The sequence below is a fragment of the Aedes aegypti genome, chromosome 3, assembly GCF_002204515.2.
Source record: "Aedes aegypti strain LVP_AGWG chromosome 3, AaegL5.0 Primary Assembly, whole genome shotgun sequence".
In the NCBI taxonomy this organism is placed as follows: domain Eukaryota; kingdom Metazoa; phylum Arthropoda; class Insecta; order Diptera; family Culicidae; genus Aedes; species Aedes aegypti.
In genome coordinates this window covers 338,222,358-338,427,194 of record NC_035109.1, presented here as the reverse complement: position 1 = coordinate 338,427,194, position 204,837 = coordinate 338,222,358, and the positions used below count along the sequence as shown (strand labels likewise).

Below are 204,837 nucleotides of genomic sequence, written 5' to 3'. Positions count from 1 at the left end.
GAGTTGCCGTGAAATCCGTCATTTAGGAATATCAAAATGATATTATAATATCGAACCTAGATCAAGACCTAGATTCAGATTTAGAAAATTATTATCAAATACTGTTATCAATATGTCATCAAAAGCATTTTGTTTTTTTTTTCATTGACTCAGGAGCCATGTCTCCAGCATGAAAACTCTCACCTTCCATAATACACCGGGATATAGGAGTTTGGGAAGTAAACTACGCAACATCTTTGACCAGAAGGTTCTTTAAGGGTTGCTTCTACTCTAGACTTTCACTACACGTATGAATGATTGAGCAATCTGCCTTCGGGCTAGACGAAGAATGCAACGCGCACGCACAGAAGCACAAAGAGAGGAACGCGGTGCAGCATTCAGAGAGGTAAAGTTGGCTCTCAAAAAGGAAATCAAGAGTCGAAAACGAGCATGCTTTGAAAGTCTATGCGAGAGCGCCAATTCTAGTCCATGGGGTGACGCACAGTGCTTTGAACGTATGGCACTTGGGGACAAAAGTCAGAATTGGATGTTTAATGCAATTTTGCCATACGAAGTTGAGGAGGAACTCATTATACACAAAAAAAAACTCTTTGTTGGCATGAATGACACATATTATATCAATAATGGCATAAGTGGCTTTTACGTCACGTTTTACGTTTGACTCCATAGAACAGCCCAAGTAACAATTTCAGTGCTTTTTGATCTTAGATGTTATTTATAAAGGTTTTATTAGAGATGTATTCATTCCTAACAGATTTAATAAAGCATTGCAAAGTTCTAAACGTTCTGTTCAGTAAAACCCACTTTAAAATACTTTGTAGATTTCTATAAGAGCTCCCGTTAAAACTTGTTTGCTGGCCACATCTGTTGATAATTAATTGTATTTTGAAGGAGCTGCGTAGTGTATATTAAAACCTATACTTAAAACCCCATCTTGCTTGTCTTATAAAGGCATAGATAAAACTTCTAAGACTGCACTAAGTCATGTTAAAGCCTTCTTAAATCTCAACTATCTGATGCATGTTATTGGAATGCAGTCAGCGTGTGGTTATCAATATCATTATGATGATAATGATAATCATGTAGTGAATTATGAGTTAATCAGAACGCAAACATAGAAATGGCAATTATTCCTCTCGTAGAATTTTCTGACTACCGTATATAGCATATTTTCTCATGCTTGCCTTAACTTCCCGTTCCACTGGGACAACTATGCTGCACACAACAGCTGAGCTACACGAAAAAGCTTTCATTTTTAGGCACTTAATACTTACCGTTTTCTGCATAAGTACAACTGATCACCCATGACTAGCTTTATCATAACAATGCATTCCAATAAACACGTAGTTAGATACATAACGGCACGAATTTTGTAAATTGAATTGCATCACAAAATCGAATCTTCTGATTTGTTTACCTTTTTGACAGCACTAGCTTTCCTGAGTGCATTAGGTTCAAGCCAAGGCTCCCAAAAAACCTATTTGTCTTTGTGCAGAACAAATAGTATAATTTAAGAATATTTTAGCCAGTGAAGGTTTTTGCGCATGGATTCTTAAGATCAAAAGCGCTTATGAATGATTACATCGCTCAGAATAACCACCAATTGATCTTAATCCATCTCAGACAAGACCAGCAAGATTTAACTGTATGGGATCCATTTTTATTGTCGCTGTTTCGGGTTGATAATACAATATACAATTACAATATGCGGGAGAAATTCCGATATACGATTGAGATGAGCATGAAATCATTCTGAAAATGGAATGGAGTTAGCGAATTTTGATTTCGTAATTGTGGCGCGTTGCTGTAAATCGAAAAAAATTATGTCATTTCACCAGTAAATTTTTATTGGCAGGAATTTCACGCGATCGTAAGGAAGGTTTCTGCAATGCAAAAAAAGATTTTTTTAATTGATTAAAATGAGTCGGCAGACATCATGATGGTTTCAATATTAAATAAGGTTATGGTTTATAAACAACAACGTTTTGGTTGATGTTTGTTCAATCATAAGCTCTTAACATTGGTTTTATTTCGTGTATTAGGATATCGTAAAAGATTCAATACCGCTAGATGAGCTCAATAAGGCTATACAATAGCTCTTATGAATGTTTTAAAGTATACTACAAGGGTAGATGTATTCATACGATACAAAACTAAGAAGTTTTGAAACGGTTTTAAGGTATAGTCTTAACAACTTCCTGTAGTGTGGGCCTTTTCGGGCTTAACGAAGTTTTATCAGAGTTCTATTAAGGTTTTTAAGACGAATAAGTTTTAAAAAGAGTTTTAACGATTTGGTGGTAACAACAGCTTGTAGTAAATGAAAAAACTAAAAATGTTACTTGGGCAGTGCTCGCTTTTGAATAAATGTTTAAAATAAAAACGCATGAAAAAGTACTTGAGTTGTTTGCATAAACGATGTATGTAGTATGCGTAACCATAAAGTGTCTATGTAAACATTTTTTTTTATAAAATATTGAAGCACGGATTATTTCATCGAATAAAATGAAACCCAATGAAAAAGGTTATATAAAATTTATTTTTATTAGCAATACAATTCATTTACCAGCTATTATTCATCCAAAACAGATTAATCGAATCATTTTCTTCTTTTCTACAAAGAAAATTGAAATGTTGTGAGTTTCTGTTTGATGATCATTAGAAACAATTTGATACATAGGTTACGAACGCGAGCACTTCAAGTTCATTATTGTTGATAAGGTATATATAGGGTTTTCTTGAACATTCATTGAACGGTACGAGAGGCCTTCCCATGTCAACCTTTGCAGCCGAACTGGAAAACTCTGCATCGTCAAATTTCTGAATGCGAGAAAGCTAAACTGGCTTTGCTAATCAGTCAGAGTTTTGCTTCACAAAATATTGTACATTTAGCCCATTTTTGGTGTATTTTGCAAACAATAAAATTTGAAAATCGTCTTTAGCATGTTCTCAAATATCTCGGGGAAGGAATCAGTGACATAACAACTTTACATGAAATCCACAACATGATTTTTTTTTCGGATCGGCAGAATACTTGTATTGCTATATATATATATTGCTCGAAACAATCTTTATTGATTATTGTGGCAGCATAACCTAAACATCATAAAATGGCATACAATCGGCAAACATATGCAGCTGGAATCACTTTCAGAATTCAAAAAATATTTCAAATTTTATTTTAAAGTGGATTTCAGAAAGGTACTTTGAGGTACTTTTTTGTATGGGCTAGAAGAAGATAGGCGTTTTAATTTTCAACTGTATTAAAGAGCTTATTCTTCAGAAGCATCTTTTTCTACAATTTATCAAATATATCACAGAAAATTAGATGGAATGACTCCTACTTACTTGTTTCAACACGATCCATAACGATTTTCACTTTGAAAATACAATTAGAATAGGAATAAAGCGAATTGAAGAGGGATTGGATTGTCACAAAAACAATGAATAATATATAACGATGAAACTACTTGTCAAAACGTGATGTTTTGGTTTGTTTTGATAAGCGCACGAACTTTCCAGTATCTGTACTACACGCTCTAAACATATGTCAACATCATGGCCTACTTGATTCTGTCGAATATGAAAGTTAATTTTTTGACTTTTGTCCAAGGGACAAAGCACTGTGTGACGCCTACAGAGTGGTAATGGCTAAGACCAAAGGAGCCATAGCGACCCAAGAGAAATCGCCCGAGTTGCTGCGATCGATAATCGATGTACTCTTCCCGCACCATCCCATAAGCCCATGGCCCCCAGCGCCGTATGCGGCAGATGAAGGAGAAGAAGTGGCGAGAGTGACGAACGAAAAGCTGGCAGAAGTCGTGAAATCATTCGCGTCAAACAAGGCACCGGGACCCGATGGTATCCCGAATGTTGCCTTAAAAGCGGCAGTGAACACGGATCCGGACATGTTCAGAACCACGATGCAACGCTGCATTGATCAAGGAATCTTCCCGGATGTATGGAAGCGACAGAAATTGGTGCTACTACCAAAGGCGGGGAAACCACCAGGTGACCCGTCGGTGTATAGACCTATCTGTCTACTAGATACGACGGGCAAGTTATTGGAGAGGTTGATTCTCAACAGACTAGTACCGTATACGGAGAGTGCGGACGGCCTGTCCAACAACCAGTTTGGATTCAGAAAAGGTAAATCTACTCTGGACGCCATCCAGTCGGTCGTTCAAACAGCTGAGGTGGCAATCGAGCATAAAAGGAGCGGCATCCGTTACTGCGCGGTTGTCACTCTGGATGTGAAGAATGCGTTCAACAGCGCAAGCTGGGAAGCAATAGCACACGCGCTTCACCGCCTCAAGGTACCGGTGCAGTTGTGTAAGCTTCTAGAAAGCTATTTTGATGGTAGGATTCTACTGTATGACACAGAGGAGGGGCAGAAAAGCATTCGAATTACCGCGGGAGTACCTCAAGGTTCAATCCTGTGCCCGCTGTTATGGAATGCGATGTACGATGACGTACTGAGGCTGCCCCTTCCGACGGGTGTTAAGATTGTTGGCTTCGCCGACGATATCACCCTAGTGGTCTATGGTGAATCGATGGAGGAAGTAGAGTTGACAGCAGCGCACTCTATTTCCCTGGTTGAGGAATGGATGAAGTCTAGGAAACTAGGACTGGCCCGTCACAAGACTGAGGTGGTGGTGGTCAACAACCGCAGGTCCGAGCAACGGGCGCTTATCTCGGTAGGTGATTGCACCATAGAGTCCAAGCGATCCCTTAGGCATCTTGGGGTAATGATCGATGACAAGCTGAGCTTCGCTAGCCACGTTGAATATGCCTGTAAAAAAGCATCTAGGGGAACATGGTCCAAGACGCACTGATGGGGTAAAATGGCCCACGTCATTAAATCATTCCTAGATCGTTTCAATTTGTATTCTTTGCCAAACGAAGTTAAAATATGTTTAGCTAAGAGTTGCCGCCACACCCCTTGGACATAAACTTATAGATTTTTCATCAAATTTCCGGTGAAATTTAACATTTTTCCCTTTTTTGCCTAAACATTAAGGTTTTCCGATGATTTCATAAAGGAATAAGCGTTTCCATACCACAGAGCAAACACATGGAGAAACATGGTTGCTAACTAGTAGTTCTCCATACTAAATGGCATTCTACCCCATCCATTTGGTCATTTTGAACCACCCCCATTTTTCAACCAACTTTTCTACACGATTTAAACCCATTAAAAAACTCAAATTTGGGAAATGTTTTCATGATGGTAGCTAGCAAATATTGTAAAGTTACTGTTAGGACTTCGAATGGCGTTAAAATGTGGATCTCATTAGGAGAAAACGACACAAATCCTTAAAGTGGCATTTTGGACCATTTTGCCCTACGGCTATAGCGGCGCTTTCGAGGATGATGTCTAACAGCTCTGCTGTAATTGCCAGCAAACGCAAGCTGCTGGCAAGCGTGGCGCTATCCATACTAAGGTATGGAGGACCAATCTGGTCAAAAGCGCTTAGAACGAACAGAAACCTAAAGCGGTTGGAAAGCACGTACAGGATAATGTGCTTAAGAGTAGCAAGTGCATACCGGACGGTATCTAAAGAGGCCGTGTGCATCATAGCCGGGATGACGCCCATCGGGCTCATCATCAAGGAAGATGTTCAATGCTTCAACCAAAGGGGTACCAGAGGAGTCCGCGACACGTGTAAAGAGGAAACGCTCAGAAGCTGGCAGCAGGAATGGGATAACTCCACTAAGGGTAGATGGACCCATCGACTAATACCAAATGTGTCAGATTGGTATGGTAGAAGCCATGGGGAAGTGAACTTCCACCTGACGCAGTTTCTGTCAGGACATGGTTGCTATAGACAGTACCTGCATAGGTTCGGGCACTCAGAATCTCCTGCGTGCCCCAATTGTGCTGGTGTAGAGGAAACAGCGGAGCATGTCGTGTTCGATTGCCCCCGTTTCATTGTTGTGAGAGGTCGCATGCTCACTACATGCGGAGGGGACACGTCCCCCGACAATATTATAGAGAGAATGTGTGCGGATGCCGAGTGCTGGAATGCAGTAACTACGGCTGTCACTCACATTATGTTAGAATTGCAGCGTCTATGGCGCGCCGACCAAGAGTTGGCTGCAGAGGATTAGCCCTGCCGAGGCTGGTCCCTTGTAACATTGTTTAAGTCGGCTAGGAGAAGCAGTTTGCCTAGGCTACTTCTGCTACACGTGTTGTGCTATATGCACTGGTCCCTTCCCGAAGAAATACCGTAAGGTGGTTCCGGGGAGATGAGGGTCTGAGTCCAAGGGTCATGTCGATGCACTGTTCACCACTTGAGCAGTTCAAAATGAATTGCTCATGCACAGTGCATAGGCTGGTTTTAGCGGGTCGTCGTTGGTGCGTCATCCCCGCATTCCCTGAGTTATCTTCTCAGGGGATCTGTTTGCAGATTTCCCCCTTGTAAAAAACAAAAAAAAACACGTATGAATGATGCAAGGTCAATAGAACATGAATGCCGTGAATCGCTCAGTGCAGTCAGTCGCATCTGTAAGTAGGCATTGAGAAAATGGACTATAAAGTTTACCATGAAAATATTGAAACCAAATCCAAAAGATTTAAACATTTTGGACTTTTGATTATGCTTTCGCAAATTGCTTTTCAGTCTGATACCTTTCCGAAAGAAATATAAGGATGTCCAACATATGGTTAATTTTTGAGCTACATGGTGTGAAAATCTGTAGTGGGACTGATATGCAATTACTTTTCATTATGGGACATTGGTGTTTTTTCCTACTTTTACCGAACAAAATATGTTGTCTCGTTAGTGCAGCTGGAAGATCCAAAGAAATGTTGAAAGCTGATATCAACTCAATTCTGACGAAAACGCAGATGGGACTTGGCATTCTCGCTGAGACCAGCCCACTATTTACAGTTGGTCTTTCAAAATGTTTAAATTTATGCTCATTCGGAAACTCCTGTCGAGTTAGTAAAGAAACTGCATTCAGTTGTTCAAATTGATATTGGACCCCTCGGTAGTTTTAAGCAAAACAGTTTTTGAGGATGTTTGCCAATTCTTGCCTCACTCAAACTGCCCTCACTCGAAAATTTCTTCAACAACCCCTTCACAATAACATGGTTTTGGAAAGAAAAAACATAGTTGGTTGATTCAGAAAAATAAAAATATTTGGCGGCCATATTGAATTTGGCCACCATATTGGATTTTACCGGAAAAATTCAATTTACTCGGTGTCAGCAAAAAAAAAGTTTTTACAGCACTGGAAAGCTGAGCTACTTTTACACAAAATATGAAAAAAATCAGATGTGTATATTTTTTTTTATCAAAAGTTATGTGCCATTTGGTGGACCATTTCTTATCGCGCTGGTGTAATTTTCGGTCATATAACGGTGCGGTAGTGATTTACGCTTGATGTGATGTATTTGAAATGTTCCTGGACCAACCGGGAATCGAACCCAGATACCTTCAGCATCGCTTTGCTCTGTAGCCGCGGACTCTAACCATAATATTATCCATAGGAACACGAGTTATTCGTGCTGTTCGGAAAGAAATTTAATGTTTCAGAAATATCAGCTGATTTATGCCTATCAGTTGCATTTAAAGTCACTGTAAGCCTTAATTGCTCAGCATATAAGTTAAACGGTATTTGTACAGGATCTTCTACTGAAATGTTTCCAAGATTCGTCCAAATACTGTTCCATGAATTCCTTCATGTTGTCCGTACAGATTTTCTAGAAATTCAAAAATAAACCTTTCAAACATTTAAGGTGAAGATGAATCGAAGCCATACTTCAAATTTTCAAGAGCACAAATCTGGACAACCGAACTCCCGTTTGAGTTGAAAACTTAATCGATTGGTCACCACCAGCTAGTGGTGCGAAATCAGCCAAGCAAACGAAACAAACTGCTATGCATCTCCATCGTATTGCAGGGAATAACCACTTCTGCCATGTAGAGAAAAGTGGGGCAAAAGTTCGAGTGGGGTAAGAGTTTCTTTTTAATATTTCTAGCTCAATCCAAAACAAATCTTATAAATGTCATGGTGGTTCAAATGCTATTCAAGTAAGAGACTTTCAATCCAAATATCATAAAAATCGATTGAGATTTGGAAAAGTTATGGCTATTTGTTGTTTTCCGACGTGAATATTGTAATTTTTGGTCAAACTTTCGTTGCATCGAACCAATTGAAGATAAAATTTTTTTCAATATTTTATGTAAGGGTGTTTCTAGGCCTATCATAAGGTTGCTTTGAGGTGTATTAGTTTTTGCATAAATGCTTGAAAATAATTTTTGGCCCATAGTGGGGCAAAAGTTCGACCCATGTATAAAATCACGGAAAAATTTGCAAATTGCCTAAAACCCACATATTATCTTCAAATTTAGTTAAATTTGTCTGATCGTGTGAAATCTGCCACCAAAATTTTACATTTCCACTTAGTTTTGTGAAAAACTGATATTTTTGAGTATATTACAATTAATCCAGTTTTGGGCAATTTTTTGATGATATTTTTCGTCCAACTTAAATTTACACTAGACCACACTAGATTCGAACTCTTGCCCCACCGGTGGGGCAAAAGTTCGAATAAGACAATCAATTTTGAAACTGTTATAACTAAAAATGGGTAAATATTTTGACACAAGTTTGTTCATCAAAATTATAGCCGATATGTTGAAGGTTCATTGTATGGTATTTGTTTTGTTTTAACTGCTATTGTTTTCCTGGAAACTTTGATTATACCACTAAGGTCGAACTTTTGCCCCACCTTACTCTACTCTCTCTTGTGCACGAAAATAGCGTGTATGAACACAGCAGCAATATGCACTTGTACCTATTGGTATTTGTTGACCAATAGTGGCGTTTTATAGGTAAAATCTGGTGCACTCCACTTTATGCACCCGAGAGAGACAGAGATTGTCCATGGCGCGATTAGCGAGAATCGAGAGTGGCGTCACGACCAGTTAAATGCCAAGAATATCAGATGTCTTTGACTTTTGAATTTTGCTAATATGATCCTTCCCCGTGTAAAATGTCATCGAGAAATGTTTTTTTCCCTGTGACCATTTCCTAATTAGGGGAACATGGCCCAAGACGCACTGATGGGGTAAAATGGTTCACCTTATTAAATCATTCCTACAGCGTTTCCATTTGTATTATTTGCCAAACGATGTTAAAATATGTTTACCCAAGAGTTGCCGCTACAACCCTTGAACATAAACTCAAAGTTTTTTTTTTTAATTCTCGGTGAAATTCAACAATTTTCACTTTTTTGCCAAAAAATATAAGGTTTTACGATGATTTTATCAACGAATAAGCGTTTCCATACCACAGAGCAAACTCATGGAGTAACATGGTTGCTTACTCCTAGTGCTCCATACTAAATGGCATTCTACCCCACTCATTCGGTCGTTTTGAACCACCCCCATTTTTCAACCAACTTTTCTTCACGATTTAAGATCGTTAAAAATCTCAAATTTGGGAAATGTTTTCAATGTGGTAGCTTGCCAATATTGTAAAGTTACTGTTAGGACTAAGAATGGTGTTAAAATGTAGATCTCATTAAGAGAAAACGACACATATCCTTAAAGTGGCATTTTGGACCATTTTGCCCTACTATCGGTTCTTCATATTTCATATTAGTGGAACTGGGTGTAAAATGCACCGTAAAATGCGCCACCATAGTTTTGAACGAACGACGTGCTTTGGGACGCTGTTTTTCACCCGAGATAAGAGAATCTAGGTCATTTTTCAGGTCGATAAACAACATAACTTTTGAAACTATCACCGAGAATCGACTTGTGCACTCTCATAGTTTGTATTCCATTCGAAAAAAGTGTTGAATTTATCCTTAAAATGCGTATTGAAGGGCTTGTACTTTAATCAACTCGTGGGGCAAAACGGCCACCCCTATTTTATAGCACCAAAACAGCCGTTTGAATTTAAATTCCAACAAACGTAATGCCAAGCTGTAGTTATGTGCCAATTTGAACCTTGAAAATGCACATTTTTAGAATTAGCATGTATACTATAACTCAGGGTTTCTCAACCGGTGGTCCGCGGACCCCTAGGGGGCCGTGACGAGCTCTCAGGGGGTCCGTGAAGCCATTGAGAATTAGTGTTGTTTCTCTTGATATGAGGAATATGTTCCTAATATCCACAAAGTACGTAACTATTCAGGGGGAGTGGGGGAGTAGGCTAAAGCGTTATGGCTCATACAAAAAATTGAAATTTTTCACGTAAAAAGCTTTACGACGAGGGTCCTAAATTTCTAATTTTAGCTTTACGTAATAAATGGACGCTGTCCAGTTGCACATTTTACGTCTTTCAAATATTTTTAAGCCGTAACCTTTTTTGTTTTATTCAACTGTGATAATACTGGGAAATTACCTTCAATGTCATTCTGTCGGCTGGCATAGCAAGCCAGAAATGATTATTTTACGTGGATTCGTTTTAGTTTAATTCAGTGCGATTTTAAAAATAGATTAATTCTTGGCAGATTTTGCCAGCTTCCTGGAAAGAACCTTCAAAAATTTCTTAGATCTTTGTTAGCTATTGGAAGTAGTGAACAAAGCAAGATTTTTCACAGCTTCTTCAAAAACCATTCGTAGAAGTCTTGTGAATTTTTAATTAAGTTTTCGAGTAAAAATTTTTGATCGATATTTGTCGCAGTTAACTTCAGTTTACTTCTGCGAAGATTCCTTACGGATATCTGACAAAGCTTTCGAAGATTTCCTGGCGAGTCTTTTGACAAATTCTCCCCTCAGCAGAATATAGCAGAGCTTAGAAGCCCATTGGCAAGTTTCTTAAAATATCCAATGCAAAGCATCCAGACCTGACGATTTTTGATGAAATCTTTGATCGTGTCATAATTTTTTTGATAAAAGCTTATTTTTATTAAATAACACGGTAGGGCGTGTTCTTGTTACTAGCTTGGAAAATTTTCATGCGTAAATAACAGCTGTATCATATTTAAACTTTAATTTAAAAATGGGTTCAAATTTGAACCTTGACACTTTTGATCATGTTTGACGTTCACTTAGTTGACAAAAACGCCACATGGGCTCAACTTTTAACACTGGGGTTGTTCCTATCTGACATTTCAGAAGGGACAGGAAAAACAAAATAAAGTTGACTCTCTCTTACTCGATATTCCGTATCTCGATATCGAGTTAGAGAACCATAGTGAAAGTTGGTTTTCATGGCTAACTCGATGGTCCCTTGGTTCGCATTTGACTGTACACCCAAAATTTAAGCATAAATCGAGGGATGTGACAAAACCTCATAAATCAGGAAAAATGTGTTTTGACCGTAAACCAACGAAATGCATGTGAATATTGAGTAGGTAGAGTAAGGTGGGGCAAAAGTTCGACCTTAGTGGTATAATCAAAGTTTCCAGGAAAATAATAGCAGATGAAACAAAACAAATACCATACAGCGAACCTTCAACATATTGGCTATAACTTTGCTGAACAAATTTGTGTCAAAATATTTACCCATTTTTAGCTATAACAGTTTCAAAATTGATTGTCTTAAACGAACTTTTGCCCCACCGGTGGGGCAAAAGTTCGAATCTAGTGTGGGGCAAAAGTTCGTTGGCTAAAACACAAAATATCAATACTTTTATTGCAGGTATACTTTATACCAGCCGTAAACTTATGTTTGCCGAAAAATACACACAAAATTTTTATCAAAAAATGCCCAAACAGGGTTAATTGTAATACACCCAAAAAATAGCAGTTTTTCGCAAAACTAAGTGAAAATGTAAAATTTTTGTGACATTTTTCGCACGATCAGGCAAATTTCGCTAAATTTGAAGATAATATGTAGATTTCAGGAAATTTGAAAATTTTTCCGTGGGTTTATACATGGGTCGAACTTTTGCCCCGTAGATTCGAACTTTTGCCCCGCTATGGACCAAAAATTGATTCCAACTATTTATGTAAAAACTAATACACGTCAAAGCATTCTTATGATAGGCCTAGAAACGCCCTCACATAAAATATTTAAAAATATTTTATCTTCATTTGATTCCATGCATCGAAAGTTTGACCAAATATTACAATATTTACGTCGAAAAACGACAAATAGCCATAACTTTTCCAAATCTCAATCGATTTTTATGATATTTGGAGTGAAAGTCTCTTACTTGAATAGCATTCGAACCACCATGACATTTCTAAGTTTTGATTTGATTTGAGCTAGAAATCTTAAAAAGAAACTCTTGGCCCACTCGAACTTTTGCCCCACTTTACTCTATGTGTTTTTGGCCTATATTTAAGCGTTTGGTACTAAAATTGGGACAGGGGATTAGGACTCTATTGACTCCTGGGAATATTTTTGTTGAGAAGCTAGTGCGATTTAGAATATTGAAGAATGTATATTATTATTTGCACTTTTGTTTCACGTCGGCAGAATATTTTTTAAGCTACTGAGTTCATATTTTTGCTAAAAAACGTTGTTTTTAAGTAACATTTTAATTTCCAAGTTTCGGTCGAGAAAGTTCACCGTCTTAAAATGAATCTTTGTTGTCCCAAGTTTTTCGTTACTCTATTCTAAAACTGGACATAAATGCGGTTTACTGCAGAGTTTCAGACCTTCGGATGCAAACAATCCACAATGTTAAAGTGAAAGATGGAAGTGCCCAAGGGGTTTCTTCTACTTGCCCTGCATTTTTTTTTGTTGGATTTTGTCAATATTGTTTATGGTGGTATGGAGTATGACAAGGATACTTTTGAAAAAATGCTAGTAGCCAGAAATCTACATTCCTGGCTCAATTATGAGTAAACTCCTCCAAAGAATCATAGCAGGATTCTTGAATTTCAAGAATGATTTCAAGAATATTCACCTTTGAGGGTCCGTGAGTCGTTTGTAAAGCTTCAAAGGGGGTCGCATTACTGAAAAGGTTGAGAACCACTGCTATAACTGAACAATAACATCTGATCAAACGCCCCCATGTATGCGACGTATATAGCAAGCATGACTGTGCATGCGCACGCGCGTTCGGATAACGCCGAGCTCAGGTGGCGCGTTTTACCCCGAAAAAAATAAAAATGCAGATAAGCAAGCGTTTTATAAAACTTGATTTGAAAACTTCAGAAAAAAAATAAAATGGATGGCTGTTTTTACTATGTAATTGATAGAAAACATGTTTGTCTATGAGATAATGATTAAAAACGAGCTTATAATAATGTTCTTCATAGCTAAAAACGCTTCCTTCCTTAGAGGGCGCGTTTTACCCCCAGTTACCCTACTATATTATACATTGAAAAGTACTATTATCAATTCAATTGAACGACGTCTGCTGTTGGAAGAGAGAGCGACAACGCCTTACACGTGTTGTTGTGTATATATTGCATGGAGTTTTAAGGTGAAACATCTCAGAATCCATAGATGGCCGGCACAATGGCCGACTTGGGCCCCTACTCACGATTTCAAAGTCACAAAACTGGAGAAATAGTTGGCAAACGTTTCTGATCTTCTTATTTTAAGCTTTCTGCTAGTGCACAAAGCCAAAATAAAAAGTGCACGGTTGTTGGATGCTTTCTTTGTGAGATTTGTGCCTTTGAAGTTTTAGTGCAATCTTAGAAGTTGATTCAAAACTGTTTCACCTTAAGGTGTCGCGCGATATTAATTGGAACTAAAACTAACATACCTAGGGTGATGTGCTAGTATCCATCGTATTAAGCATTGATCAGTGAGAACTGCAATTTTCCCAGTATTGCAGTGAATAATGCTGATACAAACCGATGCCAAACAATTCTTTCTCAAAACGGCTTTAGCATTGTACAATAACATTTTGATAAATCTTGATCTCTTTTTGGAAACAATGCAAAGAAAATGCATCTTACCATATTCTCAGTCCGTCGTATCGTTTTCAACTCCGTCGCAATCAGTTTCCAGATTCGTCTCATAACTTACGGCTCACTGTGTGTATTGAATGGTTAAAACACAACATATCAACGCTATAATAAAATGTTTTACTAGAATATATAGATCCACGGGCATCTCCCTCCATTCCTTCAGCATGATGGAATATAGGGGTTCTTGGGGTAATATGCACCACTTAAGGAAAATGTGCCGAAATGAACACTAAACAACATGTATGTAGTGTTTTAATACACGAATCTAGTTGGTTTGGGTTCACCCTACATGGTGTTGAGAGAATTTTCATCATAATTACATTAGATTGTTGGAAAATTTAACTTTTTTCAAACACTACTTTTGCGTGAATATGGATTTATGCGGGGCACGATGCACCGCTTTTTGGGGCAGAACGCACCACAACATTGAGACAAGACGCACCTAAACAAAGGGGCATTATGCACCACAACAATGAGGCAATATGCACCATCGTGTTTCAAACGTAATTTTATTTATCGTAAAAACACTAGTTTTGGATGATTTTCGTTTACAAGATGATACAATTGTGCATAAATACGTTAGTTAAGACTACAAATGACCTAACTTTTATGATTGTAGTTTATTTTGGAATGGATCGTTCTGCCCCGGCCAATGGAGTGCATGTTGCCCCAACCGAGCGCCTCACAGAAAATGTTATGTAAAATAGAAATCGTTGTTTTATTTCGCCTAATCATGTCATCAACAACTTACGCAGTCTCGAATCATCTGTTTTATGGTGAAAGGTTATAAAATTCTCAATTCATCGCTTTCAGAACAACAAGAAAAATAATCGAGAAAGTTACATCAGAATCGTGCTTTTCGAATTTATTGTTCTAACTCCCTTATAAGTTTTTCAAAATGTATCAAATTCTCAGGGTGTCAACAATTAGCAACGTTTCATCAATCCGCATAGTGTTTTTCTCTCAAAACTCGTTTATTTCAGAGAAATTGACAAGGTGCGTTTTGCCCCGGCAGTGCATATTACCCCAGGAGCTCCTACTAATTTCCTTTAAAATTAATTGTTCGTCATCAAAATTCAGCCCAAACATATGAACACAATTCCTTTTGACCGTACAATTATGGCTTTTGCTCACAGTACAGCTAAAACAACACAATCAAAGGAACCGTATTTTTACGTCGAGCGTCACGCACACATTGATGCGCACAAGCTTTTTTTCTCAGTACGACGGATTGAACTTTGTTTACATTCTCAATTATACGCGGCGGTTGACGAAATTTCGTAAAATTTGGTGCTTTATTGAAGTTTTACGGCGTGTGATTGGAATGAAATCCTTCAGTGAAGAAGTATGAAGGTTTTCCACAGTGAAAATAAGTGCCCGGCAAAGTAAGTCACCCACGGGGGCGGGAAGAAACTTGTGTTGGAAAGTGGTGTGGCTCAGTCGATCGCTAAGCATTTCTCTCATTTAGGTGAAAAAGTGCAAAGTGGATAATTGAACTGCAGTTATTTACCGAAATACAGTAGTTTTATTGCATTTTTGGTGTACAAGTGTACAAACCATAACAGCTTTCAGAAAATTACACTTGGATAATGAATCTATGTTGCAGGTAAGTTTGAATATCCGCCGTAGTGGAACATTTAAAGTTTGATACGACGAATACTAGCGCTTACGACGAAGTAGAACAAAACCCTACCTACCTTGATGGCTACAGCGTAGCGTCACGCTATTGCCGGGCGTATTGTAGAGCTCCATCTTCGTCGGTCTTGGGCGAAACTTCTCCAGTTGCCCCGAACGTTTAGGGTCGCCAGGTCCTCTTCCACTGCGTACAGCCAGCGTATTCGTGGTCTTCGGAAACCGCCGACCTCTACCTGGTTCCCTGCTGAATATTATTTTCACAATTCTTTCTTCCGACATTCGCACTAAATGACCAGCCCACTGAAGTCTGCCGTATTTTACACGCATGATAACATTCGCATCTTTGTACACTTGATACAACTCGTGATTCATGCGTCTGCGCCATACACCATTTTCTAGTTTCTCACCGAGTATTATCCGCAGCACTTTACGCTCGAAAACACCGAGAGCTTTCCGGTCTGACTCTTTTAACGCCGACGCTTCGTGCCCGTAGAGAGCCACCGGAAGAATCAATGTTTTATACAGGGCGAATTTTGTTTCCGTTTGCAAGCTGCGGGAGCTAAATTTGGTTACGTAGTCCGTAAAAGGCCCTATTCGCAGCCACATCACCTCTTTTCACTTCGCGGGAAACGTCGTTGTCACATGTCTATCTTTACATGCAACCATCTTCTTTCTGGCGTTACGTCCCAGCTGGGACAAAGCCTGCTTCTCAGATTAGTGTTCTTATGAGCACTTCCACAGTTATTAACTGAGAGCTTTCTTTGCCAATTGACCATTTTCGCATGTATATATCGTGTGGCAGGTACGAAGATACTCTATGCCCTGGGAATCGAGAAAATTTCCATTACGAAAAGATCCTAGACCAGCGGGATTCGAACCCACGGCCCTCAGCATGGTCAGCTGAATAGCTGCGCGTTTACCGCTACGGCTATCTGGGCCCCATGCAACCATGTACTTCGTTTTGGTAGAATAAATGGTCAGGCCTATCTTCGCTGTCTCCGCCTTCAGAGGCACGAAGGCCTCTTACACTGACCTGCGATCGATTCCAATAAGGTCTATATCGTCCGCAAAGCCAAAGAGCATATGCGACCTTGTGATAATAGTGCCATTTCTCTGCACGCCAGATCTCCCAATAGCACCCTCGAGTGCAATGTTGAACAGTAAATTCGAAAGTGTGTCTCCTTGCTTCAACCCGTCTAACGTCACGAACGAGGTTAACACCTCGTCTGCGATCCGAACACTTGATTTCGAACCATCCAGCGTAGCACGTATCAGCCTAATTAGTTTCGCCGGAAAACTTGGGCTTCTATATTTTCGAACAAAAATTGCTGCTTACAATATTCGGTACGAACTTTCACTAGTTTTCATAGTTCAATGAGCAACTTTTGCAAATCGCTTTTGAAAAAATATGTTTCAATAAAATGTTAGGAGTTTTCACAACATACAATGCGATTAATAACTATCACTTCCGATTCCATTTTGAGAATCGTTCATTGTTAGCTTTATTCTTTATCTTATGTTTATAGTTATATTACTTTTAATGAATCACAATTAACGACCTTATCTCTGTAACTATTCTGCAGTAGTTCTTTTTCTCTGTGTTCTTCTGCCCGTTATAAACTTCAATATTAGATTCCACCATTATCGTCGGCAATCGGAAATAGATGTGTGACGTTTTTTCAGAGCGCGGGAACTCGCGTTGTGATTCCTATTGTTTTGCATTTTTTAGCTGAATGTTGAAGTTTCGTTTCGTTTTGTGGGACTTTGCACTTCAGCAGAGCGTTCGATTGTTTCTATTGTTCTATGAATTGAAATTTGATATCCCATTTGCTGCCGGCAATTGTCTGTTTGCTTGTATTCTTTACACACTTATTCACGGATTATTTCACACACATTTCTGGTTTTGCTTTTAACCGTCTTTTTTCTTTTTTGTTTTCTCGAATTTAAAGTTTCTTTATATTCTCTTTAACACTATGTATTGTCCTTTAGGATATTTTCAATTTATTTTTAATATTGTATAATTGCTACGTCCCTTTCTTTTTCGTTTAAATTGTGTTTCGACTGTTTGATTAGACTTCTTGGTTCATAAACTAATACCACAACAGACAAATGAAGGTTTCGATCAAATCAGAATAATTATTTTTAAAACTGTGGCGAATTTTTGGGGGACGAATAAATCTAAACCGCACTACAGTCATTTCCTATTTTTATGATTTCCTTCAGTGTATAACAACTACCATTTTGCAAAATACCATCCGCATTACCTTCCTTACTCAGTCCCTGTGTGTATGTGTGAGAGAGATGGCTGGCTGCTCTACTCTAGTTCTCAGTGTTTGTGCTCTACAACAACGATCTTGTGTGATATTGAGAGAAACAGTTTGGTTGCTCCCGGATAAAAATGTACGAATCATTGAATGGAATGAACCTTCATTGTACAATACAACATACGGTATACAAAAAAACATACTGTAGTAGAATGTTGTTGTCTGTAGGTAAACTTCAAAAACAATTATAATGTAACAAAACACTGAATTGTTTTTCCATGGTTTCAACAGTTGCAACGATAATTGCTTTTAGTGCGAAATAACTATTTATTTTTCCTATGTACCTTGACTGACAGAATCAAACAAAACAAGTTCAGATACAATCGACGAAGGCAACAATGTTAAAGATCTTTGCTTCGATTTAAGTTAAAACTCCTTTGCTACTGTCTATCAAAGAAAACCATTTTTGTATCATTTGACGTATGGTAAATGGAAAAGCCAATTAACATTCAAAACAATACATAGACTATTTGTTTTACCGTTGGAAAACAATTTGAATTGCTGTTTTCAGTGATCTGCTCAACTTTTTGATTCAATTAGTACTGTTACAATACGTTGTATTGTTTTTGTATAATGTTTCTATCCGGGTCGCCATACCGATTCACTACCAATGCCTACTGCGTGGTTATGCTATGTGCGCTCCTCTGCAACCTAAAGGACCGCTACAAATCATAGCTTGAGTTCAATAGGTGGGTTAAATGTAACTTAATGATTATTCAATATTAAAATAATCTTGATTTTTTGGGAATTCGTCAGATTAAGTCGCTCTCTCCCACGCACGCTTGCATCATAATGAATGTGGTAAAGTTGATCGGTAATAACTAACTGCAATCGATTCGTATTTTGTTTGCTTCTTCCAAATCTTTAGTCGATTTTCTATTTGGAAATCAGAAACGTGTGCTCATCTTTGGATTTGTTTGCTGTCTTAATCACTATTACGACTAATGTTATAGAGACTTCCCCGTATTTTTCAGTATATTTTCGCTTTTGTTCGTGTGTTTTCAATGTTTTCTCTCTGATGTGTCTGAAGATGATTACAGTTTAAATTTGACTTTTTTCACTTTTTGTTAGATTTGAAATTGATTTGAATACAACATCTATATAACTTTGTTTTGCTTAAGATTCGTCTTCTCGTGTCAAGGACTGCGTGTGTAAATGCGAGTGGACTTGTGACCGCATCCAAAACACAATCTTTAGCTGTATAAAGACAAAACCGCGCTGATGTTAACCTCTTTTCCACTTAATTGTGATAGAGAAATTTTGAAAAACCGTACGTTATTTGCAAGATAAAACGGATAGTGTTAGGCTTTTTGATCAAAGAGTTTAGAGTAACGGCTTCCGGACAGTAATGATGACGACAATCAGTATATTGGAAATAACAATTTGAGAAAGGGGCGTGTTTTGAGGAAAGCAGTTTCGATTGCATTGAGCTTGGTTTGGCTGGAGAAATCAACAACACTCAAACAGGACGAGTTTAGCTTGAAATACACTTAATACGACTTGATTTTTTTCTTTGTTTTTCACATTTTTTTATCTTGTTACAACTAGTAATATATAGAGTAAATATATAATATACGATGTGATCTCCGCTTGTATAGACTCTGATTTCGGTGTACTGTGATGAGTGCTTGAGAATTTGGGGATTTAACTTTGTCGTGAGAGTGTATATAGATGAAGTTCTGTTCGTTCGTTTACCTCGTTCAAAACACCTAATAACTATATAGTTTATTCATTCAATCTGTCTCACATATGTTCTCGTTAAAAGGCTTGTATTAATTCTCATCTGTTTTTTGGTTTTAGGAGAGGAATATAACATAACATTTTAAATATTCATTACTAGGGTAGGATGTTGCCTCTATTCATAGCATATCTCTTCGACGGTTAATTCTACCAAGCTGACACAGCGCTCAAAAAAAAGTTGATTCCGAACCGTTTGTGATGGATAAGACAGTTATATCAATAGTTTTAACTGTAAACTCGGTTTATCGAAGTAATAATGTCTAGTTGAATGCCGTGGATAGTATGCTCAAATATCTTCGATGTTTGATTTTCAATTTCTTGTAGGTGTTTGATGTAGACTTCACAGGCCCATTTTAGATGAACTCTGCTAGCTGCCATTAACTTCCCATAGAATTGAGGTTGAATTGACGTAGATTCTCCGCTTTTTGACCGTCACTGCTTATGCTTTCAGTGCCATTCAGATGTTCATTGAAGTGCTGCTTCCACCTTTTGATCATCACACGTTCTTCTAACGGGACATTTCCAACGTTTTCCCAGCACATCTCGTAGAACGAATCATTGGCAAAATGCGTTTCCGATCGAATTTGCATGTTACTTGAGATCGGCAAAGCTCCATCGTCCTAGAAGCGGCCATTTTTGTTCCAAAACACGCGGATGTGTCATTTCAATTTTCATCTCTGGTACACCTGGTAGTCTTGCTGCAACACAACTGTTTTCATCCACAACTTATCTACAGACCCATATCTTCGAAAAGCTTCAGAAATTGTTCCCTAAGGAAAAAAAAAGTCGCCGCCTAATGTGGAAGATTTGATTGTAGTTGTGAACTTTGAGATTTGCTAACAATAAATGTAATAAAGAGAGCTTGCATTTACTGATTGAATCCCTTGCAGGCACGTGCCGAAGAAAATTCACTATCAGGACTCAAGACCAAGTTACTATCTTTTTTTTTGATTTCCTTATTAGTATCAATCAAAAGAATGAGGTATCTAGTTATTCTCGACTATACACATGTTGCCAAGAATTCTCAGGACGGTAAAACTTATAAGAACCGCCAATCAAATATAGAAGGGTGCATATCAGATGACCAGTGTTCACCCCCCTGAAATGTATAAAGTTATGACAAATATGAGTGCCAAAAACTTTTCGGGGAAGTGGGCTATTCGGGGAAACGAAATATTCGGGGAACTGGCATTCGGGGAACTGGCGTTCGGGGAAAAGTAGCATAACCCTCTTTGAAATAGTCAAACCCTGCTCTACAGCACTGAGATCGATTCCAATAAAGTCGTCGTCTGCAAAATCAGGGTGTATATGCGACAAAACATAATGATGAACAGTGAACTCGGAAACTCCTCATCTCCTTTACATTCCATGTAATTTTACAAAAAACTAGGCACCACGTCTACAATTCTTACACCAGGTTGTATTTATCAGATTAAAACCGGTTATATAATCGAGTTTCGGTTAAAATTTCAAAAAAAAGTAAGAGGTTGTTTCCGAGATACGACCGCCAAAGTGACGTTGGATAACATTAGCATCTTCTATTTCCTGGCTTGAGACCGTCACGAACTTATGAAAGATTTCTGAGAGAACAGCACCAATTTTCGACCCAACACTAATTTTCGACCGATTTTCGATACGGTTTTGGCCTATTCTGTATGAAAATCCGAAAATGGGCACAGAATTCTTGTAGGTCGAAAATAAGTGCTCTTCTAATCAATTTTCACACTATTTGTTGCATGCCATTTTTGACCTTTATGGTTGCGTGCAAATGACTGAATCAATCACATCCAATCATCAGTAATGTCGCTCTTCACGGTGGAAAATTCTCACAACTCTTTTAAAATGAAATTGTCGTCCTGAAAAGGACGGTTGGTGGTAGTCACCGTCGATCAAACTGGGTTTTCATTCCATAGTTAGACAGAAACACACCAAAAGATCACCGAAGACGATTAAATTAAAATGCGGTCGGTTATTTTGTGCTTCCTTGTCCATCCTTGTATTCAATGGTTTGCTCACTCCTCCGATAAATTATCAAGGTTTCTGGACGCATTCTCCACGAATTCGATGGGCTAGCTGGATGCCAAGGGCCATGATGAGCGATTACACGGAACCCGCAGCATTTAGCTTGGGAATAAACAGAAGCAGCAGCGACGAACGTGTAAATTTTATTCCGATATGAGTCCTTCTCCGGTTGCTGGTCAACGATTGACTAATGCGCGCGTGAAGTCGAGTTTGGTTGGCTTGACTGAACACGAGATAATAAAGAGAAGTAAGAAGAAGACCGAAAGGGGCGTTTACCTTTGAATGACGAAAGTGGCTAAGATATCGCGCAATGATGTCTGTGTCAGGAATACACAAGAAAAATGTGCTTTTCTATGAAACATAAGACATGCTTCGATATTTCCCAATTTTTCAATAGTTTAGTCATGATAATCACTAGTTTTCATTGTTTGAGTAGATTCGTAGAAAGATTTCCAATCGATAGGTGCAAGAATCTTGAAAATGTATCCAGGCGTTAGTAAGTTATTAACAGTCAAAATCTAACCACTTTTCGTGACGCGAGCGATTTTTCGTTTTTCGAAATTGTACCCCAGTATGTTGCCGTAAGACGTTATCCAACGTCAAAAAATTGTGCACTTTTTATTGTTGCTCAGGGTTTCTTGGAGGCTGGTTGAACTAATTGCATTATTTTGTCTTTGTGCATCGTGTTTACTGCAGTATCAGGTGACGCCCATCTAATGCAGCCCACAGACGCTCAGACGGTTTGACCCAGAGGACTGACACGGCTGTCATCCTGTAGGAATTCCTCTAGCGAATCTTTAGGAATATCTAAACAGATTCTATAAGAATTCTTTTCCTGCGATTCCACCAGGAATTCCTCTAGAAGTTCTTGAAGAGATTGCTCAATGAATCCCTCCCAAGAAATCAATACAGGAATTCCACCAGAAATTGCCACTATCAGTGATTTCCCTAGGAATATCTCCAAAAAATCGTTTAGCGTTTAATCCAAACGTTCTTCTAGGGATTGCTTATGGGATTCCTACACAATTTTTGCAAGAAATTCATTCAAAAATTCCTACAGAAATACATGCAGAGATTTACTCCAGGAGCTCTTACCTTACAGTGATTCTACCCAGAATTTATCCAAGGATTCATCAAGGAATTCCTCCAGGGATTCCACCAGGAAGCTTTCGGAAACTCCACAAGATATACTGCAAAAGAATTAAAAAAAACTTCCTACACGGGATTCGACCAGGAATTCCTATAGAGATTCCGCTTGCATTTTTCTGAGAGATTACCCCAGGTTATTCACAGGGGATTCTTCTAGGGAATCTTCAATAAATTATTTTATGAATTCTTCCAGTGTTTCCTTTCAAGATGCTCCCTTGTATTCCTGAAGAGAACCTACAAGGCATTCGACCTGGAATTTTCGAAGGAATTACTCCAAGAATCTACCAGAAATTTCTCCTAGGATTCCTAAAGGAATTTTAACATCAACTCCTACCAGCATTGCTTGAAAGATTTTTTCCAAGGAATCCACCAGAGAATCCTGCTTTAAAAATCTTCCCATGATATATTAAGGAATTTCTCCAAGATATGTGTGGAAATTCCTCCAAGGATGTCACAATAAATTGTTCCATGAATTTTTCCAAAAAAAATCCTTCCAGGTATTCAACCTGAAGACTTTAAGAAAAATGCTTTGTTAAATCCTCTGAGTAAATATCAGTGGAATCCCTGAAGAAATAATCTTTTGAACTTTTGTAGATGCCTTCCTGATACCTATAGTAGAGAAACAAAAAATTTCTAGTTCAATCCTTCGTGGAAGTCCTGCTCGATTCTCTCACGGAAGTTTACGGTTTCCCAGAAAAAAATCTTTTTTACTTGTGGAATTTTTCGATTAATTTCCTGGAGGAATTTTTCATAACCCTGCAAAATTCTACGAAGAGAAATCCTAGTAAAACCATTGAAGTATTTTCTAACAAAACTTCTGGCGAAACTCTGGTACACTTGTCTGGTAGAATTGCTAGCGAAACTGTGGTGGTAATTCCAGTGTTAACCCTGAAAGATCTCCTGGTTAAATTCCTTAAAAAAATCCTCTCTAGAAAAATTACTGGTGATATTATCAGAGAAAATACTGGTGATGTTTCTGAAGGAATTACTGGAGGAATCTTGATAGGAAATTGTGGTTAAATCCCATAAGAAATTCGCTATGGGATCCTTGGAGATAATCTTAGCGGAACCCTTGGAGGATTTTTTCAGAATGTTTTGGAAGAACCTCTAGAGGATTTTTTGAATCCCCGGTAAAAGCACCGGAAAAATGTTGGTGGAGTTTCTGAAAGAATTTCTAGTGAAATGACAATTTTAGCTGAAATGGTGGAATCCTTAGAGGATCCCTGATTAGTTGGAATCCTTAAAGAATTTTAGATGAAATCATTCGAGGAAATCCTAACGGAATTTTCGAAACAATGGCTGTTGGAAGGAAAGCTGTGTTGAAGGAAATTTCAGAAGAATTCTTGATGGAATTATTTTTTTGAATACCAGGGGGAACTCCTCATAGATTCACAGGAGGATATACTGGTGGATTCTCAAATAACTTGAGAAATCCTCATAAGACAATTTCCAGGAGATATTCCCCGAGCAATTCCATGAGAAATTCCGTAAGGAATCTCTTGAGTAATTCTGGTAATATAATCCAAAAAAGAAATTTCTTGTAAAATCCCAGGAGGATAACCCTAGAGCATCCTTGGACATTTGAAATGCTTGAAAAATTTCGTGAGGCATCCCTTGAAATTTCTGAAGTAATGTTTAGAAGAATTCCTGATAGAATCCTTGACAGAACTACTGAAGGAATTCCAAAAGGTGTTCATGACAGAGTTCCCAGAGGTTTTTTTTAATGAAGTCTTAGAAGTATTTCAAAAGGAATCCATGGAAAAACTTCCTATGGAATCCCTACCGAAACTCCTAATAAAGTCTATCGAAGGAGTCCTGATGAAATCCTTAGAGAAACTTCTGATGGAATCCTTGGAAGAACAGCTGATGTAATCCCTGTTGGAATTTGTGATGGAATCCCTAGAAGTCTTGATAGAATTCCTGTAGGAATACCAGGTAGAATCTCTGAAGGAACTGCCTCAGGATTTCATACAGAAACTTTTGATATTCTTGGAGGTTCCTACCTGATGTAATCATTGGAAGAACTCCTTATAAAATCCCTAGAAGGACTCCCAATGGAACCCCTAGAGCCTAGAAGAACTCCTGCAGTAATCCCTAGATGAACTTCCCTGGAGGAATTTCTGATAATATACCTGGCGGAACTCCTTATAAAATCCCAAGTAGAAATCCTGATGGCATTCCTTGAGGAATTCCTGCTATAATATCTAAAGAAATTCCTGGTGAAATCTCCGAAGGAAGTCCTGATGAAATCCCTAGAGAAACTTTTGACAGAAACCCTGAAAGGAATTCTAGGTAGAATATCTGAAAGAACTTCTAATGTAATCCTCCTGAAGAAATCCCTAAAACAAACATTTTATGTAATCCCTAGAAGAACTCCTGATGTAATCCCTAGAGCTTGTGATGTAATCCTTGGGTATTTTCCAGGTGGAATATCTGAAGAAACTTCTGATGTAATCTCTAGAAGAACTCCAGAAGGAATTCATCTAGTAACTCCTTATAAAATCCCTTATAAAATTCCTGATGAAACTCCTGATAGAATCCCTAGAGAAATTCCTTACGATATCTCTAGAAGATGTATTGATGAAATTTCTCGAGGAACACCTGATATAATCTCTGAAGGAACTCCTGGTGAAATCTCTGGATGCAAGTCCAAGTGGAATCTCTGAAAGAACTTTTGATGAAATTCCTGGAAAAACTCCTGATATAATCTCTGGAAGAACTCCTGATATAATTTCTTAAGGAATTCCAGGTGAAATCTTAGAAAGAACTTTTGATGGAATCCCTAAAGGAACTCCTGATAGAATCCCTGGATGAATTACAGGTGGAATCTCTGAAGGAACTCCAGGTGGAATCTATGGAGACACTTCTCATAGAATTGCTAGAGGAACTCCTGATGAGATTCATAGAGGAATTTCACAAAGAATCCCTGAAAGAACTCCTTATGGAATCCCTAGAAGAACATCCGATAAAATCTCAGAAGTACTCATGATGGAATCCCTAGAAAAACTTCCAATGGAGTCCCTAGAGAAATTTCCAATGGAATACCTAGTGAAACTCCTAATGGAAACCTTGATGGAACTCCTGATTTAATCTTTTGTGGAACTCATGATTGAGTCTTTAGATATTTCCTGATATAATTCTCTTGCAAAAAATTTTGATGGATTTCCTGGTGGAATCTGTTATGGAATCCCTGAAAGGACTTTAAAAGGGAGTCCATTACTTGGATGGATACTTGGTGAAATTCCTGATGGATTCCTTGTAAGAATTCCTTTACAATCCCTGGAGGAATTCCGTATTGAACTATATTGATGGAGTCAGCGGTAGAACTGCCGGTGTATTTGCAAACAAAATAGATTATGGGAAAACGCCAGTGGAATATATAGAAACAACTCTTTTGACTTGCCACCCATCTACATCGGCAGTTCATGAGACGTCGAAGCTTCAATCTGGCATGCTGACGTAGATGTTCGCACAAGATTCCTACAAACGGTACGATCTGTTCGTCAAACATTTGGCTCCGCCCACCAATGGTTTGGGCAAAATCAAACTCGTTTGATCCAGGGTTATTCCAAGGATCCTCACACGATTGGTCTTCGGAACAGCGATCCGATCGATGGTAATTTCTCGTGCTGGCTCTCGGTGTGCATTTGGACTACGATAGAAACAATGTGCGACATCTTCGCAGATATGCTGAGTCCTACACTCCTCAGCAACTTGTCGACTGCTTTCACAGCAGCTTGTAGTTTACTATGTAACCCTTCGGTTTTTGATCGTCGTGCAACGGGAATATCGTCGGCATAGAGGAGGACGTCGACTCTGGCAGGCACAACATGGAAGATGGACTGCATCGCGTCGAGGAACAGTGTTATTAAGCTACAAATTTGAAGCTAATCTTAATTACAGACTCTATAGTCCACTTACAATTCAAACATTTATAAGAATTTCGTGGTTTTATTGTATTGCTAATGATATAGCTGACATATCCATCACAAATAAACCTTGGAAAATTAGAATGTATGCTGTAACAATTGATCACGAAACGTAATTTCAAATATCCTAACAAATTACAACTATCGCAAATTGACGGTTCAACATTTGTATAGCTAATCATCATTATTGACTAAAACAAAACGTGAAACCTGTAAGGAACATAGGATGCATATTATACTTAATTATAACATAACAAAAACAAATCCTACACCGCGGGAGACATTCATTACTTTCAAGTTCAATGGCTTTAAGTATCCTATCTAAAGTTTTCTCATCACGGACTCAGCATGTGTTAGTATTTCATGATACGTCTTCTTTTCAAATGTATTATTTGCTTTAAACTCGATGGCCTAATCTAAAAAATAAACAACAAAATGCGTAAGAACTAAGAGAACAAAGGATTTCTTTCCAAACAACTAAAACACAATGAAACCGATGAATAACGAACCGAAGATCAACTAACGTTCAGTCGCAGATCGGCGACTAGCATTTGAAAGAGTTTATTCAACGGAACCTATTAAAATTATATACACAGTTAATACTCGTTTAGATTATAGCTCCTTTCGAACAATATCTACTTAGCTTCTACCTCAATCTCGATTAATCATAGACTGAAACGACGGAATCGAGAAACTAAACATGACTGAGAACAAACAGGAACCGAAAAAAGAGTGCATTCAAAGGAAAACAAAACCGATTCCGATCCACACACACATCGTCAACAACAAATAACAGGACCATCGATAACATTTCTCTACGTGACAGCCGATTAAAAAGGGAACGATCAACGGACGAGATTGCCCGGTGGTGCGGTGTCTATACACAACATATATGTGGTCACGTTTTCAACTTACATGTCAAGTCTTTTCTGTTAAGTTCTCAGTTTTCTTCACGAATGGGAAATTCTCACGAAACCATCTCTTCTCTACTTACTAAGCCCGATACATATCCACGTAGTGGCACACTCTTCCGGTTACGACAATTTCGCACATGCACACGTTTGACTGAACTCAATCCCTGAAATCCCTAAAACAAACATTTTATGTAATCCCTAGAAGAACTCCTGATGTAATCCCTAGAGCTTGTGATGTAATCCTTGGGTATTTTCCAGGTGGAATATCTGAAGAAACTTCTGATGTAATCTCTAGAAGAACTCCAGAAGGAATTCATCTAGTAACTCCTTATAAAATCCCTTATAAAATTCCTGATGAAACTCCTGATAGAATCCCTAGAGAAATTCCTTACGATATCTCTAGAAGATGTATTGATGAAATTTCTCGAGGAACACCTGATATAATCTCTGAAGGAACTCCTGGTGAAATCTCTGGATGCAAGTCCAAGTGGAATCTCTGAAAGAACTTTTGATGAAATTCCTGGAAAAACTCCTGATATAATCTCTGGAAGAACTCCTGATATAATTTCTTAAGGAATTCCAGGTGAAATCTTAGAAAGAACTTTTGATGGAATCCCTAAAGGAACTCCTGATAGAATCCCTGGATGAATTACAGGTGGAATCTCTGAAGGAACTCCAGGTGGAATCTATGGAGACACTTCTCATAGAATTGCTAGAGGAACTCCTGATGAGATTCATAGAGGAATTTCACAAAGAATCCCTGAAAGAACTCCTTATGGAATCCCTAGAAGAACATCCGATAAAATCTCAGAAGTACTCATGATGGAATCCCTAGAAAAACTTCCAATGGAGTCCCTAGAGAAATTTCCAATGGAATACCTAGTGAAACTCCTAATGGAAACCTTGATGGAACTCCTGATTTAATCTTTTGTGGAACTCATGATTGAGTCTTTAGATATTTCCTGATATAATTCTCTTGCAAAAAATTTTGATGGATTTCCTGGTGGAATCTGTTATGGAATCCCTGAAAGGACTTTAAAAGGGAGTCCATTACTTGGATGGATACTTGGTGAAATTCCTGATGGATTCCTTGTAAGAATTCCTTTACAATCCCTGGAGGAATTCCGTATTGAACTATATTGATGGAGTCAGCGGTAGAACTGCCGGTGTATTTGCAAACAAAATAGATTATGGGAAAACGCCAGTGGAATATATAGAAACAACTCTTTTGACTTGCCACCCATCTACATCGGCAGTTCATGAGACGTCGAAGCTTCAATCTGGCATGCTGACGTAGATGTTCGCACAAGATCCCTACAAACGGTACGATCTGTTCGTCAAACATTTGGCTCCGCCCACCAATGGTTTGGGCAAAATCAAACTCGTTTGATCCAGGGTTATTCCAAGGATCCTCACACGATTGGTCTTCGGAACAGCGATCCGATCGATGGTAATTTCTCGTGCTGGCTCTCGGTGTGCATTTGGACTACGATAGAAACAATGTGCGACATCTTCGCAGATATGCTGAGTCCTACACTCCTCAGCAACTTGTCGACTGCTTTCACAGCAGCTTGTAGTTTACTATGTAACCCTTCGGTTTTTGATCGTCGTGCAACGGGAATATCGTCGGCATAGAGGAGGACGTCGACTCTGGCAGGCACAACATGGAAGATGGACTGCATCGCGTCGAGGAACAGTGTTATTAAGCTACAAATTTGAAGCTAATCTTAATTACAGACTCTATAGTCCACTTACAATTCAAACATTTATAAGAATTTCGTGGTTTTATTGTATTGCTAATGATATAGCTGACATATCCATCACAAATAAACCTTGGAAAATTAGAATGTATGCTGTAACAATTGATCACGAAACGTAATTTCAAATATCCTAACAAATTACAACTATCGCAAATTGACGGTTCAACATTTGTATAGCTAATCATCATTATTGACTAAAACAAAACGTGAAACCTGTAAGGAACATAGGATGCATATTATACTTAATTATAACATAACAAAAACAAATCCTACACCGCGGGAGACATTCATTACTTTCAAGTTCAATGGCTTTAAGTATCCTATCTAAAGTTTTCTCATCACGGACTCAGCATGTGTTAGTATTTCATGATACGTCTTCTTTTCAAATGTATTATTTGCTTTAAACTCGATGGCCTAATCTAAAAAATAAACAACAAAATGCGTAAGAACTAAGAGAACAAAGGATTTCTTTCCAAACAACTAAAACACAATGAAACCGATGAATAACGAACCGAAGATCAACTAACGTTCAGTCGCAGATCGGCGACTAGCATTTGAAAGAGTTTATTCAACGGAACCTATTAAAATTATATACACAGTTAATACTCGTTTAGATTATAGCTCCTTTCGAACAATATCTACTTAGCTTCTACCTCAATCTCGATTAATCATAGACTGAAACGACGGAATCGAGAAACTAAACATGACTGAGAACAAACAGGAACCGAAAAAAGAGTGCATTCAAAGGAAAACAAAACCGATTCCGATCCACACACACATCGTCAACAACAAATAACAGGACCATCGATAACATTTCTCTACGTGACAGCCGATTAAAAAGGGAACGATCAACGGACGAGATTGCCCGGTGGTGCGGTGTCTATACACAACATATATGTGGTCACGTTTTCAACTTACATGTCAAGTCTTTTCTGTTAAGTTCTCAGTTTTCTTCACGAATGGGAAATTCTCACGAAACCATCTCTTCTCTACTTACTAAGCCCGATACATATCCACGTAGTGGCACACTCTTCCGGTTACGACAATTTCGCACATGCACACGTTTGACTGAACTCAAATATAACACTCTGGCAAATAATCGCATCTGTTTTGACTAATATCGATGTTTTCCACACTAGTGTTCAAAATCTTCATCTTTTTTTCATTTAAACTAAGTTTCAGTTAAAACCTAACAACTGAAGACGAACTTTTGTGGCTGCTCAACAAGCGGCGGCTTAGGAGGTAAAGATTTTTCTCAATATGAATAAAATCTGTCTGTTAATGCTTAAAACTCAATAATGTCTCTAAAACTAAGAACTAGGAGGCGTTCGTCGTCACGACAAAATCATGGTTTGATGAAATTCAGCTATTTTCTTTGCCCTTGTTTCACGACAGCGTTGAAAGCAAGCGTCTGTATCTGCATAAGCAGGTTATCTATGAGGGTCTAACTGCTGAACTGAACAGTGTGCATGCGTGAGATGTAACTATAATATATCTATTATTCGTAATCGTGTAACATCTCGCGCCGCGGGACAAACTTAAAACTCAACAACCAATCTCACCGACGTGTTTCTTAACTATTATATGGTAGAAGTTTTCTGTCTCTCGTCTTCCTGGTATTCTTCCATATCTCGTTATGGATTGTATTTAACACATTACACGTATGGGTTCTTTTGGATTTCCGACTTGTTTTTCTCATTTTTTTTTTTGCGTCTTCAATTTATGCCCCCTCCTTCTTTCTCCGCAAAGTGTTCTACTGACGTTAAACAGAATAATTTAAACTTCGGCTGAATCGCAATAAATCTCTTGTAAATACTTCATAGTTTCAATATCTTGCTTCATCGTAATCTAGTAAAATCTGTTATTTCACATTCTCATGCAACTTCCGGTGACTGACTACAAACTGATGCTGCTGCCGCACTATACAGCCTACACCATTGTCCATGCGTTTGATTTTGACTTTCGAATTCCACCGGGAGCAGCAGTTCCGACCCTTGGCGTAAAGACCCTTCGGTTTGCAATCCTATTTTCTATCGTTAATTTATAGAGTCTGCTGGGGAAGTTTTTTTCTTCTTGTTGGGAGAGCGGAACGATTACAATTACGATTTCAAAATTTAAAAAATTAGAAATTCGAAAACCGATTAATGATAAAAACCTAGTTGACGAAAAACGCCCGTAACCTATCTGCACCTGCGGTTTGGCGGCTAGCAGCTTAGGGCAATGGAACGGTGACCTGCACGTACGACTGGGGGAAGTAGCCGGTCCGGCCGTTGACGCTGCCTTCGAACCAGTTCTCGTCCACGCGCTGGATGAGCGTGATGACGTCGTTTTCCTGAAAAGAATAAAATGCTTATTAACACATGGGAATAACTTGTTGCATGCATTGATTTCTTCGTCTTCTTCTTCTTCTTCTTCTTCTTCTTCTTCTTCTTCTTCTTCTTCTTCTTCTTCTTCTTCTTCTTCTTCTTCTTCTTCTTCTTCTTCTTCTTCTTCTTCTTCTTGGCATTACGTTCTCACTGGGACAGAGCCTTCTCAGCATAGGGCCCTATGAGCACTTCCACAGTTATTAGCTAAGAGCTTTCTTTGCCTTAGTTGCCATTTTCGCATACGCATGGCATGGCAGGTACGATGAATGATGATACGCTATGCCCAGGGAATTCAAGGAAATTTCCATTACGAAAAGATCCTGGAACGACCGGGAATCGAACCCAGACACCTTCAACACGGATTTGCTTTGTAGCCGCGGACTCTAACCACTAGGCTAAGGAAGGCCCCAATACACGTGTACTAACCTTGAAACCCAGCTCTCCCGGGTTTTCTGGTTCGAAATCATACAGCGCCGTACAGCAGGGTTGCGTTGGCTTGGCAGGCATCGGCGTCCTCGCTGGTGACCGCATTGGCGATGGCAATGGCGAAGCTAGACGAAACAAGAAACAGAGAATATTGTGTTAGATAATTCCAAGGACTATGTCAGGGATATTTCGCGTCAGGTCTCTACTGGCTAAATTTCTATCCGCTACATAGATTCATGTTAAAATTACTGCTGAAAACTTTGTCAATTCTAAATGCGAGTGGATTAAACTACTGAGAAATGAAGTTATAAGTTGATGTAACAAAAGTTTAGGACGACACATGAAAACAAAACAAACGTATAACCACTACACAATGGGACGAGTGCCATTGGAACACATCAAACTTGAACGGAAAATGTCGTCAACTTAAGCTTAAACAGTGGGGACATGCGAAAGGATGTTTTGATAAGTGGGCAGCAGTTCTGCAGATATTACTCTTGGTTGAATGCCTTCGATTTAGTGATGGCAGCTGGAACTATCAAGTAAGTGGGTTTGTCAAACGAATTGAAATGTGATAAACGTTTCTGTACAAAATTATCAATACTTTTGTTGTCTAATTAGGCATGCATCCAATTCATGAGAAAAAATCGGTGATTATTCAAATTGAAACCTAATTCAAATAAATGATAATCGATTTTTTTCAATCACACGAACCAAACGAAAAACTATCTGCGTATAATAATGTTTGGTGTTAGATAAATAGCAAAAAATTTGAATTCATGAAATAAAAACGAAACAGAGAAACTCAGCTTTAACAAGAACGACTAATGTGTCAAAATGAACATATTTTTTTTCTTTTAAATTTTGATTACCATTGGTGGAACGCGCCTGCGCTTGACCGTTACCCAAAAGTTCCAGATGAGTCGGTTTATTGACCGGCGAATTGAGACGCGATGATGAACCGCCTAGGTTGGGTCCAAAGTATTACACAGGAAGAGAGAGAGAATGAAAGAGAAAGAGAAAGATACAGAGATTGAAAGACGAGCAGATCTTGCAGATCAGTATACGATCAAAAAAGGGGGTTCAGAGGGAAAGTTTGATTTGATTGTGTTTTTTGTTTGAAGTCAGTGTTAGAAGTTACATTTTCAAGAATGAAACATATTTTGATGGTCAAAACGAATTGAAAACATTATAAGAACATTCTCATTCACATTGAAAAGTAGGTTATTTGAAAGACACGTAAATCTTAATGAAATCGAATTGGAAACAATTTTTTTAGACATTATTAAGTTGCTGAAAAGTCATCAAAGGACACTGACAACCGACATTTAGAAAGTGCTATTTTTGATTCGTCAAGGTACAAACTGGCAGATAGAACAGAACTTTTACGAATACCGAAATAAATGACATGGAACTCAGGTTTACTATGACTTGAACAACGGGAAAACCAAACAAATAACGACGCTATGAAAATGAGCTAAACGAAAATACGACTATCTTGAAATCTGTAACAAGGATTGTAGTGGGAATGGAAGAGATAAGTCAATGTAACGGTTCCGTATTCCCATCACCAAATGTATCAGCTACAGCACTACTGTATGTTGAATGGATTAGTTCAAGATGCACGCAATCTTCCGGAGTGCTGAAATAAAGTATAGGTTATTTAAGGCAGAATTACGTTGAACAATATTATTCCGTTCAATTTCTACGGGTCTGTTACTCCTCTAACTTTATTAGAATTCGTGTTAGTATTATTAATTTTTATTATATCCTTTATTTTTCACATAGCGATGTTGTTTGTCTTACATGTACTAGTAAATATGGTTTTGATTGCGATTTGTTTGTCTGTGCTCTAATTCTGCGCATTTAGAAAATTTCCAAGAAATCGAAAATCATTTTTGTTTTTGAATTTCTCACAATATGGAGCCGGATCCTATTCTTGACACTTTTGATTCACTTCGGCAGTGGGGATTTTTGAAAGCTTCTGAGCTCATGTTTGCGTCGTATTGAAGTGCTTCTTTTTGCAAAGTTTCAGAAAATTCGACCGAGACGCCAAAGCGAATCTTGGAAGTGCCCAAGTAGCTCTGCAACCTATGTCTTTAGTTTTCAGGCGATTTAAAATTTAAAAATGTTTGAAAATCCAATCTCCCATATGATTTTTTCTAGCCTTACCATAAAAATAGAGTTCTGTGAAATTTTCAGCTTTTCGGAGGTGATTAAAAGGTGGCCCAAATACAATGTAGGTTTATGTGGAAATTTCTATGGCGAAAGTTTGAGAAATGTTCAAACGAGCTAGTCTTGTAATGTACAAACTTATCATCTCATAGTGAAGACTCATTTTTCAAACCTTAATGAACAATGTTGCTGAAGAAACTAATCCCTTTTGAGCTAATTTTGTTTGAGATTTTGCAGAGCTGTAATCCCATGATAAGCCAAATAGCAATAAAACTCATGCTTAAACTTCTGATATTCATTGAATTGAATTTATCTCTTTAGCAAATTTCTTTATTGTGGCTAGAAGAATGAGTTTTTACTATGAGATGATTAGTTTGGACTTACATTTCAGTACTAACGTATTTGGCATTAGCGTAACTTGAAATCAAATCTAGAGGGGGCTTGAGGCATTCGATGAAAAAATCCCTTAAGCAAAGTGAAAACTTAACATCAGAGTTCATATTTTCTAGGGGGGGGGCTTGAACTTTTCTAGGGAGGGCTGAGACCCCCCTATGCCACCCCCACCCGTTTTTACGCCAATGTTATTTGGAAAATTTTTCAAAATTTATCCATAGTAATTTCCAAATAAACCTACATCGTATTTGGACCACCTTTAAATCACCACCAAGAAAGCTGAAAATTTCACAGAACACTATTTTCATGACAAGGACAATAAGAAAGATATGGGAGATTGAATCTTGAAACACTTTTAAATGTTGAACCGCCCTGGGTTTCAGCATGGATCAATGCACGAGTTCATTATTTGACGTTTGAGCGGTGCCGTGTTTTTTATGTGGCCATGGTAACGAATGAATATGGCACCGCTCAAACGTCAAATTAGTGAACTCATGCATTGGTCCATTGGTCCATGCACGAGTTCACTAATTTGACGTTTGAGCATGGCCGAATTCACTTGTTGCCATGGTCACGTAAATAACACGGCACAGCTCAAACATCAGATAGTGAACTCGTGCATCGGTTCATTATATTTTTAGGGTGCCCCAGAAAGTATGGGCAGAAATTTACCATAGTTTCATTTTCAGACTAGTGCAGATAAAAATATGATGATTTTCACAAATTTTATTCTTGCACTTATCAAGACCTGATTTTGAATTTTGAGCGATTTTTTCGCTATCTGTTTGTTGATGATGTTACATTACTAGAAGCAACTCTTATAAGTTTTGCACAAATAGTGTTATAACTAAGCGACAAGTTGTATGAAATTTGTGCTAAGTCATAAAGTACGTGGCTGCAAAACGGTGAGTCGACAACCAGGAAGGAGCGACCAACACAGCTCTGGTCCTCACAAGTTCCTACCTCACGCTTCCACGGAACAAATGATGACAAAGACTGCCAGCTAAGGGTTGCGTACTTAGCTGGCAGTGCAGCCTGGACACTGTTGTCTTTCTGACATCAGCTAGAGTGAGGAGGTACGTTCCGAGCGTCTGTACACCAGGAGGTGCGGCTAAAACAGCATCTGTTCTGGCATCCAGTGGCTGAGTATGAAATGCTGTATCCCGTCAGCTACACCTAAGATGGCAGCCCCATCAACGTGATTTAGGTAGCGCAACTCCGGAAAGGTAGCATACCGAATTCATTACCCACCACAAAAAATGGAGAAAGAAGAAGAAACAAACGTTATTTTTGGCAACCGACCTGGCAACGAAATAAGGACTCGGTACCTGAAACGTCAGGACCTTAAATGAGCCTGGACAAGTGAGCCTTTCGGCTCGAGAATTGCGAAAAAATGGCGTCTGCATGGCTCCTACGGAGCAATGCACGTGTTCACGAATTTGCCGTTTGAGTGGTGCCGAATTCACTCGTTTCCATGATCACGTAACTAACACGGCACCGCTCGAACGTCAACGAATGAACTCGTGCATAGGTTCATTCAGGAAGTGCGGTTGTTAAGATCTGAAGAATGTGAATCCAAAGCGGACCCTGTCACTAACACTGCATTCAAATATAACATCGATGTTAGAACTTTTAGGGGTCCTAATATCGACTCAGACCACTATCTCATTGTCAGCAAAATTCGAGCGCGGTTATCAACCGTTTTGAGTTCTGAAAATCGGCAATCGTTGCGTTTCAATATCCAACGCCTGTCAGCAGATGGTGTTACAACGGACAACCATCAAAAGCTCGACGAGCGGATTAGTGAAATCAACGAGAGCATCAACCATGGAGTCCATGGAGCGGTGAGCACAGTATCACGAGAAGTATCGTGTGAAGTGGTAGGTAGTGCTCAACGAAGACCAAGGAACGGTTGGTTCGACGAGGAGTGCCAGAGAATGACAGACGACAAGAACGTGGCTAGAAGCCGGATGCTGGTGTCTGGTACCCGTCAGAGCAGAGAGCGGTACAAGGAAGCAAGGGCAGCCGAAAAACGGATACATTACAGAAAGGAAAAAAGGAGCATGAAGAAGCAGTAATTACTCAGGAGCAAGAAGCTATGGAACAGAACGACATGCAATGGTTCTAAGAATCTGTCAATAATGTGCGGAGAAAAACAGCGCCGTCTCCCGCTATGTGCAACGATCGTAACGGAAACTTGCCGACGGATAAAACAATGGTGGCCGTCATGTGGAAAGAGTACTTCGAGTTATTGTTGAACAGGGATAATGGAAATGGATCTGGTAGCAGAATACAAATCGATGACAACGGACAGGCTGTGGAACCTGCAACGCTAGATGAGGTAATGAAAGCTATTGATGAACAGAAGAACAACAAGGCTGCTGGAAAAGACGAGCTCCAGGCCGAACTTCTCAAATACGGAAGTGAGCAGCTGCACGAACTCCTCAACCTTATCATTTGAAGGATATAGGAGGAAGAACGAATGCCTACCAGGCATTGCAGAATTCGCTCTCATTTGAGTATGAAGCACGATCAAAGCAAGCAAAGAAAAACATCCCATCTGTTGCGGTCCACGATCGTCATTGTATCGCAAGGTGTAACAAGTCTGATAAATGGAAGCAGCGAGCGAGAGCCCCAAAGAGAGAGCAATGAGAAAATCATTTTTTCTCGCCTGTTTACCGTTGGAGATAGCTGTTTTTCTTTACTGGCACGATAAACAATCCACGAACTTCCAATAGTAATAGTGTCCCGCAGGCTTGGAGCATGTTTAGAGGGGTTTTATCATGCACTACTATCCCCCAATCTGATCAAAGTTGTAGCAGTATACGATAAACTGTCTCTCATAATGTGCAGCATGTTATGATAGTTACAGAGAGCGATACGTGAGAGATTCTCTCAATTTACTCAGGATTCAATCCCTGATGCCTACTAATTGGTTGGGCGGTCTCTTTGCCCTTTGTACAATAAAGGGCATCGACTGGAGTGCACCAATTACCTGGGAATAACACTGCTTATTTCAGTGTATAAAATCATGTCTGGAAGTCTGTTCAACAGGTTAAGACTACATGAAGAGTCCTTTGTCGGTGAATACAAAGCTGGTTATCGAGAGGTGCGATTAAACGACGGATCAAATGTTTACCCTGGGTTGAATGCTAGATAAATTCCGATAGTACAACTTGCAGATTCATCATCTGTTTGTAGATTTCAAAGCAGCGTACGATTCAGTGAAGAGAAACGAGTTGTTGCAAATCATGTCCGAACATGGCTTTCCGGCGAAGACTGATTTATGCAATGCTTGATGCATCGAAATCATGTGTGCGGGTGGTGGACGAAACTTCGTCTTAGTTCGAAACCTTAGATGGTTTGAAACAGGGTGACGCTCTTTCTAACTTGCTGTTTACCATAGCGCTCGGAGGTGCAATCAGGAGAGCCGCTGTGCTGAGAAGCGGTACCATAATCACACGTTCTCATATTCTTCTTGAATTTGCGGACGATATCGACACCATCGGCATTGACCGTTTGTTCAGTGGAAGAGGTGTTTGTGCCTTTCAAAAAGGAGACAGCGAGGATCAGACTCACGATAAACACTGCAAAAACGAAGTACATGATAGCTGGTGGTTAATGTGGGTCCGGACGTGTTAGTGGTAGCAAAATGGTGCTAGGTGGTGAAAAGTTTGAAGTGATGGAAGAATTTGTGTATCTTGGAACACTTCACCCGCGAGGTGAAAAGACGTATTGCTGCTGCGAGTCGGGCTTTCTACGGGCTCCGTAACCAGCTGAAATCCCGTAGCCTGCAAACGAATACAAAACTCGCGTTATACAAGATACTGATCCTTCCGGTTGTCCTATATGGCCATGAATCATGGACATTGAAGGTATTCGACCAGAGAGCTTTCGGGGTGTTTGTACGTAAAGTGCTGCGAACAACACTCATCGGTAAATTACAAAACGGCATCTAAAGGCGTTGTGGTAATCACGAGTTGTACCAAGTGTATAAACAGGTGGATATAGTTAAGCGCATAAAACACGACCGGCCGGCTGCGTTGGGCTGTTCACGTTGCCCGTATGCCGGAAGGACGACAAGCAAAGATAATATTCAATAGGGAACCCGGACGAGGCCACCGACTTCGTGGTAGGCCGCGCACACGATGGTTTTTTGCAGTTGAGGAGGACTTAAGGGCACTTAACGTTCAGGGCGACTGGAAGCGATTGACCCAGGATCGAGCCAAGTGGAAGACTCATCCAATCGGCGCAGATTAATCGTAGCGAATTGTAGCCCATCAAGTATCAAGAAAGCACCTTCAGCATGGCTTTTCTAAACAATTATGAACGTTACCACAAGACTAAGAAAATCTTCCAGGTGATGCATTTGACTAAAACATTGCAGCAATGTAGAAGTGAAAATAAAATGTTTGGAAAAATGATTTGATTTGTCGTTAGCGTCGCCATTTAGGCGCATTGTGAGTAAGGGGTGGTCCATTAATTACGTAAGGGTTTATGGGGGGAGGGGGGGTTGGAGATTTCTTACGCGCCATACAAATTATTTTTAGTTTTCATACAAAAAATCTTACCATGGGGGGAGGGGGGGTTGAAAAACCGCTAAAATTGTCTTACGTAATTAATGGACAGCCCCTAAGTGATGATCAATCTGTGCTGTTTTTGGCTGAAGACTACGCAACCTATCTTTGAAAGAAAAATTGTCAATTCTGCAAGATTTTTCTTCGCGTAATTCTTCTGTAAATCGACTATGAGTGTGATGTTTTCGAAATATTGGTAACACCGTTAAAGTTTTTTTTTTGTCGTTACTATACCTTACGTTGTTTTGTAAGAATTGATATCAGCATGCTTACACGGAACTCAACCCACTGTCCCAGCAAGGGCTACGAATTGTTAAATCGAGTTTCTACGTGATTACTACATTACTATTACTCATTGAATTGCACTTTATATCGAATTCTCCACCACCACCATCACCACAAGTACACAAATACGATTAATTTATACAACCGAAAGAAATTAAATAATGTGAGTAAAAACGAAGATATAAATAAACAAAACAAAATGGTCGCTGCTTTGGACAGTTATCAAGAAAAATCGTAGTTAAACTCTTTTAAAACTAATTAACTAATTAAACGATATAACCACACGATAATTTATTTTATGTTTTGTGGAAATCAACAAAACGCAATTTAACAAAAGTTTCCCCAAGAAATTACTTGCATTATAATTTTTCATTTCTTCAACTGCATAGGTATCAAAAATATCGATGCGGCATTGCTTTTATTCGATAGATTTCAAGAGCTGTTTAGCTATAAAGCATTAACTATATCATACAAATGTTTCAATGAATCACTGCTGCACTAGACTGACCCAGCCCAGTATGGGATAAAAATAAAGTTGTACAATTCCACGAAGTACCCGGATTATTCATTAGGGTTTTAGAAAGAATTTCTTGAAATCTCAAATCATTTGGTCTTTCCATGAGGTCGCGCATGTGAATTGAAGTTAATATGGAATATCCAGCTAAAACTTTGTGGAAACAGCACCTCATCTACTGTTTGGTTCAGGAAAATGGTTGATCGCGTTTAATGACCCCACAGTTACAATGTCAAAAACACTAGTTGATACCATTACGAACAATATTGTAGAAGATTTTATCGAGAATAAAATTAATAAAGTTTGTATTTTAACTATTCAAAGTAGATTTGTTTAGCTCATGCAATACTGCTCTGCATTTCTTCACCATAGCTTTATGGTAGCCACTAAGCGCACCATAGTCAGTGGCCGCCTATGACGCTTAACGAGTTGCTGCACAAGGCGCATACATATATGTGATAGCCTAACTTTCAACATCTGAAGTATTAATGAAAATGAGATTAAATCCAGATACGGATATAGATCCGTCTGCAATTATGTTCAAAAGAACTAGTGTTTTCGTCATTTTGGGCTCAATTTAAAGCGATCAACTAGTATACGAAACTGAACAGTGACATAGGGCCATTTTTTTTTTAGAATATACCATAATGTTTGAAAGCTTTTGGGTTTGATTTGTAGGTTTTGTATTTCCCTTATGAGGTATTTGAAGTGCTCTGTTAAAAATACTAACTCGGGAATTCCGATCAAATTTAACATATTCTCTGAAAATTTGTAAACGTGGTGACCCAAATAATATAAAACGCTTGGTTTGAGAAACGAAATTTGACAGAAACATGTCCAAATACGACTTAAAATGTCATGAAAATGTGGCACAACTTACTTGAAGACTAAAAGAGGCAGTGATGACGGTAAAATATGTTTTGTGGATAAGCAAATGTAAATCGTATTGTTAGGAAGGAGCACACAATTTACAAGTCATGCTGACAAATCTACTTGCTTATAATTTGCGAGAAATACCAACCCTGAACCAGCCAAAATTATAAAATATTTTGTTAAAAAACACGTGATAAAATCTGTTACACTGAACTAAATCGGTTGCAATCCACTGATCCGGGTAGCTTTATACATATTTTCTCTATAAAATAAGCGTCGACTAGTGTATAATTCGGGGAAAGCAAAGAATTGAATATATCCCTTCATTATTATGTTGCCATTATATATTTTAATTTACGCGCTTTGTGGTGTTATTTATCGTTTTCGATCACGTCCAATGTCTGATAAACATATACCAGAGATTCTCCCACACAGACGGACAGCATTGACCCATTACCGATTCGTTAAGGACTCCGCAGCATCACAACTCTTTAATTAATTTAACAGGATCCATTACGTGATGCTGTGATGCCCCCATACTAACTAACAGAAAACTACAGCGAAACTATACAAGAACATAAAAATAAAAGAAAGTAAAACATAAGTCACCTGACCAGGGATCGTTAAAGTTGTTGTTGGTGGTGGTGTTAGCGAATTTTGACCCGAACTTGCTAGTGGAGAAAGTGGTAGTAGTGGTGGAGCTAGTATTATACACACTGTTGTTGTTCTGGTTGTTACTGCTGTTAAAGTTCGAAAATTTGCCCTGGTTATAGCCACGTGCGGCGGAACCGGCGGCGGTGGCAGCCGGGGGCACCGCACTAGACGGCTGATCCCACGCATTCAGCCAGCTGTCGACGGAAGCTCCGGACGAATTTTCCTGGGTAGAAAGTGACCCGTACGGGGGAGGTTTTACAAACGGATCGTTACGGTCACGAATTCCTCCGCCACCACCGCCGCCGCTGCCACCGGTACTACCGGCCCCGCCACTCCTTGTCGAAAGCGACGATAGGCTTTGCTGTGACCCGTATAGCTTGTTCCGATTAAAGTTACTATTATTGTTGTTGTTGTTGTTGTTGTTGTTGCTGCTGTAATAGTTGCTATTTCCGTGTTGGTGGGTGGATAAATTTTGCTGAGAACTGTACATGTGATGATGGGAATTGTTTACTCTATTGGGATTAAGGAAATGTGGCCCACCATTCATTCCGTCCTGGGAACCGAGCGTTTCGATGTTCAAATCCGCTAGTGTCTTGGGGACGAATTCCGACTTTGGACGGCTGGCGGCTTCCTCTCGTCTGAAAATGGATATTGGGAAAAATGAATTGGATTAAATGGACTCATCGAAATTTCATACTATAGCTCAGTGATCAAATAACTGTGGCTCGCGGCAACATTACATCGTTTTGTGCGGCCGTATTGCGGATTTGACCCTCTGTTTCCAGAGCTCCATTGATTATTGACGAACTTGAGACAAACCGAATCAATTAAATACTATCAAATAGTTGCTAGAATTTAATTCCATACTCATCATATCAATCCAACAAGTAGGGTAAACGCTTCCTTAGTGCAGATAGCTCCAAAAGTTGAAGTAGTGTGTTTTGATGTGTTTCGCACTAATAAATGACTATGTGATTTTTTTTGAGATGTGCAATGTGAAATGATGCAAGCAATCAAATAATATCATGAAATTTAATCATAAAGCAACTTCATAACATGGGTGGTAAATCACTGGACAATGCGTACCATTGGTACTTCAAGTACCTGCAGGTATAAAATAGACCCAATTTGTGGTCCTTAGCATCTTGTCCAGTAACTATTATCCTTACCACCCCGTGGTGCATCCTGGGGAACGAGTAAACGTAGGGAAGATCGGGTAACCAACCCTGGTGGGACCTTGGTCGTATGCTGACAGGGAAGGGGGGCCCCTCTCTTCTGAGGGTGTAGCTTATCAGAGCGTCTGTTCTCCATGTTAGGAGCGGCTGATCATCGTCCTAGTGCCAGCGTGGGACTCTAAACAGTGTTGTGCACGATGCTCCTCCGGCGAGACACGGGGTTGGTACAGGCCTTACAAGCCAGCCGTAAAAGTCATCAGTACAGGAGGCATACAATGTAAATTCGTACTGGAACAATCGGCATAGACCCAGGCATCGAAAACGGACTAACGATTGGTAACTCGGATCATGGAACTGTACGTCTCTCAATTTCTTGGGAAGTACCCGCATTCTTTCCGAATTATTGAGGGTCCGCAAGCTCGCCATCGTAGCGCTGCAGGAGGTTTGCTGGGAAGGGTCGACGGTGCACAATGCTGTGTGAAGATATCGGGTGCATTATCGGACTCGTTCGAAACACGCAATGGACTTCTACAAGGCGATGGTCTTTCCTGCCTCCTGTTCAATATTGCGCTAGAAAGTGTTATGAAACGGGCGGGCTTCAACATGCGGGGCACGATCTTCATTGTGGACGAATTTGTCTACCTCGGCGTATGGAGGAGAAGAATAAACCACGAGCTTGTGCAACTCAACGGTGAACCCAGTATCCAGAAAGGCGGGACATGTTGTGAGAATGCCGGACAACAATCCCACAAAAATGGTGTTCACCTCGAATCCGGCCGGTACAAGACAAAGAGGAGCACAACGAGCTAAGTGGTTTGACCAAGTGGAGCAGGATCTTGGAAGTGTGGGACGAGTTAGTTGGCGTAACATTGTGACGCAGGTCATGTCTTGTAGGACGTAGCGCCATCAAAAGTAAATTAAGTCACCATCACATAGGCCAGAATTTCTTCAGTTACCGTCGTTGGGGGAGAGATTGGGCCAAAAATGCGTAAGTCCGAATTCATTTTAAAACAACTTTCGCAATTCAATTTGAAATGTTCTGCTAAATATGACAATACGTTCATGGGTAATGTATTTGCAAACGCGGAACAAATAATTGAAATTCGTTAATTTTCCTTTGAAAATTGGCCCAATCTCTTGGGTGAATTTGAGTCAAATAAACTAGAATTGATACGCAATAAGAACAAATCTAAAAAATCGTCTTCGACTCAATTTTTCTGAAGCTTTCCAATAACAAATGCCCATCATCATAAATGTGGGATTTCAAAAAAGTATTCATCCACCTAAAAGTGAGATTTTCTATGAAATCTTACAAGTAACAATTTAAAGAGGCCTTATTTTCAAGCTTTTTCAAATAATTTATTCTAAATAAACTACTAGTTTCAGGAATCTAATATTACAAAAAAAAATAATCATGTTCTCAATACTTGCTGAGATATTTCACACTGAGAAAAATCTACACGCCAAGGTCGTGTGTTTTACTTATAGATTTGCGCAATGAAGAAAACCACATGACTTAAGTGTGGTAGCCATATGGATTTCGTCATTGACTTCACGGTATAAGAACATGTGTATCAACATTAGGTTGTCATGAGAAACAAACATGAATGTCTATATACTAAATTATGAAAACCAACTGATTTGCTTATTGAATTCGAAATGTAGTGGCTTTAGATAGTCATGTGTGATAGAACATGGATGTCATGAGACTGAAAGAAGAAATTTGATAGAAGAAATCTAGCTTCCCAAAAAATGGATTCGAGGCTTCTCTGCTTGTCGCAAGCTCACTTGAATGTTTTTTTTTTTTTTCAAACAAGTGAAACAGCAACAAGCGGGGCGCCGCAAATCCATAATTTGGGAAGCTCGGGATTAGCATATTTCATTTTATTCGAAGCTGAAAGCTAGGAAAACTGTTAGTGGAATCCGATTTTTCTCTAACACCATACATTATATCCAAAGCTGGAAGTAATGCATTTTATTTATAGAAAATTAGAATGAACTTCTCATATTCACTCGGACATCTTCACTAATAGAAATAAAAATGAATCCGCAAATTTTCCTCTAACACTTTCAGCTTCAGAATTTGCTTCTTATCTTTGGAACATGATGATGACTGTCGTTCGACACGAAGTCCATCCGCAATTTAGTTCGCTATGGGTTGATCACTAATAATTTAGAAATTTGGAACACAGAAATCGACAGCAAGCCCATCGATTTCAAATCGACCAACTCGAACATGATGATTATGACACAAGATAACCATAAGTTAAACACATTGAATTCGTGTTGGGTGTTGATCCATAGCACCCATAGGTTGACGCATACGAATTTGAAATGGAAAGCTTTAGGAACTTATGCGAAAAACTATGGAATTCATGTTGTCGGTTGATGAATCAGTCCATGAAGCAAAACTAAAGAATTGAATGTGTAATACACACGAAGTTTGTAAGAAAATCACAACAAATCGACATAGACGTTCATGAATCGATGCATAATTTTAAACACACGGATCAAGCGTGTGGATTTTTTTCAGTGCATATTATGCTTTGGCCTAATGTCACTCCTTACCACGGTACTTTCCTTTCATTCTTCAGTAATCTTCCTTTGGATTCTTCCTGAAATTTCTTCAGAAAACTTTTACGGAAAAAAAATCACGAATTTCACAAGGGTTAAACATTTTGCTCAAGTATTAGCATTGAACAGTTCCAACAAATTCATAGATAACTCAGGGTGGAAATGTTATAACTTCAGGGGTGGGAAAAGTTCTCGACTTCCATAATGTATCATTGTGTTTGCCAAGTTATATGTAAAGAAGTGTAATAGCTAAGTTGTAGTGGGAACGTAGAACCATTAGCATTGAAAAGCAAAAAAGGACAGTCCTAAACCATTAAAATACATTATGTTATATTACAAGAGATGCCTCCAACTCAAAGACATAGGTTTAATTACCATTGGAAACTAATCTCGAACTGACGCAGAGTGTGAAAAAGAATGACATACTACCTTGTATCTTTTGATTGCATTATTGGCATTACGTCAGTCTCCAACCTTAAAGCTCTACAAAGAATGGTTTACAAATAATCCGACAGAAACTCCAGCACTTCTATCATAATGTTTCTCAAAAATAATATGGTCGGAAGTTCCGCTGTGAATATTTCTAAAAATTTCAACCTGTATTTCTAAAAACTTTATATCAGGAAATCAAAGCATTTATTTTGCTACAAATTAGTTCCAAAATTCCTCAGCAACGTTTAACAAAAATCCTCAAATAAGTTTCTAAAATTATTACATGAAAATCAACTAAAAATTCCTGGTTTACAACAATTTTAGTTTTTTAGAATTTCGTCAGAAATTATCCAGCATTTTAGAATTCATCCCAAAGAAAACTATGATGAATTCTTTTGAAGATTCCTATGGATGTTCTTCCCGATATTCCTTCAAGAAATAATTCACCAAAACCCATTTGTGCAAAACTTTGAGGCTCTGGACATGACATATTGCACAGAAATATTCAATTATTTTGATCAAAACACCATAATGGATTTAGATATTATTGCTACACAAGGCATTCCCTCTGATTCAAGATAATTGAAACCAATACTTACTTCTCGTTCAATGTTTCGACGAGTACCCGCAGGATGTCGGCGCACTGTGAATGGAACTCCAACAATCCTTCTGCGAATGTGACTAGTTGTGAAACCTGCTCTACCTGCTCGGAGAAAAAAGAAAAAATAATGAAATATTTCCGACATCGCCCAGAGAAACCGCAAAAATTTCCATATCTCCTTCAACTTACATCATTCTCCAGTAGATTGTACATTCCAACCTGAGCCAACTGCAGTGACTCGGCGAATTTCTCCTCAGCGCTCCGGATTTCGTCATCTGTAATTTGAGATCCTATTGTTCAGTATATGTGACCGGGACATGTGTTTGATCCCAATGTGGAAAAATAATTCCCAGAAATAAAAACGGTAAAATCGAGCATCAACGTCAACGGCAAAATCAGGATTCAGCGGGCATACGGGATTCATAATGTGACAAACGATCACAACCAAAAACATGAAAATAAATAAAAATACGAAATCAAATTAAATGAAATGGTCAATTCTAATATGGGTCCTTAGAAAGTATAGTCATCTAATTAGTCAAATTAATAAGATTACATACGAAATCAGTTGGGTGAAGAAGTGGGAAGCAAAGGACACAGAGCGGGCGCAAAGTTATCATCTCCAGTTGTTTGGATTGCCACCGGGCAGAAAAGTGAGTCCCAGTGCCACGACCGCACCATTAGCGGATGATTAAACTCTCGACGGCTAATTAAATGAGCAGCAACATTTTACTAAGGACGTTATATCCTGTCCACTTGACAATTCGCGCCGCAGGGGTCAAACTCGACTTGGAAGAAGAATGGGAAATTTTGCACAAACAGTTCCAGACAGTCGCTGGGCGAAGAATGTCAAATGCACGTTGTGCGTTAACAGAGTGAGGAGCAGATTTACTTAATTTGTTCGCTTGATTGATTTGTTTTCTATTGGAAAAGGGAGGAAAATAAATGCAGTAGGGTAGAAGCACCGAGTTTGGCCAACCTAGGAGGATTATAAACCTTATTTTTGCATTGATCAATATAGGCCACTACATCCAGTTTCGACCCATTGTTAACTGTCTAAATTGATCAATCGCATTGATTTCTTATGAGCCAAATTAGGAAAACTCAGCTTAATTAGGTGTAAAGAATTTGAAAACATAATGAACATTATTATATTCTTTTATTTTTCAATCTACTTGGACGAATAAACAAATGTAGTCCTCTCATGTGAATGTGTTCTACTGAACACGAAAGGTTTCATGATAATTTTTTGTGTAAAACTATATATAATTCACTATGGCTACTGGCGTTATGACCAAAACCGGTGTGTCTACCCTAAACTCTTTTCCAACTCGTCTATAAAATTTTTCAATTGACCTTTACGAGAATGTCACGCCTAACTTGATAGCATCGTATCTCAGCAGGTATCAGGATCAACGAACGCTAAAACACATTGGGTGGTACAGGTCGGACTCGATTATCCGGAGACTCGATTATCCGGGGACTCGATTATCCGGGATTCGATTATCCGGAATTTTAGACTCGATTATCCGGAATTTGTTTTTTGATGTTCTTGTTTTCCAATTTTTATGCATACATCTGAGATAATTTGGTATTGCAATATACAATATGCATAGTTTTGTAGTTTAGAACATATTTAAGAGAAGGGGGGGTTGAAAAAGTGTTTGTTGTGTATGCTGGTCAAATTTTTATTTTTCTTGTAGAGACCCCTACTGTTCCTAGAAAAAAAATCTGGTTACGCCACTGCATCATATAAATAAAATAACGAAAAAAGATAATATTCAAGTTCTTTTATCAAAGATTTCAATTGTTTTCTTAGTGATTCGATTATCCGGAGGATTCGATTATCCGGAGTGAAAAAAAAATCGATACTCCGGATAATCGAGTCCGACCTGTATAAATAAAAAGCGTTTAATTTTACTATATGTAGCATCTACTCAGAAACAAAATCCACTAAGTTCACTACACTTTTGGTATGAATAAAAAACTTTTCGAACATCTAGTACGTACTACTGTTGAACATGAGCTTTTACTACATAAGCAACAAAGACAATGTGAACGGCAAAACGGCAAGCCCATCCTGTTCTACATTCTACTTGTCAAATCCATGTTGAATCTGATTGAGTCGACATTGATCAAAACATTGAAATGTCATTCAAGTCGGTGTTGCCGTTCTTTCCGTAATGCCGTTGCATTGTCTTTGACCCTATACGGGTAGCAGATAGCTGTCAACGGATACTGCACCTAAAGAAAAATCCATTCAGAGTACAGCGTAAAATCAATAAAATCATGCATATATAGAAGGGAATGCCAAATGTATCGCTTTTTTACACGACAAATCATATGAAAATATGAATATTGATACATTCCCGCTATATATCGTGCAATCGAATATGGGCACAAATTCATGTAGGTTATGTAAATTTATATAATTCGTGGTGTAAGTTTGCGATAAATCTGGAATTCCCTTTATGTGCATGTTAATTTTACAATGATTCGACATCAAAGAATTTTGGAATTCTAGCCACAAGTATGTATTCTATGAACAGATTACAGCAACATGATATTATAAAATTACTAGATTTTTTTAGGTTTCAGCACTGAGATAGACCATATTCTGGAGGATGGTCGTCATTTCTCAGATGTAATTAATGTTAGGAGTTTTAGGGGTCCTAACATTGACTCGGATCACTATCTCGTTATCAGTAAAATTCGAGTGCGACTATCAACTGTAGCAAATTCAAGACCACAGCGAACAACGAGATTCAATATCCAGTGCTTCTCAGGAGATGGTTTCTTCTTCTTCTTCTTATTATTATTATTGGCATTACGTCCTCACTGGGACAAAGCCTGCTTCTCAGATTAGTGTTCTTATGAGCACTTCCACAGTTATTAACTGAGAGCTTTCTTTGCCAAAGTTGCCATTTTCGCAATCGTATATCGTGTGGCAGGCAGTGTTGTGAAAAACTCAATTTCTCACAACTCACGCTTGAGACACAGACAAACAGACGTCACACTCTCATCATTGTCCATCGACCACCTTTATAACGGTCGAATCAAAAATATAGTAGGTGGCCAATCTACTACCCGCAGCGCTCGCATCGTTTTTGTTCGTGTTTGACGTTTACACACTACCGCCATCTGTTGGTCTGTCGGCCAAACACACTAATTTTAGCATTGGGCGTACATGTCCTCGTGACTATGATTTTGATCGAGATTTGTTCTAAGTGTTACATCTGTTTGTCTGTGCTTGAGATTTTTCATGCGTGAGTTGTCAATCATGCAACTCAGCAGTCAAAAAATCATGGATGAGTTGGATCACCTTTTTACCTCATTGTCTCGTATTTCCACAGTTTACTCAATTTTCTTGTTAGTTATGGTAAAATTAATAATTTAAAATAATTTCTTGTTAGTCTGGTAAAACTATGTTAATTCTTTCTAACGTAAACAACAACATTCGGGTTTCACGAGTTTTTGCCGGGTTTAGCGACTGAATCATTTTTTACGGTTTGAGTTGATTGAGTTGATTTTCCATCAAAATCTCAAGCGTGAGATCTGCGAAGCAGATCTCTAATGAGTTTGCTCTCACGGGAGAGAGTATTGATTGATATTTTGAGTGTGAGTCTATACACTGGTGGCAGGTACGATTATACTTTATGCTGAGGGAAGTCAAGGAAATTTCCATTACGAAAAGATCCTGGACCGATCGGGAATCTTACCCAGACACCTTCAGCATGGCTTTGCTTTGTAGCCGCGGACTCTAACCACACGGCTAAGGAAGCAGATGGTGTTGCAACTGAATATCACTAAAAGCAGGACGAGCGGATAAGTGAGATCAATGTGAGCGAAAACCTCAACAATCTATGGGATGCAATCCATGGAATGGTGAGTGAAACAGCGCGAGAAGTCATAGGCACTGGCTCGAAGACGCACTAGAAGTAGATGGTTCGACGAGGAGTGTCAGAGGGTGATGGATTGAAGAACGATGCCAGACGTCGGATGTTAATGTCTGGTACTAGGCTGAACAGAGAGCGGTACAAGGAAGCAATATCAGCCGAAAAGCGACAATATGGAACAGAACGATATGCGACGATTCTATTAAACTGTCCATGGCGTGCGGAGAAAGAGTATCCCGTCATGTACAACAACGTGAAGGTAACTTGCTTAAAGATAAAACGATGGTGGCTGCTAGGTGGAAAGAGCACTTCGAAACGTTACTGAATGGTGGGAACGAAAGAGCATCGGAGACCAGAATTAACATCGAAAACGATGGTCAAGCTGTGCAGCCTCCATCACAAGATGAGGTGAAGAAGGCGTTTAATGAGCTGAAGAACAACAAGGCTACTGGGAAGGATAAGTTCCCGCCCCAACTTTTCAAACACGGTAGTGGGCATGGAATTAGTCGCCACATACTGCTAAATATATGGGAGGAAGAAGAACTGTCTGCTAGCTGGATGGATGGTCTCATTTGCTCTCTCTTCAAAAAAGGGCATAGATTAGAGTGCGGCAATTATCGAGGAATAACGCTCCTCAATGCAGCGTATAAAATAATGTCACGTATTCTCTGGTCAACAGATTGAGACGCTTGAAGAAGACCGTATGCGGAAGGTGCGGACGGCCTGTCCAACAACCTGTTTGGTTTCAGGAAAGGTAAATCTACTCTGAACGCCATCCAGTCGGTCGTTCCGACAACTGAGGTGGCATAAAATGAGCGGCATCCGTTACTACGCGGTTGTCACTCTGGATGTGAAGAATGCGTTCAACAGCACAAGCTGGGAAGCGATAGCCGCCTCAAGGTACCTGTGCAGTTGTGTAAGCTTCTAAATAGAAAGCTGTTTTGATGGTAGGATTCTACCGTATGACACAGAGGAGGGGAAGAAAAGCGTTCAAATTACCGCGGGAGTACCTCAAAGTTCAATCCTGGGCCTGCTGTTATGGAATGCGATTGACGATGACGTACTGAGGCTGCCCCTTCCGACGGGTGTTAAGATTGTTGGCTTCGCCGACGATATCACCCTAGTGGTCTATGGTAAATCGATGGAGGAAATAGAGTTGACAGCAGTGCACTCTATTTCCATAGTTGAGGAATGGATGAAGTCTAGGAAACTAGGACTGGCCCATCACATGACTGAAGTGGTGATAATCACCAACCGCAAGTCAGGATAACGGGCGCTTATCTCGGTAGGTGATTGCATCATAGAGTCCAAGCGATCCCTTAGGCATCATGGGGTAATGATCGATGGCAAGCTCAGCTTCGGGAGCCGGCTCCTATTCTTGGCACTTTCGATTCGCTTCGTCAGGAAGGTTTTCAGAAAGCTACTGAGCTCATATTTGACCACGATCTTTATTAAAGTTCTTCGAATTACAAAATATCAGACGAAAAACTCTTATGCCAAAGTGAATTATGAAAGTTCCCAAATAGTTTTTTATTGTATTACTGAGAGGTTCTTTCAGGAAGCCATGTAAAAAATCTTCCAGAAATTTTTCAAGAAAGTCCTCAGTTCTCCTAAAGTTTATCCAGAATTTGGATTTTATTACAAAATTAATCCTGATGTAATCATTGATGAAATGTATACACCATTAAATCTTGCAGGATAACTCTTGCTAGGAACCCCATTTTTCTACTTTTCTTTGGGAAGATTCGAACGATTCTCCAGAAAAATAGAAAAAAAATACTCTAAAATAGTTTACTGAAAGAATGTATACACGAAACTCTGGATAGTATTCTGCAGAATTTTATGGAAGGATTCCTGCAAAACCTAGGACGGTAACCTTGGAAAAATTTTGTGTAGAAATTATCAGTGAAATTGTATGACTAATTGCTCTAGCATTTTCTGGAGTGCAAGCTTAAATGATCTCTTGAAGAATCTATGAAATATTTATTATTCAAGAAATCTTTGGGAGACAGTTCGAAATTCCTAGAGAAAATGTTGTATCGAATTCCTGAATAAATTGCATGCCTTGGAGAATTCCTGAAGAAACTTGGAGCCCTGGACGAATTTATTAAGGAACTCATGAATGAATTCCTAATAAATTTCGTGGAATTATCTCTGGAAAAAAACACCGTAGCAACTTCTTGAGAAATTCTTGTGGGCTTTCATGGAATAATTCTACGAACTTCTTCAAATCTAGAAAAAAAACAGTATGGATTTTCGAAGGAAGATTTCTGTAGAAATACTTGAAAAAATATAAGAAGTAACAGTTGAAGGAATATGTCGAAAATAACTGGAAAATCCTGAGCGAATCCCTGGGATAATTTTTGTAGTAATACATGTGGATATTACTGGAGATATCAGCATTGGACTGCTTTTCTAAAGCAATTTTTGGAGCGATGCACTTGAGCATTCTTCAAGAAATCACTAAAGCGATTGCAGATCGACTTCCTGGAGAATTTTTAGGAGAATTTCTCGAGAAATCCCTTGAAGAGTCTGTGTAGGAATTCATGAAGAAATGATGGAATAGTCTAGCGAGAATTTGAATCCCAATCCCCGAGTAACACACATGTCACTGAACATCGTGGAGTTTCCGGGAAGATTCCTTTAGGAATATTAAGGAGATTCAAAGTTACAGCTGGAGAAATCGGTATGAGAATAACTGAAAGAATCTCTGAAGGACATCCTGGGCGAATCTCTGGAAGAACTTTCGGAGTAATCCATGTTGGAATTACTGGAGGTATCAGCATTAGACTTCTTAAGACTTGCTGAAAGCAAATTCTGGAGGAATTCATCAGAAATCACTACAGCAAATGCAGTACGGATTCCTGAAGAATTTTTAGAGTAATTTTCTGAGAGATTCCTTGAAAAGTAAGTGAAGTTCTTGTAAAAATAATGGAATAATCTCTGTAGTTCTACGAGTGCTTGAGCATTATCTCAAGAAAAAATAGTGACTTCAAAAACCCTTTACATTCAACCATCCCTTACACAATATTCGGTATCTGATATCGAGGTTGAGAACCATATTAATAAACCTAGGAAATAGGATACCAATGTCAAGAATAGTGTTCCCTAGAAGCTAACAGGGCTGATAAGAATATCAATGTAATTGTGTTCCAACGCTTCAGTACAGTTGCAGAGATGTGCATAGATCTTCGACCAAATTATGAAAATGAAATGGAGACGCGTGGTAGCTGTCTGTTTTATTGTAGCTTGCGCTATGCAGAAGCTTTCTGTTCGCTGGCAGTGACTACATTTTTCGAGCCCAACGTGAAGGAAAAAAGTTAAAATTAAATAAATAAGGGGATAACTGGTAATACAATTTGAGCCATCCTCAAATCAATAGCTACAGTATCGGACAGAATAAAGTACGTATTGGCCGTTTTTCCATACAAAAAGATCAAGTTTGGAGTCTTATATCTCGGTTTCTAGTTGTCCGATTGACCTGAAATTTTCACCGCAGCTTGAAAGTAACCTCAAATATGCTAGGCTAGAAATTCATAGTTTTTCATTAACGAACTTTTAAGTTATCGCAAATCTCAAATTTCTAAAAATATGACAAAATTTTAAAGTAAAAATAATTTTTAAATGAAAATATTTAGAGCAATATGTCCTTCTGCAAAAATGTACAATTTGATAAGACACACAAGTTTGCAGAACATCATTTTTCGGTAAAACTGATTGTTTTCAAAATATTTTCAAAATTAAATTTTGCAATTTTTTGCAAATTCAGAGATTTTTAATAATTTAAAAGGTTGTGTATCAAATGCAGTGATATTTTAATTGAGTTAAATCTATGTTATATCTAGGCTGTTGTGAAAATTTCAGATCAATCGGACCACTAAAAGCTGAGATTCAGATCTCCAAACTTGACCATTTTGCATGGAAAAACGGCCAATGCGTACCCGCATCCGCCAATCAATACGAAAAAAACACTGTTATAAGGGCTGTTAAATGTCATGAATATCACGTGACTTTGATGATTGAATATTGCTAATATCGTCCTTCCTCGTGGAAAAGTCGTAGGGAAATGTGTTTCCCTGAGACCTTTTTTGAATCACTATCAGTTGGTGCTATAAACATTTTATTTTTCCAAAATGTTGATATTTAACCTTCTAATACCCATATTTTCATTTTCGATCTACATATCATTGTTAAAATTGTTCTAAAGACGCCAATGATTTATTTTTATTCGCAAATCTATGAATTTTAGTTTTTGATTTTTATAATTTTTATTTTTGAACATCCCAATCCTTTTTCATTTTTTCTTGAAGCCTCTTCTAGTTGATGATTTTTGGCAATAATAAAAATTCAAGTTTTTACGGTACTTTTCAAAATATCAAATTTTTAATATTTTTATTTTCCGTATAATTAACGGAAAAACAGGTTTGAAACTATTTTAATACCACCAAGCTCTTCCTCTGTGATAGGTTGATAGTAGAAAAATATAAAAGGTACGATGTTTTATATTACACGTTTCATAAACCCCAGGCATTTGTAGGTTATATAAGAATACAATTTTTTTAAAAACTTTCAAATATACAAAAAAGTTTCAAAAGTCATAAAAAAAACTTTTCTTATATGCGTGTTATGAGTCAAGGTTTAAGTCAAAAATAAAATCATATTGATTTCCGAGCTACGAAAAAATACACAAAATTCCAAAGAGCACCCCGTCTAAAGACGGGGTTGGGTATTAGAGGGTTAACAGCACTGGCTGTAAGTTTGTTTAATTTTTGATGGATAAACTTCGGTTTAGCTCAATTGGAATCGTGCGGCTGTCTTTTTTATTGCTTTTGGAAATTTTGGAAATGTCATTCGTCAGCTATAACTTTGCCAAAAGCCGTATTCAAATAGGTTATTTCAGTAATTAGCCATTAATTTTTGTATGAATTGAAAATCTTCGGCTATAATAATTGTGCTTATCAAGCACCTTTTGAATCAGCACAAAAAATATCTGCATTAAAATAATTGCACTTCCATTCCGAGCCTTCAAAATTGTCTTTCGCAAAACAGGAGAGAAAAATAACTTAAAATTCCGGTAATTAAGAAACATCTATCGGCCGGAATTTTGTGATCTTTTTCCGCCCCCACACCAAGCTCGGAAAACTTCACCAATATCGCCAACCTACTCACTTGCAAGCATTCAGGATTCTGACTGCTGAGAAACTCTAACGGTCGTTGAAGCTGCACACTGATTAAAGCGGATGGGAAATTTGGACAAAATTCAATTATAATTAATTTATCATTCCCGCATGCCCATACCTTATGTTACTTCAGATTGAGCATGATTTTGGGAACTGAAACTTTCTGCTTCTTCTTCTTTTCTGGCGTTACGTCCCCACTGGGACAGAGCCTGCTTCTCAGCTTAGTGTTCTTATGAGCACTTCCACAGTTATTAACTGAGAGCTTATTATGCCAATGACCATTTTTGCATGCGTATATCGTGTGGCAGGTACGAAGATACTCTATGCCCTGGGAAGTCGAGAAAATTACCAACCCGAAAAGATCCTCGATCGGTGGGATTCGAACCCACGAGCCTCAGCTTGGTCTTGCTGAATAGCTGCGCGTTTACCGCTACGGCTATGTGCTAATAAAGACGAAATTTCCGCAAAGTATACTAAATTCAGGAATGATCAACCATTTTCTGAAAGCCAGCATGTTATTTTCTAGTTTCTGGCATAACGATCCAACTGGGAAAAAGCCTACGTTTCAGATAAGTCTTGCTCATAACAAAACTTCCTCTGGTATCAACTATTGATAAGATGATTATTTGTATTTTTAAACCATTGCCCATTTTAGCCTGTGGTCCTGGAAGGTCGAGAAAAATACAAACTGGACCTCAGCAAGGACTTACTGAATAGCGACTTTCTTAAAAAGCTAATTTTTATTCTGATAAATTTACTCGGATAAAACTTTTAACACAGTCTGACAACTATTTAATGTGCACAATGTTATGTAATATGAAGCTTTTAATAACATACTACACAATTTTAAATTTAATTTTGAATAGTCGTGCTCTGGTTGGCAAGGTAGGATGTTATTTCTCAGATTTAACTCAACCTTATTTGGTTATCATTTCAATGAAATTCCACTCCACGAAGACGACGATAATCAACAGAACAAAACATTCCTGGAATGATGAATCGATCTATTCGTTATGGTTCCTTATTGTAAGCTGTGAAAACAAGAACTCTTTCCAACGGAAATGATAAACTTTTCGCTCTTAGGGAAAGTGGTAGGGAACATTAGGACTTGGATAAGAAGAGAGAAACCAATTGAAAATTCTAAGCATACTCAAACAGAAAATAAAACCACCTCTTACCTTTGGCTTGTCGTCGCTTTTTGCAGTCAAAATCAAGACGTCGTCCTTGCAGTTTTTTGCGATGATGCTATTTGCCGGGAGCACGATGAGCAGTTGTTGAAAGACGAGAAAGAAAAACGGAAACAATTAATTAACTCTCTGGCTGTTGTTATAGGTACTACTGTCTGCACGTAACAGACCGGGTAAGCGTGATGACATTTCAGTCCTATGAGGCCAATTTTCGTTGGCTGGGCATCATAACCATAAGGTTAACTTCCGTTTGGGATGAAGAGACTGGGCAAATTTGATTCGGTAACAACGGAAAAGGGATCTCTGTATTCTCTGAACCAGATTCCATTGCGAGGATATACAATGGAAGAGATAACAAACGGGATGAAAAGTGCAAGTACCACAATTTCACTCTTACGTCATAAAAAGGTTGATGGCAAAGGTTGTGACATTTGAGTGATATCACAAGGATGGAAGAAGTGTTTGCATTTTGAGCTTAAGATGCTCTCAAAACTTAGCAAACAACGACTGCCATTCACTGTTTGTAAATGAAGAACGTTGAATGCATTTCAGTTAGATAATGTTGAAACATTTGTTATATCTCATGTTTGATGTTAAATGGAGCAAAACCAGGGCAGTGTAAATGATTCATGAATTACTTTTGTGGTAGCTGAGATGCTTCAAATAGTCGTAATATTATTTAGTTTAAAATACAGAGGGGCCGTCCATAAACCATGTGGACATCTATGGGGGGATGATGGGTCTGAGCAATGACCACGGTCCATACAAATTTTAAAATTTTTGTGTGGACAAATGACCACGAGGGAGAGAGGGGGGTCTGAAAATTCAAAAAAAAAATAACCACGTGGTTAATGGAGAGCCCTTGACATGAAGATATATACTCCACTCCGGAGAGACTCCAATAAATTCGTTTTATGTTGTAACAAATTTTTGAAAAGAGGTTTTGTGCCTCTTTAAGAAAGATACCGAAAGGAAATCATTCAAATAGCGAAAAGCTAAACATTACATATAATTTGCAATTGGATTAGATGGACAAATTGATGTAAAGATTTGCGAAAAAGTTACACGTCTTCTCAGTGAGAATCGAACTCACGACTCCCCGATCTCTAGTTAGGGCGCGTTACCACTACGCCATGAGAGGACTCATGAACGCAGAAGTTAACCTGAATTCGATTTCAGCTCAATAATCACGTGGTCCTTTTTCGCAAAGTGCACCTCTTTCGGAAGAATTAGATGCCCATCCAAACACAACGCTTTCTATATATATCCAATGCCTAGCTTTTCGGTAGTTGTTACACTTCCACTCGGCTGGTTGGCCGTAAATCACGATTCATAATTAAAAACAAGTATTTATCGAGCAACGGATTCATATTCCGTAACCGGTCGTTTGAGAACGTCGCGACCCATTGGAAGCCCACACAATAGAAACCTCAGCCAGCGCAGCATAACTGTCCAAAATGGATTTTCAAATCATCACATTTTTTCATTGCAATATTCATTTTGTCGCAGAGACGAACCGGCCTTGGGCCGAAAGTCTCTTTAAAGACATAAAAAAAATCATTTTGTAATGTATACATTACCACGCATATAAAAATGTTTTAGTTTGCAAATTTCATAGAAAAAACATATGAGAAAAATAAATCTTGAAAAATAAAAGCATAACAGTATCTGCTTGATCTTTCAACGCCAAAGGAACTGCAAAACGTTCTAATGTTCAAATAACAGTTGATCAGAAGCTCGTCTCGTGATTTTTTTTATAAAACTTCCAGAAATTTCATCAAAAGCTCATTCAGAGATTTTTTCATCGACTCTCGAAAATTTTCCCGTGGTTTCTTCGCGAATATCTTCTAAAAATTTTAAAAATGCTTCTTGTTTAAATTACTTCCAAAGTTCTTTAATAATAATATCAATAATTATGAATTCCAAGAAGAAACATTTTTAGGGATAACAATTTCCTTCTCTGAATGGATGTTTCTATGTATCCTTAAAGCAAATCCTGGTTAAATAATGTATTCTTGGTCGGCTCCTGAAAAAAAAATATAACATGGTTTCCTAGGGAAATCGCCGAATGAAGTCTTGGAGATGTATCTTAATTAAGAGGGAAATAACCATCATCGTTTTAGAAATTTTCAAAACCATTTTTTGTTTTGCTCACTACTGAAGTAATGTTCATAAAAATCTATCAATTCATTGCACTTGCTATCTGTAGTGCAGTGAAAGATTTTCATGAGGATATCTTTAAATTTGAACGAAAAAACTGTTTTATTTTTATTTTTAATAATTGAAAGATGAATTCTCTAACCTTAAGTATTGTAAACATATTGATATAAATCCTTGAAGAAATCAAGTATTTCGTACTTGGAGGAATACCTGAATAGTAGTTTCTGAAATAATTAGTGAATTGTTTTCCGAAGGAAGTCTGAAAAAATCAACAAAATAAATTTCTGAATCCTTGTGAAAACACCCTAAGGAACTTCTCGCGGATGAAGTATGGTCGTCGGAAAAACCGGTGGTATGGAATCGCTGTATGAATTCATAGATGTAACTCCTAGAAAATCTAAAGAGTACAAATGGGAACATGTCCGATAGATGTCGTTAGAAATTCCCATCAACTTTCGGGAAAGAATACCAAAACGAATCTATGAAGAAAAATCTTGTGAACTTTCTGAACATTTTAAGGCAAATTTATGAAATAAGCCCTGTAGTACACGTTGAAGGGTTACTTCGAAAAAATAACAAACATTGATTGAAATGACTGCGTAAAAGATATCCAAGAGAATTTCAATCATATTTCCGCAATTTCCATAGGATTTGAAGTAAGGGTAGTATAGAAACTATACTGCGTATATAGCCCTACCCCGATAAAAAAAAAGTTTTGCTAAAAATTCTGATAAATTTGCTCAAAACGTGTTTTTTTTTTAATTTAAAAAGATTCTGAGATTTAAAAAAAAATCAGAGAAAAACAGAAGATGTTATGGGAGGACTCTTAGAGACAGTCTATAGAAAAGCTCTACAAAAATAACTGCGGACTTTCAGAAAAGAGTCGAAAGCTCCAGAAAAATGGAAATAATACCGGTATTCGTCATAGCACAAGTATTCGTCACCCCGGGTTCTATTTGTAAAATTTACCTTAAAATGGGGGTATCTATCACAGTTCATAGCATTTGCTAGAACCAGAGATGGACAAAACAACCATTTCCCTACGCTTCCATTCTTCCATCATTAAAGCACGCCATTTTTTACGCCCGATACATAGGCAGTAGTGTGGGACAACATTTAGATTCTCGCTCCAGTCCACTTTTTGGATTGCATTTACTGCCGTGAATCGCAAGTCAGTCCCATCTGCATTTTCGTCAAAATTGAGTTGAGCTCAGTTTTCAACATATCTTTCAATGCTCTTTCAGCTGCACTAATAAGATTATATTATTTGTTCGGAAAAAATAGGAAAAAACAGCAAGTCAATTTGTCCCATAATAAAAAGTAACCGCATGTCAGTCCCACTACAGATTTCCGCACCGTGTAACACAAAAATGAACCGTGTTTCGATCATCTTTATATTTTTCTCGGAAAGATATCGTAGTAAAAGGCAAGTTGTCAAAGTTTCATTAAGATTGGAACATGTTCCAATCCTCTGGAATTTTTTGAATATTCGTATGGAAAACGAGTTTCGAAACTTCACAGCCCATTTTCCCAATGCCTACTTTTTACAGATGGGACTGACTTGCGATTCACGGCAGTTTAGGTCCCATAACAACTGTGCAAAATTTCAGCTCGATCGGAGAAACTATATTTTAGCGCCAACTGCTCAAAGTTTGTATGGGATCTACTATGGGAAAACTTACTTTTACAAAGAAAAATCGCCAGAGGTCGCCAATGACTTCTATAAAAATTCTGAACACAGACCACGATAGGTATTCTTACGAAGAAGAATATTGCCGAAGTCCGCGAAACAATCCGACACTTGTGAACAAAGTTATTCAATGAAAACCTATTGGCAAGGCGACGTTGATTAACACGTAATGGAATAACAAGAATAACAAAATCGGGCAACATTTCCGAATAGTCTATAGCATAGCATAGCATAGCATAGACTGACTGTACATGTCAATGGTTGCAACTCCGTGATTGATCGGAACTGGTAAGAATTGCACTATGATCCAAATGAATGAGGGATGGGAGTTTCCGTTTACTCTCGAAGTGCAATTTTAGCAGATCTATTATTATTGATCAATAACGGCGCCGGCCAAGTCCTTACAGTCAGTTGGGATGGGGAAGGAATGTTAGGGTGTAATGATTGTTGCTTCTAGAGACCGAGAATACCTCTGCATCTCCACAATCACCACGGGAAGGGTGTTTATTAGTGAGGGAGGAAAAGATCTGGGAGTCACCTCTGGTCGGTGATGCGAACCATGGACAAGGGGGAAATATACGACTTATATTTAAAGCTAGTTTTGTATTTTTGTCTCGAGAAGTTTTTGGTAGAAGCTTTAAAAAATACGTCAACATCTATAATGTCGAACAATTCAAAAGACGTTTTTATTAATGACGAAAACTGAAAATTACATATATATATATATATATATATATATATATATATATATATATATATATATATATATATATATATATATATATTTTAAATTATATGAAACAGGAATAATGCCGACAATTCAAAAGATAATTTTTAATAATGTTAAAGAGAGAAAAAAAAAAAATATATATATATATATATATATATATATATATATATATATATATATATATATATATATATATATATACATATATTTTGATAAACTATAGCAAAGTTATTTATGGACCGATTTGAATGAAATTTTCACAGAATATCAGACATAGAATTTTATCATATATTTTTGAGTGATTTTTCTAATCACAAGTTCAAACGCAGTAACGGTTTGACTAAAGTGAGTTTTTTGAAGATTTTTTATAATTGAGATGACTAAACTTATTGAAGGAATAGCTTCATGGTATCTTCAGCAAAGTTGTAGATTTTGACAAGATGAACAAGTTTGCTGAAGGTAATTTTTGGTGTAGGACTGTCAGATTTTGAGTTAAATAGTTTTGAATTTTTTGTCGAAAATTTCACTTTAGTCAAACCGTTATTACTTATAAACTCGTGATTGGAAAAATTATTCAAAAATATATGTTAAAATTCAAGTTATATCTAATGTTCTCTGAAAGTTTCATTCGAATCGGTCCATACGCTTTCAAGAAAAAATGTGTTATCATAAGCATGAAACGAACTCACCAGTTGGTAATCCATTCTCGACTGAACACAAAACTGACACTGATAGCAAAACTTCTTGGCGTTCCGAAAACAAACCGTCTTGCTTGGGCCTTCCCAAATACCTACCCAGCAAAACGCTCCAAAACAGGGAAAAAAATTCTCCCGCGACGAAAACACGCGCGAAACCGTGAGCAATATCTATCGGACGACGCAAAACCGAACCGTCCTGCTTTTGGGCTTCACGAAGCACCCGGGAAAAATTTCCGAATAGTCTATGCTTAATAACTGTTTTCACAAGCATCGGATTGCTTTGCGGTCTTCAACAATGTTGTTCATCGTAAAAATATCTATCGAAGTCTGTATTCAGAATTTTTATAGAGGTCAATGGGCGACCTCTAGCGATTTTTCTTTGCAAAAGTATGTTTTCCCATAGTAAATCCCATACAAACTTTGAACGGCTGGCGTTTCTCCGATCAAGCAGAAATTTTGCACAGTTGTTATGGGACCTAAATGCAATCCAAAAAGTGGACTGTAGCGAGATTCGAAATGTTTCATATAACCGTATCCCAGGCTAATAGGCAGTCTTCTAACCAAACAGCAGGCCATTCTGCCATAAAATTACCAGCCCTACATCTTTCCACATGAACTAACGTTGATGCTGAGGCATATCCGGTCTACTGTGGGAGCCAGTTCTAAATGCATCATGACTTCCTCCCCCTTCCCCTCATTGGTCAGTATTCTCACGTGATAGGCGCCATTGTTGCCTAAAATAAAAGTTCACCATCACTTCACTGAGAATCGCTGTTGAATTTTACTACTTTCGACGTTTTAGGATTCGACGTTTTGGTATTCGACATTCTGTTTTTCGACGTTTTGTTTTTCGTCATTTTGTCCCTAATCCATTTACCGTATTGATATTATTCAAAACGAATTTGACTGGTTTATAAAAAAATAATTAGGTGGTAGAAAAGCACTAACTTTCGACTCACAAGAAATTTGTACGAATTTCTGAACTGCCTTACAAAGTAGGGTCATACAAGTAGATCGAAAACAAATGATGGGTCAACGAGGAGGAACTCATGGGAAAATCATAAGAAAATTATTAGATTCCGTTTCAAAACGTGTCTGACGTCAAATAAAAATAAAGCTTTAAATTACATTTCAAAATTAGGTTTCGCAGTCAAATTTACAGGGTCGGTCACAAAATGCTTCTTGTTTTTGGAACCACGGTTGAATTGAAAATAACCATAGCATCCCAGGGAAGTTTGCACGGTAAATGGCTGGGCATGGCGTACCATTGGTACCTCGCGTACCTACAGGAATAAAATAGACCCCATTGTGTGGTCCTTAGCCTCTTGCCCAGCAACTCCTATCCCTACCTCCTAGTGGTACTGGGCGGGGTACGAGTAACCTTGGGGAAGATCGGGTAACCAACCCCCGGTGGGAACTTTTGTCGTATGCTGACAGGGAAGGGGGGGGGGGTTTGCTTCTGCAAACCTTGAGCGTCTGTACTCCATGTTAGGAGCGGCTCACAACAGCGTCTGTTCCCCATGTCAGGGGCGGCTGATCATCGTCCGAGTGCCAGAGAAGGACTCTAAGCTAAACTGCGCACTATGGCCCTCCGAACATTTAGGAGGAATGGTCCTCCGGAAATCTAGGGGATTGGTGTCAGGCCCTGCAAGTCAGCCGTAAAAATACAAAATCACAGGAACGTCAACGAGAGAATACGGACCAGAACATTCGGCAAAGACCGCAGCGACGAAAATAGACTAGCGATTGGAAACTCGGTACATGGAACTGCAAATCTCTCAACTTCTTCGGAAGCACACGCATACTCTCCGATGTACTGAAGATCCGCGGTTTCGACATCGTAGCGCTGCAGGAGGTGTGCTGGACAGGTTCGATGGTGCGAACGTTTAGAGGTAATCATACCATCTACCAGTGCTGCGACAACACACGTGAGCTGGGAACAGCATCATCATAGGAGATTTGAACGCTCAGGTTGGGCAGGGGGAGGAGTTCAGACCGACGATTGGAAAGTTCAGCGCCCACCGGCTGACGAACGAAAACGGCCTACGACTGATAGATTATGCCACCTCCAAGAACATGGCCATTCGCAGCACCTACTTCCAGCACAGCCTCCCGTATCGATACACCTGGAGATCACCACTACAGACGGAATCAAAAATCGACCACGGTTTGATCGATGGACGGCACTTCTCCGATATTACCGACGTCAGAACCTATCGTGGCGCTAACATTGACTTTGATCACTATCTAGTGATGGTGAAACTGCGCCAAAAACTATCCGTTAGCAACAATGTACGACACCCGCCTTGATATAACCTAGCGCGACTGGCCCAACCGAACGACGCCGCCGCATACGCGTAGCATCTCGAAGTAGCGTTACCGGAAGAGGGCGAGCTTGACGAAGCCCCTCTTGAGGACTGCTGGAGCAACATAAAAGCAGCCATCAACAACGCAGCCGAAAGCATCGTCGGGTACGTGGAAAGGAAGACATGTAACGATTGGTTCGATGAAGAATGCAGGCAGGTTTTGGAGGAGAAGGATGCAGCGCGGGCTGCAATGCTGCAGCAAGGAACGCGGCAAAATGTGGAGCGATATAAAAAACGAAAGCAGCAAACCCGTCTATTCCGGGACAAAAAGCGCCATATGGAAGAAGCGGAATGTGAAGAAAAGGAACAGCTGCATCGTTCACAAGAAACGCGAAAGTTCTACGAGAAGCTTAACGCATCCCGGAAAGCCTTCATGCCGCGAGCCGAAATGTTTAGGGATAAGGACGGAAGCATCTTGACGGACGGAGTGGAAGCATGGGTTCATATGCCCCATCTACAAGAAGGGCGACAAACTGGAATGTGAAAACTATCGTGCGATCACTATCCTGAATGCCGCCTACAAAGTGCTATCCCAGATTATCTTCCGTCGTCCATCACCAATAATTATGAGTTTGTGGGAAGTTATCAAGCTGGTTTCATCAACGGCCGCTCGACAACGGACCAAATCTTCACTGTACGGAAAATCCTCCAGAAATGCCATGAACACCAAGTCCCAACGAATCACCTGTTCATCGATTTCAAAGCGGCCTATGATAGCATCGACCGCGAAGAGCTATGAAAAATCATGGACGAGTACAGCTTTCCCGGGAAGCTCACAAGACTAATAACAGCAACGATGGCCGAGCGCAGAAAGCGTGAAGATTTCGGGCGAACATTCCAGTTTGTTCGAATCCCGCCGGGGACTTGGACAGGGTGATGGACTTTCGTGCCTGCTGTTCAACATCGCGCTAGAAGGTGTCATGCGGAGAGCCGGGTTCAATAACCTAGGAACGATTTTCACAAGATCCAGCCAATTTGTTTGCTTCGCGGATGATATGTCGGCAGAACATTTGGAACGGTGGCAGATCTGTACACCCGCCTGAAACGTGAAGCGACAAAAGTCGGCCTGGTGGTGAATGTGTCAAAAACAAAGTACATGTGATAGGCGGAACCGAGCGCGACAGAGCCCGCCTAGGAAGCAGTGTTGCGATAGACGGGGATACTTTTGAGGTGGTTGATGAGTTCGTCTACCTCGGATCCTTGTTAACGGCTGATAACAACGTTAGTCGTGAAATACGGAGGCGCATCATCAGTGGAAGTCGGGCCTACTATGGCCTCCAGAAGAAGCTTCACTCCTGCACCAAATGAACCATGTATAAAACGCTCATTAGGCCGGTAGTCATCTATGGGCATGAAACGTGGACGATGCTCGAGGAGGACCTGCAAGCACTTGGAGTCTCCGAACGTCGTGTGCTTAGGACGATTTTTGGTGGTGTGCAGGAGAACGGTGTGTGGCGGCGAAGGATGAACCACGAGCTCGCCCAACTCTACGGCGAACCCAGTATCCAGAAGTTGGCCAAAGCTGGAAGGATACGATGGGCAGGGCATGTTGCAAGAATGCCGGACAGCAACCCTGCAAAGATGGTGTTCGCTTCGGATCCGGTTGGTACAAGAAGGCGTGGAGCGCAGCGAGCTAGGTGGGCGGATCAAGTGCGTATCGATTTGGCGAGCGTGGGGCAGAACCGAGGATGGAGAGATGCGGCCACGAACCGAGTATTGTGGTGTGAAATTGTTGATTCAGTGTTATCTGTTTAGATGTTAGCTAAATAAATAATAAAAAACTTTAAAGAAAAAGAGAATAACTGTCTATGATTATAAAAAAGCGAGACTAGTTTTAAAATAATCAAATATTTTGATGCCAATGGTTAGGGGAAGTGGTGGCAAAATGAACAGTGGTGGTTTTTGCATGATGTTTATATTACCACCGACCGCTGTAAATTTTATCCACATAGTGCAGGTAGCTAAAATGAACATTTGCATCGGTTTTTGCTAGCGATAAAAATATGTGAAAATTGATCTACTTCAGTCTGAATTCGCATCGCTGCTATATATAACATCCCTATTTATGATGCTGTGCAAAAGAACTATACAAATTCCTCGTTTTTCTATCAAAAACAAGATGATATCCTTAAGGCGAAGTAGGCCGTCATTGAAATTTGTACGTGTCGTTGATGATTGTTGCTAATTCTCACGAATAATCTCACGAGTTCGAATCAAAGAAAATCAGTTGGTTTTGCACTGAAACAGCTGAAAAAGTATGAGCATACTTTATGCAAGTTAGCGCGTACAGTGATACTTTTTCAAGTCAATATAAACTATCAAGACTGAGTTTTATCACTTCGAAATGTAAGCTGAAAATCATCATTGTTGCCAAAACGAATGAAGGGCTACTTAGCCTTAAGGTGTTCATTTTACCACCCCTTCAACTATTAGACCAGTAATATAAGTAAGAACAAGCTATGTTCCTATGGGATATTTATAAACAGTACACAGTATTTTGATCGATCTCGTATATTTTGAAAATGCGAAGTTTCCGGTAGCAACAAAGTTCTACAAAATTGTGTAAACAGTCAAAATGAATCATTCTCTAGAAGACACTAAGTTTCTGAAGATCAAGGAAAAGCAGTTATAATCATTTAAGTGCAAAAATCAGTCATTTTTGGGGTCAGTGTATTTATTCGGGTGGCAGATGAAACCTAGTAGGATTCATAAAACATCATTAGTAGTCGTAAATGTCGATAGTGTCATTATTATCCACGAGTATCCCTTTTATTTAGAGGAAGTTGCATCAATGACTCTTATTACCCTGTAGTACTTAGTTATATGATGGGTAGAGGGCTATGTGGCTCCATACTTCTTCTTTTTCTTCTTCTTGACACATTCTTCATAATTACGCACACTCCATAGGTTCCAATTACTTTTATGAAGAAAGTTCTCAACCTCGAGAAATGACTCTGACATACTCAGGTAAGTCAGATGTGAAAATATTGTATAATATTGGTCCCAAAATGCTGCCTTGGGGAACACCAGCTCTTACAGGAAGTATTTCAGATCTGGAGTTCTGATAATTAACCTGAAGTGTACGATTTGACAGATAACTTTGAATTATTCTAACAATGTTTGTTTGAAAATTAAAGTTTTTAATTTTACGACCAAGCCTTCATGTTAAGCACTGTCGAATGCTTTTTCTATGTCTAGAAGAGCAAGACCAGTAGAATAGCCCTCAGATTTGCTGGAACGGATCAAATTTGTTACACGTAAAAGTTGATGAGTGGTCGAATGTCCATGGCGGAATACGAACTGTTCATTGGTAAAAATTGAATTTTCGTTGATCTGGACCATCATTCTGTTCAAAATGACCTTTTCAAAAAGTTTACTGATGGAGGAAGTTTTGATTTCCTGATTACAAGAAATTTATACCGGTATGATTTAAAAAATCTATAAGGCGGCATCCACAAATTACGTAACGCTCTGGGGGGAGGGGGGGGTAGGCTGAAGCGTTACGGCTAATACAAAAATTTGAAATTTTTCATACAAAAAGCGTTACAGAGGGGGGGGGGGGAGGGGGTCAAAAATTTCCAATTTTAGCGTTACATAATAAATGGATGCTGCCTAATGCGTTTAAGGCAAACTTGTTCAGTACTTCAAGAACCATTCAAAGGACCTCAATTTGATAGGGGAGATCTACATATGTAAACTGTAAGGAAAATCTCCTAGTACTTATACTTGGATACCTACATGATTATGATGCAGAAATTGAAAACTGTAAAAGATACTTTTATAAATACTCACCATGACCTCCTTCAGATCCTTGGTCTGCAGCTGATGCAGTGGCTCGAGGAAGTTCTGCTTGATATTGTCATCGAGCGAGTACTTCACATCGGCCATCTGCTTGAGCGAATCGCCCATCTCAACGAGGGCACCGGCTACACGTTTTGGGGGCAGCAGTCGTCATCACACAGCAACAATTCGGATATGGTGGAAATCGAAGGGAAAGAAAACATTAGCATTAGTCGGGCATGGAGAACGTATTTGTGGGAGGAAAATTGTAGGCATGGTTAATACACGATAGGCAGTAACAAGAAAGAGGCACACGACATCAACCTAAACGCACAGTTTGTGGTGGAAGCATATGGTACAACAATAAGGAAGCTGCATAAACGGTAGGTAATTTGATTTTTTACGTTGACCTATACAGTAATGGAAAATAAATTTGCACTTTTCGACTTTGTCCATACAAAATGATTAAAACAAGATTTTGAAGTTTAGATCGAGCTATTTTTTTCGGACAAAAAGTTTGATTTCATCTCATAGTTTGAGTTTACTCGAATTACTTCATATCAATAAAATTATAGTTCTGGGAAAATTTTATTCAAAACTATCTGAAATCTAATCTGTCAAAATTTACCATATTGTAAAGCAAATCAAAATAATTGCAAATATATAGTCCAATATTGTAAGAAGTTTCCGATAGTTAACTGACTCTAAAAGGTAAGACCTGGACTACTTCAATATGTGTAGTTATAAATTAATAGGTGTAAGCCAATGGCTGTGAAGATGTAACTGTGTTGCTTAAAAACCAATCGTAACAAATTGGATGCGAGAGAAAACAAAATGAAAATCATAAAAATCCCTTCATTCAAGGAGATGACAAACAAGGACTGGATTCTACAAACAGATCGAATGCAACTGGTACAGATCAAAAAAGGGATCCCCATGAAATTCGCAACCGATTGCATATCAGCTGAAACCGAAAACAAACAGATAGCTAGGCAACAGAAGATGAGCTTCAAACGAACGCTAGGTCAGAGAATGGGAAAATGTAAGCGGATTAACGATGGATTTTCCCCGGTTTCCCTCTAGAGATTGTCAAGGAATAAAACTACCGAAAAAAAAATCGAACACACCATTATCTCAAGCGGAAGCAAGCAATCGTGTAAAAACGGAAAAAAATAAAGGTATGTTCATAAGGAAGGGCAACGAGTGTTGGGGCGAATGAACTCTCTCAAGTTCGAAAGTAGTTGTTGATTACAGTGAATCTAGGTGTGTAATAAATGGCAAAAATAGGATAGAAAATGATAAAAGTATACTTGTTCCCTGTTATACCCGATCAAACTGTCTTATTCTTCTTAGCTAATTGATGAAAAACTGGGTTAATATTGGACACATTTTCTGCGAGTTTTCTGATTAGGCTGAAAAGTTGGGATTTTATTCGATTTAAAGGCGTAAGGGAAGGCAGAAGGCAATGGTTTGAGTGGTGAGCAATATTTGAGTTTTGATTCAGTTATTAAAACTTAATATTTGAACAGATTGAGATAACAAACAATAAAGTGAATCATCAGAAATGAGGACCGATATTTAGATATCTTTATTTAAAAGATTTGCAGTCGGAGGCTGGCTCATCTCTGTAGAAAATAGACTAGAAATATTTTCTTTTCACAATTCGTCATCGCCATTCCAATCAAACGCATTGCCTTTTCCAAAGCACATTTGAAAGATATGCAGCGAATCATTCACACGTTCACGTCCTTTCTTCCTATGCATGTGAGTGCAGCAAAATCATATTTACATACATTCAAATACACACACATACGCACACCGATTGCCGCTGGTTAGGTTTGCCATATGTACAGAACAAAAAGGCACGCTGCTGTGTTCAGAAAAAATCAATAACCAAAAATTTTAATGTGATCACAAAAACGGAAACAAAACGAACCAAACAAACACACTGGAAAACAAGGACTTTTTGGATTAATTTTTCAGCATTTGGATTGAATGTGTATCATAAAAAAAAACGAAACATAAATGAAAAAATCGACAAAAGCTATCTCGTAAAGGAACCGAAAAAAGAAAAGCCAACCTTACATTTCTTAAAAGTAATTGTTATATGTGTAATATAGAGGGACGAAAAGCCAAGAGTGCGCATGAAGGCGAAGGCGCCCGTACTTACCGAAGATACTGTCTTCTCCGAGCTTTTTACCGTATGTCAGCATACAGTCGGCCAATATACCTTCTGGTTGTGGATAAGTATTACTTTTAGCTTGACCTGATAATTTAGAAATACCTTTGACCGCTGCCATCTTCGCTCTGGCCGTCGGATTCGGTTGCAAGTATTCTTTCGTTTTTGCTTGCAACTCTTCGACCAGTTCTACCGTGACGTCTGTTTTCTAGCGAAACGGAAAGGGGGAAATATGAGGATTTGTGGGGCTTGGAGTTGGCGAAATTGATTCAAAATTTGTCTTAGTCCGGCAAACGGGTTTCGGCAGAGGATGGCCGGTCGGGGTACAACTTACTCTTTCCATTTCCATGAAGTCCAGGTCCAGCTTGGTGCCTTCCGCACCGCCCATTTTTTCTGTGACATACTGAAAAAGAGGAGAAAAAGAGAACATATTAGAAACGTGACAGGTGTCGAAAAATTCAACAAGTGTTAAATGAACAGTTAATTCTGCAGAACATTTTATTTCTAATAACTTCCAGTACTAAACATGAGCCGTTGCAAAGTTAAGGTAAAGATGATTCGAAACCAAACTTTAAATGTTCAGAAGCACAACCACGACAACCAGACAACCACGCAAGTTGAAAACTTTATTGCTGGAGATGACTAATCGATCAAAAATGTTGAGCTGTTTAGTGGAATACCTATAAAAAATTAAAACTGATTTACTGATGACTAAACAATTTATTTCACTAGAGTTTGTATCCTTTGACAGATAATTTTCGACTTCAACTATTAAGCCGCTTTCAATGTCGTGTACTAGAGCGACACTGAAGACGGCCTTACAGTTGAAGCCGAAATACGCGTATCTTCCAAAGGATACAAACACTAGTGGAATTAAGTTGTGTTGTTTTTCATATATTCATTCAAACAAGTTTTCAGCGTGAACTGCTGTCTGGTTTTCTAGATTAGTTGTTTTGAAAATCTGAGTTTTGGCATTTTCACCTTAATAGTTTTTGCATGTCTAATTTGTGAATGCTACTTAACAGACTCTGAAGCTCATTCGAAAAACAAGCGATTTAGGGTATCAGATTCAATGGAATGTTATACTTAAATGAAGATGCAGCTTATGGTTACTGATATATTGATATTTAGGATCCATCCTGAAATCAATCACTTGATCAACCCCATCCTACCCCGACGAATATAAATTGCCGTCCAACTCTCTAATCCACCAGACAGTCAGTGAACTGTACACTTATCAAAATAAGCTTCGTATTACGTTTTTATTTATCTCCTGGGAGCGTTCAGCAGACCATTCAAAAGTGGGTGGTGGGTGCTTACCGACATCCTGGTTCGGGTGTGGAAAATGGCGAACCGTGAAATGTTAGATACGCAAGACGTGCTCCGAATGGTAGCGTGGCGACACGTGTGAGATTACAGTTTTTCGGTGTCGGAATTTTAACTGAGATGGCATCCGAGCTGTCTGTAATATATTAGCAAGTTTTCTTCAATTAAATGGACGACTGGGAGGTGAGTATCAATGGTGATAAAGCTTCCACTATGTATTAATAAGTCCCTCTAATTTTTCTTCTTACTGGAAATGTAATATGTAAATCATAACTGGACAGAATCTGTTTCTTGAGCTGGTGAATGGCATCTTTAGGGGTCATGCACACATTACGTCACGCTCCAAGGGGGGGAGGGGGTCGAGCCAAGCGTGACAAGCCTTACAAAATTTTCGGAGGACTCATACAAAAAGTGTGACAAAAGGGGGGGGGGGGGGGTCGAAAAAGTTGAAATTTAGCGTGACATAATTTGTGTACCATCCCTTAACCTCCCTCAAAGTGGGGGCTGGTTGGTTTCCATCGCCCGCAGTACTGACGAAGGTAGTTCCTCCGTTGTCTCGTCCTCTATTGCCTGTGCTCTCAGCGCCATTCAGATGTTCGTCGAAGTGCTGCTTCCACCTTTCGATCACCTCACGCTCGTCGTCTGTTCCATCTCCTCGCTTTCCGTCTCCTCCAGGCGGCGTTTTTTCTCCCGAAAGAGGCGGGTCTGCTGTTGTCGTTTCCGTCTATAACGTTCCACGTTCTGCCGGGACCCTTCCTGCATCATGACCGCCCGCGCTACATTCTTCTCCTCCAGAATCTGCCTACATTCCTCGTCGAACCGATCGTTCCGTCAACTCCGTCCCACGTACCCCTCATTGCTCTCAGCTGCATTGTTGATTGCTCCTTGTACTGTTCTCCAGCAGTCTTCAAGAGGGGTTTCATCCAGCTCACCCTCTTCCGGGAATGCAGCCTGGAGGTGCTGCGTGTACGCAGTTGCGACATCCGGTTGCTTAAGCCGCCCTAGGTCATACCGGGCGGCCATCGGTACCGTACGTTGTTAACGACGGAGAGTTTTTGGCGCAGTTTAACCATCACAGATATGAGTCGATGTTAGCGCCACGATAGATTCTGACGTCGGTTATATTGGAGAAGTGCCGTCCATCAATCAGAACGTGGTAGATTTTTGATTCTCTCTGCTGCGGTGATCTCCAGGTGTATCGGTATGGAAGGCTATGCTGGAAACAGGTGGCCGTATTCTTGGAAACGGCGAAATCAATTAGTCGTAAGCCGTTCTCGTTCGTCAGCCGGTGGGCGCTGAACTTTCCAATAGTCGGTATGAATTCCTCCTCCTGGCCAACCTGAGCGTTTAGATCTCCTATGATGAGTTTGACGTCGTGCCAGCTTTCTAATGATGCAACAACTTTTAAAACCGGTGGTATGGTGTTTGCAAATTCAGTTTTTACAATAAAATGCAATATGGCGACCAAATTCAATATGCCCGCCAAATAAGTTAATTTTTACTAAGGGATGGTACACAAATTATGTCACTTTGAATTTTAACTTTTTCGGGACTACCCCCCCCCCCCACCCCCTTTGTCACGTTTTTTGTATGAGTGTAAGGCTTGTCATGCTTGGTTTGACACCAGAGGAAAGATAGAGAGAAAAAGCGCCCACTTGAACGGCAAAGCACAATTGGGCGAGTATATCGTGAGTTTCTGGGGAAGAATGTACGAAAAATGAGAGAGCAAAAGAAACGACGTCACACTAGGGCGATTCAAATTTTAAAAATGTTTGAAAATCCAATATCCCATATGTTTCTTACCATCATTACTATGAAAATAGTGTTCTGTGAAATTTTCAGCTTTCTAGGTGGTGATTTAAAGGTGGCCCAAAGACAATGTAGGCTTATATAGAAATTACTTTGGAGAAATTTAGAGAAATGTAGTACTGTAATGTAAGTAGAATCTTATCATCCCATATTTAAAACTCATCTTTCAAACCTTAGCAAAATTTAACACCACGGTTTATGAATTATTTTATATTTATTCAGCATTCACATCTGCCTTAAAAACCGATAACCTTCTAATGTCAAATCACCTCGGCATAGCACATCAAGTCCTATTTTCTTGCCCCTTCACTTATTCCTGGAATGGAAAAACACCGGAATCGGAAATCACTGCCTTCGACGACACGACCAAAATCTCCCAAGTAAGGGTATGAATAGCAATGACAAGACATTTTCCGTGAATTTATAGCTCCGCATTTCATGTGAACACGACTTCGAAGTATTTCGGGCAGCCAAGCATGTTTCGATTACGGTTTCTACGCCTACGACGATACAATTCAACCCTATGATGATATTAACGATGTTTTGCATGCGTTGATCGTCTGATTAACACTACCGTTTTGATTCATATTACGGACAGCTTCAAATTCCGGACACTCTCGTTTGTATGGGAAACATTTCACACGAAATGTTTCAATTTTCGCCGTCCAAAAGTTCTCATTTTCGAGGCTCGTTTTATTAGGTTTTTTCCATAAATATCATTGCAAATTTTTAATGCCCAACTACCTTAGACGTCTCTTAAATGGTTGAACGATTTCAATTGATGATTTGACTGTTCCATTAATGATTATCATGAGCTGTCCGTAATTCGAATCAAAGCGTACGGAATATGAGGCAAAAGTGAGGGAGCGTCCGGAATAAGAACCATGAAAAGGTCACACGTTTTGATTTATTTAAAATTATTCAAGTTGCGGACGCGTATTCTTTACGCACCATCCGAAAGTTAAGGGCTTCCGACGCTCGATAACGCTAAAAAATCATACAGAATGATTTATTTTGTATAGTCCAAGCTGGGTTATACTATACTGAGGCCTTAAGTGTCCGTAATATGAATCAAAACGGTACCAACCAAACGAAATGGGCTGTTAATGTGAATCGATTATGCGGATTCAGCCATCGACACCCAAAACGATGCCGATAGCTGGTTTATTGGAAAGTTCAAGCAATGGAAGTCAAGAAATTCAACTGCAACGTTCACAAAAAGCCATGACGCACAAAACAAGGACTTCTAATAAGCAGGATAAGGAGAACATATTCGACAACGATTACTTTTGTTGTTAACTAATGTTAAGTGACAATTATTTACTTTGTTGGATTTGACTTTACCAACCGACTTATCCACCTTTATAGTAGGATTACGTAAGCACAACCTAGTTAATAGGGTTATATTCGGTCGAGCCCTGTGTTAAACATCGATAAGCGTGTGCAACAATCGACTGTTGGCTGTTGAACTGTCAAATGTTTAATGGGGAACCATGCGTCTCCGTTTTCAATCTAAAAGCATATTCAACCCACCGACGAACACAAGTTGGCGAACAACGATAGATCAAATCCCAAATTTAATTTTCCTCCATTCAACCCACGGATTCAATTCATAGAAAATAATCCTTTTTATGAGTAGTATAAAACTCCCATAACAGGGCCAGAAGTGTTCACAGCAGAAGTAATACCGTCTAATGCTTCTTCGTCCTCTATTTTGCATCACCCATTAGCAAGACCATAATGAGACAGAGCGACGGCTGTTCCTGGAAACAAAAGTGCGGACACGGACCACATGCAAGAATGGTAATTCAAGAGAAAAAAAAACTCAACCTTGAGCCAAACGCTTCATGATCACGTCCCAGGAATAAATTACGGGACTGAAAATTTAATACTTGCCACAGTCGTCCGAGTGCCAATGCAGCTCTTCGGGGTGAGTGAGGATGCGAACGCCAGAAATTCATTTTCTTATGCGGACTTCGAAAGAGCAAGACAAGCAACAACGAAACTCGTTATTATTAAAATGCTCCGGTTCCATGTCTGCTTCAACCAATTTTCACCCCACCGATTTTTTCGGAGGAAAGGGAAGTTTTAGCAAAACGACCCGAGCAAAATAACATGGCGAACGGATGCCATATCCAGAATTGAAATTTAATATCTGCAGTTTGCCATTAATAAGAAGCAAGATTCCCAAGCAAACCTTGTTATTGTGATGATATTTTATAAAAAAAAGTTTATAAATAGTTAATCATCTTATGATTGTTTAATAAGGTCTCCATCAGGTCTTCATACTGCTCTAAACAAATCAAAGATAACTCAATATACTGTAGCTCAGTTTAGTATGCGATTGTTATAAGCTTGTCATTTCGCTCTGATCGGGGAGCGAGATTGGGAGCAAATTCAGTTTATCGTCGAGAAAGCATAAGTCTGCTGGCGTGCACACCGTATCCAGAAAAGCCAACTCTGTGCTTGGTAAGCAATAGGCGACAAGATACACGGTCGATAGGTGTCGTTTTGTTCAGCAGCAAAAAATCATCGGGACAGAAAAGAAAACGATTATTGAATAATTAAACTTATGACCGGTGGAAAATAAGTGAACGTCGGACTTGGCAAGATTATTTTATGTTCGGATCCTTTGCTCTGAAAGACGCTAAGCTTATGTTCATATTAGTTTGATTAAAAAATATCCAATGAACTCGGATAGGTTCAATCAATACCAGAATTGCGTACACGAATTCCCTCTGCTCTTGGGAGTTTTTTAAAAACTACCTAAAGCAATAAAACAGTACTTTTCAGTGCTACAAAAACAGTACTTTCCAGTACTATTTTTTCTACTATTGATCCCTTTACGATCCTTGTTTGGACCCGTTCCTTCGAATTTTCGTTGGACCCGTTAGCGAAAGCTAGCGGTGGTAATCCTTTTGGACACCGTCTTGGGAAAAACCTTTTAGTAGGTTTTCTTCTTTCAATAATTCACTAAATATGGTTGCAACTACGAACAATAGGAAGGGTGAATCTCTGACTTCACAACTTCCTTCCAAAAAACCGGGATCTAAACTGTCGTTAAACATGGCAAAAAATGAATAAAGGACGTTTCTCCGGCATGCGCGCTCTCTTCCAAGACTGGAATAATTAATGCTGATAATTGCATAGAAATGATTGCTCATTGTTCGATTGTTCGATACTATAGACAAATTTTCCGAACACCAAATCGAAGCAGTCTCTAGACCATGCTCTTCAATTCATGTGAGGAAAAAAGTGCCGCCTATCGTTTCCAGTTGTTCCGAATTTGGGGGATTAAGGCAGGAGATCTTGATCTCCATTAAGGGAATCAAGGTCTCTTTCCAAATCACAAAGAAAGGAGACTGTCGCGTTTTGACGGAAACTCTTAAAGATCGAGAACTTCTTCTCAAACATCTTGAAGAGAAGAAGCACAATTTTTTTACTTATGACGACAAAACTGAACGTTTGTTCAAGGTCGTCTTGAAAGGTCTCTCAAGTGACCTGAAGAGATCAAAAATGGAATTAATGATTTACTTGGGTTTTCCCCAGTCCAATTAATCATTAAGAAAAAGAGAACCCAATCTGGCATTGTCCGAAAAGGGCTTTCTCAAGAATATTATTTAGTTCACTTTAACAAAAAAGATCTAAATAATAGTAAAGCTTTAGGTAGGTTATGGTACAAAAGATTGCCATGAATGCTAAATGCATGATTTGCGGAGGTTCTTCTCACGCTCAGAACGTCTGTCCAGTGAAGGAAGATATGTAGCCGTTGCTCCATGGTAAATTAATTCATTCAGTTAGACCTATAAATAGGTAAGGTTTAGGTACGCCACTGCTTGTTGTAAATATGAATTGCCTTTACGCCATAAGCTAGATAATCTGCCATAAAAAGCTCATAAGCTCTCAAACGGCCATGAAGGAGTTCTCCGAAGGTCAAGGAAATTTAGAATCCCCGGAGAAAGTAGGGGAAAGAATGAGTCGCGGCCGAAGCCGAACTTGAGCGAGCATTCAACATAAACCGTGGCACTCCCGAATTATTTCGAAGAAGTTCGTGGGAAATATCGAACTTCCGTTGAGTTCGGTCGATGGCACCTTCCCTAATCTGAGGATCTCGGTTTCATCTCACTTTCGTTCGATCCGCAGATTAGTGTAGAAGTGTCGTGGTTTATATGTTGAAGAAGTCGTTGAATGTGAGTTAAAGTAACGTGGTTATATTTCATATTTCTAAATTGTCCTTTGTTCCTTTGTTAGTGCGTAGTACAAAGTCCAAGCTAGGGAAGTGCTATATGGTTGTGTGTTACCCACAATAGGAAACCACCAGGTAATGTGCTCATTGTGTTCGTCTTAAGAAAATCCGTGCATGTGCTAATTATTGCGTGAACAGCTGCGGCTATCTTCTATCCTACCAGCGACGCTTCTCTGCCGTTCGAATCGGAAAGATCTGGCGATCCAAAACCCGCCAAAGGAAACGGTCCGTCACTACGCCGTTTCGAGCCACAACCGTGGTCGTCAATTGCCACTGGGTGGCCGCCATCCCAAAGGTCGACCGGGACACCTTGCCACGTGGACCCGCGATCACACGTGGGCAGACGCTTGATCTACTGCCTCCCATCGGCGCGACCAACTAGGAGCGCAGAATCACCAGCAAGCAACGCAATCCAGCAAGGAATCCCACCGCAGCCGTCCGTGGTAACTCGGTGAGTCGATTCCTTTTTGCATCGTTCTTTTTTGTGGAGTGGGGCGTCCGGTGAGGACGCCTCGGAGTCGTTTTTGCCGACCTAAGGTCGTGATATAAATTGGACGTCTGGCCAGTAAAGCGTCCGTAAAATGTTGAGGTTGGGTGGATTCTAAAGCCCCAAAACGTGCGCACGTTATTTATGACCGGCCCACCCAACCCTATTGTGTAAGCCACCCGGGTGCAACAAGCTTGCCGCATTCTGCTTGTCGCATCGTCGAGTGAAACCTTGAATGGAGACGAAACAACACTGATTGAGCACATGTATTGCACGGTAGAGAGAAGAGAGAGAGAAAATAGAGAGATAGACAAAACGCACGAAAGAGTAGGACTGTAGAAATAGGAAAGGAACACATGTAAATAAAATGAATCAATATATAAATTAGCATGCCATTAGAATAAAATGATTCATTCCCCTTATTCTCCCAATATATATTTGTTTGTTAATGAATTCTCTGTTAGTAGTTGTATATCCTTGAGAATGACCTTTTAGAGTATGGTAATATTGTCCCGTTACTTCGTGTGACTTTTAATGTTGTTTGCGTGGCGCAATTTGACTGCCGTCTTGCGCATACCCTTCTACACTGGTCGCGCCTCTTGCGGACAGTAGGGGAACCGCCAGTGATGAGACAGTAGTGTGAAACTGTACATGTTGCACTGTCTTAGGTATGGGTGTCGTCTTACTGCGTGCTTTGGAGGAATGATTTTGGAGTGCGACAGTATATGTTGTTGCGTAGGGTAGATACCCCAGTTCTTGCGTAGGTTGTAGGCACGCTGGCTCGATCTTCGACTTATTCGGGAATTCTAAATGGACTCGCCCTGACGAGTCTCAACCGGGCAAAATTAGACTTGTCGTGCGGTCTCCTCACGGAGTGGCGCAAAAGCCGCATGATTTATTCCAGATCGGCCAGTGTCGGCTACAGATACCACCAAGTTTATATGCTCGAATTGCGGGGGCAATCATAAGTCAAATTTTTGGGATTGCCCTTCGCGTAGGCGAGTCGTCGAGGCTCGTGCCAGGCAGATGAACAGTAATATCCGTTACGAATTCCCGTGGTAGAGTATCGAACAATGCTCATTTTTCAGTTAACGATCGCTTGATTAGGAATCATACCCATCAGGTAGATCATAATCATGCTCATTCACAAACTAATTTTAATCCGTCGGGTAGCCGTTCGAATCTTTTAATTTTGAATGTATCTACCCACGGAAAATCCTTTGCCGATATCGTAGAAGGTAATTTGAACTCCTCCCTTATTAGTACTATGAATACCCATTCTACTTGTTTCAAATCAAATGGAAAAAACCCTGCCGTCACAGGTAACATCTACTCCGCCTCTTCGTCGTGATATGACTGCCTCTGATTTTAATTTTCTAACTGAACAATTGAATCTAATGATCGATGCAATGTTTAAAGTCACCACTATGACTGAAGCAGTCCAAGTTGGTGTAAAATTTACTAATCAAATTGTTATTGGATTACGTTTTTCTAATGGATCCAATTAATAATAATTGAAATATTTTAAATTGGAATGCTCGTTCTTTGAATGGTAAAGAGGACGAGCTGTTTAATTTTCTTACAGCTAATAACGTGAATATTACTGGAACATATTTAAAACCTGGATCTGAACTCAAAAGAGATCCTAACTTTTTTGTTTATCGTAATGATCGACTTGATGGGGCATGTGGGGGAGTTGCAATCATCATTCATAGGAGTATAGAACATCAACTGTTTTCGTCATTTGAAACTAAAGTTTTTGAAACTTTAGGTGTTTCTGTTGAAACACAGTTTGGTAAATATACTTTCATAGCTGCCTATTTGCCTTTTCAATGCTCTGGACAGCAAGTTAATTTGCTCCAAATTGACTTGCAAATATTGACTCACAATAAGTCAAAAAAATTTGTCATTGGTGACATTAATGCCGAACATCGGTCATGGACAAATTCTCAAAGTAATTCCAACAGCAGAATTTTATTTGATGAGTACTCTTCAGGATATTTCTCAATTCAATACCCTGATAGCCCTACATGTTTTTCCTCTTCTAGAAATCCATCTACGATAGACTTGGTCTTAACCGACTCTAGTCATCTTTGTGGCCAATTAGTTACTCATGCTGATTTTGATTCTGACCATGTCCCTGTCATATTTCAAATATCCCATGAAGCGATTCTCAATCCTATCAGCTCCACTTTCAATTATTTTCGAGCCGACTGGAATATATACGAAAGTTTTATATTCTCTACTCTTGATGTTAACATTTCAATACAAACTAAACTTGATATTGACAATGCTCTTGAAACTTTAACAAATTCCATTGTTGAAGCCAGGAGCATTGCAATTCCAAAATGTGAAGTAAAATTTGAATCCATGATTATAGACGATGATCTTAAACTCTTGATCCGTCTTAAGAACGTGAGGAGAAGGAAATTTCAACGCACTCGCGATCCTGCTTTGAAAATTATATGGCAAGATTTGCAGAAAGAAATCAAAAAAACGTTTTTCACAATTAAGAAACATAAATTTTGAAAATAAGATTTCTCAATTGGACCCTAAGCCCTTTGGGAAATTATTCAAAATTTTGAAAAAACCTCTGAAGCCAATACCGGCATTGAAAGAGGAAAACAAATTATTACTAACTAATTGCGAAAAAGCTCAAAAACTTGCTATGCAGTTTGAAAGCGCGCACAATTTTAAATTAGAACTTACTAGTCCAATTGAAAATCAAGTTACCCAGGACTTTTAAAATATTCTCAATTAAGAGAACGTTTTCTAAAATTCCTTGGAGACTGATTTCAACAAAGAAGTGAGAACTATTATTGAAAAATTCAGAAACATGAAAGCTCCTGGCGATGATAGAATGTTTTACATCTTCATCAAGAAACTTCCAGAGAGTAGCTTATCATTCATGGTTGATATATTTAACAAATGTTTTCAGTTGGAAAATTTTCCTGACAAATGGAAAAATGTCAAAATTGTAACAATTTAAAACCGGACAGAAATCCTGCTGAAGCTTCCAACTATCGTCCAATCAGCATGCTTTCTTCCATCGGTAAACTTTTGAAAAGGTCATTTTGGAGTGAATGATGGTCCACATCAACGAAAATTCAATGTTTGCCAATGAACAGTTCAGATTCCGCCATGGACATTCGACCACTCATCCACTTTTACGTGTAAGAAATTTGATCCGTTCCAACGAATCTGAAGGCTATTCTTCTGGTCTTGTTCTACTAGACATAGAAAAAGCATTCGACAGTGTTTGGCATGAAGGCTTGATTGTACAATTAAAATACTTTAACATACATTGTTAGAATAATTCAAAGTTATCTGTCAAATCGTACACTTCAGGTTACTTATCAGAACTACAGGTCTGAAAGACTTCCTGTAAGAGCTAGTGTTCCTCAAAGCAGCATTTTGGGACCAATATTATGCAATATTTTCCCATCTGTTTTACCTGAGTTACCTCAGGGATGTCAAAAATCCTTGTTTGCGGATGATACAGGCCTCTCCGCCAAAGGACGAAGCCTGTCATCTGTAGTTGATCGAATAAAAAGTTTGGATATTTTTTCCTCATATTTGCAAAAATGGAAGATTTCTTCTAATGCTTTTAAAACTCAACGAATAATATTCCCACATAAACCAAAAGATCTTTATTTGAAACCTTCAAGTAGACATGTTGTCACGTTGAGAGGGGTTCCAATAAATTGGTCAGATGCAGTTAAGTATCTAGGGTTCATGCTAGATAAAAAATTAACTTTAAAAAAACACATTGAGGGCATTCAAGCCAAATGTAACAAATATGTAAAATGTCTTTATCCCCTTATTAATAGAAAATCAAATCTTTGTCTTAAGAACAAGCTTTTTTGATCTTCATACTAATTTTCAGACCAGCCATGTTATATGCTGTACCAATGTGGACTAGTTCACACTACGTCTAAACCAGCAAATTATAATAATCGAATATACCTCGGATTGTATTCCACTAGGGGATTATATTTTCATACACGTAAGGATTTAAAATATTCCATCGGTGAAATTTAGATTTTTTCCAATTTTTAGTTATTTTTTAAATACAGCCCATGAAAATCACGTTTTCCAACGCATTTCAGCCCATACAAAATGTGTGGAAAAAACTTCACCGATGGAATATTGTAAAACCTTCCGATGAATTCCGAAGAAATTATAGACCAAATACTGATCTCTAGTGGGGAAAAATCCGAGGTACATTCGATCTTTATAATCTGCTGGTTCAGACATACCGTGTAGTTGTTATAATACCGGGAAGAAAGCTCTGCAGAGGATTCAATATAAAATTTTGAAAATAATTCTGAAGCTCCCTCCCTGGTTTTAATAATGAGTTTCATAGAATAACCAAAAGTTGGAACAAATGTGAAGAAAGAATATCAATTTAAGAAAAAAGCCTTTTTTCAGCAATTTCCCATTAAGCATAAGCGTTGATAGTATTGATGACCGTAAAATTTGTAGTTACTACTCCGTGATTGACCAGAATAATCAAAATTGTACAGGGAATCAAGAGATGCAGCTTGGGAGTAGCGTACCATCTTCAATGTACAATTTTGAGAACTTCGAACATGGTAATGTCGATAGCAGAACCGGCCACGTCCTTACGGTCATTGGGGAAGGGATGGAATGTCAGCATGACGTCCATTGCTACTAGAAACAGAGATCACCTCTGCATCTCCATGGTTTTCACAGGAAAGAGTTGTTAGTGGGAGGGTTCAAAAGCTACATGATCTGAATTCACCGTGGTAAGTGATGTGATTCATTTGGCCTCAATTTAAAAAGTTATCTGTCTATGAGTCTACATTGTTAATGTCGAACTATTCAAAGGTTATTTTTAGTAATTGCGTTAAAATTGATACAAAAACAGGAGCGTGCATCTTATTTTGATTTATAAAACAGGAATAATGGCTAATGCCGACACTTATTGTGACGAACTATCCATAGTTTGATTAACGATTAAATTGTTCTGTTCTGTGAACATGAACTTTATTAAATATCTCTAGACGTTTCTTATTATAAGAAATAAATTAGCTTTTGGGATTTCTGTTAAGAACTGACTATTTGGTTTATTTTGGCTTCCTTTTTATACACATTGGTGTCACATACATTTACAGTACTGAACAGTTTGCTCGTGGTAGTTCAATCAGAATCCGTTGGGGTTTCTGCGGATTTACCGAACCGGGAATACTTAACAATCCTTCCCTCTTTGGAAAACAATTTATCATAATTTCATATTGACAAAATTCTACTTAATGCTAATAGTTCATTATTGTATTTCTATCTACTTATACTACATCTCACATGTTCGCGAGCGACTTCTTGTAATTATTGGACTTCTACTGCGCTTCAGCCTCTTAGGTTTGTTTGCTCCGCTTGATCTTTCTAGATTATCCATAAACATGCTGAATGATTGATCCTTAGGCTCTACTTCAAAGCCCATACAAACACTATTTTCGTCTGTCATTTCCCTACTACTGCGCTTCCGAGATTGTTTTGACGGGACTAGCAGTGCAGAACCTCTCGTAGACTTCAGCAACTTAAGTTGATTTCTGTGCGCCGATAAAACGTTCCTATGGAGAGATATTTGAAAAATATTTTTGGAAAGTTGTTTAATGAATTTAGCTTCAATCCAACGCTGCGGATCAGTTTTCCTAAAATTTTTATAGAATATCTTATCCCCCACTACCAGCTTACTAAACGGGTCTGGGTCTTGCTCTGCCGGGATGTAGGCATTGTCTATTGGTTTTGGGTTCTCTAAGTATTGCTTGTATTGTCTATTTGGATTAAGCAAATCCATCAAAATTTTGGGTTTATAACTAAACATTTTGCTGGAAGGTATAAACCCATCCGTTGTAGTGATTTGGTTCCTGTAGTTGAATAGGAAGTAATTCAATTGACTCACCATGTCTAACCTTCGTAACTCTGGATCTAAAAGATGTTTCTTCAAAGCATCCTTCACAACCCTAACAAGTCGTTCAGCCTGACCGTTGCTACTTGGGTTGTAAGGAGGGCTTTTCAAAGGTTTTATTCCATGATTCACAAGAAATGAAAAGAACTCCTTTGAATTAAATGGGGGGCCACCATCGGTAACCACAACGTCAGGAAGCCCAAATCTAGCAAAAACGGCCATGAATTTGTCAATTACTCGTTTTGCATCTGTACCGTTTTGCATTAATTCTACTTCCACCCATTTAGAGTGACTGTCCACTATTAATAGAAACATTTTCCTATCAAAATAGAAAAAGTCGGCATGAATTCGACTGAAAGGTCTAGTCGTAGGAATCCATTTATTCTCCGTAGGCTTAGAAGGCGCTGGAGATGATTTTATACAGATTTCACAACCATTGAGGAAATCTTCTATATCCATATTAATTCGAGGCCAAAATACTGTCTCTCGGGCCAATTGTTTCATCTTAACTATGCCTATGTGGTTAGCATGCAGCATTTTTAGTATTTTGGGCCTCAAATCCACAGGAATAATAACTCTTCCTTGATACATGACACAATTTTCTGTGACTTCTAGATCGGCTCGTAAAGAATACATAGATTTGTATCGTTCATTTATCGACACTGGCCAACCTTCTTTTACAAAACGCCGGATTTCTGCTAAATAAGGATCTGTTGTAGTTCCTTCTGCAATCTTTCGGTTATCTATTGGTAGGGAATGTGAAAAGTTCAAACTTTTAACATGCTCCGTGTCCAAACTTTTAGGAACCATTTGATCCAAAGGGAATCGCGAGCAAAAGTCTGCGTTTCCCATTAGTGATGAAGGTCTGTAAGCGATCTCAAAATCATAAATCGATAACTCCATAATGTATCTTTGAAGTCGTGTCACAAAAACTGAGTTAGCTCCGCTCTTGCCGAAAATTCCTAATAATGGCTTGTGGTCTGTGAAAACCTTAAATTTTTGCCCAAAGAGAAATTTATGGAACTTCTTGATGGTGCAAACTAACGCCAGAGCTTCAAGGTGTAGTATTGGATACTTTTTCTGGGCAGAGTTTAGAGAGAACGATGTAAAACATATCGGCTTTTCTTTTCCATTGATTTCATGCGCTAAAACTCCTCCTAAACCATACGAACTAGCATCCGATACAACAACAAGTGGTTTGTTCGGGTCATAATATTCCAAAATATCTGCCTTTAAAAGGGCAATCTTACTGTCTTTGAACGCATTATCACACATTTCAGTCCATTCAAAATGTTTGTCATTTTTCAACAGAGCATGCAAACTGCTCAGCTTAGTTGAAAGGTGCGGTACAAACCTGTGGTAATAATTAATCAGGCCAAGATAAGCCCTTAATTCACTAACATTTTTAGGAGGTTTAGCTTGTTCAATTGTTGATAACTTTTCTGGAGAAGGCATTAACCCTTTGTCTGTCACCACGTGACCTAAATATGGTAATTTGTTTACAAAAAATTTACATTTTGAAAAATTAACCTTTACATTAGCTTTACATAAACGTTCTAAAACTAATTCCAAATTTTTCAAACATTCAGCTAAATCTTTCCCTGCAATCAGGACGTCATCTAAATACACACTTATGTTTTTCAAACCCTGCAGAATTTGATCCATAATTTGTTGGAATATTGCTGCGCTACTAGAAGCACCCTGTGGGAGCCGATTATACGTGTACAAACCCTTGGATGTATTTATCACCATAAATTTTCTAGAACGCTCAGAGAGTTGCACTTGGGTATAAGCCCCCGCCAAATCCAAACAGCAAAAAACCGTACATCCAGCCAGAGAAGCAAATATAACCTGAGCTAATGGTAACGGATAAGTATTCGGTATAATAACTTGATTAATAGATACCTTGCAATCAATCACCATGCGGATGTCTTGATCTTTTTTAACAACTACGATAATCGGTGAAGCCCATTCGCTGGCCTTAATGGATGTTATTACATTTTGCTGCTCAAGCATATTAAGATGACGATCCAACTTGTCTTTGAGTTTGTAGGGCACAGTGTACGCTTTCTTAAAAATCGGTTGGTCATGTTTTAGTTGCAACTCTCCTTCATATCCCTCAATTGGTTCTGAAAAATCTTTATTGAAAATTTTTGAATATTTTTGCTTCAAACTTGCAACAATTTTATCTGTACCTTTGCTTTGAACCAAATTGTTAACCGAAGCTTTCTGCATAAAGCCTGATCTCCATTCAGGATAGTAGAAATCAAGCCAGGTACGACCGACAAGGGGCGTAAAATTCTTTTCACATTCTAAGATGATCAACTTTTGATAGCTCTTTCTTCCATTCAAGACAACCCTAACTTTGATCTCTCCCACAATATATAAACTATCACCGTTTACAACAGCTAATTGTCTATTACAGGCGTCAATAGGAACTGTCCCAAAGAACTCCAAGTAATCGATATCGCTTATTACAGATACTGCCGCTCCCGAATCGATTTCCATACGCATTTTGTTTCCTTCTACAACAACCTCAACCATGCAGGGCTCACTAATTTTGTTTACAGCGGTTATCAGCATGCATTCCATACCATCAGATTCAACTTCAGATGAGCTATTTTCTTTGTCGCGTTTGAAGCTATATGATGTTTCAGTTTTTGAACCTTGTCCAACAAACCTAACTGAATTTCTGTTACGATAAGAATAACATTGTCGTCTTAAGTGGCCCTTCTTTTTACAGTAGTTACAAACTGCATTTGCATATGGATTCACGTCCCTGTTATTTGAAGTAGACCTCTCACGAAAGCTCACATGTTTTCTCTCACCAGTGCTTCGGCTATGATCTCTAGGTTGCCTGTAAAACTCTCTGGATCTCCTCCCATAATCTCTGGGTTCTCGCTCGTATTCCCTGGGGTTTCCATCATACTCTTTTCTCCCTAACCGGTTCTTAATTGAGCTAATCTCAGATGATTCACGTCTCTCCGGCCCGAAAATAGAATTCGCTTGGTTTCCTGCTACTTCACTACTGACAATCTTCTTCTCGACCGCTGCTAAACTCAATTCCTCATCCATCAACAACTTTTTCTGTAATTCTTTGTCAAAAAGTCCCATAATAAGCCTATCTCGAATTGCGGTTTCTTTAAATTGCTTGAAATCACAATTTTCAGCTTGTAACTTAACAGCAAGAATGTAGCTCTCAGCTGTTTCATCAGGGCGTTGATATCGATTATAAAATCGATATCTTTGCATCATGTCTGGTTCGACTTTATCGAAACGTTCTTTCAACTTTTTAATCATGTCATCGTATTTCAACGTTTGAAGTTCGACGCCAGGAAACATTAACTTTAATTCATCGTATACAACCGAACCAGACAGAGCAATTAGAATACATTTCTTATTCTCTTCGTCCCATTTGTTAAACCGGCTAAGGCTCTCCAGTCTCTCAACGTAATTAGTGAAAGGAGTACCTGCCACATAGTGGTCCAGCGTTCCCATAGCAGACATTTTCTGAGAGAGCTTCGAGAAAGAGACAAAAATTAGATAAAATGCACTTACGGTTTTCTCTGGATATACCCACTCAATGATCTCGTCCTGGGTTACTGAGCTCTTATTCGTCCACTCACAGCAATTGAGTTATCAGCTTTTGCGCGCCTTTCACTGCTCACTGTTTTAATGATTCACTAAGTATTCCTCGCACACGGTCTTGTAAATTTGCTAATTTCACTTACCGCTTCGAATATGTTTTCTGTTAATTCGCACCGTAATTTACGAACCACTACGTTTCAGCATTCAATTGCCTACGCTAGGTCTGGCTTTTTCAAATCACAGCCGGCGCTGGAAACAAAAGTTTTCTGTTCCGCTGTAGCACTATAGTGTAGAACAAAGCAGCCGGTGGCTTGATCACTTATGATATATCCGATCACTAACACTGCACAAGGTTGTAATTAATTTTATCTCGTCGCCACTGTTCTGTTCTGTGAACATGAACTTTATTAAATATCTCTAGACGTTTCTTATTATAAGAAATAAATTAGCTTTTGGGATTTCTGTTAAATAACTGACTATTTGGTTTATTTTGGCTTCCTTTTTATACACATTGGTGTCACATACATTTACAGTACTGAACAGTTTGCTCGTGGTAGTTCAATCAGAATCCGTTGGGGTTTCTGCGGATTTACCGAACCGGGAATACTTAACATAAATAAATGTAAAATTGCCGCGATACACATTTGTGTTATTACAAGCATGAAACGAGCTCACCAATTGGTAATCCATTCCCGCCTGAAGTCACAATCTCGGCATCAATACGCAAAAGCCTCGATAGAGAATCAATCAGAACTATTTAGCTTGAGTCTTGGAAAGCACTGCCCAGCTAAATATGGAACCGAAAAAAAAAAACATTTTACTCCGACGGTGCGAAAAACAAACTGTTTGCTTAAGCTCTACGATGTATCGTAGAGCTTAAGCAAACAGTTTGTTTTTTGCACCGTCGGAGTAAAATGTTTTTTTTTTTCGGTTCCATACAGTGCTGTAAAACGGTGAACAGAGTCTGTTCATGCACACCAGAAAAATGCTACCGCATAGGTGGTTCATTCTGTGCGATTGCTTTCTTGCTTTCTTTGCTCACGATCGCCCGAACACATATACTGTAAAGGGCATCGCATCATTTCATTTTGACATGCAATCACGCGTCCGATTGTCTGTGATATTTCTACAATAACACCACATATCGGTCAATTTTCTCATTACTGTCTTACATTAGTTTGTAATCTATCTATTATAATCATAATCCATCCAATTATTCACATAAATAGCTAGGAACGGAAAAAAAGAACGGCTGTGAGCAGACTCTGCTCATCCAACAATCACGCTCTTTTTACATTTGTTTTGTTCTGGTTCTCCGATGCAAGAATCTGTGACCAAATCGGTCGCTGTTGGTTCGTGAGCGTGTGAGCGTGGATCTTGCTTAATATTGGTTCATTTTGCGTAAACGGCATGATTCTTTCCACCACTGGTTCCATATGCGTACTCTCCAACACAATTGATTTGTATTTTTAAATTTTCTGGTTTCATGTACAAGAGCTCAAAACACAACGTTTAATTCACTTCACTTATTAAAACATATTATAAAGAAAATGAGCTTCTCTCGTATCAGCCTTTTTAAATTTCACATTAGCCGATTTGAGTTTTCATCATCCGAATTGAAATCATTCGCAGAGACGAAAAAAGTGACAATAAATTTAAAACAACTGTTTACGCGCCGTTTTTTTAGCGGTTTCTCTTTTTTATAAAAAAAAAAACTGTAAGGGAACCATGAGGATCGTAGCAGGCCACGCGTGCGAGCTGACGTGTTTCGAATTTTCTGTCGCGTTTTGATCGCTCCGAGTAAACTTTCTAAACGGCTGATTCAAGTGTAGAGTTATATAAAATTTAGTTCTTTGTTTCAATTAGTGCGAGTTAATGATCCATCCATTTGAATTTTACAAAAAGTGCGGAGTGCATGTAGAAATGAAATTTGTATGTCGTAAGTTGTGTGTTAGTGCCGCGAGTTGGTCGGAAGTGCAATTGATCACATAGTTCAAAACCATCATGAGTTAACAGCTAGTGCGTGAAAATTAGGAGTTATAAAGCTGTATCTACAACTGACAATGACTGTTAATCTGGAAGTGATTAACCGGATTTTTCAAGTCGATTGGTCTCTCGAGGTCCTTGAGGTCCTGGTTGCTGAGTCGAATACAGCCATTTGACTATTTCTAATTTGGTGAGATCTTTCATATTTATATTCCTATTATTCAAAAGGTTTCATTGGTGTGGTTTGCACGTTGCAAATCTGACTATGTAAGCTTTTTCATATATTTGTTGGACTTTTTTGTAATTAAAATTTGATCCGTTCTGACTAAACATCGAGAAGTTGATGTTGTCACAATTAATAATGAGGTTGTACCAATCACCGTAATTTAATCTACGATTTGCGAATATTGTTATGGTTTGAAACGTTTATAAAGTTAATAAAGGGGGGGGGCTTAACCTGAATGTTTTCTTCTCGTTGCAGAGAGCGAGTAACGGCGCTTTAGCCTAGGCTTCCGAGCCAGGACATAAGGAAGAAATACCATCCCTGGAAAAAGAACACCAACAACAATGGAGCGTGCATTTAATTTCTTAGCAACGCCACTCCCAACGATTTAAACTTTCCCCCTGAAATGAGACGGTTGGTACGGTTGTCCCCGTTTCTTCCTTAATAAGATTCAAAATTCTACGTCTATCATATTATTCATAAGTGGATAATCTGATCGCCGTCGACTTTTAAGTTATCTTCCAAACCAAGTCTGCACAGTGGGCCTGGCCATTTTAGTATTTGTATCATATCACTGATATGCTGCAAATATTAATGCTGACAAGAAAATACTAGAAGAAATTCCAGTATTTCCAGGATGCTTTTCAATATTGGCTGTGCAAGCGCTTAGATTAGATTAGATTAGATTAGAAAAAAACTGTAAGGGAATCATAAACAAGCCAATCTTTTACGAATTATGTTTTCTGTTGGACGAAAAAATCACCTAATAATACCGTTAAAAATTTGGTACTAGTTTAAATTTTCAGTGTATTTAACTCAAAACAGTCAAAGATGTCACCTACCTACTCCTCTTTGCATTTGTGCCTCCCTCAATTGAAGTTTTTAATTGGTTAAAACAGTTTAACAGAATGATGGTTCACATCAACGAAAATTCAACTATTATCAATGAACAGTTCGGAATCCAACAGTCTTTGGACCATTCACCAACTTCAACGTATAACGAATCTGATTCGTTCCACCAAACTGAAGGTCAACTAGTCACACTCTGCTAGACATAGTAGTCGACAGTGTTTGGTATGAAAAAGAGACACGGACACCGTCTTCGGACATTACAGCTGCACAGACTATAACTAAATACTAGACATCGGACAAGCATGCTCTAATAGACTGGCCCAGCTCAGTATGGGAGAAAAATAAAGTTGTATGATTCCACGGGGCACCCCCCAGGATTATTTTTTGGGGTTAGAGGAAGCCTTTCTGAAAAATTCAGCTCATTTGATCGTTCCATGAGCTGGCGCATTTGAATCGAAGTTAATATGGGATTTTCAGCTCAAACATATGAGCAACAGCACATCATCTACTATTTGGTTCAGAAAAAATAATGATCGCGTTCAATTGTACCCAGAATGTCAAAAACACTACTTGATATAATAGCGAAGAATATTGTAGAAGATTGTACCATGATCAAAATTAATAAAGTTGTTGTTTTAACCATCTGAAGTATATCATGCAATACTGCGTGTATTTCTTCAACATAGCTTGGAGGTAGCCACTAAGCGCATCATAGCCACCTATGACGCTGAGCGAGCTGAGGCACATGTCGCATGCATATAAGTGACTGTACGGGAGTGCTGATCTAAGCCTAACTTTCAACAACTGAAAGAGTAATGAAAATGAGATTAAATCCAGATACAACCTTCTGCAATTATGTTCATTAGGGTATCAACTCGTGTATTTGTCATTCTGGGCTTATTTGGACGCGAACAATTAGTATCCTGAATGAAACAGTGACATGGGATCAATTTTCAATATATTTGAAACGAATATCCCATACAAACTTCAAATCGAATGCGCCAGCTGGTGGAGCAACCAATTGAGTTGAAATTTTGAGAGAGCGTTTTTCTTACCCTAAGGCTCATATCTAGGGGGTGCCCCGTTGAGTTTTACAACTTTTTTGTTTAAGGGCCAGTCTAATGCTCTAATGTCACAACCGAGAAACACTCCTGACGGGATGTTTCAATATCTAAAATGAGAATCAAACCCCCACCCCTTGGCACGCTGCACTAAAATTCCTAACAGCACTACTTGCACGGCCACGAATGTTACAAGGTTTGATTATTAAATTAAAAAACTTTTATTTTCCAACAGACATTGTTAGAATGATTCAAGGTTATCTGTTAAATCGTACACTACTGGTTAAGTATCAGAGCATCAAGGTTGATTCATTATTCATTCCTGTAAGAGCTGGTGTTCTTCAAGAAAGGCATTCTGGGATCAATATTGTAGAATATTGTAGAATAGAATGGAAGATTTCTCCTAATACTTCCAATACTGTACTTATAATATTCTCAATCCAAAGTTCTTTATTTGAATCCTTCAAATAGGAATGTTGGGATGATGAGACCAGTGCCATTAAATTGGTTTGATGAAGTTAAGTTTTCTGGAATCATGCAAGATAACAATTTAAATTACAAAAATATCATTGAAAAAAGTATGTATCCACTTATAAACAGAAAAATGAAACTTTGTCTAGAGAACAAGCTTTGGATCTCAAACATATTTTTTGGTGCGGTGTAGGTTATTTAACTGTCGTGAATATTATGTTTCTTCTTCTATTGCTCATCCTACTTATATTGCATACATTGAGAGTAAATAAGTATGCAAATTTATTCATGAACATCATTACGAATTCAATATCAATTATTGAAACTTAAAATAGCACCAATCAATTTGCGGCAACAAACATCATCACTTCGTAGAATCCCATTTTCGTTATGAAATTACGCATCTGACAAATAGGCACAACAATCGCATCCTCGTCAAACCGGAGTAGGTATGGTTCGATTTCCGTTCCGTCACACCGACGTACATACCGGAAAAAAGTGGCACCAAATATAATCAGCTCACATCAATCATCAATGGGCAAGCAACGCATCAGCCTCACACCGCCGCGCACGAGAAAACGACCGTGACCCATATCGACGGACCTGTAACAGGATCGAACCACTACGGGAAGTTGCATCACTTGGGCTACCATCAGCAGTCAATCTACCTGCTTCATCCAATCCTTCCCCCCGAACGAACACCTGTGTAGCCTCCCATCAACACGTGACCACAGCAGGGATAGAGTAAGGTGGGGTAATAGTACGAGTGGGACAAAAGATGATTGCGAATTTAAACATAGAATACCTAGTCCTCTACTAAAATTACATCAATGCCATGGCGGTTAAAATGCTATTCAAGAAAAACATTTTCACTCCAAATATTATAGAAATCGATTGAGATTTAGAACATCTATGGATGTTTGTTGGTTTTTGAAGTGCAAATTGTAATTTTTAGTTTTACGAAAACTCTGTTATAGTTTTTCTGAAAATATCGATTACTCCACTAAGGTCGCACTTTTGTCCCACCTTACCCTACACTCCCAGCACAGCATCGTATCCCGTCTCAACCAGCCTCCGATTTAGAAGGACAGGGTTAACAAACCTACACAGATTCACACACGCCACGCTGCTGCTGTAGGCTACTATTTGCTGGGGTTTCATCGTTGTCGTTGTCCCCGATCCTGTTGGTTGTGTGCAACAACCACATGAATAATGCGGAAAAATAGGTCACGAACATCGAAGAGTACCGTACACGAATGGAGGAAGGATGCGACCCACACTACTCGTGTAGCCCATTAAAGCAGCAGCAGGCAGAACAGAGCTTTTATCCCACCCACACACAAACTCCGCGGCGCTGGCTGCCTCTATCACTAGCAACCATCCGTCTCCATGTCAGTTAGGGGTAATGTGGTGCGGTGGCGATATGATGGAAGCACGGTACTCTCCCTACCGTTATTATCGAAAAAAAAAATCTTCATCAAATCTGTGCTCATCGGTCGATTTCTATATGCAAACTACATGTTTGGGCAAAATTAAAAACAAATCGTAAGACCCGTTTTGAAGTTACGCCCTTTTGGTGGCATAATTCTACAAATTCTAAGCAAAACAGTGAACATTGGTCCCAAAGCCATGTCTAGGAAGACAAAAATGATAGCGTTAGCGTAGTTACATGTCTAGGAAGACAAAAATGATTGCGCCTAAACCGTCAATTTTAGATATATGGTGTCTTTAGCAAAGTTTCTCCATACTTTTCAGACATTTTTTTGAGCAGTGAAATAAGTGTGGCCCGCATGGTTTACGAGTTCAGAATATGAACTTTTTTGCTGACGCATTTATGCCTATACAATGTTCTACAAAGTTTTAGAACAACCAATTTGGAGCAACTTTGCCTAAGAACCTAAATTTCTATCTCTTATGGTTCGCGAGTTATAATTTTTTTAACAAATAATTTAGGGTGGCACTGAAAAATCAGTTTTTTTCCTTGATAACTTTTTATACGATAAATTCTCGTAAAAACTTTGTTCTGAGGACTTTTAGAACTTATGATTACGCAATTTTTTGCCGAAGAAACTACTGTTCTGTCTCTCATGGTTACAGCGTAATCAGACTTTTTTTTCGAAAAAAAAATGGTTGTTTTCAAATGACAATATCTCTGAAAAGCAATCGAATTCTCAATCTTTTGTCACCATTAGAAAGTTTTTTCCCTGTTTATGGTGAACAAACTGTAAGGATGTTTTTTGTTTGAAGAGACAAACAAAATTTAATAATATGTGTTTAAACGAAAATCGTCTATAATTTGAAAAATAATCGAGATAGCCTTCAGCAAAAATATGCAAAATTGAATGTTCTGAAAGTGTTTCATACAAAGTATTTATTAAAAATCAACTCTTAAAGATATGTTCACCATAAACTGAAATTTATAGGGTAAAGAAAGCGAGAAAAGAGATAATTGCTAGAACAACCGAAATAATTGTATGTAAAGTCCTGTAAAATTGAATACACATGGTCTGGTTCGTTACCTTAGACAGACATTTGGGACTTATATCTGGCTCTTTTACAGGATTCATGCATTCTTTAACAGGCGAATGCTGCCCTGAATAATTCATTGTGGTAGATTCAATTCAGAATAATTGCAGATACTTCTATATTTCTACATTCACGGGAAGTAAGGTTTCGTTAATGTGAAGGAATTCATCGAACTATACGTTTGGTTATCGTTTAGGATTGATAATATAAGAGACAGAACCGGTTTTGTGCGTAAGACCTTTTAGTATCATTCCAAACATAACATTTATTTCTTATATCTAGGTGTTCTGTGTTATTGGACAACACTATCATCCTAATTGTCAAAACAAATTTAAGATTTTATTAACATTTTGTTAATGTATTACATTTCATTTGCCGTAGCAGTTCAGATTTTTCACAGTTGAGTTGATTTCACCTGCTTATAAGAGAAAAAAAAACGTTTTCAATTAACTTAACCTAACTTAACCTAAATATATACCGCATTGATCGTGGCAATAGGAGATTGTAACAATTTTTGCCATAAATTATTAATTATTTTATTTGACATTTGTTCCAAAGTATCAACATTGGAAATTCTATGTAACTCATTGGTACAATACCAGGAAGAAAGCTTCAGAATCATTTTCAAAATTTTATTTTTGAAAGTTAAATTCTTATCTAGCATGAGCCCTAGATAGTTAACTTCATCTGATCAATTTATTGGAACCCCTCTCATCGTGACAACATGTCTACTTGAAGGTTTCAAATAAAGAGCTTTTGGTTTATCTAGGAATATTATTAGTTGAGTTTTGGAAGCATTAGGAGAAATCTTCCATTTTTGCAAGTATGAAGAAAAAATATCCAAACGTTTTGCAATCGACTACAGATGACACGCAGGCTTCGTCTTTTGGCGGAGAGGTCTGTGTCATCCGCAAACAAGGATTTTTGACATCCCTTAGGTAACTCAGGTAAGTCAGATGTGAAAATATTGTATAATATTGGTCCCAAAATGCTGCCTTGGAGAACACCAGCTCTTACAGGAAGTCTTTCAGATCTGGAGTTCTGATAATTAACCTGAAGTGTACGATTTGACAGATAACTTTGAATTATTCTAACAATGTATGTTGGAAAATTGAAGTTTTTTTTATTTTACAATCAAGCCTTCATGCCAAACACTGTCGAATGCTTTTTCTATGTCTAGAAGAGCAAGACCAGTAGAATAGCCTTCAGATTTGTTGGAACGGATCAAATTTGTTACACGTAAAAGTTGATGAGTGGTCGAATGTCCATGGCGGAATCTGAACTGTTCATTGGCAAAAATTTAATTTTCATTGATGTGGGTCATCATTCTGTTCAAAATAACCTTTTCAAAAAGTTTACTGATGGAGGGAAGCAAACTGATTGGACGATAGCTAGAAGCTTCTGCAGGATTTTTGTCTGGTTTCAAAATTGGAACAACCTTAGCATTTTTCCATTTGTCAGGAAAATATGCTAATTGAAAACATTTGTTAAATATATCAACTAAAAATGATATGCTACTTTCTGGAAGTTTCTTGATGAGTATGGAGAAAATTCCATCATCGCCAGGAGCTTTCATATTTTTGAATTTTTTACTAATGATTCTCACTTCTTCCAAATCAGTCTCACAGGTATTTTCGAAAACGTTTTCTTGATTGAGAATATTTTCAAAGTCCTGAGTAACTTGATTTTCAATTGGACTAGTAAGTCCTAAATTAAAATTGTGCGCACTTTCAAACTACATAGCAAGTTTTTGAGCTTTTTTGCAATTAGTTAGTAACAATTTGTTTTCCTCTTTCAATGCCAGTATTGGCTTCTGAGGTTTTTTCAAGACTTAAGATAATTTCCAAAAGGGCTTAGAGCCAGGGTCCAATTGAGAAATCTTATTTTCAAAATTTATGTTTCTTAATTGTGCCAAACGTTTCTTGATTTCTTTCTGCAAATCCTGCCATATAATTTTCATAGCAGGATCGCGAGTGCGTTGAAATTGCCTTCTCCTCACGTTAGTGTAGAACTAGCCCTCGTGCGTTAAAATACACTCAAATAAAGTTTTAAAAAAAAAAAAATTCTCCTCACGTTTTTGGCGGATGAAGAGTTTAAGATCATCGTCTATAATCACGGATTCAAATTTTACTTCACATTTTGGAATTGCAATGCTCCTGGCTTCAACAATGGAATTTGTTAAAGTTTCAAGAGCATTGTCAATATCAAGTTTAGTTTGTAATGAAATGGGACATGATCAGAATCAAAATCAGCATGAGTAACTAATTGGCTACAAAGATGACTAGAGTCGGTTAAGACCAAGTCAATCGTAGATGGATTTCTAGAAAAGGAAAAACATGTAGGGCTATCAGGGTATTGAATTGAGAAATATCCTGAAGAGTACTCATCAAATAAAATTCTGCCGTTGGAATTACTTTGAGAATTATTCCATGACCGATGTTTGGCATTAAAGTCACCAATGACAAAATTTTTTGACTTATTGCGAGTCAATTTTCACAAGTCAGTTTGGAGCAAATTAACTTGCTGTCCAGAGCATTTAAAAGGCAAATAGGCAGCTATGAAAGTATATTTACCAAACTGTGATTCAACAGAAACACCTAAAGTTTCAAAAACTTTAGTTTCAAATGACGAAAACAGTTGATGTTCTATACTCCTATGAATGATGATTGCAACTCCCCTACATGCCCCATCAAGTCGATCATTAAGATAAACAAAAAAGTTAGGATCTCTTTTGAGTTTAGATCCAGGTTTCAAATACGTTTCAGTAATAACTGCTATATGCACGTTATTAGCTGTAAGAAAATTAAACAGCTCGTCCTTTTTACCATTCAGAGAACGAAATATTTATTTGGATCCATTAGAAAAACGTAATCCAATAACAATTTGTTTTGTAAATTTTACACCTACTTGGACTGCTTCAGTCATAGTGGTGGCTTTGAACATTGCATCAATCATTAGATTCAATTGTTCAGTTGGAAAATTAAAACCTTGCCGAAGACCGTATCCAAATCGAATGACTCATTAATTAGTTATTTATTACAGTAGAAGCTCGTTATAACGACAACTTAAATAAGGACTAAAGCCTTCTATAGCGACATTTTCCTGTCCCTTGAAAAACATGTTCGTGCAATAACTATTCCCTATAACGACTTTTCTTTGTTTCGACGGTCCTTTGCGATGTCGTTATAACAAGCTTTGACTGTATATCCAAATGGAAATTCTTCAACAGTGCTCATTTATCTTCTGAACAGGCAAACATGGAGGATGGAGGATTTTTTCTGATATTAACAGTCTGAGAAGCACCGCGAGGACCAAGTAATGGAACAGCCGGCTGTGCTGATAATGGCCTCTTTCTCTGCAACTTCCCAGTTAAGCGAACACCGGTGGTGGCTTTTGTGGGAAAGTATCACCAACCACTCTCGGCACTACTCTTCCGACTCCATCCTTTGACTACTTCCGAAACACTCACCGACAACCTTATGAACAATAATGGGAAACGATTTTTCATTTATTTCAATTACGGTAAACAGTTGCAGCACACCACCAGCCGCTCAGAAAGGCGCGGTTGCTTCTCGGGGCTGCTGTCGGATCTGATTTTGCTCTCGTTGCAGCACGAATTCAGGATTATCAATGCGGTTATGGTGTAGCAGACAGAGGCGCTCTCCTAGCAAAACTTGGGCCCAACAGCGAGCGTGGGCATGTGATTACGCTAAAAATATCCATTCCCATTTCCGGTGGTGTGGAATTGAAATGTTTCGACGAAGAGGAGGATGCACTCACAGAGAACGGATGTTTGTTTATGTAGGGACGAGCAGCAAATAATCGATTTTTTTTCATGACCTACGCCATGGTAATGATATTTTGGATGGAAGATTGGAGCATGTTCACTCGATTTTTTGTTATTACGAGGGTGATAAGTCTCTGTTTAAAATATAATAATAATAAGGGGCTCGATTAACCGTAGTAAATGCGCTGAATGCTGAGGTTCGTGGGTTCGAATCCCAACAACGGTCGAGGATTTTTTTGGGTTAGAAATTTACTTTTTTTCTACAACATAGAGTATCTTTCTGTCTATCACACGATATACACATGTAAAAAGCGTCAATTGGTAAAGGAAACTTTCAATTGATAACTAAGGAAGAACACTCCCACAATATATATAATATTTCTATAGTTTCAAGTGTTGTATGGTTTGGAAAAACTGTTTCTAGAGATGTTCAAATTTACTCTAGAGAAATTAAACCGATACATTTTTTTAGGTTACTAAAACTGCACAAGAATCATGTCATATTTTACCAAAAAAGTTATTTTAAGTTCGGATTTAACGGCTACGCATTCTTTTCGGGAATAAAACGAGGTTTATTACTAGCCCAACGTTACGGGGTTGGTGTCTTCTTCAGGGGGAACTGGAAGTGTGTAAATATGATACTAATAATTTTGTCCGTTAAATAGTCTCGTCAGTACAACGTACACTAATTCTGTCGTTTTTGGTTTTAAGTTTTGTCTAACGAAACGTTGAGCAAGTAATAACCCTCCTTTTTATTTATTTTTTTATTGAGATAATGTTACAGTCGAACCCCCACCAGTTTAAGTTTCTCAGATTCGAATAATCGCGAATAATAAGAAAAAATACACATGTACATCGAAAAAAAATATTTCAAGCATCACCAACGAGGCATATTTGGATAGCTCGCTTATTTGGACAGCTAAAACCAATACAGTAATACCTCGATATAACGTAACTCGATTTTTATTTTTATTGCGTTATATCGAGATTACGTTATATCGAAGCAAAATATGTTTTTTTTTAAATTTAGTTCAGCATGTATTGTTTGAGTAGAAAATGGGTCTTACATTGTCTATTATTGAACTAGCAGGCATTTTCAGTTTATCTTAAATATTTTTTTTTTTTTCAATATTTTGCCGTATTTTTTTTTTAATTTTATTTATTTCACCTTCTTATTGCAGTAATCCTTAATGAAATGTGTTCAGAAAAAATCTTTGGAGGAATCCTTGAACACTCGGAGTAACTATAAAAGAAATTCATAAATAAGATCTTTCTAATTACTTTAAAAATGTTAATTTTGAGGAGCCCATGAACATTTCTAGCAGGCAGTTATAGAACTTCAAGAATTTTGTTATGAGGAACTCGTTCTAAAACTCCTACAGCAAATCATTTTGTAATTTCTTGACAGAATTTTAGAATGAATGTCCCAAGAATTTCTTAGAATATTTTTTTTTTTCAGGATTCATTAAGAAATCGCTAGCAAACTCCATTGAAAACAAGAAAGAAATTTTCCATGCAAAAGTTTCTGAACAAATACGTGATCAGCAGTATTCTAGGAGAATTTTCTGGGGGATCTGAGGAACTTGCTCCCTGAATATATTTTTGTAACTTGAATCCCTGAATATATTTTTGTAATGAGAAAATATCCATTGTGGGGACGGACCTGGTGTAGTGGTTAGAACACACGCCTCTCACGCCGAGGACCTGGGATCGAATCCCATCCCCGAGATAGTCACTAAAAAAAATTCAGTGACGACTTCCTTCGGAAGGGAAGTAAAGCCGTTGGTCCCGAGATGAACTAGCCCAGGGCTAAAAATCTCGTTAATAAAGATAGAAAAAAAAATATCCATTGAAAAATTTCTAGACTTGTTGTTTTCAAGAATTACTTGAAGAACCCAATGAGAAAGAATTATTGAGAACTTTCTTACTAAATTCGTGATGGAATCAATGAAGGATTTCATTTTACATACAATCCTTGAAGAAACTTAAGCAGTACATAGAATATTTGTAGAAAGTTCTGCATAGAATCATAATAAAATTGCTGGAGAAATGCCAAGAAAATTGTGTTTCAGTTTTTTTTTGAACGAATACCTGTACGATTTTTTTAAAATAATTTGCAGAGCATTCCAAGAATTATAACTGGATTGTTCTCTAAAAGAGCCGCATGAGAATTACTGAAACAATTTATGAATCTCTAGATTCTAGAAAAATATAAGGTATCATATGCGGAATTGTTTGATGAATTCATAGTTGAATCCACTTTATATCCTGGAGAAATTACTTGTCGTTTTTTTTTTTTTTTTGTACAAATGCATAGTAGAATTCAAAGATATATTTAATTAAGAAAACTATGTTCAAAATAGTTAAATTCAAAATTCCTAGAATCCAGAATTTCTTTTAAACAATTCTTGGAGATATTCTGGAGAAATTCTTGAAGGAATATTTGAACAATTTTTTGTTTGAATTGAATGCGAACTTTCTGATGAAATTCCTCAAGGAATTCTTAAGACGGGAATCCGTTAAGTCGATCCGAAATGAGTCAGCCTCGGGCTGCAAATCTCGTTAATAAAGATAATAAAAATAATAATCCGTCGGGGATGAACCAGCCTCGGGCTGAATTTCCCCATAATAAAGAGCCAATTAATTAAATTAATAATCCGTTAAGTCATTATTATGAAATTTTCGTATAAACTCTTAGAGGAATCTCTGAAATTGTTAAACAAAAATCTAGTGGAATCCCAGGCATCATTTCAGAAGAAATCTTACAAGTTTTAAACATGAACATCAGGAGGGTTAACCTGTAGAATTTCTGGAATATTCCTGTCGGAATTATTTTAAGAATGTGTTTTAAGTTTTTACTTGAACACCAGATGAGTTTAAGATCAGTCCATGGAGAAATCTCTGGAGGCATCCTCAAAATGATTCTAGTTGAAATCCTGAAGAAATTTCGATATCGATTTATGACTGTATTCAGTGATAGCAAACGCATGCATTGCTTTGATTTAGTATTGGTTGGTTTTTGAATCTTGAAAAATGTTTATTGCAGTTCATAAACCATGTTTTTAATAAAAATGTGAAAAATAAATGGGAGCCAAAAAAAGTTACGTTATATCGAGGTAAAAATTACGTTATATCGAGTTACGTTATAAAGAGGTTACGTTATATCGAGATTACGTTATATCGAGGTATTACTGTAGTGCTTTGGATATGCATGCAAGAGGTTTGAGGTCTTCGACAAAGTATTTTGAAATAAGTTGCACTACACTTTCATAGCTTTGGGTTTGATCAAGGTAACTTGTAACTGATCAAGATAAGTTTTATTTCTTATTATGAACGTATTTTTATAAGTACTTATTTCTGCAATAGTCCTCAATGAGACATTTTTTACATTTTTTCAATATAAACTTTCCAGTCCAGTAAACATGTTTGAGCAGGAATATAAAATATTGAGTGTATTCTACAATTAGAAATTGATTTGAATGTTGATTTCAAAACAAATGAGTTCTACAATTAGGATTTCTCGTAATTTATTTAACAAAATAAAATTTAAGGGTATAATTAAAAAATCTATTCCTGCTTTAGCATGTTAAGCATGTTGTTAAATTACATGCCATAGCAATGAACTTTGACCGACAGGTTAAAAACGAGTTTAGTTTAAAAAGTTTAACAAATTTTGAGTTTTTTCAATAAATACTATTTCTACTCAAACATGTTGAATGGTTTTCTACAATAAAATTTATGTTTAAAATAACTATAAGTCGTCTTCCGTGATACACAGGAAAATAGTTGTAGAAAATAGGGCTGCGCTTAGTTTTTTCTGTAAAAGAAAATTTGAGTGTATTCTTTTTTTTTAATTTAACCCTTATTTTTCAACTAAGTTGCGTATTTGCAGTGTCTTTTGATTATTATTCATGGCAATCAAGTTCAGGCTATTTTTTTAAGTACATTATCCATTTTTTATCATTCTACTTTAACATACATGTTTCTGTAAAGTAAAATTTTATGTAGAGATTTAGTTTCTCTATCGCTTCTTTTATCGATTTGAACTAAATTAAAAAGTTTTTATAAAATAAGATATAATCAAATAAGTACCATCATTGGGGGTGAGAATGGGTCAAAAACGGATATGTACGATTTATATATTGAATAACTTTCATACTTTAACTCCAATGAAATTCAAATTTGGTGTGTATGCACTTTGATGGTAAGTGAATGAAAAATGACCCAATCTCACCCCATAGAGGGGGTGACATTGGGTCACTGTAATTGAAATAACTTGTTTTTAAGAATATGACTGCAAAACCATTCACAGCGGAAAAATATTGATGAAATACGATGCAAAAAAAAACGAAAAGACATCTAAGATGTTTCACAAGTATGAAAAACACACTTTTAAAAACGGTTACAGCAAAAAATTGAAAATCTATGAGTAAAAATATGTAAACCCAGCATTTATCGTCAAGTTTACACAAATTTTCTTGTTTTTCCCCTCAAATTGTCTTCAAAGTATTATTCCCATTGCCATAAAGCCTATTCAGTTTCCCCAAAAGTTTATAAAAACAGTGATTATTTTAAACCTTCACAAGCAGTTAAATTTCGGTGCGACATTCCACGATCAATACATTTTAGGTAGATGTTGACGTCATAATCCCGGTATTTCAGCGATCCAACTCATTTATACTTCCGTGAGTTGTTTCTGTAATATGGAAACACTAATAAATAATTAAATAAAAAAAAACCTTTGATAAAATATCAAGCACGAAAAACAGTTGCTGGTTTGAGAAGTTGTCATAATGCGTTGCATTGTTATTGAATGCACGGAATCCTCAACTAGACTTGTTTGATGTTCCAGCGATGCTGTATTTAGAAAGAATAAACACATCATAATAAAGAAAGAGTGGCACCGTAAAACGACAAAAAAGTAGACTTGTGATTTCATTCACCATCGTTCTTCCATGACCCCCCCCCCCCTTTAGAAATCCGAAAATTTTGAAGGGGAGAAAAAAAGATTCATCATTTTTTTGACAACAGATAGGTTTTTTCAATTTTTAAAGTAAAAACAGGTTACATAATGATACAGAGGTGGATTGAAAAAAGTTCAACAACTGTCTTTAAAAATAAAATTAAAAAAAAACCTTTTTTCATATTTTTTTTTTGTTCCTTATTTATTTTTATCCCCTCCTCGTACCTTCCAACTCGTCTCGGACATAAAAGAAAATTAATATTTGTATCAGCCTTACTGTCGAAAAAACCGCATATACGTGCTTTGAGTTTTATTTCAATGGCAAACAGTTTAGAAAAAATATATTTCTTTGTTTTTTCAGTAATTTTAATTTTGAGTGTAATCAAAATTTATATTCCTGGTCAACCATGTTCTCTGCAACAATTCTACAAGCAGATTTATGTCGAAATATGTTAAAAATGTTTCATTGAACAACATCACAGAAGGAAGTTTTTAATTTGAACGTTCCGATCAAAAGATAAAACTGATCTAGATCAGTTATGATTTATCTAGATCAATTCCAAAGAGATCAACATGTAGTGCAACTTATTCCAAAATACTTTGTCGAAGATTCCAAATCTCTAGCATGCATATTCAGAGCACTAAAATTTTGCCATGCAAAATCCACGATCTACTCAAATCTGCTTCGTTAGGGATGCTCAAAACATTTGTTAAAACAAACGTCATTCGGGTTTGAAAAACCTTAAATTATAACATTTGCGGTGAAATTTGTCACGATTCTCATGCCACTTCAGTGTGCAAAAAAATGGTGTTGGTTAAAGTGCTCTAGGGGAAATTTGGACACCCAAAGGAACAATTTTTACATACCGCATTAAACTATGGTATATGAACATAAGATACGTGAAAGAATTTCGACAATCGGTACGGTTCTACCTGCTGAAATATGGCTGATTGATATTGAAGGTACAACTTTGATCGTGGGACTCCTAGTATTAATAATTCATCCAAGAAATTTTTTCAGGGGCTCTTTCTCCAGAAATTTATTGAGGACTTTTACAAAAAAAAAAAACCGTAAAGGATTTCATTACAGATTATTGCGGTAACTCTTTTTGAAATTATTTATTCAGAATACCCTCAGCGATTTCCCCAAGTATTCCAATTCCTTAAATTCCTTTTAACCTAAGGCGTTATGAAAAGTTCAGAGATTCCTCCAGTAATACCTTCAAGGATTCCTCCATGAACTATTCTAGGGATTCTTGATTGAATTATTCCAGTAATTGTTTCAAGAATTTCTATGGGACTCTTCTAGGAAGAACATTCGAGCACACCCGTATCTTCTAGAGCGATTCCGATATAACTCCATTCCATTATTCCAGGAATTACTTTTGAGGCATCTCCAGAGATTCACTCAACGATTTCTCGTGGAAGTCTACCAGATCCTCTAAAAAATTTCTACAGGGCTTTTTCCGGAGATTTTTTTAGAATATTTCTCTAGAAAAGCAATTCTTCCAACTATTATTCCAGGGATTTTTCTAGGGATTCTTTCAGCACAATGTCTACAGTGATTCTGCCAGGGATTTCTCTTCAGGCAATCCTCCAAAGATACTTCCAAGGATTCCTTCAGCAATTTATCCAGCTAATCCTTGAGATATTCCCACAGATTTTTTTTCCATAGACTTTTTCAGGGATTCCTTTGAGAAAACCTTTACAAGGATTCCTCCTGAGATTAATCCAGAAATTACTTCGGGAATTCGTCCAGGGATTCCTCTAGAAAACTCTTCTCATCGATTATTCGAAAAATAATACAGTATTTTTTAGGAATTCCTCTAGAGAACGTGAATTCCAAGTGGGGAATCCCATCACACTTCATTGAAGTACATATACTACAGCGGCGGCAACAGGGTAGAATGTGGAGTTAAATTCATAGTGATTGGGAATCAGATGAAGCGAGTTATTCGGTGAAAACCGGTAAGCGATCGAATCTGTGAGTTGAGAATGAAGGGCAAGTTCTTCAACTACAGCCCGATCAGTATATATGCGCCAAAGAACAATAAGCCCGATGATATGAAGGATGAGTTCTATGAGAGCCTAGATAAGGCCTACGGAGAGTGCCCAAAACAAGATGTCAAGATTGTCATCGGCGACGCAAATGCGCAGATAGGGAAAGAAGATTTCTTCCGACCCGTCATTGGAACGGAAAGCCTCCATTCCGTTACCAATTGTTATGGCCTGCGGCTAGAAGGATCAATCAGCAGTACCTACTTCGCATGAAAGAGTAACCGCAAACATCAGTGAAAAAAGGAAATGTAGCGAGGAACATGATGAACATTGATGACGACGATCAAGCTGTGGACCCACCGACCATACAAGATGTTAAAAAGGCTATCAGCTTGCTGGGAAGGACAACGTCCCAGTCGAGCGTCTCAAATACGGAAGTGAGCAGCTTCACCAGTCGATCCACCGAGTACTTCTGAAGGTATGGGAGGACGAAGAAATGCCCATCTGCTGATTGGATGCCCTCATACGCCCAATCTACAAGAAAGAGCAAAGACTGGAGTATGCCAATTACAGAGAAATTACCCTGCTGAATGCGGCGTACAAAATTCTGTCGTATATCATGTTCAGACTAAGACCGCTCGAGGAGTCCTTTGTCGGCGAATATCAAGCTGGATTTCGTTCAAGCTCAACAAACGGACCAGATGTTTACCTTGCGAATGATCCTAGATTAATTCCAGGAGTATAACTTCCAGACTCACCATCTGTTTATTGATTTCAAGGCGGCGTACGACTCAGTAAAAATAAATGAGCTGTAGCAGATAATGTCTGAACATGATTTTCCGGCGAAACTAATTAATTCAATGTTCAACATTGCATTCAAGGGTGCTACTAAGAGATCTGGTGTGCAGAGAAACGGCACTATCATCACACAGTCGCACATGTTTCTTGGCTAAGGTCGCAATTATTGGAATCGATCGCAGGTCAGTGAAGGAGACAGCGAGCCCGAGCAAAGTTGAATAGCAAAATGATAACAAGTCTTGTTACTAGATTATCGTCATTTGATAACTGATGTTGTTATCACCTTGGCTGAATTCACAGCCAACATAACAAAAATGAGAACTCAAATTTGTTTGTCGAATAACAAAGTAATAGTAAATTATGTTATCACTGAGTTCAAGATGATAACTCAATTTGCATCATCATATATTTTGGAATTTTTTGGTCTGAAATTAAGGAAAAATTTTGAGAGATGAGTGTTTCGGATTAAACTTACGCTTCAAATAATTTTACAAAATTATGTATGAAGAAAAGTCAACTTTATTTAATAACACACGCTTTATAAAAATGTTATAGGAAATATGTTTGATAACTTATTTCGTTATCAACCTGTTATCGAAAATGTCTGTCGCGGATACAATGATAACAAATTTTGTTACCATTCGGTTATCACTGATAACATAATATCAAAATGATGGTTAAACCCCTAGTGCATTTTTCAATCGCCTGTATTTCTGATCGAAGATAGTTATCCGAATAGATCAGTGTGCTATTCATGATAACTATAGAAGTAGTACAACCTCCTGATGAAAAATTGTACAAAGTTTTTCACATTCAGGAGATTCAGAAAACACGTGCGCCCCGCGGGCCGCTCTTTGGCCATCACGATTCTAGTGGAATTCCATAAGAAATACCTGTATGGATCACTGTAGAGATTACCTTGGAGAAATACCTAATATTTTGTAAAAATCTTTGAAAAAAAACAGTGGAGAAATCCCTGGAAGAGACTCTAGAGAGATTCTTTTCCGAAACCAATGTTTAATCATGAACCTGACCAAGGCGAATGAATAATTTGGTTTTCTATACAACTGTCTATAGTTGCTATGCAACGCAAGATCGACGAACCAACATGTTTGAATGCACGAATATGTTTCTACAAAATGTTTGCTATTATTAAACAGTTCGCACAAATTACACAGTTTGCGCATACATTCGTGCAACTCACACAAATGTTCGTGCATTGCACACCTTGTGTAATCAAAGCTTAAGGTAGAGAATACTGTATCAATGTTAGTCAACTTGCATGTAAGTTTGACAGCTTGTATGCATATTTATATACTTAATTTACTACAAAAATCAGTTTTAAGGTCCTTATGAATACGTATCAACAAATTTTGTATTATTTTCGTGATTAAGAAGGAACTTTTTGATTATTTGGAAAAGTAATGTAATTGGCCATACAGAAGAAACGATTAATTTTGTGTGTAGGTTGCAAACTGTCCGATAATTCGATAAAAGATAAAGTCCTATTTTGCATGCTCGCTTGAATAACGAAAACGCATGATAAATCAATGAAACTAGTATTTTATACAACTTTGACGACCAGTAGCACAAAATTTTGATATGTTGGTTCGGATTCAGTATCCAAAATTTACTGAATACATATAATTTGACTTGATTAAACACGCTAAAAGGTTATTTTTTGTCACTGTGTTATTTGTTATTATACGCAGTTGAAAAAAGAACACATAAAAGAGATTGAGTTGATAAAGTTTGATGAGATTTCACCACCTACCTGATTCGCTTTGTTGATCTGCTTCTTCAGACCAGCGAAAGCCATGATGTTACTAATTTTGAGGCTGTTTTAAAGAACCGGGCACAGCGCGAAAAATTGACGTTCCCGCTCAAGCGATTGCGAGCGACTGATGCTGGATGTTTTCTCCTCCTGATTAGAACACCTACCTAATTAGCACCTCAGAGCCTTTGTTCTGCGCCGTGATTATGCGTCACTTGTTACTTACACGTTCGAACTTCTCAATTTTCCAACTAACAAACAAGTGACTCTTCGTTCTGTTATCACTTTCACCGCACACAAATCACCTTATGCAAACTTTTCTTCAATTTTCCTGCCTGCCAATTGCACGAAGAAACCGATCAATCAAACAAACCGATTCTGCTTTCTACACTGAGCGAGTATTACTTCTTTTTTTCACAATCAAACACTACTGATGTTGCGCTGCTATTTCCAATCAAAGACCGTAACATCCGAATGGACGAAGCAATCGACGAGCAATCATCATGGATATCGGTTCCAATCCGGAACGGTGTCAGCATCAGGATCGCATCACAGGCACGGTACATGGAAAGATAGAAGAAAAAGAAAGAACTATAACAACTTGAGATAAATGTAAATCTGAAGGACTTGAATTGGATGTACGAGTTATGTGGATGATTTTTTCGATGATGGCATTTTTATTCATGGGAAATCAAGGCAACTGGAAGTTTGATTGCAGACGAAAAGAAAATTTTGCAGTGATTTAATTTCAATATGATAATCTCGAAAAATACAAATCGGATTGAAAATTGTAGGCTCATTCTACTACTTAAAATCGAAATAGCGTCAAAAATCAAGACGGCTGTCGGATTTTTTCACTTATATAAGTAATCTTAGTCTAGTGAAAAGACTCGAAGAAAACACCAACGATTGAAAACTTGTTTCTTTGTTGTACCAAAAAAGATGTTTGCATTCATTGCACTCGCCATATACGTTAAAATCGTAGAACATGATTTAGGAAATCGATAATTTCACAGGGTAAATACCATTTCTCGCGTAGTTTTTGTAGCCTATCTTACCGAGTTTTTCTCAACTTCCTTTTCACCTGTCGTTATCCCTATTAAATTCAAAACTATTATTGTAGGTATGTAAAATAATGAAAGAAAACTTCTTCATAACGTATAAATCGCTCCCCGCCACGAGATATCTTGCTCAAATGCTATTTTAAGTCAAAGGAATCGATCAGAGAACAATCCTCTTGCCTAAGTTTGTCTAAACATTCGTTTTGTGAAAAATTGAGAGCGTCAAAATGTATGGAAAACAGCAATTTTGTTGAAATTTTGTTCGCCATTCATAAACCCTCAGAATCCATGCCGAATAAATCGATACCATAGCGAGAATACTCTCATAACTGTCAAATTTAACAAGATACTTATCCACTTCTGAAAAAAAAACTATGGCACGAGAAACGGATTGCGCCTGAATAATTGCATCATCCGTTCACAATCGAGACAGCGCGTCATACCGAAGACGGGTCTTCATCGAGCGAGAATCGGTTGCGTTCTCTTGAGTGGAAATTTTTTTCCACACGAATTGACGGACCACCTCATCCCGTCTTTCAACCCACGTCAGATTTTCCAAGAAATCGCGTAGGACTTAGAACGACTTCCTAGTAGTATATCAGTACAATACGCCTCAAGTATATAAACCTACGCATCGAATTACTCTTGGACCGATACTTACTGTTGGGCGACCGTCTACTGTCGGATTCGATTCAAATGGAGTGGATGTCTCTAAAACTGTACATGATACTTTTTTTAATATTTCATCTAGGATATCACTGCCGTGATCTGACGAAGTAACGTAAGCGCCATTTTTACAAATTTCTTCAGCAGTTTTCTGAACGGTTCCGAGACGACGGAAAGCTTCAGCTGAGAATAGTTGGATCCGGTGAGCTGGTTTCAATTGGGTCTCACATGGTTTGTGAGTGCTCGAGGACTATTGATGATCGGATGTGTGTTTGTTCCGATGAACTCAGAAGCGGCAAGCTGCACAATCAACTGCTTCTGAGCGTTTTAAAAATTATGCGGGAGTTATTTTTATGATTACTACATTACCACAAATTGTTCACTGGAAAAGGAATCCCTAAGAGTCTAACATGGTAATCTGGCAGTGTTGGTCTAAGGCAGCTTCAAATTATTTCGTAACGTTGGAATTGATAATTTTTGATCCCCATCCATTCCTCCGTAACGTTTTTTGTTTGAAAAATTCAAATTATTGTATGAGCCATAACGCCTCTAGAGCGTTACGTAATTTGTGGATGGCGCCTAAGCAGTTTTTATAAGGGACCGTCCATAAATGACGTAGCATTTTTTGGTCAATTTTCGACACCCCCTCCCCCATCGTAGCCTATTTTCCCATACTTACTACATGGTTCGTAGTAAAGTCGTAGACTCCCCCTCCCCACTAAAATGCTACGTCATTTATGGAGGGTCCCTAATTTGAAACTATAGGTAAACGTTTATGGTAATAGTTTCCCCAAATCAGAATTTTCTAAATATTTCGCATTTTACTTTCAAGTTGAGTGCATTTGCATTTGAAAAGGTTCAATTCTTTTTTATTATTGTACCGCAAGGTTTGCGGAAGGTTGTTTTTATGTCAAATACTATATAGCTGCAAAACGGGAGGGAGACAGGTAGTTAGTTTTCTTTTCATTTCAGAGAGCGAGTGATGGCGCTTAAGCCTAGGCTCTAGAGCCATACATACGGGGAAAATACCTATGTCTCATCCCAGGAAAAGGATCGCAAACAACAATGGAGTGCGCAATAACTTTCTTAGCAACGCCACTTCCAACGATTTTGCCTATCTCCCTTTATGGAACGGTTGGTACGGTTGTCCCCGTTTTTTCTTTCGCAAAACTTCAATAAATTTCGTCTGTCATGTTATTCATTCGTGAATAATCTGATCGCCGTATTTTTTTTTTTTTTTAATTTCCTTCGACCCAAAAATCACTATGGAGAAATTTTGAGAAATGTTCCAAACACGCTAATACTATAATCTAAGTAGAAACTTATCATCACATATTGAAAACTCATTCTTCAAAGAAGCAAATCGCTTTTGAGCTAATTTCGTTTAGATTTTTTGTAAATGTTTGCAGGACTATAATCCCATATTAAGCCAAATAATAGCAAACAGACTTAAGAATATCTCTTCTGCTATCCGTCGGGTTCGATTTCTCTCTTCAGCAAATTTCATTCTAATGGTTTGAAGAATGAAAATTTCACAGAACACTATCCTTATGGTAAGGATGGTAAGGAACATATGGAAGATTGGATTTTCAAACATTTTTAAATTTTGAACCGCCCTATTGTAACATGAGGTACAAAAATTAATGCTTATTGGTCATTTTTGAGGATAAATTCCCAAATCTACTCGAATGGAAAATTGAAATGGCAGTTCAGGAGTCTTACTTGGGGGCTCTCCATTAATAACGTAAGACAATTTTTGGGATTTTTCATCACCCCACTCACATAAGAAATACAATATTAGCTGTTGTACTTGTTTGTAATAGTAACAGGCTAAAAAGTTACGAATTATAATGCCAGTTGGCCGAAAATTTTATAATTGAAGAGGTAGTTAGGTTAAAAAAGGTCTTTTGGCTGAAAGATCAATTTAGTAGGTTAACAGCGAGCTGACAGTTTATTCGAAACCTATTGAGTTTGTAACGCCGAAAGGGTTATTAAACCAAAGCGTCGTTATGTCGAAATACTTAGACTGAAAGGATCCAGGCCGTTATATTGAGGGCTCAGTTCTCAAATTGTGCTTTGTCCAAAAATACCATAAAGCCGATAAGTTGGTTAGGCTAATATAATAGATGTCCATTTTAATTTTCGAGTTCTACATGCAGTTCGTATTGGCGCTTTTGCTTTATAAGCAGAAATCATAGGTTCAAACCCAGAAACGGCTTCGCACTTTATACTTTTGTAATCTATTTATTCTCTTTCGCTTACTGTTTTCTCCAATATAAATCTAACATACATTCAGGCCTTCTTTAATCTAGTGGTAATGTCCACGGCTACAAAGCATTGTCATGATAAAAGCGTATGGGTTCGATTCCCGATGGGTCCATGATCTTTACGTGATGGATACTTCCTTGATGTCTCTGTATAGAGCCTAAAATCGTACCTGCCACAAGTTACACATGCGAAAACCTAAGTCAATAGCTGTGGAAATGCTCATTGAACTGAGCGCAAGTCTTGTTCCAAAAGAGACGACACGGACAAGAACCCGTTTGTTTCGCTTCCAGTTTTTTATTATTTTAGCATGCTTCTACTTGCTGATATATCAATTCATTGCCATAAAACGCATGACCCGCATAAGCAGTTATTTTTATCTTTTATATACCGTAAACGTGAAAACTTTGATAGTTTTTTGAAAGAAAATCTCAATGTTTACACAATCTACCTTAAAGATTTTTGTTTTATATTTTTAAAACAAGTACTGGTAGTATGAGGTTTTGAAGTTTGAAAGTTTACATGTACACGACGAAACACGTGTACATGTAAACTATTAAACTTCAAAACCTTATAACAGCAAGATTCCTTAGGCGGGAATTGCCTAGGACTTGCCAATTAATTACTTGTGCAAGTACTGGTTAACGATTCATTTTGAATCCACCAATAATTATTTATATAATCAATAGTCGATTTTTGGATTCTGGGTAGCTTTGATAATGGGAACGTGATGACATGGTAATCCAAAACCAAACTAGTGTTTGACATCATTACAGTTGAACCTGGATAGGAGAATGTTAAAAACAGAACCAGGATTAAATGTTATGCATTAAAGTACTTTTTTTAAATCGCTTACGCAAGTGTTTTACCCTGGGCAAAGGCACAACCTTGTGACCAGCTTGATTGCTGTCAGATCCTGGGGCTTAAATGTATCTAAACTCTGAAGAGAAACATGCACACTAGTGGCGCTATTGGTGATGCGAGTCAGAAGTGTTTCAAACTTAAACACTTTTGATGAACTTCACCAAAGAGCCGATACTATACTAGATCTTTTAATGAGAAGTGATTTAATATTACTTTTGATATTCCATCGCAGATAAATAAGCGGTCGTAAATAGGTTCTTTGTTTTTTTTTCCTTTTCGTTTCGCATTATATTTTTTATCTCTTAACTTTTTTTTCCTAAATTAGAAGAAACTCAATGGACCTACACTTGAAGAACAGTGAAAACAGCACATTCCTACATGAAAATAAGATATCGATGATATTTATCATGTGAAGTGAAAGTGGTATTTGATAGTTATGAACTTATAGTTAAGTGAAGTGAATGTGTGACCGTAACCTTCTGAGACAGATCGCAACAGTGTCTTCTTGGAAGCCACCTTTCCGTGTACGTCTGGTAAACTGCTTCAGAAGGATTACGTCCTTTTTGAGCTTGAGCTTGATTGGCCGCCCATGGTTGCTACTCCAGTATCGCCTGTTCAGCTGCACTTACACAAGGAACCAACCGGATGACTGCTTGGGACAGACACAGACACCCTCGGTATATAAGTGCTGGTGATCTTCTATTTTTAGGCAACAATGGTGCCTGTCACGTCAGAATGCAGACCAATGAGGGAAAGTGAAGGAGTTGATGATACATTCAACTGGCTCCCACGGTAGTCCGTATATACCACTGCGTCTACGCCAGTTCATGCGGGAAGGGAGATGGGGTGGGGTAATTTTTATTGCAGAGAGGCTTGCTGGTTTGGTTAGCATACTGCCTATGTATCAGGCGTAATGAACGGCATGCTATAATGATGAAAGAATGAAAGCGTAGGGAAACAGTTTATTTCTATCCGTCTTGGGTTCTAGCAAATGATATGAACTGTGATAGATCAACTGTGATACATTAGGAATGGTAGATAGAAGCAAGAGAAAGATACAACTACAAAGTACGATGAAAGGGACAGGCCTGGGATTGAACCCATGACCATCTGTTTATGAAGCAGAAGCTGTAGCCATTAGACCACCAACTTCGTCTTCAGAAGGATTACGTCCTCTTTGCTATCTAAAGTCCAGTTTAGAGCTTCAGACAGTATTCACCGTACGGCTAGCAACATAATAAAAAAAATCGCTTATGCAAGTGTTATAAGTTGAAACAAACATGAAGCATTCAAAGTCTATGAAAAAAAGTATAAAATCATATTTTTGGATAGATTTTGATTTATTTTTCTTTTTCCACGTTGATTTCCACATAATTCAATCGTTTTTGGAACACAAATAATTATACTTCGAACAAAATAATGTACAGATTTAAAGCGTGTTGCATACCTTTAAGCGTTAAACGTTATATGGAGATTTCCGACTTTGCTATTAAAATTGGCCCTAATTTGTAAAGAAGTTTTTCGCTAAGAGGTTTAAGACCTAATTATCAAGGATAAGTGACGAACTTCATCAAATTGTTGAAATCTCATAATTTTTACAAATTTGAATACGAAGCCTCAAATGTTTTCGATTTTAACGAAAACATCTCTGACATCATACAGTATCATACAGATTTTGTCAGCTTCTTTTTGCTCTCATGGTTTCATTGTCAAATTTTCTCCAAATCTTATTCAACCCAGTTAAAGTTACTATGAAGATACATAACACAGATAACTTGTTTAGTTTCTGAAGGATACCTGAAAAACCTTTTAAAAAAGGCTGACAAAATCGGCTCATTTATTTAATATTCTTAACTTTTGCATACGTTTAGCATAATTGATTAACATAAATTATGTAATTTTGTTTAGTATGATGTGGGTCTTGTAATTGCAAAGTAACCCACATTATTAAAGATACCCCGTTTACCGGTACCCAGGCTTTGAAAACACGAGCCATAATTTTATCTAATTTATTCGCCTGCATTCACACAACACGCATGACATTCGTCGTTTGTAGAAGATAACGAGTCACGAAAGAAAACATTAAAGACACACACCACATACTGTTTGGTGCCGATTACTGTGTGTCACCACGTGTTACATTCGCTGACATACTCTCATTCTGATCAAGAAACAGAGGTGAATATTTTCCATTTTCTGTGCTACACAGATACAAATTTTTAAAATTCAATGTAGCGTTAACAGAAGAGTATAGTAAAAATCAATCAAATCCATCTATTGTTACATCATGTTTAATTTTCAACTAAAGATACTTGAATGTTACATGATCGTGTAAATTAAAAGTGCATTCGATTGAAAAATAAGCGTTTTGTCGATGACATTTCAGTTTATTTTGATGCTCCAAATTTATGCATGAAATTAAACTGAAATTTACAACATATTTTTATGTTTATGTGTATGTTTAAAACCAAAAAGGAATGTTTGATGATATATTATAATTAAATTGTTTAAGGTTGCATTATCAGGAAATATGAAATCTATTACCAATTTTATGCGAAACATAAATAACCCGAATGGCTCGATACTGTTGTAGTCTGTTAGAGTTTCTGTTCTTGAACGCTCTTTCGCTACGTACCAAACGAGACATTCAAAGGGCTCACCGATTGCGATGAGTCACGAACCTTTATGGTCCACGAGCTGTTACACTCTTTGAATATATTTCGATCGGCTTATTCGGATAAAAATCCAAGCACTGCCACCATTTTACGTCCATGTAAACTTTTCATCAATCTATAAACTATAGAAATGCTCCTTATTTAAAACAGTTTACAACTTCAAAAATCAAAGTGACTCTGTTCTATCGGTATTACAGATATAGCGAATTTTTACTGAAAATTATCAGAAATTCAAAATGTCGGAGGAAATAAAATCTTTACTTAGAATCAAATAAATGCTAGAGTAACAATCTACTATTTATCTTGAACTAGAATCGTACACCTCTACGAAATAAAAATTCACTCATTCGAATGCATTTCATTGCACATGCACACGTTTAGAGCGGTCCATGCCTTATCCATCCAACCGTACCCCAGCTCGTATGCTCCTAGTTGAAAAAATCAATTTTCCTCACTCGGACAAAAGTACGAGACACCTACTTTCCTGCTGGCATAGCGTGGAAAAGCGCTACTGCTCGTTGTCTCTCACTGGTTACAGAAGAAAATGCACGAAAAAGCACGCACAACCACGTGGGGTGGGGTTCCTTTATGAAAAATACTTACACTAACTGTATCAATTTTCAACTACCCAGTTTCCAGCTACGAAATTTTCCACCAATTTCAATTCGCGACGGGTTTTGCAAATCTTTGCAGGTGATTGGAATCGAATTAATTCTTTGAAAGGCGGTGCCAAAGAACAAGAACGCGTAGTAATTTTCTTCACTCGACGGGGTTTGAGGGCTAGTAGATTCTAGTACCGTTTAAGACTTCAGTTCACCGTTTGAACACCGTTCGGGTTCCTCTCCAAAATGTAACTAAAATGTCCTGCCTGAGATGATACAGAATCCACTGTGTTGTATTTCGGAGGTTATCTGTCGCGGTTGCTCTCAATTTTCGCGGAGGATGCTCTCAACATACACATCCCCGGAGATGGGAGAAAATTTCGTCCACGGCAGCATTAGCGAATGAGATCACGGTCAAACTCCACGGAGGCTAAAATGCTGGTAGGTACCTTTTGGATGGAATTCTACGAAACAGTAGACACTGACCACCGCAGACGAGGACGACGACGACGATAAAGTTGGGGTTATGAAGAGCTTTGAATGAATTCGTATACTGGTATGTGTGAGCGGGTTGATGTTCTCTCGTGGGAAATGAGAAAGCTCGACTGCTAGAGTGGATTGGTTAATGCACAGTAGGGAAAAAGTGTCTCCAAATTTGGTGTACCTTCAGCTACTGAAGAGAACAAACCCTGGAGACGCATGGTCGTTTATAGAAAAATAAATGCATTCATTATGTGGGATATTGTGTGACGTCCGACGTCCCAGAATATTATTGTTGAAATCAAAATCGACTAGGGAATTCACTGTAAACGCATGATCCAAGTTGGATCCATTCTTGGCATTGTTGTTGTAATTATGAATGTTATATCAACGAGCTTTGCTCAATAGTTTTTCATTGTTTAAAACAAGATACAGTACTGACCCGATTTTGTCAACCCCCGATTTTGTCTGCCCTCGATTTTGTCTACCACCGATTTTGTCAGCTTTTTGAGCCGATTTTGTCAGCCTTCTTTAAAGTTGTCAAAAAATTGTCATCGTCATGTTTTACCACGTTCACATTAAAATTGATGATGATGTTTGATGTCATGCACGCATTGGCGTAGCCAGAGGGGGCAATGGCAATGCCTTTTATTAAGTGTAAAAAATCAATATTACCAATATAAGGGAGGGGGGAGCCCCTGATAAAAAAAAAACTGGCTACGCCCATGTCCATCGCCCTCTTAAAAGTCTGACTGACTGACTGACCTCTTTTGTCTGACTGACTGACTGATGCTTAAAAACTCCTGGTTTGTTCTTGCCTCCAACAAGTTTATCCGCATTTGCTACAGGGAACGAATAATGAATATGGATGTGACTTACATTTTAAATTTAATGGTTGACTTTATTATTGCAGTCATGTTTTGAAAACTCTGGCTTAGCATGATATGGAGAAGTTAATTTATTGTAATTTTGACAAATAAAATGAATAATCGACTGGATTTGTCAACTCAGAGACAAGTTTTGAAAATCGATTCAGAACCCCAAGGGTGTAGCTTGGTGTTACTGATCAAACGAATTAATTTACGCGTTATTTAACAGTGCTAAGATGACGAGAATATCCTCCTCTATCTTTCAGCATTTTTTTTTTATGTGCCTAAAAAAATGGGGCGAGATCATAAGTTATGCTAGATTTGATCTTTTAAATGCCCTGGAGTAGCCAGAGATCTCAAAGAAAAGAGAGATGTGTGTGGTATTCTTGGGTAGTGGACGCCTTTACGATGGCTCATTTAATTTAATATTATTTTGGTGCTTTCGTCAAATACAGTCATCAAAGAGACTGTTTAAATGGGGTTTTGAAGTGTAGTGTTTTATATCAAATGTGCAGTGCAGTTCTCAAATCCCATGTACAAGAATATGTAACAAATAATATTCTTGATTCGTGGGGGCAATAATCATGGTGGTTCATTTGCCTTTTTTTTCGCTTGCATATGTGAGTAATGCACCACTGTGTGTAAGTGTTTAACTCATTTTGATAGTATTTTATTATCAATTGCGGTGAGTATACACTGAGATGCTTGCTCAGCAAAGTCCGAGAAGCTTCCTAGGGGACAGACAGACATTCAAAACATGTAGGTACTGTGTATGTATTAGGATCGAGGCAAAATGCGTACGTTTAGTTATTCGTCGAACAGCTGATTCGTTTGATCGCAGTTTCACTTAACGCAGAAGTATGCATAATAGCAAAGTCCTAAAGAGGAATACAAGCGTTGCCTCTTTTTATTCATGTAGAAGGATATTTTGTGAATACTTATGCAATGTGACTGTATCTAATAGAGCATGTCAAGACGTGCACTTGTGGTACCGCTTATACTGCATATTGTTCATGATCTGTGCTTCTACTCATAGTCCAATTGGACTTCAAGCTATATCGTCGAAGTTGCAAGCAATCTGTGAGACGGTAAGCTGTATGGGGGTCATGAAGAATGCTTGTGTTGTTTCTCATGCCTCTGTAACTGATGAGCAAAAAAGTTGCTGAAATTCGAATGTTTTGCATAGTATGGGGTGTCTCTCGGATGCAAGACAACGAGTATGTGAGAAATATCTCGATATAAATTGTGAGATGTTCATGATTTCAAATGACTTTTCTGCCTTTGGTTTTTCTACGTCCCGTAAATACTTTCAGTGTTGACGGGTTAGCTATTAGCATCGCGCTTAGAGGAAAAAAAAAATCTCTTAGACGATGTTTGATATTTTTGGCATCAGATGTCTATAATTTCAGATATTTGTTGCTGAGCAATAAATAACTTTTGATTATATCTTAGCATGCAAGTTCCGAATAGCATACGGGGTCTTCGTAAACAGCATTTCTGGACGTGCTGGGGAGGATCCCAACATGCTGGTTAAGGTTATTTTGGGTGCATAGATATCGGCAATCACAAACAGAGTGGTAAATTAAGTTTTTATGTATTTTTTACGTAAGACTTTGCGATTTTAGAGAAAACATTCCAACGCCGTTCTAAGTTAGGTTTAATGTTATTCTCTCAAAAATTCATGCTCACGTATGAATTAATTTATCTTCATTTATTATTACTCCCCCCCTGGAATATGAATAAATGATTTTAAAAGCAACACAGCGTTCCGATATATTGTTTCTAGAGAATTCTGTAGTTTATACGGTCTTTTTGGAGGATCAATAAAGCCAACCCATCTAGAAAAGAACATAGTTTTTTTCTATGCATTGGTGTTGGTTTCAATCTCCCAAAATACTACACTCAAACATTTTGAAAAATCGATTTTTGGAATGTTTTTTCGGTGGAAACAATTCTTATGTCCGCATTCATCAGCATTTAAACTTTTATCAAAGTGAGCGATGCGATAGGCAGTGCAGATGTTAAGAATTTTCCAATTAATCATTTTTAGTATCCCTTAGGGGGTGCAATAAATGAATTTATGTGAAATTTTACAAAAATTCCATCCCGAATTTTGTTAAATTTTACATTATTTTAACTAGTATTCATACAAGTACCTCGAAAGGGGTGTTTGTATGAAGTTAACCTTCACTCTCCATCCTTTTCCTCCTTCTTCAACTATTCCCTTCCCTTATCCTTATCCTCCCCTAATTTCCTGTCCCATCGGGTAAGTGATGATGTGGCTGTGAATTGCGAGGCACAAATCCCCCATTTGCAGGGGAACGTGCCGCTGGAGCCGTTTTTCTGATACCTGATACCTGATGATATGGAGAAGTTAATTTATTGTAATTTTGACAATTAAAATGAATAATCGACTGGATTTGTCAACTCAGAGACAAGTTTTGAAAATCGATTCAGAACCCCAAGGGTGTAGCTTGGTGTTACTGATCAAACGAATTAATTTACGCGTTATTTAACAGTGCTAAGATGACGAGAATATCCTCCTCTATCTTTCAGCATTTTTTTTTTTATGTGCCTAAAAAAATGGGGCGAGATCATAAGTTATGCTAGATTTGATCTTTTAAATGCCCTGGAGTAGCCAGAGATCTCAAAGAAAAGAGAGATTTTTGCAACCCATTAGAAGCCATTAAACAAATCCTTACATATCTTGCACTTTGAATGATTTGAACGTATCGAGACGGACCAGAAATTTGGCCGTGGACCAGGCAAAATGTTAGGATCGGAATTTCAGAGATTCATCTCGGAATTTTTTTAGGAACTCCTTCAGGGGCTACTGCAATTTTTTTTTATTTATTCAATATTCTTCCAGAATGATACCATCAGAAATTCTTTAAGCGAAATTTCGCCACGGCTTCACTTATCAATCCCTCTGCAGATACTTTTTTAGGGCTCCTCTTGGATTTTTACGGGAATACAAGAATTCTTCCAAGGGCGTTACGCACACGAATATCTGTAAAGACTAGCCCATTATTCCTCTCTGAAATTTTCCAAGTGTTCCTGCTTCCTGTTCATCTCAGGATGTCAGGAATTTTGACAAGAATACTTCTGTTAACTCATTCAGTAGGGAATACACCGAGAATCAATCACATGACTTCTCCAAAAATTTCTCCAGTATGCTGTAATCTAGATAGGTCTAGACCTACGACTAAGAAGCACACGATCTTTTCGATAGGAATTTTCAGCTAGTGTTCATTTTCATAAACTAAAAATTCTCTCATAATTTATAATAAGGCATAAAAAGTATGATGTCTTTATAAGCGAAATACGATCTACTCTGAGTGCTCTATCGAACCAATCACCTTGTCGTCACCTTGGTTTGGGTCCCTTATCATTGCTCGATTCTGGGTAATGAGAAAACAGACTCGTTTGCCAAGGTGGGCGCTATGGAAGGCAACATTTCTGACAGACAAATCGCCTTCAATGATTTTGTTTACATATGCTCGTTAGCATGCTTTGATCGTTTGGAAATAAAAATGGAATGCAGGAGACATGAGTAGGTGATTACAATACATTTACCCGCAAGTATCGATGAAATCGTGGTATAAGGGTTTGGACATAAGGCGAGATTTTATCAAGGTGTTGCCTTATGTCCTAGGCTCGCTTTTTTATCGAATAGGGCTCACGGACAACAATCGCTGAACTGTGGTGTAGGATACCAATATGTCAACTATGTGGTATGGGACTGTCCTGAATACGGTATTACCAGATCCGATTAATATGTTTCCCTCATGGCCCAGGGGAATCAGAAATGTTAGCCATTAGAGATGTACTGGGTAAGCCTAATCTTGGTTTTTGAAACTTGTCTTCAATTTCGATGCTTGATTTCATCGTCTTCTTCTTCTTCTTTCTGGCGTTACGTCCCCACTGGGACAGAGCCTGCTTCTCAGCTTAGTGTTCTTATGAGCACTTCCACAGTTATTAACTGAGAGCTTACTATGCCAATGACCATTTTTGCATGCGTATATCGTGTGGCAGGTACGATGATACTTTATGCCCTGGGAAGTCGAGAAAATTTCCAACCCGAAAAGATCCTCGACCGGTGGGATTCGAACCCACGACCCTCAGCTTGGTCTTGTTGAATAGCTGCGCGTTAACCGCTACGGCTATCTGGGCCCCATCGTCTCTAGTTTGTTTATCTTCTCTATGTGTCAACATTCTTGCATCATGCTCACTGGTAATTGTTCAATTCCTTCGTTTAACGCTCTGTTTGTCTTCCCACTGGTCGGTTGTCCAAATCGTTTCTGCTCGAAGATTCGATTTGTTATATCGTTACAGTTGTTCATCATATCAATCATTCGTTGCTAGCAGCTTCACTTACAACATAATGCTGCCGAATGGCTCACATCAGAGAAAGATATCTTAAAACCTGTACCTTAATTTTATTATTTTTTCAATGTGGTTCTTAACCTTGGCCAAACCGCGAGTATTTCAGTTCTTCAATCTAACATAGATTGGTGAGATTAATATCATTGTAAACATATACAAAATGAAGTCGGCTTCGTAATGCCTGATGGCCCATGAGCCTTAAATAATAAGTAAAGTAAATAGAAGGTAAATGAGTAAATGATGTCGGTCTACAGTGTTTTTTGCCAATTGTTAAAAGTAGGCATTTTTAAAAATTAACCTCAAATTTGTAAGACCTTTATATCCTTGGTAATACGTCCCCGCTGGACAGAGCTTGTTTTTCAGCTTAGTGTTCTAAGACCATTTCCACATTTATTAACTGTTACACGGTGCTCCCCTGACCGTTATTATCAGAAAAAAATCTCCATCAAATCTGTGCTCACCAGTCGTTTTCTATAGCAGAGGTGCATGTCTGGGCAAAATTTGAAAAAAATCGTAGGGCCCGTTTTGAAGTTACGTCCTTTTGATTGTATTAGTCCACAATTTCAAAGGAAATCTGAGATATTCAAACGCATTTTCAATAGCCGTGATTATTAGAAGAAATATACCATTACAATTTGATTTAAATTTGGTGTTTTAAGTTATTTGTAACTTCTAGGTGGAGTTTTGATTGAGAACATCAATAAAATTTGGAGTTACGCCCTTTTGGAGGTGTAATCATTGACGACTAATTTTTAATATATTAATAAGGCATTATAATACCTTCAAGCCTTAGGGGGCCCAGATAGCCGTAGCGGTAAACGCGCAGCTATTCAGCAAGACCAAGCTGAGGGTCGTGGATTCGAATCCCACCGGTCGAGGATCTTTTCGGGTTGGAAATTTTCTCGACTTCCCAGGGCATAGAGTATCTTCGTACCTGCCACACGAAATACGCATGCAAAAATGGTCATTGGCATAGTAAGCTCTCAGTTAATAACTGTGGAAGTGCTCATAAGAACACTAAGCTGAGAAGCAGGCTCTGTCCCAGTGGGGACGTAACGCCAGAAAGAAGAAGAATACCTTCAAGCACGTTCAAATGTTTTCATGTTCATCAACACATTGATTTTATATGCCGTAAAAGTATTTCACACTTGTCTGATTTTTCATGGGCTCAAGTGCTATAAGGCATTACGAAGCCAATTTCATCATGTAACCAAATTAGTTTTTATACAACAATGTTCTGGATAGTTTGATGAAGCAATGAACGCATGATTCAGAATATTGAACATGAAATCCATGTTGTATATCGAAGCGCAAATTGAAGTCAAGAATACTTTCGGACTTGAGTTTTCGATTATGGATAGCAGGGTGTAGAATAAAATTAAATTAACGATGTAGGAAGCAGCGATTCAAAATGAAAAAAAAAATACTATGTTTAGATTATCCGTTATTATTTTGTTTATTGGAATTTTAAATCGTAAAACTATGTCACCTATGAAGAGTTTGTTTAGCAAAGTATGATTTATTTTCGTTTGTCTTCACTGGTTATAGCAGCGGGTGAGTCCTTACTTCACAGGCACAGTGTGCGATAATAAAAATGAAAGTTTACAGATAAATCATCAGTTTCTAAAGGGTTCAAAATCTGTTATAGTACATAGATTAGCAGGTCCAACACGGCCACATAATAATTTAAGGTTTTCTGGTAACAAAAATTGGTAGTTAAGTCTTTTTTTAAATTATACCCCTCTGAATCTCATTACCCCGAATACCATGAACGTGAAGAGCATAACCTCGTTCCAGTTCTTAGAATGGCATTACTTCTAAATCCATTATCACGGGGCTATGTCATTCAAGGTAATTATAAATTCGGGACACTATTATTCAGGGTGATGACTCTCGGGTTAATAACATTCTGGAAAATTAATGTTGGGGTTATGAGGTAGAATCTTTTCAAGAGAGGTTTGATTTGAGTTTCGATTTTTAAGGAAGACATGTAAAATTGAGCTCTGCAAGTATAACGATTATAAAACCAAAGAATCCAAACAGTACCGAATATTTATTACTTTTCTTGAAAGTATTTCAAGTATTGAGGCTTTTTTTCACGAGTTAGCTTGAGAATGGGTCAATTGATTTATACAATTCTTTCACTATTGTATTTATCCAGGACTCCTCTTACATGTTTGTGAGATCGAAAAGACCGGGAAAGGCGCAGGTAAAATTATAGATTTGTGTAAAATCTGAATGTTGTAATGTATGCTAGAAATGATCACATAAGTGTTGATAGTGCTCTAGAGTGCCATATGTTGGTCAATAGTGCATTTCTCAGCGATAGGAGTTTAAGTTCTTAGACAGTACAAAGTTAGCCAGAACAGCCGAGGGGCAGCTACCTAGTTGGGTTATAACAATATTTTATGACTAATAATAACATTACAAAATTGGCTCCGTAATGCCTTATATCGCTTGAGTCTATGAAAAATCAGTCAATTGTGAAATACTTTGACGGCATGTAAGTGCAATGTGGAATTGAAAATATTTGAACATGCTTACCGGTATTAGAATGCTTAATTAATCTATTTGAAATTAGTGATTTTAATAGTTACACTTCAAAGAGGGCGTAACTTAAAATTTCGACGATCATCTCATTCGAAACTGCGCTCAGAGGTTACAAATAACTAAAAACACCTATTTTGAACCAAATTTTGCTGGTTTATTTCTTCAGATAATTACGGATAATAAAAATCCGTTTAAATATCTCAGATTTCCTTTGAAATTGTGGACTAATACAATCAAAAGGGCGTAACTTCAAAACGGGCCCTACGATTTTGTTTAAAAATTTACCCAGACATGCACCTTAACTATATAAAACGAGCACAGATTTGATGGAGATTTTTTTCTGATAATAACGGTCAGGGGAGCACCGTGGTTAGCTTTCTTTGCCACACTTGCTATTTTTATATTAATAACGTGTGGCAGGCACAATGATACTCTATGCCCAGGGAAGTCAAGAAAATTGCCATTACTAAGAAATCTGAACCTTGTGAATCTTGGCAATCCAACCTTCAAAATAGGTTGCTTTTTTGTCGCGGATATTACCGCTAGGCCAAGGAAAGCCCCCAAGCTATATGCGGTAAACTTCAGAAGAAAAAAAAATCATAAATTTAAATATATTTAGGTATATTCGTGATGTGGAAGCATGTATTTTCTATCAGCTTACAAGAACAAACATATTTTTTGCAAATGAGAATGAGAAAATAAAAGTATACTTCCGTAAACTTTCGGCAGTCGCGCATTGATGCTGTGTAAGAAAAGCGACATTTCCCATCTATAAACACACGATGCGACGCGAGACAGGACATAACACTTATGGTTCGTTAAGGTGAAGATGAAACGAAGCCAAACCTCAAATTTTCAAGAGCACAAATCTGGAGAACCGAACACCAGATTTAGTTTTCAGCTTAAACGGATGTTTGGAACATCAGATTCGTTCTCTTGAAAATTTGAGGTTTGGCTTCGTTTCATCTTCACCTTAAACGTTTGTAAGACTGTTATTTGTCTAACAAAACTCCTTCCCATGACAACCATGGAGATGCAGAGGTGATCTCGGTCTCTAGTAACAAAGGATCTCACACTAATATTCCTTCCCTTCCCCGATGACAGTAAGGACGTTGCCGGAGCCGTTATTAACATTGCTAAGTTTGTAGTACTCAAAATTGTACATTGAGGATGGTATGCTACTCCCAAGCTACATCTGTTGGTTCCCTGTACAATTTTGAGTATTCCGGTCTTTCATGGAATAGCAACTACGAATTGTACGGTCATCAATGCTTATGCTAGCAAGCGGAAGTCGTTGTCGTTGTCGCATCATAATAATATTATGACCGCAAAATGCATCAGTGCGAAGGGCGGTCAAATTAAAAGGGCGACAAATTTGTTAGTACATATGTACAAACAAAACTTCCTTGTTATAGCAGTTTTGGTAAGCCAAAAATTGTCAAAAATCGAATACGAAAAATATCATAGTTTTAAGAATAATACAAATTATAATGTAGAAAATCGATGATCTCTACTCTGTTATGACATACGCGCTAAAGCATACCAAATAAACGATTAAAAAAGTAGAAACAGCGCCTTGGTGAAACATTACATATATATGGAAACGGTTGAACAATAACCATAGACCATCATACTGAATTCAACCATGAGCAATTAATAATAATTTGATAAAACCCATTTGTGAAACATGTCGTGTTCGTAAAAACAAAATATTTCCACCCATAAAGACGCACAGTGACAAACGTAATCGTGCTCCAACAACTGACCTACTAGTCTCGGTCGGCACTACCCTCACAACGATAATCAATGGAGAAAAATGCTTTCTCAGTTCTCACACTCGAATTGTAGCATGAATTGGAAAGTGTATAACATAAAAAACTGTCGCATGCGCACTACCAAGCCAGCATGCACTGAAAGCTGTAACATCCCAATCCTTCGACGACATACGGCGACGACTGAATGTAAGGCAATAAAGAATGGTTTACACTTTTCGTCTGACACGAAAGCGTCTTCTCATAAAACCCCAACCCTGGTCATCCCGAACCAACCCTGCAGATGGTTTCTCGGTTGCGCCATAATGTACGCTATAAAATGAAATTTATGCTAACAGTACATCATATAGTAAAGGGAGACATCACGCTCGGGAACGAGTAAAGTAACTACGCACAATTACACAAATCTCGACGAATCGTCCTTGGGAGAAGGTGGCTAGAATCAACCCAACTAGGAGCGTTTAAAATATGCCTTTCTTTGTCCTTGAGGCCATGAGGATTATGGCGACTTCGGCATAAGCTCCGCTGCAAGGTCGGCAACAGTAACCCATCCGAGGAACATGACTGCGTAGAAAATGGAAATTGAACGGAATAAATGGATTGTTGAATGGAAGGGGTCATGATTGCCACCAGTTAAGAAGATAACAGCATTGGGGAAATCTTTTAGATGATAGACGGAAATCTGCGAATGAGTTGATATCTTGATCTTGAATAACGAAACGGATTTGAGTTGCTGAAATAGTGATGAATTCTTGCTCGAATTGTATAACTCAATGTATATCACACAAGGCACAAATCCGTTCCTCATCCTTCCAACAAATCTTTGGCAAATCGTCTGTACGACTTGCGGCACAGAAGCATTTCAGTTGATGCTGCAATGAAGACGAAGAATGAAACCAATAATAGCAGCAAACAAACAGCCGGAGCACCCATTTTCCGAAAATGTGCCGCTTCACGTTAGACATGCAGACGCCTCCGAGCGAACGCTGTTCTCTGCTCTGTAGATAGGGAAGAGAGGGGCAAAACGCTCCGTCTGAGCAAATGGTGTAACTTATCGCAATTTATACAGCACGTTTTAGTGTATTTTGTGTTATTGGATAGTTTATTCCTTCATCCCAGCTTGGAGTTGATGTGGTAAACAATTAAGAAATACGTTATAAAATTGTAGCTTAGAAACTGAATCGCTGAAATAAATACGGAAAATTCCCGCTGGGAATTAAAAACAAAGAGATTTCGATATTATGTTTCTCAAGATTCTAAAAGTATCAGATGAACAATTCTCACAAAATCCTGCTCATGCAAAATCTTGAGCAAGATTCTCATAGTAGTCTGAACACGTTTCATACAGGCCACTAGACCAGATTTACAAATATAACTAGGTAAGATGTGTCACACCTACGTGCAGATTTTTACAAAAGTTTCGTTCAAAAACTTTGAAATGGTTTTTGAACATTTTTTTAAGAATCTTGTGCTAGATTGTGATCATTTCTTTTCACGGAATCCACATAATAAATCTTACAAAATCCTGAAAATGTTCAACAGCAATATGGTTCACACTCAAATTCACATCAATGAACTCTCTTGCCCAAGAATTTGAGAACTGCCTCATCGATCTCACGATGGCATCAAAATCGATTTATGATAGAATCAATCATACAAACCAATAATGTACTTACTAAAACACCATTTTCCGGCTCAGAAATTTTACTGTGTTCACAAAATTCGCTTACCGTTTATCCGTAAGTGAAAAAATTACCAAATTTGCTTCATTTTCACTTTTTCATGAATTTCCCGAGAAATGACAATTTTATTTTCCGATTCCAGGGAAGTCAAATCCCGGGAAAAATTGGAAACCCTAATTGCATTATAAACTTTTGTTAGAATTGAAAACCATTGGCAAATATACGATTTTTAGAAAAGTGTTGACATTTGGGGAAAGGGAGACAGAGTTGGGATTTTGATTCGATTAATCCTATTGAACCATATTCAGAGAGTGTAACAGTTCGTGAATCATAACAGCTCGTGGCACACCGCATTCGTAAAGCACTATTAATGTTGGTATTCACTCTTTCGCATAGTACGTAGCGAGAGAGCGTTCAAGAGCATCAACACTCTCACACGCTAAGCTTGCTCAACGCAGCGCATGTGTTAAAACTACACAGAATGAGGCAAACAATGCAGGACTCTCTGGCTGAGTGAAAATTCTGTGTAAGTCGCACTCATGCTATGCGTAACCGATGATCGTAACCGCGTAACCGCGGATCGATGGAAATGGAACTGTCAGTCATCTCCCGCGCGGCAGCAAACAGTTGGCCGTTGGTAAGATGGGGAGTTTTCAGGGATTTTTTCCAGCGAAAAGCCGGAAGATGGTCGCAAATGAGAAAGTTTTTCCCCCATTTGCTTCCGCTTCGGCTATTCAAATGAAAAAATCTCTGAAGAACTTTAAAATCGGAATGTTTTTCTAATGTTTTCAGAAGCAAAACAAACATGGAAGCGAATTCCGCATTCCAAGCGTTCCTCCTCTGTGCGCATTTCACTCATTCGGTTTGTTTACCACCGTTTGCACAAAACTGTGGGCTTTGCACAGAATCTGTGCTGCATGAAGAGAGGCCGATTTTGTGTACTCGGCACTCATTTCTGAGCGGATGATGTTTAGCGTGCATAGACGATAATGATATCGAGCCATTCGGGAGATTTTTTTTTTGTAATATATGTAGATAATTGGCAGCATTTTTCATGTTTTTTTGTTAACACAGCTCTGGGCAAGTTAATTATAATCTATTATCTCAAATAATTCCTTTGATATAATGGGTTGTGATAAGAAGCATGAAAAATATTTGGATTATTCTGCTAAGCTATCGATATTTTGTTATTCTGTATCCCTTAATTTACTTAAATTTTATTAAAATATTACAATTGCCACACAAATCCGGAGGAGTTCAGAACTATTTACTAACACTAATGCACAGTCGAGAATAGCATACCTTTTATTGCTGTCAATATACTTGGGACGCATACAAGGGATAAAATTATGGTCCGAAATTTGATTAAATAACGCGAAAAGCGGAGCCCCGAGAGGGGCGTTTAGGAACATGTTCCCCTACACCGCATTTACTACTGGAGTACACAAATTTGGTTGGTTCGAGGATACCCATTTTCATGTCGGCTTTTTGTTCGATTATTTTCCTATTCTCACCGGAATATCGATTTGCCTTCTAGCAGCGCACAGCTGAGATGAAAACCGTTCGAGATCGGAGAAGACACTTTGTTATATGGGGAAGCGCTTGCTGGTATAGTGTCTAAATTGAGTGTCATATTGAAATTCAAACTTTTCGAACGTAGTTTTAGCTCTTATATATTAGATTTATAAAATATTATGTGTGTTTAACTATAGAAATTTTCATCGTCACTTCCACTTTAACTCGTGTTGCTTTAACTTTAACAGCATTACACTCAAAAATACAAAAAGGAATCAACCAAAATGATATTAAATTCAAGCTAATATATCCTGCAAGCTAAAATCGGTAGGCAAACGCTCCAAAGAAGGACGAAACTGGCATTTATCACGCTCAAATTTGACCACGTGTTTCCTACACATAACGTTCCTATCATGCCACTAACCTAAACTACCTGCTGGAACGAATTACCCGCACCACCCACGCTAAGTTCATTCCTCCGTCAAAAATACCGAACCTTCTGTTGTTGATCCTTACCAAGCAGCTCCAACGTTCTGTTGTTCATTCACAAGTTTTCACTGTCGGTACGATGTTCGAGGAGCTCAAGGCGTATCCCTTCGTGGGTGTGCTAATTTCACTAGCGCCAACAATGAGAAGAAGCCAACCATTCCAACTCGGGTGGCATTTTTCTGCCAGTATAAATTGCCAGTTCGTTAGTATACCTTTCCTCCGTAGCCGCTACAGCCATCAATACAAACGCCCACACCTCGAATACATGAATGGAATATTTCTGTTTTGTCTACTATGACAAAGTTAGGCTGTGCTTGGGTCTGCATTCTGGAGACGGATATAGGATCAACGCCTACGCGAAAAAAACAATAACCACAAACAAGCTTCGAGCCGTCAACTACGTAGGAGTATGACAGTATTCGTCTCTTTCAATCTCACTACTAGGGAGATTAATCAAACAACTTTTTGCATAAAAATATGCTTCCCTTTAATAGGAAACTTCTCCCCACATACACTCTTAAAAATAATGAAAATTACTGTGGATGTAATTCTGGTTATGACTGAATGACACATGATGTAAGTGATGGAACGACAGAAAAACGTGTCCTTGAAGATGTATTGAACAAAATATGTAATTTTACATGTTAAAAGACACGAAAACGATTGGACTGTAATCGATATTTCCCAAAACAGACACTAACATAATTAAAATTTGACACAAATTTACGTCATTAGGCTCGCTTCTTTTATGTGCATCCAGAAAGACGTAAATCACATCATTTTTTGGTAGTGTGTACCATATCGCAATAATCAATGACTTAAAGCTAAATTCAGGCCTGGTAGTGACTGAGTGTAGGAACCTTGAGACCTCATTCTTGAACCATTTAGAGAAATCGTAAAAAAAATTAGAAAAACTTACACAGAAAGAAAAATCCATGAAAATTTCAGCGTAAAATCAAGCACATTAAGGGAACGCCAGATTTGTCGCAAATTTACATGACGTGTAATATTACGTCAACATCATGTAAATGTATGCGGATTGTCGCGTAATCAGTTAGAGCCCATGCTAGATTACATGATATAAAATGGAATGCAATGGAAATTACATGATGCCATTGTAATTTTACACGATGTGTCGTGTAAATTTGCGACATATCTGGCATTTCTTTCATGTGCATGATTTTAGTCTGAAATTCACATGGATTTTTCTTTCTGTGTAATTAATGATACTGGTCAAATTTATTAAGAATTCCAGGAAGTGTTCTAGGTGGATTTTTTCAAGAACTTAAGGTAAAATCTACTGCAATTACTTCAGTAATTTCATCAGCGATTCCTTTAGAATTTTCAAACACTGCTTTCTGAAATTTCTGAAATTTCTCCATCAATAAATCCAATGTATGTTCCTCGGATTTCCAGGTTTTCTCATCAATCTTGGTTTAGGATTTTCATAAGATTTCAAAAAAGATTTAAAATTTAAAACGGTAAAATTGTTGTCACTGAGTTTGATTTTTAAGATTAACGAGGTTAACCGTTAACGAGGTTTTATCAAATTTTCATCAACTAAATAAATAAATTCCTCCCGAAATATCTCCAAAGCTTCCACCAGCCATTCCTCCAGACACTCTTCGAGAGATTTCTCCATACACTCAAGAAAGATTTCTTCAGAAGATTCCTCCAGGGATTGTACGATAAATTTCTCCAAGATAATCTCTACCGTAATCCCTACAGCGATTTCTCTAGGAATACCTCCAGGGAGAACTTTTAATCGTTGCTGGATTTTTAGACCGGCTCCGACAGGGCTTCAGGCTGTGGATTCCTCCACAGACCATTCCAGGGATTTCTGCAGTACAATCATTACAAAGATTCTTCTAGAGACTTTGTAAGAAGTTTCCTCCATAAGTTCCTCCAGTATAATCTTTACTGAGATTCTTCCAAGAATTTCTCCAAGCATTGCTACGGGAACTTTTCAAACCCCATGATTTCTTCGAAGATTTCTTCAAGGATTCTTCATACATTTTCTGCTGATATTCCTGTAGAGCTTCCTCCAGAAATCATTCCAGATACTCCTCCAAAGATACCACCAGGAAAATATTGAGTGATTCCAAGCAACAGCACCAAAATTTGGTAAATTTTTTAATTCATTTTTTTCTATTGAGCTGAAACTTTGCACAGTTTTCCAGTTCCATCTAAATCGTCATTTTCCGATATCAAATCTTCAAGTTGAGTCACGACTAACTTTTCAAAAGGGTGTATGTGAAAATGGTTCAAAAATATTCAAAAAGCTGCATAGCAAAAACGGTTCGTTCGATTGTTAGACAACTAAAGAAACAAAGTTAGACAACTAAATAAAGATTCCAAAAAAAATACACACAGTAAAAAAAAATTTTTTTTTGCATTAAAAAACATAATTTTTGACACAAAAACTCAAATATCTCAAAACCCTATCGGAATACCAACGTAATTTTTTGTGGGAAAACGGGGAATTATATTAGCTATCTACCATAAAAATTTGGTGATGGTAAACCAATAAACAAAAAAGTTATGACATTTCAAACATGTCACAATTTTCACATTTAGTAGAATTTTTTTTTTTTTTTTCGGTGTAAATTATTACGGGAACCGCAGTTTGTTGCTGATTTTATAGTTAAGGGCCTTGCGTGAATTAAACAAGTCGTTTTCATGTATTCATTTGTATTATGTATATTATATGTATAAATATTATGTATATGTATAAATATTATATGTATATGTATATATGTATAAATTAAAATGAATTAACAGATTACACGAAAATAAAATTTTTTTTACCAGGATATTTTTTTTTAGAGTGTGATCGATGAGTTTCTAAATGTTATATATAAACTTTAAAAGTTTTGGATTTGGGTATGCGTTATGAGATCATGAAAACATTTTATTAATACTTATTTATTTATTTATTTATTGTTATTCAATTTTTTTACAATATCGAACACTTTTGCATCATTATCAGTACAGTTCGAGTATAGTTTTGCTTTAATTTTATTTTCTGACAATGGAATGAAACAGTGAAATTTTTGGGTTCCTTGGATCGTTTTCGCGTTATTATATTGCTCGTTATTATATTGTGACGTAGCAAAGAAATGCCATTCTGCATCAATTCCGTACTTTGATTTAAATTGACATAGGCTCGAAAAATTCTTACGGTTTTTGTACTGCGATGCTGTTCCATCAGACATGAAATATATCTTTCTGATTTCTTTATCCTTATCAACGCGTAAAAAGTTAATCATTTTGGCAATGAACAAATTTACAGATACTGAGTCGTGTCTTAAATCTTCGGAAATTACAATAAAACTAAAATGTTCAATTTGCGTACTTCCATTGAAATAAATAACGAATGGATGAATTGTAGCTTGTTGTACGTTCCAGTGATGGGACTGCACTTCATCTTGCAATACAAAGCTATAGTTTTCAGAAAAATCACAAATGACTAAAAATTCACCATCTTGTAATGTATTTTTCGTATTTTTTAAAAAGCGGGATTGCTCTGTTTTAATAAAGTCGTGAGGAATTAAACTTTCTAATTTCAAGCAAAAAAATGACACAAACTCATCTACAGGTTTTACAATAGTTTCTAGGTCACACCTATCCGTGGTCACCCATTGCTCAAATGATAACTGATCAATATAATTTTCTTCAAACTCAGCGAATAAAGTATTTTCCAATGATGAAGAATCTGGACAATCCGAACAAGATCGTAGATAGCAATTTGATGTTGTATTTTCACACAAAAGACTACCAGTTAACATTTTAATATCCTTTGATAAATTGATTCTTTTCAAACTATGTAAGATTAGGTTAATATTTTCGTGATTTGTGCACACACAAACATTATGTGTTCCTGAATTGGATAGAAGCTTGCATTGCCTTGGACGAAGGCTTGCAAATGAGGAAAAACCTACCTTAATATTTTCGTTAATTTCCTTGAAGCGTGTATAAGCTTCTTTCAAAGTAGTCATCATTAATCGTTTTTGGATTGCTTGACGCTTTCCATCTTTTTTTACAGATACATAATCTTTTTGGCCAGGCATAGCTCTACTTACTTCATCGTCTTCAAAATATTGAATTATTTTTTCTTTTGTCTGTTAATGAAGTACTCGACCTAGCATTTTTGGTTGCAAGACAGTTATTTTTGAATTGTTTTGCCTCTTTTGCTGTATTTCTATTGGTTTTGAACTCATCAATGGCGTCTTGAATAGACCACGAGCTTGGCAGCATCGACAAAATCAATAATTTTTCTTTCCTTGTCGTGGCTAGATTCGAGAACCTTTCCTTCATATTCATAATTACCTCATCGTAGTCTGTATTTTCCACATCCTCAGGTCCTAATTTGAAGAGGTTTCTTCGTACAGCTTCGTTGATTTCACGGTATTTTTTCTCGGGATAATTGACGTAACCCATCTTCGTCCATTTAATCGGAGTCACTTTTATTCCAGCTATCCCTTCGTTGAAGCGTTCGATGTTGACCTTCTGGATGCACTCATCTTCTGATTGATTTGTTGAAACAGATGTCGCTGATGGTACCGTGGCAAGACTATCTGCACTTGGTACTTCTGGTAACTCCTCAGTTGTTGTCGGTGCATCTAGTAATTCCTCAGTTGTTGTTGTTTTCGAACTTCCTGCAACCTGATCCACCGATGATGTACAGATTGCCCGTTTGTCAACGTTTAAACGGCAGGACGTACAAATGCGTAAATTTGTATTCAATGTAGACATTGGAGCATAACCAGCCGCTTTCAGTTTATCTATGGTGCTTTCGGTGAGATTTCGAAGCTCTTTCGAACACTTTTTTTCTGCAAACGGCCTGCAACAGTTGAGAAAGCGACTACTCATGTTGCTCGTTAGATTTTAATAAACAAAATCACTTTTAAGTTTTTACTGACTAGTTTGGTGTCGTTTGCTTGACTGAAGAAAAATTTTACAATTAAATCTTTTATAACCATAGTGGTAGTATATTTTTAGCTTTTTCGTGAGTATGTTCATGGTATGTACCTATCATGTTTTTGATGTTGTTGAAGTTACTCGCTTTCTCCCAAATATGATTAACAAAGTCTATTCTCTACCAAGGCGGGTATATACCCAGGTGTAATCAGATTTTAACTTTGTGGAGAAAACCAGCGCCGAGAAAACCGACCTACTTTACGTTTACTAGATCATCTGGGTATAGACCCGCCTTGTTCTCTACGAGGTAAACTTTTTGCAGGTAAACTAGTCGTATACCTGTATTGAAAACTTTTTTTGTAGCTTTTATCTTCAATATTAGATTTCTTATAGGTTTCTTTTATCAAAAGGTTTCAACACTATTGAGAGAATTTTTCTTCAGTTACGTACAATAAAAAATATGACACTGTCAAGACTTTAGATCACAACACTGGATCGCGTCTAACTTTCTAATAGATGCTATAATAGTTATGAATAATTAAATAAAATATCATGAAAACAACTTGTTAACCTCATGTGGTACCCTTAACAAAAAATTCAGCAACAAACTGCGGTCCTAAAAAAAATTAACAATGAAAAAAAAATTTTTTTTTTCACTAAGTGTCAAATTTGTGAAATATTTGAAATGTCATAACTTTTTTGTTTATTGGCTTACCATCACCAAATTTTTATGGTAGATAGCTAATATAATGGATCGTTTCCCCTCAAAAAATTACGTTGGTGTTCCGATAGGGTTTTGAGATATTTGAGTTTTTGTGACAAAAATGATGTTTTTTAATGCAAAAAAAATTTTTTTTTACTGTGTGTATTTTTTTTGGAATCTTTATTTAGTTGTCTAACTTTGTTTCTTTAGTTGTCTAACAATTGAACGAACCGTTTTTGCTGTGCAGCTTTTTGAATATTTTTGAACCATTTTCACATACACCCTTTTGAAAAGTTAGTCGTGACTCAACTTGAAGATTTGATATCGGAAAATGACGATTTAGATGGAACTGAAAAACTGTGCAAAGTTTCAGATATTTTTGAAATGGTCGATCAGAATCGACTTGCATGCCTCCGTGGAATCCCTCTATTGCAATTTTAGGGCAAACTTTCCGTTTTACGGTGCAACGAAAAGCTACCGCAGCTGTCACATCACTGATTTGCACTGGAGAATCATCAGAAGGCTTCAATGATACCTTAGATACCGTCTTGATGATCGTTGTTTGTTGCTATTTTTTATAGCGTTTTCTCTTTCAAGCATACTATGATTGAATTGTATGCTTCAATGATCAAATGATTTCGAAGCCTGCGGTAGAACTTTGACAACTGCGGTAAAACTCTGCGGCTATGGCAAACCGGGAAATTTTCTTAACAACCGTAATATCCACAAACAAAAATTGATAAATTCAATTAGATAAAGGAATTCCTCCACAGATCACGAAGAATTCCTTCTGTTATTTCTCCAGTGATTTCTGCAGAAATTCCTTCAAGCATACTTGCAGAAATTTCCCCTGTTAGACCTCTCTAAATTCCTCCAGGAATTATTCCGGAGTTTTTTCAGGTATCCTCCAGGGATTCCACCAGGCATTTTACAAGAAATCGCTTCAAGATTTTTCTTCAAGAATTCTCCCAAGGATATCTACAAGAAAATCGCCACATTAATCACTCCACAGATTTTTCCTCCAGGAATTCCTCGCGACATTTTTCTAGAGATTCGTTTTTGGCCTCCGAAAATTCCTGTTCAAATTCCTCCAGAGATTCCCACATGAATTCCTCGAAGCATTTAATCAAAAATTACCCTGAGAGTGCCTCCAGGAATTCCTCCAAGATTTTTTCAGGAATTGCTCTATGAACTCCTTCACTGAAAAAGTTTTCGAAAAGCCCCAGCCCAGGATAAATTCCTGGAGAAATTCGTTGAGCCATCCCTGGGGGAACATCCAGAAAAAATTCATGAATGAGGCCTTAGAACAATCTCTAGAAGAATATCTGGGAGAATCCTTTCAGGAATCCTTGCCTAATCCCTGGAAGATTCCTTGGAAAATTCTCAGAAAAAAAATTTGCAGGGGTCTCTGGATGAACACCCAAAAAAATCTCTGGAGGAATTCCTGAAGAAATCTCTTGACCAGAACCCATGTAGAGAATTTTCTGGAGTAATTCTTGGAGAAATTCCGGAAGAAATTGCTAGGCAAATTTTTGGAGGAATCCCTGGAGAGATTTTCCAAAAAGAATTCCTGTAAGCCTGTTGGAATCTCTGAAAGATTACCAGGGTGAATTGCGGAATAAATCAATGAAAGGTCACCTGGGTTAGCTAATGAAGGGATCTTTGAAGGATTACCTGGGTACTTCTGGCGGCATCTCAGGAGCGATTGCTGGAAATATTCCTGGAGTAATCTTTGAAGTAATACCTGAAAGAATCACTGTATCGATTATGCAAGAGGAATCCCTGGAGAAATCAATGCAGAGATATTTCTGAGAGATTCCTGGATGATCCTTGAAGAAATTCATGAAGAAATATCTGGAAGAATCCATAAAAGGATTCCTTTAGATAGGTAGAGATTTTCCTAATGTAATCCCTGAAAAAAACTTAGAGTATTTTCTGATAAAATTTCTGGAAGATGATTCCATGGTTAATCTTTGGAGGGATTTCTATAGGAATCCTTGAATGAGTCCCGGAGAGATTTTTAGAAAGCCAGAACGAATCTCTGAAGAATTTTCTATGGGAATCCATTGAAGATTACCTGGAAAATTCCTTAGAGTAACACACATAGTAATTTTTCAGAAGGTATTCCTTAAAGAATCCCTATGAAAATCGTGAAGTAATTTCTTGTAGAATCCCCCAAAAATCCTGATGGAATCCCTGGTGGAAGCCATGGAGCTCTGAAGAAGACTACCTGGAGATATCGCTGCATCTATCCTTGGAGGAAATTCTGGAGTAATCCTTGAAGAGATTGTTCTAGTGTAATCCCCAGAGAGAGACTTGGAGATATCTCTGCATGGATCCCTATTGAGTTTTTCCAGGATGAAACCTTCAAGGAGTTTCTGGAGGAATCTCTGAAAGAATGTCAGGATAAATCACATGAAGAATTCCAGGAAGAATCCTTGGAGAGATTAATGGAGGAATCCTAGTAAGAATTTCACTTGAGGAATCACTGGAGGCATTTCTGCGGAAACTGATCAAAACTTTTTCCTGGAGGAATCATTGGTGATATCCTTAATGATATCCCCGGAGGAATTGCTGAAGAGATTATTGTTGATTATTTCGGATGAATTTCTAGTATTTTCGCATACGGAAATTTGGCATAATGGACATTTGTCATAATGAGAATTATATGCCTTCTTTATCCTTCCTACGGTGTTCGGGTCAATATGACCCGAAACGCACTTTCAAAGCGTCACAACTTTTGTTTGTTACTTCCTATTGTTATGAAATTCGGTGGCTTTAAATCTTTTGTGGAAATCAAGAGTTTCACGTTGGAAAAAAAATGTACGACAATTCGAAAGGGCTGGACAAAAAAAGTTAGGTTCAAGGTGTTCGGGTCATATTGACCCGGATTTGACCTACGAATTTTCTTGAACTTGAACTTGAACTTCTTGATCTTGATGGAACTGAGTGCGGCTCATGATTATTTTCAATTTCATAGATTATTTATCAAGGATGTCTTCAGCTATCTAAAATAACATTGGTCACTCAGTGGTGTATGAAGTCAAAATTTTATAGAGAATTGTTCATAGATGTCCACAGTTATCTAAAGTAACATTGGTCACTTAGTGGTTTCGAGAGTATTGGATAAATGACCAATTTAAACATTTGATGGAACCTTATCGTACAGCTCATAGATTATAGACAATTCTACAGAGATATATTCAGTAACCACTGTTTTTCTTGGCTTTATGTACTACCAGCATACTTAGTTCTCCATAAAATTCTGTAAGATTTGATGGTTATTATGACTTTGTTCTGTCAAAAATATAAAAATTGATCGCATTTTTATATACGTTTGTTTCACGTGTTTCCAATCTATAACAACTTTTCAAAAGGGCATAGCTGCTTTGGAAACAACATCTTTTATCAATCCTGGCGATCGCATTTGATAGGAGCAGTTAAGTATTGCATTTTTTTTTCGAATTTCTGCAAACAGTTCATGGAGCACTAGATGATCAATATTCCTTCATGCAAGTTTGCTGGTGATTTTTTTGATCAGTCATGTACATGTTGATATTGACCTTAGCACATACACCAAATGTTGTATGAAAGAACGGAAGATATTGATGACAGTACTTCAAAAAAAAATCGATCAACTTGTATTGACCACTTGGGTCAATGATATCCAAGATTATTTTCGATAAACTCCAAATGGAATTCTAACGATTTCGATACTTTTTCGGGAATCCCGGAACCTGTCACGGAACCACTGCTGTATACTTTTTCACTAGATGGCCAATGTTACTTAAGACAACTTAAAATATGCTTACTTCTCTATTGAATTCCGCAAATTCTTATGTATCTTACGGTTTAGTTCTAGCAAATGTTTGAATTTGAGAAAAGTTCTATCAAAAAGTTTGATGAGTTCTCTATGGAACTCTGCAAATTTCTACAGTTCTATCAAATTAATGTATTGGCCAATTATTCGGAAATCATGGAGCATATTCCAGAACCATAAGAAGGCCAATGTTACTTTCGTTATTTAACTTATAAATTCTCCATGGGGTCTACAAATTCGGATATGTCACATGGTTTGGTTCTATCTATTTAATGTTTGGTACTTATACGGGAATCCCGGAACCTGTTACGGAACCATTAGGTGGTCAATGTTACTTGAGATAACTGACCATTTTTCTGATAAATTCTCTAAGTAACTATACAATTTACGAAATGCAACATGGCTTCGATAAAATGTTCAATTTTGGAACTTATCCGGGGCTGTTACGGAACCACTAGGCCAATATTTCTTTAGATACCTGAAGATATCCTGATGAATTCTACATGGAATTCTGAAAAATTTGATGTATCGCAAGACATTATTCCTTCAAATGTTTGAATCGGCCACTAATTTGGGAATTTCGGAATCTGATACGGAAACACTGTGTTGACCAATATTGACTTAGATAACTAAGAGAATATTTTATGAATTATGTATGAAATCCTGAAAATTTTGATGTATCGCATGATATTATTGCATCAAATGAATTAATTGACCACTTCTCCGGGAATTCCGGAATCTGTTACGGAACCAATAGGTGGCCAACGTTGCCATAGATAACTGAAGCCATCTCTGATGAATTCTGTATGAAATTCTGAAAATTTTTATAGGTCGCATGATATGGTTCAATCAAATAAATGCATTGGCCACTTCCACAGGACTTCCCAGGGAACCCAAGAATCTGCCATGGGAACCCATATGGACAATGTTGTCATCATAGCATCGTCTTGGATCAATTTGTTATAAAATTCTGCTGCGGCTTGGTTCCACCGAAAACATAAATTGACCAATTCCCCGGATGCCCTGGGAACCGTTCCATGACCTCCGGAATTGGCCCCTTGGCCACCTTATAATCAGTATTGCCCTGAACAACTAATCAGTTGATTAGATACCATTTTAAATGTATTTTAGAGCAATTCTATGTTTTACAATTCACAACAAATATATTTTGCTCTTACAAATGCTCTTGCAAAGATGACCAAACCTTGGTCCCTTTGGCACTGGTTCTGAGCGGCCAATTCCAGCCCAACCAAGATTTTTAGCTAGATTCACAAAATATAAGCCTTGGAAGGTTAAAATACTACTTGTTCTTGTATGAAACTGCTGTATGCGAAACGGCCTTATGCAAACCGGGAAGGGCCGATTAAGAGCATTTCAATGTCATAGGTCATTTTTCACCCTTAATGCATAATGTGTAACTTTTTCTTAATGCAGTAGGAAGATTAATGATCAGCAGGGTTTCTCAACCAGTGGTCCGCGGACTCCTAGGGGGTCACGACAACCTTTCAGGGGGTCCGCGAAGCCATTGATAAACACGTGTCGATTGATGAATAAATGTAAAACATCTCATACTAAGTTTGTTTCAAGAAATCATTTGATGAATCAAATATTATTGAAATATAACTGATTTTTCCTTTTATAACTACGCAAATATTGATAAATTATTTTGATGGCATTCTATCAATAAAAAATTAACACGAGGATTAATTAATCTGCACACAGTCGTTATAATTCAATTCATTAAACGCTGCTCAATGTTTCAACAGTGTGAGCTTAAAAGTGAAATTGGGATCGTTTCTAGAGGAAATTGTTGAAATATTTGCAGCTTAATCCTTGTCAGTTATAATTTTGAAAGTTTACTGATTAAATCTTCGAAATCTCCGTTCTCTGGTAGTTATCGGTAGGATTGAAAAAATCTTTCCCAATAGTGATCATTGGTAGATATCTGCGAAATTACTTGATGGATATGTGACCAGGTTTTCAGAGAGTTCTTGGAGAAAACTTTAACAAATCCATCCCATGGCTGATAATCATGGACTTCCTTAAATATCAATAGATACCATGTTTAGCGAGGACTTTTTGAATTTCTGATTGAGTCCTTTAGTAAATCTTGTGAAACTTTACATACAATCTAGTGAATCTCGAGACAATCTTCAATGAACTCCTGTGATTATCGCATTACTTATTCCTGGCACTTTTGATTTATTTTGGCAGGAGATTTTTGGAGATTTTTTGAAGGCTACAGAACTCATATTTTGCAACGAGTCATAATTTTTATTCCTTAAATGCGCCCGTATTCACACAACACGCATTATTTTTAACGGTCATGTAAGGTAATGAGACACGATAAAGGAATAGGACACACAAGATCCACTGTTTGGTGCCGATCACTGTGTGTCATTACGTGTAACATTCGCTGACACTCTCTCATTCTTGTTGTTACCAATTTTAAGCAAAACATAAATCTCTCGAATGGCTCGATATAGTTGTCTTGAATGCTCTCTTGTCACGTACCATGAGAGAGAATCAATACCAACATTCATAGAGTTCTCCGAATGCGATGTCACAAACTGTTATGATTCATGAATTGTTACATTCATTCTCAGAATATGGATCGATCGGCTTATTCTGATCAAAATCCAAACTCTGGTGGGTTCACGAAAAACTGAGTTATTAACGTTTAAAATCTTCCCCAATTTGTTACACGTCCCAATCTCCGTAATCAAAAAGTGCACAAATCTTTACATTATCTATGATGAATTTCAAAGGTTTTTTTTTTGTACTCCTGCCTAGTAACAAGTACTTATGTCTGACAAATCATTTTGAGATCTTTGAGAGGTTTCACAAGCATCCATTTTTGTAGGTCCGCAGGTTGTTTGTAGTTCTTCAAAGGGGTCAAACATTTTGAGAACCACTGATCTACAGTATTGGTAGATTTTCCAGCTGTTTAAATTTTCCATTCAAAACGACCAACTTTGGTAGGCTTAGATCTTAGATATTTATGGACCGATTTGAATGAAATTTTCACAGAACGTCAGACATAACTTGAATTTTAACTTACATTTTTGAGTCATTTTTCCAATCGCTGGTTCAAAAGTAATAACGATTCAAAAAGAAATTTGTGACGAAAAAATATTAAAAATTTATCTTGAAATATGAAAGCCCGCAAAACTCATCTTTAGCAAACTTGTGCACATCGTCTAAATCAAACAAGTTTGCTGAAGATGCCATAAAGCTATACCTTCAATTTTTGGGTAATGTGAATTATTAAAATTTGTGAAAATACAACTTTGGTCAAACCGTTATTGCTTTAGAACTCATGATCAGAAAAATCACTCAAAAATATATGTTAAAATTCAGATAATGTCTGAAGAAGAGTGAAAATTTTATTTAAATATGTTAATGAATAACTCAGATCATATGTTCTAAAGTCCAATACTGTAGGTATGTTACGTCGTTCTATGTTTCCTGGTAATACAAAGTTCTGAAGTGTTTAGCGTTGCTTACACATCTTGTTCGAATTAGTTCCATCATACCTACGTAATCTGAAATAAGAAAGAGAAAAAACCAAATATAAGTCGTTATCAAATAATTCAACCACATCAATAGAATGAAACAAGATCAATCTAGGGTCAGTGTTCCCTTAGTGGACAGTCCCCTATAGTCGCACTAGTGGCTTTTTACGGCCGTTTGGCTATAAATCTTTTCAAAATATTTTTTGACATGAAGATCAGGAGCTATTTATCTAAGTACCATTGATACACAGCTTGATTTCGATCAAAAAATGATCGAAATAATTAGTTTTGCTTAAAATTTGAGCTCCCTTGCGCCTATAGTAAACCTATTGTACCTATAGTAGCACTACTGAGATAAACTTTTTTTTATTATACGAAATAATTGATGAATTAAGAACTTTTTTACACCAAACGAATGCTTTTGATGCACACTTTGTAGGAAAAATATAAAAGCTTTGTAAAATACGATTTTGATAAGTATTTTGCCAATGCCGTGATGCTAGTGCTACTATAGGAACAGAAATTAGAAATAGTGCTACTATAGGCACATGTATTCCTATAGTGGCACACGCGATAATAAATACAAAAATTTGAGTTTTCGTAGTTTTCATATTTTTCCCGTAAAACCAAGTTAAAAAGCTTTCAGATGATGTAAAAATAATGACGCTAGCGTTATTTTTCGATTTTATACGAATATTTGTTCTTAGCTATGCGGCTATTGGTACATCGACCCTACTTATCAATAACAACCGCAAACATATCCCAGCTGACGTCAAATCATCCATAAGGATTCTTTCTCTCAAATCATCATCGGTAGAACTGATACGTATGCACAAAAAAGGACAGAATACTGAATCAGCCAATAAAACGGTCAACCATCCAACGAACGCAATGGAAGTTTGCCACAAAGAATCGCAAAAGTGTTTGTCCCAAACGGCTATTGTTCGCATTTTATGATCTAACAAATTGATACACATGCCGTCAGCTGGAGGAAGATAGTTAGATACGAGCTGATCAGAACCCAAAACACTAGCATTGTTCGCCATATCCATCCGAAACGACTGCCACATATTTGGTTGCCCTATTAACTAGAAGAATCATAATCTGTCGGGTTGCAGGACGACGTTTTTCCTTCTGAGAATTAGGGAATGCGTCAATCAAATGTGTCCCGTTACTTCATGGTTGTGGATTTCTTTACGGCCATTGTAAGTCACACCCATTTCAGCAAGAATAGCCCCCAAAGGGGAAAAATTCTTTGATAAACTTGCTAATTAGTGGGGTGTTCGTTTACATGTTTTTTTTTTCCTTCTCGGAAGGTAACAATTCCGAGAATACGTTATCCCAGCGGTGACACGTTATTCGTGCTGAGACTATGTTCACTATGTTTTGTGCCATTATATTTGTATCGTTTTAAATTTATGACAGAACTATAACCAATACAGAGATGCTATTTTTTATTGTGAAAAATTATAGTTTTTCTGCATTGGCTTTCCATTGTCCTGTGTGTCGCAACTCGCATTCAACTTGACAAAACTTACTTTGCAACCGTCTGATTGGATTTGCACCTTCGATTGTGAGAGCTACTATCTGTTTTACAGTTGAGAGGTAGCTACCGATTTTTTTTCCTAACACCCTGTTCACCTGAGTGGTGCATCGATGTTCGTTTGCCTGTTCGGTTGGACATTTCACTTCTGAAAATTCTGCTCAATACTCTGCTGCTTCTGGAGATAGAGATGGATGCTATTTTTGTCACTGTGTTGCGTTTTTTTGCATGTGGGAAAGTGCAACGCGGCTGTATTCACTCCCACGAAGTATTTGCATAAATGCAAAGAGGTTATTTTTAGTGAATGGTGCCCCATAACCATCACCGATGATGGTTGATGGATGTGGGAGTCGAAGTGTGATATATTTCGCTCGAGGAATGTTGGAACACGATACACGGGAGAATATGTACTTGATGTCACATTAAAGGATGTTCTGAGAATTCAAGCAGAATGTTTTCAAGAGCTATTGTATGTATGCCACTAGAACTCTAAGCTAAGAAGTAGACTTTATCGCTTGTTTTAAATACTAGGGAACCTTTGCTCAGAAGCTAGAAAAACATCTCTTAGGAGCTTGGTACGCTTCTCCCAGAAGCTTGGGAAGCTTCGCCCAGAAGCTTAGGAAGCTTCTTCCAGAAGCTAGGGAGGATTCTTTCAGAAGCTTAGAAGCATCATCCAGAAGTTTGGAAGCTTCTCCCAGATGCTTGAGAAGCTTCTACCAGAAGCTTGGGAAGCTTTTCCTAGAAGCTTGAGAAGCTTCTTTCAGAAGCGAAAAGCCATTTTCTGATATTCAAACATCTTAATATACTCTCATGTCAAAAACTTTTGAAAAAAAAACTGACTTTCTATCTTTTAATCTATGTTTTTCTATGTATGACATCATGCATTATATTTACTTGTACAGTTAATTTTTCTTGGTCTTATTATTATTTAGTATTATAGCCTACAATGTGACATTATCTGATATACAGGTTCATAATTAAATGTCAAATTATAAACATTCAAACGTTCGTCAGTTGACCTCGCAAATCAATCAACGTGCTATTTGCCTATAAAAATGGCACAAATCAACCGTATCCACATGTCATTTCGAAACAAAATTAATAAATCGATTATAAATACATATTCGGCTATATGTACATGATTGCTCCTCGAGTGAAACCACCCACCAAATGCGTCTTTCGCTGTAGCATAAGATATCGCTCGTTCGGTGTTGTTTGTTTTCAAGTATCGGGTCTAATGATTTGATCAGGGCAGAAAACAAACGCAAATGTCCACACCGCCCTCTATTTTTACGCTTCGATTTATGAAGTTTTTTTTCTCGAAACCATGCTATCGTATAGCGTTACGAGATGGGTGCCTTCCTCAAACGATATCAGCGTCACTAGCGCCGCCAACTGGGGATTCGATCGTCCGGGTGAAGTAGCGTGAAAGCTAGCGCAAAATAGATGCTGTTTCCGCAATCTTCTAAACGCAATGGATACCCGATCGAAAGAACATAGTAATTTTTAACAAAATTAATCATTGGCAAATCTAAGTGGCTCCAATCTCGGCTTGCATTTTTCACCTTAAGACTCAAGAATCCATCAATCAATCATCGACAATCATCAAAAATGAAAAACCAGTTTTTTTTTTGTTAAAAATTAAAGTAATCTTCATAAAAATCTGATCACTGCATTCTGCGTTTTGCATTTTGATCGGAAAAACTAGCGTTGAAAATTTGTAAAAAGATGACATTTATTTTCCTCTCAAATTAAAAAAAAAAATATTTCAGACACAAACACGCTGTTCATCATCATAAAAGTGACCAATCGATCAAATTTTAAGCCCAAACGATTGTCTAATTATCTGTTTGTGCTCTTGAAAAATCGAGGTTCAATTCCGATGAATTTTAACCTTAAGATTGTCAAAAATTTCCCGTCTTGAAAAACAAATTCAAATTGATTCGAAACAATATTTCACTTTACACATCTATTCCATTCGCTTTAACGCACATTGACAGCGCCTATACCGTTAAATTTAGTGAAAAAGTTTGTTCAGATAATATTTTATAAAAGCACTTCTCTTGTGTACTAGCTGAAAGATGATGGAATCACTTAGAAGAAAAAATACCTGATTAAGATAGAGAGTCGGTGCCATCAGCTACTTTATTTCAATCATTACTGTGAACATTCGACAGTTTTCACGACGCGTATGGAGAGGAATCACTGTGCGACGTTCGTTTCGCTTCCATGCTCAGCAGCCAAATGATTTCTCTACACTCATCCGCTACCGTCACCGCTCACACACAGCGCGAGCAGAAGAAAAAACATCGAGAAACACGAAAACTGTGGAATGAATGTCATCTGACACGACGAGATTTTCATAAGTCATGAATTTTGAATAGATTTTAAAAATTCTGATGATAAACAACAAGGATAGTTTAATCTTGCTTGTTATGTCGAATGTGACACACATACGATGAAAGCAGCTCTTATTACGAAAAATGGTAGAAATAAACTCAATCGTAACATTTTCTGGTGACGCCATCGTGGTCAGTTGCATTCAATTGACATTTTTCTATCGTACGTTTGTTTGATCGCTAGTGTTGTGAATGCTGGAGGCAAAGGCTGTCGAAGGTCAACACTTTTGCCAAGGCACCAATTTTTTTTTTTTTTTGCACATTACAAGATATGTTATGTTCTCTCAAAATGATCCCAAAAATCTAAATTTAAATACAACTTACTTCAATATTTTTAAAAATGTGATATCTTCTACAAAGTTGTTTTGCTACCAGAAATATGTGTTTGCTGCTAAACATTGAAACATGCTATCTTTTATGGGAAGAAAGTTATTTAAACAAACGATTTAATGGGGCTTTTTCCGACTGATGCTATTAGTTTGGACGCAGAATGACGCAAAGAGCCATATGCAATTTCTAAAGGACTTTCTTATGACTTTCATATTACACTTGAAACTTTTGGCTGGGAATGATCTATTGATTGTTATGCAAAAGTAACTTAATATTATGAAAATTTATTGGCTTTTTTCGGTGAACGCGTGCCTAATCTCGCATACTCCTAATTTGCCGGAAAAAAAAACAATAAATTTTCATAATAATAAAGTCATGCGGTGATTAAACCTTATAAATATAGAATCCAATCGGCAAAGAAATCTAACTTCAGTTCGAATAGAATCACATGGCCAAACTAAACCAAATTGAACATAATTACATAATTGCAAACTAAACCAATTTAAAAATATATCGTTTATCGATCTCCACTGAAATGAACCGGAAACAACCACCGAAAAGCTAAACATTACATATAATTTGCAATTGGATTAGATGGACAAATTGATGTGAAGATTTGCGAAAAAGTTACACGTCTTCTCAGTGAGAATCGAACTCACGACTCCCTGATCTCTAGTTAGGGCGCGTTACCCCTACGCCATGAGAGGAATCATGAACGCAGAAGTTAGCCTGAATTCAATTTCAGCTCAATCACGTGGTCCTTTTTCGCAAAGTGCACCTCTTTCGGAAGAATTAAATGCCCATCCAAACACAACGCTTTCTATTTATATCCAATGCCTAGCCCGAGAGCGCATTATTTTTTAGGTAATGAAATAGCACACAACATTAGCCAGCAACTGTACTGGCTGAGGTTTCTATTGTGTGGGCTTCCGCGACATTCTCAAACGACCGGTTACGGAACATGAGTCCGTTGCTCGATAAATACTTGTTTTTGATTATGAACGTGGTTTACGGCTAACCAGCCGAGTGGAAGTTTAACAACTACCGAAAAGCTAAACATTACATATAATTTGCAATTGGATTAGATGGACAAATTGATGTGAAGATTTGCGAAAAAGTTACACGTGTTCTCAGTGAGAATCGAACTCACGACTCCCAGATCTCTAGTCTATTCCGGGATTATGATCCTTGGGTTTGATATTGTCCGTCTTTTTCCAGACCTTTGTTAGTTCAATTTGACATTCAAAATATTTGTTTCCAAATCGTGGATTTCGAAGCAGTGTCTTCAAATTCTAAAGATTTTTTTCGCCGTTAAAAATCTTCATGCGCTGTTACAACATTAGAACATCATTTCTTTTTTAAGCATAAACATAAACATTCTCAAATATTGGGAAATATCAGCAATACCATGGCAATCACACATATATGCATATATTGGATAACATCGAGTAGAGGATTGCTCTAAGATGTTAAATTTAAAGTAATACAGAGTTAACCAAAGCATTTCCCAACTTTATTGGATTTTTTCATATCATATGCTCAGATTCAAAGGACTTGATCTAAGTTAAACATGAATTATTTTTGATGATATTAAAAAAAAAACATTGGGTTCAAAATAATATTGGTTTGGATTTGGCAAGGGCAGTGGCACAAACAAGTATGAAAAATTGATTGGAAAGTCTAAAAGATTAACACTAAAAATCTTTTCAGCAAACTCTTAAAAGCAGAACTAAAAATTTGTTTATTTTGAAATCAGGTCTTCGATTTGAAGTCGTAAAAATATCTCAATTTTTGGATACGGTAAAAACATACACCCACCATAAGTATGGAATCGTTGCAATACTGAGTATTGCAGCACTTTTAAGTTTAGCATCACCCAAAATCCAATGATAATTTTTTTTTCAACAAAAATAAAAAATCGCAGGGGCTCAAAGATATATTTTTTAAGATGACCTCAAAAATACATTGATCTAGCACTTCAGAATCACGAGATAATCATGAATAAGTATCTCCATAGATCCGCCTAACAGTAAAAGCAACAAATCTGCCCAGGTTTTCAGTAGGTAACAAACGTCGAAAAATCTGTTTAGATCAGCTTTTACCAACCACAAGTATTTTGCTAAGAATTGAAAGAACCAGCTACAGATCTTTCATTAAATCTGCTTGAAATTTTGCCAGCAACCCTCTTATCAATGTTTTAGTGATTTTCCAAAAACCTTCAAGTTTTAGATTACATTAGAATTCCTGCAATGATCTCATCAAGAACTTGTCATGAATCTGAATAGTAATCTATCAAACGTCTTACGAACTCTTCTAAAACAATATTCAAGGATCTCAATGATGCTTTATAAGATTTCCTTTGAATTGTCTCAATATCTTACCGCCAGAAAATTTCAAATCATCGTTCAAGATATTAGTTTGAACTGTAAGAAAATAGGCTAAAAATCTTTCCAAGATACTAACGATTTTGTTTACTAAAACCATTGAGTATCCCTCAAGCACCTCACCACCTCTCTTAGTGTTTTTTTTTTCTGTTTCGTCCACAATACCTTCAAAATGAAAACAATTTGATGCTCCGGCGTGTCCTACAATTTTTCGGGTATTTTCCGTACTTTTCCCGATCATTTGGAATTCCCGGGTTTTTCCTGCTTCTACAGGATTTCCCGGATGGATGAACACCCTTCGTGATCAATCGACGCGCACTATCATAGTTATGTCAAATTAGCAAATATTGCATTAGTGTTAGTGAAATAAGCACTCACTAGGCGCCGTCCACAAATTATGTAACTCTCTATGGGGAGGGAGGAGTAGGCTCAATCGTTACGACTCATAAAAAAATCATATAAAAAGCGTTACGAAGGTGGAGGAGGTGGTCAAAAATTTCCAATTTTACATTTTGTTCCAACACCATAGAAGATCACGACAGGACTTTTTATTAGCTATTCCGCGTATCGGGAGATTTTGAAAGAAAAAAGGACGTACATGCAAGCGTCACGAATAAATATTGGATAACAAATAAATGGCACCTTTCACAACATATTTAAAAAAATACGCCAAACTTTACAGTTCAAACGAAAAGTTTTATATTTCTATACAAAATACATTACGTCGATGATGGTGTAAACCGAAAATTGAAAAAAAAAAGCGTAACGCATAAAATGGAACATGCCCCATATGAGATAATGTAAAGAAAACAAGGTCGTACCAAAAATAAATGCATTTTATTGGTTTAACTAGCTTGTACATAGCAATCAATAGGTCTCTTCGCCAAAAGATTTCAGTGTCATTTGAAAATAGAAAAATAATCATTTCTGTATCGCAAACAGTCATGTGCTTCATTCTGCGTCCAAAGCAATTATATCACTCGAAAAAAGCCCCTTAAGAATTATTTTACCATAAAAGATAGCAAATTTCAATGTTCAGTGAAAATTTGTAGTTTTGGTAGTCAAACAACTTTGTGGAAGACATATAAAGGTAAAAAATGTTACAAACAATTTGGATTTTAGCGATCATTTTGAGATAATATGACGTATCCTGTAATGTACAAGAGATTTGGTGACTTCGACAAACTATGTGCTACAACTTTGTTGAAGACACCAATCGTTAATCTCAATCAGGTAAAAAATATTGTTTATCTCACTTTTACGTGATTGTATCACCTGGCCGCTAGTGCCAAAAAATGGCTCTAAACATCTCAACTATTTTGGCTTTTTCAACGGAATAGGCAGATTTTTAACACGCTAACCTCGTGATAAATGACCTACACACTTAGATTTTTTTCACGAGCTCGGCTGTGCGAATCTCGGTTTCCCGAATTTAACCGAGATTCAGCTAACAAATTGTCCGGTTGCTTAGCAACGAAGCACGATTTACTGATACTCGGCTTTTATTTGCTGAGATCCCAGGAAATTTGTTTGCCGACTACTCGGCTGTGCGGATCTCGGTTAAAATTAGCCGAGATTCGGCATTCTGAATTAAGTGTGTACTTTCCTGTAATAAATCATGCAGTTTCGTAATAGTTTTTTGCAATTTGTCATCGTAATAGGCTGTTTTTCATCACGCCAATCTGTCATAGAACGGCCTACTTTCCTGCACTGAAGTATGCAGAGCGGGAATAGTCATTACGCAACTGAAATCAGTGCTGTAATGATTCATTACGCAACGCTTTCTCATTACGCAACGTGATGAATCATTACACAACAATTTTTCAGAAATTGTAAAATAATGGTGAGTGCATTCCGTAATAATTTCTGATGCTCTCAAGTGGTCTTCGACGAAATTGCAAAAAATGTTGTACGTAACTCGTTGCAGAACTCGATTTTTACAGCACTCGTCGCAATTATCATACTCGGCAAGCCTCGTAGGATAAATTTACCACTCGTGCTGTAAAAATCATCATACTGCAACTTGTTCCGTAATAGTAGTTTACGAAACAAGTTGCAGAATGATGATATTTACAGCATGTGTCGTAAATTTATCACACGAGGCTTGCCGAGTATGATAATTACGACGAGTGCTGTAAAAATCGAGTTCTGCAACGAGTTACGTACTGCATTTTTTGCAACTTCGTAGAAGACCACTTGAGGGTATCAGAAATTATATCGGAATGCGTTCATAATTATTCTACAATTTCTGAAAAAAATGTTGTGTTATGATTCATTACGCAACTCAAAACAGTTGTGTAATGAGAAAGCGTTGCGTAATGAATCATTACAGCACTGGTTTCAGTTGCGTAATGACTATTCCCGCACTGCATACTTCAGTGCAGGAAAGTAGGCCGTTTCATGACAGATTGGCGTGATGAAAAACAGCCTATTACGATGAGAAATTGCAAAAACTACTATTACAATTTCTGAAAAATTGTTGAGTGTGATTCATAACGCAACTCAAAACAGTTGCGTAATGAGAATGCGTTCCGTAATGAATCATTCCAGCAACTGTGCGGGAGAGTAGGCCGTTTCATGACAGATTGGCGTAATGAAAAACAGCCTATTACGATAAGAAATTGTAAAAAAAAGTCATGACGCAACTGTTTTCAGTTGGCAATCCTTGTTGGATAAACAGTCGACTCGGGCTGTAAATATCATAATTCTGCAAGTTTGACGGTGTAAGTTTTACAATAGAAACGATTTTTATTTCGAAACAAAAATATATACCTATTAAGATATTCAACTTTACTCGGGCACCCGTGGCAGCGTACCGTTTTGTTTTGCTTTGATTTGCTAGTGTTTGGCTTGCAAATACGGAGCATTCGATTGGCGACGCTGGCTGCTGCGGAATGGTATGGGGTGGGATGAAATGGCAACGCAGAGCCGACACGCGAGATTGACGTGTCTTGGCCCGCGAGGTGGCGTTCGCTCAATCCGCCTAGCCCCTAGAGCTATTTGTTGTGATGACGACGCCCGATGAGCATGACGACCAGCTGCAGCAGCATCGGCATCGGTAGCGGTTGCGCAAACGAATTTTGCGAGATCATCGAACCAGGCGAGCCGGTTATCTGTTTGAACGTCGTAACTTCTTTCCGGTTGTGGTTTCGGGTACAACTTGAAGAACTATAGGAAGAGTTAAACACCCAAGCAATCGCTAGTGAGTTAATTTGCCTTTTTGCTATGGCTATTTTATGGCCAATGTCAGCATGTCGACTGTTATATATATATATTAGCACACAGGGCGATTTGAAGAGCTATTTGATTACTTAGGACGGTTTAAAGGATTCGATCAGATCGACAGTTATTATAGTGTTTAATGCTGTCATACAATTTACATGCCTTGCGTTATTCAAAAACGATTCTGCATACCTGCGTAATTGATGTCGTTATCCATCGCAACCTGAAGCAGACTCCCATCTAAGAGGTGGAAGCCGCTCTCGAAAAGACGCATGCAATCGAATGCACAAGCGAAACGCTCCCACCCGCTATAGATAAGGTTCATCGCGCACACAAGAAGAGAGCAAGAGGTGATGTCTAATCAAGGTCAATGTTGATGAGTGGCTTGCGGCAAAACACGGCTTGGCCTCAGAGGTCGTACACAGATATTCGCATTCTGGCTGCTGCCAACTTGTGCTATGCTGTTTGTGTGTTGAGATTTGCACTGATCCACAGTGGCTGCAATCCATAGGGGACAAGCACTAATTTTCGACATGCAGAATTCTGTGCCAATTTTCAGATTTTCATACAAAGTAGGCCAAATTCGTATGAATTGGTCGAAAACAAAAATTGGTGCTTTTCCCCTATGGCAGAATTGGTTTAAAATAAGATGATTAGTTGATTTATTTAAAATAACCGTATCAACATCAGGATTCATGAAAGGCGAATTCGCAAAGGGCATAAATCCACTTTTACAATAATAACTTCATAACAAGCGTACATTTATTACGTAACACTAAACATGAACAAACTCAATACTGCAGAAAGCAAAAAACATATCAGTAAAGAAATTTTAATATTTTCATTCACTTTTGGACTGCTTTGGACCACCATGCGATCCAACGGTCCAAGTGAGTTTTGTCGTGATTTGCAACGAGGTGTGCTGACAGTTGGAGTGTATGTGCCACTCGCTGCTGTATCGATAATTGTATGTATAGAATTGACAGAGTTCGCACAGCGGACCGGTTCGACGCAGTTCGAGAGCCAGCGAGGTACTAGTGAATGCACCGTGGTATGAACACAGCTGTTTTGCGCAATGGGGCGTGACGGGAGTAGCGTCATCAGTCGTGAAATTGTTCGAACTTTGTTTGGCTCTTTCCATGGCAATACATATCAGTTAGCCAGCGCGATGTCATGATAAAATAAGCTTATCTTATCTAGACTATGTGATATTTAATGTTAATGCTGTTGTAGTAGAACAGACAACAGTTATATGATTCATAACATCCATCAAGGAGTTTTGGAAACTGAATTTAGTTTCATCGCACACAATTGATTAAATAGCATTTAGCGAAACAACTCATTCTGTAAAAAACAAATTATCAATCCCCAGTGAAGCTGGAGAATTAATAAAAATACGAATTTAAGGTCAAAAAAGTCATATTTTGAACTGATAACTGTTACATAACAAATAATGCTGACATTCCTTCCAAATTTAAAGCTAATCCTCAATTGCGAAGGTTTTTAAATCTACGAATTCAAGTTGTTACCTTAACCTTCCTTAGTCTCTAACAAAACATTACAAATTGTGACTTAGGGTCGTTTTCGAACTAAAAATTCAAACAACTCGCAAAAATCAGTGTGTTGACCGAATTTAGTTCTGGTCTCCGGTAACCTGCTACATCTGAAAAAATCCCTCTAGAGACCCTTACTTTGACAACCTGTAGTTTCGTAACTAAAAATGTAATCTGAACCGTCCTCATATTGTTGAATAGGTATTCTCAAATCACTTAGTTATTCATACCCGGTTCCGAAAACCCGGAACATCCGAAAAAATAAGTTTCCATCGCATTTTTGTATATGTAATTCACATCAGTACTATTCGGTTGATGGATATTTTGACATATTTTTTCTGTAATAAGAAATCAATTACCGGCGGAAAAATTAGATTCGGCGGATTGTGCTACGCCACGTGCAAATGATTTGTGGGAACATGTTTTTCAAAGTGATAGATAGATTTTTTATCGGAGATTAAAACCGAATATATTTTGTGAAGTTTTGTTTGCGTTTTGCTCGAGAGTGCTCTGTGATGGCACCATCAATTGAATTCGTTTCGCGTGATTCATTTTTTATCGCCCGTGCGTGTTGATTGAAAAATTGAATGTGATTCGTGGAAACTCGGTTCGGGATGGATTAAGAATTGCAGTGCGTGCATTTTGATGGGCAGTGCTAAGTTACGGCTCAAGCTATTGTTCATTATTAGAGGAGCGATAGACTGCGGACGATTTTCGGAAATGGAATTTGGTGAGTTGGTTCTGATCAGCAGCGCATAATCACAATGCGTAAATACTAACCATTTGTCGGCCAGAACGTCTACCGAACGTATCCTTTGGCACTACTCTTTCCATCAACATTCTACAGCATCCCGTAACATCTATGAGAGGTCATAGAGTTCTCTGCATCCTTCTTAAGTACAGTATGGGCCATAAAAAAATGCGAAAATCGTCATATCATGTTTAATAATAATTTTTACATAGAAAATGTGAATGAAACATAAATATTATTCATTACTTGTATTGTTTAATCTATTTAGACTCAGTTTTTTGCTTTGGACATGATTTTTATCTGTTACTTTCACCTTACCAGAGAGGAATTGGAAGCATACCTTCAAATTTTATCATGCGGACGTCGAGTTCAATATCTGTGTGATGAAAGCTTCTAAAACATCAACGATGGCGTGAGATTCTTCACATACCTTGTCTCCAGCATACACCCATATCAAATGATAGAATTGGTTCATACTTGGGTCATTGGAGACTTAAACATATTTTCGGAAAAACGGCTCATTTTGGAGAGCTTTCATTGAACCTCCATATAAGTGTGATAAGCGGCTCCGTTTTGCTCAAAACCTATGAGCTAGTATTGATATAAGTTGTTTCTAACCGAAGGAACAAATTGCATCCTCAAAAATCTGTTATAGGCCTCCGTATTTATTTTTTACTAAACTTTAACAAAAAATAAAGGCATATCAAACCTATAAGACGCAAATGCCCTCAAAACTATGGTCCTGGAAAAATATTTTATTTTAACCATGAAAAACACGTTCTCTAAGAACTCGTCCATCCTTTGATACCAAACAAACTAAAATTTACAACAATAAAGTGTGATTTTTGAAGGTGGAAAGTTTATCACCAGAGTATACGACAATCAGACGCTGTTTCTAGCTTTGGGTGGACAAAACCTTCAAACTTCTTTGCTTTATTTCATTATATAGGACAGTAAGAAAAATATGACAAAAATTGTCCTAGATTGCTAAGTTATGTTAGAATATACTACAATAAGCAGAAATTACATTCACTAGCAAAAACAATGAAAATAACGCTTGTGGATGCTAGATTCACGTTCAAACAAATTTCGCATTTTTTTTATGGGCCATACTGTAGGTGTTCAATCAATCATCCTTTCCCATTCCCCAGCTTTCGCAAGGACGTGGCCAGGACAGCTGTCGATTATTGGAGGATGCGTCAATCTTATCTAAGAGTTGGAGGTTAGTCCCAAATCTCTGACTTTGGTAACGGACAGGAAGGAGGCTACCCTCATACAATTGTCTAGGACTGTACCAAAATGTGCAAAATGCTTAATGCTAATGCTAATGCTAATAAGGAATTAATTACCGGCGCACATCCCCTGAAAAATTTGGTCACGTTTTTCCAATCCGTAGATTTTTGTCGGATGGCGGTACACTGAGTCTGCAAGTAACAGTTCATGTTCATTGTAAATAATAGAAAGAAGGGAGTGTTTCGAAAAGCCCAAACAAGATAGTTTGTTTTCGGGACGCCGGGAGATTGTTTTTCGTTTCGCAAGTTTTGCTGGGAAGTGTTTCGGAGAGCCCAAGCAAGACGGTTCGTTTTCGATACGCCGAGTAGTTTTACGGTTCGCGTTGTGTGAGTGCGAAAAGATATCAGTGTTAGGTCGAGGATGGATTACCAACTGGTGAGCTCGTTTCATGCTTCTTATAATGACACATATTTTCATGACAACGTTAATTTTATGTAATGTTCAAACAAACTATGTATGGTTCATCACTACAAGTGTCGGCATCATTCCTGTTTCATATTATTTAAAATATATACATATATATTTTTCTTTTTGCCATTACTAAAAACATCTTTTAAATGGTTCGACATAATGGATGTTGACGTATATTTTAAATCTTCAACCAAACACTTCTCGAGACAAAATGCAAAACTAGCTTTAAGTTTAAGTTGTATTTCCCCTCTTTATCCATGGATCGCATCACTGACCAATGGTGACTCCCAGATCTTTTCCTCCCTCACTAATAAACACCTTTCCCGTGGTGATTGCGGAGATGCAGAGGTATTCTCGGTCTCTAGAAGCAACATTCATGATTTTGAATCCCTGTGACACTGCCAAATGATATATTTGGAGGCGAAGTTCGGCATTTTCTTCTTCTTAAATTTGTCGTCCACATCGAACATGCTCTTGCCGGTGAAAAACTCCAACCCCGGAATTTGCTTAAAATCTTTTATATACGTTTGGTCGTCCATCACACAGCATCCATATTTTGTCAGCATCTTCTCGTAGAGCTTCCGTGTTCGAGTTTTAGCCGTCGATTGTTGCCGCTCATCGCGGTTTGGGAAGTTCTGTACCTTGTATGTATGTAGTCCAGCTCTCTTCTTTGCATTCTGGACGTAGCTCTGCGACATGCCGATCTTTTTAGCCAAATCACGGCTTGAGACGTTGGGATTTGCTTTAATCATCCGATTCACCTTCCCCTCCGTCTTTTTGTTCTCCGGTCCCGGTTTTCCTCCAGCTCCTTTTCCGTGGTCCAACGTCAACCGCTCCTGGAACCGCTTCAACACTCTGGAGACGGTTGAATGGTAAATGTTCAACATTTTTCCCAACTGCCGGTGCGACAGGTCAGGAAATTCCAGGTGTTTGGAAAGAATTTGTTCTCTCGACTCGCGTTAGTTCACCTCCATTTTCGTTGAATCGAAAAACACGACTTAGAGTTTGACAGCATGTAAACAATACACATAAATGAGAAAGTGTGAAAAATTGGGTTGATTTTTACCCAATGGTAGAAAAGTTATGCCCTGTTGAATGTGTCGCAATAATTTCATGTTCGCCCTTCAATTGTCAGAAAATTTCAAATTGCTAGGTTATATCAATCAAAAGTTAAATTGATTTGAATTTTGAAATGGGTCAAAAAATACCATGCTTAGAAGGGTTCATACATACATAAGTTTCGTAATGTATTTGATATAACAAAAGTTCAAGGTTATCCAATAATTACTTGAAAGATAAGCCTTAAAATGTATATATATATATATATATATATATATATATATATATATATATATATATATATATATATATATATATATATATATATATATATATATATATATATATATATATATGCGTAATCATTGACTATTTCTTTTTTTAAGTAGCATATGTCCAATACAAAACTATTGTATCATTTTTCTACAATATCTGATTTGTATTTTGAACTTTCCGGTCGACTGGATGCAAGACATCTTAGTGAAGATACCTAAGAAAAGGTTACCTGACTGTGTGCGATAATTGGCGAAGCAGCTTGTTGCCGTGAATAGTTCATAAAAAATAATACTAAACATGTTTCGATAAATATTTTTATCGGCATACCCAACAGCTAGCACACGGTACAAAATAAGCACGATGCTATCAATAGTTCTGCACTAAATCTTGACAATATCAAGGTAACAGCACTTGAAGTCAACGTTGTATGTTTTGATTTGAAATAGAAAAGTAAAAAAAAAAACGTTTCCGCCTGACCCATATTCGAACCTTCAATCTTCGGAATGTAATTCTCGTATCTTATACCTCGACACCAACCCGCATCTCTTGAAACGGATTGAATTGATCTCAATCAGCTTCTACAATGAGCTGTCAATGATTGCTTCCATACAAAAGACATGATGTTCCAAATCAACGACTTTTCACTTCAAGGTCTAGTGCTAAAAACGGTAGAGCACATCCAAAGCGAGAACTCTTCAAATCATGGTGATTGGTGTTTTGAATTGAGTCATGCGATCAACCCATTCAATCGAACGTGCTGATTTTTTACCGTGCAGTTAGACTTTAAGAAGAAATTGAAACTTTAACAAATATGAGCAAATACCCCCCAGATGCATTTGAAGTCACTGTTGGCCTTAAGTGTTCGGAATATGCTATATCTATTTTAACGTTTTAAAACTTGTTATGTTTACAGTTAGTAAACTTCTATTGATAATTCGATGGGTTCTTCCTTTCGGGTGCATTGCAAACACTTTTTTCAAAGTTAAGAAAAAACAAGCAATGAGACAAGCAAACGTCAAAGAAATGCACTGACGTCGAAGAAGGTAGAAAGGTCAAGGTGATACACGCGTCAAAGCCAATTTATGCTGACTCTTTCTATCCTGACCCCCTGATTCAATTGTCGGTGATCCTTGCAGCATGGAAACGAGAAGTGGCAGAATATATCCCGTTAGTATAATAGTCGCACGCCATCCTTCGCATCCGTCTGCTGTAGAGATGAACCTTCAGAGCAAGTATCAACTCCGGAAAGTCAAGCGTGTAGGATGCAGTACCTATATACCAGGTATATATAGTCTTCACCGATAGATCGACAATGCTGATGAGCAATCGCATTCACTGAGCTTCCGCTCAATAAATGCAAAACAATGTACACATCATCCTACCAACAAATCATAAAGTAACAACAGGTTTTAGCGTTACTGGTGCTCAGTACAGTACCAAGAGTCTCCATCGATTTTCCTGTTTCCGGCGTTATACGAGCGTTCCTAGTAAGATCTACCTACCGTTTAGCCATGTGCGTGTGTGTGCGGGACATGAATCATTCCCTTTCGAGCGAGTACGAAAGCAAATTAGTACGCATGTGTCGTCACAAACCCTTGTGCATATCGAGGAACGGTCGGTCGAACGGTTGTCACCAACATTCCGCACATGTATCCGTCCAGGGTAGCACAAACGATTAACAATGTTTTACGGGATTCAACCTTGAAACTCGCTGCTGTAGGTTTTCCTCCTTTGGTAAGGCGAGCGAAATTTATGCCACCCTTCTGCCCACTCACTGACTACCATCATTGCACGCATTCGGGTCGTTTGTCAACTGGACTAGAGCCCATTTGTTGCTGTCGTCGTTAACGCAAACTACCGTGTAGAGTGTAGTTCATCAGGTTGATGGAAAATTGGAACTGGACCACCAGGATAAGCCGGCGGTTGTGGCTTTGTACGTGGTTCCATTGTGTTGTCGGAAACAATGAACGATATTGGGTCAGTGAGAATTGAATTGATGCTTCTCTTACAAAACGAGAAGAGGTAGAGTGATATCAAGAAGACGCAGTCCTGTTTCTCCGTGATAGGGGTTTCGGAAATGGATGTAAATGATGGTGGTTTGTGGCCAACCTCAACATCATTGCCATCGCGGTATTTAAAAGGCAGGGAGACTCTAGTCCTTGAACTGCAACCGTTCATGGCGAATTACTAGTGTTTATTAGATGTTTATGTTTGAGCCAGTTTTTTGGAAACATTACTTCCAGATTGATTATTTTCTCTTAATAAAGTTGATTCTGCTCTAACCACAGCTTGTGCTACTTTTCCCCGAATGTCGTTTCCTCGAACGTCACTTCTCCGAATACCCCGATTCTTCGAATAACCCATTACCCCTAACAGTTTTTAGTACACATAATTATAACTTACTAATACATTTCAAAATGGTGAACGAATCGGTCATTTGATACACACTTTTTTTTTATTTGATCGGCGGTTCTTTCGGGAATTTTCAAAAATGTGTCCAATATGTGAGAATGACCCCACCATTTTTTTATTTTGAATGGCGTTATTTTATCTTTCTAGTTCACCACCTTGTCACTGAAGAATATTTTTTTTTATTTTATTTAAACTGAATCACTTTTCGGGGAAGAGGGTCGTTCGGGGAACAGGCGTTCTGGGAAATTACATTCGGGGAAAGGTAGCATAACCCTTGCTGATTTTACCCCATTACTCCGAATGCCGTCACCTCGAATTCCATATCCCCAAGTAACCGATAATCCTAAATGACATTATGTTGAATTGCATTATCGTTCGGCAATGTTATTCGAAGCCATCGTACATTCGGGGTAACCTCATTCGGGGTTATGGAATTCTGTTTCATGGTACATTCGAGATAATGGGATTTGGGGTAATGAGGTCAGAGTTGGGAATGGTAATAGTAGTAGGCTTGAGTTTTTACGAAAATCACGTGGCTCTTCTAATACAGTAGTTCAAAATTGTGAATCTCATCAAGTAGCCTATGTTGGGTGCATGAATTTTCTAAATCAGTAGTGTCATTGAAGGCTTTAAATGCGGGAAATGCAGCGGGAAATAGAACATGTTTCTACAGTAGTTTTGGGTTGCCCTTAGCAACGGGTATTTTGCTATTTTCCAGGCATTTTGCCAACAGCAGCAATAGGCGTGAGTTTCACTGGCTCCGCTGACTGTGATTCATTGCGCTTGCCTACTGTAGTGTGAATTTCAGAACTTTTCCCAGCTCTGAATGAGGTAGAATTGATCGTTCAGATGCAAAAATGGCAACTTTGGTACAAACAAATCTCTCAGTTAATAGCTATGGACGTTGTCAGAGCGCACTTAACTGAGACAGGTTCAGTATCAATGAGAATGCACCTAATAAATAATGCGCTCTCGCCTAGGCATTGCATATACAGTAGAATGCGTTGTGTTTGGATGAGCATCTAATTCTTCCGAAAGAGGTGCGCTTTGCGAAAGACAACCACGTTATTATTGAGTTGAAATCGAATTCAGGTTAACTTCTGTGTCCATAAGTTTTCTCGTGGTGTTATCCGCCCTATCTAGTGAACAGGGAGTCGTGAATTCGATTCCCGCCGAAAATACGTATAACTTTTTCGAAAATTTCTCTTTAATTTATCCATTCAATATGCAATGTTTAGTTTTATGCAGTGTTTGGATTTTGTTCCGAATAAGCCGATCGAACTGTAGCCAGAGAGTGTAATAGTTCGTGAACCATAACATTTCGTGACACATTGCAATCGGAGAGCCCAATGAATTTAAACATTCACTCTCTCGTTTGATACGTGGTAAGAGAGCGTTCAAGAGCAGCAACTTCCACAGACTACAACAGAATCGGGTGATTTATGTTTTGCAATGCAATCTTAAATAACTTAATTATAAGCTGTTGGATCGTTGAACACCCGTTTGGTTGCAAATATAGCACAGAAAATAGAAAATATTCGCCTCTGTTTCTTGATCAGAATGAGAATGTGTCAGCGAATGTTTATGTTACAAGTGGTGACACACAGTAATCGGCACCAAACAGTGAGTGGTATGTGTCTGTCTTGTTTTCGTTCATTGTTCATTATCTTCCACGAACGATAAATGTCATGCGTGTTGTATGAATGCAGGCGGATAAATGGGATGAAATTATGGCTCGCGTGTTTCCCAAAGCCTGGTTTTATGGTAGTTGGTCAAACCTCCATTCGGCTGGTTAGCCGTAAACGATGGATCATAATTTAAAAAAAGGTCTCAATAATAATTGAGAATAAATCGATTATTTTTGTAATGTATCAACAAAAATAGATTCTGAGCCCAGTATTGATATTTGCCTCAGAATTAGCATAATAAGCCAGCATAGTGACTACACATACACAAGTTGGCCTAAATATGACCAATCTCGCTTAAATTTGGTATCGAGATCCTATGGACGGTTTCGTACCTCAAATCATGAGTGCAAAAAATATTCTTGTCATAGTCGAAAGAACTCACGCAATGAAAAGAGCAAAACCTAACAGTTCATTTTGACTTGAATATTCAACTTTGAGTATGTAGTACAATGATCAAATCGAAACGAATGCGGTTTTCATACTTTAAATTGCACTTTTTCCAATATGTATAATAAGCTAAATAGCAACTTTATCTGCTATGATTTCCAGTGATGGAAAGTGGGGAACATTTCTGCTGAACTGGAATAAAAACAAAACCAAATGCTCCCGAGCGTCAGAGCGCTGGTTTACTCGCTTCTATCGTGCTCCCGAGTAACCGAAGCAAAAAGTGATTCGTGAACGTGTTCGGATCTGTTCAAAGTCAGTTGTGCTTTAGGCAAAAAAAAAAGCTGCTTCCTCTCCGAGATTTATGATTTCCAAGGGTTTTTTTATTGCAAATTGTTAGCTTACTGTCGATTTGATGGTTATACAATTAATTTGTCTGTCCAAACCATAATAAACCACACCTTGCTCGGTTATTCGCGAGTAAACGTTCCCGAGCTTGTTGCTACTTCTTTTAGCATGCTCTCCCGAGCAGACGGGTACGGACTTACTCACAGCTAGCCAGTTCGCGAGTCTGTCATGTTTGTTATGCGTTGGTATACACTCATGAGGTGCTTCGTGATGTCAATTTTTGCACCACTGATGATTTCTCATCGTAATCTATCACAATCACACTTATCCATATTGCTTATAATCTGGCTGTCTATCAATTTTTTTGTAGGTAAATTAAAAGTAAGAGTAAAAATCTACAAATGGCATAGTACTGAGTTCGATTTTTATATTTACCTAAACATTGAGTTTACGATAACATTATTCTTGATTCTAACTAGTATCGCTTTGGAGTATCATAACTCACGATTGAAATTTTCCATGCGTGAGTTGTCAATCACTCAACTCAGCAGTTAAAAAAAAAACAAGGATGAGTTGACCATCTGCTTGACTCATTGTTTCACATTTCCACATTTTACTCACCCAAAACAATGATTTCTTGTTAGTCTGGTAGAATTATAGTAATCCTATCTAAAATTAAAAAAAAACAACATTCGGTTTTCACGAGTTATTCACCGGTTTCATGACTGAATCAGATAGGCCCAGATAGCCGTAGCGGTAAACGCGCAGCTATTCAGCAAGACCAAGTTGAGGGTCGTGGGTTCGAATCCCACCGGTCGAGGATCTTTTCGGGTTGGAAATGTTCTCGACTTCCCAGGGCATAGAGTATCTTCGTACATGCCACACGATATACGCATGCAAAAATGGTAATTGGCATAGTAAGCTCTCAGTTAATAACTGTGGAAGTGCTCATAAGAACACTAAGCTGAGAAGCAGGCCTTAAGAAATGTTTCAATTAATCTCTGTTGTTGCGGTGGCAATTAAGGGTGTCTAGTCATTTACGGAAATGAAATTCCCTAATATTTCCAGATTTTTCAAGGTTAAAAAAAATCAGGTTACAAAAATTCCACAATAGAATACATAAATGAATGACGAACAGTAATTTTTAATGTATAAAAATTTATTTTCAAAGACAGGTGCCGTAAATTCGGATGTAATTGATCAGTGGGGTGAATTTGATCACCGTGTCACACGATTTCATTTCTTTCTAATAGAGCACCAATATCAAGAAAACCTGCGGTAAATGAACGTTGTTTGTCGTAACTATTGTTGCATTATATGTTGTAAAGTTTTTGCGTTACATATCAATGAAAATAATGGAAAATTCCGACATCATGTTTGGTGTGGTATTAGCTGACATCCATAAACTTTAAGTTTGAACCAAGCATCCGGACATGGTATCAAGCCGAAAGTTTGTATTGATGGCCCAAATATACCGCTAAAACAGAATGCATCATCAAAACTCGTGCCAATTTGGTCATTTTGTTGAAATAATTGAATTTATGTGAGTTGATAGAAAATTCCATTGGAAATTGCATACATTTAGGCGTTCCATAAATATTGTATTGTTAAAAGTTTAAACACCATAATCGGATTCAGGGACCACAAATTAGTTATGTAGAGATGTTTTAAAATCTAACAATTGCATTGACAAGTGCTCAATTTCACCCCGATGTGGAATCTCACGATTTTTTTTTATTTTATATATGATTTTTAGCAATGAAATCACATTTGTTAGTAAATTTCAGTACATGAGCCAATGCTGCAAACCCGTCGTACTTGTTTTCCTGCATTCAATTGTTTGGAATCGACTACATTCTAGAAAACACACCTGAAAAACCAAGAAAAAATATCAATTTCACCCGGAATTACGGTTTCTTTGAAAAAAACACTTATCTATAACTTAATTTCTAATAACTAAAAAAAAACATTAGAATCTCTGAATAATGTCCTTAAGGACGTGTTGAAGAAATTACTTGGAAAAATTCGGACAGAATCTCTGAAAAAATATCTACAAATAATCGGAACAATAATTGTAATAATTGCTGCAGTAATAACTGGTTTGGATCCACGTGGAACTTTGAATACAGTTTTGAAAAATCCATGGAGATTTGACATTTTTGACGTTGGATAACGTCTTACGGCAACATATGGGGGTACAATTCAGAAAAACGAAAAATTGAGCATGTAACGAAAAATGGTCAGGTTTTGACCGCTAATAACTCAGTCATTTATCGATAGATTTTCAATATTTATCCATGAATCGATTGGAAATTTATCTACGCGCCGATCCAAATGGAGGACACTATTGATTATTAGCAACAAACTATTGAAATATCGTAAAACGTTGACCCCTTTCTTATCTAACCAATCACGTTCAAGCACATTTTTCGGTTCCGCTTCCCACTATAAAAGCGCACCGCACCCTGCTTCTTCCCTCATTCTTCTTTTTGTCGTCAGACTGTGAACACGGTCGGCGAGCAAATTTCGAGAGTCATTCGCGTCCTCAGTTCAGTTTTCAATAGGACGCGAATACAACACGCATTAGAACCGAAGAACCACGCATTTCGGAGCCGCAGCAACTGAAGCCGCTCATTTGAGTGCACCAGCCAGCATAATCGTTTTCGGCCAGAAATCGTCGCTACCAGCCAGTGCTCCGCTGTCATTGCCATGCGGGAGGCTAGCGCGGTCATTCTGGTTCATTAGATCGAGCGGCGCAGCCGTCACCGTCCGTGTAATATTCCCTAATTTGTACGAGATGGCTGAAGAAAATCGACCAAAGCCGCTTGTTGAAGCGCACATCGTCGTCCGCACCGCAAATCTCATCGGGCGAGGAGGATTGAAACCAGTGCACCGTCAAAATGTGTCCGTGTTACGCAAATTCAACAACTCAATCGGCCCTTTTGAGAGCCAACAAATGTGTTTTAAAGAGTTATTTGTATAATATTCCCTAATGTGTTTACCACATACTTGCTATAATCTCTTAATTCATCTCATAGCATCATACAATAATTGATTTATTACGAATAATTGACAATACGGCAATTTGAAGCTGTTTCCGAGGATGCTACTGCAGTGCCGTCGGGTTGCAATAACAGCATAATGCTAATCTGTACATCCCTTACACAGACATCAGTTTCATATAGCCTATTTCCCAGATAAGAAAACGAAGAATATGAAAGGAGGAGCATCATCTGCTATTCTAAGGGTATAAAGCATCCCTCCTTCGTTGAATCTGGTTTCATTCTGTTTTCGCTTTCGAGCTGGTAAGAGCTCCTCCAAACCTGCTCAGCTCCTCGCCACCAGAGGCAAGCTGTTTTACGAGATGGCTGAAGAAAATCGACCAAAGCCGCTTGTTGAAGCGCACATCGTCATCCGCACCGCAAATCTCATCGGGCGAGGAGGATTGAAACCAGTGCGCCGTCAAAATGTGTCCGTGTTACGCAAATTCAACAACTCAATCGGCCCTTTTCAGAGCCAACAAATGTGTTTTAAAGAGTTGATTGTGTAATATTCCCTAATTTGTTCGAGATGGCTGGAGAAAATCGACCAAAGCCGCTTGTTGAAGCGCACATCGTCATTCGCACCGCAAATTTCATCGGGCGAGGAGGATTGAAACCAGTGCACCGTCAAAATGTGGCCGTGTTACACAAATTCAACAATTCAATCGGCCCTTTTGAGAGCCAACAAATGTGTTTTAAAGAGTTGATTGTGTAATATTCCCTAATTTGTTCGAGATGGCTGAAGAAAATCGACCAAAGCCGCTTGTTGAAGCGCACATCGTCGTCCGCACCGCTAATCTCATCGGGCGAGGAGGATTGAAACCAGTGCACCGTCAAAATGTGTCCGTGTTACGCAAATTTAACAACTCAATCGGCCCTTTTGAGAGCCAACAAATGTGTTTTAAAGAGTTATTTGTATAATATTCCCTAATGTGTTTACCACATACTTGCTATAATCACTTAATTCATCTCGTAACATCACACAGTAATTGATTTATTACGAATAATTGACAATACGGCAATTTGAGGCTGTTTCCGAGGATGCTGCTGCAGTGCCGTCGGGTTGCAATAACAACATAATGCTAATCTGTACATCCCTTACCCAGACATCAGTTTCATATAGCCTATTTCCCAGATAAGAAAACGAAGAATATGAAAGGAGGAGCATCATCTGCTATTCTAAGGGTATAAAGCATCCCTCCTTCGTTGAATCTGGTTTCATTCTGTTTTCGCTTTCGAGCTGGTAAGAGCTCCTCCAAACCTGCTCAGCTCCTCGCCACCAGAGGCAAGCTGTTTTACGAGATGGCTGAAGAAAATCGACCAAAGCCGCTTGTTGAAGCGCACATCGTCATCCGCACCGCAAATCTCATCGGGCGAGGAGGATTGAAACCAGTGCGCCGTCAAAATGTGTCCGTGTTACGCAAATTCAACAACTCAATCGGCCCTTTTCAGAGCCAACAAATGTGTTTTAAAGAGTTGATTGTGTAATATTCCCTAATTTGTTCGAGATGGCTGGAGAAAATCGACCAAAGCCGCTTGTTGAAGCGCACATCGTCATCCGCACCGCAAATTTCATCGGGCGAGGAGGATTGAAACCAGTGCGCCGTCAAAATGTGTCCGTGTTACGCAAATTCAACAATTCAATCGGCACTTTTCAGAGCCAACAAATGTGTTTTAAAGAGTTGATTGTGTAATATTCCCTAATTTCCCCTTTTCAGGGCCACAAAATCAATGAAAATGAGTTATTTTGAATTAATACATTTGAAAACCAATTCTTCAATATAATCGCCTAAGCTTCTGAATACATGTAAAGTGATTATTTTGTATTAACACAAAATAATAACACACAATGTCTATAATAAATCAGAATTGACATGCAACAAATAGTGTGAAAATTAATTGGATTTTTAGCAAAAGAAATGTTTCATAAGTTTGTGACTGTCTCAAGCCAACAAATAGAAGAAGCTAACGTTATCCAACGTCAACTTGGCGGTCGTATCTCGGAAACAATCTCTTACTTTTTTTTTTTTTTTGACAATTATTTGAGATTGTTTAAACCGCAGCAACAAAATTTTAATGAAATTCTGAAGGAATTCGCGGGGGCAATTTCTGGAGGAAATTTGTGAAAAATCCTAGGTCAAATTTATCGAGGAATTCTTCGAAAAGTTCATAATAGATGTCATCGAACAATGCCTGGAGACTGTTTGGAGTAATCGTGAATAATATTTTGAAAGAATCCTTATGAAAATTCTTAGAATATTCATAAGGACTTGGGAATTATTGTAGGCTTTCTTGGAAAAATGTCGAAACGATATTAAAAAAAAATCTGAGATAAACTTTTGTGGAAGCGTTGGAGTGCTCTAGGATTTTTTGGACCAAATTCTTAATAAATTCCTCTAAGCACCTATTAAAAATGGTAGCATCCCTGGAGGAATTCCTAAAAGTATTCCAGAAGAAATCACTGGAGAAATTCCTAGAATTCAATTCCTAAAGCATTCCTTCTGATTTGAGAAAACTTGTGGAATAGTCGCATTGCTACAGAGACTAGGTTTACCTGGAGCCTCTAGAATTTTGCACCAGAATCACTGCAAGCTGATTAAAAAATTGGCTTTCGAGATCATTGTGATTAAAACAGATTAAAGTCTCTTGAGAACTTAAGAACTTATCCAAATTAGATTCTTGCATTACAACAGTGACCAAGAATCTGAAAAAAAATCCTGAGAAATGTACTTTTTTTCATGCAAAATAAGGGCTTTTTTACTGAAACAGTTCATTATCAGCTAATAAGCTTTGAATAATAGACAAAAAACATTTCTGTGAAAAAAATAAGAAGGTTTTCTCATGACTTCAAGCAACTGCTCATGAACAACACACAACTGGAACTGTACTTGTCGCTACCAACTTGACAATCTTTAGTTCTGCTTCTTTGTCTAAACATGTTTTATACTGGATAAATAAAAATCGTTAAAAGGATCAAACATTTCGATTAACGTTTCGATAGCGACGTAGCCGAAAATGAAGTTAATGGATTTTTTTGCCACAAAAATAACATATCTATTGCTTCCAAATAATTTCCCTGAGTGTACCCAAAATTCCCTGATAATTCCAGGTTTTCCATGGTTTTCCAAGTAGTAGACACCCCAGAATGAACAGATCCAAGTTCAATTTATTCATTGTCTCGGTGAAATAAATTATAAAATTCCTACAAATAAACTTTGTCAGCAATTTGCTTTTGAATCGAGATTGTTCGCAACTTACTTTTAGTGATCTAGTTGCTTTGAAGTCCGTCACAATTGCTACGATAGGATTTGACCTGGGAACCACTGACACAATGTAGGCTTAAATGAAATGCTTGTTGATTCGTGTACTCAAATCGAATCTTACCTTCGAACAAAGATTAGGTTGATTGGGAAGTCAGAGTCCACGCTTTTCAACTAGTTCCTCCTTATCGCCTAGTTCTGTATGTAGCATGGATTTCATATAGTTCTGTGAACTAGTGTTATACAGAGCCTATTCTTAGAATAACTATTATCTATAATATAGATTGTAGATTCTGTATAATTACTAGCTTATACTATACTTTGAAAGATTTTCAACGATACTTTGATATACTAGGGAGCCGGATCCTACTCTTGGCACTCTTGATTCACTTCGGCAGTGTTTTTTTTTAAACTACAAAGCTCATATTTGGACACAATATGCGTCATACTAAAGCGCTTCTTATTGCATAGTTTCAGACAATTCGGCCGACAAAAAACCCTCATGCCAAAGTGAATCATGGAAGTGCCCAAGTAGCTGTGCACCCTATATATACTATACATTGATAGCTTTTCAACGATTCCTTCTATCATCTATTAGACTGGCCCAGCTCAGTATGGGAGAAAAATAAAGTTGTATGATTCCACGGGGCACCCCCCAGGATTATTTCTTGGGGTTAGAGGAAGCCTTTCTGAAAAAATTCAGCTCATTTGGTCGTTCCATGAGCTGGCGCATTTGAATTGAAGTTAATATGGGATTTTCAGCTCAAACATATGAGCAACAGCACATAATCTACTGTTTGGTTCAGGAAAATTGATGATCGCGTTCAATTGGACCCAGAATGTCAAAAACACTACTTGATATAATAGCGAAGAATATTGTAAAAGATTGTACCACGATCAAAATGAATAAAGTTGGTGTTTTAACCATCTGAAGTATATCATGCAATACTGCTAGTATTTCTTCAACATAGCTTGGAGGTAGCCACTAAGCGCATCATAGCCACCTATGACGCTGGGCGAGCTGAGGCACATGTCGCATGCATATAAGTGACTGTACGGGAGTGCTGATCTAAGCCTAACTTTCAACAACTGGAAAAGTAATGAAAATGAGATTAAATCCAGATACAACCTTCTGCAATTATGTTCATTAGGGTATCAACTAGTGTATTTGTCATTCTGGGCTTATTTGAACGCGAACAATTAGTATACGGAACGAAACAGTGACATAGGGTCAATTTTCAATATATTTGAGACGAATATCCCATACAAACTTCATAACGATTGCGCCAGCTGGTGGAGCAACCAATTGAGTTGAAATTTTGAGAGAGCGTTTTTCTTACTCTAACGCTCATATCTAGGGGGTGCCCCGTTAAGTTTTACCACTTTTTTGTTTAAGGGCCTGTCTAATCATCTATGTTGATGTTTTTTCACCGATCCCCTTCACAGCGCCAGGCGTGGCTCACAGTGGCGTAGGGACAACTGGGGGTCACCGAGAACTGCTTTTGGATGTGGCGTAATTAACACCTATAGAAATTACTGGAACTAGTAGCCATGAAGTGTTTAAAAATTTCCGGCGAACCCCTGGGATTCTTCGACATTCTTCAGTCATAAAAGATTATGAAATGATAATATTTGAAGGAATTAATGCCGGTATCCGGGATTCGAAGCGTCCAGATTTGAATCAACACGTTATAAACATAAGCGTAGAAAACATGTTTTCCAATTACAATTCATGGATTATGTTGTCACCAGGCTAACCAGATGGCATGATCCATAAACTGTGACCTTTTTGAGCTGATTGGTCAATTGTGAGGTCAATGCACTTCTAGTCGTTTCCATAGTTGGTGGGAAAATCGTTTTCTGTGCGATAATATGATAACGACTCATTTTGTTCCAAGGTACTAGCTCCACTTTCTTCTGCTCAATGCTTATGTTATGTCCAACGCTACATACCAGAACAACGCACCGAAACGCACTTGAACTAGAACTCACTTGCACAAGGGGAGAACAGTCGTAATTCAATTGGGCGCATCGTATCACTCTCATAACAGCGCCGCGTACACACACGTAACCGCCGCAAATATCTAGGTAGGGTTGTTGCACCGGTGTTTGCCATAGCATCAGTATTCTCCATCATTGATTACATACCATTTGACAGAACGAATTCGCATAAATCGATTATTGTTTATTTAATCTCAATGTTTGCTTCTGCTTCTTCCTCCTCATTAGGAGATACTTTTTCTTTTTCTTCTTCTTCCTGCTTCCCAGCGTAGTGTTCTTATGAGCGCATCCTCATATATTAACTGAGAACTTTCTTTGCCAAAGTTGCCATTTTGGCAGATACTAAGGAAGGCCCCAAAATAGTTGCTTCTTTGCACCTTATTTCGTCAAAGCGTTCCTGTATTCGCCACCCTCCATAAGAAATCAGTGTACGTGACGAAATCAGGGATCAAAAACAAAAACATTGCGAATCCTGGTTCATATGATCTAGTATTCGCTACCTCAATGTTGAACACAAAAATAAAGTATTTGACAAGTTCTTATATCTAGCCGTTGCGGTAAATGCGCATCTATTCAGCAAAACCAAGCTGAGGATCGTAAGTTTATATCCCACGGGTCAAGGATCTTTGCAGATTAGAAATTTTCTCGACTCCCCAGGGCATGGGGTATCTTTGTACCTGCCACACGATATACACATGCAAAAAAGGGTCAATTGGCATAGAAAGGTCTCACTTGAAAACTGTGGAAGTGCTCATAACAACACTAAGCTAAGAATCAGGCTCTGTCCCAGTTGGGACATAACGCCACAAACAAGAAAGAAGAAGAAGGATGCGCGAGTCATGATTTCATGCGTTTTATTCATTATTCATGTTGGCTAATACTGATACACCTACCCTACTGTTCAACACTCCGTTGAGATATCATATCGCACCGTGTTGTCTGTCTGTCTGTCTGCTCTCGAGCCCTACCGCGCCACACCGGTCACCGCATTGCGCCGGCGGACGCGCTTGGTCCGGTAGAGAGCAACCGTTAAAAATCACGGTCAATTAAGGCGCACTCGCGGATCGTGTCCGTGTGCAAGATTATATTGTTTCCAAGTCAAGACTGACGTTCTGTTGTTCGTACGAGTTTACTAATAACACTGACAAACAAGTGGCAAAAATCATCGGAAACATAACAGCTAACTCCACTGCGGCGGCGACTACGACGACGATGACTACGTTAGCGAAGCTTGATTGTTGTTCAAGACGTTGCCGGATGTTTCACTAAATGCAGTCTAACCTATTGAAGGTTGGGAAAATTATCGAACACAATCGAGCAATGATTAAATTCATAATTTAAGGCAGATAAGAACGATATAGGAAGGAAGTTGGCCATCGAGATGAAATGAGATACTTTTAAATGCTGTTCATAAATTGAACACTTAGTAAGCATTCGTTCGATGATTGATGTTATCGCCAATCGCGTGAAGTTCATTAGTTGCGGGTTTATTGATTGTTTTGATTGGCTTATCACAATTTCACGCGTTACTTGAAACTAAACTGGATTTAATGAGATTGATTATTCAACTAGTGTTGTTCATGATGTCATCGGTAAATAAATTCAGTAGGTATTGGAAACAGTTTTTTTTTGTTAACTGAGTTGAGTTAAATTTGATTTTGACTCTATCAGAAAGGCTGCTCCAGAGGCACGTTCCCCGCTAATTGAGATATTTGCGTTAAAATTTTTAAAGTTTTTGGAATTCTTGTAGATCATGTTCGGACAGCTTCTACAGAACTTTTAGAACGCTTCTCCAGAAGCTTTGGAACGAAGTTCTGTTTGATCCTTCGACCTTGACGCTTGCTCCTGTGGGGGCGGGCGATGAGGGCAGGATCAAACATGTCGCGCGTCGTTCGCATAGCACGGTGGAATAGAATCGGATCGCGTTAGTAGTGTTTGATCGTGTGGCTTGCTCCTTTTATCGAGTAAAATCGCGAATCCGGTTAGGTGCATTCATTTGAAATTCTATATTTATCGTTTACCAAAATGAATCCTTTACCCAAACCTTTCCCATATCCAAACTCCCAGTTTCTACGTATGGAAGTGCAGAGGACTCCTCGGCATCCATAAAGCAAGTAACACGTCAACATTTCCCTCCCTTCCCTAAATTGACCTGCATTCGGACGCAGCCGGCGCCGTTATTGTTTGTTATAATAATGAGAGCACCAGTACTTACACATTGAGGATGCTACTGATCCCAAGTAGTGTCTATTGGTTCCCTGTGTAAGTACAGCTATTCTTGCAATAACGGAGATCTGCGGGCGGTCAACCAGAAGATTAGGTAAGTATCTACAGAAGCTTTGGAACGCACGCTTCTAGGGAATCTGTGAAACGCTTCTAGAGAAGCTGTGAAACGCTTCTACAGAAGCTTCGGAGCGCGTCTCTTGGAGTTTCTCCTGAAGCTTCGGACTGCATCTACACAAAAAAAAAACTTCGAACAACTTATCCAGAAGCATTGGAACACTTCTACAAAGGCTTCGGAGCAGTTCTCAAGGAGCTTTAGAACGCTTTTTTAGAAGTTTTAAAATGCAACAACAAAAACCAGAATAATGCAAGAAACGGGCGTATTTTCTTAAGTTTTGTGATATTAATATAATTCAATCCCAAATACCTTGAAGCGATTACTTATAGGAAGATCATTGATATAAGAATTTTGAATTGTTTTTGGATAAAGAATCATATTGCAGCATCAAAACGCCTTTTCTATAACCAGAAATTGAATTTTCAGAAATACACCAAAAGTTGCACTTAGAAAAAAAATTATTTTAAATTGCACCATGTTGAAATTGCCCTTAAAACATGGGATATTAATGTGGAAAGAGATAAACGTAACATTGTTGGTGGAGCATCTGGAGTAACTCATGAAACGGGCGTATTTTCTTAAGTTTTATGATATTAATATAATTGAATCCTAAATATCTTGAAAACGGCTAGTTTTAGGAAGATCATTGTTATTAGCATTTTGAATTGTTTTTGGGTGAAGAATCATATTACAGCATCAAAACGTCTTTTCTACGGCCAGAAATTGAATTTTCAGAAATGCACCAAAAGTTGCTCTTAGAAAAACTTTTTTATTTTAGATTGCACCATGTTGAAACTGTGCTTAAAACATCTGGTTTTACATTGAAATTATACAGAAAAAAATTGAAAAAAATCGAAGATACCTATTTTTGGCAATTTGTGTTTTAAGGTTTAATTTCAATTTTTTTATGAAAATAAAAGTTTTTTTTTTCAGTGTATATTTTTTTTACAAAGCCTATTTGATTGTCTACCATCCCTCCTCAGACACTTTTTCTCTATAACAAACGGTTTCCGAGGTACATTTTTTTTAAATGGTGATGCTAAAAATACTTACGCCCTTATCAGAAGTTACTCTTGATTTTAAATGGTCTCTCCATCAGTCGAAAAAACTTATTCTGTTATATCGAAACTATGTGTAAAATTCCATTTGAATCCAAGGTAGTCGAGTTTCATCGTTTATCGATTTGGCGTGGAACCGCTCAACTTCGAACTGCTGCTACAGAAACTTTGGGCAGCTTTTTCAGCAGCACATTTCCAGAATCTTTAGAACGTTTCTCCATAAGCTTCAGAACGCTTTTCCATGAGCTTTGACACGCTTCCCCAGAAGCTCTTTCTTCCTCAGAAGTTTTGGAACGCTTCTCCAGAAGCTACGAAACGCTACTGGTGCTCTGATACATTTCCTGTAGCCAAGCATGAACTCCTGCAAAGATCTCTGGACTCTTGAGGAAGTCCTGGAGAATTGTCTGGATCAGTGGTTCTCAACCTTTTTGAAGCTGTGACCCCCTTCAAAGTTTTACAAACTTTCCGCGGACCCCTTAAATTTATGATCTCGAAACAAAAGTTTATGAAAACTTTTCAAAGAACTTTTCATGAATCAACAGATATCCTTGATAGACTCACCCAATATTTTTTTCTGTAATTCACCACAGATAATAGAAGAATTTCTTAGATCATTCGGAGCCCACTAAAAATCTTGTCATGAGTCTATCAAACATCTTTCCAAGAATCCGATAGATATCTTCAAAGGATCTCACAAAATTCTACATAAGATCAGTGTTGTGATGGATTTTTGGTGAAACTAGCAACACTGACCTTGTTGTATGTAGATATATAAAATTGTATTGAAGTCGATTAGTTGTGAACTGAAATAGAGTAAGAAAGGGTGGCGAGTTTGTTCCTCAGGGAAAATCGAAGTAAAACAAGAATGTAAGTTATTTTAAACGTATTGTAAGTGAAAGGATTATATGTAATTTTTCAAATAAATTTTAGCTTTGAAGCTGTGTACCATAACACTGCTGTCGAGAGGTTTTTATTCGAACCCGAGGGAACGGCTCCCAACAATCAGTAAGGGGCGATCCATTAATTACGTAAGACAATTTTCGGGGTTTTTCAACCCCCCCTCCCCCCATGGTAAGATATTTTGTATGGAAATTAAAAATAAATTGTATGGCGCGTAAGAAATCTCAAAACCCCCCTCCCCCCATAAACCCTTACATAATTAATGGACAGCCCCTAAGTTGAGAAAATTTCAACAAAAAGTACCTCCAGTTGTTTTTTCCAAAAAATGTCCAGTAAGTAAATTTCGGTGAACAATTTCTTCGAAGAGAAGAAATTTTCTTCCGTAACTCACCAGCAAGAAAATTGTCTTTTTTTCGAAGAAAATACGCGCTGGAATTCGTCTACAGAAGTATGCTTATTGGAGAATCATCTTCATTTTTCTAATAAGATTTGAAAAATTTCTTCGGGTAAACAAAAATTGCAACAGAATTTTCTCAAAAATGTGTTAGGATTCGATCATTGCAGGCTTTTTTTAACATTTCAAAAAATAAATTTCTATTACGCTTTCTAGAAACCAGGCAGTAGCTGTTAATATATAATAAAATCACCTTCGAAAATCTCGTCAAAGATCCGTTAAGAAAATTCGTAGTTTTTGAAAGATCTTTGCTACGAATATGTTCTGAAAAATCTCGTTAACATTCCTGCTAATCTACTCCAGAAAATTTCGCCAATGGTTTGAGTGAAAACAGTGAATACTTTCAAATTTCCCCAATCCCATGAATAGTTTGCTAGGAAACTTCTCAGAAACTTTTCGAGAACCTCACCAGGTAGCTGGCTGTTGTCTTTTTAAAGTGTTTCGATGTGTTCGGAATAGTTTATGAAAGTTTTCGGAAATTCTATAAAACGGGAGAATACTTATAAGTCATTTTGTATGGGAAGTTTCAAAACATTTTTCAACAGCCTACTTGATGGCAAGACGAAGTTTGCCGAGACCACTAGTTGAACATAAAACTCCACTAATGATGAACTGTTGCATAACAAGCGAGGTGAAAAATTACTCTCATTTATTTATCAATGCAAAAATAACACTTGTTAACAAACGGCTTCGCGGACCCCCTGAGAAGTCTTCACGGCCCCCTAGGGGTTCGCGGACCACCGGTTGAGAAACCCTGGTTTAGATAAACTGATCTGATAAGTATTGTGGAAAATACCAAACGATCTGTTGTATAATATCTTGCAGAAATTTTTGAAGAACTTACTCGAGCAATCTCTGTAAGAACTGATCGCTGGATGAAATGCTGTAGAAATTCTTAGCGGAGCTTTGTGAGGAATAATTGGACGAATTTATTGAAACATTCCTAACAGTGTGCTTGACAGATTATCTAGATTTTTTAAACAAATCGTGAGATAATCGAGAAATTCATAAAAGAGGCTTTAGGACATTTCGTCGAATGACATTTGGTCGAATGACGTTTGGTCGAATGACATTTGGTCGAATGACGTTTGGTCGAATGACATTTGGTCGAAAGTATATTTGGTCGAAACGACATTTGGTCGAATGGACATTTGGTCTAATTGCTTTGAATAATTTATTTTGGTCGAATGGCGTTTAGTTGAACGGAAATTTGGTGGAAAGCTTATTTTCAAATGGTTTATTGAAAGATCATTCGGTAAAATTGATTATTGTTTTCTATGTTTTGCAAAGTTGGTGAGATTATTTATTTGAACAATCTGAATCATCCACTGTTGTTGAATTAAAATGAGACATTTTATGTAGTCTTATTTTTAAAATTCCATACATCTTTTTATTTATAAGTTTAAGTTATGCCAAAATCTAGTATTTCGATGATTATCCAAATGAACAAGTTTTGTTGTACATTGGCTGAAATATTTCATACTAGTGAATTTATTATTCTTTGAAAAATTGCTCAACATTACTCAACGATGTATTATGTTGTTTTTAGTATTAATTATTCTTTTGAAATGCCATCGTTTTTCTTAATAATAAGCTGATCTTTATCTGATGGAAGCATTTGAAGATAGTGCTAGGGATCTTTCTTTGAATTCCGGGTTCTGCAGCTTACGGATTCGGGTAAGAATTTTGAATGCGGAAATCAGAATTAAAACGGCAGGAAAAATTTGCTTTAAGGAAAACCGTTATGGCAAAGTAAATGTAACGTGTCGGTAACTCTACTTATGACTAATTGGCTTGTTATGACTTCCAGATTATTAACATTCCTCAAGCAAATATATAGCTTTGCTGACAGTGTTGATGACTTCGGGTGAATAACATAGTTTGCAGAAGAAACTTTGAATCATTAAAAATGAAAATTGAGCTTATTCTATGTATCGAGAAAGAAAAGACAAGTTGACTGAGGCGACAACGGACAAGCATGCTCCAGTGGCACAGCCGAGAAACATTCCAGACGAAAAGTTTCAATGGCCGAAGCGGGAATCAAACCCACACTCCTTGACTCGATGCAGCCGAATGCTTGGTAACACTAACCGCACGGCCACGAAGCCCACACAGTCCATCTCGAATCGCAGAACATGCCTGAACGAAAAAGCACAATGAAACGTCAAAAACGCAAGAGGTTGAAAAATATGTTGGGAGAGCGTCCATCAAATTGAATAATAAAATTTTGCTAATCGCATATACATTATTGGTAAAATAGCTGATATTTTTCAAATTATTCAATTACTCTTGTATTAGCGACAAAATGCTACTCTCGACGGTCAGACTAAACGTATAACTTTTTTCCATACTATTTAGCTTCGACCACTATCTTTTCTACGAAATGTTGGTTCGACCAAATGTCATATACTTTCTGTTGCAACAAAACCTTTTCGACCAAATTTCCATTCGACGAAATGTCCGTTCGACCAAATGTACTTTCGACCAAACGTCATTCGACTAAATGTCATTCGACCAAATGTCTTTCGTCCAAATGTCATAGATTTCATGAAGAATAAGAGAAGAACCAGCTTGCGGCATAGTCTGTCGAAATTTGTTCAAGTTGTATTGTTGGAGTGCTGAAGGATTTTCTGGGCCTAACTCTGCAGAACTTCTAATTTAGTCATTTCTTGAGAAACCGCTGGACAATTTTCGGAACGAATTCCAGCGAAAATTGAAAAAAAAACAAGAATCTCTAGAGGAATTTCTGGGGCAGTCTCTGAAGCATTCCAGAAGAAATTTCTGAAAAAATCACTAGAATATTCCGCAAGCTATTCCTCAATGAATTTTAGTAGAAATCCCTTGAAGAACCTGTGGAACATTCACGTGAGAATTTCTGAAGGTATCGCTATAGCCTTTGGATTTTAGACCAACTTTCACTGTAAGGAGTAAAGAGAAAAAAGTGACATTGGTTAAAAAACAGACTTTTAAGAAACATGCAGTGAAACAGGAATTAATAATCTAAAAAGAGACCCCTGCCAGAGCTTGGACAAATTGAGATGTAAAATTGTGAAAAATAAAAGAATGGTTCTGGTGGGCTTCGATCCCACGACTCCTAATACGCTAGACTTTTAAAAAGACAAGACAATTTACACCGTCTTCAGCCAAAGGCTGCACAGACTGAACGATCACTAACATTAGGCAACGGACAACACATAACACCCAGTAGCCCAGTGATGAATTTTTCGTTTGACGAAAAGTTTCCACCGACCGGAGTGGGAATCGAACCCACACCCCGTGACACAATACGCCTAAACGACTGACGCCGCTAACCGCACGGCCACGAAGCCCACTAGACGCTAGACTTGGCGCGTTAACCAAAACAGGAGAATTACGGGGTCGTTACGGACTTTGCTTTCAGGTTGACCGAATGCGCTGCAGAATCGTAACCCGTTCTGTGGCGCATTTGGGTTGAATGCCCTCAATATGATTTTTTAAAGTAAAATTTTTATCTAGCATGAGATCTAGGGCTTATATATAATGCTAACTTCATCTGACCAATTTATTGGAACCTCTCTCATCGTGACAACATGTCTACTTGAAAGTTTCAAATAAAGTGCTTTTGGTTCATATGGAAATTTTATAAATTGAGTTTTGGAAGCATTAGGAGAAATCTTCCATTTTTGCAAAAATAAGGACAAAATATCCACATTTTTTGCAATCTACTACACGCAGGCTTCGTCCTTTGGCGGAGAGGCCTGTGTCATCTGCAAACAAAGATTTTTGACATCGCTGAAGTAACTCAGGTAAGTCAGATTTGACAATATTGTATAATATTGGTCCCAAAACGCTGCCTTGAAGAACACCAGCTCTTACATGAAGTTTTTCTGGAGTTCAGATAAATAACCGATTATTCGGGATTCGATTATCCGAAATTTTAGACTCAATTATCCGGACTTTGTTTTATGATATTCTTGTTTTTCATTTTTTATGCATAAATTTTAGATTATTTGATATTGCAATATAAGATATGAAAGGTTTTGCTGTTTTGGGCGTAGGTAAGAAAAGGAGGGTTCGGAAAGGTTTTTTTTTTGTGTATGCTGGTCAAACTTTTTTTTCCTTCTCAAGGCACCTAATGTTCTTAGAAATAATTTCTGGCTACGCCACTGCATCATATAAATGAAATAACGAAAAAAGATAATATTTAAGTTCTTTTGTCAGGGGGGTCCGTAGCTTTGAGGTTACGCTTTCGCTTCATAAGCGGAAGGTCATGGATTCAATTCCCAGCCCCTCCACAAAAAAACCCGTCCAGCCACCAGAAGACACCGCACGGAGGAGCGTGCTTTGGGGAGCACATTCATCCTCCGTCAGTATCAGATGGTGACTGAGACAAACTGACCCTCTTCGCAGGCAGCTAGCCTCACTAACAGCAGAGCTCTCTCCTACCTGCTCGGTGTGAGAGTGAAAGAGTAGGAGAGAGTGAAAGTTGATGTAAATATAGATAAGTTAAAAATAGATCTGTATCGATAAAGAAGCTACAAATCAACTGATTTCGGCACAGTAGTGGCCACGAGCACGGAGTGGCTTAACAAAAAAAAAAAGTTCTTTTGTCGCAGATTTTTATGTTTCTTGTAGTGATTCGATTATCCGGAGTGAAAAAAAATCTATACTCCGGATAATCGAGTCCGACCTGTATGTTGGAAAATAAAAGGTTTTTCATTTTACAATCAAGCCTTCATGCCAAAAACTGTCGAATGCGTTTTCTAAGTCTAGAAGAGCAAGACCAGTAAAACAGCCTTCAGATTTGTTGGAACGGGTGCAGGTCGTTAGGCCGAATGCCGTTAGGCCGAATGTCGTTAGACCGAAGGCCATTAGACCGAATGCCATTAGGCCGAAGGGGCCGTTTGGCCGAATGGGTCGTTATGCCGAAATAACATTTGATCGTTTACTACTATTTCAAATAGCATCAGTGTTTTTTTCCTTCTTTTAATCAAAGGCTGTTCTTTCTAGTTATATTTCACAGCGGTTATTGTGGGCTTCTAGGTTCATTAGAACTATAGGCCCCATGACCCTTTCGGTCTAACGGCATTCGGCCTAACGACATTCGGCCTAACGGCATTCGGCCTAACGGGATAGAACCCTGATTGGACGATAGCTAGAAGCTTCTGCAGGATTTTGGTCTGGTTTTAAAATTGGTACAACTTTGGCATTTTTCCACTTGTTTTCATTGCTTATTGGGACAGTGTGACACAATTCTACCTAACTGAACAAACAATATTGTCCCGTTAATGCAGCTAAAGGATCAAAGCAGATTTGACTGACTTTCTATTTACGGTACAGTCGAAAAGTACTAACTGAGCTACTCCAAGCCAAAATTACGTCATGGTCTGGGCACTATGACATCTCGAGTCATTAACTATTTACTTTCTTTTTAACAACTATTACGAAATTGATGAAGGAAAGATTTATTTACATTTCTCACAAACACGCCTCAATTCAATTCATATGTATTGGGAGTTCTAGCTCAAAGGACTACTAACAGATTTCTCGCTTCTCACTGTAGGCAGGGATCAGCTTTATTACTATGCAGCTGACGTAGGTTTCATCGGTTTCGCTGTCGAACGAGGCGCGTGGGCGGAATGATTGTGCACTTGTGTGTGAAGGTACTTCTCACCAGATTCAGAACATGGCACAAGGAAAGAACTTTTGCTACTCTTCCATGGGATGCATCGTATCGGTATTTGTATATATATATGAAGAAACTCGCGCCCAAGTTAATCGTGTTTCTTAAGTGTCTCTCAGGATGCGGCTTCAAGTGTACACTCGTTTCGTAGTAGATATACATGCGTTGTGAAGGATTTGCATGGAAGGGAAACCTCATTAGGTATCCAAATCGGTATTAGCAGTAGTAGTACACCCGGTAGGAAATGGGATTCTGTACAGGGAGCAGATGGAACTTTCAGTTACGTAGGAGGTTTATGTTGTCGTCATCAATGGGGAACGCCTATCGGAAAGCTTTTTCTGACGTCACGGTTCGCTTCAAGTGAATCGAGTATGGTGCTTCGTTTCGTTTTATGTTCGTGCCGTTCAAATACAGCAAGATCGTGACCAAAAGAACGGAAACAGCGGAAGCAAACGTCCAAATTTATCGCTCGCGCGTGGGAATTTGGCGAAGAAATCACACAGTTTGTGAATTAAATTATCACATTACACCGAAATGGAAGCCTTATTTGATTCATCGGTTAGGGACGCTGCCACTGCACATTGGGCCAGATCGCAAAATTAGGAGGAAAAATATGTTGACTGTATTTGTGCAAAATTGTTGCAAATAATAAGGACTACAGTTTGACATCACGTGACGTTAGGGTGGTCTCACACCATATGGAAATATTTTTTACCGACTTTTTGCTTTTTAAGAATTATTTTTTATTCAATTTTGAACAGCTTTGCCGAAGGCACAAACCTTGTAACTGTATTGTAAATCTTTCTATGTCATTTTTTTGTTACAGAATCCAAGAAAAAATGTTTTTTCCCATCACTTTTGTTTTATATTTTACCAAACTTACGTCTTTTACAAAGTTTTTAGGCTAGTTGATTAGCGCTACCCGTTGAAAAGTTAGAAAATTTATCAATTTATCGAAAAATGTTCAATATTTTACTTTTTTACTTTTGTCGAATAACCCCAATTCCATTGAAAGATAATGAAGTTTCGATTTATGTACAGTTCTTGTTTTGATTCCTCAGATATAGATGGAAAAATGGATTGTAATGTAAAGGTTCCACAATGAACACCCTTCATAGAAACTCACATCTCAACGAAGGCGGCATTGTTTTTCAATCAAACAACAGTTTATTCTCGAAAAAAACGTGCTTATATCAAACGAAATTTCATATTTATTTTGACACTGTAATGAAATGATGATTAAATTCATTTTGTAACACTACCGCCATCTGTTGAGTGAGAAGCGCGTAAACATTATTTTAGACTAAATTCAAATCATCGTGCAATCTAAAAATGAAGAAATCAAAACAAATGCAATACACTTAGCCATCTGGTGGCCAGTATGGGACGGTTAGTTGACCTTTGATTCATTAGGAGGTGAATAGTCGTCTTTAAAAACTTTGAAACTGAAAACTGAACTTCGCAAATACCCTAAAAAGGCACCGAGGGTCGACTTGCATCAAGGGTGCGTACTAACTCCAGATTCCCTTATAAGTTTTTACAGTCCTTGTTGAGTTAGTACTCATGATTGTTATCCTGGTTTCAAGTATAGTCTCGGGTCTGGCACACTCCGAGTTTTTAATCATCTGCTAGGTAAAATAGATTCAATTTAAGAATCTATTGCCACTAACAAGGACTTTGTATCGTGAATCCTTGAATTACTATGACAAGAATAACCCTAATTGCAACCCTAGCCCGACAAACAAAATGAGACTTTGGGTTCATATTAATAGATCTCATCCCGTAACGTACCATGAAAACGTGATCTAACAGCATTACGATACTTTTTCTACTTTACTATGTTCATTCTAATTGAAACAGAGACTCGTCTCAACTTGATTTTTGAAAAAAAAACTACAAAGTAGGTGTCTTTGGCAAAACTGTTCAAAATTAAACAAAAAACAACTGTCTAGAACCCTCCAAATCGCTAACTTGAAAGCAAAAAGCAAGAAAAATATATATTCTTATTAAAACTTAAAAGTAGATTGGAGTACCTTGTACCTTTTGATTCCGCCCTAAATGCTTATCTTTGACAGATACGCGTATTTCGACTACCACTTGCAGTCTTCTTCAGTGTCAGTTGCTCGTATCTACGGGCGGAATTAAAAAGTACAAGGTACATACTCCAATCTACTTTTAAGTTTCTCTATTGAGTTTCTGCTCAGAGGATTCGAATACATTGAAAATATTTTCATATTTATTAGGACCACCCTAACATCACATGATGTCAAAATATGGTCTCTCGAATATGTAACAATTTAGTGGAAACACTTGTACTAATACATCATCTTCATATTTTTTTTTTCCTCCTGATTTTGCGTTCTGGCCCAATGTGCACTGAGCAACGATCAATGAAATTAACGGGATGGAGTTTTAGGCTACATAATCCATCATTCAATCATCAGCCAACATAGAAAACTAAAAATCAGTTTTTAGTTCAAATTTAGTGTCATCTTTATGAAAATCATTTCCCGGTATTCCAGATAAGCAAGCGCTTTTTCTTCTTTCTTGGCGTCACGTCTGAACTGGGACAGAGCCTGCTTCTCAGCTTAGTGGTTCTTATTAGCACTTCCACAGTTAGTAACTGAGTTTTCTTTGCCAGTTAACCATTCTTACATATGCATATAGTGTGGCAAGCACGAAGATACTCTATACCATGGAAAGTCGAGAAAATTACCTTTACGGAACCATCCTCCTCGACCGGCGGGATTCGAACCCACGACCCTCAGCTTGGTCTTGCTGAATAGCAGCGCGCTTACCGCTTCGAATATCTTGGCCCCCATAAGCAAGGGCAGTGCAATGATAGGTTCTCATGAACACTACTTCAACTTTGATCGAAAATAAAACTGGTTTAGAAAATTTGTAATACGATGACGGTTATTTTCCTCCTAATACATTTCAAAATAATTCTCTGACGTAGAGAAAAGAAGTGAAACAATAAAATTGATTATAGTATTTGTAAAAATGAATTATAATGACCTTGTTTTAGTCAAAACATACAATACAAAGCTAGTTCAACTTCCAATTGAATAAACAGATCTTAGGAAAATGTGCAAAACAACATCGATACTTCCTACAACAACAGTAGTATTATATATCAAACGCAAAGCGAGTCTAAACGTCGCCCGCGACGCCCAGATAAGATAAGCACAAACGCAAAAAAAACGGAAGGTTCTCTCTAATTATAAAGCACTTAGCTCCGTTGGTGGCGAACAAACAAAGCCAGACAAATGATTCCGCCGAACGAAACAGATTGGGCAAATTTCTCGATGCTCAGCTCGATGCCGCCGGACCGGAATTACTCTCACAAAATAAGGTGTCTCTTCGGGGGAATCCCAAACCCAGAGTATCGATTTCGGCAAAACTGCAAAATGGGAAATTCCCGGCTGAAGCATATTTTACTCTCCTTCCTCCGCTGTACCCCTTAATTTATTTTCCTCCTTTTAATTGGAACGTGTGGTTTATCAAAGTGAAACTTTGCTCTATTTGTTTCGAACATTTTGCTGGGTGCGCTACTATTTCTGGTCATGTATTTCGTTTAAACAGTATTGGACAATACATTTTCAACTTTTTCTATTCTTATTCGATATTTCTATTTTATCAACTTTGGTGGGTGTTATCACAGTTTCACAGTACTTTACCCATAACTTGAAGTTTGTATGTTTGTAAAACGGAATAATCACAAATGTGTTGTCCAATACTGTATGTGCAGCTACCGTTTTATGGGTGGACAAAGTTTTTCTGCAATCTGCACGGGTTTTTTGGAGGACCGTATGCTGCATGAAGAAAACGACTGTTTATGGCTTTGCTCCAGGCTTGGCCAGGTTCTCGCCGGACAGGATGCAGCGTAACCCGAGGGCAATTTATGAGCACTGGCTGGCGACGAGCTTTACTGTAGTCTAGAGTTTGCGGCCAGCCCCGACCAGAAGGAAAGCATCCAATCTAGGAAAGGTCGAAGGACAAGACTTCGACAGGACAGTAGGACGGAAAATAGAAAAATAGAACGAATGTCTCTATTCTTAAAGAAGAAAGAATTCCAGATGAAGCTATTTTTTTTCGATATGAGTTGTAGAGCTACTAGAATAATGAAGGAACTGTCAATAATATTCTGGAAGGAAAACAATGTAGAAGAACTTGTAGAGACAAGAAAGATTTTTTTTTTTAGAAAACTATACAATCAAAGTCTTGATATGTATTTCATAGCGTTACATATTAGATACAGTCGATGTGTTCTGTAACAAGGGAGAGTTAACTGTAGAAACATCTCACGGAAGTTCAAATGAGTTGGATCGCTGAAATATTGGGATTATGAAAAATTTATTTAGACCATATTGAAAAATTAACCTTTTTTTAAAAATCATAACTTTTTTGTCCATGATTTCTCCATCTAGAATTGATTTCTCCATCCACTGTGCAAAAGACTTCATTTTTTGTCTACTTTAACATATAAAAAAATAAAAATCAGAAATACGATTTTTGAGAAAATTGATTTTTAAGCTTTATTTTCGATATATAAAAAATTACAACATTTTTTTTACAGTGTATATTTTTTCCAGATAGTCCCAACAATAACCTAAAACTTTGCGGAAGACTCCAAACTGATCGGACAAACCGTTTCTTAGTTATATTATAATGACCGGAAATTGAAAATTATATCATTATTTTGTATTAAAATCGCTGTATTTTTAAAACGGTAAAAGTTAGCCTGATTTTTCCGTATACCTTTTTTGTTGTAAATTTTGCGTACTTTCATAAAATCGAGTTTAAAAATATTTAAAAAGTTTATTATGACCATTTTCAAAAATTCACCTTTTTTCAAAATATCATAACTTTTTTGTCCATGATTTCTCCATCTTGACCCACTGTGCAAAAGACTTCATTTTTTGTCTACTTTAACATATAAAAAAAATAAAAAAAAATCAGAAATACGATTTTTGAGAAAATTGATATTTAAGCTTTATTTTCGATATATAAAAAATTACAACATTTTTTGTACAGTGTATTTTTTTTTTCAGATAGTTCCAACAATAACCTAAAACTTTGCGGAAGGCACCAAACTGATCGGACAAATCGTTTCTAAGTTATAATTTTTTGAAAATTATTAAGGATTTTTTTTCTTAGGCCCTTCTCAAAAGTAAGGTTATAGTCAAAATGGCGAGCCGATGATGCAAAAAGGCATTTTTGGGCATAAAGAAAGCATGTGCAAAATTTCATCCAAATCAAAAAATATAAAAATGAAATTTGGGAAACAAGTCGTCATTTTCTGTGGAACCGCTCATTTGTCAAAGGTGCATTTATCATTTCAATTTGATTCACCTGTATTCTGTAATTTTTCGTCTTTGGCGTCTTTCGATAGATCCCGAACTAGTTTAGACCGTGGCTACGGTTAGGATAGTTCAAATCAATCTTCACTATAAGAGAACAGATCGTTGCAATATTTGCAAAATAGTACAGCCCAATTTGGTTCTTTTCCAGATGGAGACCTAAAAGGAACCAAAATGAGACCAATCAGGAACTGAAAAAAAGATTTTGAAGAATTTCATGAATATTATTCGGAGAATTCCAGCAGCCTTTTCTTAGAGGACACTTCTAAGAATTTCTGTGCGGATTCCTCCGGACATCACGCCAGATAATGCTATAGGATTTTGAAAAATGTTCTAAACATTTCATCAGAAATTAATGCAGGCATTTTCCTAAAATTTGTTAAAGCATGCATCAGGGCAGGAAGCGGCTGAGTACATTTAAAATAGGAACTTTAGATACCTTTTTCTAGAAAAAAAAAATTAAAATGAGATCGAACGGGAACCGAAAAGACATCATACAGGAATCAATTAAACAAAACTATCCAAACAAGCATCAGAAGATTGCAGTTGTCATAAGAATTTCTAAGAAAATTCGACCTTACTCAATATCGAGTTAGAGAACCATAGTAAAAGTTGGTTTTCATGGCTAACTTAATAATCCCTTGGAACGCATTTGCACTGGTTTTGTGTTCTATAGTTCGATACCTCCCTATCTCGATGGTCTATTCAACATCAAGTTCTGAAATGTTGGTCTCTTCAACATCGAGTTCTGGACTGTATGTTTAATATTTTTGGGGATAACTAGCATTTTTAAAAGTTTTTTCATTAATTTAACCAGAAACAGGTATTTGCCAAAAGAATTCTCGCTGAACTTTACTAAAGGACCTATGCAACAATGAGAGATTCTTTTCTCTTTTGTTTTTTTTTTCGAATCATAACAGAACAATACTGAAACTTTTTGGAAGTTATTCACTATGGAACGAAAGGCAATGTCCATGGCGAGCGTTTCATACAAAAAAACACAACAGAATAGTTTAATTTGGCCAAGAGAAAGTAAACAAAGAGAGCCTCCTTTTGAAAAGTTGCGCGAGAGTTTATGTATTGATTATTTAACTACTTCCAAGGAATTCTTACATTAAATAAGTTTAAGATACCCTTAAGAATTCAACACGAAATTTTTAGGCACATTTAATTTTTGAGACTCCAGGGACTTCTTCAGGAATGCCTCAAAAGATTCTCTAACAAATTTCTCAGGAAGGCCTTGGAGTATATCCAGTCATTCTTCTATCAATTTTGCAACGATTTCGTACAAGATTTTCGTTTAGGACATTTTCAAGAACTGCAGCTATAATTTCTCCAGAGATGTCTTCTTATGAAATTCCTCCAGAATTTCCAGTAATTTCTCTGAGCATACGTTTAGAAATTACTCCAGAGATTCCTTCTAAATTTTCTACAGAAAGTCCAGCAGATATTACTTGAGAAATTTTCCAAGAAAATTTATCCAGGAATGTCTCCAGGAAATCTAGGATATTTTTAAGAGATTTTTTGGGAAATCCTTTAAAAGACAAAGAAAGTAATGCTAGAACTAATCCTATAGTAATCTTAGATGAAACTTCAGTAGAAGTTCCTGATGAACTCTTGCGACGATCTCTGAAAAACTATTCAGCTTCTGAGGAAGTCTTGAAGGTTTTAAAAGATGAAATGTGAAGACAATTGTTGGAGAAAAATATACTATTGTATTCCTGGACAAAATCTTGCAGGATTCTCTGAAGGCATTCCTTGTAAAACATCGAACACAGAAGTAAAAGAGTATGCCGGAAGAAACTTCTTTAGAAATGGTCGAAAAAATTTCTGTAGTATTTACTGGTGGCCCAAATGAATTTTAAAGATTCCATGGAGATGTCACTTGAAAAAATACTCGAGAATTGTTTGAAAGAACTGCAGAAGTGATTCGTGGATGCAATGTTGGAGCAATTTCTAGATAAACTTCCGGAATAATCTATGATGAATTCCATGTCAAATCTATTGAGGAACTCCTGGAAGAGTTCTTGATAGTATTCCTGGAAGTATTCTGGAGCTATGCCGGAAATAAAGCGTAGTTGAATTCACGATGGAATTTATATGGAAATGGCTGGAGACTTAATTGAAAAAGCAGCGTACTCCTTAAGGTACTGTTAGAATTCCTGGAAAACTCTTTCTTCAAAAACCACGAAGCAAACCCTTTGAAATTTTCTTGTAAAAATTGCTGCAGGAAGCTTTGGAAGATCTTCTAGAGTAACTACCGGAAAAAATCGGTGGAAAACTGTAATTTCAGAGGAAATCCTGAAATACAATTGTAGAAAATTGTCAGGTTAATCCCTGTGGAAATTCATGATTAGATATTTCGAATCAAAACTCTCTGTAAGAGGAAGAAAAATAGTGATTTTAGAGACCATTTGATTAAGAAAAGAGGCTTCAGACACCATCCATTGTAAATAGAGACTCTTTGAGACTTGTGTTAAAATTAAAACCAAGTCTGCTATGCATCCACTGATTCTTTCACAGATATTCCAAGGAATTTCTTCAACATTTTTATTCAAAATGTTTTATATGAATAAAACCAGTAATTTTTCTGAACTTGTGTTTGGAATTTACTGTAAAGATTGCTTTAAACTTTTTCCTTAAATTTCCCAAGAAAGTCCTCAGTTCTCCAGGAACGAACCCAATAATTCTTCCATAGAATTTTCTTTAGAATTTTTCTGTGTTCCTTAGGATACCCTCCGAAATTTTCGTCCACAATTTTATTTTTTCCGAAACAAAATAAACTGAAGTTAGTTACCCATATTGATATGATTCCGTACGTGTGAAATTGGCCCCTTCCACCTGGAACCTACTATGGAGTGGTCTATTAGTTCTAGATTCTAAGAAAATTGTAAACATCTGTACAACTTCACACCGCACAATCCGGAACATCTCCGGTGTCCGGTAGCCAATAAGCAAGGCTAAGCAAGGGTAGACCAAATTTGCTGTCGACTGCTTCTAGATACATCCAATTTCATCCATTTCCCGAAAATTTATAAGCATTTGAATCTAGGCAAAAATTTGCCTATCTCAATTAGTTTGCCTATCCCATGTAAAAAACACCCACAATTCTTTCAGGATATACTGCGGGCATTACTTCAGTCATTTTATTGGGCTTTACGTTAAGTATCAGTATCTATGTTCCTCCAAAGAGACGTATCCAGGAATTGCACCTCAAATTCTACACACAAATATTTTTCTTGGTTTCATTGAGGAGTATCTTCACAACAATATTTTTACACCAAAATTAATTCCCAAAATTGTTTCTTCAAATTCTGTCAAAAATTCATAAAGAAATAGCTAAGTGACGGAAAGAGTACCTTTATTTATAGCACTTGGCACTACGAATTCATTATGTAATTGATTCCATAATGGACTGTTCTTTTCCAGCAATGTAAAAGCACCTTAGCTCACGTACGATATTTATCACCAAACGTTCGGTGAAACGATGAATGAATCGCGAAACGAAACAACGAGCGCATGTAATACTACGCTCACTCCCACCAAAAACCCCCCAACAACCGTGGAGTGGAGATTTGGCAGGCGATCGATATTTTCCATGTGCGCTGTTGTTGTTGTTGCAGCTGCTTCTACAATAAATGGTGAAGAATTGATTGAACGGTGAGACTAGCTCACCTCAATGCCCCTGATGATGATTTTCACGTAAGAGCGTTTTGACTGTATTTCTATGGGAAACACCGTAATGAGTTGTTAATATATTTCCTGATGTAATTTTTAGAACAATTCCTTAGAGTAACAGTGGCCATGGGTGAATTCCCTAACGAATTCATATGAAGAGGAAGAACAAGTAGCAAAATCGGCGTAACAATTCTTGTGAAATTTCTTGGAAAAATCCCTGAACGGATTTCATTAACCCTTTGGGGCCGGCGCGGTCATATATGACCGCAGTACAAAAAAGGCTGTAAAAAAAGAACCAATGAACAAATGTATATACTGTCTTCGGCAAAGTTGTCCCAAATATACTCTTTTATCAGAGAAAAACATGAAGTATATGCCTTTATGACCTAATTGACAACCTAGAACATCCTGAACATCCTGAAGTTTGGAGAATTGAACTATAAGTACATACGAAGCGTGAAATGCTGTTTGTGAACATAAATGGTGTTCAGGCTAGATAATACAGAATTACTCTTTTAACGAAAACACTATTTCACTTGCTTTGCTATGTCCTGGGATGTTCTAGGACGTCCAAACTGTCCTGAAGCACACTCTTTGAAATCTACAACCGTAACAGTAATTGTTTGGGATAAAAACAATAACATTACAAATTCAAATAGAATCTACCAACCTCTGAGAATATCAAGAGCTATTTCAAGGAACGTTTGGGATATTCCAGGCCCTCCAAATTACCCTGGAGTTCAGAACTTCAGGTCTACACTTGTTCCAGTAGTTATTCTCGCTAAACTGAGTGAAGTTATATAATCTACAATGTTTACTGAACCTTGTCACGGATCAAAAGGCTATTTCAAGAAACGTTTGAGGTATTCCAGGCCCTCCAAATTACCCTGGAAATCTGAATTTCATGTCTACATTTATTCCAGTAGTATTTCTTGCTAAACTGGGTGAAGTTATATAATCTACCATGTTCACTGAACTTTCACACGTATCAATAGGATGTTTTAAAGAAAGTTTGGAGTATTCCGGGCCCTCCAAATTACCCTGGAGTTCAGAACTTCAGGGCTACACTTATTCCAGAAATTTATCTCGCTAAACTGAGTGAATTTATAAAATCTTTCCTGTTCACTAAACCTTCTCATGCATCAAGAGGCTGTTTCAAGGAACGTTTGGGATATTATAGGTGCTCCAAATTACCCTGGAGTTCAGAACTTCAGGTCTACACTTATTCCAGTATTTTTTCTTGCTAAACTGAGTAAAGATATATAACTTACCAAGTTTACTGAACCTTGTCACGGATCAATAGGCTAAGGAACGTTTGGGGTATTCTAGGCCCTCCAAATTACCCTAGTGTTCGTAACTTCAGGTTTACATTTGTTTCAGTAATTTATCTCACTAAACTGAGTGAAGTTATAAAATCTAACATGCTCACTAAACCATCTCATGGATCAATAAGCTCTTTCAAGGAACGTTTGGGATATTCCAGGCCCTCCAAATTACCCTGGAGTTCAGAACTTCAGGTCTGCACTTGTTCAAGTAATGTATCTCGTTAAACTGAGTGAAGTCATAAAATCTAACATGTTCACTGAATTTTCTCACGGATCAATTAGCTGTTTCAAGGAACGTTTGGGGTATTCCGAGACACCCAGATTACTCCGGAGTTCAGAAATTCAGATCTACAATTGTTCTACAATTTTCTACAATTTTCTAGTATTTGATGTTCGTACGATGAAGTTATTTAATGTTCACTGAGCTTTCTCACGAATCAAAAAGATATTTCAAGGAACTTTTGGAGTATTCCAGGCCCTCCAAATTACCCTGGAGTTCAGAACTACAGGTCTTCCCTTGTTCCAGTAATTTTTCTTTCTAAACTGAGTGAAGTTATATAATCTACCATGTTCACTGAACCTTCTCACAGACCAATTGGCTATTTCAAGGAACGTTGGTGATATTCCAGGCCCTCCAATTTACCCTGAAGTTCAGAACTACAGGTCTACCCTTGTTCCAGTAACTTTTCTCGCTAAGATGATCAAAGTTTTCCCTTTGGGGCTGGCACGGTCATTTATGACCGCAGTCGGAAAATGGCTGTATAAAAAGAACCAATGAATAAAATTTACTGTCTTCGGAAAAGTCCTTGCAAATATACTTCCCTGTCAGGGAAAAATTTTAGGTGTATGCCTCAATGTCCTACTTGGCAACCTAGAACATCCTGAACATGCAGAAGTCTGACAAATAGAATAACTAGTATAAAAGTAGCTTAAAATGCCTTTTGTAAATACAATTGATGTTCGTACTTGGTAATGCATACCTATTATGTCAAGAAAAACGCTGCTTCACATGCCTTTTCATGTCCTGGGATATTCTACGACGTTCAGATTTCTTTGGAAATCATTCCGTAGACGAAAAGTGATAAGCGGGGGGAGAGATCCCCGGCATTGCAATTCCGTAGATTTCCGTTGGAAAAATCCGTAAATTACCGTAGAATAATGAGAATTTCCGTAGCTTTCTGTAGAAAATATACATTTTCCGTAGAATTATCTTACGGATCCGTAGAAAGTGCTCAATTCCGTAGATCTACGGAAATTTCCGTAGATCTGGCAACGCTGCAAATAATAACATTTTCAACTCAAACGGAATCTATTGACCTCTGAGAATCTCAAAAGCTTTTCCAAACTATCCTGGAGCTCAGAACTTCAAATCTGCCCTTGTGGCAGTGTTTTTTTTTTTGCTAAATAGAGTTCAGTTATATAATCTACCAGGTTATATAGGGCCCCCATAGCCGAAGCTGTAAAGACGCGGGTATTCATCATGACCATGCTGAGGGTTCCGGGTTCGATTTCCGGTCGGCCCAGGACCTTTTCGTAATGAAAATATTCTTGACTGCCTTGGGCATAGAGTAAAGGGTGTCCACGATGAAATTGCCACACACAAAATTGATTCGCAAAATTCGAGTTTTCATCCGATTGCCATCAAAACTTCAGGGATTGAGAAATAACTATAAAACTTCATTTTACCATTTTACTCGTATTTTATTTACAGTCCATACGTAAATGCCCGCATCTTGGCCTCAACCCCGGCCATGAGATTCTGCACAACCTGTGAATCAACCTTTTTTGCATGAACTTGTGAATCAACCGTTTTTTGCATCGTTTACGCATTTAACTCTACTGACGTTTTCACAAATTGTTCTCAAACAAAAGGTGAAAAGCAGGGGGGTTGAAAATAGTATATTTTTACGTGACATGGATGCTTCCCAATAGATGTCGCTAATAATGACTGGAAACTTTGTCGAATACACCATGTTTCGGAAGTGCTTCGTTTCGTAGTTATTAATTTATTACCACTAAATCCTGACTCTCATCGCGTTGTAGATCTTATGTACTGAACATCCCGACAAGTTAGATAATCTAGAACATTCTAAATGATCTGATAATATTTGCTGAACACTCAGAAGGTTCAGAATATACGGCAGATTACAGTTCATCACCTTGTATGATGAACAAGGTTGCTATTACAAGCATAGACTTCAAGTTATGAACTCAAGAGCAGTTTGGAAGACCTAGCACCTCCCAAAAAAATATTTGTCATTTTTTCTTGTTATGTTTAGCATTTTGAGCACCAAAACTATTGAAAGGCGTTCAAAAAACTGTATAATAGTTCTTGGAAAAAATCAGGCCCCAAAGGGTTAAAGCTCTGGAATAAAACTTTATAGATTTTCGTGGAAGAGTTCTTATAGGGGTTTATGGACAAAAGGTCGAAAGACAAAACGTCGAAAGGACAAAAGGTCGAAAGATAAAAGGTCAAAAAAACAAAAGGTCGAAAATGATTTTAGAATAGAAAGCTCTGGAATAAAACTTTATAGATTTTCGTGGAAGAGTTCTTATAGGGGTTTATGGACAAAAGGTCGAAAGACAAAACGTCGAAAGGACAAAAGGTCGAAAGATAAAAGGTCAAAAGAACAAAAGGTCGAAAATGATTTGCATGGTGGGAAATTTTTCCTTCTTTGCATGGTGGGAAATTTTTCCTTCTTTGAAAATAGATTTTCGACCTTTTGTCCCTCCTTTTATGCCCTTCGACCATTTGTCTTTCGATCTTCTGTCCTTTTGACCTTTTGTCTTTCGACCTTTTGTTATAGATTCGTCTTGGAAGAATTCATAAAATTATTCCAGAAGAAATCTCTGGAGAAATCACAACAATCATCCTCGAGATCGATCAATCTGAGAAGAAATTCCAAAACGCGTAGAATAGTCACGAAATACTCTCTGAAGGTTTCTCTGAAGCCTCTAAAATTTTGCAGCAGGATTCTCTGCAAGTAGAATAACGAAAAAAAAAGGTAATGTTTGATACCATTTTCATTAGGATTAAAATGTGCTTGAACAAACAACGTCTAAATTTTTCGAAACCAGTCAAAAAAATGATTGTTTTTTCTAATAGTCAATTGATTGCTTGTCAAAAGTTTTACTATTGAAACAGTTATTTGACTTTTGGAATAATATGATGAGTATAGAATTATATTCTATTCTATACTAGCAATTCTGGAAGCCCTACTGGAAATTTTAGAGAAACATCAGGTATCAAACTAGATTAAGATTATTCCTTGAGGAATCTGTTGAAAAAATGTAGAAGAAATTTGTGGAATTTATGATGAATTTGTTGGAAATGGTTCAAAATCTGGGAAAAACAACGGTGGGAAATTAGTAAAAACTCTGAAGTAAAAGCTGGTGTAATCTGTGCAGAAACTGAGGGAAGAATCTTTGCAAGGGTAAGTGGAGTAATTCCAGAATTTTTAGGAAAGTTCGTGAAGTTGCCAAATTTTTGCAAGACTTCGACGAAAAAAAAATTGGAAAATTCTTCTTCGATTCCACGGAATCTCAGGTTCTAAATATACAATTTCTTGAGCAATTCATGGAAACACTCCTCGTATAAAAAAAATCTTCATATATTTTGAATGTTTCAGTGCTGGAAGCGGCTGGGTTTCATAAGAATAGGAACGGAAAACAGACCAAACAGAGCATGAGAAAACAAATAGAAATCAAACAAAGACCAAGTGATAAGAGTTTGGTTCCTCCTCAAAGAATATTTCTTAGAGCGTTTTAAACTTCTCGTGACCACAAGTTTTTTAACATAAATTCCATAAAAATAATTAAGGTATTTATTTTGATTTTCCATCAGATATTATTCCAAAGATTTCTTCAGTAATCTGAAATACCTTCAAGAACTCAATTCGGAACCAATTTTACTAAGGATAGTCCCAGAAATTACCAAAAATTGCTCCAAAGATACATTCAGGGGCCTTCATTAGCCGAGTGGTTAGAGTCCGCGGCTACAAAACAAAGCCATGCTGAAGATGTCTGGGTTCAATTCCCGATCGGTCCAGGATCTTTTCGTAATGTAAATTTCCTTGACTTCTCTGGGCATACAGTATAATCGTATCTGTCATACGATATACGAATCCGAAAATGGCAACTTTGGCAAAGAAAGCTCATACGAAAACTAAGCTGAGAAGCAGGCTCTGCCCCAGTAAGGACGTTAATGCCAAGAAGAATAAGAAGAATACATTCAGAAACTTCTCAAGAGAGCCTTGTCTTTCAGAAAATTGTGCAGTAATTTTTTCATTGACTTCTCTAGCATTTCCTTCCAATTATTCTATTTAGGACAAATAGAAGAATTCAAAAAGTAAAATCTCCATCGATTCCTCAAGGGATTTTTAGATAGATTTTTTTTCCTCGAAAATTGTCATTAAAGATTTCAACAATGTATTTCTCTAAGGCTACCCTCAGGTATGCCTCCAGAAATTCTCTGAGGAACTTGCTAAGGAAGATTGTTTCTATAAATTCTTTCAGGGATTTGTCAAGAAAATGAATCAAAAATTAATGGAGTGATTTCAAGAAAATTCAAGGAGGTATTACTAAAAAAACGGTATCTCATGAAACACCTGTGGAAATACCGAAAGTATTGCTGCAAGAATCTGTTAAAGAACGTTTGGACCCTTGTGGAAGTCTTGAAGGATGTCGTAGTTAAATTGCTAAGATAATTATTGGAAAAATTATCAATTGAACACTTGGAAATCCATGGACGGAAACCCTAAAAAAAAGTGTGCGCAAATGATCAGTGGAATTACTGAAACAATTGCTGTAGTGTTTACCTTGATAGTTAAGTTTATAAAACCTTGAAATTAGAAGTTTTCTTCTTAAACTTTTGAAGTTTTTGAGAAATGTTTTGAAGAAGGAATAAATCCCTAAATGAAATGCTGGAGAAATTCATAGAGAAAATATGGATGAACTTTTTTTTTGGTCAATTTTATTGAGGAGTGTCTAGAAGAGCTCCTTATAGGAATTTTTGGAAAGTTCCTTAGAGGAATTCAATAAAAAAAAGGCTGGGAAAATCAACGTACATGTATAGTAGGAATACTTGTAAGGTTAAACGAAGTTATTCAAAAACTTTGGAATACACCTTTGCTGATTTTCTAGGAGGAACTTTGACAATCATTGGAAGTTCTTCTGAAGTAGCAACTGGATAATTTTTTGGATAAATTACTATGAGACATCTAGGGATATTCTCTCGAAAAGTTTTCAGAATAATTCCTGTGAAAATTACTGAAAATACTTTTGAGTGCGCAATGATTTCCTGGAGCATATTTCTTGAAAATTTGCTGGAAGAAGTTATGGACGATTTCATGAAGCAATCTCTAGAGAAATATCTGAAGGAGCCCCTTGCATTGGTTCAGAAGAAATCTATGGAGAAATAACTGTAATGTATTTTCATCATACACCGATAGCGGTATGAGCATTTTTTTTTGCGGCGAACCTTGGACCAAGTGCCTATTTCCGCGCACTAATTTTGGAAAAAAAATATTAAAAAAATATGTACTCTGTGTGTCTACATCTAGATCATAGTACCACAGAAGGGCAAAGTTTAAAAGCCAACCCATTATCTTCTAAGAATGCCTTTGAAAAATTATGTATTGGGCATGACCCTTGGTTGGTTCTAGGAGAAAATCTCGATTTAATGAAACGTCTGTTGGATCCCAAGAAAAACATTTTTGACAAAAGCGACATTTCACCAAAAAATCATTTGATTGTTCGCCAAAAAGTTGACATAAATTCAAAAAAGCATTTCCCCATCGAAGAGCTTGCCACGAAACAAGACAAAAACTAAACCAAAATCTATCCAATAATACCTGAAAGGCTTGGTTACGAATTCATGAAAGATATCACTAGAAATTCTATGGAAATATTTGGAATAATTTGGCGTAAATGTGCAGAAATCCATATAAAATATCGTTAGGGGCCTAATAATGACTATGTCATAGATTAAACTAGTAATCCAAATAAAGAAGTATCAGTATCTCCAGGAATACGTTAAACAAGAATTATCAATGTGTATGTCCAAGATTTCAGAAGGGGACCACTTACATTTCCCTAGAAATGTGTCTATTTTTTCAGCTCTGCTTTTTACTAATAACTAAGAATATCCCAATTTAAAAAATCAGTCAAGGATCTTTTCTAGAATTCATTTAAATCCATTAATCAATTAAAATTAGCAATCCACTTATCACCTTTCCAGTGTTTTTACAAAGAATTGCAAAAAATATCCAAGCGTACGCGAGATTTCTTTGTGGAATTCTTGAAGGAATTCCTACAGCCTGAGGATGTAACAAGAAGTTTCGGCAAGAAATTACCCAGCCATTTTTTTTTTCTAAAAAAAAGTTCCTGGAAATTCTTCATGCATTTCAACAAGAATTCCTACATTTTTTACAAATACAACTTACTCCGGATTCGATTCAGGAATTCTTTTGGGTTTTCTCTATGAACATAATCAGCAGTCAATTCCTGCTTATTTGAAAAAGAGTTTACTCCTCCAAAGCTTCTTCAATGTGAGATGCTTCTACCTAAGAAATTGTTTCCTCCAAAAACATCATCAGGCATTTCTCTAGTGAATAGTTCAGAGGTTGTTTTATGACTTTATTTTATGACGAAACTCGCGGGGAGTAAAATAAATCAACGTCATATGCAGCCAAGATTCCGCTGTCACGTGGAATGCAGCCCGTCGTTTTTTATGGTTGAAAAAGTGAAAAAGATGTTCGAAATAAATTGTAATTAAAACCCTTTTTCAGCGGAATTTTGCTAAGATGATGATAAATCTAAATACAAAACTAGTAATTTCTAATGTTTATTACTTATGAATCGCAATCAATTTTTGCTGAGACAATCATGTGAGAGTTTGAACGACTTGCTCATTGATTGATGTAAACACAGAGTGGAATAATAAAAACTCAGAAATCACAAAAAGAAGACCGTCTTTGCGGTTTCCAGTACCTCCAGAAATTTTTCATTGATTCTTGAAATTGCTTCAGAAATTCTTTCCGGAAATTTTATTACATTTATCCAGAGTTTTTTTCAGAGAATCCTGCAAATGTTGCTCCAGGACTGTTAACGATTGCTGTTGAAATTATTCCAAGTCGTCATTCAGAAAATATCTGCGGATTTATACAGAAATTCTCATAAGGATTTTTTCGAGAACAACTCTGATTTCTAACACACTTAATCGTAGAATTTAATTTCGGTATACCATATTGACGAATTCGGTCGGTAAAACATATTTCTACTGAAACCTCGTTCAATTTTGACAGTTGAGAGATATTGACAGATGCAAATTGACGAGAATCGGTAGTTTTCATAAATAACTGAGACTCGGTGTCTTAAGAATAAGCTTTTGATATTCAAACAAATTTTCAGGCCAACCATGTTGTATGTTGTACCAATATGGACTAGCTGTTGTAATGCCAGGAAGAAAACTCTGCAGAGAATTCAAAATAAAATTTTGAAAATGATTCTGAGGCTTCCTCCCTGGTATAGTACCAATGAGTTACATAGAATATCCAATGTTGAAATATTGGAACAAATGTCAAATAAAATAATTAATAACTTCAGGCAAAAATCGTTACAATCTTCTATTGCCACGATTAATGCGTTATATGTTTAGGTTAAGTTAGGTTAAGTATATTCAAAACATTTTTTTTTCTCTTATAAGCAGGTGAAATCAACTCACCTGTAAAAAATCTGAACTGCTACGGCAAATGAAATGTAATATGTTGTTAACAAAATGTTAATAAAATCGTAGATTTGTGTTACCAAATTAGGATGATAGTGTTGTCTTATAACACTGAACACCTAGATATAAGAAATAATGAATGTAATGTTTGGAATGATACTAATAAAGAAATTTAAAAAAAAACTGAGACTCGGTTATCTATTTTACCCCAAAAATCAGCAAACATTTATTTTTACTCAATTTCGGCAAAGCGTATCTGTCAAAACCAAAAAATCAGAGCTGCATGTAAAAAAAAAGATTGCTACTCGGTATTTCCTTCAAACAGAAAAGCACAACATTTATCAAATTAGGTAAGAAATGAGAATTTTACAGTGATGGTGGCTTATATATTTGTGATGCAATAAAACATTTATTTTCAATAAATTTGTTTTTATTACTGAAATTGATGTGCAGTGTTTTTCTTCTTAGGGGAAGTGGTGGTAAAATGAACAGGGGTGGTAAAAAGAACACCGTGCCTTTTACCGAGAAAAAACTAATTTCGATGAATTTTTAGCACGCACGGACGATTTAAAGCATAAATCTGAGCGTTCGAGTTGATACGTTGGTCAATTGAAGTGTAAATATCAACGAAAACTAAGATTTTAGAAAACCACGCTTGAAAATTAGAACTGACGTAACTTTTAGCTCGGAAGACTTGAGGTTTTTCAGTGAGTGAATATCGTTATGATATAATGTCAAATCTGATACCTTTAGAATTCTTTTTGAATGGGTTACAATCATTAATGGATGTATTTTCAGTGGGGCAATAAAAATTTTCAAAAATATTTGTTTTGCTCACGTTTTTTGCATGGTGTTCGTTTTACCACCAACCGCTGTTCATTTTACCCACATTGTGCAGGTAAAATGAACATTTGCATCGCTTTTTGATAGCGATGAATATATGTGAAAATTCAGCTATTTTAGTCTGAATCTATGTCGCTGCTATAGATTACATCCCTATTTTTGATGTTATGCGATAGAACTATACAAATTTCTCATTTTTCTATCAGAAATAAGATGATTTCCTTAAGGTGTTCATTTTACCACCTCTTCCCCTATTCTTCTTCAAATTAAAAAATAATCATTTGATGAATTTCGGTAACAGTGTGCCGAGGTTTCCGGCAATGGATTACCGATCTGTTCGTCGAATTTTGACAGTTGTGTTGATTTAACATTTTGCGATACTTTCGGCACCTTCAACGTTTACCGAGATATCCGCCGAAATCTCAGTTGTTGGGTTCTCGGCAATTATGTTTGCCGGCCTCGGCAAAACAAATTAAGTGTTAATGAGGTTTCTCTTGGAGATTCGTTGAAATTCCTGATGATTTTTTTTTTGTATGAATTGATACAGAGATCGAGTCTTGATGGATTTTGTACATAAGTAAATTGTTAAGAAACGATTGAATAAATAATCAATAAAATCCCTGGATAATATTATGTAGGATTTTTCGGAGGAATTCCTTGAATAAAAACGGAATCTCTAAAGGGATGAGTGTAGGACTAGGAATGATCGGAATAATTGATGGACACGGAGAAATATTTTTACCTATTTTTTGAGTTTACTTTACCCAAAATTAAGTATATCGATTATAGTTTCAACCCAAAATCTCTCGGTTTTCTCTTTCTCCCACACGAATGTTGTCAAAAATAGAGAGAGCTGCATCTACCCAATGGGGGTACTTTGGCCCAATAAGCCAAATTTGGGTAAATGCAACTTTTCTTATGTTTGGGTCGAAAGAACTCAATTTTGCGTTAAATCAACCCAAAATTGAGTATATTTTTCTAATGGAATTAAAGCCAAACTACCTAGTGGGGACCTTGGAAATTTAGCCAAAATTGAGTTATTGGGCTCAACTACGGAATTGCGTTGAAACAACCCAAAATTGAGTTGAATTCCGTCTCCGTGGAGTAAAAACTTTTATAAACGTAGTGAGAAATTCTTTCCAATTTATTGAGAAATTCCTGGATGAGCTCTTAATAATTTTCTTAGAATAATCATTAGAGGAATTTGGGTGCAATCGCTGTAAAAATTAAGAAATGCTCGATTGAAGATTCTGTAACATATTGATTGTTACTATTTTAAACTCATTGCTATCTAATAGTTTTAAACTTTTGTTCGACACTCATAGTCTATTACTGGGCCACGTAACGTTTTAAATCTAACATAACATAAAAACTAGTAAAAAATGTTGAGTTCAAACATCATCGGCAGATAGGCCCTTTTACGAGTCTTCAAACCAGTTAGGCCCTTTCAATTAGGCCCTTTAATTGAACATGGTTTCATTTAGGCCCCTCCAGTTAGGCCCTTTTATTTAACATAGTTTCAGTTAGGCCCTTTTGGAATTTGTTAATTTTATTGATTATTGAATAGATTTTCAAAGTTTTAGAACAAAATCAATCGATTATGTGAGAAAATCAACATTGAATATTGAAAATTCCTTATTGAAGATTCAGTACTATATTGATTATTCATATTTCAAACCCTTTCTCCTATTTACTAGTTTTATACTTGTGTTCGACACTCATAATAGTCTACTAGATGGCCCATAACGTTTTAAATCTTAAATAACAAAACAACTCGTGAAAATGGTTGAATTCAAACATCATCGGCAGATAGGCCCTTTTACGAGTCTGCAAACCAGTTAGGCCCTTTCAGTTAGGCCCTTTGATTGAACATGGTTTTAGTTAGGCCCCTCCAGTTAGGCCCTTTTATTAAACTTTTATAAACGTAGTGAGAAATCCTTTCCAGTTTATTGAGAAATTCCTGGATGAGCTCTTAATAATTTTCTTAGAATAATCATTAGAGGAATTTGGGTGCAATCGCTGACACAAACCATAGATGAATGCATGAACGACTCCATGTAAATTGGCTGGAAGAATAACAGAAAAATCGGCTCCTCAAGGATTTCTTTAGGGATTTCTGGAGAAATCCCTTAACAAATTTCGTCAAAAAAATCTTGAATCGAAAAAATCTTGGATTTCCCTGGAAGAACTTCTACTGGAATCTCTGGTAGATCTGCTAGAGTAACTACTGGAGCTATCGGTAAAATAATTCAATAAGTGGATTTGGAGGACATTTCTGGAGGGATGCCTAGATGTGTTCCCCACGAAAAATCTGATGAACTCCTTGATGATAATCGCGTAAGAGTCTCTGAAGGTTTTGGTGGTCTCTAGAATTTTGAACCAGGATTGAATGCAAGGAGAAAAAGGAAATAGTGACTAGAGAAACCATTTTGGTTAAAAAAAAGATTATAATTACTTTGCATTAAAATAGTGACTCTCCAAAAAGAGACCAGTCTTCTCAATCAAGATCAAACAACGAACTTAATTAACAATTTTAAAACTTCGCTGTCCTCATGACTCCGTGAAGGCAAAAAATAACTGTGTGGTCCCCAGTAGTGGTACTTACGTCTGTATTCCTCCCCTGCAGAGCAAAGATACCGTGGCGGGAGTAAAGGTATGTGTTCTTCAGCCAGTCGAACCCAATTGTATTCAGTCACCTCCGGAGTCCCAGAGTCTCGTCCACAGTGTCACAGTGACGATAGGTTCCCGTGCAAGTTTTCAAAGGAGCTGTCCACCACCAACTTGGCCGGAAGAGCAAAATCTTCTTGAACTATTACACTGCTAAACACTTTTCTTCGGCTGATGCTGCCAGCACACAAAAAGAAGCACCCCACACACTATAGAGACGATACGGATCGCACTAGGAAACGATTGCAGCACTTTGCCTTTTGCCTGGCCTCAACTTTTGCTGCGTCTTTCTTCGAGCCACTCACTTTTTTTCGCCTATCGATTCGCCTTCTCTTCTTCCACCGCCGCCACAAAGCGACCTATAGGAAACCTAACTGGATTTTCAGCACGGCATCAAATGAATCTGATTGGTTTTCTTCGCAACACCTCGGGAGACCAACAGAAGCACCGAAATTTGTGGTAAGCGACGTTCAAAAGTTGAACCCGGAACACACCCTAGAAAACGGTCACTCCAGAAATTCCAACTTGAAATGCTAGATTAGCAAGAGCTGCCAGAAATTGATTTTCCTTTTATTGGATAATAACCCCCGCAAAACGCGCACACACGAAGTGAACTTGCCAAGATACAAACTCGATTTGAACGGAAAAGATAACGCTGTTGGTGTAAAATCCTCGGAGAGGCCGACGAACGATCTCCTGCTGCTTCCACTGATGCAAAAAACCGAAACACAAATCACGCACACACTCTCGGCGGACAATGACAGATTGTTTTGACAGCTGATTTGTTTTTTCGCGAGGGGTGAATCACACAAAGGTTTTGCGTAACAGTGCGTAACGGGTAGGACAAGGTGAGACGACACTCGCGAAGACGGTTTTCTTTTTGCGATTGCTGAGTTTTTCTTATTGCGTAGTAGGGGTAGTAGGGTAATCAAAGTAATAAGGACAGACCGTTATGCTTATATAATTTACGGCAAAATCAAACGAAGTGACCAAATTATATACACGTAACGCTCTGTCCAAAATACATAAAACACCCTATGCACCTGAAACGTAAAGCGCTCAAGTAAAATTTCTCTTTTGTATGCAAAGTAATTTTGACAGCTGTTCCAGTATGTGTGAAGTGTCACTTTTACTTGCAGAATAATTGAGCGGCACATTTTACGTACACGCTCGTTCAAATCTCATCAAAAGAGAGTAAGTTTGACTCACTTTTAAAGCTTCAAGTTAGCTGTCAAAAGTGAGTAACTTTATTTTATCAAAGTGAGTAACTTCTTACTCAATCATGAAAGAAAACGACCTTACTCACTTTTGAGTAAACACAAACATATTTGACTCACTTTGTAAACGTCAAAGACTTCTGAAAATTTCGGCTTCTAAGGGTCTGTCTCAATTGCGTTATTAAAATTAGTCCGAACTTAAATTTGACACTTCGGAAATTACCTAGTTCCCCTCCAATTAATCAACGAACCGTCAAATTTGATTTTGATTTGATTTGATTTGAAAACTCACTTTTGTTAATAATAGTCATGCTATTCTGGATTGAGCTTACCAGGCTCAAAGCATCCCTTTAGCAGCAAAATCAGAAAAT

At 37.7% G+C, this 204,837-nt stretch overlaps 1 protein-coding gene across 12 annotated transcripts; it reads right to left on the bottom strand.

The window, feature by feature from the left end:
- Positions 1 to 29,828: 29,828 nt before the first annotated feature.
- Positions 29,829 to 203,979, bottom strand: LOC5574814 (endophilin-A). 12 transcript variants are annotated; one of them, XM_021850506.1, is made up of 14 exons: positions 203,188 to 203,979; positions 142,899 to 142,907; positions 108,044 to 108,484; positions 70,551 to 70,619; positions 70,322 to 70,424; positions 70,208 to 70,270; positions 68,050 to 68,183; positions 56,605 to 56,671; positions 46,540 to 46,640; positions 46,349 to 46,452; positions 41,524 to 42,206; positions 32,970 to 33,062; positions 32,098 to 32,222; positions 29,829 to 31,637 (listed from the first exon to the last, which is right to left on the bottom strand). In XM_021850506.1, exons 3-14 carry the CDS (start codon positions 108,086 to 108,088, stop codon positions 31,518 to 31,520), a joined length of 1,707 nt encoding a protein of 568 aa, XP_021706198.1. In that variant the 5' UTR covers positions 108,089 to 108,484; positions 142,899 to 142,907; positions 203,188 to 203,979; the 3' UTR covers positions 29,829 to 31,517. The 12 variants fall into 12 exon arrangements, with proteins under 12 accessions (XP_021706198.1, XP_021706193.1, XP_021706192.1 ...); XM_021850501.1 differs by having other exon boundaries at positions 70,208 to 70,424; positions 108,044 to 108,487; XM_021850500.1 differs by having other exon boundaries at positions 70,208 to 70,424.
- Between the last annotated feature and the right edge of the window lie 858 nt (positions 203,980 to 204,837).

Excerpts from the sequence above, each read along its gene's own strand:
- LOC5574814 (XM_021850501.1), bottom strand. The coding sequence starts at position 108,088 with ATGGCTTTCGCTGGTCTGAAGAAGCAGATCAACAAAGCGAATCAG. Across the intron at positions 56,672-68,049 it reads AGGATCTGAAGGAGGTCATG|CATCATCGCAAAAAACTGCA; the intron begins GTGAGTATTTAT and ends CCCGGCAAATAG. Across the intron at positions 46,641-56,604 it reads AAAGCGACGACAAGCCAAAG|GATCTCAAATTACAGATGAC; the intron begins GTAAGAGGTGGT and ends ACTGAACAATAG.